The sequence below is a fragment of the Cupressus sempervirens genome, chromosome 4 (assembly GCF_028749045.1).
Source record: "Cupressus sempervirens isolate cs-2001-9-10 chromosome 4, ASM2874904v1, whole genome shotgun sequence".
Taxonomy (NCBI): Eukaryota; Viridiplantae; Streptophyta; class Pinopsida; order Cupressales; family Cupressaceae; genus Cupressus; species Cupressus sempervirens.
In genome coordinates, this window is record NC_143121.1 from 392,633,289 (window position 1) to 392,921,646 (window position 288,358).

Here is a 288,358-nt window from a genome sequence, read left to right on the forward strand (position 1 = left end):
TAATAGTTTAATAAGATTCTAATTTATCTTCTTAAATTTTTTTATTTTAGAAAGGATTGCCACTAGTTCAAGTTCTAAATCTATTTCATCTTTCATACCATAATGTTCTTGATTAGATAGATTTTCATCTTCTTGATCATCAACTTGAGTATTTTCCTTGGCCGTACAAGAAATATGACCTTCAATTCAATTATCATATGTATTATGTCATTGTTCCCAAATTTCCTTATCCATACCAAAATGCAAATATTTCCCAAGATGTGAATCAACTAAACAACTTAATTGTGATCATTATTCCTACAACTAATAAATTAATTATGATGATGAACAAGGTTTAAAACTCAAGCACTAAAAGAAATATAGCACAATTGGAATAGTTTATATTTTATCATTGATTCCAAAAACATTGACTTGATGATTTGTGTAGTTACCAAATCATCTAAAGGATGTGATGTTAAGAAAAGAAAAGATTGATTGATTGATTAAGTATATGAGCTTCAATGGACAGTTCATGAATTCATATTTGATGAGGTAATATTGGTTTTATTAGTTTACATGATTTGATGAAGATTTAGAAAGATGTACAAATCAATTATATTGAAAAGACAAGGAATAAGTTTGTTCTATCGAGCTGAAAATGGGGTTGGTAACGATTGATATTAATTAGTGAAAGTGTATTGAGCATAAGTTTAAGAACTAAGTTTTTAAGTGTTAACCAAGAAAGAGTGTGCTAACTAGGTGAACAATATTTACTAAGAAGGTATTCAATTAAGGAAGAACACAACTCGATAACGAAGAAGAATTTTATTTAAATCAATTGTGGGATGACATAAAGTATGAATCTAGTTTACTCTAGAAGATTCTAAAGAAGATAAGAAGTTTGTCAGAAAAATCTATGGATGAAATTGGTTAGGTAAGATTTGATGAAAGAGATTCAAAGCAAGGTTGATGATCCAAGAAAAGTTCAAGTTCCAAGGTGAATTATAGCTGATATGATGCTTAAAATATTTTAGCTAGTGTTAGATACATTGTATGAAGGATGAGATGTGATGAAATGAATGAAAGGAATTAAAATAAAACCTAATGATGGAGATTAAGAGGAAAAATAACACCTATATAAAGGATGAGGAAGATGGTTAAATTTGTTAACCATTGTTGTTTAGATCAAGGGAAGACATAGGAGTCACTAATAAGAAGGGAGGCCAATAAAGTGTGAAGGAAATAGTTGAATGAAGTGTATATGTTGATAAGCCAAGGAAAGAAGAGTATGAAGAAGAGGATTGAGTGGAAAGGAGATCTGAACAAGAAAAGGTAGTTTTGATTTCAACACATTATTTCATGTTACTTTTTAAACATTGTAGGAGAAAATATCTTAACTGAGTGGATTTAATAGTCCTATTTGTAAATCCTTGTAAGGTGTCATTCTAACAAATGTACTAAGTCATTTAATAAGACCACTCATGAATAGGGTGAACATATCTAGATGAATTTAGTAAAAAATCCTTAACATAGTCACATTTATCAAATGTGTTTGTAACCTTTAACATGGTGGGCTCTTAATGGAACTCACTTAAGAAGAGTGAATCTCTTTGTGGGTGAAAATTTCCACAATGGTTTTTACCCAAATTGGATCTCTATTTTAAATAGTTGTTAATATGTTATTGCATGTTTTCATATGTATTAAGTTGTAATATGTTGTTGGTTAGTTGTATGTTTAACTGATATTTTTGTTGATAACTATTAAAGGGTATACTTTTTTTTAAAGGACCTATGATAATTGATTCATCCCCCTCCCAATTATCTATCAATTGGTATTAAAGATTTTGGTTCTTAGTAGGAAAATTTTCAAAGACTTGAGCTAAAGATCCAAAATTGTATAAGAGAGAGGTACCCAAGTTGAACAAGAAACATTTCTTCTCATGGAAAAGTATGACAAGGTTGTATCTATCTAGAATTGGAGACTATGCATTATACTACCTAGATAATAACTACACTCTACCACCACTTGGACCTATGATAGTTAAGTAGATGAAAGAAAAGTTGGAACATAATACCTTAATGATTGCAATAAATTTTGCCCTAGCTAATGTTAAATATGATGATATCAAGAACTATGGTACTACAAAGGAGACATGGGACAAACTTACACCTTTTTATGGAGGTGATTAGAATATACCGAGAGTGAATTATGAGAGTCTTAGAGGAAATTCTGATGATATCATTAGTAAATTTGAACTCAATTTATGACAAATTTTGGTCAAAATTTTGACTTAGGTTGGTCAAAATTTTGACCAAGTAGTTCATCAAAATTTTGACAAATAAATTTGTCAAAAATTGTTTGTCTCTGCTAACTCTGATTTGTCATTTTTTGTCAAAATTTTGACCAAATAGTGGTCGAAAAATGTCAAGAAATGGTCAAAAATTTGACCAATTCTTGGTGGAAAAATTTCAAGAATTGGTCAAAATTTCAACCAATTCTTGGTAGAAAACTATCATGAATTGGTTAAAATTTCCAACAATTCTTGGTCAAAAACTTTCAAGAATTGGTAGAAATTTCCAGCAATTTTTGGTTGAAAACTTTCAAGAGATGGTTAAACTTTTTGACCAAACTAAGTTGTTTAAAAAAAAAATAGAGCAAGTGAATCCCCCAACGAATGCCTACTCATGGACTCTTTCTTAGATCATCTTCTTCGATCACTTGGCCAGCACAATTTCAGAAGAGGCTTGGTAGCAATTGTCATTCTATAGCATGTCTGTTCAGCAATTTTTAAGTTGATCTAATTGTGAGCCCTTATCTAGCATTAGGTGGCTGCTTGGTGCTCTAGCAATTTGTTATGAACCTATCATGACTAATTGGAGATTTGATAATGAAAGCTCCCAATGACCCTCCAATAGAATCAGTGTTGGTGTTCAAGAAAGACATGTTTTTTGGATTTTGATCATTGGTCTTCATTTTTGGATTTTTCTAGTGTTCAAGAAAGGCCTTTGGGTGTGTCTCTTCAATATCAGGTGGCACTTCCATTATGGAAGGAAAGACAAAAGTGTGGGATTTGTATCGTCAAGTGTGTAAAGCACTTGCATGTGTGACTATTTTGCAATATCATAAGTGTTTAAGTTTTGTGAAGTGTATATGCTCTATAGTGTGGAAGTAACAAATTATTTTCTCCTATGTATTGAGAGATTTATATTTTCACAATCAATAGAAAATCATCTAGTGCTTATGTGAGGAGGTTCAGATTATTTACAATCTATTGTTTTATCAGTGATTTTGAGACTATGTAATTGCAAGCTTATTGATTGACTCTGTAAAGACATCAATCATAAGCACAAACCTTGTATTTAATGAAGGATCTATCTTTTGGTGTGGCTATGTTTTTCCCTCAAGTAAAAAGCTTTTCCCAGGATAATATTGTGTCATCTGTTATTTTAGCTCTAATTATTGCAACTTATATTCTGGTTCTAAAATTAAACATGGGAGAGGCATATGACAACATCAGCTCAACAATCGAAATGATTAATGTTGTTGTAAATGAGAAAAAAAGGAATCTACTTTCTTCAAAAAAATGCAAATAATTATTGTTGAACAATATAACAAAATGATCACTTTGCAAGATCTTGGTTTTGCATTGATTCCAAAATAGTACAATGCGAAGATTTTCTTTACTAACAAGAATTACACCACAAAGAAGTCAGAAATGAGTTTGTGGATTATGTGCACTCCAATGGTCAAAGGTATTTCCACTCTTTACAAGAATTATAATAATGGTGTTAACTCCATGGCCAAACCTTCCAACACCTACAGCCTCTTGCAATCAAAATTTTACAACTAGTAATTTTAAATTTTTCCTCAACAAATATTTATTTCTATTTTTCAAACATTTTTTCTTCAAATTTGGAGTTTTATTTATAATTTTATAACTCTAACATGGTAAATTTGCCTCAATAGGGTTCCAATCATATTCATTTGAGAGGAATCAAAGAACATACTCCATCCACTCAATAAGCATACTTGATTGGTATTAAAGAAAAACATAGAGGAGTTATTATACATGCATAGCAACTCATGCCCTCTTCTACACAACCAAAACAACTACAAGGAAGGCACAACAAAGCTATGGATGTAAAGCCAGAGCATAATAATTTAAATGTTTCCACTTCCCAACAATCTTCAACTTTAGAGAAGTCAAATAGCCAGTAGCATACTTGCAGTGCAACTGTTAGGGCACTCCTTGTGGTTCCTCTAAGCTACTTGTATCATCTAATGCCAATGATAATGATGATCTCTATGCAAATTCATATGACACTGATTGCTAATTTTATCATTTAATATCAAAAAATTATTATCTATCATGACATTTGAGTTTGACAAAATTGACATTGAAGTATTTTTTATTTCTATGGTGGTTTTTTATTTCATATGATTCTATGTGCAATTTTGTTCGTAAATTATGTTTTTAGGATGCAAATGTATAAATATTGATTTTGTATATTTTTTTATATAACCAAACCCAACCACAAAAAAAATTGTTGTAATGGCAAACCCAAACCCCTGAATCCATATTGTAACTTAGATGACACCACACACATGAACAAATTTTAACTGAAGAAAACATCACTATCCTAATGCATAATGCATTCAATCTAACAATGATAATGCTACCAAGATTATTAGCAAAGTATCTAGAGCATACTGCATCACTTGCCTATTTTCCATGAAGATGTGGATCAAAAGTTCACTTTTTATACATTGGTCTTCAATCATTCCATAACTCTGATCTACCTGCATTATAAACATGTTCTTAGCAAAAAACTATACATTAAGCATTCTCAACAAGCTGTACAATACTACCAATGATGAAAAAGCTTTAAAAAAAGTACATTAAATATTTGATAAAAGAAAATCTATCTACAAAATCCAAATCAAAAGCAACTCAAGTATGAATTAGGTCAAATAAATACATTTTATATTTAATAAAAGATAGTCTGCAAACAAAGATGGCCTAAAATGAATTGAGCCTAATGAGATGGCCTACACACCAGAATGATCTGCATTCCCTCTATTTTTAAATTTTTTATTTTGCATGTAATTATAATGTGACCAATAACGTGTGGAAGAAATTCTACTTATAATTAGAATCTCGGTAACTAGACATATCTTGAGGCATTGCCATGCTAGGGCACAAGCTAAATAGACTTAACCTATGAATGAAAAAATGTTGTTTTGAGAGGGCTTCCAACCAATGTCCTGATTGTGTAGAGGTGTGAAGCCTGGCATTAGCTTCTTTCTTTCCTTGTACAAGGAATGAAATGGTATTTCTTGCCTTGAATGAGTTTTAAGTTGCCTCTTTGAAAGGACCTTAATTTTTGAATATTAACAGTGATTCCACTTTCAAGTATTGAAAAGGCTAATGACACTCCACTTGGTGATTACAACATTCTTAACAAGATTTTTCATTTTAACCTTGCACTCAAAAGTAAGTACCAAGTCTCCTTCCAATATTGTTGCCAACAATTCTGCACATTTCCTTTGAAATGTTAGCATTTTAGCAGCCCCTAGAGATGGTTCCTTTTACACACTACATAAGAAACAAAAACAATGAATAGAAACCTACTTGAAATATAGAGAACACAATAAACAAGTAGCAACTCTCCTCAAATTTGAGTTGCTCAAGTAATGAATCAAACATACTTCAAGAAAAAAAGTGCAGAATGGCTCTTTACAACCTTACAAACAAAGACCAAAGGAGAGACTCCAAAAATAACATTTTCTTGTTACAAGGTAGTTATCACAAGTTAGTTGTTAATGGGTGATGCATGAAATTGGGGCACATTGTAAAACCAAAAAAGGTACATATCATCACCAATAAATATGAAGTGGTGCACCTTATTCATTTGGATAAATGTTGAAATAGTAAGGAAAATGAAACTAACTTTCCCTTACAACATAATTTTTTGTGCAAGTGATTAAAAAAAAAACAAAGATAAGAGACAATCAATTTGTCCAACATGCAGGTTTACTAGTCTACGAACCAATTTGTACAAACATGTAAATTTGCTAGATCCAGATGGTTGACTTCAAACAAGAGGAAGATTGTTAAACTTAATAGTCCTAAGAATGGCAGTGTTGATTACTCTCCTCTCTGCCCCACTCTCCATCCTAACAAAACTATAGTATTCAACCAAGTTTATAAAACAAAAGGATGTAGGGATACAACCTCAAGGATGGTCAAATTATTCCATAAATTTTAGAACAAGTAGAGGAACAAGTATTCTAATAACTTATAAGCTAAATTTCTTAAACTACAAAAAAATCACTCAATTGGCAAGGGTGTTCCTCTCCCTTTTGTCTATTTAGGGGTTTTTTAATTGGGGCACATTGTAAGGCCAAACAAGATACATATCATGACTAATAAATATCGAATGGTGCATTTGATTCATTTGGGTAAATGTTGAGATAGTAAGTAAAATGGAATAGACTTTGCCTTACAATATAACTTTTTTTGTGCAAATGATCAAAATTCAACAAAGAAAAGAGGTCAATTTTTGCAACATGCGGGTCTACTAGATTATGAACCAATTCGTGCAAACATGTAAATCTGCCAGAGCCAAATGATTGACTTCAAGAACTCACAAGGGGAAGATTTTTGGAGTTAATAGTCCAACAAATGGGAAAATAAATTATTCTCCTCTCTACTCTACTTTGTCCTTTTGTTGACTCAGTGGTCAACACCTCCTTGGAGATTCCTGACATGGCTTAACAACCTCTTATGGATTGGGTTAAATCTTGCATTTGTATCAGGCATTGATAGTTCAAGTTTTTGGCGCAATGGAAAATAATTCCAATGATTAGTATCAAAGTCTTGGGTCATGAGTCCGAGTCTCCCTTTAGTGGATCCCAAAGGCAAAGTTAGTGATGAGAGGGAGATTTTTGTTGACTCTTTGATTAGTACCTTCTTAAATATTTGTGACATGGCTTAACCACCTCCCATGGATCAAGTTAAATCTAGCATTTGTATTGGGCATTGATAGTTTGAGCTCTTGGTGCAATAGCAAATCATTCCAACATGTCCTACAAAAATTGATGCATTTAACCATGTTTGTAGAACATAAAGTTGTAGGGACACGGTTTGGGGGATGATTAAATTGTTTCCTAAATTTCAAAATGGGTAGGTGAATGGCTACACTACTAGCTTATAGGCGGGATTTTTTAAATTCAAACAATCTACTCAGTTTGCAAGGGTAATCCCTTTTAATCTATTTAGAAGTTTCTAGATTGGATCACACTGTAAGGCCAAACAAGATACAAATCATCACTAATAAATATGGAATGGCATGTCTTATTCATTTGGGTAAATCTTGAGATGGTAAGAAAAATGGAACATGTAGGTTTACTAGTTTGTGAGCCAATTTAAGAAAACATATAAGTCTGCTAGCTCCAGATGATTTTCAAGAACTCACAAGGGGAAGACTATTGGAGTTGGAAAAACAAAGAATGGAAAAGTTAATATTCTCCTCTCAACTTTACTCTGTCCTACAAAAATTGCATTATTTAGCCAATTTTACTACACAAAAGGATGTGTGGATATGATTTTAGAGATGGTCAAATTATTTCCTGAATCTTAGAACAAGTAGGGGAATGGCTATTCTAGTAACTTAAAAACTGAGTTTTTAAAACTACAAACAATCTACTCAAATTGCAAGGGTAATCCTCCCCTTTAATCTTTTTACAAGTTACTAATTTTCAAGGGCAATCCTCCCCATTTATCCTTTTAGGGGTTTCTAAGTTTTTCAAATTCCTATGCATTAAATGGCACCAATTGTCCATAAGAGAGGCATCCCCTCCAACTCTCGAGGAAAACATCTCCATGGAAGACTGAGTTAGTTCTAGATCTCAACATGCATTAGTAATTAGAACTCTTTTGAGTATTTCAAATTTATTGCACAAACTCAAAACCAAGAGGTGAGGTAATCAATTGATGGAGTTACGAGAACAAGTGTTTCTATAGACATCGATGTATTGAATTGATGCATGGATGACAAATGTTGCTACAGGAGTCATAAACACTCAGTACCAAAATCTGTATCAAGTCAAGGTGTAGCCTATCCCTTCATATCAGGTACCAAAATAAAAAATTGATGTTCCATGCAAGGTTAGAATATCTCCTTAAGTTGTTTATTAAACTCTCTCCACTTTTAAATACTAAGTAAAATAATTTGAAGGAGATTATCATAGAAAATGAAATCTCAACCTCTACCATGTTTGTTAGGGAATCTTCATTGTAACTTCAAACATTTAACCAAAAAAATTAATACCATGAAGTAAGGAATATATGCAATTTACAAGTAGGTTTGGTCAATTGCATGACAATAATTCATTTTGCGTTGTAAAGGCCTCAACATTGTTTTGTTGCATGACTTGTCCTGGAGAGCCAGGAACACATAGAAAAAGTGTATTTTCTGGATTGACATAATAAAAATGCTTCCACACTACCTAGCAAGTTGAGCATCTAGATTTCCCTAGATTGGACACACTTTTTTTCATAAAATTTCTTTAAAAAAAAGTGTATTCTTGATCTATTTTGTATTGTTACCCAACTGCTTGTCTACTGAGTCGTAGCAGAGCATTCACATTCACATTTTGGGACAACATTTCCAAAAGGTACTCATACAAATTCTCAAATGTACTCATCTAATAAGTGTTCTAGGTGACCCTAACTCATTACAAATCTCATTAAGAACCAACAATTCACATCAAGCTTAGGTGAAGAGTTGATCCCTCCTTAAGCTTTCATTAGTGCAGAAAAAGTAGCTATCGTAAGCAAGACAAGATCCTTCTTTGAAATCTTTTAAGTATAAAAAGGGTCAAAGATGTGATCTAAGTCCTTAAACATGCTACTACAAAGTGAAAACCAAACTTTTAGATAATCATACATAGTAATATGACAACCTGGAAAAATAATGATAGTAGACCAAATCAGGATGCCATACAGTGTAGCCATCACCTAAAATTTGCTAATAGTAGACCATATAAGGATGCAATAGATCACAAAAGTGTATATAATATTCAAAAATGTGTCTAAAATTAGCTAGGTATTTTGATACAAAAAAATAAATAGCTAATTCCAAAAGCAATCTCCTAAATACTATATAGGCTAGAGAATTCATGCCAATGTGCACAACAATCAGAAAAATAAGGCAATACACTTTAATGCTAAATAATACATTTTCTAAGAAGATGAGCCCTTCATCAAAAATATACACAAGTTGATTCCAAAATAAATCATCTAAATACTACATGGACTATGGCAAATTCATGCTAATGTGTAGAACTAGTCAGAAAAATAATCAACACCCAATTTTTTACAGATCTTGCTAATCCCAACATGTAGCATTCAAAGTGATTGCTTACAAACATAATTTGTAGTCAATTTAAGTGAAATTTTTTATGCTTTAAGAGCTATAATACCTCAATTGCATACAAAAAAAATTATAGTTAATTGAAGCACAATTCTTGAGGCTTTAAGAGTCATAATACCTCAATTGCATAAACATAAAAAGCAAACAAATGACAAAAATAGGTATCTTTCTAATCTACAAGGTTGAATAGTTCTTGTGTGCATGGAATTTTATTTTACTTTCACATTAAAATCATTCATCCACTTGAGTTGATTATTAGGGAAGCAATCAAGATCCAACATCATACTTTCAAATTTAATTAAAGCATGTAGACAGATATCTTGGTGCAAAAAATAAAACAATCTTGACAAAAAAGCTATGAACATTTCAAGCATGGCTATTTAAAGTTTAAATAACCTAGGATCCTTTCCTAAAAGTACACAAAAAAGGATGATAAACATACATTCTAGAGATTCCATAAAAGTTTTGAAAAATTTAATAACTTGTTCTTCTCCCATTAATGATCTATAAGAGTGCGAATAACCTTTATTGCAACTTCAAGAGTGAAGTTTAGGAAGGTTTATTTTGAAGGCTAGCCTAAGGTTATGTACCTACTATTATGTACCTATTGTTTGGATCAATACCTACTTTTTGGATCACCAACCCTTGAGAGAGATTGATAGGTGAGTGGATATGCACAAAATATTAGAGACCATTTTGTTAAATTTTGATAAGATGTGTTGAAGATGAAATTTTAAAGATACTTTTGGGTATCATTTAAGAGTTACATACCTACTATTTGGATCATATTACTTGCTATTTGGATCAACAACCATTGAGAGAGATTGACATGTGAGTGGATATGCGTAATATATTAGAGACCATTTTGTTAAATTTTGATAGAATGTGTTGAAGATGAAATTTTAAACACAATTTTGGGTATCATTTTCTAGCTTCTGAAGGCTAGAGACTTAAGGAAATCCTATATATTCCTTACCATTCAAGAACTAAGTTTTGTATTTCTAAAATTGTATATTTTTTCTCACTAGAATGTGCAATGCCATCAATACCATATATTGCATGTGATGCAGAGTGTCTACCAAAATCGTTCAATCTTTTAAGATCTATCTGATCCAAGTTGCATTTCATCACATTGAGAATACATTAGAGGCATCTTCCATGTACAATAAATCCACTTCCTAATCATCTTTTCCTGGGATTCAATAATCAAACAACAATTAATCAACATCTATCAAGGCAATGTCATCCCTCTAACAATCTTCCTCCAACCTTACCATTTAGTGTCCATTCATAAGATCTTCAACCAACATCCATTCAATAAATATGATCTACATGTATACACACATATTATTAGCAATAATCAACCTTTTATCATTATCCTTTGTATTTTCACATTGTCCTACACACAACACAAATATATTTGCATTATCCATACCCTATCCTTATCTTGTAATACAAATACACTTAGTAATCCTTTGTCTATCAACATCCACCTTACATTTAACTTCCACCAAGCCTTGTATGTTTCTCACATCAACAAGGACTCATTGACTACCCATATCAATATCTGTAAACAATCATTAGTCCCATCTACAAATATTGACCAAAATTAGAGAGTAGAGTTCTTATATATTCTTCAATCATAAGACATGTGCATAATAGAATCCTACAATAGTGATAGCCAAGAAGAAACCAATTATGTTTCTGATATTATAATTGATGAAGTCCTCAATCATTTTTGTTATGTAAAGATCTTATGTAATTTCTTATATGAGGAGTATTCATCTCCTTTGTTTAATATTGAATGTCTCAATCAACTAGCATTTGAATACAAATAGTACAGTCATACTTTGGTTTTTCATATGTTTAGGTAAGGAGGGAGTTTCAGCTTGTGTATTCAGGATTACAAAGACCAAAATCTTTGCTTCTTCTAGGTAATATAATTGATTCACTATTGTCTGATGTCTAGTGCATGAAGTTGGATGAGATCTCTTTAGTTGTATAAATGGGATGCTTACTATCATACAGAATTGACTATAGGAGCAAGATCCTTGTGGAAGGATGGACTATCCCTGAGCAATATATAGTCTCACAAAGTTCATTAAGGAAGTTCAACAAAGGAGAAATGTGATCTATATGCGTAAATGAAATATGAGCACATTCTTCTTCCACTTCTAATGTGTGCAATGACTGCTTGTGAGGAACAAGGGATAACTGGTTGGCAAAAATCTAATCCTCGTATCGCATGAGACACCTAATAAGATTACCCCAATCTTGTGATGGTAGACAAGGAGCTTTCTCCAAACATCTTAGGACTAACACAATTGTATTAATAGGTTTAATGGAACCATCTTGTCAACAAACCAAAAGTAGAACAACAATCAAAAGAAAATAAAATTATGATTTGAATTGATATTAATCCTATCTTGTTTGAATTGATATTGTAAATCCCCCAATGTTGGTTCTACTTCTACTGATTGCTCATTTCAAGAAGTTAATGCTGGGATTTCAGGCCTTAAACTTAATATGGTTTATTTCTCTTTAGGATCCCATTTTTTAATTGCTCATATTGTCCATTTTTTCCTCTATTGCTTTTGCTAGAGGCGTTTACCATGGTGTGAGTTAACATATCTAACAATTGTGCCAACTTGTGTTAAGTGACTTCTTGCTCTGCAAATAATTGATCCACCTTTGTCTTAAGATCTCCTACTTCACACATGTTTTTCTCGTCCTCAAATCTTTTTCCTAATATTTTGCACAAGTTTTAAGTTCTTTCAACTTTAGAGGATGGCAAGAATCTAAGATCTAATACCACTTGTAATGTCCCTTTTTCTTACAACTAAGGAAAAAGGGACAATTAAATTATTAACTTCAATTGCAAGAGACTTCTTTCAATGAAGTCTCTAGATGTAGTATATACTTAAAATAATGATAATTTATACTTCTCAATATAAGAATGAAAGATTTAATACACAGTTGATATTTTTTATATTATATGATTAATATCAATATCATTGTTATGTCATACTAATACTTAGATATATGTAGATGATTTCAATCTATATATCTACACATATTGTAATGCAATCAATGTGAAGATTATTATTGTTGTCTCTAATATGTCCAATGGTAATTATGCAAGGATGAGATCTTAATGTTTAAAGAACCTGACACACAATGATGGATTTCATTTCCTAGGCCTAAAACCACTTAGACTTAAGGGATTCTAAGACTCTATTTTGATTCTCATGCTTCCAATACACAAAGTTCTTTCAAACTGTTCCAAAGGCCTAATAGGTTGTCCAATAACCCTGTAGCAAACTTAGGATGGGAATACCTTCATCTTCCCAAAAAATACTTGACAATATGATAGCATTTCTAGACACCCTTTTTAGAGTTCTATGACATATCAAAAAATTTCATATGCTTGTTTTGGATCAATACACTTAACCATAACTAACCCTCTATTTTCAATGCATAAAAATGACCAAATTTTCAAAGGAAGTATCAACCAATGACCTCCTATCAACACCAAATCTAAGACAGTGTCTTCTTATGTCTTCAATTGCTTAATTCCAAAAGGAATTAACCTCCAAAGCTCTATAACCTAGAAAGCCCCAAACTGTGCTCTCAAACCCTTGTAATCTAGGGCTTCCTCAATCTTCTGGTTCTCCACACTTATGATCCAAATTGATGATGGATTATCCATAAAATGAAAATTTTACAATGTTTCCAATCACAAAATAGGTCCCTTGTTTGGGTAGAATGCTCATTTCTATACTTGAGCATCCAATTTCAATGCTTTCCTCACTATTCTTGAATTGCGATCACCTAAATCCCACCTGGATCTACATATGCATGGTTAGAAATCTATAATACATGTTAAATTAATTAATTCCATGAATAATAGGCCTTCATATTCATGGAATGTTCCCCATTATCCTAAAAACCCTAATGTGGCAACAAAATAGTTAATAGAAAGCCATTGGTCTGCACTTAGCACAATAGTAAGTTCAATCCCAATAGAAACTCATCAAATATAAAAATGATTGGTTAAAAAAGCTCTATCACTGCATATATAAATTAAACAATTAAAATTTAGATTCTCATAATGAATACAATTGCAGAAAATATGGAAAACTTCATTATTCAAGTGTTTGCCAACTTATACACCAATTCTCTATTGTAGCCCGTAACAAAGACTTCATCAAATATATAAATTATTCAAAATAACCATTCCAAGCAACTATCATCATTGAGTTGGAAGGTTAAAACTTAAACAATAACAAACTAAAAGTTTCCTTCAATTTCCTAAACTAGTCATTTGTTGTTTAAATATTTGAATGTTTAAATAATAGCAAGGTTTTATTAGAATGTATAACTCTTTCCTAATTTTTTCCTAGAATCATCCCCAACATATCTTAGACTCCTAGAAACCTTATTGAAAACATTATTGAAATTTGGACATCATTAGTCCATTACAACCAACTATTTGTCAAATGCAGAAAAAGAGTTGGGCAATGTATAGAAAGCATTATTGAAAAGAAATGGAGTTGGAAAAAGATGAAGAAATGAAGTGAGAAACATGACAAGAAGAGATAATGCTAAGGTACAAAGATAATCTTTTCAAGAATTAATGAAGGAAGGTGAAGCAAACTTGAGAAGACATTTCCTTTTAATTGAAGATTGGGTAGTTTCCTCAAGATTGAATCAAATGAATAAGAGGAATAAGGCACACTCAAGTAGAGAAAGAGAAATAAAAAGAATGGTTTTGGAATGCTATGAGGAAGTAATCAAGATTAAAAAAATATGGAATGGCATTGCTATGAATATATCAGAAATGTGATTTTACTGTAAAGAGGGATAACGATGTTTGACCAATTCTAGAAGATATTCGGAAGGAATGTTGAATCCTTTGCATTTCTAAATGATAAAAAAATATGGAATGGCATTGCTATGAATATATTAGCAACATGATTTTACTTTTGGAGTAGTAACAAAGAGGGATAATGATGTTTGACCAATTCTAGAAGATATTTGGAAGGAATGTTGAATCCTTTGCATTTCTAAACCATAGATTATGTAAAGCACTTCAACTCAGCTCAACTTCTAAAACTTTAATTGAGTAATATTTTTGAAGTCAAAATATATGTACATGTAAATAACATGATTAAAAAAAATTCTAGTCACTGAGCTCTATGTAACATTTTTGAGCTTGTGTTATAGTGAGTCTAAACCATGGAGTTTCTCTTTTCATTAATAAATATTAATAGGAAGGTGTTCTGAAAATGCTAGCTAAGAATTGTACTATGTAGCATCTTTTTTCATTTGAAGTAGATTGTATAATGTGGTAGGGTTTGATGGGCTAGGATCTATACATTTTGTCTTGTGGAATCATTTATGGTAAATTTTGTTGTCTAGTGGTCTTAATAACGTGTTACCATGTAGTTCATAACTCTTATTTCAAATGAATTAGCAATGAAACTATCTGTCCTCTTTCAAGGCACTCCATAATAGAGACATTTATGTGTCTAAAATGTTGCACTTCATGCATCAAATAATTTATCTTCTTTTCAACTGTATTATTTTGAAATTTTGTTGTTGTAAGTGATGCATGAACATCCTGCGATGTAAGGGCAATTTTGCATCACCCCAAAAAAGTGTATTTTGTTTTGTTTTGTAGGTTTATTTAGGTGTTTTGGAGCTCATGATGACACTTACAAGGTGTAGGATAGTCAAAAGTTTGAAACAATGTAAAAATCACCACCATTTTTAGTAAGTCAAACTATATGGGTATGTACAAATAGGAAAATTGACCCCAAGAAGAAAAATTCAAAAATGAAGTGAATGGTGAACACCTTAGAAACCTCAAAAGTTTGGTGTCTATCTGCATGCAATTTTGATAGTACATCTGACCTAGCTACAAATTCATTTCACAAAATAGTCAAAAGAGGGCTTCCTAACTCAATTTCAATGAGATCAAATGATGGTGATAGATGGCATGCAATGCTAAGAAGGCTGGTTCAAGCTTGTCCAGTCACCATTCCTCAAAGCTTGGGATTTTTTTCCAAGGGATCTTCAACAAACACATGAAGCTTTCATAAGTGATTGACATCTACCACTTAAAAAGTAGGTTAAACTAGAAATGGTCTATTAAGCTTATAATATGTTTGGCATAGAAGCCACTTTAAATCTTACGTTTGTATGGGAAGTACTATTTATGGGGCTTGAATATTGGTTATAATCCTAACATTTGTTCCACCTTGCCACTAGATCAATGTCTCCAGGCATTTTGACAAAGGCATATTGCCAAGTTATTGTTTGAAATGCCCTCTTCCCTCACTCAAGGCAAGAATTATCCCTCAACAAAACTTATACTATTGAGATAACTTGATCAAGATTTTGTTTTCTTGGCTCCTCGAGAGTAAATGCATATCTTGCCATCCATACTTGTGGGGAACCATTGGCCTAAGTACTATTGGATATATCTTTATTTTGTTTTAGTTTTAGTAATCAGTTAAGGTTTCAAAACCAAGTAGTAAGTATTTATTAGAACTTAAAATTTCAAAATGAAGGATATTATCTACTCATTTAGAAAGTACTGCAATATTTGACAAGTTGTGAAGCTAGAGCTTTGGAAGCATGGTTTTCTGTAGCTTATGTGAAGCTTTATTATTGTGCGAAGAAGAATCCATTCTAGGAAATCTCAACTCATATATTTTTTGTGTTGCATTTTGGTTAACAATAGCATATTATAAGCATGTTAAATTGATTAACACACACTAGTATAAGTAAAAGTCATGCAAAAATAATTTTTCACTCAAGAATAATGAGACAATTCTTTATATTTCATAATAAAAAATACAATACATTCAATATACTCAAGAATAATGAGACAATTCTTTACATTTCATAATCATAATCAAAGATACTATACACTGAAACACAAATCAATTAAAAAACTCCAAAGTTGAAGATCTAAAAGCACAAATGTGTGCATCGAGCCTTGGAAGAGAAGAAGAACCCAAAACAATGGAATTCCTCAGCTCCACACCAAAGACTCAGTGTATGTCAGCTAATCTATGCAAAGCCAAAATGGGAAAAGCCCCAATACACAAACAAATTTGTTAATAGATATGAAATCTTCGTGTGATTATAATGATAAGAGTGAGGGGCAGAAGGATCTGGTTCAAGAAGATAAGAAATGTAAGGGTAGAAAAAGGCAATGCTTGTTTTCAATGTTTAATGTTGATAGGTCTTTCACCATTGAAGGAAATACTGAGACCATGTAGACTTCGCACATTATATATAAAATATCTATTGCTTATAGGGACTAGTTTGATCTAGACTAGCATCTTCATCACTTTAATAGCCCTAGCCTAGTCTCGACCTGGAAATAAAACTATTGGGAGTGCCCCTATGTGGTTAAACTGGTACAATAATTTAATGATGGGCAACTTGTGCGACTGGTGCTTAAACTAAATAAGCTACTTAATCTCAATATGGAAGGACCATCAGACCATACCCAATGCGCGAAAGAAGCCCCCGCACTCATACAAAGCTTTAGTAATATAATGCAACATAGCATTATAAAAGTTTTTCTTTTTTTGTTGTAACATAATATGATTATGAAGTTGGTCAAAATGAAAACATAAGTTGGTCAAAATTTTGACCAAAGCGGGCATAGATTTTTTTTTGTTTGACAACCATGGGAATGAAAAAAAAAAAAAAAAAAGGAATCCTAGCTTTAATAAAAAAAATTGGTAGAAAAACAAGTGCAAATGTACTAGTGTGAAAATGCAAAAAAGTCAGAACATTGTATAGTATTGATTTAGAATCAAGAAAGTGGTTAGTGATATCAGAGGAGTTGGTGAAATCATAAGTGAAGAAGATGTAGTAAGAAAAGTTTTGAGATCTCTCCTACCTATATGTGCTATTATATTTTTTGCTATTCAAGAATTGAGATCCATACTTGGTAATATTCTTACTCTTGATGCTTCGATCGGTAGACTGACTACATATGGGCTTAACAATTATGACATTAGTGTACCTAAGATTGAAACTCATTTCAAGACCTCTCTGACCATCAATAATTTGAGGAAATAAAGAGAAATAGATTTATAGCTTTTAGGAGGAAGTAGCTATGACAACATACTATCCGAGGAGAAGAAAGTAGAAGCATTTGAAGTACTCTTGGAAAAGAGGTTGACGAGAGGAAAAAGATAAGTATAAAGGTAAATTACCTCTAAAATGTTTTGATTGTAACAAAATTATTCATATTGAATCTAGTTCTTCTAAAAGGATGGATAAGGAAGACAAAAAGGAGAGTAGATACTAAAATTTTAGAGATAACAAGGACAAAGGAAATAAAGCATGCTACCTAGTTGAGGAAGGGAAAATTGATGATGAATCTAAAGAAGGTGAGGAAGTTATTAATGTTTCTATGAATGAAGATTTAGAAGAGGAAAGGTATGGAGATGAAAAATCCCTTATTTCTAAAGTTGATAAATTTGATTCATGAATTTTTGATAGTGTTTGTTCACATCATATGACTAGTGTTGCTAAAAAATTGAAAATATAGAAGAATATGATGGAGGGTGTGTTAGAATTGTAATGGTGCTCCATGTTTTGTTCAAAAAAAGATCCATTATTCTGAATGAAAATATCAAATGTGATGATGTTTTTTGGGTTCTAGGAGTGAAATACAGTCTGTTGAGTATGGCACAACTAAATAACACAGATCACCAATTGGAATTTCAAGACTGAAAAGTGAAAATCTATGATGTTGTTGAAAATTTGATAAGTATTGGTAATTAATCTAAAGGTAACTTATTCTATCTAAATTCTACTAAAAAAACATGTCTTATTGCAAGAGTTAAAGTAATAAATGAAGATGTTGTGTTCTGGCATAAAAGGTTTTGTCATGTTAAATTTGATAACTTGATCAAGATTAGTAAGAAGCAAAGAATAAGAGGTTTACTAAGGTTAAGCGAGCCTAACAATGTGATGTGTAAGGAATTTTAGATTGGTAAAATAAAAAAGTCAATTTTTACAAGCAATACTTATTCATCGAATGATATACTAGAGTTGGTTCATATGATCTCTGTGGTCCTATGAAAGTGGAAAGCTATTAAGGTGATCAATATTTCATTTTGGTTTTTGTTGACTACTCTAGAATAAATTTTTTAATATTTTGAAGGATAAGTCCCATGTATTCCAAATGTTCAAATGGTGTAACGAAAGAGTTGAGAAGGAAACTAGTAATTAACTAAAGTTCTTAAGATTTGATAGAGGAGGTGAATTTGTTTATGATTAATTCAATCCCTTCTGCAATCATAAGATAATTATCTACACCGAAGACTCTACAAAAAAATAAAATTGTTGAAAGAAGGAATAGATCCATAGTTGACTATTCTAGAACATTGCTAATTGAGAAAGAAGTTGCACAAACATTTTGGAGAGAAGTCATTAATACTATTGTTTACACCCTCAACTGAGCTCCACTAAAGAAAGGTACAAACAAAAAACCTTATGAATGGCGGTATGGGCATAGACCTAATGCTAGTTACCTTAAAATCATTGGAAGTAGGTGTTACATACTAAAAGATTTTAGGAATGGAAAGTTTTATTCTAAAGAAGATGAAGTAATATTTCTAGGATACTCCACTAGAAGAAAACTTATAAATGTTTGAATATGGCTAATGTCAAAATTGTGGAAATTATAAATGTAAGGATTGATGAGTTTGTAGATAAGAAGGAAGAGGAAAGAAAAAAGGAACTTGAAGACTATCAAAGATTTGTATATTTTCAGGAAGGAGTTGTTAGAGTAATTATTTGTTTGCACTTATTAATTAAATCACTTTGATTTAATTAATTAAGTTGCTTATTACTCTAGTTTGCTCAAGCCTCTAATTGTGTGTAGAGGTTGTATGGTTGTATTTTTTCGATCCAAAAAATGCGTCGAAAAGCTGGTTCTGAGACATAGATTTTTGTGCAAGTTTTTTTGATTTTTGATGTAGTTTGGTTGCCTATTTTGGCAGTCAAAGCCAGATGTCCTATTTTGCACTTTGGGAGCATATCTTGAGCATCCGATCTCCGATTTTGGACTTCTTTATATTGCTGGAAAGCTCTTTCTATGCTCTTTTCAATAATGTTGTTTGTTTTCTAGATTCTACTCCAGGGACATTTTATTCAGCCTTCTACATTTTTGCATGCTAGTGGATATCCTGGCTATTTCAGGTTTGAGGATTGATTCTATTGCTTTAGATGCTTCATTTTGGGTTGTACCTTCTGTTGTATCAGCCTTATGCTTTTTTTGATCATTGTTGATATTCATTGTAAGCATCTTTATGCAAACACACTAAGATAAAGTGCCACTCTTGCGTTTCGGGATCCTTTTCATCATTGTGATTTGTTGTACTCGCACTATTTTATAAAGTTCCATGGGGGGGATAGTTGTTTGCTGCTTATAGGCCCTCTTTCTCTTTTGTCTCATGTAGTGTTCATGCCATGTGCCTTTATTGGTGTTTGTACCTCACTCTCGATGTATCTGGTTCCTGTGTTGTAGGAAATTCTTTGGCCCACCTTTTCAGCTACCTATCACCTCACCTGCATCAAGGGGGTGTTATATTGTTGTTTTATGCTTCTTTAGTTGATGGTTCGTTGGTGTGAGCTATGTATTTAGTACTTGATCCTACATACTAGGCGATTGCAGTGGTTGGCTACCTATGCATTTCGATGAGATGAATCATCTACCATATAGACACACTCATTTCGTGCCTTCTATTTCCATGGAGGTTCTACAGATCAGCATTTTGACAGAGTTTTTCAGTTCTTCATGCTTTAATGATTCTCTTCTAATCTCTTTGTTCCTTCTTCAGGAACATTCTTTGCTATCTTTTTTTATGTGGTTTTCTCTATTTCTCCTCTTTATAGAGATTTTTTTGTGATTGGGTACCTAGTATGGCCTTGTTGCCAGGACCCATCTCTTTGCTTTCATCGCTATGCTAGGTTAGCTTACCTCCTAAGCTTCACTTAAGGGGGGGTGTTAGAGTAATTATTTGTTTTCACTTATTAATTAAATCACTTTGATTTAATTAATTAAGTTGCCTATTACTCTAGTTTTCTTAAGTTATCTTGTAGGTGCATATAATTAATATTTTATTAATTATATTATGCAACCTAGCTTTTTTAGGCTTTAGGTTACCCCTTTCGGATTTCGATCTCTTTTTATAAGGATTGATCTCTTTGTATTTTTCATTATGAAGATTCGTTGAATAATATTTTCTTTGTCTGAGTTTTTTAGATCAAACCCTTACCTCTTCTTGTCTTTTTCTTCTCCGTGACAAGTTTTTTGCATGCAGGTTTTCTTGGGCTTTGTGGATTTGTTGTGCGCTTTTGCTCAAATCCTACAAGAGTTCCTAATGGTTTACCTAAGCTACAACAACCTAAAACTAAGTAATCTATTGAACCCCCACTAAATGAAGAAAATGTTGAACAATAGAGAACCAAGTATGTCTTAGCTTAGTATATCATAAGGAACCATTCACTAAACTAGATAATTGGAAATAAAGATGCATGAGTGATAACAAGATGATGTAGGAGAATCATAGGTTTCCTTGTTATCCTACTCTTTTATTCATTCTGGAAGTTTTAACTGAGTTCTATTAGTGTTAACCAAGTTAGTGTTAATCAATAGTGTTAATCAAGTTGTAGTGTTAATTGAGTTGTAGTGTCAACCTAGTTTCAGTGTTAACTAAGTGACATTGTTAACCAAGTTGTCCAGTGTTGACCAAGTGTTCCTTCATGCATTGAGTGAACCTATTATTTTGTTTATGCTTAGGTCCTTCTTTGATTGAGTTTTTCTATGATTGGTTTTTAGTTTGAGCCGAGCTATGTATTTAATTTGGATGATGGATTTAATGATAGGATCTAACCTTAGGATGAGTGTGAACCATTTTGAGGTTGACCTTTCTATTATGTAATAATTTAGAATCTTTTGTAAGCTATTTTAGCAAGTATAAGTAGAGGTATTTGCTTTAGTTTAGGGGGTACTTAGAGAGTTCAAAGAAGATGTTTATGGAATTGCAAATTTAAAGATGGATTATAGATCTTGAAGTTGTATTTTGTATCTAGCCCTGCCCTAGAAGGCCTTACAGTTGGGCATGTATGATGATAATTTGATGAATCAATAAAAGTGTTTTGTTCTCTCTCCTTTGTGTTCTTCAATGTGTTGTTTTCTTCCATTTTATTTACTCAGCAAGATGTTTGGATAGTTACGTGTGCCTTTGGCCCTAGTTGTTCATACTCCTCCTTTGACCAGGTGGTATCAGAGCTTGAGGTTCATCCTTGTGGAGATTGGATAATGTAGAACCCTAAGTTGAATTTAGTGTTAGGGTTGCAAATATGAGAATTTTATCTATGAATTATAGATGGTTATGATCTTGTAGGAACCTATTTGCAAAGATGGTTTGAGGTAGAGGAAATGTTGACACTGTTATTATGGACATGTTGAGATAAATTGCAGTTAGATTAGATTCTATGAAAATGACCCATAGGAGAGGAGCACATCTTGATTATGTGAGTGATGATGAAGCAATGACACCAAACCCTAATCTAGAACCTAAGGAAGGTCAAGATGAGGCAATATTGTTGAGAGTATTGTCTAGGGCACATTCAAAGCATGTTGTAGAAGTTGTTCCTTATGATGGAAAATTGGATACCAATACTACGTTGGATTGGATCTATGATATGGAGAATTTCTTTGAGTTTGAAAACAATACTAATAATAGGAAGGTGAAAATTTTAGTCTCTAGGTTGATAGGTCATGCCTTACTATGGAGGGAGCATTTGCAAACTAATAGAAAAATCAGAAGATAAGGACTTGGTTGTAAATGGTGTACAAGGTGAAGAAGAAGTTCTTTCTTATTTATTACCAAGTTAGCTTATTGAGGAAGATGCAAAATTTTAGACAAAAGGATATCATTGTGAAGGAGTATACTGAGGAATTCTATAGATTGTACATGAGATCTAGACATGTGGATGATGAGGTTGAGAAAGTTGCAAGGTGGATTGAGCTCTAGAATTCAAGATAAAATAAACTTTGTGAAATTGGAAACTGTGGAAGAAGCATACCAATATGCCTTGAAAGCTAAGGATATCTTCACAAAGAAGCATGAACGAAGACAAAGAGGTAGAGGTGGTATATTATAGAGAGGTAAAAGTAGATCTTATGGAGAAGATGGTAGATCTGACAATTCTATGCAAGATACAGGAAATATGAATGAAAAAGTGATAGAAAAGGCAAAGACCAAATGGAAAGTTGGTAATTCTTACTAATGAGATACTACTAGTTCTTATTGAGGAAGAGGTAATTCTTATTCTAGAGTTAGTTTTTGCGGTAATTATTTCAAATGTGGCAAAGAAGGGCATATATCCTTTGAGTTTAGATATTATGGTGAGAATGGATAAGGTAACATAAATGTTGTGATTCAAGGTGATCTAGAGGATTCACCAAGTGGACCTGAGGCTAGAGAAAATATGATGGTGAGAAGAAATTTGTGTAATAAGAGAATAGATGAGGAACCTATCCTAAGGAGAAGTATTTTCAAGACTAGATGTAAGATAGTTGGAAAATACTACAAAGTGACCATTGACAGTGGAAGTTCAAAAAAATTGGCATTAGCGGAGTTGGTTACAAATTTTCAATTGAAGAGGCTGAAGCATCCTAAACCGTATCATATTCCATGGATCAGGCATGAGCATAACATATTGGTAAGTGAAAAATGTGTTGTAAAGTTCAAGATTATTAATTACTTTGATGAAATTTTGCATGATGTTATGCCTATGGATTGCTGTCATATTTTGTTGGTAGACCTTGGAAATATGATAGATATGTTATACATGATGTGTAGTGCATGCCCCTACGTTACATTTTTCTATCATTGTCAAACTCTTTTAGGGCTAGTTTTATGTTGATGATTATTAGTAACATTATTTTGAGATTATCAAATATTGTTTCAGATTCAATTTATTATATGATGAGATTACTTGGTACTTTATAGTTCATGTATGTATAATGATTATTACAGTGCTTGCAGTTATTGATGATGATTAGTTAGATGATTTATTATCATATGTGTTTTCTTATGGATACTTACCCCATACTTGCATGTGTATGGTGTGTGTGTTTGTTTTCTTTCTGTATGGTGTTTCTGATGTGGTTAAGGAAGGGAGTCGTAGTCACCTACTAGTCAGGATCTACACGATGCATCGCTTTCTGCCATTGCCTATTTAGCTTAGTATATATTATGCTTGTACATGCATGGATTTTATGCAGGTTGCAGGTACCGAGTATTGACTTCCTTGAATTGCCAGGATGAGCATACCCTATCGCATTATCTCAATGGTAAGAGAGGGGAGATAAATTCTCAAGTCCAAATCCCAACCCTTTAAGCCATTTGTCCTAATTGAAAATCAGGACAAGTATCTGAGCCAAGTACCCTCCGAATACGTTGGATTACGTAAATCATGATATTAACCCTTTTGGTTTGATTTTTGTATGTGTTTTGCTATGATGAGTTTTTGTATTTTACTTTATGAGTCTTTGGTGTATTTTCTATTAATTAAGTCTAATTAAAATATTTACTTAATGATTTAATTTAATGAAAAATTAATATGATATTTTAATATTTATTTTATTTAATTAATTGGGAAATCAATTAAATAAAAAAAGAATTAAATTTGAAGATTAAAGTTATAAGTTTAAATTTGGGACGTGATAATATTTATATAATTTAATAATAATATATTTAGAGTACATTTTTAAATATATGTTAAATAATATTATTATTTAAGTTAATAAATATTTTATCAATTAAGTTTTGAAAATAAATTTAAAAGTGGAAAAGAAATTAATTTATTAATAATTTCATGATAAGTGCGTGAGATTTAAAATTAATAAATTAATTTAAAAAGAGCCAAGTGAATATTAAATAAATTAATATGCATTATTTTAATACTTATTCACATAGGAGTATGCGAACTCTTGTGAGTTGTCATGTTGACAACACAGGAGTTTGCACTCTAATTATGCACGTGTTGTCTACACTTAGGAGTTAGCACATTATTTGAGCACATGGTGTCTACAACATTCTAGACATCTCATTAGGTTTATCTTCTTATTGTGGAAGATATGTGCTTAGTTGTCATGCTTATCTTCTAGTTCTTCCTAGACACATTCTAGATGCATCTTAAAGGCCTTTATATATAGGCTCTCTTAGTGTGTATAGACAAGCTCGTATGCTTCTACAAGCTCATATGCTTCTACAAGCTAATAGGCTTTTACAAGCTCATTTGCTTCGGCATCCTCATATGCTTCTACAAGCACTCCTAGTCACTCGAGGGGGTTTGGTTCTTGGAGGAATTGTGAATGTTGGAGAAGGAAGGAATTTTTGGAAACAAGAAGGTTCTAAGAGGAGGAGCTTCTCTACAATTTTTTGAGGCGTAGCGAATTAGCATCAATGTCCAAGTAGGCACTCGTGATTATTTCACATATTTTATTACACTCTTTCTCTTCTTATCTTCATCGTGTCTATTATGTGTGTTTGAATAATTCTCTATGAATGAATCTTCAATTTTGTAATTTGGAATTCGGGCATGCATATTGTTTCATCCAGTTATGGGAATTGAAAATATTATTACAATCTTCCCTTAGTAGAATCAAGATTTGGAAATTGATTTGGGTTTGGGTTCGAATTAAAATAGAATCTTATTGTTATGCATTAGTTTTATATGATTTATTAACTAATCTAATTAAATTAAATTAAATTAAGATTAGTTAATAGTAGAAGAAGTTTAATTAACTATTAGTCAATTTAAGTAAATGGATTTTTAAATAAGGGAGAATTAAAAGAAAAGAGATATTAATAAGTGTTTAGTGGAATTAAATAATTGAATTATTAATGTGATTGACTTTACTTAAAATCAATAAAAATTATTTTAAATAAATGATTGTCCTTGAAGTGTTTTAAGGAAAGTGTAAACTAATTATTTGAAAGTTGATAAGTATTATTCTTATGATTTGAATAATGTGAGATGCTCTTGGAACTAAGGGAGTTTCATTTAATTATTAGTAACATTGATTTTAGTAAAATAATGCAATGATTTTATTAAAAGTCAATGGGAATTAGTTTAGTGATTTAAATAAGTAAATAATTATCTTTTGACTATTTTAGAAAATTATTTTAAAATAATGGAGGCATAATTCTATGTTTTATTCGAAAAGATAAATGGGTTGATTTGGAGATTAAACAAAGAATCTTATACACTTAAAGTATACTTGAAATGAAAACTAAAACCTCATATTTGGCTTAAATATGTGATTGCAAAAGAAAACTAAAATATGTGTTTATATCTTGTTCTTTATGCTATCCATGTTTGGGGTTTGGGTGGTCCTAGAGTGTTGACCAGTTAGGACATCTACCAAAGGCTTGGGAGTTATGCGAATGTGATGGCATGTTGATGTTATTTGATCTCGATCTTTCTAAACCCAACCATGGTAATGTGATGGTGTGCTCTATGAGATGTTTGTATTTACTGATTGTTATTGCTTTCCAATCTTCTTGTGTGAAGCTAAGGGGTATGTTTTTGAGATACTTGACTTAACCATTTTTGAGTCATCGATCAGTTATACTTGGACTACTTTCCAGTCGCCTTGATGGGACTGAAGTGTTTGTTTTGATCTTGATGATTTCATGTTGTGACATGTTTTGACTTGACCATTTTGGATTCTTCAATCAATATTACTTTGAGATACTTTCCAGTTGCTCGTTGAGAATTGATGGATATTATGATTATCATTGGATGCTTTTCAGTTGCTCATGGAGAACTGATGTGATTATTTTGATTATCTTTATGATTCTTTCCAGTCGCTTGTATAGGACTGCCTAGGCTAGGTTATCTACTTATAGTGTCGAGAAGTGGCTTGCAATGGGGGCCAAGGCCCTAAGTGGCTACCAGGGTAACTCATTATAAGTTATTTAATAAGTGAAAACATCTACACTAAATGAGGATTAAAATAAACCTAATAAGATAATTGTATGTTCTTGCCCATGCCTTGAGTGCTAGTACAGACTAGGATGGGAGTAGAGAGAATGCTTGGTTGCAACCTTGCATTCCGTAGTATGCCTCGTCAGTATGAGAGGGTACTAGTGGCCGCATAGAGATCACTAGGGGGCTAGGGTCTAGTGAGAGACTACTAGGGTAACTCTAGCGTGATTCGTGTGATGACACTTTCCCACTTACATAGTAGATTCATACATGTCTTTGTTGTGCCTCTAGGATTAGATGTCAGTCTATGTTGGAACCTTTGAGTTAGTATACTTTTAGGATTTCCTAGACTTAGAGAGTACTTGTGCTATGTGATTTGATATCATGTTTGGGACTTGAGACCATCTCCTCAGCATGGTGGGAGTGGGCCATTTAGGTCCCATGTGGTTGGGTGGTAGTGTTTCTTTACTCTTACCATTTGAGATCTGTCTGAGACACCATGGTTAGAGCATTCTTTGTTGGTATTTATCTTCATTCAGTTCTTGGATCTTATGATAGATGTTATATACTGGTATGTTTCTTTATATTGATGATTAGCATGTGATAGATGATGTTATCTACTTTGTAGGATCATCTTATGCTTTACTGTAGTATGTTAGATTTATTTATGCATATGTTGTAGCATGTTTTAGGAGTGACATCCCTATTACTATAGTACCGATGATCTCTTCATTGGCTTGGGATGTTATGCACAAAGGGATGGCTAGGGCCCACAATGGTCTAATGATGCTATTGACGGTTGGGAGGAACCATGCACTTAGTTAGTTATGTTTTATGATGGATGGTTATCTTTTATGATGGTTGTTATATCTTTATTAATGGATGGATGTATCATGTATGTCATGGGTTTCATTTACTTTATTGCACTGGTATCATGGATTCGATGAGGATGATGTATCTTTATTATATGTATATTCTTCTAAGCCTTTCATACCATGTGTCATGTACAATGGATGATTGAGCATCCTACATTTAATTTCCAAGAGGCATTCGAAACAAATGAGTAATATAGACATTGGACTTTCTAATTATTCTTTCATGTGGATGTGGTAGTTGTTAGAATTAGTTTTAACTAAGTTAAATGTGACTCAACATCTTGGGATCCTTAAGGAATGTAACCTGTTATGTATGAGTTGATTGTATATTATTGCTTCTGCTACTACGTGTTTGATATGAATGGTTTATCTTTCATGATAAAAAAAAAAAAAAATTGTTTGGAAAACTTAGTAAAACTTTAGGTTAATTCTTTTGGATCCCTTGGCGAGGCATTACATGATGGAAGATTGAATCAATATACTCTTTGGGTGAACAGGAGAACACAAGTATTGTTGTCTTTGAATAGAAAGTCTGGATGAGGTTAATTGTAATGTTGTTCGAGTTTGTATGGTAAATGGGAAGAAATTTGAGAAGGAAATGAAGAAGAATCAAACCTATTTTTCCATAATTCCTAGAAGACCAAATTGTGCTAGTGGTAACTGAGTGACAAAAAATAGTGATGATTGAGCAACAAACAATAATAACCCAGTGAGAGTAGAGGCTAGTAGTATTGAATGAGTGCCAGTAGAAATTACAAGTTTGTTGAATGCGTATAAAATTTTTTTTGTAGAGGATCCTTGATGGTTTACTAATGCAAGGAATGAAGAACTAGGGCTAAGGGCACACCCAACTATCCAAACCACCTTGCAAACTTAACACAAGTAAAGAAAACACACAAAGAGAACAACACCAAGGAGAGAGAAAACAAACACTTCTATTGATTCATTAAATTATTAGCATACATGCCTAGCTGTAAGGCCTTCTAGGTTATGGTTAGATACAAAAAACATTCAAGATCTATGATCCAGCTTCAAATTCGCATTTGCAGACACATATGCCTCTCACTTTTGAAACCCTCTTAGTTATTCTCTAACCTAAGCCTAAGAATCCTATTTATACTTTCCAAAATAACTTACAAAAAATTATAGAACATTACATCAAAGAAAGGTCAACCCTAAAATAGTCAACACTCATCCTAAACAAGATCCTATCATTAAATTCATGAAAATTAAATACAAAAGTTGGCTCCAAATAAGAACTAAAACCCAATCAACTTAGCCAAATAAGGAATTGAACATCAACAAATAATAGTTCACTTGGAACTTGAAGGAATTCTTAGCCAACACTAGATAGGTTGACACATACTACAAACTTAACACTAGCACTAACAAAATGAAAATAGATGAGCACAATAACACATCAACCTAGGATGGTCTTGCATCAAACAACCAAAGTAGAAAGAAATGATTCTCTTGAATCATGCATGTGTGATAACCTGAGCTGAATCCAAATTAGATTGAGAAATCCAAGTAGCATCTTCAACTGGCATGTTCTTCCACTTCACCAAATATTTATAGTAATCCTTTTCTCTTGTGCTTTTACCAACTCTTTGATCCAAAATATGTTCAACCTCTTCAATATGCTGCTTAGGATAATCATCTGATACAACAACTTCATCATTTGACTCATGATACTTAAACAAATCAGCAACATTGAATATAGGAGATATATCCATGTCATTAGGTAACACAACTTCATAAGCATTACTAGTATCAAACTTTCTCAAGATCTTACAAGGTCTAAATTTCTTCATCTTCAACTTACTGTATGTTCCAATAGGAAAGCGGTCTTTCTTCAAATGAACCATCACCAACTTCAAAAGCATGATGTCTTCTAGACTTATCAAAATTCTCCTTGTATTTCTGATTACTTTGTTCCAACTTCAATTTCACTTCCTTATGCAAAGACTCCATAAAATTAGCAAATTCTTCCCATGCAACGCTTCTCTTTTCTTCACCAACAACATCTCTTAAATTTGATACTCTTCTAGGCTACATTCTAGTAACAATCTAAAAAGGTATTTTCCTTTTACTCCTATTCACAAAATTATTATATGCAAACTCAACTTGTCCCAATATCATTTCCTTGTTATGTGGTTCATCTCCAACTAAGCATCTCAGCAAATTACCCAAGCTTCTATTCACAACCTTTGTCTTCCCATCTATTTTTGGATGGAATGTAGAACTAAACTTTAACTCGGTACTCATTTTCTTCAACAAAGTTCTCCAAAAATAACCAAACAATGTATCATCTCTGTCAAAAATAATACTTCTTGGTAATCCATGCAATCTAAAAATCTTTTTGAAGAAAAATTTAGTAACTTGCTCAACATCTGATGTCTTCTTACATGCTATGAAAAGAACCATCTTAGAAAATCTATCCACAACAACAAATATAGAATCATATCCTTTCACTGACTTAGGCAATCCAAGAACAAGATTCATACTAATGTCACTCCAAGGTTTCTCAGGAACAAAAATAGATGAATACAATCCAGTATTCTGACTTACTCCTTTTGTAACTTGACAAAATCCACAACTCCTTACAAACTTCTAAACATCCTCATACATCTATGGCCAATAATACTTATCCTTCAACAAACTTAATATTTTATCAATTCTAAAATGTCTAACCAATCCACCACTATGTTTCTCCTTAATCAAATTCAACCTCATAGAACTTCTAAGAATACAAAATTGAATTCCCTTAAACAACATACCTTCTTGAATAAAATATTCATCAAACTTACTTGGTTGTTTTGTCAAACTAGGTGCTCTGCACTCTCTCCACATCTCAAAAAAATTAGGATCAATATCATACAACTTCTCCATTCCATCAAAACCAAGAACTTCAACTTTCATCTTAGTCAACAAAGAATTTCTTCTACTAAAAGTATCAACAACTCGGTCAGTGACTCCACTCTTATGCTTGATCACAAATGTAAAACTCTACAATTACTCAACCCACTTCATATGTCTTTGATTCAACTTATGTTGACTTCCCAAGTACTATAAAGCTTTATGGTTAGTATACAACACAAACTCCCTAGGAATCAAATAATGTCTCCACTTCTTAAAGGCTTGAACAATAACATAAAACTCTTCATCATACACATGATACTTCCTTTTAGCATCATTCAACTTCTCACTAAAGAAAGCAACAAGTTTACCTTCTTGACTCAACACTACTCCTATTCCACTACCACTTGCATCACATTCAACATGAAACACCTTATTAAAATCAAGCAAAGACAATACAGGTAACTCAATAATCTTTTATTTCAATATTTTAAAACTCTTATTGGCTTCATGTGTCCACTTGAATTCCTTTTTATCTCCTCTCATTATCTCAGTCATAGAATTACAAATAGAACTAAAATTCTTTATAAACTTTTTGTAGAAACTAGCCAAACTATGAAATGATCTAACCTCACCCACATTATCAGGTGTAGGCCATTCCAAAATACTTTAACTTTCTCAGGATCCATTCTCAAACCATCACCTAAAATCATAAATCCCAAATGCATAATCTCCTTTTGTATAAAAGAACACTTCTTCAAGTTAATCATCAACTTTTCCTCCTTTAGTCTCTACAATACTTGTCTAATGTGCTCAATATGTTCTTCCTTAGTCTTACTAAATATTAGAATATCATCCAAATAAAAAATCATAAACTTACCCAAAAATCTCTTGAGAACTTCATTTATCAACCTCATGAAAGTACTAGGTGCATTAGTCAAACCAAAAGGCATAACCAACCATTTATATAAACCATCCTTTTGTGTTAAATGTAATTTTCCACTCATCACCTTCTCTGTTTCTGATATGATGATAACCACTCTTCTAATCAATCTTGACAAAATACTTTGTTCTGCTCAAACAATCCATTATGTCATCCATCCTCAGCATAAGAAATCTATATTTCACAATGATTTTATTAATAGCTCTGGAATCAATACACATTCTTCATTCTCCATTCTTCTTAGGTTCTAATATAGTAGGTACAACATAAGGACTCAAAATTTCTCTAATCAAACCTTTCTACAATAATTCATGCACTTGCTTGTTAAGTTCTTCATTCTCTATAGGTGTCAATCTACATGGTTCTTTATTTTGAAAACTAGCTCCAGGAATCAAATCCATACAATGACTTATACTTCTCATTGGAGGTAAACCATTAGGTATATCCTCTACAACAGTATTTTTATGCTCATTTAGCAATTTTGTAATTTTCACTAGCACTCAATCAGTACTATTAGTTTCTACTGTCACTTGGCTATTACTATTTGTTACTCAGTCATCACTATTTTTTGTCACTCATTCGTTAATAACACAACTCAATCTTCTAGGAATTATAGAAAAATAGTTTTGATTCTTCTTCATTTCCTTTTCAATTTTCTTTCCATTAACCATGTAAATTCTCACAATAGTACAATTAACCTCATCTAGACTTTCAATCAAAGGCAACAACATTTTCTTTTTCTCATTCACCCAAATAGTATATTAATTTAATCTTCCATCATGTATGGCATATATATCATATTGCCAAGGTTTTCCCAATAGAATATGACAACAATCCATAGGTATAATATCACATAAAACTTCATTAAAGTAATTTCCAATCTTGAATTTCACAATACATTGCTCACTTACCAATATCTTATGCTCATCCTTGATCCATGAAAAATGATAGGGTTTAGGATGTTTCAACCTCTGCAACTATAACTTTGTAACCAACTCTTTTGATGCCAAAATTTTTGAACTTCCACTATCAATGATCACCTTGTAATACTTTCTAGCCATCTTACATCTAGTTTTGAAAAGACTTCTCCTTAGATAGGTTCCTCATCACTTCCCTTATTACATAAGGTTCTTCTCACCATCATATTTTCTCCAGCCTTAGGTCCACTTGATGAACCCTAACGTCTCTTGAACCACATCATTTCTATTTCTTTTCCCATTTTTAGAGGATCTACAAAGAGAAAGTACAATACATGTGCAAACATTTTAGAGATGTGCATAAGAGAAGAGCTAAATAAAACAATGCAGAGAGACATACCTCAAAATATCCTTTTCCCAATCTTGGAGAATAGGTTTCTACTAAAATTTAGGGGTTCAAAAACAAAACAAAATGGAGTTTAATGGCATGCCAATAGTTAAAAAAGAGAGCATGGATACAATCTAAAGTAGTTTAGATAATAAGGGAAATGGGGACAAAACAAATGAAATTGAGTCACATACCAATGTATGTTAGCAATGTTTAGTAATGAAGAAAACCTAATGTTGCACCTATACTACAGGATGAGCGATGGAATTTCACAACATTTCTTATTCTTTCCCGGATGCCCAATGTCTCTCACATACAATTCTGAAAAACCTTAACAAATTCTTACCCTTTTGTTTTTGTTTTCTTGAAAATAGTGATAAATTTTAAAAAAATTCCCATGTGAGGAAAATTTGTGAAGGTGAGATTAGGTTTTTTGCATGTACTAATGTATACCAAAAACTAATGTTAAATTTAAAGTGGCTTGTGAATCACTTTTAAGAATATTGAAGTTTCTTATGAAATGTGCTAACATATATCTTTATTATTTTAAGTAGGTAATTCATTTCTTGGAAATGAATGGTTCATACTATAATATAGTTCAAATTTGTGATTCTTTGAACTAGGTTTTGATTTGTCTAAGTGTTAATGAAATATCACTATTCAAGATTATCATGCAAAACATACTTGATATGTGAAACAAGATTGAAATAATAAAAATCAACTAAAATTACACTAAATATCGATCACAACTTAAGGTGGCTAATATATTTCATTTTCTACATCTTAGTACACCCAAGTTGAATTCAATATTGATTTCTATAACAAGGTGCAGGTATCAAAATATATAAGTGGTCAAGGATTGTGCTTCTTGTTCTTGACATACTTTAATTTCCCTCCATGATTTCATCTAACAAAACTATTATTTTGATTGTTTGAATCCACATACACAAGAGACATAATCTAGGAAAAATCCAAAGAAAAAAAGCAAGTGAAAACAATAAAAAAAAATTCTCAAAGTTAAACTTGCACTTTAATTATAAAGGTCAAATGATACATCTTTCAATTGCAAAATAGGTATCATCTTTGGAAATAGGAACTAGATTAAAAAATAAATTAAGGAGGATATGCAGCTAAACTTATATTGGTAATATTGCTCATTTGGTGATTAAAAGGTGTTGCTAACAAATATGAGTATGTTGTTGGTAAGGCCAAAGGGGTAGCAATTGACAGTGTTGATGTTGTTCTTACATTTCTGAAATAGCATGATGCAAAGCTTCTTAATGATTCCTTAGGGAACCTAAATCTTCTAGCATGGAGTCATCTTGGTACAGGCTCATCACCCATCCTACCTTGTTGGTAGAAAATATGTTACAATAATGATCCACATTTTTTTCCATTAATTGCATTCAGAGGATCCATCACCCCCCCTTTTTTTTCTCTGACCTGATTCACCCTTCTTCTCTTCTCAAAAAAGGAATATCCTAAATAAGAATAAACTCACCTCTTCAAAATAGACTGTCATGGAGAAAATCCCCACTTAACTAGAGGGAAAATTATGATTAAAATTATTTATCAACCCTTTTTCATGTCAAAAATAAATTATCTAAATTCCCTCCAAATGAAAAAGCATATATACCTACCTTCTCATATTTTATAAAAAATAGCATTTGCATGTTAATAAATATTTTTTAATTAGTAATCAATTATCAATACTTTAAGTATGTTTTTAACTATCCAATATAAATTAATAATTCTTTTATTATGAATATTGGAATATTAAACAATTGAGAATCCAAATGAGCAATATAAATGAAGAGAACTAAATTAAGAAAATAATTATTAGTCCACCCATTTATTTACCTCTTAGAGAAAAATTGAATCAGTTTGCAATATTAATCGAAGAGCCCAAAATAGTGAATAAAATCTCCCAAGCCATTTAACAAGGCATCATGTGCCTAGGAAGATCCAAAGTGAAACCACAATTAGCATGACAAAGATAAGGTCCAAGGGCCATGAAAGAGTTGTGGAAGATAAAATTAACCTCATCCATAGTAAATCAACCTTAGAAAAAGTGAAAAGAGAAAGCACAACTGCAAATTATCCATTCACTTATTTAGTGATTTATTTGATAGTTTATTTCGTCACTTTTGTTTATGTGACTAATTATTTAATCACATATTTAGTCATTTATTTGGTATTTTATTTAATCATTTCCATCTAGTTGATCTTGTGATTTTACCCAGTGACCAAAGTGGTCACCTATTTAGTCATGTATACATATAAATTATAAAGAAATAGTGAGATGTGATCAATTTTTGTCATGGGACTAAAAAATTAAGTAGCGTGACTAGAATTTTTAGTCACATATTTTCCAAAATGTACAAGTGATTTAATATGTAATTAATCCAATGTTATCCCCTAGTTAATTAATTCATTAATTGGCTATAGACCAATTGATAAATTAAATGACAACCAAAAGTCTAATTATCAATTAAATCCCTATTCTTTAATTAAATTAAATTAAATGCATAGTATTTATTTAATTTAATCCTAAATTCCCCTTTGATTAAACAATTATTTTTAATCAAATCCTCAACCCCTAACTAACCCTTTACCAAATCCTAAATCCTTAGTTCTAACTCAATCCAACCCATTCACCCATGCTATCCCATTTAATTACCCAACGCACTTGCATTCCTCTAGACATGTCACTTGCCTCCTAACCCCTCCCCCCCCCCAACCCCCCCGCACCCCCACTCTAATCCAAGTCTAATCCTGATCCTAATCATGTGCACAACTTTAATCATGGATTAAGAATTCTTAACCCACACCAAAGTCAAACTTCTCATCCCATCTGTTACACCTCTCTTACATCCCCACCCACATGCATTAAATGATCTTAAAAGAGACTTAATGGCTTCTTACACATTTCTTACATTCCTCTTACACACTTTGAGCCCCTAATAACTCCTTTGGCCCCCCACTTTCCCTCCATTTTTTTCATCCCCTCACATCCTCTCTCCTTCTGACACTTGTCACAAGGCTATGGATTTGAGAAAGCACAATCCATGTGCTTCCCTCTGCTTGCATCCTAGCCCTCCCTTATCCTACCTCCACTTTGCATCTTGATCCTCCATCTTCATCTCCCTTGGCCTATAAATGAACCCTCTCCCTTCACAATCCATATCCACTCTTTATGGAAATGTTACAATGCTTTTGTGAAGAACAAAGTCATCCAATACACTCTTACCATGATCAAATCCACACCTATCTCACATGCATTGAAGGCTTGAGGCACACTTGAGCACACATCTCCATCACTTGGACAAATTATCCTCAACTTGGAGCTATTTGGAGGAGTGAGAATTGAATTCATTTAATTATTTTGATTTCATGTTGAAGGTCTTCTCATCGGTGTTAACCTTGTTGTTTTGTTGAATGCTTTATCTAACCTTGGTATTCCGTTTTGCAATAACAATAATAGGTGATACAATCTCTATTGTCTCTCCTTCTTTTGTATTTGAAATATTTCCTTTCATCCTTCTCATCTATATTAGGACACCTTGCAACAATATGACCAACTTTTTAACATGTAAAATAGATTATAGGAAGTTTACCTTTGTATTTGTCTTTTCCTCTAGGTAGTATAATGGCCAATAATGCTTCAAGAACATTGATACCATCATCAAATCCACTATCACTTTCCACATACTTTCTTTTCTTCTTTCTCTTCGATCCATCAAGGCTCACTTTAGACTTAAAAGTGGATTCAACACTAGCAAGGGAATGATTATCAAAATTTGGCAGTTCAAATGCAGTGAGTCTACCAACAAGACTATCCAAGGTCAAATCATTACTAGATGTATGTCTTATTTCTTGAATTGTAAACACTCTAATTGCATAGATAGGAATGAAATTCCATAATACCTTACTTATCATAGTCTCATCAAATATGATGCCTCCAACTCCTCTAATAGCATTTATCACCTCTTTGATTTGGCCATAGTATTGTGCAATAGTCTCACCTTCTTTCGTTCTCGTATCATTAAACTTGTCCCTCAAGAGTCTTGCCTTAGCTCTCAATACATTTTTGTCTCCTCTATGGATTTGTGCTAACTTGTCCCATATTTTCTTTGCAATAATGCATTCCTTCGCATCATCAAATTCAACATAACTTAGCTCTACTACAAGTTCAATCAGCATTTGATTGCGCTCCTACTTCTCTTTCATTTGTTTAACCGTCATAGGTTTAGGTACCTCGATGGTATTCATTGTCTAGGTAATATGACATAGAATATCAAATTCCAGATTAGTGCAATCATATCAAGTGTTTCCATGTTGGGAAGTTCTCCTTGTTTAGCTCAGGTATCTCTCTCTTATACATCTTGATCTTTAACTTTAGTCCCTTCAAACTTTCCTTACAAGCACCAATGCTCTGATACCAATTGTTGGAATTATTTAGAATAATTGAGAGGAGGGTGAATTAGTTATCCTCAAGTTTGGATGTACCAATTCAACTTTCAATAGCTTCAAACAATCTCATTAAATAACTCAACAATTTAACATTCTTTAACTTTTTGTTATTTTATGTGTGCCAACTAGTAGTAAAATAAATAGTTGTAAAAGTAGCATGCATAAAGTAATATCCACACATGTAAAAAATACTTTGACATTAGGATTTAATATGGAAACCCAATTTGGAAAAAACCACCAAGTAACATGCTACTGATTTTGACTCTTCTAAAGTGAGCTTGATTAAGAGTCAATCCTGTTAAAGGTTATACAACACACTATTAAATGTGACTCTGTTAAAGGATTTAATCACCCTATCAGGAGTGGCCTTTTTAGAGGACTTTGGATTATTCTCTTAGAATTTCGCCTTGATTAAAGGATTTACAAAAATGACTATTAGGTAAACCTTGATTAAAGGATTTTGGTTGTCACAATAGTTATAATGTAACAAGTTTGATCTATAACATACAACTCACTTTGCAAATTTAGATCTCCATTCACTCATCTATTGGTTCATTGACTAGCCTCCATTATCATCTCGAACACTAATCTACTTGGCATCCCTTCAAGCAATCATAACTCACTAATCTCTTCACACTTCTCTTTTGGTGCTCTACTCCTCACAACGTCTCCTTCAGATTGTCAATCAACAACAAACCAACCTTAGAAAATATCTCTTATGCCTCCTTAAATAAGAAATTTTGATCTTTTGTCGATTAAACATCACTGTGGATCTTAGGACAAGGTTAGATTCATTGAATCCTTCCATCATTTTGTTCTCCTTCTCTTTTCTTGATACTTCTAGAAACTTCTAATCAAATCATTGCCTTTGATTGTATAAAAAAACTCTCTTTGTGCATTAATACACTAGCTCATCAATCATTATCATCCATGCACTTTGACTTGTCCAAAAAATTAACTATGTCGATCTCAAACTTGATTCTTTTATAAACTGTAATTTTTTTTGTCACTTGACAATCACTAAGTTCTTTATCTCGGTCACTGCTATGTAGCTTGAATACATTGTTCTGCTTCACTTGGAATCTACTGGCTCACTCAACCATTACTATGCTTGGTCACTACTAACCTTACTTCCTCAAATTTCTCTGAAATAACTATTACTTAGCTTAACTTGTTTGTTTGGATTCTACTTAAGTTCCTTAATCTTTTGTTCCAACACCTTCATTGACCAACCAACACTAATACTCAGTCATGCTTAGAGTTTAACTCTACTCTTGTTATTTCACTCATACATCAATTTCATTTGTCTTATTCACTTCAAGTAATAATTAAACAACACATTATCTCATGAATGACTAACTTATCAAGTGGCCACTGTAATTCCATATCACTTAACTTCTCTCTTCTCAACAACATCGCTAGCTCACCTTATAATCTCTTCTTTTCAAATGCTCTTCTTCAATCAACAAATATGACACTCTATTGTTAGTAAATATCTCTCCAGTAGGTTTGACAATCTCTTAACAATAGGTTTGACATCAATAAAAACATAATAATTCATCCAATTGTAGTTTCCAACAAGGCCATGTCTCAAATCCTAAAGGGAAATGTTGGTAGTTAGTCCAATCATCCCCTCCTCAACATTAGCCAAGGAGATTAAAACCTATGACCAAGCTTTGATATCACTTATTACAAGTTAGGGTTGTTGTTTCACCAAAATATTTACCTACCAATACTTGATGTAACCACTAGACTTATAGAACACAAGAAGCGGTTAAGTTGTGTTACAAATCTTGAATAGGCAACGCTGGCTATAAGTCAAACATTTTTATATTCGTAGAAGACACAATTCTTTTGAAAATTTTATTATATAAAGACTAGTTAAAAGGGGGTTGATAGGGATCTATTAATAAATAGATAAATAAAAATTTAAGTTAGATATGCTAACGACTAACTGACCTAGGTCAAATTCATTGGAGCATAAATGGACTAGGGAGAAGAAATGTAATTTGAAAGTTGATATATGTGTAAAAGTGGATTTGATTTTGATATTGATGATTATTGTTGGAAATATAAGAGGATTAACTAAGAGGGGAGGGGTGAATCAGTTACAACTAAAATAATTCCAAATCCCTTAGATGTCAATACAAACTTCTTATTTACTCAAATCCTTACACAACTGAATTAGAACTAGATATTCAATGTAACTCAGTTAACAAAGCAATCTTGAGATATTAATGTGTGTTAACCTTTAGTAACTTCGTTGCAAAAAGATAAAGCAGTAAGAAAATAACATGAACACATGAGACACCAAAATTTAACATAGAAATCCAATTTGGAAAAATCGCCAATGCAACTAGTTACACTTTTCACTCTTTTGAAGTGAGCCCTGTTAGGTATGGCCTTGTTAGAAGTGGCCATGTTAGAGGTCTTAAGACACTTCAACCTAGAAATGCCACCTTGTTAGAGGATTTAAAAAATTATTATTAAGTCAACTTTATTAAGAGATTTCTTCACCGCTACAATTGTTAGATAGTAACAATGATTCACCTAATTGATGAAGCAACTGATTTATAGATTCAGATCATTGTTCTAGCTTATCCTCTAGATCCTCCCTGATCAAAATATTCTTTGCAACTCCTTAGATGTTCTACCCTTAATTAGATATCCTTCTTAATTCACATCTTTTTCTCTTCCACATCTTCATATTTCAATCCACAACTTGACCTTTCATAAATATGAAACCCAATGTCAAACCAACTTGAATACCTTTACAAAAAAAAATAACATCCACTAAGCTAGCTTGCATAAACAAAATAATAAACAAAACTATTATGTTGTAGGTCAGCTATCACTGAAACTGAGTCACTCAGTTAACATTGAGTTCCTTGGTAACCAAGTTGACTCAAATAACACTAAACTCCTTTGGTAACTAACTTGACTTGGTTTATACAAGAATCCTTCATTGATCAACCTAACTTGATTTACACTGGATCACTAAACTTGGTTTCTTCTGAACTTTTGCTTAGCTGATACTAGAGTCTTCTAAGCTTGATTACTACTAGTAGTGCTCTATTAGAATGTATCATTTATATAACATCAATGATAATATATAATTGAATGATTATTTCCAATAATCTCCCTTTTTGGCATTGATGGAAACACAACATGTCATAAGAAAAGAAAAACTTAGAGAAATTAGAATGATTTATAAGATTTTATAATATCCTTAGTTTCATTATGATTTTTCATCCATGAGAACTCCCTCTGAGATTCTCCCTCTGACATCTTGTCTTCAGACTCCATCTAATCAAGTTCTCCCTCTTGCTAATATACAAATTTCTTCGTTTGATTCATGAAAATCTCCCTCATTTCTTTTGATATGACATATTCAATCTCTCCCTTTTTGGCATGAAATGCCAAAGACTTGATAATGAGTTTATAATGTACCTAATGTAATGATTCATATGCAATGAGCTCTGACTTCTTGTCATCAACTTGATAGATCTCCAATGTAGTTTGGTTAATGCATCACTAATATGTACTCTAGTGAATGTCAGATAGGGGAAGGACCCCTATATTTCCTTTGAGATACAAAAATGCATCCTTAGGTAATGGTTTGGTAAATATGTTAGCAACCTACTCCTTTGTGTTCACATATTCCAGTCTTACCTCTTTATCTTGAACTAAATCTCTCAGAAAATGATACTTGATTGCAATGCATTTTGTCCTGGTGTGTATAATTGAATTCTTAGATATGTTGATTACATTTGTGTTATCATAGTAGATGACCACTGGGTCCTTGATTTATTCCTTCATTCCTAACAACAATTGCTTGATTAGGATTATGTTGGAACAATTAACTATTGCAACAACATATTTTTCTTATGCTATAGTCTGAGAAATGTAATTCTACTTTTTGCTTGTTCATAATACTAACCTCTTTCCAAGAAATAATGCTCCTTCACTAGTGCTCTTCTTGTCATCAATGCTTCTAGCCCAATCTACATCAATAAAGGATTTCAACTCAAAGTTTCCTCCTTTCTTGTACCATAGACCATAGTATTGAGTGCCTTTTAGATACCTCATAATTCTTTTGACTACCATCATATAATTTTCTCTAGGATTTTTAGAAAACCTTGCAACTATACCAACTTCTAATGTAATATCAAGCCTTTTCTTAACAACATACTAAAGTTTCCCAATCATAGATCTATAGGTAGTTTGATTTACCTCCTTTGAATCATCATACTTGGATAGTTTATGTCCAGTAGACATATGTGTTCTAACTAGTTTGGAATCTTCCATTTCAAAGGTCTTCAATATCTCCTTAATATATTTTGACTGAGTAAGGTAGATACCATTCTTCATTTAATGAACTTGTAAACTAACAAATATTTTTATCCCTCCAAACATTGAAATTTCAAATTCTTTCCTCATTTCTTCAAAAAATGATTTGCATAAGTCATCATGACCTATGAATAATATATCATCCACAAATATTCCTGCTAATAATATCTTATTTTGTGGGCCTTCTTTAATATATAGACTACTATTATCATTGGTTCTCTGAAAACCATTATTTATTAGGTATCCATGTAGCCTCTCATACCATGCTCTAGGAGCTTGTTTCAGACCATACAAAGCTTTGTGTAACTTACAATCCATGTTTCTATTATTTGGATCATTGAAACCTTCAAGCTAATTAATGTAAACTTCTTCCTATAGAATTCCATTCAAGAAAGTTGATTTTACATCCATTTGATACATTTTGAATAGTTTAAATGTAGCATATGCAAGTAGTGTTTTGAGTCCTTCAAGTCTAGCAATAGGAGCAATTTTTTCTCCATAGTCTATTCCTTCTTCTTGAGCATATCCTTTTCACAATAGCCTTGTCTTATTCCTTGATACTTCACCATTTTCATTCAATTTATTTCTAAATACCCACTTTGTACCAATTATATTTTTGTCCTTGGGTCTAGAAACAAGAGTCCAGGTATTATTCCTTTCAATTTTCTCAATCTTTGCATTCATTGCCTCTATCCAACTTTCATTATTCAAAGCATCTTTTATAGTTTTAGGTTCATTTTCAATAAGAAAACATGTACCTTTTAGTTTGTTCCTTGTCATTATGCCTTTTTTCTAATCTCTAATTATTTGTTCAGGTGCATGATGCCTTTAGACATATCTAGCAAGTACATGTACCTTCCTTCTAATTCTAGACATGATTCACTTAGGTCACCATGCTCAAAGGTTCTATGGATTTCTAAACTTTGTTATGTTCCCACTGTCTGAGACTCAGTTCCCACAATTTGTGACTCAAGTTCCTCTATTTGAGACTTAGTCAGAATGATCTCCAACTCAAGTTTCTCTAGATGCAACTCAAGTTGTACTAGTTGCAACTTGGGTTGTATAATTTGCTAGGGTGGTGTATTCTGTTGTTGCCCAATCACATTTTCTTGTACCTTTGGTAAAGTATCAGGCTCAAAGTAAACAAAATTTATGTAATCTTTAGGTTCCTTATTGCTTTGTTGTTCACTCTTTTCTGCAAACTCGTCAATTTTTACATGTATACTTTCTATACCCTTGTGAGTAGCAAGATTCAAACATTTATATGCTTTGCTCTTGTTGGAGTAACCTAGGAATGTGCCTTCATCACTTTTTGCATCAAATTTTCCCTTCCTCGCGTCTTTTAAGATATAACATTTTCTTCCAAATACTTTGAAATAACAAACATTAGGTTTGTAGCCATACCATAATCCATAAGGTGTTTGACTTGTGCTTTTCTTTAGTTGAACTTGGTTCAAGGTATGAACTGCTATGCTGATTGCTTCTTTCTAGTATTTGGATGCAACAATTTTGTCTATCATCAGTGTTCTTGCACAATCCATGATGGATCTATTCCTTCTTTCTACTATGTCATTCTACTAATGTGTACCAGGTGTAGATACTTGTCTTTTTATTCTTTCATTATATATTACAATGTTTTTATCTTCTTTCATCTTCATTTGATCAAACTAGCCTCTTAGACTTTCTTCTTTAGCTCTTTTCACATTATCATCTCCTCCATAGATTTTTCCTAGCTTGTTCCACATGTCATGGGAAGTAGGACAATCTCTGACTTCATCAAATTTAGAATAGTTAAGAGAGGAAGCAATATCAATCATCATTGTATTGTGATTCTTCATGTCCACCATCTGATTGATACTTAAAGGCTTTGGAAGTGCCACATATTGATTCTCTATTAAGTATAGGCCTATATCTCCAATTGTTCCCAAATGCAGCTTCATGAGTTCCTACCATGCTTTGAATTTTTCTTTGTTCAACTTAGGAATCTCTCTTCTGTAAGACATCTTGATCTTTAGCTTAGGTCCTTGAAACCTTTTTCTGCAAACACCAATAGCTTTGATACCAATTGTTGAAAATATAAGAGGAGTAACTAAGAGGAAAGGGGTGAATCTATTAACACTAGAATAATTCCAAATCCCTTAGATGTCAATACAATTTCTTAATAACTCAAATCCTTGCATAGCTCGATTAAAACTAGATATTCATTGTAACTTAGTTAACAAAGAATTCTTGATATATTAATGTGTGTTAACCTTTAGTAACTTAGTTGTAGAAAGATAAAGTAGTAAGAAAATAATATGAACACATGAGACACCAAGATTTAACATGGAAACCCAATTTGGGAAAACCACCAATGTAACTAGTTACAACTTTTCACTCTTCTAAAATGAGCCCTATTAAGAGCCAACCTTGTTAAAGGTTACAAAACACACTATTAGGTGTGACCCTATTAAAGGATGTGAATCACCCTGTTAGGAGTGGCCTTGTTAGAGGTCTTAAGACACTTCAATCTAGAAATGCGACCATGCTAGGGAATTTTAAAAATGATTGTTAAGTCAACTATGTTTAGAGATTTCTTCATTGTTACAATTATCAGAGAGTAGCAATGATTGACCTAATTGATGAAGCAATTGATATGCAAATTCAGATAACTATTTTCGCTTATCCTCTAGATCCTCCTTGATCATAATATTCTTTATAGCTCCTTGGATGTTCTTCCCTTAATTAGATATTCTTCCTAATTCACACATTTTTCTCTTCCACATCTTCAAATTCCAGTCCACAACTTGACCTTTCATATATATGAAACCCAATGTCAAGTCAGCTTGAATACCCTTACAAACAAACAATTAACACACTAATTTGGCTTGCCTAAACAAAATGATAATAAAAAATATTTTTTTGTAGGCCAACTGACACTGGAACTGAGTCACTTGGTTAACACTAAGTTCCTTGGCAACAGACCTAACTTGGTTAACACAAAACTCCTTTGGTAACTGACCTGACTCAATTTACACAAGAATCCTTCATTGAACGACCTAAATTGGTTTACGCTAGATCACTGAAATTGATTTCTTCTGAACTTCTACTCGACTGATACTGGAGTCTTCTAAGCTTGGTTACTACTAGTAGTGCTCCATTAGAATGTAAAATTTGAGTAACATCAAAGATAATATACAATTGAATAATTGTTTTTAATAGACACAATTTTTTGAATAATTTATTACATAAAGACTCTTTAGAAGGGGGTTGAAAGGGGTCGATTAAAAAATAAATAATTATGTAAGATAGATGTGTTAATGACTAAGTGACCAAGGTCAAATTCATTGGAGCATAAATGAACTAGGGAGAAGAAATGTAATTTGAAATTTGATAAATGCATAAGAGTAGATTTGATTTTAATTTTGATGATTATTTGAGGATTGGGAAAAAAAATTGTACCAAAAAAATCAAACTCTAAATCATATATCTAAAACATTAACACAAAGTGACATAAAACTAAAGATAAAAGTGTAATGTACATTTTTTTTTTGGTCCTAACCATAGGTAAGTATACTAGGGGGGGGAAATGGGGTGGGTGAATTAGTATACTCACTAATCTCAACTTTTTCTGTAGATCACACTTCTCACTTATCTATGGGTACATGCAAGCTATAACTTAACTAGTCAAGACTAAGAAAAAATACATGACATGAAAATAGCAACACATAACACAATATTTATCTTGTGGAAACCCAACTAGGGTAAAAACCATAGTGTGTGAGTTAATCCTCACAAGTTTTCACTCTTCTAAAGTGAACATAGTCAAGAGCTTATCCATGTTAAAAGATTATCACTATAAGGTGCCACCCTATTAGGGGATTTTGATGATACCTATTATAGTCTTGCCCTAGTAAGAGTAGCCTTCTTTAAGGACTTTTGAACATAAGTTAATGTGTCACTTTGTTAAGGGATTTGTACAAAGAACTTATACAAAGGGGGGGGGGGAGGGGTGGGGCTCTCAACTTTTTCTTTAGATCACACTTCTCACTTATCTATGGGTACGTGTAAGCTATAACTTAACTGGTCAAGACTAAGAAAAAATACATTACATGAAAATAGCAACACATAACACAATATTTATCTTGTGGAAACCCAACTAGGGTAAAAACCATAGTGTGTGAGTTAATCCTCACAAGTTTGCACTCTTCTAAAGTGAACCCAGTCAAGAGCTTATCCATGTTAAAAGATTATATTGACACTATAAGATGCCACCCTGTTAGGGGATTTTGATGATACCTATTACAGTCTTGCCCTATTAGGAGTAGCCTTCTTTAAGGACTTTTGAACACAAGTTAATGTGTCACTTTGTTAAGGGATTTGTACAAAGAACTTGTTACAGTCCACCCTCAACAGGTTTTGTTGTTGTAAAGATTAGTAAAAACACAAAAATAATCTAACAATTTAGCCACTCAACTTGGCTTGATATAGATCCTTCTTCAACTCTCTTGACCAGTCTGGAACTCTGCTCTTCCTTCTCACAACTATGCAATCTTAATTTTCTAATCACTTTTGTGCTTGCCTCTCCTTGCTTATGCACATGATACACCTTATGTTTTTAGCCCTTACTCTCTTCTTCTTAGTATGATTACTCCTTACAAATGACCTTTCTCTTATCACTCTCCTTTAAACTATGGGATTCCACATTATCTAGGCTATTTTGTCCCACTGACTCTTTCCTTGGTAATCTAACCTTTACTCCTCCATCTCTATTTGCAAGTATAATTTCATCTTTCTTTGCTTGGAAGACTTGATTTGAAAATTAAAAATTTGAATTTCCACCCTAATACTAGCTTCACCTTTTGTTGCAATAGTGCATCACCCTTGTTAGGTTATGACATGTTCGTACAGAGTTACGAGTGCCATGTGTTTTTGGCAACTTGCTATTGTTGGCAAGAAATCAAATTTGAATTCTTTTGATTGTTCCTTGATCCATTCTCCCATCACCATTAAATGTGACATGGAGTGCACTCTTACCCTCTACATGACTTGAAAATCATGGGTTTCTCGTTTCATGCTCATCATGCTAACCTGGTGGATTCAACTTATTATTTTGCATGCTTTTCCTTCCACTTTTCTTCCTTTTTCTTACATGGAGTTTACTTAGTATGTTTTTTCTAAGTGGATCACCTTTTTCACCATTTATACTGAGCTACCACATTTTCTTGACTTAGATTACCTTTGTGAGTTAGAATCACATTAGCATGCTTTGCTAGTTGTGCTTCTCTATAGGTCATAATTCTTTCCCATGTGTTACCAACAATGATAACACCTTTGATTACTAAGTCTATTGGTCTATCGACCGATCAGTCTTCAAGATATTTAGGCCAATAATCTCCACCTTTGACATTGATGGAAACACTTAGTCATTTTAACACTTCCTATTTCATGTGGGTTCTTTACTTTCTCATATTTCATTGTCTACTTCTGAGATAGTGCATTTTCATGCTTTGATCATCTATAGCTCCTTTGTTCCTTCTCTCAACTTCTCCCCTTTTGGTAGAAATACCAAAGGTGACCACCTTTTCTTATCTATTTCTCTCTTAACTACTCCTCTGGAGTAGTCCCTTATTCTTATTAATCCACCTTTAGTTTTCTTCATCTCATGATCATGGATTGATTCATGCCTATCTAAACTTAGTTAAGGATGGATAAGGGTAAGACTCCTAACCTTTCTCATAGATACTCAAAATTATCCTTTTGAAGAGGTTTTGTAAAGATATCTACCAATTGTACCTTAGTTGGTATATATCCCAACCTCAACTCTTTTGCTTGGACTTGTCCCCTCAAAAAATGATACTTGATGGATATGTCTTTGTATTCAAGTGCATAGTCAGATTTTTAGATATATTGATTGCATTAGTGTTATCACAGTTGATAACTATTGGCTCCTCCATTTTCTCTTGAATGCCTTCAAGAAGTTGTTTGATCTAAATAACTTGAGTGGAATTCATTACTACTACAACATATTATGCTTCAACAAATGAGTGTGATATGCAATTTTTCTTCTTGTTGGTCTAGGCAACTAATCTTCCTCCAAGAAAGATTGCACCTCCATTTGTGCTCTTCCTATCATCTGTGTTTTTTTCCCACTAAGCATCTATGAAGACACTAAGTTCAAAGTTGCCTTGTGAGGATACCATAGACCATATTCTTCAATACCCTTTAGATACTTAAAGACTCTTTTTACAACTACCATGTGTGATTCCTTTAGGTTATATTAATTGGTGTTTTGAACCCTAATTTTGAACTTGGAAATCTAATCTTCCTAATGGCATCTCCTTGGTTTTTTTTGATTCTCCTTTGATTTATATTAAAAATGTTATGTAAAGCTATGTTGTGTAAGGTAGGGTTTGAATGAAAGGTCAGGTCAGCTTACCAGTTTTATAATAGTCTTGAACTAGTATGAAGTGGTTCTGAACCACTTTGTACCATTTGAACAAGGTTCAGAGGTTAAGAGGTTCAACAAGTCTAAAGGTTCAATCCGCATTTCAAACTAGTTTATTGGTTTGATATGGCACAATAGGTGTGTTCAGATGATTGTTTCCAAAATGTGTAAGACTATTGTCAGATCCTTATGTGCAGTGATCCAGAAGTTCATAAGTGTAGAATTGTAGTTCAAATTCACGATGTAGATTTGTCAGTTCAAAATTGAGTTTAGTACCCAAGTTCAAGTTCAAGGTTTCAAAGTGGTGTTCATCAGTTCAAAAGTGCCAACTTTAGCTGTGGTGGTTCCATTTTAGGTTCACATGTGCAGTTTCCTTGATTCAAAAGTCTCAAATTGATGCCATGTCTTGAAGATATAATCAACCTCTTAGCAGTCTAATAGAGAAAGAAATCTAATGCATATGGTTATGCAAAAGAAATCACCCAGGGATCACTAAATGACCTAAATATTCCATAGAAAGATAAAGGCGACAAGCATGGTAAAATTATGATAAAGCATCATCAAGTTCCATACTCACCCACCAAAATAGGGAATCTCATCTAAATCATATGATCAAGCAAACACCAAGGTCACTGATCAGTAACCAAGATGACCCTATTCATCGATTCAATGGTTGCATCTCACATGTCTTGTGATATCAAGACCCAAGATTTCAAAGTCAATCTTATGACTAATAAAGTATGCTTTGGTTTTTATGGTTTGACATGGACAATTTTGGGAATTATCCCATGTCAAATAGATGTGCCATGTTTTAATGTCTAAATTGATACGATGCACATGCATTGTGTTATTTCAAAATGAGTGAATCATCACTCTCAGGCCTACATATTAGAGATAGCATCATGGGTGTGTAAATATTAAAAAGAGTGTGGGTTCTAATACACTCGGCTAGTTCAATACTTGCCTAAGGATAGGAGACACAAGCATTTCTTTGGTTCATCATCAAAGTTGGGCTCAAAAGATGGGTTTGATGATGGGAACAAGATCTTTAATCACCCATCACCATGTTTTGTAATTGAGAAAATGACGTAGAAGATACTGATATCTCTTCACATATGTCAAAAGTGTATCAACCATACATGTATGAGTTGAAATACCAAGAAATCGCTATCGGGGGCTTAAATCTTGTTTGTAGCTTAAATCAATGTTGATAATATAATCATTTTCTTATGATGGATGCAATGGAGTAATTCTATAACATCCATCAAATAATGACATGATGCCAATAGATCAATTAAAAAAATCTTGTATGATATTACTGGATGTCATTATTAGGGTTTCAATACAACTGTTCTTGGCAAGATCACAACCACAAGGTTTATCAGGTTAGAATTGATGCTAATGTTGATCAAGGATCATATATGGAGTCATGTATCAGGACCACCTTAAGATAAAAGAGGCACATCACATCTTTCACAGTATAGGTATGCAAGAAGATCTCACACGTAAAGAAAGGCCTAATGTTTAATTTTTTTCATGGTGTCGAGATCCTAGAAAGAAAGGGTTGGAATCTACCCAGTTAAGAAAGAGAGGAAGAAAAATGCAGAAACTCATGGCACGATCATTTTGTCAATGTAAAGTATAGTAAAGAATCCAAGCCACTAGTAAAATTTTGATACCAAAGCAGGGGAGCCCCATAAATAGTGACATATGTATTGGGAAAATCATAAAGTTTCCAACAAATTGATTATGAATACAATGTTAACTGAGAATGGAGGCTTGAGTAGATGTGGTGGAAGCTTTCAAAAACCCAAACCTTTCCAACTACATCCACTATAGTATAGAAGTAAGGGATTCTTAATAGATCATGAAAATAATCACTAAAACATATAGATACAGTCAGGCTAGGTGTCACAGATATAGTGTGTCAACACAAGTGACCTCACATATAAGGTGAATCTCAATACCCACCCATGGAAATTGTCTTATAATGTTGTATTCATAGACAATGTTACAAGAAAGCAAAAGATAAATGTCATCAAGGAAATATGTGAAAATTAAGAAGAAATATCAAATACTGACAATTCCAAGATTCAATTTCATAACTGAATACGAAGTTCGTAGTTTATTTATTGCAAAAGATTGAAGAAAAAAGGGTTTTTGTTTTAGAGGTGGAGAGGTTTTGCATTCCACTGTTTTGATAGATTGTATGTTGCATAAGAGGGGAAACATAGTTTAGATAGAAGGGATAGTTTTAAATTGTAATTAAAGCTATTAGTTTTAATTTAGAGTTAGTTTTTCAATTTTTCTGCAAATTTTTTGAATCGTCAGTGATATACTAGAATGGAATGATTTCTAAATGAATGAAAGATTCCATAAACTATTCAAACATTTTATGCTTTGGATTACTCTTTGTTGGTTTATCCTTGAATCAAGATTGAAATCTAGATTTGATTTTTGTTACTGGGTTCATATATTGTGCAGATTTTATTCTTAATTTGTCAATATCTCTCTTGAATGCATGTGCGAGTGGAGGGACTGTGTGTCTTCATTTCCATATGTACAGGTTGTTCCATTTCATTAATGTTATAGTTATTTTCCTCCTATCTAAGAATAGTGAGGGTAGCCTTCGCTTTTCGGTTAAAAGCACTTCTTAATCTCATTCTTTGCATATCTAATCGGGGAGCTATACCCTATAAAATTCAGGGGGAACCTACACAATCCAATGGAAAAGCAACCCAATCGTTGGTAGCTATTTGTGTCTTCATTGTTGAGAAAATAAGGGTTATTTTGGAAGTTTTGTGTGAAGAAAAATCTATTTACCAACAGGTTGGAAGGAAATCTAGCCACTAACCTAACTACTTGTGCTATGTATGGTCTGTTGCACACTACATACTACAATTTACCACTCATAGATCAATAATGTGTCTCATTCACTTTAGGGCTTACATCTTCCTTTGATGTCTTACAACTAGTTGCCATTGCAGTACCTACCATTCTTGCTTCCTCCATACCAAATTTCTTCAATATTTCTTTCACATACTTAGTCTACCCTATGAAGATTCCTTCTTTTAAATAGGACACTTGAAGTCTAATGAAGAACTTGATTTCTCCAATCATGGAAATCTAGAAATCCTTCTTCATGGTTTTTGAAAAATTAACACTTATCTTATCATCTCCTCGCAAGATGATGTCATCCATGAAGATTTCTACAATCAACAAACTTATTTCTATTTCTTGCTTTATGTATAGATTGTAGTTATCAATGGTTCTTATGAATCCAATATTTATCAAGTGTGAGTGTAACTAGTCATACCATGCTCTTGGTGTTTATTTCAGTCCATACATGGCTTTTCTTAGTCTACATACTTGCAGGTTCCTTTCTTATTCATTTTCAAATCCCTTGGGTTGCTCAATGTAGACTTCCTCCTCTAGAACTCCATTCAAGAATGTAGACTTTACATCGATATAAAATACCTTGAAGTTCTTATGTGTTGAAAATTTTAGGAGTATCTTGACTCCTTCTAGTTTGGCTACTACTACTACAAAGGTTTCTCCATAGTTTAGATGCCTTCCTCTTATGCATAGCCCTTGCAAACAAGTCTAGCCATATTTATGACCACTTCTCCATCTTTTTTCATTTCGTTTCAGAATACTCATTTTGTACCATTGGCATTCTTGTCATCTAGTCAGATGATCAAGGCCCATGTATCATTTTTCACTATTTGGTCAATTTCTTCTTCGATGGCCTTTCTCTAGTCTTGATCTTTTAGAGCCTCTTTTGTAACCTTAGGCTCTATGTGTGAGAGTAGGCATACCATCTCTCTCAAATTTCTCCTAGCTATCAATCCAACATCCTTATCCCCAATGATATGATATGTTGAGTGGTATCTTCTCACATACTTGGCTAGCACTAGTTCTCCTTCATTTGCCTATGCTCTTTACTCTTTAGGTCAAGCTTCTTCTATTTGAGCCAATACAATTTCTTTTACATGTTCTACCTCAAAAATTACTCTCTATTGTATCACTTATTAGAATGTACTCAAATTGTTTGTAATCTTCTGGTTCCTTCTACTTGTCTTCCACATTCTTCTCTGAGAATTCAACGACCTTTACATTGGCTGATTCTACAATTTTTAGAGTATCCCAAAAAGATACCCTCATCACTATTAGGCTTAAATTTTTCTTGGGATTCATCCCTCTTGATATAACATTTGCCTCTAAAAACCTTGAAGTAACTAACAAATGGTGTGTGCCCAAATAATAGTTCATAGGGAGTCTTCTTTGTCCCCTTCTTCACTTGTACATTGTTCAAGGTGTAGATAATTGTTCTTACAATCTCTCTCCAATAGATTTGTGCAACATTATTTTGGATCATCAATGTTCTATTGTTGACACAAAGGCCTGCACCTTTGCTTGAGTTATGACCCTCAAGTGACCTCGTGTAACATGGAAACAACCTCCAAGTGGGGGACTTGCACTTTGAGGTTGAATTTGTGGAGAAGGTTGACTTTCTTACAATCACGATGCACCTAAACTACCACTTGAGAGGAAAAGGGAGGAGTAATTTCATAAGTTAAAATGTTGAAGGGAGAGGGGGTGATGTACTAGATTGAAACTTGATCACTACTCTGCTTATAGATACACAAAACATGAATAAAAAACTTAAATACACAAATCTTGGCTCAAATCTACTCTTTCAGAATTCACATAAAGGTAAAACTAATGAAATATTGCAAGGAAACATGTTCACAAGACAATATTTAGTAGTACACTACACATGATATGCAAATATAAAAGAACAAAAAAGGAATAACCCATACAAGGCAAGGGATTGCACAATATATTACACTAGCAAGATAAGTTCAAGCTAAAATTTGAATTCATGGAAGGAAAGGAATACATTCACAAAGCATAAATTGCCAATGGAGAAGAACCTCAAAAACTAATTACAAACTTGCCTTTATAGATTAGGCGTAACTTAGATTGTTACATGATGTTCAAACCCCAACAAGACTAGAGTTAGAGTTGCATAGAAGGAATAAATCAATATCAGAAAGAAATCTAATCTTGTGTGTAATTTTCTCTTGGAAGTGACAAGAAGGGAAAAAAGAATGCATCCAATGGTTGAAAGGATAACCATTCCTTTGCAAAATATTAAATGGGCATGGAGAAGCATTAATGTCATTGTTACAAGGCTAAAGAAGCTACCCAAGATTAAAGAAATAGTCCTTCTAATGTGTTGTGGCCGCAATAAATTAGATAATGTAGTTGTCAAATTATTAGGATGGGATAATGCAAAGTTTAACCCACATGTGTACACCTGTAGAGTTCACCCATTGACCTCCACCAATCTGCAAGCAAAAATATACTAGTGAAATGGGAAAGAAAAATGGCCATTGATCATTAAAAAAATGCACATCATTAACCTTGAGAAACATGACTTTGACATAGGCCCACAACTCCTGTCAACATAAAGAAGCCCCAAAATTTTGGTATGGCATAACTCCACGTGAAGAAGTAGCAAAATAGAGTGCAGGAAGGGATAACATAAAAAGTGTACCCACTACCACATGGCACAATTTTGAGCCTTTAAGCCAAGGAAAATGCTACAACACCACTGAATGAACAAAATGGAGACACATGGTAGAGAAAATGTGGGAACATGCAAAGTTAAATGTGTCATGTGGGTCCAACTCTATTAACCACCTTAAAGATGCATGTCATGAAAACTGGGACACGTGGAAACAATGCAAGTATTTGAGCATAAAGGAGAGTGGAAATACCATCACTTCATTGGAAAAGTGACGTGTCGCAACAATGCATGAGGGTTAACATGAAACGTTAACCATAAAATTAGTGTGTTAACCCACCTGTGACATAAACCAATCCATCGTAAATTTCTCAAATCAGTTATTTATGATGGGCCGAATGGGGTTGAAAATAGCCAACATTTTTGGCGACTCAATGGGATGTTTGCTTGCTAAGCATGAGATCAATGGCCTTAAGAAATCCATTGGTTATAGAGTCACCAATGGAGAATGATACATTATCCCACTTGCGAATTTGCAAAAAATTATAACTAACAAAAAACAAATGCTATGGACTGCTCTAGAAAGCTTCGGGAGAAGGTAACAATTGTGCATTTATACTTCTTGGAAAGCTAAAAACACCTACTCTATTATGTACAAGTATTTACGAACAAAATAATCAAAAAAATCTATTGACTAGCTTGTTGAAGTAGCTACCCTTTCTTACAAGCTAATTTTTCCTTCCATGCATTGGGCAACTAAAAATAGTAGCAAGCATGACAAGAATACTGCTATGTGGAACTCCTTCTTTCCAATGATGAAAACAAAGAAGCTTTCCAACAATGATGAGGATGACCATGCTAATGTGCTCTGTAATGGTAGTATCCAATTGGTTTGGAAGTGGCTCCATTTCCTCTTGTCAAGAAATAGTCTCCACCTTGTATTCATGTTGTTCATGAACCACTTCCTTGGGAGCTACCGATATGGTGTGAATCCCCACTTTCTACTATAAAACATGTTCTTCATATATAGGAGATAATGACTCAACATTTATTAAAGAGCATATAGCAATAAAATCGTCCAAAAGGTCATCCTCATCATCGATCTCCTCCATCATAGCTACAATAATATGCATAGGTTGACGGGAAACCTCATGCATATCAGTATGTTCTTTCTCAAGGATAGAGCTAACCTTTGGATTCTCTTTTTCATCCTCCATATCATTGAGGACAATCTACTGCAACAATTTATTTTCTTCTTTCTCTAGTAGTAGATCCACATCTTCTTGTAAAGGCTCAAAATCCATCATTTGTTCCTTAAGAAAAGGAACAACCTTATCTTTTTTTCTTCCTCAATAAAAGAGGGAAGCTCTTTACATAAGAGGATTGGATCCTTTTCCTTTTTCTCAATAGCTACCTCTTTTTTCTCCTCAATAGGCTGAAACTCCTCCCATGGTAGTTTTGTTGGATTTTCTTTGCTCTCCTAAAATGTCATGTTTGGACTATCAAAAGTCCATAAAACCAATCCACCCTCAAATAGTGAAGTGGTAAAAGGTATGGAAGGATCATGGGGCTATCTTTTTGGTGTAGGGAGTGGACAAGTTACAACAACATGCTCTTGTAATGGAGGCGATTTCTTGAAGCTTGGAATGACATATTTTGGAGAAGGGGTTGCCTCTACTTATTTGGTCTAAAAATGAGCCAATTGTAGCCTCATTTCCTCTTCTTTTACTGCAACAACTTGCCTAGGAAGTCTCTCCTCAATGTGTCTCTATCTCTCCCTCTCTTCCTCTTGTTATCGTTGGAGATAGGAATGATATGCCATCTCCTCATGTTGTTGGTCTATTTCTTGTTGCCTTGAAAACTCATCAAGCTACATATCCCAGGATGACAACTATTCATTTTGTTCTTGAAACCTTAAATCCATCTACCTACTTTGTTCAATTGTTTGCATTTGGAGTCCCAAAAAAATCTCACCCATCTTAGCCATCATAGATTTAATGGTTTTGATTTCATCTTTTCGAGGTAGGGGTAGGAGGGTTGTAATAGTTTTGAGCAGATTGGCTATAACCAACTTGGGGCTAAGATTGAAATTGATAGTACGTAGAGAAAGGAATACAATTCTCATGATATGGGGGGGAATAGTAGTTGTTTCTATGAAATGGGTCCATGGTTAGTACTTCATAAAAGTTGTAATTTCATAGAAAGCTGTTGAAAATCACAAAAGATCAAGAAGTGATCTTTACATACCAGCACTGGGTCTTTTGAAACTAGTAGATGTGCACTAGAGTTGTCATGATATTTGATGAATTGCCTCCAAAGGATGATGTCACTAAGAAAACACCAAAATTCTCAATGAATAAGATTGAAATGGCTACCATCAGACCTATGTAGCTAAATATATTTGTCCCACCAAGCGTGCCAAAAATTTTTGACACAAAAGTCTCCACCCTTGCTTGAGGTATGACCCTCAAACAACCTTGTGTAATATGGAAACAACTTCCAAGTGTCGGACTTGTTGATGCAGTGCAAGGTAGGAGAATCCCCAAAGAAGATGTCCAAATCTACAACAAATAACCACACAAAGGAAACACAACAACAAGTAACAATAATGAAAGATCTGATACCAAATCATAACTTTTTATTCATAAAATAATTGATTACATGTAGTATGCCTGACTGCAAGGCCTTCTAGGTTAGGACCAAATACAAACAATAATTACAATATCAGTTCTGTAAGATCCCACAAAGATCCAAACCAAACCTAGCTAGTCTAGATCCACAATTGGGTAGGAATACCATAATCAACACTTGTACCCTTAGGTCTACCAAGCAATCCTTTGGTTCTCAAGCCATAGCTACTAGCTCTTCAAAGTTTTCATCTACCCTTCATCCTCTTCTTCTAAGTTGGATGATAATAATGCCTAAAGACTCCAAAAATCTCCTACTTATACCCAACTAAGCCACAAGTCAGCCCAGTTCATTACAAATTAAATTAAATCCCTTATATTAAATATATGTCGAGCCACAAGTCAGCTACAACACAAATTAAATACCCATACATAAATTAAATGCCAAAAGTCAGCTCACGGACAAATCGACACAAATAGGAATCAAGACCAAGACGAGTGCTAGAGAAAACCAAGTCAAGCATTAGCCAAACCATAAGCAATGTCAAGCTCCCAAAGCATGCTAAGCTCCAAGTGTATGGCAAGCACCAGTATCCACTAAGCTCTTTGACAAAAAATATGCCTAATAATGATCGAGCACCATTCCTTTGGTGACCGAGTCCACAACTTCAAGCCAAAATCTCTCCAACATGCAGGATTTCCAACAAGCCTAGGATGCTCCTACATCAAACACCCTAGGTTTGAAAAGATGTCCTTAGTAGCTAGAAGAACATCTCTTGGGATTTAGCACATAAATTCCAAATTGGTTCTTCACATACATATCCTCCAAGTCTTCAACTTGTACACCCTTTCCCTCATTCTTCTTTTACTGCTTCACATGCATCCTCGATGTGCTATAGGTCTTTTTTCCATATTGATCTCCAACCTTCTCAGAATCCCTCAACTCAACTCAACTACCAATACTCATGTTCCTCCTATTGAGCTATTCATTCTGCAAAGGAATCAGGGAATACTGTCTGCCACCTTTCTCAACAGTAAACACATTCTTGACACAATCATGCACCACCCTGCAATCATACTACGAATCAACACATGATAACTGTTCATGTCCACAATATCACACAACACTTGATCCTTCTACTATCCAATTTGGAAATCAATAAGGCATTGCTCCCTCACTTCCAAAGCATGCTCACCTTGCAACCAACCAATCCTATAAGGATAAGGTTGTCTCACTCTCTTCAAAGGTTGATTTTCTTGGACTTCAACCTCACTCACAATAATAGCTCTCTTACCATCAGGACATTCAAAAGATCTATGCCTTCTTCACCACATCTAAAGAAATTACCTCTAAACTCACCTCCACCTGTCCTCATTTTCTGATCAACAGGTTTTGGTTCATCTTCTACACTCGGTTTAACTTTTTCCAAGCTATTCTGCTTCTCCTTTCCTCTAACATTGCCTTGAATTTTCCTCTTCAACTTATCTTTTTCCTTTAGGGAATACTAATAAGAATCCTCAACTGAACTAATCTTCAACATACCAATTTCATCTTAGATATTGTATCTCAAACCATTAATGTATTGAGCTACCTTCTCTTTTGACAATTCTTTATGTCCATACCAAATAGTCAACTTGTAGAACTCCTCAGTATAATCTTTCATAGATATATCTTTCTATTTCAGATTCTGCAACCTCTTAAACAACTCAAGTTCATAATTAGTAGGAATGAAATTAGCCTTCAACTTAGTTACCATTAACCTCCATCTAGTGATCTTCATTTCACCTTCCTCTTCTTTGTCTCTTTGAAGTTCTTTCTACCAAATAGCAACATGTCCTTTCAACTTAGTTTGTGCCAACCTTACTTTGAGTGGATTCTTGATATCCTTAATCTCAGAGTAATCTTCCAATTCACCACTCTAATCAATCAGGTCTTTAGGATTCAAAGTACCTAGGAAATTAGAAACCTCCATCTTATGCTTCAATTTCACCCGAGATCCAAGTTTAGCAAATTGACCAGCCCTAGTTCCAATAGGTCTCTCAACATGATCAATTATGTCCTCACCACTCGATCTAGCAACTTCCTCATAACTACCTTCAGTAGCCACATGCCGAGGTACACCACCTATAGCACTCACAATTTCAACAATCATGTCACTCTTCATTAATACCATCTGAGATCTGAAACTAGCTTTAACCTCCTCCATTTCATATCTAAAATCTACTTTAATGTTCTTTGAGATCCTTTCTTCCACAACATCACTAAGATCATCAATCACCCTAGAGTCCAATCTTCTAAGATTTATGCAAACCCTCTGTAATAAATCCACAAATCGAGAAGGTCAATGAGCTCCATAAGATCAACCTTCTCCAACCCAAGATCTTAGTGCAAACTACCTTAACTTCAACAATCTATCTACGCTCTCAGGAACAACCTTCACTCTAATACCACTTGATGTAGCGAGAATTTGAGGGTACCCCTTTTGGAGGTAATTTGGATCCCCGCAAATAATCACACAATAGAAACAAAACAACAAAACAAGATCTGATACCAAATCACAATACTTTAATCATAAAATAACTAATACAAAGCAAGTAATAGTTCTGCAAGATCCCTCAAGATCCAAACCAAACCCTAACTAGTCCAGATCCACACTCTGGTAGAAACCTTTGAGGAAGATCTAAACTTGTAGTTGCAAGCCCACCAAGAAATCTCCTTGTTTCCCAAGCCTCAGCTACTAGCTCTTCTCAAAGTTCTCTCCTACACTTCCTCTTCTCCTAGTTGGGTGATCAATCATATAAGACTCCACAAAACTCCCCTATTTATACAAAACTGAGCCATAGGTTGGCCTAGTTCATTAAAAATTAAATTAAAATCCTTACATTAAATATATATTGAGCCACAAGTAGGCTACAAAAAAAATTAAATACCCATACAAAAATTAAATGCCAAAACTTGGCTCACTAACAACTCGACACCAACAAGAATCAAGACCAAGCCAAGTGCCAGGGAAAACCAAGTTGAGCATTAGCCAAACCATATAAGCTTGTCAGTCTCCTAGAGCATGCTGAACTCCTAGAGCATGTCAAGCTCCAAGTGTATGCCAAACACCAATATCTTCCAAGCTCCTTGCCCAAAACTATGCCCAATAGCAATCAAGCACCACTCCTTTGGTGACTTAGTCCACAATGTCAAGCCAAAATCCCTTCAACATGTAGGATTGCCAGTAAGCCTAGGATGCTCCTGCATCACTTGCACTTTGAGTTTGAATATTCAGAGAAGGTCAGCTTCCTTACAATCAAGATGCACCTAAAATACTACTTGAGAGGAAAAGGGAGGAGGAAATGCATAAATTTAAATGGTGAAGGGAAAGGGGGTGATGCACCAAATTGAAACTCAGTTACTACTCTACCTATAGATGAACAAAACATAAATAAAAAACTTAAATACACAACTCTTGGATCAAATCTACTCTTTCAGAATTCACATGAAGGTAAAACTAATGAAATGTTGCAAGAAAACAAGTTCACAAGACAACATGCAACAACATGCTACACATGATATGCAAATATGAAAGAACAAAAAAGAATAACCCATACAAGGAAAGAGATTGCACAATGAATTAGACTAGAAAGATAAGGTAAAGGTAAGATTTTCATTCATGGAAGGAAAGGAATACATTCACAGAGCATAAGGATGCTGCAAAATTGCTAGTAGAGAAGAACCTCAAAAAATAATTACAAACTTGCCTTTATAGATCAGGCATAACTTAGATTGTTACATGAAGTTCAAACCCCAACAAGACTTGAGTTAGAGTTGCAACAACCATTCCTTTGAAAAATATTAAATGGGCATGGAGAAGCATTAACATCATTGTTACAAGGCTCAAGAAGTTGCCCAACATTAAATAAATATTCCTTGTAACATGTCGTGGTTGCAAGAAATTAGATCATGCTGTTGTCAAAATAACAGGATGGGGTAATACGAAGTTTAACTCACCCGCATACACCTGTAGAGTTGACTTGTTGACCTCCACCAAATTGCAAGAAAAAAATTGTTTGTGAAATGGGAAAGAAAAGTAGCCATTGATCATTTAAAAATATGCACACCATTAACCTTGAGAAACATTACATTGGCTTAGGCCCACAACACCCGTCAGTATAAAGAAGCCTCAAAATTTTGATATGGCACAACTCCTTGTGAAGAAGTAGCAAAATAGAATGTGAGAAGGGATAACACAAAAATTTTACCCACTGCCACATGGCACAATTCTAGGTCTTTACACCAGGGAAAACATTGCAACACCACTGAATGAACAAAATGGAGACATGCGGTAGAGAAAACTTGGGAACACACAAAGTCAAATTTACCATTTGGATCCAACCATGTTAACCACCTTAAAGATGCATGTCATGAGAATTGGGACATGTGACAACAATGCGAGCATTTGAGCATGAAGTAGAGTGGAAATACCACCACTTCACCATAAAAGTGACATGTGGCAATAATGCAGGAGGGTTAACATGAAATGCTAACTGTAAAATTGGTGTATTAACCCACCTGTGACATATACCAACCCATTGTAAATTTGTCATATTGGTTATCTGTGATGGGCTGAATGGGGGAAAAAATAGCCAACAATTATGTTTCTTCTTTCAATGACACCATTCTACTAAGGTGTCTGAGAGATGGCATTTGCCTTATGATTCCATGCTCCTCACAATAGCTTTCAAATTATTGTGAGGTGAACTCACCTCCCTGGTCTGATCTTAAGTAGCTTAATGCTCTTCTGGTCTCTCTTTCCATTGTTGCTTTGTATACTCTGAATATGTGGAAGGCTTTTGAATTTTCTTTCAAATAAATAGTTCACATCATTCTAGAAAAATCAACAATAACTATCATAAAGTATCTGTCACCAAATACACTCTTTATCCCCATGGGACCACACAAGTTAGTATGAACTAGATCTAATACATATTCTAAACTAAGTGACTTGCTAGAGAAACTTGAACTTTCCAACTTTCCTAGTTGACAATATTTACATATTACATTGCCAAGTTTAGTGGTAGGGGGTAGACCCCTTGCACACTTCTTCCTTCCTACTTGAAAATACTTTCAAATTTTACATGACACAACCTCCTATGCCATAACAACCTATTATCATTTCTAGCTACACTACAAGTATTACCAGAAATATTTAGGTAAAAAAGGTTACCTTTACTTTGCTCTCCTATAGGTAGTAGTTTGCCTGTTTTGTCAAATATTTTGCAAGACCCTTTGTTAAAAAAAATCTTATAAGATTTTTCCATTAGTTGAGCCATGCTCAATAGGTTATATTTTAATCCTTCCACTAGATACACATCTTCACAAGTAGTGGATTCATTTAGGGCTATAGTACCCTTACCTATCATCATACATGGAGAGTTATTGTTGAACTTACCATTCCTCCATCATAGGCCTCAACCTTGTAGAACTTTCTCCTATCACCTAAAATGTGGTGTGAGAAACTGCTATCTATTATATGTTTTGGTGGATACTAGTGTTGATTATCAGGGCTCCCTATACCCTTTCTTCAGTGATGGAAACAAAAGATACTTCATCCTTGTCCTCTTCCTCATTGTTGGTTGAATCTTCATTAGTCACACCTTCTCCAGTGATGTAGCACCACTTCTTCTTGTTTGCTTTGGATTTTGACCACGTCTTACTAGTATCCCTTTAATTATTGTTCTCTCTCTAGTCTTTTGCCTCTTTTCTCGTAGGTTATGAACATCTGGTAGCATAATGTCCCACCTTTTCGTAGTTCAAGAATATGAAAGGAAGCTTACCCTTATACTTCCCTTTACCTCTGACCATCCATTATGCAAATAGATCCTCCGAATCTTCTTGTTTAGCTTCTTCAACATACAGGCTATCCAAATCTTTCTTGTATCTAGATGTGGTTGGCTCTCCTCTTTCCCCAAGTATTATAGCTGCTGCAACTGGGGCTTTGAATGTAGTTTCAACCTTGGTTGATTAGTTGTTGTCAAAGTTACAAAGTTCACATGTGGTGAACTTGCTTATTAAGGCATTGAACGATACCTCCATCTTTCCTATAGTTCTTAGTTCTTGAATGACTAGCACTCTTATGGCATATTTGGGCATCAGGGTTCCCAACACCTTGCTCACATACTCATCTTTTGTGATTATTTCTCTGCATGCTTTTATGGATAGCATGGTGTCTTTTACCCACTTTCCATACACTCTAATCTCTTTACCTTCTTGCATCCTCATGTCATCAAACTTTCCTCTCAAGCTTCCAACTTTAGCCCTCATGATATACTTGTCATCACCATGGACAACTTTTAGCTTCTTCCATATTTTATATATTGTCCCTAGTTCTTCCAAGTCTTTATACATTGAGTATGAAAAGGTGCTCGCTAGAGAATCCATTGTGGCTATGTGTATCTCCTTCTCCTTCAACTAATCTACATCAAGTTGATTGACTAGCTCAACATCTTTGACCTCTACATGGGTCCAATAAGCATCTCTAAGAGTCTTTAGATTTAGGTGCATCTTCCTACACCATCAGTTGTAGTTTTCCTTAGGAAACTTCAATGCATCCCTTGTAAACATATTGATCTTTTCCTTGAGTTGTTAAAATCTTGTCTCCTAAGGACCTAGGCTATGGTACCAATTTTTGGTCCAAACCACAGGTCAGTGTATCGAGAGAGGGGATGGGGGTGAATTAGTGTATTCACTAATCTCAACTTTTTCTTTAGATCACACTTCTCACTTATCTATAGGTTAGTACAAGCTATAACTTAATCAGTCAAGGTTTTAAGAAAAAAACACATAATATAAAAATAACAACACATAACACAATATTGATCTTGTGAAAACCTACTAGGGTAAAAATCATGGTGTGCGAGTCAATCCTCACAAGTTTACACTCTTCTGAAGTGCGCCTGAGGAATAGCTTATCCCTATAAAAAGATTACAATGACAAAGTAAGGTGCCAAACTATTAGTGAGTTTTGATGAAACTTGTTAGAGTCTTGCCTTATTAGGAGCAACCTGGTTAAAGGACTTCAAGACATAATTTAATGTGTCACCCTGTTAAGAGATTTATACAAAGAACTTGTTAGGATCCTCCCTCAACGAGATTTTCTATTGTAAAGATTAGTAAACAATAGGAAAATGATCTAACAATTTAGCTACTCAACTTAGCTTGATATAGATCCTTCTTCATCTCTTTTGACCAGTCTAGAACTTAGCTCTTCCTTCTCATGACTATGTAGAACTTAGCTCTTCATATTATGATCACTTATGTGCTTGCCTCTCCTTGCTTATGCACATGATACACCTTATGCTTTTAGGGCTCACTCTCCTCTTCTCGACACAACCACTCCTTAAATATTACCTTTCTCTAACCACTCTCGTTAAAACTATGAGATTCCACTTTAGCTCAAGCCTTTTGGTTCTTTAGCTATTTTCTTGGTAATCTGACCTTTACTCTTCCAACTCTATTTGCATTTATACTTTCCTCTTGTTTCACTTGGAAGACTTGATCCAAGAATTCAAAATTTGAATTCTTGCCCTACTACTAGCTTGACCTTTTATTGCAGTAGTGCATCATCCTTGTCAGGTTATGTCATGTTTGTACAGGAGTTACGGGTGCCATGTGTTTTTGACAACTTTATATTATTGAAAAGAATTCAAATTTGAATTCTTTCGACTGTTCCTCGATCCCTTCTCCCATCACCATTAAAAGCGATGTTGAGAGCACTCTTGCCCTCTACATGGCTCGACTGTCACACATTTGTTGCTTCATGCTTCATGCTTATCATGTTGATCTAGTTGATTCAACTTGATGTTCTGTCTACTTTTCCTTTCACTTTGCTTTCTTTTGCTTACACAAACTTCACTTAGCATGCTTTATCTAAGTGGATCATCTTTGTCACTGCCTCTACTAGGCTACCACATCTTCTCGATTCAGATTACCTTTGTGAGTTAGAGTTACACATTAGCGTGCTTTACTAGTTGTGTCTCTCTACCAGTCATAATTCTTTCGTATGTGTTGCCAACAATAACAACACCTTTGATGACTAAGTCTACTGGTCTATCTACTAGTAAGTCTTCAAGATACTTAAGCCAACATTTTTAACCATTCAACAAAAATTACATTATAATCAATCAAATATAAAGTACACACTATGTCATAGATTTAAATGTAATTTTAATTTATGTATAATAAATAATAACAAGCATTTAATAACTTCATAGATTGATAAAATTTTCCCTATAAAGTGTAAGAAAAAAAATCTTCACATGTTTAAAAAAATCTCATATCTAAAAACAAAAGTTAAAGTACTCCAAACATTACATATATAAGTTCAAACCAAACATTTATATTGTAAGTCTAAAAATATATATTGTAAGTTATAGACTATAGAAAAATTCATAATAATTGAATATTACACCTCCTCATAAAAAAAAACCTTCTAATTAAGCCGATAGACTTAAATTTTATAATTTATTGTTAGAAAATTGTTAGCCTCACTTGTCAGAAATTATTTCAGACTAGCTATTTTAGATTTTTTAGTTTTCTTTGATTTCTTTTTCTTCCCTTTAATTTTCTTTCTACATTTTAGTCTAGGATATTTTTGTTTCTAAAGAATTTCCCTCATCCATATAGAAACATTTCCCTTCTTGTTTTTTCCTTCTTTGTGCGCAATCTTCTTTTGTCTACTATCCATTTATTTACAGTTCCTTGTGGGAGTTATTAGGTGTGTATTCAGATTTGCAAAGGTTTGGGGCATTTACATTTTTGGTAAGTGATTTTAGATCAAGTTACTATTATTTTCAAGAAAATTTCAGTATGCTCTCAATATTTTTTGGTTTGATCTATATTTTCTTGTGGGTATTTGTGTAGGTCAACATTTGATTGAAAAATATTTACAATTTAACATGGATCGATTAGAATGTGTTGATGCACTTTGTCAGCCTGCTAATATTCAACCCATAATAGCTATTACATATATTTAGATATTAATTGATAGTTCACCCTTTTCCATAAACACAATTTTTTCCTTTCTAAAATTCTTACTGAATTTGTAAACTTGAAAAATCTCATTTAAATTAGTAGAATCTAAGAACATTTTCTAATATCTTGTTGGAGATTTTTTAGCCTCATAGATCTCATCCATCTTCCATTTACTCATTATTTTTTGAATGAAATAGAGAAGGAATATCTTATTAGAGAAATAAAACATGTAAATGTAGGGTGCAAAGATATCTTCTCCCATTATGCATGGAAGGAAGTTTTAGAGCTCTAAATGGAGAAGGCTAAAATGTTTTAAATAAGTCATACATATAAATGCAAGTTAGGAATACTCTTTTAGGATTTGAATTGGGTTTTTTAAAATTTAAGAGCATATTTAATGATCTATTATTACAAAAAAATGAAGAGAAAAGGAATAATAAGAGTTTGCAGATTTTTATAATATATGAGTTTATTTTAGTGTAACTTTTGGATTTAATTTTGTCTTATATTTTGTTACATTAAGATTAAAATAATGTTAGTTTATATTACTTATCTTATTTATTTTAGAATATTTAATTGTAGAATGATGGTTACAATAAATTAGTAAAATTTATATAACAAGAGCACTTTTTTTTTCTTTGATCGGTAAATGGCTATAATGAGAGCACTTATTAGTTTAAGAAAAAATAACTAATATTTAATGAACTTTAAATTTGAATAATAAAAATCTTTAATCAATATTTAATGAATTTTAAATTTATATAGTATAAATCTATCTTTAATCTAAATTTAAAATTAGTTTTATTATTATTTTACTATTAAAATACATATAAATGATAATTTTAAAGAGTGTAGATAAAGTTTATGTAAATTAAATTTATTGGTATAGAAAATCTTAACCTTGTAAATGGGAGGAATCAACTAGCTTTATCCTTTCTTAAAATAAACAAATAAAAAAATATTATACACATTTTAGCTCTATTTCTTATTTTTATTCTCATTTCAACAAGTTTCTAATTTTTTTGCTTTCAAAAATTTTAAAAATATTAATAGTCACTAAGTAAATTGTTTTTTTATAATTTAACCGATAGGCTATTTGTGGGAACCTTTATTCTCGAAAATTAAAATTTTGACAGAAAATTAAAATTTTGACAGAAAATTAAAATTTTGACAATAAAAATTGTCAATTTGATAGGAAAATTGAAAATCCTTCCCATTAATTATTTACCAGCCAATTTTTATCTCACTCCACATTTAACTCTTGTTATGATATTTATTAGTTGTTATCTCCACTTTTAACTTATTTTTTTTCTTTTTCTATTTATTAGTTGTGATCTCCACATTAGCTCATGTTGTGATCTATTCATTTAATTTTTAATTTTTTAAAATTGATTTAGATTTTAATTTTTTTATATTATTTAAATTTATTAGTTTATATTAGTTTTATTTTTTCTTGAAATATTATTTTTTAGTTTGTATAATTTATTTAGTCAATACAATATTTGTTAGACATATTTTTTTTTTTGTATTTCTCTTATTCATTTTTCACAATAGATTTTTTGTAGAGTTTTTTAAAATGATTATTTTTTCATATTTGATAAATTTAATTAAATAAATAATATTTATCAATCTATTTAAAAGATTTTAGTAAATATTATGTTATTTAAATTAAAAATGATTAATAATCTAATTTGTTAACATAAGTTTATATTTTAAATATCCACTTTTAACTATTATTTTTCTTTTCTTATTTATTTAAAAAATAGTTACTTGTGATTTCCACATTAGCTTATGTTGTGATCTCTATTTATTTTACTTTAGATTTTTTAAATTGATTTAGGTTTTAGTTTTTAAATTATTTTAAATTATTTTTTATATTAGTTTAGTTTTTCTTTAAATATTATTTTTTCAATTTCTATAATTTATTTAGTCAATAGAATATTTGTTAGAGATGTTGCTATTTTTTCATGTTATTTTAAAAAATTTCTCTAATTAATTTTTCGTAATATATTTTTTAATAGTTCTTTTAAAAATGATTTTTTTTTTCATATTTGATAAATTGAATTTAATTGTAAAATCTTGAAATTATTGAACACTTTTAAATCTTATCTCCTATCGGCGCACTTGTTGCATGCACAAAAGCATGCAACTACTAGTTTTAATAATTTTAGATGTGTTTAAATAAAAATTATTATTTTGATAATAGATCACAAAATGTAATTCAAAGTTTTTACTTTTATACATTACTATCTATCTATTAGTTCTTTTTAATGATTTAATTGTAAAATAGTAGGATTATTGATCTATTAGGTTTTTATGTATTAATTGTGATTATCAAGTCTAATTTTATTGTACATTAGAGTTAAAACTAAATAAAAATAGTCAATTAATTACATTTAATCTACCAATAAAATTAATTGTATCATTACATGAAAAGAACCTTCACTTAATTTGATACAATTCTAATATTATTTTCTAGATTTCTTTAAATGAGTTCTATTTTGACTTCATGTTCTATTTAATAGTCATGCACTACAAATAAAATTTTGCAATATGCATAACTACAATATTAAGGAAATTTGACACATTTATTTTTTGCTACATTGAAAGCGTTTTTGTGATCAACTCTCATTACATTTGTCTACTTTTAATCTTTTTAAATATGTCATATCAATATTTATAACAGATTTGCATGAGTGCATTCAATATTTGAGATTATATTTCTGCCTTTTTTCTATCAAGCAGACTTGAAGCCTCTTCTTCTACTAACATGTGTAACCTCTAACAACTAGCAATTCCAAACTTTTGTGCTTGCAACGATGAGACGATAGGCATTTATTAATATGTTTTAAAACTATAATTTAATGTGCATAAATCAATTTTTTAAAAAAATTAAGTAAAATAAAATTTAAATTATTTTAATAAACTAAATAAATATTATTTATTTAATTTAATTTACCATATATTAATAAATTATCATCTAAAAAATAGCACATATAAAATAAACAGTAAAAATAAACCAAAATAATTATAAAAACTAAAATCTAAACTAATTTAAAGTAAGTCGGCTTAAATATATAAATTAATAATCATTTAAAAAAAATCCACATCAAAAAATTTATTTGAAAAATTAATATGAGAAATATAAAAAGATATTAAAAAATAGCAACTCCTCCCACAAATATCTTATTAGCTAAACTAATTTCAAAAATAAAATAAAATAATTTAAAAACTAAAATTTCAATCAATTTTAAAAATAAAGTTAAATAAAAAGAAGAAAAACGTGAGTTAAAATTGGAGATAACAAGTAAATAAGTTTCTAAATAAATAGGAAAACAAGAGAGTTAAAATTAGAAATAAATTAAAAATTAAAAATTAAAAATTAAAAATTAAAAAAATCTCATCTCAATAAATTAAATTATAAATAATTTATAAATAGAATAAGATAATATTTATTTTTTTAAAAATAAACGACTAATAATAACTAATTAAGTTAAATAATAAATTAAAAATTAAGAGTTAATAGCCGAAATGATAGCTAATTAAGCTAAATAAATATAAATATTTAAATAATGTATGACATATATTATTATTTCTTAGTTATAACTTTTAAGTTAAATAAGTAATTAAAAAAAAAAGTTAATAGTGTAGATGATAACTAATTAAATTAAATAATTGGAAAAAGAGAGAGTTAAAAGTGGAGTGAAATGAAAATCGGTTAGAAAATTATTAACGACAAGGGGTGACAATTTACCGGTCAAAGGTTGACAATTTTTCGGTGAAAAAAGTAATTATACGGGAATGAAGTTTCCACATATAGCCTATTTGCTAAAATATAATTCAAAATTTCTATGAACAACTTTGTTCATACTGCAATGCAAATCACTCCTATTGGCTACTTGTTGCACGTACATAAACGTGCTAGTATAAAATATAAACTAAGTTATAATTGCATCAATTCTCATCATCTTAGCTATGGAATATGTCGATGGACAGTTCTCAAGAAAAATTGAGAAGAAAGAACTTGCAATTTTGAAATAAACGAGTGATTACAACCCAATAACACTTAATATTTTTGCTACCTATTTACAAAGAAAAAATACTTAACATAAAGACATATTTCTAAATTGAAAGTTCCAATAAATTATTTTGAAGAAAAAATACTTAACATAAAGATGTATTTCTAACTCAAAATTCATAGTAAAAAGACTATTTTTTAAAATTTAAAAAATTATATTAATTTTATATATTTTTGATTTTCTTAGAACACTTTCTCCTAAATCACCTTATATAGCCGATAGACTATTTGTGGAAACTTTATTCCTAAAAATTAAATTATAACGAAAAAGTTGTAGTTGGCAAAATAAAAATAATAATATAATAATAATTAAAAAAAAAAAAAAAAATCACTTTCACTCAAAATTATAAATTCTTCTAAAAGTACAAAACCATTCGTCAAAATTGAAATTTTATTATATACATGTCTTGTCAATATGAACCATATTTTCTTGTGGTAGATTGAAAATGAAAGTGGTACACGCTGAGCATATGCGTAGAGAAAGAGCCCTAAGAGACATCATGCTCTAATAATAATGCCAAACCAGTTGAGGCCTTACTTTGTGGGAGAGAGAAAATTGTCATTCGCAAACTCAATCACAAAATATTTCTCCGGATATTATTACATGTATTGGGAAATCTGTTCCATCCTACAGCACCCAAAAAAAAAACCAGTAAAGCGTAGAGGGCACTAGCACTCCTCGTACTCTTAATGAAATGTGTAAGAAATCTGGAGTAAAAGAGAAATTGGGGTTGTAAAACATGGCAGTGACAGGGTTGGGTGCTGCTGGCATGGCATCCATGCTGGCGGATTACCCAAGCAACGGGCTGACCGGCTTTAGGATTCGTCTCTCTTCTCCATCTTATGCCGTAGGTCGTTTGTATTCATTCTCTCCTTATTGCAGAATGCGCGCCAAGAAATCAAGGTTTGGTCTTGCGTAGACCCAATTCATTCGCATTGAATTCATGATAATTTCAGGTTGTTTTAAGACACTTTGGGAATATTATTAAGGTCTGCATATTTTTAAATCGAATTCACCCTCGTTGCAGTTATGATAATTTCAGATTTTTAAGACATTCATGAAAGATTATGAAGGTCTGCATATTCGTAAATGCAGTTCATTCTCATTAATTTTATGACAGTTTTATTTATCTATTAACTAAACCATGATTCAATGAATTTTTGAATGATTATTTCAGGTTTTTTAACGAAACGGGCAAAGTTTAGGAACTATATAAGCAAAACTTATATGTTTTTTTTCTTTTCCGTAAACCCTGAAATAAAATATTGCATTTTGATTATGATTAGGAGTTTATTTTAGCAGAAGAGATCAGCAGAGCTATCCAAATATTGGCGGCGTGTTTTTGTACACACGATCAGTTTCAAACATCTTTAAGTACTTCATATATATGGTTGAAGTTCGTCCCGGTCGTCTTTCCTTTGTATACGTGGATCAAGCTCAAAATGTACTTTTATAATCATTTCCCTTCAACCTTATCGAATGTTTATTGGAGTAATGGGCTGACTCATTGCGATAGCAAGATTTGAGTCATGGGCTGCCTTACTATGATGGGAGCATGTGAACCGGGAGAGTTATTGATTAATTTATTGCAATGGAAGATTCCAAACTCTAACCGCTCTCGTGAGTGCCCCTATTACCATTGCGCCACGACTTGGGAGAGTTGAAGAATTTATTGCAATGGAAGAATCTGAACTCTAATTACACTTGTACCATTGCACCCAGCATCATTACTTCACAACTTGGATTGGTTTGTCCCTAAATTTATGTTGATTTTTTTTCCATATGGAAGAGTCTTCTAGGTCATGTGGAGTGTTGATGCCTAAGAGGTTTATGCCTAAATAAGGGTAGTGGGGGAAGCTTTGTAGGAGTGGGATACAATGCGCCCTACAAAGAAACCTCTGGAATTTCTAAGAAGCCAATTCTTCTTGTCAGGAATTTGAATGAAAAGGAGAAGGTACCTCTCTTACGAACAGACAAAGCTAAGGGGAGGCAAAATGCCTAATTGAGCTTTGAGATGGGTGAAGAATATGAAAGATGACATTCACAAGGTTTTAATCATTCCTGGTCAGAGATCTATGTCTCCATCTACAAGGACACGATGTACCACATACCCTTCATTGTTGGATGGGATAACAGGATGCCAAAGTCAAAGTGACATAGGGAAAAATATTCAGATCCTAGTCATGGGAAGCACCTACAAGGGTCTAAATAAAAGCACAAAACTCCTAAGGAGAATGTAAATCAAAGCTATCAGATTTCCACAATCCATATTAATAATTCTAGCCTTTTTCTGGGAATGATTGTGTAAGAATTTTTTTTTATCATCAACGTTTTGGATCGCACTACATGATCCATCACCAAGATGCAAGAGAGTCAAAGAGAAAATGAAAATGACAATATAAATATGATACGTGTGAACAAAAGGACAACAAGAGACACCAAGAATGGGTTCTTGCTTCCAAACATAACCAGTCCCTATAAGGGTCCGGTGAAAGAATAACAATCCCGACAACAAATCTTTTTGAAGAGCAGGCTGTAATTGGTAGAAGTCATCCTCTATTTTATATCTATGTTACATGGAAATCTGTTTCCTGTCCCTAGGGAACTGGTTTCCATACAGGAAATGTTTCGGGAATAGTGGGACAAAAAGGGGATGTCCCCTCACTGTCCCCAATTTTGAAAAACAACAGGAAACCATTGGAGATCTCCCCTAACATTTGGGGACGTCGATCCATCCCCGAAACACCTAAGGGATGGCTGAAACGTCCCCGAAACAAAAAACTGTCCCCAAAATGTTCAAATGGTTTTTGGCATTAAAAAATAAATAAAAACACTTATTTTAATTTTTTTTGCCAAATTGACAATGTGGGGGGGCCCACAAGGTTCAAATTTGTGCCTGCAATAATAAAATTCATGATTAAATATTCGACAATAAAATTTGTGATTAAATGTTTAAATTTTATTTATTAAATGATAAATATTAAAATTTAAAATATATTAATATTTTGATGTTGGACTCTTGAGACTTTTGGACAGTTTGAGACATTTTGATTTTGATATTTATATTGATAGACCTGGTTTTGATGTTTGAGACTGTAGTTATAATGCTGTTATACTGACTTATACTTCTGCTATCATCATTTATGTTGTTATACTAATGTTGTAACTTGTAACTCCTGAACCAGTGATTTATTTGCACAATAATCAGTTATTGACATCTCTCTCTCTCTCTCTGTGCATAATATTTTAATATATTTTAAGTTTTTTAAAAATTCACACACACACACACGCGCGCGCGCGCGCCCGCTTATATATGGGCAAGAGTCTACAACACAGTGGAAAATTGTGAGCCTCTTATTTGGGAGGTCTTGTGTTTGAGTCTACTCGAGCTTTATAAATAATAATAATCAATCATGACACATAATAATAATTAATAATTTTTATACTGTTGCCAATAGTGGCATGTTGTGATGGTTAAGTTGTTGCATTGTTATCCTTGCCATCAAGGTTCAAATCTAATGGGGATGAGGTCCCCCATTTGTGGCTTCACTGGTTCATAGCTCCAGGTCAAAGCGTTTACCCCTTTTAAAAAAAAATAAAACTAAAAAATAAAAATAAATTTTTATACTCTCATACCCCTGTCCCTGTCTTCGAAATGCCATGGAACATAGTTTTAGATACGTTGTGACGAGAGAAAAGGCTTCATGATCACAATTAAACCCAAAAAAACAGAAAATAATAATACTAACATAAGCTAATTCAAAAAAACAGAAAATAATAATACTAACATAAGCTAACTGGGTCATATCTGTAAAGAATTAACATAGGACACATTGATTAACAAAAAGAGAAAAGCAACAAAGACACATTCCTTGTAATTCATTAAGAGAAAACATGCCAAGGTTTGAGAGTATGCCTTAGGATACAAATGTTACAATGTACACCCACGGTCGATAAGCCGTAAAGCTAAAACTCTTCAAATCTAGCTATATTTCTTAATTGAGTGAAACAGAGCTCAATCATCCATTTAGTTCTAATTGACAGGCATCTATTACAATGTAGATATTGGTTTTATAGAACAACCTTTTGACCATGTTGATCATGCAATGATCACTTTTTTGTTACAATCGAATGACATGCTGAAGAATCAGACATGCATCCTTTGATCTCCAAGGATGTAGACAAGTGTATTTGTGGTGTTGGTTAATCACAACATGCTTGCCAACTACAGCTGAAAATGTAGTCATAGCGGCTTTGTGGAGATGATCATGATTATAAGGGCTAACTAAAAGATGCACCCTCTAACAAATGTTAAACTTGTTGTTAGCCTTGTGCATTATGCTCTAGGGCATATTCTTAGAATATGCTGTAGTGGTGTTAAATTTCAAACCAGAATAGCATAAATAAATAACAGATACATAAACACAATCAATACCATAGTACACTAGGAAAACCCTCCTACTCGAGGGAAAAACCCAACCACACTAAAAATACTATTGTTAGGAATAATTGTAAACCTTCGAGAATAGTTATTACCTTTAGGAATAGTTATTAGTCAAGTGCGTAAGTTGTCCGGTACAGAAGGTAGTTGGAACGTGATGGTTGAGTCACACCCCTTCAGGTACTATATGTATATCAGCTTGAGCAGTATTAGATATGAATTGGAAGTACATTATCTTATATTGTATTGTCATGAACATTGATGGAATTAGTAGTTCAGTTCTATGAAACTTAGTACTACATTCTTTACTTTTCTATTATGCATTAAACATGTTTACCCGTGACGGTAAACATTTGACACCATTGTTGATTTCGAATCTGGGGAGCACGACATGAACAATGGCATACAAAGAGTAAAATAAATGGGATCACCTCTCTAGGAGAATGTGAGAATCAATGAAAATGAAATAACCTAGCTATACGAAGGTGAGCATGAACTAACCACAAACTTTCATATTTTGTTCTGTGCGAGTATTTAAACCTTCTTACGGAGAGAAGCCACACGTGAAGGGGTTTCAGAGGACATTGTTTGGGACTCACTGAATGCGACCCTCACTGCAAACTGCTTGTTGCATCAATTTCCTCGATTGTTTGCACATGTGTTTCTGGTGCAGACAAGGCAACAAGAGGAAATTGAGCAGGAACAATGCAGGTAACAAACCCTCTGAAACTTCCTAGAATGCAATCGTCGGGAAGATGAGGAACGTGATTAAAACCGTCGAAGGTCTAACCCATGAGCCCTAGGCCATGGGAATGTGAGTGAAATGTCATAAGAGTGTGAGTGAAAATAGCACTAAACTTTGTAACAGTTGCATTAATGACCCATGATGATGTACAGAGAATATACATAAATAGAAGTGTTCTTTCTATATGTGTTGTTTCAAATACACAAATGAGAAGTATATATGCCAAATACACTAAATAAGGATAGAAATAGAAGGGAACAAATCGATGTAGTACATGCCAAACACCAAGCCTTAATTCTTGCACAACAAACCGAACGAAGACGAAGGTTAAAGCAACTTGCCAAAGGGAACCACGAAGGTGTCACATAGGGTGACCACAAGGGTGTCATGGGAGGTGCAGTAACTGAAGGGGAATGGTTCTGTTCGCAAGAACACTGACAAGCGAGTAGTAGTGAGGAACTTTTGGAGGAGACATGACAGGGATTGGGTTTGATTGAATAGACACATGAACAATTTTTAAACATATCTATCACACCTCAGGCGGAGGGAAACTAAGGCAGAAGCAACCGAAGCGAAAGGGAAGAGGAAGCGAAGTAAGCTAAAGACACTGAGGCAGCGAGAAGTGTCTGGAGGACACTGTACGGTGACCAGGGAAACCCTTCCACGATCCAATCCTAGCAGTTCGGGAACACAAGTTGGTCGAGGACAAACGAGAAGAGTCATGTCGCAGAAACAAAAACTACCCAATTTTACTGGTGATGCAAAGGAAGATCTTGTCAGACATTGCCATACGTGTGAAACTATCTAGGTGGCAAATGGGGTTATTGATAAAGATGAATGGGTCCAGTAGTTTCTTGCAACCCTAATGGGTGGTGCCATCGATTGGTATTCAGATATGGACAAGACAAAAATAGGTTTCTAGGATGATCTCAGAAAAGAATTCGACGTAGAATTTAAATTGCTTCAAGATGATAATAAGATCATCACAAAAATCTATAGTGCTAAACAAGGGAAGAAGGAAATTGTCCGAGCGTACAATAGAAGGTTGAAAGAATTGCTCGGAAAGATGGAAACCTAACTGACGGACGAATTGAAGAAGAGATGGTTCATCGATGGATTGAATGCATCTCTGAGAAGAAAAATGAGGATAGTATCGCCAACGTCATACAATGATGCTAATGACAGAGCTATGAATTTGGAAACCGAAAGTAAAACATTAAAGAAGAAGAAGAAAAGTAAATCATCATCCGAGAGTGATGAATCATTAGATGAGGGTAGTAATAGCGACGATGAATCCAATAAAAAGGTACAAGCATCACAAAAAGACATGGAATGCATGATGCGGGAGTTCAAAACAATAAAAGGAGGCACAGGGCAAAATCATGAAGGAGAGTTGTGGTGCACAGAGTGCAAAGAAAGCGGGCACACAAAAGGAGCGTGTCCGAAAAAGTCATTATGGGACATTTGCCAAGTGATGGGCCATTCCACCAAGGACTTCCCATATAGCTTAAAGACGAGAGGGCCACAAGTACTTTTCACCCAGGAACAACCATCTACCTCCGAGGAAACCACCGCCAACCAGAAAACAAACAATGTGTCACCTAGCGAGTTCTAAAATAACCGGCGATGAGGAAGAGGAGGTAATGAGAACAGAAGCCAGATATAACATGACTCAAAGGGCCGATTGATGATTCATTGTTGATGTGCAGCCAATGGGGCCACTTCGCTCGAGACTGCAAGAAGAACGACACATTGCAAAATTTGTGTCGATGGTGTGGTCCTTGAGACCATGAAGAAGCTAATTGCCCAAAACCTCGAGTGAACTTACTCAACATTGAAAATGAAGAAGTATTGGCAGTCACTTGTAATCAGGTGAAACAAGCCGTGTACCTTGATCCCTGTACAGAGAAGCAGAAAGTACAGGAGGCAAAAGATGAAATAGCGAAGGCAATGAAAGCGAAGGGGGATTCGCGTGTGGCTACAAGCCTACAAGTACCTCCGGATGAATAGAGGCCGAGAATAACATACTAGGGTGGATATTGCAAATGGAGGTTCTAGTTAAAATACAAGACCTCCACACCTTACCCTAGTTTAAGACGACATTACTGAATACCTGCACTCTACAACCAAGTACCGATACCACACAACAACCAAATGTTTTGGGAGGATCGACAGTAGATTCTATGGTACTCATGTTGAACAATGGATGGTATCTTGCAGTCATTGAGATGGGTATCCTCAAGACAATCCTCATTGATAACATAATTGATGGTGGGTTAGGGGTAAATGTGCTTTCAGAGATGTGGAAAAAACTTGGGAAGCCTACCCTATGGCCCCCCACCTTCAACTTACTTGGTGCAAACCAACGTGGAATTAAACCTGCGGGAACATTGATGGCTCAGCTAGTCACCATTGGAACCCAACCATTTGTGCTAGATTTTGTCATGATTCTATTGAAAAAGAAGGGATATGATGCCATTCTCGAAAGGGGATGGCTAGTAGCAGCTCAGGCAAACCTATTTGGAAGAAAAACACGCTTTCACTAGAGAGCGGCAGAAGGAAGTTCATTATCGACCTTTGTACACAAATGGTGAGTGAGGAGATGGCTTCGGAATTTGAATTCGACAAAGAGCTTGGTGGAATGGACAAGGGAAGAGACCGAATGGAGCCTAAAGATGAAGGCGTGCTGGAAGTCGAAGGATGTTTGGAAGATGACTTGGATTTTCCCTGAATGGACTCTTCCATTGGCAAATGGAAGATTATGAGTTATTTTCGAGTTGCAATATGTTAGGAGTGGAAGAAATGGATGGAGAAGAGAAGGATGTGTTTCTGCCAAAGTTTGGGGAATACAAAGGAGAAGTCTAGGATAAAAGTCCTGCTCTCAACTTTGATGCAAGGATACCAATCAAGTACGAAGAGCCATCTGTACGAGTCACGAATCTTGGGGATGAAGAGAATCTGCACAACATATTGGTTGGCGATGATTGGGATCCTGCGTTAAAGGCGACAACATTCAAAATCCTCACAAAGTACAAAGATGTGTTTGCCTGGAGTTACAAAGAGTGTACCACCAGAGTTGTGCCTTAGTGCCTGGAGTCGTACATGTGCGGAAGAGACCGTACAGGATGAACAAGAATAATGCAGCTAGGGTTGATGAAGAGATCTGACGCATGCTTGAGGCAGGAATTATATTTAGAGTAGAGACAAGTGAATGGGTCTCACCTATTGTGATATCGTTAAAGGAGGCAAACTAGATTAGGATCCGTGTCGATTTCCGTTGCTTGAATGCTATCACTATAAAGGACCCCTTCCCTTTTCTGTTCATGAATACACTACTCGAAGAAGTTGCTAGACACAAAATGTACTCATTTATGGATGGGTTCTTTGGTTATAACCAGATATCAATCGTGGATGAGGGTAAATTGAAGACCATTTTCATGGTAGAGGATGACGTCTATGCATATAACCAGATGCCCTTTGGTTTGTGCAATGCACCAACAACGTTCCAAAGAATAATTCTTCATATCTTTGATAAAATGTCCGTATGAAACTTTCGCACATTCTTGAATGATTAGTCTATCTTTAGTAGACAAGACATTTATTTGGCAATACTTGGGGAGTACATGGAAAGGTGTCATCGGGCCAGGCTAGCACTGAACTTGAAGAAGTATGGGGCATATTGTATGTAAGATGAGACTCAAAATTGATCTAGACAAGATACGCGTGATAGTGGAGATGGAAGTGCTAACCGATGTTAGTGGAGTCAAATCCTTTTTAGGACACATTAGATATTATAGAAGGTTCATAAAGAACTTTGCTCAAGTTTCATGCCCCCTCGACGTGTTGACAAGAAAAGGAGAACCCTATGTTTAGGGTATGGAGCAAGAAACCTCCTTTAAGGAATTGAAGACAAGATTGCTAGGGGCACCAATCCTAGTATACCCGAACTGGGATAAAGAGTCTCACATGCATGTGGACACATCTAACTTTGCAATTGGCGCAATATTTGCACAAATGGGTGATCAAGGCTTGGACCATCCTATCTATTTTGCTAGCAGATTGTTGTCGAGGGCGGAGAAGAACTACAAATACAACGGAGTGGGACACTCTAGGAATGGTGTATGTCGTACAAAAGTTTAAACATTATATGTTGGCGACACCCTTCACATTCTATGTAGACCATCAAGCATTGATGTACTCAATGAACAAATCCATCATCTAGGGGAGGGTGAGCAGATGGTTGTTGCTACTCCAGGAGTTTACATTCACCATTGTGGTGTGATCGAGGGAGAGCCATGTTATAGCTGATTAACTATCTCAAATTAGGTTGGGTGAGCCATCGGAAGGAGTCAATGATGACTTCCTAGATGCGCATTTGTTCCGTATAGCCATCCTTTTGGAGTGGTACATAAGCATCGGCAAATATCTATCCACTTCACAATTCCCCAGGGAGATATCACCAGGCCAACGACGGAAGTTGGCACTAAGGAGCAAAATGTTTTTGCTGATTAGTGGTCTGTTGTATAAAATGGGGCCAAACCGAGTATTAAGAAGATGTGTCATGGAGGAGGTAGTACAAAGTGTCCTTCGAGAAGCTCACGAAGGCCCATCAGGAGGGCTTATAAGACTAGACACGACGACAAGAAAAGTACTCCTAGTAGGGCTATGGTGGCCTATGCTATACAATGATGCTAGGGAGTGGGTGGTCAGCTATGACACTTGTCAACGTGCAGGTAAACCCTTGAAACGGGATTTTATGCCGCTTAATCCATCACATGCCCAAGAGTTGTTCGAATGGTGGGGTTTAGATTTCGTGGGGCCCCTCAAGCCAAGTAGGGCTCAGAGATGCCGCTGTGTTGTGGTAGCAATTGAGTATCTGACAAAGTGGGTAGAGGCACGAGCGTTGCCCGACAACTCAACCATAAGCACGACGAAGTTTATTTATGAGCCTATGTTCCCTCGAGTTTCCGGGACAGGGGGATGGGGGGATGAGGAAACGGGTTTCCGAGACTTTTTTTTTTTGGCTGAAATAGGGGACTACAGGGGACGATTATATATATATTCATGAATTTCAGAATTACATAACATTGTCACATTCATCATAGCAACATAGTTTAAAATTATCAATTTCATTCATCGAATTAGCATAGAACATAGCATCAAATCAAATCATTGTCTAAGAATTGAAACATAGGATGACATCAAATAAGAGAATCAATCTGCCATAGATTAGACTTTATAGCCCTTTCTTGTGGGTTTTGAAGGAAAACTGAATTTGTTCTGCCAAATCTTCCTAGACGGGTAGTAGCCATCTTGTTTGGGTAGTAATCAGCTACAACAATTTATTTTTGGGCAATTATTGCTGCTATTAGAGCATTATCAAAGGTGAAAACAATTTGAGTATTCCTCAACCCAATAGCAATCATTTCCAGGTTTGCAATATGAATATCAAATAGAAGTCTAATTTACAATCATTTTCAGGTCTAGTTTGTTGAACAAAAGTTGAAGTTTTAATTTTCAGTCATAGTTGGATGCTAAGTTTATAATGGCTTCCAAAAAAAATCTTTTGACATGGGTTATATTAACAAATTTTATTATTTTAATGTGGGGCCAGCGAATGGGTAGAAAATCACCATTTATTAATGTTCTTTTTATAGTTGAATTTTATTTTAAAATCGGAAACTTCAAGCAATCCCTAGGACAAATGGGAAACGACTACAAAGTCCCTGGGATGGTCAACACCCTTTGGAAATGCGTTGACCGTTTCTGAAGTTTCAGGGATGGGTTTCCGATTTTCTTGCTTGGGTGGGGACGGCTTGGAAACATTTCCGGCTGTCTCCAAGTCCCCAAAATGAAGATGGTTTCCGAAACTCAAGGCTTAGGGTTGGAAACGCGTCCCCGAGTAACATAGTTATGAGCAGATCATCACATGTTATGGCATCCCTATTTAGTTGACCAGTAACAGGGGAGGTCACTTCGTTAATCATGTGCTTCGACTGCTCATGACCAAGTTCAAAATTTTTAACTCCTTGTCAAGCTCGTATTATCTGAGGGCCAATGGCTAGGCGAAGGCAACGACCAAAATCCTAGTATCGGACATCTACAAGTCATGTGGGGTGGAGCAAACAAATTACGAAGAGAAGCCGCCATCAACACTTCGGGCATACCACACAATGTACAAAATTACAATGAGACAAACATCATTCCAACTAATGTTATGGTTCCAAGCCTTTGAATAGCGATTAAAAATAGATTTGGCAATATGGAAAGTCTTCGAGAGAGATTGTATAAGCTGAACCAACTAGACGAATGGAGGCTAATGGTGTAATGGGCAACAAAGGTGGCACAAACTCGTCATAAAGCATGACATGATAAACACCTGAAGCGAACAAGGTTTCAGCCTGGACAGTTGGTGCTAAGGTACAATGGGCGTAATGAGATCAAACGTGGGAAGTTCAAGGTGAAATGGTTAGACCCTACAAAATACGGGAAGCTGGTGGAGACATTAAGCTGTGGACTCTCGATGGATGGGAGATAGCAGATCCAGTTAATGGTTCGCATTTGAAAATCTATCATCAGAGGAAGGAGGGTTGTAGAGTTCATACCGATTGTCCAAAAGAGGGGAATACTTGGAAAAAGAAAGAAAGAAAAGATGAAAAAAAGAACAAAAAAAAGAAGAAGTCACCAAACGGTGATTGTCATCTGATGGTAAGGTCACTGTCGGCAAAAGACCACTGCAATCGTCCAAGAAATAAAAACTGCCGCACACTAATAAATACACGAACACATTCGCACAGAGCCATCAAAACATTCACCCACAATGACATTAAGACTGTTAGCAAGACACTTGAGAACAAATGTGCGTCATCTCACATAAATGTGAGCTATTTACATTGAATTTTTTTTGGCAAGCATTAAGCGTCCACATGGGAAAAGGTAGAGGAAGCCCATAGAGAGTCATTTTGCAGACGGAGTGAGGCCGTCAGTGGAAAAGGATTGCCACGGAGAGGGAAGAGGTCAACGGTGGAAGAAGAGTGCCATCAAAGAAGGAACAAGTGGCATACAAACAAAGTCGGAAAGGAAAGCTGTACAACTGTTCGAAGAATCAGTTATTGCAAGAAATGACAAAAGCGAGACAGTTATGGACTTAGTCGGAAAGCAAATTGCTTCCTGGAGAACAAAGTTACATATAGACTTGCTGAGTTTGAGCTCCAAGATGACCAAGAATGCTAAGATTTTTCCTTCAAGCGTAAAAGTTGTAGGTAGTATGGACAAAGGCAAGAAGACGAGGAGACCGAGAGCGTCTAGAACCTCTACTAAGGAGCACGTGACTCCAAAGACAATAATGTTTGAAGGCTTGAATGGTTTGGATTGCCGAAGGTGGTGGTTCGAGAGTGCGACAACACTAGACAACCAGGTTTTTAAGGATAACTTGAGGCACGCGCAGGTGCAATGGATGATACATATGTCGGTATTCTGCACCTAGGATTTTGAAGGCCCTCTCCGAGCAATGATTGAGACCTTTGATAGCGTCTCCATGAAGAGCATAGTATCATACATGGACCACTTGGTATCAGTTTCTTTCACATCATTAGAATTCAGGCGAGTTTTTGGCTTACTAGTGAAAGAGCATAAAGTGGAGTTGAAGTCGTAGAAATTGACTCTGGAGGTGAAGGATTTCTACATCCGGCTACTCTACTGAGATGACCTCACAGAAGCCAAGAGGGAGTCACTTAACAAGGCTTAACAAAATAGGGGGATAAAGAGGTTGTTTATCAGAGAGGGGCATTGGCAAGGCTTGATGGACTTGGTCAAAAGTCGGCTAATAGGCTCCGGCCGTGTGTGCGACATTTCATTTGAGCAGGTCTCTATCATGAATAACTTGCTGGGAGGAAGTGTTTATAATTGGGACACATTATTAGTGGCGTGCATGTACAAATTTATGACCCTTCAGCATAGGATGTTCTACATACTGCACCACTCGATCAGATTGCTTATGGATGTCGTGGTTAACCAGGTACCGCATGACATTTTGACGATAGAGGTCGAAGTAGTACCCATGGTACTAGATACGCCCTCTATTATTAGACAGTGACATTTGGACTCGCTAGGAGGTCAAAAAGTAGCATGACAGAAGAGGTCCAAGCAGGCGACAAATGTCAGCTTAGGCCTTGGGGATATGGATAGCGGGTGCTAGGAGACGTTCGAGGATGAGAATGCCACAGAAGAGGATGAAGATGAGTAAGTGGAGGTGATTTCAACAACCTCACTGTTATTTCCACGACCTATTTTGTCTAGCACGACTCATTTGACACCCATTGCCACCAATGCCTTTATTCCGACATTTGGTTAAGTTAGAGAAGCAATAGATATGATTCCATCGACAGTGACGATGACGAGGGTTCCGAGGGTGGCTAAGACTATAATGATGGAGGCCACTCCTGTGACAGTATCGACCATGACCACAGAGAGCACTCCAACAGTTGCTGATATGCCTCATACAATCAAAGATTTGATTGGAAATGTGACATAAGGAGTCGAGGAGATTGCAGGCGATGGATCATAGGAGCAGGTTCGACTAGAGGTGGTTGGGTTGGATGCTGTAGTGATTGTGGATGCCGCATTATTGGCTGATCCAGTAGGAGGTAGTCCTTGAGTGAGCATGAACGTGAGTATTCTTGAACAAGAACATCATGCACCAGTGAGAGGGCAGTTCATCGGGCCGTGCATATGCATACTTGGCCCGACAGCTACTTCCACCTGTAGTATGGGGACCTTTCATTCAGTTCCCTATGAGAGAGGACCTCCATCAAGAGGCAATGTTGTTGGACAATGATGTCCTCAGAGATGTCGAGGCACCTTTGCTAGGAGAGATGGAAGAATAGATTTGAGTAAACACTGAATGGGGAAGTAGAGACTATGGTGTAGGTAGAGGACGAAATATCATCAGATGATAGGGGAGATGAGGATGTACATACATACCTTCATGGGATTACTGAAGTAATGGATAGAGGCAGGTGGCTTGCAGTGCAATGAGAGAAGGCTAGGGAAGAGGCTCGGGTAGCAACAGAGAAATCTCGGGAGGAGATAGCTGCCCGACTAGCTACTCAGTAGACCGCTTGGGAAGCGCATCATGCAGTACTGGTAGTGCAACTAGAGGCAGCCACACAGGGTAAGAGTATGGTGGAACAACAACTGGTAGAGGCAATGAAGGAAAAGGAGGTAGCAAAGGTAGCCTATGCTAAGAAGGCTGAATTACAAAAACTCACATTGATTTTGAAGGAAGTAGTCGAGGAGAATATCAAAGATACGAGTAGATTGGGATATTCTCACTCAACAGGTGTACTAGTTGCAGAGGAACCTAAACGTTTCTACACCCCAACCAGCAGCTCCAGGGACTCTTCCTCCCAACTCTTTTTAGCTTGTTTTTTCATATATGTAATCAGCATTGTCCCTATTTTGGTCTGTTGTTAGGAGACGACTTTCTTTTTGGGGGGGATGATGTTGTCGGGAATAATTGTAAACCTTTGGGAATAGTTATTAGTTAAGTGTGTAAGTTGTCTAGTATCGAAGGTAGTTGAACATGACAATTTAGTTGCACCCCTTTAGGTACTATTTGTATATCCACCTGAGCGGCATTAGATATGAATCAGAAGTACATTATCTTATATTGTATTGTCATGAACATTAATGGAATTAGGAGTTCAGTTCTATGAAACTCAGTGTCACATTCTTTACTTTTCTAATATGCATTAAACCTGTTTACCCATGATGGTAAACAAATACTTCTTTATTGAAACAAATACTTCTTTATTGACAATGAGGACTAAGTCTCCAAACAATGATCACAACTTCTGAGCCTTTACCCGACTACAGACATTTGATTGTGTCCTTTGACTACAACATAGAACTATTTACAAAATCAAGAACAACAGTCCTCAAATAACACTGATACAATATATTTAGAACAAATACTGAGACAATTTAAACCATATAATAGCCTCTGAAATAAGACTGCAAAAGAGACAATAAACTTCTAAGAATATAATCCAACTACAGAAAGATTAGAGAGAACGACACTGTTGTGTCTCAGAGCATTCTTACAGTCACCTGCATCGACTATTAAAATAACCTTCATGTTTCTTTTTAATGCTCACTATTATATCTTATTATATCTCTGTAAATATTAGAATGTTTCTAATATTTAGGTGTAGTCTAGAATAGAATGTTTCTATTCTATTCGACTCCCCTCTTTGTATATATAGATCAGTTTGATCTCTGATTAATTCATTCAAGTATTCTGCCATTTACATTTGTAACATGGTATCAGAGCTAGGGTTTATACCTTCTGTGCAAATCGATTGAAAAATTGTGTCTTCAGCTATTGGCGTTCTTGGAAACCCGTGGCTTAGTCTGTAAGTCACAAATTTGAAGGTCGTTTTTTCAAATCTGGAGGTCGCTTTTTCAAATCTGTTCACATCCAGATCTCAAAAAGTGGGATTTTTTGGTTGTTTTTTTCAAAAACAAGTCTGTCTATCCCTGTTGGATATTCTGCTCGCGTTTCAGCTGCTGGGTTTTGTTGTTTTTTTTTTCACCTGCAAACATCTTTTTTCTGCCTTTTTGACCTTTTTGGCCGCCGACTGTTATTCTGCTCGAAACCCTAGTTTTTGACTTCGGAAAAATTTTTTGAGCACATATTCTTGGTGGGTTTTTTGAAATCTCAAATGGGTCTTCATCAGATTTTTGTGGGTGCCTCATTTTTTGTGCCTCGATTTTCGAGCCAGCGGATCTGGATTTCGACAACATTTTATTTCTGGGTTTTTTGAGCTCTTTTCTGGGTACTTCTCCAATTTTTCTGGGTCTTTCATTTTCTCACCTCAAAGTTTGTGCCATTTGAAATATTCACATATTATAAGCATCTGTATCAGCAGCATCAAAAGTTGGACTCAATTAAACAGCACGCCAATGCTGCCCAACACTCAGAGCAGAAAGAATCTATCTACCATGCCTTTATGGCCAGCATATCTGCAAATCATGTGAAATCTTCTGCTTGGTACATCGATTCTGGTGCCTCCCGACATTTCACTCATAGGCGTGATTGGTTTGTTGAATTCACTCCCTATTCTGACTCAGTAATCTTTGGAGGCGGTGAAGAATACAATATTGTCGGCAAGGGCAATGTTCAGATTCAGTCTGGAGGAAGAAAACTCATGTTTCTCAATGTATGTTATGTTCCTGGCATGAAACATAATCTTCTGTCTGTTAGTCAGATTATGAAGCACTCTCCTCAGTTGGATGTCGTTTTCAGTGGAAATAAGTGTTCGATTATTGATCGTGCTTCCCGCACTACCCTTGCTTTCGGTCTTGAGGATCATGGTATTTATAGGCTTGTAGATTCAGGCGATTCCCTTGAGCATGCCTTCATTGCCGAATCATCCGCTCTCAGCAGTCTCTGGCATCAGCGATACGGTCATCTGAACATTCAATATCTAGCACAACTTGCTCGAGATAATTTAGTCCATGGCCTACCTAATATTCAGACCCAGAACCATCGCGTTTGCGGAGCTTGCCAAGCAGGGAAGCAACATAGGACACCATTTAAGAATGGTGAATCATGGCGGGCATACAGAGTACTCCAGCTAGTCCATGCTGATGTGTGTGGTCCTATGAATACTCCTTCTATTACTGGGAACAGGTATTTTTTACTCTTTGTGGATGATTTCAGTCGCAAAATGTGGGTATATTTTCTTAAGCAAAAATCAGATGCCTTTCTTGTATTTCAGCAGTTTAAAGCTCTAGTAGAAAAAGAGTCTGGTTCCTCCATCCGTACTCTTAGGACCGATAATGGGGGGGAATTCTGTTCTTCTGCTTTCTTTGCCTTCTGTACTACTCATGGCATTAGACGTCAGTTCACCACACCTCACACCCCTCAGCAAAATGGTGTTGTAGAGCGTCGAAACCGTACCATCACAGAAATGGCTAGGACTATGCTAGAACATAGAAATGTTCCCAGAAAATATTGGGCAGAAGCAGTATCCACAGCTGTCTACCTTCTTAACCGGTCACCCACCCTTGCAGTTAATCATAAGATTCCTGAGGAAGCCTGGTCTGGTCGCAAACCTAGGATCAACCATTTGAAAGTTTTTGGCTCTCTGGCATATGTATGGATTCCTGATGCCAAACGCACTAAGTTGGATTCCAAAAGCCAGAAACTTATGTTTACAGGATACAGTCACACACATAAGGCCTACAGACTGATTGATGTAAATACTGATCGTTTAATCTTCAGTCGTGATGTTGTGTTTGATGAGGAATTTGGACCATTTCCGCTCTTTGACTCTCCACCACATTTCGAGATTCAGTCTTCAGCAATCTCTGACTTGGGTTCTTCTATTTTATATGAGTCATCTGATGCTACTGATACACCACCTCAGTCACTTCCAGATAATACAACTCCTGCTCCTGCTTCTCATCTAGCTATTCCGTCAGCATCTGATATTGGCTCCTCGACTCTTCGGCCAAAATGGTGGGCTCAAACGATTAGTGATCTTCGTCCTGATGAACTCATTGAAGGTAGAACCTCCAGAAATAAGAGCCTTTAGCACAACATAGTTAATATAGCTCTTATGGCCAACATCCACAGTATCCCTGAGCCCCAGATATATGCAGAGGCCAAAGGAATTCCAGAATGGGAACAAGCAATGGATTCTGAGCTTCAGAGTCTTCAAAAGAACCACACGGGTTATTTCAGATCTCTCTCCTGGGAAGAAACCCATTAGTTGTAAATGGGTCTATAAGGTCAAGTACCATGCAGATGGTACCTTGGACAAATACAAAGCTAGACTTGTTGCTCGAGGATTCACCTAGCGCGAAGGCATTGATTATGAGGAGACATTTGCACCGACAGCCAAGATGAGCACTATTCGCATTCTTCTTGCTATTGCAGCTCAGTATGGTTGGAAAGTTCATCAGATGGATGTGAAGAGCGCCTTTCTCAATGGTGAATTACAGGAAGAAGTCTACATGACGCAGCCCCCAGGTTTTAAGGTTGCCGGTTTAGAACACAAAGTATGTAGACTCCAGAAGGCCCTCTATGGTCTTAAACAGGCCCCTAGGGCTTGGTACATAAAGATTGATCATTACTTGGTTGCTCAAGGATTTCAGCGTAGTCCGTCAGACAGTAATCTATATATTAAACACTCTGGTAATGATATTCTTTTTCTTGTTGTCTATGTGGATGATTTGATCATTACTGGAAATTCAGAACATTTGATTTCAGAAATCAAACAGGATCTATGCAGAACTTTTGATATGACAGATCTCGGATTGCTTCATTATTGTTTAGGTATTGAGGTTTGGCAGACTGACAATAGTATTTTTTTGTCTCAGTCCAAGTATGCCAGAAGTTTGCTTGATAGGTTTCGAATGCAGGATTGCAAATCTGCCTCCACTCCAATGGAGACTGGTCTGAAATTGTCCGCACAATCTGTTTCTCCTCCTGTAGATGAAACACTCTTCAGGCAGCTAGTAGGTAGTCTCATCTACCTTACTACTACTAGACCTGATCTCAGTTTTGCAGTCAGCTACATCTCACGGTTCATGACAAACCCCAAGACTGATCATTGGATTGCAGCGAAACTTGTGTTACGCTATGTACATGGTACTTTAGATTATGGTCTTCTTTACACAAGGAGTACTACTCCTCAGCTCAGTGGATTCACTGATTCCGATTGGGCTGGCTCAGTTGATGATAGGAAATCTACTTCTGGCTATGTGTTTAGTATTGGATCTGTAGCAGTTACTTGGACTAGTAAGAAGCAACAAGCACATGCACTCTCCTCTACAGAAGCAGAATATAGAGGAGCTGTCAAGGTAGCTTGTGAAGCAGTTTGGCTCCGGCAGATGCTTGCAGATATGCATATTCCTCAAGCAGGTTCGACTTCTTTGTTTTCAGACAATCAGGGCGTACTTAAACTTGCCAAGAACCCAGTGTTTCATGAACGAACCAAGCACATAGAGCTTCATTGCCATTACATCCGACAATTAGTAGAAGATGGATCTATTCAGTTACGCTATGTTCCTACCTCAGAGCAATCAGCAGATATTTTCACTAAACCCCTTGGTCCTGACAAGTTTGTTAAATTCAGGGGATCTATTGGTGTAGTAAATAGATTGAGCATTAAGGGGGGGTATTGAAATAACCTTCATGTTTCTTTTTAATGCTCACTATTATATCTTATTATATCTCTGTAAATATTAGAATGTTTCTAATATTTAGGTGGAGTCTAGAATAGAATGTCTCTATTCTATTTGACTCCCCTCTTTGTATATATAGATCATTTTGATCTCTGATTAATTCATTCAAGTATTCCGCCATTAATTTTTAACATCGACAACTATATTTGCTGAACTAAAAATTATAGACCTGCACTCATAAACCTTATCCTCGGTAATTGAAAGGGCATTACATGATGAATAATAAAAACTGATGTTGTAAGGTGATCTTGTTGTTACAAAAACGGTAACACTGCTGTTGTGAAGCCATGATACCTCAATTACATATTTTGAGAGCCACGTAAAAATAAAACCTTTCATAATCTCATAACTGACATACATGAAGGAAGCCACAATAAACTTGGCTATCGCATGTTAAGGAATATGAGATCAGAGGCAGAACTTTATCCTTCAATTTATATCTAGATGATGATAGATCTGACTGCTCTAATTCTGATATCAATCACAGCAGGGATATAGATAGATTGCTTAACATGAATTCTGATATTTTACTTGTATTTAAATCTTTCAATGAACAATGCTGATGCCTTCTTCTTAATTGCAGGTGAACTTATATATGCAGATTGCAGGTAATACCATGAGTTGTTTGATGTGTTTCCAAACAAACATGCCACACAATATATATAAGGATTGAATGGTTGTGTCTTATGTAGAGACATGACACTATGTGCCCTTTGGGCCTGTAGGGTCATGTCTCTACATGAGACGACTCTTAACCATTAGTTATAATTCATTATCCTTAACCACATTCGGTGGTTATGTGCTTCAAAGAAACCCGATCATGATTGGTATCTGATATTTCACGATACCTGATCCCAGTCAGGTGATGTAGCATAATGAAGTTGCTCACGATAACAGTGAATAACAGAATCATATTCATGATTTACAGACTGTGATATTATCATAGTATGATCGTTGCATAATTACAGAGATTGAAACAGATCGAATCAGTTTGTATAGTCAATTAAGATGCTCTATATATATACATATATGTGTATAAATAATTATGTATATGCATTATATATATATAAAAATAGACACACATGTATATTTATATGAGTATCTAATATTCCTTCTGAGCAATAATCAGATATAAGATATCCGGCAGATGCTACAGATTCAACATTGTGGCACATTGGAATGCAATGATTACCGATAATGAACGCTTGAAGATCCATTATGATCTTTAATAAGCAATGACAAATGTTGTACAAAAAATCAATAGAGCCTTCACTAGCCAAAGGTCACTCCTTTCGAATCCAACTCACCAGAATTCGTGCGGCATTGCTGGCTGGTCTCAGTTGCTCTGCGTGTCATTGATGTGTTTTGTCCCTCCTTTTGTTATTGTTTGTCGTGTCATTTGGTGGGCTTGCATTTTAACTTGTTTTTTGTGCTGTTTGCCGTTGCATTTTGGTCCTCCTTGTCTACCAGTATAGGCCACATACACAACGATTATGGAAGACTTTGAATCTCAACTGCCACACAAGAATAATACTCCAATTTTATTGTTGCCTTAAAGAGTAGAGGATAATAAGCATGATTGCCACAACACACAACGCTAGAAGAGAATAGACATTGCTTGTACAAACTCAGAGACGAATTATCACAGGTAATAATGATTTCTCTTGCAACTATGAAACATTAACACTCCCTCTTAGCAAAGGAGAAATCATTTGCAGATATCATGACAAACACAATGGCTACACCCGTATGTGCCAACAACAAAACTTTATCACAGATTCTCTCAATGTCATATCATCATCTCAGCATAACGTTTACCATGGCTACTCCGAGAGGGTGAATACAAAAGAAAAGCTCACACATGACTTCCACCATGGCTATTCCACCTACACCCTTATGTGCCAACAACCAAACTTTATCGCAGATTCTCACAATGTCATATCATCATCTCAACACGATGTTCACCATGGCTACTCCTACAGGGTAAATAAAACAGAAAAGCCAAGCTGTGGAGTCTCACACAGGACTTCGACCATGGCTGCTCTTGAAGGGTGGATCCACCATGGCAATTCCCAAAAGGTGGAACAAGGGCTTTTATCTCAAATTTCTCTTGTAGAGAAGAATACATTAACAAGGGATGAACTTCTCCCTCATGGAGAAGAACTCATTAACAAGGAATTGCACCTCAAACTTCTCCCTTATAGAGAAGATCTCATTAACAAGAGATTGCACCTCAAACTTCTCCCTCACAGAGAAAAACTCATTAACAAGGGATTGCACCTCGAACTATCTCTTAGAGAGAACCCATTAACAAGGGTATGCACCTCAAACTTCTCCCTCTGAATATCATTTCTTCCTCTTTGGAGAAAGTAATCACAATGACAAACTGTATATGTTCTTCCTCCTTAATGAAGTTTTATGTCACCAAATTTAGTCCTGTAGCTGCAAGCAGCATCCCCATATTCAGTTCTATAGCCTGCATGAAATCTCTTATCATCTTGTTGCTTCTCAAACTGTCCTACAACCAAAAGAGATTAATAATAATTCATAGAATCAACCTATCAATCTGTCCTGCATTGAAATGGATGCATATGTTTCCATGGTAAGTTGAATAAAATTGGGGGAAGTGAGCGGCATTGATTTCCTGCAAGAAGCTATGAAGTGGGGAAATGGTAATCTAGCAAAAAAATAATTGCAACATTCAATATTATATTCAACCAAGGTATGGAGACCAAAATAAACTTGAAAGTTGTGCATGTTGATCAATTAGTGTTGCTAATGTGGTACATACTACAAAGTTTTGTTTGAGACAGTGAACTAGAAAGAAAGGTGCATGATGTTGTAATTGATGAATATGCTTCCATGTTAAGTTAAATATAACTGGGTAAAGGGAAGGACATAGATTTTCTGCAATAATAATATTTTGATCAAGGAGAAGATCTATTAAAATAAAAGAACTTCAGTATTCAGTCTCAGCATCAACCTGGGTTTAGTCAAATGTTTGGCTACTGGCTTATTAAATCCATTTGTCAAGTGGATATGCAAATGTCTCAGAATTAAATCAATAATTAGGCAGTTTTAAAGAAGAGGCTTTTAAGTTTTCTACATTTGGCAAACTTAATGGCATCTCTTAAAAAATGGCCTCCAGAATCATTGATTTTGTTTTTCAAAATGTCTCTTTCCATATTTAGATTTGATTTAGCAATTGAGCTACAGGAAATTAACATAAAAAACTCTTATGCATGCAATAGGGAAAAATGGGAGGAGGAAAATAGACAGTTTGCCCGATGAAAATCCATGAGAGCAAAATTTCATTTAGACTACGGACCAAAGAATCCCATGATTTATTTTTTATATTTGAAAAGAATTTATGATTTTAATGGATTATTCATCATTATAAACATCATGTGATATACAAGATGCTGAACTCTGGTACTATTATGTAGAATCTATGCAATTTTCTGGGACACAATACTTTTTAAAGGATGGAAGACTTTCAGTATGAATATATAGGTTTATCCAGTATCATTGCTTCTATTCTTTATTTATTACTGTTAACACATGCACACACTCACATTTTACAAATAGATAACTATACATAGACTTCGAGCATGTATTTTCTTTCAAGTTTATTTGTCACTTGAAAATAGCAATTTGGTTTTTAATAACACCAGTTTTTTATTTTGAATGCACAGTAGGAAGGTTTCTCAGAAGCGCCCAACAGTTGGCTTAGATAGGCGATCAGGGAACAATGCAAAGCACCTGGACAAGAAAAACATTGAGCTTCCAAGTGCTTCACCAAATGAGACAACTGATGATCCAGAGTCCGTTGCATTAAATGGTAGCCTAGAACTTTCCACAGGTCCCAATGTTACAGAGCAGTCAAATATGGAGGAAAGGGAAGAGATGCAATCTCTGGCCAAGGATCAGATTGAACTCCCAAGTGCTTTACCAAATGAACTCACTAATGATGCAGAATTGGTTGCATCCAATCGTAGTGCAGAATCATTTACTGGTGCCATTGTACCAGAACAGTCAAATATAGTGGTAAGGGAAGACACGCAACCTTTGGTATATTCTTGAGGTTCCTTCGTTATCCGTATCGACTGATGCTTGCTTGGCTGCTTTCATTTTTTCAAATTAGTATGAATTCTCTTCATAGAATTTCAGAAGGCTACTTTGGAGAAATCAAATTAAAGTTCCACAATGCGTTCTTAAAATCACAACTTCAAAGCTGCCAAATCACATGTTAGATTTGTTTTTAGCATGCCATTCTAGCTTAATTTGTCCAAACCATATGCTGCAGAAAGTTTCAAAATCTATCAAGAATGAAATGCTTTTGTTGAATAATGTATAAATATGCTTCCTGATTTGTTAAAATGTCAGTCTTCCATATATAATGTCTCAGCTCCACCTTTGATAAAACGTGAGAACAAATTTTCCAGGAGAGATAAGGTCTTGAGACCCGTACATGCAAGATTACACTAATTATTTTTCATAGGTTGAGATTCTTTCCTCAACTGTAGATTCCTTCAAGTGAACAGAAAAGTGAGCACATTTTTTAATTGCAATCTTTCTTGATGTATATTTTGTTGTTTGTGAAGGAATTATAATCTGTTTTGAATTGTAATAATGATAATATCTAACTGTTGCCTGTGAGCAGAAACCAGACAGTGACATGATAATATGCCTCTTTGTCTGCAGCAACTGGTAATGTGGCTGGTAATCTATTTGGGAAATATGAATGCTATTCTTGCTAATTTGAATTTAATTGTTACCTTTAGTGCTGTCCTTTAAATGACTAAATATGGCTTCATGTATTTGGTCATTAAGTTTAGCTACTCAAGTGTTCTGAGCTTATACTTGTTTTGTTTTACTTTGGTTATAAACCCAAACCAGAACAATGATAGTTCAAAACAACATATTATTATCATTTCACTAATCTCATAAAAGTGAGATTTTGTAACTTCAAAATTAAAATTGTTCCCAAACTCTTATAATTGGGGTCATACTGTAAAAGGTCTATCCTGCTAGCTAAATTGTGTTCTCCACTTCCCTATGTTGCTAGTTGAACACTTTGAACATTGCAGAAAAAGCATTCTGATTAATTGTTTGTTTTTTCTAAAGGATAATTTGAGTAATTAATAGGGATGTTAATCTATGTTTTCTTTAATGCGAACCTTATGCAGAAAATACAAGACAATGATAACCAAGGCAGGCATTCAGGTGTTCGTGTTGAGGATTTGATGACCATGATTAAAGATGCGGAAAAGAGTATGCAATCTGCTGAGATATTTTCCTTATCTAGTCTTTTTTAAATAATTGTTCATTTCTAATGAATTTACTACGAGATAGAATGATTAGGGTTTCATATTTGATGTTATCTGCTTCTGAGATTATCATGAAAAATAGACATAATGCAAATCCCTTTTTCTGGCAGATATTTTGCTTCTTAACAAAGCACGCATCGCTGCTTTAGAAGATCTTGATCAGGCTTGTGCTGAGAAAGATTCTTTACTAGGTGAAATCAATCTCTTGAAAGTGCGACTGGCAGAAACTGAGGCAAGACTTAAACAAGCCACACAGGAAAAAATAAAAAGTGAGCTTCTTGAGAGTGAAGCTGAAAGTTTGCGAAGGGAAATTGATGAAAGGGAAAGTGTTTGGAAAGGCACACAAGACATAAAGGTACATAACATGGACTTTCAAGAACACAATGCAGTCTTGAAGTCACATGTTAGTAATTCTTCTGCTACTGTTCATGAGTTTGATGTTATAAAGGCTGAAAATAACTCGCTAAAGGAAGAGTTAAAGATTCTGAAATCAAAACTCTCAGACATGGAAACAAATAATCAACATGTTACAGAACTTGAGAAAGAGAGTTTGTCTGTTAAACATACCAATAAACAATTAGAGTCCAGAATTGCTATTGCTGAGGCAAAAACCAGTGAGCTGGCCAATGTGAAGGCTGAGTGTCAGGTTTTAAGGAGAAAGGTTGAAGACTTGCAAGCAGAATTGAAGAATTCTGCCAAGAGCAGGCTTTTGCCAGATGATGTTGTAACCACAAGGAAAGCTCTTGAAGAGAAGATTTGCAGACTAGAGGAAGCTTTGCATCAATCTGAAGTGGATAAAGATCTATTGGAACAGACACTGGAAGAAAACTCACTTTTACGTGAGCAAGTAAAAGTTTTAGAGCAACGACTTGTTGAATCAGACAGTGATATTCGTTCTCAGCTTAAAATATATCAACAAGAAGTAGAAGCATTTCAAAGGAGTCTTGAAAAGTTGAAGAAAGAAAACAAGAGACAATCTTTAGATGGACCTGTTCAAGATTTACCCTGGGAATTTTGGAGTAATCTACTCCTTTCTCTAGATGGCTGGATGCTTGAGAAGAAGATAACTATGGAGGACGCTAAAATATTAAGGGATATGGCCTGGCGTAGGAGTTCACAACTTCGAGATGTTTATGTACAATGCCAGAACAAGAAAGAGAATGATGTGATTGCTAGCCTTATGAAACTTATAAAAACAAATACAAGGTGAAACTAATTCATTTATTCTTAGTGCTTTCTTTTGGTATGATTTTTAATAATGTTAGAAACTCAGGCTAGGAAATTTCTGTTTTTTGATTTCATTTAAATTCCTGTGGTTATATTTTGGTATTTACAGGCCAGGATTGCATGTGGTTCATATTGCCGCGGAAATGGCACCTGTTGCCAAGGTAAATTTAGGGATAAGTGTAATAATAAGGAAATAAAAAAAGGCTAGTGAACAGTAAGGAACTTGCCCTTCTTAAAACATAATTTATATCCTAGCTTGCCTTTACCCTCGGCCATTGTTTTCATTTAGATGTACATGCATTATTGATTAAGCCAGATAGCCATATCATCACTCTGCATCTTTGTTGATTTAGTTTTAACACTACTCATTCTTCTATGCCTCTTTTTTTATGATTGATTTTCTTCAACGAGTCTTTGTTGCTTGGATTACAAGATTCTTAATGTAAATCTGCTTTCCTTTTTGTAGAAGAAAGTGGTCTGGTATTTTATCAACTTATCAAGACTTGACTATATATATATACGTACTCTTTTCATTCCCCCACAAGTTATAAGAGGCCACAGCTTCACTAAAATTAAAGAGCACAACCCTTGAACTTATACCTTGGAAATTGAAATGAAGGTGGAAAATTGATTAAAATTAAATGACAGAATATCAGCGGCAATGATTCCTAAAGGCATTGGATTAAATTAAATTGTGAGTTTCAACAAAGCGATTAACGATGAAGGATTGTATTCTTTCAAAGGGCAATAATTGTGAAGGATTGTGACTTCCTCATTTATAAGATATAAAGGGACATCATTTCTTGGGAATAGATCATCATTCAAGCATTCCTACATCAATTCATCAAGAATTATCAATTAGCAAAGATCATGAAGTACTCATGCAAATAAAGTATTTAAGAGTAAATAAATAATATTCTATTAATAATGTAAATCGCAAGATATAAGACTTCACTTTTTCTTGGCGTTTGGGTGGATCTTCCTCGAATAGTTAGTGCTGAAGAAAAGTACCTCCTCTTAGCTTGTAAATAATCTACAAATTTGAAATGATTAGGCTTCTCACTTCACCCTTAGGTCTCATCCTTCCAATGCATGTGCAAAGGCCCTATATAACCTCTCTATTGGCATTTATGAAGTCATTAGGGAATAAAAACTTGGATTGAGGTAGTATTTAGTAATCCATTGTGCGAATGGATTGGTGGAGTTGATTGTTTCATTTTTTTAATCAATAATCTCTCAATTTAGGGAAAATCTACACGCATCTCCTTTGTAATAATGTTTTGATGTTCCTTTTGGCCCTATTTGTTGTGCCTCACACAACACAAGCCCCATTGATAATATGGAGCCCAATTTTCTTCTAAGTCCTTAGATTAGCTTATGTTTGTTGTGTTCGTCATTCCACTTTTGGAATGCTTCTGGGTTGAAGTCTACATTAGGGTAGGATTTGTCTTAGGATCCCTTCTAGGATAGAATGTAATGAAGCAATAAGACCTTGAAAAGGTAGAAACCCTTTGTAGTCTATAAGATCATGAGAAACTAGGATTGAGTGGAATCCCACATCACTCTGAATTATAAATGGCGCATTAGAAATCGATTGGGTAACTAGGGATGTGTAATACAATGTACTTGATGAATTTGAGAATTAGTTTTCCAATTGATATCATACCATCATTGCATGCAAATTAAGTTTGAGTTGAGAAAGTTTGCACAAAAAGCTAAAATTGATGCCTTGATCGTGAATGAATATGAGAAAGTCATGAAAACATTGTAAAAAAATCATGAAAAATGGTGCCTCAACCTCCAAGGCAGGAATAAGAGGTAAAAGTGAAAATTGGAATTCCGTGAGATCCTCCTTCACTAACAATCCGTAGGAAGAAAACATGAAATTAAAGTGCAAAGGTGTCCATAGTATACAAAATGAAAATGACCTCTCCACGCATTTAAGGCATAAAATTATAGAAGCGACTAAAAAGGCACAAAGGCAATATTGATGTGAGTTTTGTTCCACTATGACATACAAAACTGAAGACTTGATATTCGAAGATAAAATACCAAATTTCCAACTCTCTATTGAATAAGGATGTTCAAATGCTAAACAATGTGTCTAGATTGTGTGATCAAATGAGACAACCTCAAGGTTCCTTCTTATGGTGGACTTTCACTTAGTTTTACAATGTGATATGTTGGTTATCACAAAGGGACTTACGCTATTGATTCAATGGATATCAATTGCTTCAACTACTTCAAACAAACAAACTGCAAAGGAATAAGGGTTTAGAGAATTTAATCCAATCTCTAGGTATGTAAGACAATGTTGATGATGGGTTGAGCCTTTAACTAGTCCTTGCTTCGCCGTGTCAACTAGGCATAGGAGGGTGATATCTTTTGAGCATGCGAGAATGTTTTTCACATTGCCAATACTCATTTAGATACCCTATGAAGGCACAATCTAAATGAACATTCCCAATGGAAGTTAAACACTTGCAATTTAGGCCTAGACTAACCTTGCACTGTTACTTACAATCAGCAAGTACCAAAAGGTATGAACACTACCTCTATCATTAGTCACCATTCAATGATATCTTCTATTCATCTACTTGTACTTAACATGGAGTAAAATCCTAATCAAAGTGAGGAATGTAGAATCCATACAATACTCCAAAGTAACACAAATAGTCCACCTCAAAGACCAACAATGAATTAGCAATTCCTTAGCTAATCTAATCTAACGAGTAAATGGGAAGGCCGTGGCCTTTTATAGTTGTTCATTTACAATTGAAGGGTCAAGATTGATTCAAGATTAGGGGCCAAGATTATGCCAACATTGTCCTCATTAGTGTTTCCATACCCTTTAATGTCCCCTATTGGGACTTAAACTTATTTATTTTTTATTTTTTGATTGCAGACCAGTTACATATATTTTCTTGTATTTCCTCCATATTTCTCCATGATATTTTCTCAAGGTTAAAACTCTCTCTCTCTCTCTCTCTCTCTCTCTCTCTCTCTATATATATATATATATATATATATATATATATATATGTATATATATATATATATATGTATATATATATATATAGTATTTTTATTAAGAGTCATGTCTATTCATAAATTAAATTAAATTATAATAATTATGTTATATTGATAATATAATTATATTATAAGATGTATTATATTAATAATATATCAATTATATTTATTATATAATATTAATATTATAACATATAATGCATAATATATATATTTAGATATTTAATCTAAATATTATATTTTATTGCTTAATATGATATTTAATTCTCATATTAATAAACTATTATAATATGATAATGAATTATACTATATCATTATTAATATTATATTATATTAATTTATTTAATTATATGGATCTTATTGATGGGGATATCACTGTTCTCCCCTCTTAGATTTATTCATGACTTTTTGTAGAACCATCATGCGAAGCATATATTGGATGCAAGAGTATCATAATGCATGAAAACACAAAGCATACACGAAGAAGACATGAATGCATGAAAACACAAAGCAGACACATGAATGCTTGAAAACATGAAGCAAACACGATGTAGACACATAATACATGGTTCCTGATTAATGCCTTATAGTCGCTAGAGTCAAGAAGATTACAAATTTTACTTCTTTAATAGAATCCTGCAACCACAAGTGATCATTAGTATATATGTGTATGTATAAGTTTCAAGAAAATGTGAGTCAAGATAATTTAGTCCAAGCCAATCCCAGAATTCCACACGAGGTGGCTTACTTAGGGGGATGCTTGTTTTGTTTTGCACTTACTATCATTCTTTAGTGGAGAAGAACACTTAGGATGTAAATAGATTGCTTAGGCACCAAACTCAACGGTCTTCCTCAAGGTTTCTATGGATCCAAGCCCACAATCCCATCTTGGAATGACCTCAAGGAAACTTGATCCCATCTTGGTCAAACCTCAAGGCAACTATAGGGATGCTTATCTACCCATTTCAGAATAACCAATTGGTTGGACTAGCTTGAATACACCTTTGTTCTCTCTCCTGAAGCTATCTTTATAGGTAAGTAATAAACTATATGTGAATTAAGAAGATTATGATACTAAGTAGGAAGCATGTCGGGATACAATAGGGTGTTTATAACCAAGTATCAATAGGATTCCTCCAGGTTTCTATGGATCCAAGCCCTTAATCCCATCTTGGAATAACCTAAGGCAACTTGATTCCATCTTGGTTAATCCTCAAGGCATATTACAAGGATGTTGATCCTTACCCATCTCGGAATGACCTATTTGTTGAATGAAACAAACCTACACTATATCTTGTTCTTCTAATTCAGCATTATAATGAGTATGATGTTATGCACCAAATTAATATTAGTGACAGAGGGTGTGTGGGACACTTACCTCAATATTTCCAAGTCAAATTAATGGTTTAGAACATCTACTATGTATGCTCATGTTCTGATTTTTGTCTGGTGAAGATAATTATTGGTATAGGAATTCCCATAAAACCTGTTGATGCCAAAGTTGCAAACTCACCAAACTACGCCAGAACAATTTTACTTGAATAGTATCAGTTGCTCCTTGAAGTGTGCTTATCTTTGTTTCCACTATTCGATATAGCTACGGTTTATTTATAAAATTACTCTTTGAAACCAATTTCTTCCAAACAAAATTTTCAACAAATCTGAGCCACACTCTCGTCTGAAGTTAATGTTTGACAGTAGCAAGGATACAAACAGTTTGTCCAACTATTATTCATAAAACTTTCAGATGCTTCTCAATTACTCTCAGTGTTCAAATGTCCAAATGCCAAGGGCTATAAGGGATCACATTTGTTTGTCACCACTAGACTTAAGGTAATCGTAATGCACAAGTCACCACTGGAATACACAGTTTTCCATAACTCTTCTAGCAACCGTGCAGTAAATATTAATTTTACACTCCTTTTCAATTGTTAAAATGTATTAAATATGAAGTGTTTCCAAGATTTCTGAACATGAGTCTGCAGAAACAAACAACCAAGTCTTCAATAGTAACCTTCTACAAATCTCAATACAAGACGAGCACGATAAATCTTCAGCAGTTCCAACTTGGAAATGTTTTAAAGATCTTTTGTTGCTTAAAGGTGCCAACACTTTCTAGATGCTAACTGGTAAATCCCACACCTTCAAGGCTCACACACTAGAACCATGTAGCTCTGTAGAGGCCAACTCATGCTTGCAAGATATTGCAGCAACTGTGTTTTTTAAAGTCCATGTACCAAATTTTTTTCCAGCACTTGTCATAGACACACAACACTTCCAGCATACCTCACAATTTCCTTATTTTCAGACTTTTGACATGGAATAACTTCCTTTCAGTTCTTTGTATATTCATCATAATAATGCTTCGCTGGGTAAGTGCAAATGTCTCCAAAAATCTTTCCAACGTTCTGCACTAAAGCAATAGGAACAAAAGGAAGTATGAAGATATGTCTACCACGACTATCAAAAATAATATATTTTTTAGGTCCAATACAATAGCCGTTGTCCAACATCCTCAAACATTTATTAAAACCAATAGTTTTGGCAAAGTTTATTTGGTCTTAATACCCTTTGCTATTGGAGGATAATGGAGTCCCATTCAAACTTTATCACCCAATACATTTCCTTTCATGGCAAAGTATCAATCTTCAAAACAACTTTTGTGTCCCCAAAAGCTTTTGAAGAGACCAAATTTTGCTTGAAATAACATATCCAGACGCATAATGCAACCTTGCAGATATTCAACATTATAAAATATGATCTTGGCGTCTAATGTATTCTTTTGTTATTATAACACTGGCCCAAGCATTAAAATGTCCTTACAATAATATGAGCGATTTTGGCGCCACACAATAACTAAATCACTCAAATATTTGACTTAATATACTCGCCTGATGCTTCAAATGTTTTTATAATATTGGCACAACCATACGGTTTGATATTTTGGAGCCTGCAATAGCCCAGATTGACGCCAATATATTGCCTCTCACATTTGCAACAATTTTTTTTATTAATATCTGCAAATCTTTGAGTGCATATGGCCAACTATATTGTAAAACATAAATAAATTATCAACCCTTTCTACCAATTCCTCTGAGAAAATCAAATGACTGAGGCTTCTAAATATTGTATATTTGCCATTATTTGATTATTTATTATGAAATAACCAGACTGCTGTAACTATTGTTTCTACAGAACGATATATATAATTCTCATATTTGTGTAACAACTTATCTGTAAAAATGTTTCTGATTATACCCAGCAGGATGGCAAGTTCGATGCTCTGATACCATTTGTAATGTCCCCTATTTGGGCTTCAATTTATTTATTTCATTTTTTTCTGATTGCAGACCAGTTACATATATTTTCTTGTATTTCTCCATATTTTTCCATGATATTTTCTCAAGGTTAAAACTTTCTCTCTATATATAATATTTTTAATTAAGAGTCATGTCTTTTCATAAATTAATTTATATAATAATAATGAAATTATATTGATAATATAATTATATTATAAGATGTATTATATTAATAATATATCAATTATATTTATTATTATAGTATTAATATTATTACATATAATGCATAATATATATATTTAGATTATTAATCTAAATATTATATTTTATCGCTTAATATGATATTTAGTTCTCATATTAATACACTATTATAATATGATAATGAATTATACTATATCATTATTAATATTATATTTTTATTATTTATTTAATTATATGGATCTTATTGATGGGGATATCACATAACCACTGCTGACAATTATAAAATGCCTGCCAAATTATAATTAAGCACCACCTTATGGGCCAGTCAGAAAATCACATTACTTCCATGGGCCAATAAGAAAATAGATTTTTTATAGAAGCTTGCAAGAGAAGACACCCACAAATGAGCCATTGATAAAGTGCCACACGGGCTTACAATAAATCTTATTCTAGAAGATATTTTTCTTTGACTTTTCCTCTTTTGACACATGCAATGAATCTGGACATAAAATGATGAAGCTCCTCCACTGGGATGTTTGGCGTGTTCTTATTGGTTAAAGAAATGGGTGCCCCCAGAGCAAGCTACCCTTATAGTCTTGATAGATAGCCCCTTTGATGATGGGATGTCTCATTTTGGTAATCTCTTCCTTTGGCTGGTAGACTTTATCATGATGTTGTACTTCCTTCTTGGATTCCATCTTGAATGCCTCAAACATAGATTAATTTGTAGCTTGCCGTTGGATGAAGCCTTCATGTCATATGATTTCTAACTTTGCCATTGTACTTGCACTTCCATTTTCACTTTGATTCCCAACCTTGAACTTCTTTTTTCCCTGATGAATGACTTGTATCTACATGGATGATGCCTTTATGTTGATGTTGTTGAGTTATGAAATGCTTGGCCTTAAATATCATCTAACTTGTCAATCACTATGCTGATGCTGGATCTCCTCATGCAAGCACCCTTTTGTGTTGCCATAGTTTTCCCTTGTAAAAAAAAAAAAACTCTATGTTTAGTTTATAAATTGGAGAGTCTAAAATTAATTAAGTTTTTCTTACAATAAAGCTGTCATGACCCCAACCTGAATTCTTCAAGCTAAAGAAAGAGATTTATCAAAAGTATATCACCAAGAAATCTCCATAACACGTCAGTATACTTGGAAGGGTTAATTAGGCTAAACCATAAGTGATGTGAATGAAATTAACAAGCAATGGATAGCCATGACTGAAAATATTGTCAAATCTGACATCAGATATATTCCATCCTATGTCTAAAAGTTGATTTGAAATAATTGATGATAATAAAGCAAACATGATGGGGTGTGTCGGTTGGGAGGAGATTCGTTAGTTCAATTGATATGATATAAGAGGACATTGTTTCCCATTCAGTGAGGTATATAGGAAATGATATTGGGAACGGAAAAATGAAAAAGTCTTTGAGAGTGGCAATAGAGCAGTAAAGGAAAGAACTATAGGAATGTACTTGCTTGGCATCTAAGGAAATCAATGACTCCAAATAGTGCCAAATTGCACATGTAAGGGAGAGGGTCGAAGATTAGCTCACAAAGACTGTTAATTCTATGTAACTACGATAACATACTGATCTGAACAGCAGATTGTACAAGATCATGTAAAGCATGAATATCCTTATGTAGGATTTGCCTCTTTTATAACCCTATATAATTAACCTTATTGGCAGCTTATTTAGGAGCATTTAATAATGTTCAATTTGCATAGTTGTTAGCATATTTACTATCTAATTATACTTCCTAAGAGATGCCGATCTTGGAAAGATTATTAGTTTGTTTATTCTAAGGGCCGACCTAGAAGAGTCATGTCCTTTGTAAGGATATGCCTCCTGGGTGCACTATAAACATAAGTTAAGTATGACGATAGAGAACACACAATACACAATGAAGTCTGCTTCTCTACATTACTGCCTTATGCGATTTATTGCAGGGATAAGAACATTTCCAGAATAGTAATTATACTATTGGTAACACTTCATACAAGTCTGATATACAAAGGATCATTTTCAACAAGTAGATTAAAGGCATTATCAGGTTGGTTGTACAAAATTTGCAGAAACTTTACATGGTGTCAGAGCTCTAGTAGTCGAATCTTGGGTCTACAAATTGACAATCAGATTTAAAATATCTAGCAACTCCTTTTATCTTCAATGGGTAACACAATCAAACCCGAAGATAGGTTTGATGGAAAAGAACACTTCGTTGCTTGGAAATTCAGAATTATGATGATTCTTGAAGACAATGATGTAATACAATTTGTTGATAAAGAATCCTAGCGACCTGATGCTGATCCTCATAAAACTATCTGGATTAAAGGAAACAAGAAAGCCATGCAAATCATATTAGATGGGTTTAAAAATGAAATAGTACCTATGCTAATGAAACATCAAATAACATTTAATATGATGAATGCATTATTAAATGCATATGAGGTTAACAATGCGACTAGAACCCTTGCACTAGAAAGGCAACTAAATCATACAAATAAAGAAGGGAGAATCTATGAATTCATACTTCCTAAGGGTGGCTAGTCTAAGAAATGAACTTGTAAGTATAGAGACCATAATTGAAGACAAAGAGCTAACACTTATGGCTATAGATTGGTTACTAGATTCATGGGAAACATTCTCACAAGGAGTCAGTGCTAGAGACAATCTTCCAGACTTAAATAGACTCAAAGGAGATTGCCTTCAAGAAGAATCTAGGAAATTTAAGAAAGGAGGAAAATTGAAAATTGAAGATGAAGAACTTCATGTTCTCAACACAAATTCCTATAAAGGTAAGAAGAAGCACTTCAAGAAGAAGGGTAATCAAAGAAATGAAAAACCTAAGAAAGATTTGTCCAAAATAAAATGCTTCAAATGTGAAAAATTTGGACACTATAGATTTAATTGCCCTAAGAATACAAATAAACTATACAAATGTTACTAGGAAAGAAGAAAACTATGATCTTGAGAATCGTGTATTGTATTCTGCACTATCAAATGAAGTATCAAGCAAAACATGGGTAATTGATAGTGGATCATCTTGACACATTACATGATACAAAGAAGTACTAGATTCAATATCAAAAGTAGTTGATGGCGAAGTTATGATCGGTGATAATTCCTCTCATTCAATCAAAGGAATTGGGAATTGCACCTTAAAACTAAAATCAGGTATTTCTCTATATCTCAAAAGAGTACTCTATGTACCAGGAATAAAGAGGAATCTAATCTCTATTACAACACTTGAAGATGATGGACATAATGTTGCATTCATGGACGGTAAAGTAATGACTGGTTTAAGATTTGTTCATTTAAGAAATCAAAGTTAATTGGTTAAAGAAAGAGATTCTTGTATGAATTAAATATAGAACCTAGTCAACTTATTCAAGCCTTAATTCATGAAGCTGCTGATATAAATGAAATATGGCACAAAAGGTTAGGGCATCTAAATTTCAAAGCCTTATCGACTATGGAGAAGATGGTTACTAGTTTACCTAAGTTGAATAAAGATCATTTAAGCATATGCAAAGGATGCGCTCGGGGTAAGAGCACCAAAAGTCCATTTCGTGATAGCACTTGAAAAACTAACAATGTTTTGGAATTAGTCCACTCAGATTTATGTGGACCTATGTCTGTTCCTTCTCTTGGAGAATTCTGGTACTATATACTTTTTTATAGATTACTTCTCTAGGAAAACTTGGATTTATTTCTTAAAATGTAAAGAATCAGAAGAAATCTTTAAGAGATTTAAAGATTTCAAAACCTTAATTGAAAACTTATCAAGACACAGAATTAAAACTCTTAAGACTGATAATGGAGGGGAATCTACTTCAGACTTGTTTAAAGATTTTTGTAAAGAAGCAGGAATTAAGAGGGAATATACTGTTCCTTATAACCCACAGCAAAACGAGGTAGCAGAAAGGAAGAATAGACCAATTATAGAAGCAACAAGAGCTATGATATTTGATCAAAATTTAGAATATTATCTTTGGGTAGAAGCCTCTTGTACTGCTGTCTATATTCAAAACAGAAGTCCTCACTCCCACCTTAGAGATAAAATTCCTAAAGAAGTCTTTTCTAAGGTTAAACCTAATATAAGCCATCTTAGGATATTTGGGTGCCTAGTATACATATATGTTCTAAAAGAAAGGAGAACTAAGTTAGAACCCTTCGGGAGGAAAGATATTTTTGTCGAGTATAGTGGAACATCTAAAGCACATAGAATTTTCATACCTGGTCAGAAAAACATTGAGCTTAGTAGGGATGTAATAATTGAAGAAGATTTAGCATTCAAAAGAGTCCTTAGTTTTGAAGATCCCACAGATTTAACTAGTTCTGAAAAAAATCATGAATCTGAGTTCCGAGGGAGGACATTGAAGAAATTGAAGATGAAATTCAAAATCTTAATCTTGAGTAAACTCAAAATTCTAAGAAAAGACCACTTTGGGCTATTAAAACTATAAAGGAAGCACAAGACTTCGTTGCACCATCTGGAACCTTCAGAGAAAGCAAAAGACCCAAAAGATTTTCTAGTTATGCAACAAACATGAGTGATTTATCTAAATCAGAACCAACCAATGTTTCAGATGCTATTAAACATATAGCTTGGAAGGATGTTATGACAGAAGAATACCAATCCATTATTAAGAATTATGTTTGGGAAATTGTTTCAAGGCCAAATTTGTTGTTTCTTCTAAGTGGATATATAAAATCAAGCATGTTGCTAATGATAGCATTAAAAAATATAAAGCCAAATTATTTGTAGCCAGGCGATTCTCTTATAAGGAGGGAATTGATTATGAAGAAACCTTTGCTCCAGTTGCTAGATACACCTTTGTAAGGGTAGTCTTAGCTATTGCGGCTTCGAAAGGATGGAAAGTACTTCAAATGGATGTGAAAACAACATTTCCGAATGGAAAGATTATAGAAGAGGTATATTTGGAACAACCTGAAGGATTTGAAACTCATAACCCTAAAGTCTTTGTTTGCAGGCTCAAGAAAGCTCTCTGTGGGTTGAAACAGGCTCCAAGGGCATGGTATGAAAGAATTGATAAGTATCTCTCCAGTTTAGGATTCTCTAAGAATGAAGCTTATCCAAATCTCTATTATAAAAAGGATAAAGATGATATGATAATATTGATGCTATATGTTGATGATTTACTAATAACAAGTGATGATCATCTTATAGATCAATGCAAGAAAGCTCTAATCAGAGAATTTGAAATGAAAGATTTAGGACTCCTTCATTACTTCCTAGGACTGGAAGTATGGTAGAATTCTGATAGCATCATACTTTATCAAGGAAAGTATACATTAGACATCTTGAAGAGATTTGGAATGTGGAATTGAGGACCTATGTCTTCTCGAATGGAGACTAATCTACATAAACTTAAGGAAGCAACAATAGAATCACCTTCCATAGATTCTACTCTTTACAGACAGATGATTGGGTCTCTTATGTACTTGGTAAATACAAGACCTAATATTTGCTATGCTGTTAATGCTTTAAGTCAGTTTACGTGTGAGCCAAAGGAGATTCATCTAGTTGCAATCAAACACATCATGAGATACTTACAAGGCACTCTTAACCTTGGGCTCAAGCATGAGAAAGTTGACTTGGACCTACATGGGTATATAGACTTAGATTGGGCTGGAAGTGCTACTAATAGGAAAAGCACTTTAGGATGCTGTTTCAGTTTAGGCTTAGCAATGATATCTTGGATATGCAGAAAGCAGGCATCAGTAGCACAGAGTTCTATAGAAGCTGAATACATTGTTGCAGCAATGGCCTCTCGGCAAGCAATTTGGCTTAAAAAGTTACTTGTGGGTTTATTTGGTCAACCCACGAATCCTACTATTATTCATTGTGATAATCAGAGTTCCATCAAGCTTTTTGTGAATCCATTTTTTTATGACAGGTCTAAGCATATTGAAATTCCTTATCATTATGTAAGAGATATGGTAGACAGGAATATTGTAAAATTAGAATACATTTGCACTGCAGAACAAACAACAAATATTCTTACCAAACCTCTCTTTCGAGTGGAGATAGATCACTTCAGGAAAAGACTTGGTATGGTTTAATTATAATACATTTGTATTCTTTAACTATTAATAATTTTGAATTAAAATTATTATTGTCAGGCTATTGACTGTTATAGGCTTCACCATTTGTATTCATTATCTAAGAGGTGACAATCTCTGAGATAATGAACACTTGTATAAAAGACATTATGAGAGATGATGATCTCTTAGATAATGTGATGAACGGTAGAGAACTACTATCAAATCTAAATGAGTTAAAGATCATATTGTGATGTAGGCATTTCTATGTCTATCAATCACAACTTGGATAAAGGAAGAATTTAATCTTCTCCGGATTTTTTTCCTGTGCACTGGTAGATCTTAAAGTCAAGATCATATTGTGATCTAGGTCTACTAGTACCCATGAGTCACAGCTTGGATGAAGGAAGAATTTAATCATTCTTCAAATTTTATCCTGTATGTTGCATTCCATGCAATACTGTTATCACCTATGTCACAAGGTTCTCCGAATTTTCGGCTCCAGGTTCAAAATTCGGTGAACCTAATTTTTTAAAAAAAAATCATATAAATCCCACTCAAATTTGTCTTAGATTGCAGGTCATTATTTCTACTGTAGCTTGCAAGTCATCGTTTCTACTATAGATCGCAAGTCATGGGATACAAATCGTTTGTGCAGGTTGCAAGTTGTGGGATACAAATCATTTGTGCAGTTTGTGGGATACAAACCTCAGCTTTCCATTTGCCTTACAACGAACAATGATGGAGAATAAAGGCTTTTCAACACCCTGCAAAATCGTTCCTTCGTGAAACTTGTCATATTTCGTTCCTCCATTGACAATGGCGTCTGCGCATTCACATTCGCATCCATTCCTCTTCATTTGCAGTTTGGGCACGAATATTATTTTTTAATGTTAGGAGATTATTTAATTTTACGTTTGGGGTAATACTTTTAAATTTTTATTATAGTATGTTTAATGTTTGGAGATTATTTAACTTTAGATTTAGTTAATAGTTATAATTTTTTATTATTGAATGTTTTTTAATCTTATTAATTTATTATTGTTATTAATTTTATATTATTTATTAAATATTAAAACATGTTAATATTTTCTATATTGTATAATCATAAATATCATATATTTATAACTAAACATGTCAATACTTATATTTTTTATATTATTTTATCAATTATTAAAATATATAATAATAAAAATAGCATATACTTATATATATTTTTTAGATTACATTAGGCGAATTTAATTTGTAATTTTTTGGATTTTTTTGACTTGTCGAACTTCATCCGAATTTCATAGTTGTCGAACTCGAACCTTGTGACTTAGGTTATCACTAGTATAAGTGATAAGTCATATCACAGGGATAGTAATATGACATAGTATCGTGTTCTATGATACCACATGCTTAGAAGATTCAGATAGATTTAGAGTATCAATCTATGCTTATTCATCTTTATTGATGGTGCTAGATATGTTATCTCTCAGAATGATTATCAAGTTAAGAGGGAATGTTAATTCTATGCAACTACGATAACGTACTAATCTAAACAGCAGATCATACAAGATCATGTAAAGCATGGATATCCTTATGTAGGATTTGCCTCTTTTATAACCCTATATAATAAACCTTATCGGCAACGTATTTAGGAGCATTTAATAATGTTCAGTTTGCATAGTTAGTATAATTACTATCTAATTATACTTTCTAAGAGATGCCGATCTTGGAAGATTATTAGTTTGTTTATTCTAAGAGCTGGCCTAAAGACTCATGTCCTTTGTAAGGACATGCCTCTTGGGTGCAATATAAACATAAGGTAAGTATGAGGATAGAGAATAGACAATACACAATAAAGTCTGCTCCTCTACATTACTGCCTTATGTGATTTATTGCAGGGATAAGAACATTTCCAGAATAGTAATTATACTATTGGTAACACTCTAAGTTACCGATTCGGATGCGGATTCAGAAGTGGATACGGGATGCGGGGGATTTTTTTTAAGGATGCGGATATATATATATATATATATATATATATATATATATATATATATATATATAATATTAACATATGCAAAGAAATGCAAGAAATACACAAAAACAAATCATTTGATAAATCATAATATGACTATGAATCTATGATACTTAACAGTTAACTGGAACCCTTAAACAAAATTCAAGATATTTCAAAATTCATATGATATTCATATATCAATAACAATATGTGCTTGTCCAACATTAGCATTTAGTCTTGACTCTTAAACAATAAGTTCAAATAGGTCATGTTCAAGATTCCAACAAAATAAAATTTAAAAACATGGTAAATGATTGAAGTCTAAAGATTCAATCAATTAGAGTTTGACTTTGAATCATAGGGATTCGCAAGAAAATCCACATTCTCATTGTCATCTCCAACTGCTGAAAGATCATTTGAACCAAGCATGGTTCCACTTATGCTAGATGCACCACGTGCCACACTAACATAGCCCGGGCTTGTGTAGTCAACTGGTGATTCTTTGATTGCTGCCATCATTTCCTTCCAATATGGTGATCTCACCAAGTTGAAAGAAAGCCCATTCGCATAGAGGCAACGTGCAATAGCTTTTTCAGCGCGGTCTCTTGCCCCCATTTTAAATGCGATATCCAATGGGCCTCTTTTATAAGAAAATAAATAAATTTTAATTAGTTCCTAACAACTATGAACATCAATGATCATGCATACAAGTGGAAAGAAGTGAGAAAAACTACTAAAATAGATACCCAAAGTTGCTTCTACAAATCTTTCAAAAAAAAAAATCTTCAAGAACTTGAAAAAAATCATCAAAAACTCAAAAAAATTCATCTAAATACTCAAGAAAAGAATTGATCACTTACCTTGAATGGTTTAAACTTCTTTGAGGAAGCTGTCTCTCCCTCTTCGATCGATCCTCTTCGAAAATGCTGAACTTAGCTTCACAATGAAGGAGTGGCTGTAGGTGCAAACAAAATTCTAAAATGACTCTTGTGAATGCTTCTATGTTGTCTTCTAGGGTCGTTTTAGGGTTTTATTGTGAAAAACACTTTAAAAAATGCTTTTAGTCACATGTTGTTATGAAAGTTTAAGTTAAAATATACAATATTTTATTGTTTTCCTGCCTAACTTCCGTGGATGCGTCCGGATGCTCCCGGATTCCCTGCGGATGCTGCCCAGAAGCCACCCGCAGGCATCTGGATGCGGGTGGCTTCCGGGCAGCACCCGCAGCGCATCCGAAGGCTTCCTGCATCCGTCCGCATCGGATGTGGAAGCTAGGCCCTACTGGCACGAATCGGTATCTAAGGTAACACTTCATAAGTTCATACAAGTCTGATATACAAAGGATAATATTCAGCAAGTAGATTAAAGGCAGGCATTATAAGGTTGGTTGTTCAGAATTTGCAGAAACTTTACAAAGACAAAGATGGAGATCTATTATCTGTTTAAGAGCTGTAGTACATAAAAGTACATATATAACTGAAGATCAACCTTTTAAGCCAAGGATTATACATTCAGGAGCTGAAACACACGTACATAATAGATTTAAATAAGACAAACAATTTGTATCATTGGATTGGAGCACAAACATAACCATTTTATAGAAGGCATTACAAATCTAAATCCAAGTTGGGAATACTAGAGTAAATTGAGTAGGATCCTAATTAGGGAACATTACAAAAGCATTCTTCCTAATCACACTATCTCATCTGAACATTGAAGCTGCATTTAAATGAAGAAAAATCTATTTCAGTTTTTTCACATTCTGATTTTGTTAATGATTTTCCATTTTTCAGGTGTGATTGTGATCGAAATTATCGCGACTGATACTTAATCTAACTGATGAGAAGAACCACTCTTGCTGATCAGACTGAGTTCTGTCTCATCTCTGTTCTTGAAAACAGATTGAAAACTATCTCGCTGAAGCCACACCTCAACAGCTAGATTAACATTACTTGGCTTCTTTTCCGATTTCTTCTTCCAAAGCTTTTCAATTTTAAATTCCTCCTACGTTCACACTTTCAGGTCTGATGTGGAGTATGCATTTTTTCTGAAGGAATTTGTTTTCATCATTTCATATCTTATTTTCATAGCAAAAAGTTGTAGTGGTGACTAGAAGCGATCAGATTCATGGAAGCAGTCACTGTCAAAAGTTATGATGCTATGTAATGGAAGGACTTGGACTTGTTATAAGTCTGAAATGTGCCCTGGATGACTGAAGTCTGTATGGGTATATCTGACAATCTCAGCAATCAGCTATCCCTGCTTGCATTTGTCATAAAAATTGATGAAAATTGTCTTCTTTCAGCCTCCTTGTGGGTTGAACTGCTCCATAAAGACTTGCAAACAAATTTTTTGAAGGGATTTTCTCTCTTGCCTCACATGCCTCCACTCTCTACAACATTCCCGGCCAGCCCTGCATTCACCCCACCCCTTCCCCACTGCTACTTATTTACTCTCTCCAACATTTATGAGGCTGTCACATCCTTGAGATGTAGTAGAGCGGCTGATGAGTAAGGTTTTCAGGTGGAGCTTCTCAAGCTTGGTATTCCAGTTTTGTGCTCCTACCTTCCCGTGTTCTTTAATAAAGTGGTTTGTGCTAGTTTTCTAGACTCTTGGTTGAGACACGTGATTTATCCGATTCATAAATCTAGGTTGATTTTGGACCCCGGTAATTATAGGACCATCATGATCGGGTATACCTTTGCCAAACTTTGCGCCACTACACTAAACGCTATTCTTACCAAGGTACTTGATAGGGGACATTGTAGGGCAAGAGGTCAGGCAAGTTTTCGGACGAACTTTCAAACCATGACCATATCTTGACATTGCGGACTATCATTGAGGAGGCTCTTCACCGCTTGGCTAAAGTCTACTGCTGTTTTGTGGACTTTCGCAAAGCATTTTATTCTGTCCCGGGTTGGCACTTTTCTAGAGACTTAGAGACATTGGAGTTTCAGAGACTTTGCCGACAACGATCATGAGGCTCTACAAGACTATTGTGGGAAGATTCGGGACTCACAAGGGTTTTTTAAATCCAATACAGAGCACCATTGGGGTGAAGTAGGGCTGCCCTTTCTCCCCCACTTTGTTTGGCATCTATATTGATGAGCTTGAGGCTTTCCTCCAGGATTCCTTGCTCCATGGTGATGGCTACTACTTACACCAGGTCATGGTCTCTATTCTCCTCTTTGCCGACGATGTGATTTTTCTAGCCTCTTCTCTTGAGGGGCTTTAGAGGCTTCTTGATAAACTGGCCTCTTTTTGTGACCAACGCCAGCTCACTGTGAACTTGAGTAAGACTCAAGTTATGGTCTTCAATTACCTGAAGATTTGACACCTCCGTTTTTGTTTATAGGGCTAGCAAATAGAGATCATTTCTTCGTACACTTATCTCAGAGTGAAGATTTCTGGCCCTTGCTTTAGCTTGAGACCCACTATTCTGCCTAGGATTAATAAAGGGCTGGGTTCCCTTGCCATGTTAGAGACACAATACTTCAGACATCACTTTTAGAACACTTCCTCCAAATTGTCCCTCATGGACTCTTTGGTCAGACCCATAGTCTTATATGGTTCAGTGGTTTGAAGTCCGTCTCTCCTAGATTTCGACTAGTACTTGGTTGAGTTGGTTTAGATGCTTTTCCTTAGGTGTATCATCAGATGTCACCATACCACTCACCACAGTGTTTTTGGTCGAGTTTGGGGCTCACCCCTTCAACTTACAGTCATCTTCGATTTGTTTTGGTTTCTTCATATCTTCAAGGCTTTGCAAATTCGACTGGAGACCGCTACAGATATTTCTATTTGGCGTTGTCGTTTTTGATCTAGCCACTAGGGCTCGCTGTTGGTATGCTCAGGCCACTAGTCTACTATGTTCGATTAGGATTGAGATTGATTGTCTCCTTCCCCATCAGTTTCTCTAGATGCTCCTGCTCAGCTCCTCCCCTCCTTCAGGAGCTGAACGGGCACATAAGACTCAATATTTACAGATAGTACATTATGATGACATCGATCAACACTCCGGGAGGGTTATTCTTGTAGATGGCCTTTATTGCTGAGCACTTAGATATCCATGATGGGATTATCATGTGTCTTGCTTATTTGACTTGACGTTGGTGCCATGCCCTGTTTATCTCTATTGGTTCCTTCAGAGTTGGATCCCATCGGTTTACATACCAGTATGACCATCACATCGACAGAGAGGACCATATTTTCCATTTATGTACCCTTGTGGGGATGGAAACAAAGACTTACTTAATTTTTTTGTTGTCTCATCTACTATGAGATCATAGGTAGGTTTTACATTCTTTTGAGAGATTGCAGGTCCTTATTGGCTTTTCTCAGTTACATGACCAGCATTGCTTGACACTCCATCTCGAGGAGGCCACTCAGCTTTGGGACCATACTTTGTAGCTTCTTTTTCTTTAGCACTAGGCTTTGGAATAGTGTAGCACTGATTTTTATGCGCCCATGTCCCTCGCTAGGGGCATGAAATGACAGTTCTGCACTCCTACTCCCAATCACATTAGATCAATGAAACCTTGTTGTGGACTCATCAGATAGCGACACCCCTCATCTGACGGTATTCGGAGATTGTTTGGGACCCTTGGTTGCTGTGTTCCTTATGCTTTTGTAGTGGACTTCTTCTAGCTAAGGAAGGACTCCTAGCCCTATCTTTGGTGTCTTCTTTTGCTTCTTTGTTGCTTTTTTCTTTCGCAAGCACTGTTTGGTGTCCCTGTTGTGGGTAGTTCACTTGTTTGTAAACTTTCAGTCGCATAGATCCTTGTTGGTCTCTTGTTGGGCATTAATAAATTTATCGTATCATATCTTATCTTATCTCTAAGTTAAGACACTTGAAAAAAAATCTGCAAGTCTATATAGCTTGTTAGTGTATGCTTTTAGGCAAGATTGTGTGTAATTGTTTTAGCATCGACGTTTCAGATCAAACTTTGTGATCCATCATCATGATGAGATAGTTTAGGAATAAATCATTGAGTTTGATTCGAAATGTCGGTGCTAAAAAAAATTACACACAATCTTGCCCAAACATATATCACTAACATTTCATGGATTGTCGAAATCTGCTATTGTTAACTTATATAGCTTCCTTGCCTAGATCGATTTTCCTCCTTAGGCTACAAAAATTTGATTAGAGCCATCAATCATTAAATGCCTTGCTGATAATTAATGTCAGCTGCATCTAATTCGTTTCTCTCTTATTGAATTTGATGTCCATATATTTGAATTTAAACATCTCTTTCTAAATTTTATTCTTGGAACCTTTTGAATTTCAACACATGGCCACTCAGGCTTGGATTGAATTCTTCTTGGGCTGATATTAGTCGAATTTGAGGCCAGTATGTTGGGAAATGGGGCCAGACTTAGGGATTTAGGCCTATACGCTAGGATATTTGGGGCCAAGTGCTTGGTGGTAAGGGGCAAAATTTAAGTCTCGCATTTTAATTTAAGGTCACAATTTTTGAGATTTAGGTCCCTTTGTTTGAACTAAGAGCAATACGCCCAAATTTAGGGCCACAAGTTTGTCTTAAAGGCTGCCACTCTATCTGCAGGGGCCTGATTCAGGTCATCCTTTGTTGAAATCGAGGTCTAATTTATAGATCTAGGCCGTTTATGTTAAGGACCTTGTGATTGAATTTTAGGCTGTATGTATTGAATTTTAAGCCCATACACCTGATATAGGCCTACAAGCCAGAGGGCAGGATTGCCCTATTTGAGATTAAGGGCCACATGTCATGATAGGGGCCCATACATTTCATATTAAGGCCTTATGTGCATTGAATTCAGGTCTCATTTGACTGAATTTAGGCCTGATCACGGTCTACACATTTCAGTTTGAGGCCAGATTTGGGGCCAGGTCTATGTCTTGTATCTAGATTTAGTGCCCATGCTTAGAGTTTTGCGCCGTTCTTTGCACCATTGTTTAATTCCAGGCCATACGCTTTCTGTTGAGCCTTGAGCCTAGATTTAGGGCCATGGGTTTGAACTTTGAAATGAGGCCACTCGCTTTGATTTAAGGCCACATGTTGACATTAGGACTGCCTATCCGAGATTAAGGCCCACATGCTACTTTGTTTGTGGCTCATCCTAGAGCTTTTGTCCACATGTTACATGTATAAGGTAGCAATTCAAACTTAAGTGGAGATTTTGAAGTCTTGGAGCCCATATTCTTGCTTGTTTTGGTCCTGATTTTGCTAAATTTGAGGTCACTCAAACAGATGTAAGCCCCCATGTTTGGAATAGGGCTGTATGCTTAGAGTTTTGAGCCCATACATTTAGATCTTGGGGCCCAAATATATGACACTTAAGGCCTTATTGTGGTCTGATTGCATCAAGTTTGAGGGGGCAGATTTAGGGCCTACCTTACATGAAATCACATGCTTGAACTAAAGGGCTGGTGATTGGAACCAAGGCTGCATGTTTGAATCAAAAGGCCGCAAGTGTGAACTTAAGCCCATACTTATGCAAAATGGGGCCATACATTTGAAATAAGGCTCTCCCTTCTTTTCATTGTTTTTCCCTTCCTTAATTGGATTTACCAAGTTGAATTGTTTACCTTGCCCAATGAATCATAATTTGATCCCTTGGTACATGGGAGGTGGAATACACTCCTTGATGTGGCAACCTTGCCATAGATGAAGGTAGAATCCACTTCTTGACATGTCAATTGCCAAATGAGAAGGTTGGATCCACTCCTTGTAGTGACAACCTTGCGTCAATGACACTTGAAAAGGTGGAATCCACTCCTTCAAATGTCAATATGAAAGGGGGAAATAACATTTTTAATTTTTAGTTTTCCCTTCGTGACAATTCATACTTAGGCAATCTTATAAGGTTTATTTACTTATTAGCCTAGCTTGACCCTTAGCTCCTAGTTCCAGCCCATTTTTTTTCATTTTTCAATTTTTGGACATCTTGATCTCAGGCAAGGCCTGAAAAATTCCATATTGTTGCCAAATTTTATCTACCACCTAGACCTATCAAAGCAAAAGAGAGGGGTCCTCATTTGTAATGGGACAATGTGAAAACCTCACAATAGGTGGGAGTAGAAAGGGGTTTGAAATTTATTGAAATTTTGTTACAATGTGTTTGCATTGTAAAGAAAACCAAAAAGTGCCAAGGTGGGCCTCTAGTACAAAGTGAAAATTTTTAGTTTCCTTATTTCATGCACTTAGGAAATGTGCACTTTTAAAGTAAAAGAAAGAAAAATTAACTAGGACAGGTACAAAAATGGGCCTTACAAATTGGAAATTCTGCATTTTACACTTGGTGCACAATTTCCTAATCTCCATCCTCATGTGCCTTGACTTCAAGTTGGGCGTACAAAATGAGACATGACTTAGGTTGTTTAAAAGTTTACGAAGTCTATATTATATGTAGAAGGATTAGGAAATGATGAGAATTAATTTAATTTGAAAGAGTTCAATAACTGTGCCTTAACAAGTCCATTCACAAGTCTATAAATTAGAGGATCAAACCACTGTGATGTGTGAATACCAAAGTTCCAAGAGTCGGACTCGGCTTGTGACTTGGGAAAATGAAAAAACCCTTGAAATTTGGAGGTTTTTAATGATTTTAAACTTGTTTGATGCACCCATTATTTAATAAAGATTAAAGACACTATAACATCATCAAATAGTGTTAAGTTTTAAACCAGGATACATAGATTGCAATAACTGAAATGCAAAACACAAAGAAGTAAAGACACAAAAAATTATTTTGGGAAAACCCTCCTCTGGAGGGAGAAAATTCCAACCAACATATATGATGATGTCTTTGTTGAATATGCAAAAATAAAGCTTCTCAAGCTAAGACAAATGAATGTATACATTATAGAGAAAGAATTGCTCTACAGTATAAGTGAGTCACTCAAGTCGCTTACAAGAATCTTCCACACAATGATCGAAATTTGGAGATACGAATCTCTGAATCAATTTAGAAAGACTAATTGTAACATCCGGTTTTCTTGGGTCTAAATTAACATCTAACATACTCAAAGAATACAATTATTACTTTGTTTTATAGGAAGACAATTATATCATTCATGTTCATGTGAATAAGATTTACTGTTAAAATCAGTTAGACAAGATTTCTTAACTAAAAACTTGAAATACCATCAAACGAAATTACTATAGAAATTGAAAACCACATACCTCGGAAAATTGAGATCGAAATCAAACTAGGGATGCTTCTGCAAACACTCGGGTTAGTTCACAACTACACTATAACAATTTCACATGACTATCATCTAAAAATTGCTATCTCAAAATCAAATGATGATTATAATTAAATAACACTATATTTAAAATTAGGACATCACATATCACTGTATCAATTAGGGCATCGTTTACCATCGGTTCATTTTGGGCTTCTGATACCGCTATATCACTTAGGGCTTCCGCTACCATAGATTCAATTAGGGCTTCTGCTATGACCGATTCAAATAGGGCTTCCAATACCACTGATTCAAATAGGGCTTCCGATACCATTGATTCGAATAGGGCTTCTGATTCCATGGATTCAGTTAGGGCTTCTGATACCGCTGTATCATTTAGGGTTCCAGCTATCACTCGATCAATTAGGGCTTCCGATTCCTTTCCATCTAATTACTTAACTGCTGCAGGAATTCAAGATTTGAAATATGCTTATATTCGATATTCATATAAATGAAAAACAACCTATAAATCTATCTATTGCATCGAGGTGTAACGATGAAATAAACTCAATTAATCTTACCTTCTTGCATATTAATCATAAAAGTGATAATACCTGTTTCTGACAACCAATTGAATGTATGACTTATATTTGTTTGATGCGCGTTCGGTAACTTATGGAGAGATGAAACATTGTCAGTGGCTTAACCACCCAACTTCGGACCAAATCTTATCCCCACACGATCTCTAGCGAGAAAGGCCCTCCCTACCCAGAATAGACAGGGGTCATCTTGCCATCCACTGGGCATCCTGGTATTTTAACATACAACTTGGCAACAAGAGATCACAATTCTTGCATGAGTTATTAATTAATTCATATTAAAAGTAATAAATGTCGTTCTGTCATAACTGATACTGATTCATGTTATTGATGATTCCTTTCTGTCACCTCATCACCCATCTCCTTGGCCACATAGCCGGGTGAGTCCCAAGTATTCGGAATTCTCAGAGCAGACGACTCTATCAATTATTCAAGAAGATTACACACATCCGGCATTTCATGTTCTGTGATTACATAATTATGTTCTTTGAAGATTTCAAAATTGAATGTTTAATTACTTAATTAAATCATAACTGATTCTTCTTCCGCGTTCTTGTAGATTAACTCCACCATTGATGGCATTCTTGCTGGTAAATTCCTTGGTGCTTGATCATAATGCCATCATTCATACTTCTACTAATTATATAAAAAGAAAAGAAAGTAAATTTAACTGACATGATCCTTATCTCCTAGGTTTCATTATGGTTTTCCATCCTCCATATAACTAAGACAGTCTCATGATTTTGATACTAAACAAATGTCATGATATCAGCTTCTTGTAAAGCTCCGACTAAGGAATTTATGTACTTCTAAATATCAACAATATATCTACAAAATTGTCGAAATAGCTTAATATTGCTAAATGATTTAACTAAATAACTCAATATCATTTTCAAATTTAATAATATTATTAAATATCCTCGGATGATGTTTGGAAAGGGTAAAATTTGCTGAAATCCAAATCTCATAGAGGAAATTCGACATATCCTATGATTTAGCCCATACCCATACCTAAACCGATAACTTATGTTATGGGTTTATGTATCATAAATATTTCCGTACAATTCACGTGGAGACTGCACAGTTATTCTCAGGTAATTCTATTCAAAGGATTTAATACATGTGAAAGTTCACTACATAGAATTCATCTCAAATAAAGATCAAGCCCAAATTTAATAACAAATAAGCTCAAGCTATAGACTAACAAAAGCGGCAATTTCATATTGTTAAGAACTTAAAACTACCTTTGGCAAGCCCCTCACAAATCTCTAAGAACAAATCACAAGTAAGTTGTCTTGAATGTTGGCCCCACAATCTTGATCACAGGCCATATTCCATAGGACGCAAGGCCTTGTTTACAGCTTGCAGCCCTTCCTTTGTGTGAAGAAGCTGCCTTTAAGGATTCCAGCAGACAAATATAGACCCAAATGCCGCCACAGAAATGACTAACGGCAACCCCAACTCACATACAAGCTGTCCAAACCCAGATGTAGGTATGAGAATGTAATGCAGTACCAAGAAGAGTTACGGGATTGCAGATAAAAGAAAAAGAAAATTATATAAAAAATGATCAATGAGTTTCTTATTAAATGGCCGGCCTAGGCTCTACGGCTTCCTTTGGTTATCAAGATGGCCATACGAATGCATCACAAATACAAAATATATGAGAAAGAAATAAAGAGGGAAAAGAATAAGGAGTTGAAGAGAAGTTGGAAAGACAATTTGAATTGCCAAGTATTAATTGATTAATCATGCCAAATGTTAATCAATTTAAAAGCAAGAATGTTAAAAAGAAAGAATAAAGTTGGAAGATTATAATTCAAAGATTATAATAATTCAAATGTTATTATAATTCGAAAATTATTATAATCTTATATGTACATATAAACATCACTCTATTAAATTATAAATTTATAATGGTGCCAAATCATTTTTATATGATATTAATATGCACATATATAAATACTTATTAAAATAATATGATGAAAGAAAAATTAAAATCCTTTGAGATATGTTTTATATTTTAACTCAATTATTTTAATTAAATTAACCATTTAAATAACTCATGTAGTTCTATAGATGTATCCTGTTTCAAGTCGCTAGCTCCTCTACCCATCTGCCCAGTGATGGTGATGCTCCTGCCTAATTCTTTTTTGACAATGCTTCCACCCCCATCGACATGTTTCCTGCAAGAAAATTCCCCGCAGTTAAATAATATTATCATAATGAATTATTTAATCTTAATTAATCATAATGGTTAACCATTTTCTCAATTCCATGAGTTCGTGATTAACGATCAACTAACATGTTATCTTCACTTGAAATCACAACGACTAACTATCTTACCATTTCGCCAGATTATAACAAATTAAACTACCAACTGACTTCATGTGAACCTCAACGGCTATATTTCAAATTAGGTCAGATCAAGATTCAAAGATATTGGATGCATGGAGTGAGGATTGAGATTAGAAGATGCTTGATGTGGGAATGAGTGGGGATTGGGCTTCAAGGATACTTGATGTTGGAAGAGAGTGGGGATCAAGCATACGACATACATGATGCTAGAATCGTGAGGGGAAGGGAAAACTAAAAAGCCATAGAAAGAAATTGATCAAGAAAGTAGGGGTGTGTGAAATGAAGGAAAGACATGAATATGTGAGAAAGTTTGAAATACCATCTAGGTTTGGAAATTGGCTTAGGCACTCTTACACTTTGAATACAAGACATTACACTCTAGCATTACTATGAAGTGATGACCACTGCAGGCCCACTATTCATGTTTTTTGTGTTTGTGGCATCGAGCCATACATAACATTGTTCTAGTCGTTGTGCTTCTTCAAGTACACCTTTGATTTTGCACATTACTCATTTTTTGTAAAATTTGACTAGTGCCGATTTTGTACTATAGTCCATTAATTAATTGAAATCTTTTGGTTTGAGTGTTAATCTTTCTCCTTGTTGCATTTCTTTAGAAAGGAAGAATGCACAAAAACTTTTCTCCATTGTTTCTATATTATGTTGCTATTAATCTTTCTCCTTGTTGCATTTCTTTAGAAAGGAAGAATGCACAAAAACTTTTCTCCATTGTTTCTATATTATGTTGCTACAACATTTATCTAATATAGGTGAGCATCTAGAGAGTCTTTATTTATCCCTTATGTTGGTTCTCTTGTTTCTTGAGAGTTGATTTGCAATGATGTCTTTTGTAGCTATATAATGATCTTGAGTGTGAATATTTGAAATTGCATTAAACATCTACTCACTTGACCTTGAATGATTGATTTCTTCTTCATATAGACCAATGTTTGATGGTCTACATAGAAAGTGAATAATATGGAAAATAATGCCAAAATTTTTGTATTGAAGTAATAGCCTAATCTATTGGCAAAGTACACTACATGATCTAGCACTTGATGTCCTACCTATGCTAATGTAGCTCAAAAGTCAAAGTTGGAAGCATCTACATGGGTGTAGAGCTCTTTTCCCATTTTGGATATGATTATATTTTGAGCTTATAAGGTGTACTTATAGTTCATAACTTTGTTGAGTACACACTCTTGCCTGTTAACTATACCAATAATTTGTATGCCTGAATATAATTTTTATATCAGATCTCTGTTTGACCAATTGACATCCTTGATCTCCTTCCGGTGCCCTTGGAATGGTCAATCGACTTGCATAAATACTCCTCAATGTAGGCAGAGTGTTGAGTCCCTCCAAACAGATGCCATATTTGTAAGGGTTGCAACTCTTCATGGTTATGTTCTGTTCTTAACTAATAACTGCATATCTTTATTGCTTTTTGTTTAGTGATTATTGAGGAGCACACAATTAGGACAATTTGCATCTACTTATATGGATTGCTGTTATCATTTACATATATGAATTGTTGTTATGATTCATCGATGATGATCTTCCCTTTGTAATTATGTTCTTTGTATTGGTTTTTGCAGATTATTCAATCTATCTTTTTCAGTTGAGTTCTTTCTCTCCTCTTCTATACTCTGACTTGATTATACCCTTCTCAAATCTCGCTTCGGATTCCTCCATATATTTCTACTCTGGGTCTGATCTGCTCTGATTCCCATTCATTTATTTTCTTTTTTTCTATTTTCTTGTTCCGTCGATGATCCTTAACACCTCTTTCTTAAACACCCAAATTGCCTTTTTCCCTGATGGTTGCCTTGCTTTAAGTATTGGTTGGCCAGCTATACAAAGCATTAATATATTATTAATTATTTAGATCAAAATGGACGCCATAAAAGGGGGGTTGGCTATTATTTGTTTATCATACTAAAACCATTGTAAGTTGATAATTGCCCAAGTGATGCCATGTAATTATACAAAAATTGGCTTATTCAAAATTGTTTTTGGTTGATTTTACAAAGTCTTCAACATGAGCTGGCCTTGCTATGTTATTGGACTATTGCTCTATATATAATAACAATAATACTTGTTGTGTTGCCTCCCTATGATTGCTACCCTAAATGAAAATATTAATTGTTGTACCTTTTTATTTTTTCTACCTGCTAGGATTAGGTTTTCAAACATATGACACAACAGGAATGTAGTTAGAATATTACACAATCTGAATGGTGTTTCGGTGAAACATACACTCCATCTTCCACCATTAGAATATTCGTCAACTTGTCATACTTAGCTATGTATATTTGGTGTTTTCTACAAAAGTTGTCGATGGACGAGTCTCATGTCTTGGTACTTCTTTGAGGATGGACTTTGTTAATGGAACGGGGAATATGTCTTTAATTGTGACCACTTTTAGGCTTTGATAGTCCATGAATATTCTTATTTTCTTTGACTTCATCAATGAAATGACTTTGGGTGATATAACACATTGCAACTTTGAAGGTAATCACGACTTTGATCATTTTATTGATTTCTTCTTGAACTTTCACTATATAGTTTTGGTTCAAAACTAATGGTGATATTGTGATATTGCTATTAGGATTTAATTGTGTAGTTTTGAGTTGAACACATTGACCCATGTTTCATGAGTACTGATACATACGAATCCATCTCTCATGAGAATAAATGGATCATTTAGCACTCATTGGATCTAGGTGATGCTCGTAGAGGTGAAGCACCAAGACTTCTCGAGAGGTCACCCATCCCAGTACTACTCCAGCTTGAGCACGCTTAACTATAAAGTTTCCTCCATGGTTATACCCACTTTTTTTGCAACCCCATGCTTTGCCTCTATGAACATCACCTAGATCCAATGAGTGCTAAATGTTCCATTTATTCTCAGGAGAGATGGATTCATGTGAATCACTACTCATGAAACATGGGTCATTGAGTTTGACTCAAAACTACACTGTTAAATCCTGATAGCAATATCATAGTTTGACTTGTGGAAAATATCTCCTATTTATCAATTCATGGTGATATTATTCATACTAGCTAGGCTCCTGGTACCAAGGGACTACTATAGGACAAAGTTTTAATGGTAGTTCTTTCAACTCCATCTTTTAATTTTCCCTACATGTACATAACACCTAGAATTAGTCGTTGGCCCAAGTCGATTGTGATCCCAATTGGGCTAACCTTGGACTTAATTGGATCATGAGAATAACTTGATACATTATTGATGCCTAAGGAACCAAGTTTGAAAATTAATTAAAAAAAAAAAACTAACAAAGAAAGTGTTGCACTATGTTCATTTCCACCACTATGACATGAACATAATTTTAAATTTGTCCTCATGTCCAATCCGACATGGGAAGCCACAAAGTCTACAAGTGTGATTCTCCTTGTGCGTGGAATGAGTAATGCAAAATAAGAAGGGACATGTGTTATGAAGTAGAGGAGGGTTGTGAATGGTATTGGGAGGAGTCCGGTAAGTTTTGCATGACGGAGAATGCAAAAAGATTGGATATTATGGGCTGGGGAATGAGGGATGTACAAGGGTGAAGAAAGGAGAAAGACGTATGCTGATTACTGAGCATTTATGACTCGTGGAGCCTAAGAGACAAAATCACCTTGAGTTGACCATCTTGAAGCCTTTGTTAGACATGGTAATGAGATGTTGTGTGGGGTTGAGAAAAAACTGAGACATTGGTCATTGCTTATGACGGTGTGTAAGGAGTATTGAAGTTGAGTTGACCTACCTCTGTAGAGTATTGTGGATATTGTTTCTAGTCATGCTTGGGATTGAGTATTACTGTGACGCAGGTTGTGATTGCTTAATTTGGAGTGGGCATCACCAAACAAAATCACTTCGTTGTTGTTGCTAGAAAGATTACTTTTCAGGTCGTGTAAGTAGAATTGAGGCACATACTTGGGGTGTGGTTCAAGCTTTGTGTCTGCATGAGCACATATTTCTAGTAATTGAGCATATTGGATCCAGTTGGCATTTCTATGAGTGGTATAGCTGATGGCACCTGGAAGTTATAGTTCGTGTTGAATCTGTTGTAGAAGCTATTATGGTAAAATAATGAATGTGTTATTAAACAAAGATCATGAATGCTCTATACATACAAGTATACAAAAGAATGTTTCTATAATGAACAAAGAGAGAGAAACAGAAACATTTTGAAGAGAGAAAGAGACAGTTTCCATAACGAACAAAAGGAGTTTATGGAAACATTACAAAAAGAGTGACCATTAGAAAAAGACAGAAGATAGAGTAAATAGAAACTATCTAATATTGTAATACCCTCCCTTGGCCAATCTATCTTCAAAAAAAAGAAATTTGCATGTCCTCAAGAAGTGTAAAAGGCAGCCTCGGGTTGATAAGAGAGGTCTGCATGTTTTGCAATGTTGCCCTGTGGCTGAAACGCTCCTTGCTTTTGCTAGTCAGAAGCAATGCAAGCCCTGCATTCTTAGATCACATGACCAAATTTGTGGCAATAGGTGCACTGGATTTGCTTCTTCTTGGAGTTATTCTAAGACTGAGCAAATGATAGAGACGAGCCTTTATCGTTGTTAAAGAATTGGGCTGAAAAAGCTTGTTCAGAGGAGGATGAAGCACTGTTGCCAAATTGTTGTTGCCAACGGTCCCGCTGCAAAAGTTTGGTGCACAAATCTAGAAATTTGAGGTCAGAGACAATAAAAACATGACCAGGATTCAGAGAATCATTTGCAATAGGAGGAAGATGCCCACAATCTTGAGGAAACAATGTGATTTTAATGACCTGCAATTTTGCACGAAGAAAATTGCAAAAGAAATTGGACGCCTAATCCCTAATCAGGTTTGGAGGAAAAAAAAAAAGATGCAAATATTGAACACTTTCGGGAAAATTTTTCAAAAATTTTGAACTAATAATTTCAAAAAAGAAACTAATTCTTTTCAAAGAGGCCAAAAATTTGCTTTGATACCATATTATGGTAAGATATTGAATCTGTTATTAACAAAGATCATGAATGATCTATATATACAAGTATACAAAAGAATGTTTCTATAACGAACAAAGAAAGAGAAATAGAAACATTCTGAAGAGAGAGAGAGTTTCCATAACGGATAGGAGGAGTTTATGGAAACAGTACAAAAAGAGTGACCATTAGAAAAAGATGGAGGAGAGAGTAAATTGAAACTATTTAATATCGTAATAGAAGCACACAATCCAAAGTAGTTGCTGTTGTGTATCAACTGTATTTCAGAACTAGTATACTCTAGGTTGGTATTTCCATAAAACAAGTCAATATAATTTCTTTGGACATTAATGAGACCATATGATTAATGAATGAAATTACTAGGTGTTGTTTTTCTGTGATTACATTTATTATCTCTGTATTATGTTAGCTGTTTCTGTATTCAATTTCCTGTTGCAAAAACTTCTGCTATATTATTGAACAGACAACTTTGCACATTGATAAAGAGAAGGAAAACAAAATACAAAACGACAATTAAACTCAGTGGATCCTTTCCTCCAAAGTAAATTGCTGCCAGAGACACCAACCAATAGTAGCTTGACTGATTCAATAGGGGTGGAATATCATAGTGGTATCGGAATGGTGAATCTTGCCATCCTTGTGGGTAAAAACATTACAAACAATTGGGAAATGACATGATTAATTAGAGTGTTCAACTCTGGACACTTCATTCTTAACTTGAGGAGAACTAGAGCATGTTTAAATGCAGATCAGGAAGAAGAAAATAAGGAAGAACAGTTTATAGCAGCTGAATAGGGTGTGGAAAATATGGGTGATGAGGATGCTAGGGATCCGGGAGAAGAAATATTTCTGCAACTTTTGGATACCATAGCACAGGGACAGCGATTAGCTGAGCAAAGAGCTCACAAGAACAAAATCAATGATTGGATGCTTTAATTCAGATGATGGCCAGACAGATGGGCATTAATGTGAATGCAAGTTGAATAAAATAGCAAACAATGGTGGGAACAATGGAGGAAATAGTGCAGGGCAAAATGTGGGTATTCACAGGTTACATTGTGATGAACCAAATGGAAGAGGAGTCCAGGTTGCTGATAATTTTGAACAGGTACCTAGACCAGCAAGGACCGTTTATTCAAGACCCATTAAACCTACTTTGCCACAATGGTTTCTGGTTCAGCTAGGTCAGGAACCACAAATTAGTGTGTTGCAGCCTTAATTTGGGAGAGATTGGGAAAGTGGCAGAGAAGAGTTTATGACAGCCATTACCTTCAGTGGGTGCATGGATGTAAGTCTGAAACACATGCCTCAGACAGGTGGTAAGGGGCAGCACTTTGATTTATGAACTAACTTTCTTTTACCTTTTGATGAATCTGATAAGATGACTGCTAGAGATTGGGAGCAAAAACTGGATATGTATTTTCAGCTAAATCCAATGCCAGAAGAAGAGGCCATAAAATTTGCTGCACTGCATTTGGATGGGCTAGCGCATGAGTGGTGGCTTCATGGCATGGTTACCTTGGGCCATGACCAGATTACCTCCTATATTGACTTTACCAAGACGCAGATTGAGGCTTTTGACAAAAAGGACCCTGAATTACATTTTAAAGAATTAACCCAACTTAAACAATGGGGCTTAGTAGACTCTTACATTTCAGAATTTCAGAGGCTGTCAGTTTTGTTTACAAATATTTCCCAAAGGAGGCTGTTGGTATTATTCATGTATGGTCTTGCGGAACCTCTTGAGGAATAGATTAAGGACCATATCCAGCTACCATGAAGAAGCCTATAATAATGCTAGGGACATGGAGCCTTCATCTTCTAAGGATAAATTTCAGTATAAGGGATCTACTTAAAAAACAGACAAAGACAAGAAAAAATTTCAGAAAGATCCTCCACCTAAAAATGAAATAAAAGGTTTGGATACTGATCAAATTAATGATTAAAGGAGGAAATTATGCTTCCAATGTAGGGAACTGTGGGACTTATCTCATACATGTCTTTTGAAGGCTAAGGCAGGTCAAATAGAGTATTTCTAAGCAGAGGAATAAGTCTCAGAAGACAAAGATTCACAATCAGATTTAGAGGAAAACAAGGAAGCAAACGCTAAATAGGTGATGGGAAAACAATTGCATGTCTCTCAGGTAATGGCCAAGCAATAACATTTAGAGTGAGAAGTGTAATATAGGGGCAACAAGTGATTACCTTGGTTGATACTGGTGCTACAATAATCTTGTATAAAAAAAGTTGGTTAAGAGGACAAGACCTAAGACAAAAGGAGATGGGGGCTTTAAGGTGATTGTAGCTAGTGGTCATATGTTGCATAGCACTCGTTTCATTAAAGACATGCACTTACGGATGGGGGAGTATGATATGATTGGGAGATTCTTTGTCGTTGACATGCATGATTATGATTGTATTCTTGGAATGACTTGGATGAAATCACTACACGAGTTCACTTTCAATCTTGATAGAATGGCTTTGAAGTTTGAACATTAGGGTAGGAAGGTGGTGATTAGAGCACTTTTGGATGGGGGCCTTAAGGTAGTGGCACTTAGGTGGGTGGAGAGATTGATGCAACATGACCAAGTACAGTGGGCAACAAGGGTTGTGATGATACCAGAGGAGAGCATACAATAGAAAAATTACTATCCTTCATAGATTCTGGAGCTTCTGACCAAACACTTTCAAGTGTTTGAGGATATGCCAGTGGGTTGGCCACCAAATAGGGGTATGGAACATGTGACAGAGCTTGAGGAAAGGGCTAAACCAATGATAAGTACTCCCTGTAGGCACTTGAAGAGGTAATAGGATGAAATAAAAAATGCAAGTAAAGAGCTTTTCAAGATGGGACACAGTAGGCCTAGTAAGAGCCCATTCACTTCAACAGATGGCTTACTTAAGAAGAAGAATGGTACTTTCAAGATGCACATAAATTATAGGGAATTGAATAAGAGGACGATTAAAAACATGTATTTGATTCCCTATGTAGATGAGTTACATGGGGCTTGCTACTTTTCACAGATAGATTTGAGGTCGGGCTATCATCAATTGAATTCGTGTTAGGGAGGATGATATAGAGAAGATGACTTTCAAGTGTCATTTTGGGCATTTTGAGTTCTTAGTCTTGCCTTTTGGATTGACTAATGCACTGACCACCCTTTAATCTCATGCATGAATAGGATATTCAGGGATCAATTGAGGAGATTTGTGTTGATATGTTTTGATGATATATTGATCTGTAGAAGGGACTTGGGAGGAACACCTGAAACACATTGATATTGTGTTGAGCATCCTAGAATGGGAATCCTTATATGCTGAAATGTCTTAAGTGTGAATTTGGGATGACTAAGTTATTATATTTGGGACACGTGATTAGTGTAGAGGGTGTCCTTGTGGACCCAAAGAAAACCCGAGCTATAATGGACTAGCCATTGCCCAAGAATCCAAGGGGTTCATGGGTTTATGTGGGTTCTACCAATGCTTTGCGAAGGGGTATTCACATTCAGCTGCTTCTTTTATAGATTTGACTTGGAAGGATGCTTTTGAATGAACAAATAGTTCACAACAGTGCTTTGAGAGGTTCAAAGTATTAGTGGGTACTTGCTCAACACTAGATTTTAACAAGCCATTCGAGCTACATTGTGATGCTTTAGGAGGAATTGGGGCAATTTTGATGCAACACAAGCATCCTATAGCTTTTGAGAGTAGGAAGCTAAGAGGTGCTAAGAGGAGTTACAACATTTATGTCAAGGAAATGTTTGGCATCATGCATGCATTGGCTAAATACAAAAAATGTTTAATCGGCAGCAAATTCACAGTAAAAATGGATCATAATAAGTTTAAACATTCTTGGTCAAAAAAATTGAATGATAGACAATAGAAATGGATCAGCAATCTACATGCATATGACTTTAACATAATTTTTGTCAAAGGGAAGAAAAACATAGATGCTAACACATTGTCTACGAGACCTCACTTATGTGCTTTGGGAGTCATATCTAACGATTGGAGAGAGATGCTTTTAGCGGAATATGCAAAGGAATTTGGGCTACAAGCATCATTGATGGTATTACACTGGATGAGGGATATTTAGTGATTAATGATTTGATATGCATAAGGACAGGATTTGGTTAGTACCCAGATCTGCTATTAAGTATAAGAGCTTAAGAGCTTTTCACAATTCATCAATGTCAGGACACCAGGGACACTTTAAAACTTATAGGTAGGTGAGAGAGCGCTTTGCTTGGAAGGGACTTAAAACAGATGTATTGTTGCATCTAAGGGAGTGCATTGTTTGCCAATAGAAAAACCTACAACTTGTACCCATTCTTAAGAGGAAGTGGGAGAATGTGTCGATGGATTTCATCATGGGCCTACCTAGGGTCCAAGGCAAGGATTGCATTTATATTGTGGTGGATCGTTTGATGAAGTTTGCACATTTCTTTGCCATCGTATCTACATCTACAACAATATAGGTAGATGAGTTAGTTTTCAAGGAGATATTTAGATTGCATGGGCTTCCACAGACCAATGCTAGTGATCAGGACAATAGGTTCATGAGTCCCTTTTGGCAGGAGCTTTTTAAGTTATGCGGGACCGAGCTCACCCTAAGTACTATTTACATTCCTCAAACTGACAAATTCACAAAGATAGTGAACAAATGGGTTGATGGGTATTTACGTAAATATGTAGCAGAGCAACAAAATTTATCGGTGAGATGGTTGTATTTAGGCGAGTATTGCTATAACACCATAGACCACATGTCTATCCAAATGACACCATTTATGGCTTAATATGAGTATGAAGCTCTGAATTATCTAAATTTTCTTTTTAGTGATAGCAAGGTACCAAGGGTTAGAGAGTTGCTACATGAGAACTATGATATTATGAGATTGTTGAGGCAAAACATGCAGAAGGCTCAAAACCAGCAGAATAACATGCAGATCAGCAGTGAGTTGAGTGATCCTTTGAAAGAGAGATGGTTTATCTCATGTTACAACCCTATAAGCAATCTTCTCCTAAGAGGAATTGAGTAAAAAAGCTGAAGCCACATTATTATGGGCCTTTTAGAGTGAGTTAGAGGATTGGCGAGGTAGCATATGAGCCCGAGTTACCAATGGATAGCAAGACACAAAATGTTTTAGATGTGCCATGCCTCAAGAAGGCATTCAGACTCCATGTGACACTGTTAGCAGAGTTGTCTCCACTTGATGGTGAGGGTAAATTGGTACCAGTTCCTAAGACCATTTTGGATACCAGAGAATGTATGCTCCAATAGAGGACCATCAAAGAATACTTAGTGTAGTGGAAGGATCTACCGTGCATTAATGCTACATGGGTGAGTGAGGCTATCTTGTAGCATATCGGTTTGAGGTTGCTCGAGGACAAGGCATTTCAAGAGGGATGTGTTGTAATGTCCCCTACATGCACATAACACCTAGAATCAGTTCTTGGCCCAAGTTGATTGTGATCCCAAATGGGTTAACCTAGGACTTAATGGGTTCACGAGGATAACTTGATACATTACGATGCCTATGGAACCAAGTTAAAAAATTATTAATAATAAAAGAGCAAGGTGTTGCACTATGCTTATTTTTGTCCACTATAATATGAAAATAATTTTAAATTTTCTAATGCCTAATACGACATGGGAAGCCTCGTATGTTTACAGGTGTGATTCTCCTTATGCATGGAATGAGTAACACAAAATAGGAGGGACGTGTGTTATGAAGTTGAGGAGGGTTGTGAATGGTATTTGGGGGGAGTCAGGGAAGTTTAGTGTGAAGGAGAATGCAAAAAGATTGGATATGAAGAATGGGGGAATGAAGGAATGTATGAGTGTCACGAAAGGAGAAAGACATTTGTTGAATATTGAGCATTTTCTATTCGAGAAGCGAAGGGACAAAATCCCGTTGAGCTGACCATCTTAACGCCTCTATAAGTCATGGCCTTGAGATGTTGTGTGGGGCTGAGAAAAAACTGAGATATTTTTCACTGCTTACAACGAAGTGTAAGGAGTATTGAAGCTGAGTTGATCTACCTCTATTAAGTACTGTGGGTATTGTTTCTAGTCAGGCTTGGGATTGAGTATTAGCTGTTGATGCTGGTTGTGATTGCTTAATTTGGAGTGGGCATCACCAGTGGAAAGTTCATTTGCAGTTGCCGCTGGAAAGATTCCCTTTCTGTTCGTGCAAGGAGAACTGAGTCACATACGCAGGTGTGGTTCAAGCTTTGTGTCTGGTCGAGCACATATCTCAGTAATTGAGCATACTGGGAATGGTATTTGGGGGGAGTTGGGGAAGTTTTGCATCAAGGAGAATGCAAAATGATTGGATATTAAGAATGAGGGAATGAGGGAATGTATGGGTGTCAAGAAAGGAGAAAGATGTTTTCTGAATATTGAGCATTTTTTATTCAAGGAGCCTAAAGGACAGAAACCCCTTGAGTTGACCGTCTTGACGCTTGTGTAAGACATGGTCTTGAGATGTTGTATGGGGCTGAGAAAAAAATTAAGATATTAGTCATTGCTTACAACGGTGTGTAAGGATTTTTTAAGTTGAGTTGATCTACCTTTGTTGAGTACTGTGGATATTGTTTCTAGTCACGCCTGGGATTGAGTATTAGCTGCTGACACTGGTTGTGGTTGCTTAATTTGGAGTGGGCATCACTAGTCTAAAGTTCATTTGCTGTTGCCGCTAGAAAGATTACCTTTTTGGTCGTGCAAGGAGAACTCAGTCAGATGTGGGTGTGGTTCAAGCTGTGTTTGGTCGAGCACACATCTATAGTAATTGAGCATACTGGAACTTGTTGGCATTTCCGTGAGAGGTATAGCTGATGGTTCTTGGGAATTTACAACATGTAGAACTTGTTGTAGAAGCACGTGATCCAGAGTAGTTGATGTTGCTTATCAACTGTATTGTAGAATGTGTATACTATAGCTTGGTCTTTCTGTTAAAAAAGTCAATATAATTTCCGTGGACATTAATGAGACCATTTGATTAATGAATGAAATTACTAGTTTTTTTCGTTTTTGTGATTACATTGGTTAGCTCTGTATTACATTAGTTGTTTCTATATTTAATTTCCTGTTGAAACTTCTGCAATGTTATTGAACTAAGTTACTAACAACTTTGCACATTGACAAAGAGAAGGAAAACAAAATACAAAAACACAATTAAACTTCAGATTCTTTCCACCAAAATAAACTGCTGCTAGAGACACCAAGCAATAGTAGCTTGACTGATTCAATAGGGGTGGAATATCACTTCCAACCAAAAGTTACCTTATAATTATGAATATCTTGAACCCAACTACTTTTACTGCGAAGTTCCAATTATCCGCAACCATTATCACCTTTTAATTTCCTTGCTTTATGAGATTCACCTTAACTATGGTGTATGATCCAATTTTCCCGGGTCTTAATTAACAACTAACATACTCATAGAAATACAGTTATTACTTCAATTTCTTAGAAGACAGTTATATCAATCATGTTCATATGAATGAGATTTATCGTTAAAATCAGTTGGACAAATTTTCTTAATTAAGAACTTAACAGACCATCAATGAATTGTCCATAAAAATTAAAATCCACATACCGTGAAATTTGAACCGATAAATCATTGTAAGAAGGCTCCTGCAATCACCCAGATTAGTCTACAAATACCACTATAACAAAATCATATAACGACTACCATTCAATACTGCTATATCAAAATCAAATGACAATTACAGTTAAATACCACTATATAAAATTAGGGCATCACAAATCACTGTATCAATTAGAGCATCAATTACCATTAGATCATTTAGGGCTTCAAATACCATTGTATCACGTAGGGCTTTAATTACCATTGGATCATTTAGGGCATCAGATACCACTGTATCAATTAGGGCTTCATATATCACTGTATCATTTAGGACCCCAAATACCACTGTATCATTCCTTTCCTTCCAATAGCTTAACTGTGGCAATAACTCAAGATTAGAAGATATGCTCATATTTATTATTCATATAAATGAAAGTTTGATATATCAATTCATCAGATAAATCTATCTCTGGTATCTAAATGTAAAATAACTATAACAATGATATAACTCAATTATTCTTACTTTCATCTTGCATATACATCATAAAAGTAACAATACCTGTTTCCGACAACAATTGAATGTATAGCTTATCTTTGTCAGTTGTACGTCCGACAACTTGGGGAGAGGTGAAACATTGTCAAGGGCTTAACCACCCAACCTTAGACCAAATTTTATCCCCACACAATCTCTAACAAGAAAGGCCCTCCCTACCCGAAATAGACAAGGATCATCTTGTCATCCACTGAGCATGCTGGTGTTTAACCACACCTTTTGACTTGACAATAACAGGATTCATGCATGAGCTATTAAATAATTCATTTCTTAAAAATGATAAACATTGTTATGCCATAATTGATATTGTTCATTTTATTGCGGATTCCTTTCTCTCATCTCATCACCCATTTCCTTGGCTACACAGTTGGGTAAGTCCCAGGTGTTCGGATTTCTCAGAGCAGACGACTTTGTCAATTATTCAAGAAGATTACATACATCCAACATTTTACAATCTGTGATTACATGATTGTGTTCTTTAAAGATTTCAGAATTGAATGTTAACTCTAATATCAAGTGACATAAGGATCCATACTATGGTTACTTGGTTATCACCTGCCATGAACAAGGCTAATTAAAGAAGTTCAATCTATAAATTCAAACAAGATATCATCATGATAATATTGAAACTTGCTGAAATTTGCTTTATGCAAAGATTCACTGCTTAGTATGCTTATCACAACTTGACCAGAAAATTATGTTCTTGAAACCAGTTGAAAATATTAACGAATTGTGATTTCCAAATAGAATATTTCATTTGGGTTTATTACACTTAGGAATACCTTCTTTAAGAGATACAATTCAACACTCTTTATTATGATTCTAGAAACCATGAGAGTTAAGAAGAAAGTTCATCATAATTTACAAGGATTACTCAACCAGTAAAGGAAATAACATGTTCACAAACAAGAGATTTCCATTCCTAGCCGACTGCTATTGAAATCAAACATAATAGAATGGTAACTCATTACCTGACAAGGATTTCAGAATGCTTGGATACTCTTGAAATCTACTCGACTCTTTCCAGTTGCTAGAGACGTCACCTTCAATGCATACTACCTTCGATTCTTAGCCGCATTACTTGCACGACAAGGGAAAATATAGTTCTATTTGCTCAAAGTATAAATCATTAGTGGCAGGGTAACGACAGGGAGTGTGGAACGATGATACTTATGAATGTAAATTACAGAATTGAAAATAACAGAGAATTGACACAAGAAAACAATATGTAGTCAGGTGTTAAGGGAAAGCGGAAGAAATAAAAACGTAGCAAGCAGGGTAGTCGGCGTTTGATATATATATATATTTTGCCTTCTTCTTACGGCTTTCAATAAAAGGAAAACAATTCGTGACTTCTTGGCTCCCATCGGTTTAAAAAGATTATTTGCCCATTTGAATTCCAAGTATTAAATCAATTGAAAAAAGAGAGGGAAAAGAAAATAAAAAGGGTGGAAGAGAAGTTGGAAAGATGATAATTTGATTATTGCCAATTTATCGTGCTGTGTTAGTCGGTTAAAAACAAAGAATATTAAAAAGAAAAGAATAGAGTTGGAAGATTATAATTCGAATATTATTATTATAATATATACTTGCATAAGTTCATGTAAGTATATCAATGGGGTGACATCATTATATTAAATTATTATAATATAATGGTACCATTTCATTTTTATATTTATATGCACATTTAAATATTTATTATAATAATAATAATATGATGAAAGATCAATTAAAATCCCTTGAGGTATATTTTATATTTCAACTCAATTATTTATGTTTCTCAAATTATTTATTTAAATAGCTCATGCGGGTCCCACAAATGTATCCTGTTTCAAGTTGTTAGGTCCTCAACCCATCTGCCCAGTGATGGTGATGCTCTTGTGCCCAATTCTTTTCTGACAATGCTTCCACCCCTTCGACGTGTTTCCTGCAAGGAAATTCTCTGTAATTAAATTATATTATCATAATAAATTATTTAATCATAAATAATCATAACGGTTAACCATCTTCTCAATTCCATGAATTCGTGATAAATGATAAACTAGCTTGTTATCTTAAATTATAATGACTAACCATCTTATCATTTCATGGGTTATAACCAATTTAACTGTCAACTAACTTCATGTGAACCTCAATGATTAGGTCAAAAATTGGGATGTAACATATGGTGGGTTATTGATTTTTCATGTTTTCTCTTTCTTCAATTTGATGAGCTAGTCTATTTTCTAACTTCACATTCCCTAACTTATATTCCATAAATCTAGCAGGAAATGTCAAAGTTGATTGTACAAGAGATTCAATATTATGGTTCTTCCTTTCTTGTCATCTCTATTTTTCGTGATCTTCCTCATTAATATCCAATATTTAGATCAAATTACCTTGGTTGGAATACTTAATAGACTTACATTTGCCAACGCAACAAACCATCAAAGGAACTTAATTTAGTACTCATAAGGATACCTTTGTTGTGGCTTTAAGATTCCTTAAGCATTTGGCTCCATGTGATCCTTAATTGAAATCAAATTTGATGAATATGAAGAAGTTGCTTCCTTGGTACTTGTTTTCTTAGATTAATTATATTTTTTTTGCCTTTATTTTTTATGAAGAGTGTATTCTATTTCCAATTGTGGATATCTTTATTTTCTTTTAGCTATTCCGAACCCAACAATGCATTGCATGCTTTCTTCTGTAATGAGATGGCTATGAAATTTAATAAAAATGGTGAGTTTTAATAAATACCTTCCAAACCATTCAAGTATCTTGATCCCTTGTTGATCTATAGTAGCTAGTTAAAAAGTTTAAGGCCAAATGATCAGCTTGGCTAAACTTCTTCAAGTACATTCATGCCAAATCTGCCATCAATGATTGCATTACTTAGATTCTTTCCAAGTATCTTCATGTACACAACAACTATTTTATTTTCCATGTTAATCTTCAATTGCATGGGATCAATTGCTTGGGCATCGCATGTTGGAGGTTCCACTATTAAATCTTTATGATCTACTCTAGGTTATAGGTGGGCATTTATAGTTCTATTATGCCACTTCCTGTTGTTGTGGTGGCAATTCCACCCTAAATTCTGGAATGCTTTTTAATAAGTTTTCCATCTTTATTGGTACAATAGATTATGACTTTGTAATACATGGTATGCAATAAGTTTGTTTAATTACGTCCTATTGGTTAAATAATTGCATTTTTGTTGGAGCAATGACATTGCTTGTCTATGGCATGTTCCACTGTTGCGCATGCTTTAACAAGTTCCTCTCTTTTGATAAGTGGCTCCAAGCACACAACCTTGTTGACTTGGGCTTTAATGGCAAGGAGTACTTATGTCATATCCCCATTTTAAGATAGAATTTTAATAATAATTAGATAATAAAATGTTATTAAATAAATAATGATAATAAAGTTATATTTATAAAACTATGAAATAATATTTAATCTATATTATTAATGAAATAATATTTAGGATAATATTTTAAATAAATAATAAATAATAAATTTTCAAAAATTATAAATAAAGAAATAAAATTAAATACAAGAGAATATTGTAGAAAGTATGTTAACTTTCTAAATAGAATTTTATAATCAATAATAATAAAAACAAATAAGTAAGTAAATAAATAATATAACATAGAATAATATAAATTAACTAAATCTAATGAAAAGTCAAGAGAGATTTAACAAATAGACATGACTCCTTAAAATAAGATATAAAAGGGAGGAGAGTTTAGTTTAGAGAGAGGAAAAAAAGAAGAGGAGAAGAGAGGAGTTCAAAAAGGAAAAGTGGAAGAGGAAAGAAATATCATGAAGAAAATAAGGAAGTGACTTTTTGAAAAGGTATGAATGATATAGAAAGGATGTGAACCTTCGAAAGGGTCATAATTATGAATAGTTGCAACTCTTAAAAAATATTGTGATTATAAAGTATTGGGATTTATCCAAAGGATTTTAGTTATGAAGTGTTGTGACTTATCGAAAGGATTATAACTATGAAGAGTTGTGACTTTTCAAAGGATTTGTATTATGAAAAGTTGTAACTCCTGGACAAGAAGGTAAGAAAGGTATGGTTATGGATTATATTTGTTTAATTATGTTTATGTATTTATTTATATTTATGAATCATACTTGTGGATAATATTGTGTTAGCGCATGGGGTTAACACCATGGATATTAATGAGACTCGAAGCATGGAGCATGGAGATATTAAGATCTCCATTGTCTGATCTTCATTGTCCTCCATGGCCGAGAATCAATATCGAAGCATGGAGTATGGAGATATTAAGATCTCTATTGTCTGCCATGGCCGATAATTGATGTGCCAGAATATTTTGATGTTCTCAAACATATGCATATGTTGTTAGCCTTGGATAGAGGATGCCCGTCCAAGAAGAATCTTAAGGGGTGCGCTCTCGAGATGATGACGAGGTAGCTATGAGCTAAGAAGTCTGATCTGGAGACATTCTTAAGATTAGGGTTAACTTGGGTAGAATAATATAGTTAGTTTTTATTATTATTGTGATTCTAACATTTATTTTGTAGGTATTACTTGTCCCTAACTAACCTTGTTAGTGGAGACATTACAGTGGTATTAGAGTATGATCTTGGCATCTTGTAGGGTTATAGAGGATTTAGAAAAATAATTTATATGAAAGACTAATGTAGAAATTTAATGACTATTAGAAATGATTCAAACATATCCATGATAGCAACCTAAGAATTTGGACTAAAAGAAATATAAATTTCAACTCAACAGAAGAAGTTATATAATTGCTTGAGGTCAAGCAATTCGAGGAAGGGCGGATTGTCATATCCCCATTTTAAGATAGAATTTTATTAATACTTAGATAATAAAATGTAATTAAATAAATAATGATCATAAAGTTATATTTATAAAACTAGGCAATAATTATTATTTAATCTATATTACTAATGAAATAATATTTAGTATGATATTTTAAATAATAAATTTTCAAAAAGTTAATAAAGAAATAAAATTAAATACAAGAGACAATATTGTATAAAGTATGTTAGCTTTCTAAATGGAATTTCATAATAAATAATAGTAAACACAAATAAGTAAGTAAATAAATAATATAACATAGAATAATATAAATTAACTAAATCTAATAAAAAGTTAAGAGAGATTTAACAAATAGACATGACTATCTAATAAAAAGTCAAGAGAGATTTAACAAATAGACATGACTCCTTAAAATTAAGATATAAAAGGGAGGATAGTTTATTTTAGAGAGAGAAAAAAAAAGGAAAAGGAGAAGAGAGGAGTTCAAAAAGGAATAATGGAAGAGGAAAGTAATATTATGAAGAAAATAAGGAAGTGACTTTTTGAAAAGGTATGAATGATAATGAAAGGATGTGAACTTTCGAAAGGGTCATAATTATGAAAAGTTGTGACTGTTCAAAAATATTGTGATTATAAAGTATTGAGATTTTTTCCAAAGGATTTTAGTTATGAAGTTTTGTGACTTTTCGAAAGGATTATAACTATGAAGTGTTGTGACTTTTCAAAGGATTTGTATTATGAAAGATTGTGACTCTTGGAAAAGAAGAAGGTAAGAAAGGTATGGTTATGGATTATATTTGTTTAAATATGTTTGTGTTTATTTATATTTATGAATCATACTTGTGGATAATATTGTGTTAGCTCATGGGGTTAACACCATGGATATTAATGAGACTCAAAGCATGGAGCATAGAGATATTAAGATCTCCATTGTTTGCCATGGCTAAGAATTAATGTGAACTCGAAGCATGGAGCATGTGAGATATTAAGATCTACATTGTTCGCCATGGCTGAGAATCAATATTGAAGCATGGAGTATGGAGATATTAAGATCTCCATTATTCGCCATGGCTGATAATCTATGTGCCAGAATATTCTGATGTTGAAATGATATGCATATGTCATTGGCCTTGGATAGAGGATGCCGGTCCAAGAAGAATCTTAAGGGGTGCACTGTTGGAATGATGGCAAGGTAGCTATGCGCTAAGAAGTCCGATTTGGAGACGTCCTTAAGATTGGGGTTAACTTAGAGGGGAGAATAATATAGTTAGTTTTATTATTTTGCAGGTATTACTTGTCCCTAACTAACCCTATTAGTGGGGACATTACAACTTCATTGTTTATCTTTACATCAATCATCTTATGCTTGCCTTTTGCTTTAGACATTTGAAGTCATCTCTCTAGCTTCATGCTCTATGCAATAACCTTTTTAAACTAAAGATTTTGTGGTAGTCCTTTATAAAGTGTTACCAGTGATTATATTGTCCTATGATGCTTGTTTTATCCAACTCCAATGCCCTCTTTATTGTTATCGAATCTATCATTAGTATTACCCTTATGATTCTAGTAGCTACCAAGGAATGGATTCTTGTTATTTTATGGTTTTAAAGGAGTGATAGGTGGATAAGACTATGTTTTTGTGTAAAGAGGAGTTATGTACTCGTAATTTTCAAATTACAAAAGCATTCTTTGCTAGGTTGCCATATTTGCTCTTGCTAATACAAAGTTGGAAGTTGATTCGATCAAAAATTGAATTCGGTTCGTTTTCGATTCAAATTTGCATTTTGATTGGTAAAATCATTCAACATTTGCGTAGATGGACCTTGGTTGATTACGCTGTGAATTTGAACCGAGTTTCTACAAAACGTGATGACTATAATTTTGACCCAGAACGAATGTCTAGCGACTTAGGTCGTTGTTGACTATTCAATTAATTTTTTAAAACATTTTTTAAATTGAAAACCTAAAACCACACTATATTAAGGTGATTTTGCAATTTATAAAACATTTAACTTTCCCATACGTTGTTTTTTCAGTGCGTCGCAAAGGCAAGACATTCCCATCGATTCAAGTTGTGGTATCCACTAGTTATCGTTACAGGTTGCTCATCGATTGCTTTTAGCCTTTTACCATCAGATGTTACACCCAGGTTACTTGAACGGACCAGTTGATTGTTCCTAGGCAGTCGTTCACCCTGGTAAAGTCGTTTGCCATTCACGACAGAGGCACACAAGTAACAAGTTAATATTATAATTTATATTTATTATTCAATTTATTTGTTGATGGGATGCACTAGTCTAAGACATTGCAAACACACCAGACCTCTGTGATTGCAATCAATCTCAAATTCTCAAATTCTAAATTGGATATGTGATAGACTAATACTGAATAGTGAAATGTATTTAGTATTTACTATTTTAGTTTGTGAATTTGAACGTATTAACAAAGAGTCTGCATATTTAATAATTAATTGAATCATGTTCTTGAAGGTTGTAAGAATGTTAGAAACCATATTCAAGTATCTATTATTTGAAGCTAAGTTGCATATTAGACTTAGACTAAGACTATTTTAGTCGTTTATCTATATATGCAAATTTATTGTGTTGGTTATGTTAAAGGTTCTTGTGACGGTTATCTTAAATTTTCAGTGCATCCAAATCATAGAAATTTTTTTTTTTGTTGTCTACTATTTGTAGATTCTATCATTCTAAAAATGTTTACAAGTTTTTCTTGCACCACAAACCCCCACTTCAAAATCGACAGATGCTCCCCAATATGGAAATATGTGGAAATTGTTCAACCAATCCTGGGTGGAGGAGGTAATGTGTGGACTTGCAGCCATTGCAAAGAGGAATCGAGTAGCTTGTAAGTAGAGTGAAAGCACATTTGCACTTTATTCCTCAAAAAGGCATTAGATTTTGTATAGGGAAGCCGAGAGTAAACAGAGTGCAACATAAAACCCTCCTTCCAAACCACATTGTGAACAAATACATTCAAGAACAAAAGCAAGCAAATGAAGCTATAGGGAGGGAAAATGCTTCTCATCCGTTGCAAAGTGGTAGGCCTTCAAAGAAAGGGAAAATGTCATCTGTCTTCAACTTTCATTACCAATGAACCACCGGTAGAGGGTCATCCATTCTTATGTTCACCTCAACAATAAATTGTAAGTAAGAAAGCAACGAGACCATTGGAAGCATCATTTTAAAATGAAGCTAGAGACGATGGCGATCAAGCCATAGCGAGATATGTATATGCAAATGGATTATCATTTAATGTTGTTCGCTCACCATATTGGCAGTACATGATGAGAGCAATTAATGAGGCTCTAAAGGGGTTCAAGTGCCTTGGTTATGAGAAGATACACACTACTTTACTTGATGATGAGGTGACTCATGTAGAGGCTGCCATGCTGCCTATCGAGGATTCATGGACCGAAACAGGTGTCACAATAGTATCGGATGGATGGAAAGATGTGAGGAATCGTCCTTTGGTGAATGTTATTGCAGTGTCTACAAGAGGTGCAATGTTCTTGAGAGCTGTGGATTGTGAAGGTTAGGTAAAGGCTTTCCTTTCATTGCAAACATTCTCATCTAAGCTATTGAGCAAGTTGGCTCACAGAATGTTGTTCAAGCAGCAATCGACAATGCCAATAATTGTAGGGCTGCTGGCTTATTGGTTGAGGAGCGGTACGATCACATTTTTTGGACACCTTGTGCTATGCACTCACTCAATAATACTGCAAAAAATTGGCACTAAGGTTGAGTGGATAAAAAATGTATGAAGAGGCACAAGATATCCAAATGTTTGTCACCAACCACTATATGTTTGTCTAAATTGGAGCTCTTGAAGGTAAGTTCAATTGTTTAAATTTTTAACATGTTTAGAAATCTAGTCACATTTGCTTAGTAAACTTTTTATGTTTTTAAATTTAAATAAATTACTTGATTTAAATTTTTTAATCTACTATTGTTTTGATCTTAAATAGGTTGTTGAGACCCGCTTTGCCTCTAACACTAATGTTTTTAGACACCTTGTCAAAGTTAAAGAGGCATTGTCTAGAATGGTAACCAATGCTAATTGGAGTGTATGGAGGCAATCTAATAGTGAAAGAGCAGCTGTCTTTAAGGCAAGGATATTACAAGACTCTTCGTGGGATCGTGCTGAGTACCTTTTGAAGTTCACTGAGCCTATATTGAGCATGATCCAATTCATTGACATGGATAGGCCTTGCTTGGGTAAGGTATATGATGGAATTGACTCCATGATTGAGGATATTAGAACCATCATAAATGAGAAAGAGTGAGATTCTGATGAAAAGTTCTTCAAGGAGCTACAAGTAATCATGGTAGAGAGATGGAACAAAATGACTATTCCTTTGCATCTACTTGCCTTTGCATTGAGCCCCAAGCTATATAGTCAAGCTGTTCTCAAGGAGAGTACCACTAGAGTTGCCCCATATAGAGATCCTAAAGTTGCTCAAGGGTACAAGGTAGCCCTTCGAAGACTATTTCCTAAGCACCTACAACTTGCAGTGAGGTTTGAATTTATGAGTTTTGCGAACACCGATGATTGTGGTTTTGATGCTCTTGAAGACAAGAACAATGTTGATGCTCATAAATGGTGGTACTTCCATGGACAAATGTACCAACACTTGCAACCATTACCATCCAAATTTTATCACAGGTAAGTTCTTTAATCTTAAGATTCTAATTTGTAATTTCTTGTTCATAAATATTCAAAACTCTTCACTCTATAATTTCAAATCTGTAAATCTTGATAGGTTGCTAGTTCATCATCATTTGAGAGGAATCGGAGCACATACTCCTTCATCCACTCAATAAAATGCAACCGACTAAACTCCAAGAAGGTAGATAACTTGGTCTTTGTGCATTCAAATTTGAGGCAAAACCTCATAAATATAATACCTACCAAAAAGGGGAGGTAAAACCATGGCATTTTGAACTAGAGTCTATAGAGTTGGAAGCCCACTTTGATGCGCTTGAAATTGATCATGGTGAGCACGATGATGAGATAAAAGGTGATGTTGAAGCTGATCCTAAGGCTACAACTGAGACTACTGATGCTAGTGGCATCAATTGTGCTTCTAATCTGCAACTTCCTAACGATGATGAATTCTTTGATGATTTTTGATCACATGACTGAAAGTGATTACTGATCAGTAATGTTGACATTATTGTTTTTGAACTGAAACATTGATATAGTGGTGTATTTTGACATTTTGTTATGTTATTCGAACCAAATCATGAATATATATGGTGGTGTATGTTGCTAAATTGCTTTAATATTATCATAGTGTTGATAAAATTATTTGCTTCACTATATGTTCACATTTATATAATTAAAAAAAATAAAAAAATTCTTGTACAAACAAATCCAAAACAAGCCGAACCCAGCCCAAAAAAAATTCGAGCGAATGTCGAACCAGAATTTGAACCGACAACTTAGATTCTTTGCATGAATGCCTTGTTATTTGGAAAATAACACCTAACATTTTCTTAGGGTAGTTGTTTTTGTTGTGGCCCTTAGCTCTTGTGCATTGTAATCATTAGGTTCTATGTTGGTTTCTTTTTTTACTTTCAATTCCTTCATCACATGGAGCATATCTCTCCTCAATGCTTATATTGACCTTGAACCATTATCACTTCTCGCATTTTAGTGAATGCCTTCATTAGTTCTCTTTTGAATTGGGAAAACATCTTTTCCTCATTTTCTATGCCCATCACTCTATCGTAGCTTTTTGCATACAATAAAGTTGGTACTACTTTCATTTTCTTCCTTAATGAATGAATGAAACCTTTGATGAGTCACATTATTTTCAACTCATTGCATGGCTCATTTTCCATTTTGCAAGTATTCCTTGAGCTTATAATTGTAAGCTCATGTTTTTTGATTTTCCTTTGTCGAGTGTTGTAGATTTTTGCTACATTTTTATTGTTGTCTTGGAGCAATATAATTTGTTCTTTGGAAACTTTACACATTTAGTCCTAAAATTTCACCTAGTCATTGAAATTTACTTCTTCAAACAATGACACATATCTAGTGATCTTGACCTACATTTCCTCTATATGGTTGTTTGTAGCTGATTGAATGTTTTGATGTCTTTGACCTCGGCTATGGCTTTGACTCTAACTTTGACTTTTGACTTTTTCTTCGAGCTGGACTCTTACTTTGGCTTTGGATTTGTGCCGATAGATTCTCTTTGGCTACCTCCTACAATCATCTTCTTTGTTGAAATAACCTTAGAGATTGTCTAATTGCTTGCTCCAATCCTTGATTGCTTTGTGCTCTCTTCCTACCTTTATTGGGATCTAAGGGGATTTATTTTATTATGTTTGGTGCTAACCCACACTCTAGTCCTCTTCTTCACTGAAATGATGATTGAAAGTTATATTAGACAAATGAGAAGAATACTCCTTATATAAGCAATAGCAAAAGATCTTTCAGAATTAATGAAGAACTAAAGATAGAATAGCAAGATACTGAAAACTAGTTAGATGACTTACATAATAGAAAGTGACGAAAAACTAGCTAAACAATTTAAATAACCACTATAAATGACTTAAATGACTGTTAGAAGCTAAATATTACAATATTACTTTAATACCCTCCCTTGATGGTCATTGAGCTAACTACAACATTTGTCCCAAAATTTTACACCCATCCAATACAACCCATGATCTTTGATGCAATAGTTTGCTTCTTGCTGTTGAATCTGTGGCTGCCTTCCAACATGATGTAGGGTAATGAACACAACCCTCTGTCTATCTAAAGGCAGAAATCGAGATCAGCTTCCAAAAACCCCCACTTTACTTAGATAAAACTGGCAAAAAACTTGAAACACACAATTTCTAAAAAAATTGGGTAATTAACACTTGCTGATGCAAACTAAGTCTGATAGAAGATCAGAAAGTTTGTAAACAATCTTGTGTGATCTAGAAACCCTAGGCACACAAAACATGATTTTTTTGAGAAATTGTCAAAAAATGGGTTTTTGAAAAAAAAAATTGTGGAAAAACTTAGTACTTTTGCAGAAACATCGTTTGCCCTTGCAACCTGAGGTGTAGCGAGCATAAAGCACCATTGATTTTTTCAATAAAATCAGCGACAACAACCATTGCCAAAGGATCCTTCTTTGGCTAGCACATAACATTGCGGGCACGAAGACATGTTACGGTGCTAGAAACCACAAGTTTTCTAGAAAAGATGTCAAAAATATAAACCCTTACTATTTGCAGATAATTGTGGCCTGAAATCAGAAGGAACCATGATTTTTATTTTTAAAAAAAGTCTCCCCAAAAAATTTCGTACTAATCCATAAAAAAATCTTTAAAAATTACAGCAAACAACTTTTAAAAATTACCTTGAAATATCTAGGTAAAGGCCACAATTTGTTTATTAAATAAGATTTTCCAAAAAAGAACCTACACTTTAATACCATAAAATGATAATTGAATGCTGTATTAAACAAAGGAGAGGAATATTCCTCATAGCAATTATATTTTATCTTTTTGTAACAGAAACCATTGAGAACTAAAGACACAATAGGAATATACTAAAAGTAAAAACTAACTAAATGGCATACATAATAGAAAGTTAATAAAAACTAAACGACCTAAATGACCATTATAAGCTAAATATTATAAGCATCACTGCTTCAGCAATTACTAAACCAAGAAGACATTAAATGTCTGAAGATCTTCACGAAATATTTATTGCAAAATCAGCCATAGCAGAGCTTACTCATAATGTTCTAGTATTTTTAAGAACTATCCTTGATTTTTTGTGCATTTACCTTTGGTTTGGATTCTAGGTTACGAATCAGTCATTTGGGATGTGTTATTAGAACCTATGTTGTATAGAACTTTGTAAAATGATTTTGATTCTTGGATTGACAGTACTAAAATTTTTGGACACTTTGGCTATCTATTTCTATATTGGTCATAGATAAGTATTTGATGCTCCTACTAGCTGAGATGGATTGGAAAAATGAGGCTATTATTGTGGTATATCTAGAAAATCCTGCAGGTCTTGATGCCTGGAAGTCATTGCCTCACAGAGAAAAATCGTCAGATATCACAGGTAGAGGTAGTGGAAGAAGGTAGGTAGGTTCTCCACAATCTTTGAATACTCAAAAAAGGAGGTCAAGTGTGGTTATAACTGTGATTGCATGCATCTAAGATTTGGGAATTCCCATAAACAGGTTGATTATTAAATAGTGAATTCATTGATCAGCAGGCCAAAACTAAAAGGTGTCATCTTTACATGATGAAACACAAGTCAAGTCTTATGTTGGAGATGGAAGTAACCTTACAACTACATAATTCAAACTCTTTTGTGTTTATATGAATGGACAATAGCCTTAGACCAGACATTGATATTTCACATCAATGAAGCTAATTGGGATAGTTTCCTTGCTTTGTTGGTCATATGTACCTCATCCACTGGCTGTGGAATTCCAAGGAGTCTGTGTTTCTTCTGAATTGTGAAAGCTTTTCAGATCACTAATGCAAAATTACCACCACAATCTATTTTTTCTCTAACAATCATTCAGCTCTTGTTCGATTATCAATGTTTTATCTAGTATTTTGATGATTTGAATAAACTGAATTAATTAAGATAAATATAAATGTTTAATATCAAGTGGCATTTGTGAATAAGCTCAATCGCCTTTCAGGAGTGTTGTATAAATTGTCAAAATGAAGCTTATTATGCTTTTAATAATCTTCTCATCATAGATTCAGACAACTGGACACAAGTCTTTTACCAATTGTTCTAAATAGATTATTCTATATATAGAATTTGAATTTCTCATTGTTTTGTTGGAAAGGTTGGGGGCCTCGGAGATGTTGTGGGTGGCCTGGGAAAAGCATTACAGAGAAAGGGACACCTTGTGGAAATCATACTGCCCAAGTATGATTGCATGGATTACAGTCGGATAAATAAATTAAAGGTATAAGAGGAAATTCTTGTACTGTATGTCCTATTTCTTTTTTTGAAGTATATGAAGATGATATGAGATGTATAGTAGTCTAGAAAAATGGTTACTTTTGCTTCTTATGCGATCAAATTTATATGTTATAAATATCTTGATGAACAAAAAATGCACTAAAAAAATTGTTACTATGGAGCTGCTCAACACTGAATCATTTTTTTGGGCAGGTCCTTGACATGCAGATTGATTCATATTTTGATGGCCACTTGTTCAAAAACAAAATTTGGCTAGGGACTGTTGAAGGTAACGACATAAATGCATATACTTTTTCATGAGTGTTGAAAAACTCCATAATTGGAACTTGGAAGCATATGCATGGTAGAAAAGTATGATTCTTCTTAAGCCTGATTGTTAATTTAAAAGCTTATATGCTTTCATAGGCCTTCCTGTGTATTTTATTGAGCCCCACCACCCAGCAAAGTTCTTCTGGCGAGGACAAATCTATGGAGAGGGTGATGACTTCAGACGTTTTACTTTCTTTTGTCGAGCGGCATTGGAATTCATTCTTCAATCTGGAAAGAAACCAGAAATAATTCACTGTCATGATTGGCAGACTGCATTTGTTGTATGACTGAACATAATCCACTACAGTTTGCTTGAAATAATTTCTTGTTCCATGTATTCCATTTTTTCTTTTTAACTCAATTACATTCTATGGATTTGTTTGCAAGTAACTATGTTCTGTTTTAAATTTTTGTACTATGCGCACTAAAAACATTATCCCACCTTACAGGCACCTCTCTATTGGGACATATATGCGCCCCTAGGTCTTGATTCAGCAAGAATTGCATTTACATGTCATAATTTTGAGTATCAGGGAACAGAGTCTGCTGCAGCTTTAGCAGCTTGTGGGCTTGATGTTCAACAATTGAATAGACCAGATAGAATGCAGGACAATTTCAAGCATGACAGAATAAATGCTGTTAAGGTCTTTCTTGCAAGCTTTTACCTCTAATAAAATTTGATTTGAAGTGGAACACTTTTTCAACATTTAATGTGATTTGTGAATTGTCTGTTGCTCAGGGTGGTATTGTTTTCTCAAATATTGTAACAACTGTATCACCAACATATGCAGAAGAGGTTCGAGGCTCAGAGGTAGTGAAGTTTAACATCATTTTATGCATGCTGAAATATTTATCATTGTACAGGCACGGGGATGCTATTTTGTGCAAATTAGCAAAACTGTGAAATCTTCTAATTTAATTCATGTTGGTACAGAATTGTTTACTTTGGAGAGGTTCTCTGATTGTTCATATTTCTTTTGTTGGTAGTGGGTTGGAACAATATTTTTGATTTAATTTGTCAAATCATGCATTTAAAATGGATAATCATGGTTGGCTGCATAGCAACAAATTTTGAAAATATGTACCAAATTTAGTTATTTTATCTCAATGGATCTGTGACATAGAGGGACAGATGTTTAAAGATTCATTGGTAATAGAAGTCTCTAGACTAAGTTTAAGCCAACACTTTTAAATTTTTAATAGAAGTCTCTATGAGTTGACAAAGTCTAAAGCATGACCTCCCTTTTGAGTAACCTTCCATTATACTGGTCTGTCAGCTTAAATGTAATGTCAGTTTGATGCATTCAAGTAAAAAGCAATACGTAGAGATGGGCTCATGAAAATTCTGTAAAGAAGGAGGAATCTTAGGCTCATGACTTACTCATGCTGATTATTAGGCTATATTATTGGTTATCATAAGTCAAGGACTAGTAGAGGAGCTTCAAAAAGTCCACTCTTGGAGTGCTGCAAGAAAGATGATAAATGGAGTGTTGCCATAAGCATGCCCAAAATTCTTATTAAATCATGGTTCATGGAGTTAAAATTTTAGATTGTTAAACTTTGTAACGGACCCTCAAAATTTTAGATTGTTAAACTTTGTAACGGACCCTCCTAGAATGCAACTCTTAGGGTCCGTTTGGTTCATGGAAGATGATGGGAATTGGCTTTATCATAATCTGGATTAAAATTTTTTTGCATTTGTTTCAAAATTGGCAAAATGGAATTAGAATACCAGACTTCTAATTTTTGGGAGTCCGCCTGCAACTCCAAGCTTTGAATGCATTGTACTACAACATTGTTTACCTGATCTGTGTTGGAGCAGAAATCACAGGTATGCCCTACAGGATTTTAATTCAGTAAGGTTTAGAAAGGATGAGTAGTATTACATGATTTACTTCTCTCTGTAAATTTCATGAGAGTGTCGATTTTGATTGGCAATGTTTTTAAAATTTTAATAAGTTTTTTCTCGCCTGCTCTATCAAATCACAGATCTTTTATAATTTTTTGTGATCTTGGCTGTACACCAGATTGTAACCAAACCCTGATTAAAACTCCTGAGGGTTTTGAGAGTCATAGTAGCAGGGCGGGGGAGAATGTCTCATATCTTTTCATAAGTTTATCAAATTTAATCATTTATTTTCCATGTGATTTCATAATCTGCTAATGTGTGACCTTGTGCTGTACTATGGTGCTAAAGATTGCTTTCACCGTGACCTGCAACAAACCCCAAGTGAATGCTACACGAGTTTCTATTTTACTATTACCAGATGTATTTCTATTTTATTACTTAGTTGAAATTGTTATTTTCATTCTACTTATCTCTTTGATTTTAAATTTAAGCCCACTGGATTAAAAATTGCTCAAAGCACATTTTTAGGAACAAAGTAGAGGAATCATGCTGAAAAGAGTTAAAAATGAGAAAGATGCAAATCTGTGAGATATATTGTCCGATTCTGAATTTAAACTATTTCATGTGAATGATGTTAGAGATTAGATTCTGCATTTAAGCCATTGCATCTGAATGATGTTACAGATCTGATTTTCGTTTCTGTTTTCAAACCATTGCATGATTCTGTGATCCAATTACAATTCCAATTTGAGGAATCAAACGCATAAATATGTATCTTCCTACTCATCTTCTGAGTGAAACAAACGAAAATCCCAAAAATAGTAATGAAGATTTGCAAAACCTTGATTTGGCTAAATCGAGATTTCTAGAAATCTCGATTTCTACAAATCGAGATTAGATTATGCATTTAAGCCATTGCATCTGAATGATGTTACAGATCTGATTTTTGATTCTGTGTTCAAACCATTGCATGATTCTGTGTTCAAACCATCGCATGATTATGTGTTTTAATTACAACTCCAATTTGAGGAATCAAACGCATAAAAATGTATCTTCCCACTCATCTTCTGAGTGAAACAAACGGTTCAAGTAAATCTCAAAAATAGGAATGAAGATTTGCAAAATCTTGATTTGACCAAATTGAGATTCTCGATTTCTACAGATCGATGAACCAAATGGACCCGTAGTTCTGATCTTTGGATGAAATCTGATGTGTTTTTTTGTTTTTTCTGCTTTTTTGTAGTTTTTATTTTGTATTTTTTTGATGAATTAATTGCAAAGCTTGGAATTAACGAAATGCTGAAAGAAAAAACAACTAACTTCTAAACTAGACGCCAAAGACTGATTGAAATCTGATTTGTTTATATTTTCCCAAAACAATACATTCATGGCCATACGAGGCTGCCTGCTGTACAGATCTGACTTCTTGGACTGCAAAATGGATGGTTTGGCTCTGGTTGATCTATGTCTTCCGGTACTCCTATCCTAGTGCCCAAGTGCTGCTATAGATCTCACCAAACTTTGATTAATATGTAAATTCTGCCATCCAAAATGGGGAGTAATGTGGAATGTAATATATAACTGTATGTCTGGGGCTGGTTGTTTTTCTTTCTGGTAATTCACTGTTGACCTCTGCAAACTGAAAACTATTGATTTCTGACCCAGATGACTGAATAGTAGGAACTGATCTGCTTCTTCTTCCCTCAACATTCAAGCTGGGAGAAATTATGATAACCCTAGACTGTATGGCCAAGGCTGGGAGTTTAGGAAATTAATAACCTTGCCTTCCAAAGCACCGATTTGCAATTTGGTCAATATTATTTGTCTTCTCAAATCTGATCTACTGAAACTCGCCCATTTCTTATGCCAAGATGAAATCAATGCTGATCTGTACTGTAACCTGTCACCTGGAGAGCTTGGGCTATGCCCAACTCTGAATTCTTCCATGAGATTTCGTTCTTGCAAGCCTGATCCCTCTTCAAACCCTAACAAAGCTCAAAACACCAACTGCTGACAGGAAAAGCAATAAACTGGATAACTCAAAATGGCTCCCATCTTGTTCTTTTATTTCTTCTCATTTTCCTTTAAAGGTGTTAAAACTTAAAACTTTCCTAGGGTTTCTCTTTTAATTTTGTTTTTCCTGCACAAAATTGATCTTGAGTGTCTTATTCTTCACGAGAATTAAAAAACACTTTTTCAAGTTATAACTTGCAACTTATTTGTGTAGGAATATGTGCCATGATGACATTTTATTATTACTATATAATTCTTCCTAAGTCACCATAATGGCTTATTAATAATAAAATATTAAAGTAAAAAACATGCTTGCTTCAAATTTATTCGTAATTTCACTATCTGGACTTCAAACTAGATCATTCCTATTACCACTGGTCCATGAATGATGTCTGACTGCTACAAGTTAACCGACAGTCTCCAAAAATTTAGAGATCCTCTCTAAAAAATAGGAACTACAATCAAAGTCTTCAGACTGATCCCAGAGGTCTCCTGATGCATTTTGGTCAAGTCCTGGTTAGTCCCTAAAAAGTAGGTATTCCTCCTAAAATCTAGGAGACTGTCCACAACGGCTCACAGAGCCACAGAGCCTTTTGCCAGTCTTCTCCACAAAATTAGACTCCCTCCTATAAAATAGTAGCCCCTCCTAAAATTTAGGGAACTGTCTCTGACCCTTAGTGATGTCAGATAACTTCGAGATGCAGTCAGAAGATGTCCTGTGTGAATCTGCAACTCCTGGGTGTGCTCCCTATAAAATACACATGCCTTTGGGAACCTGGATAATAGGCCAATCCTGCTAGTAACACTGCCACCAAGGAAGGCGCAAAAATGGGGACATTACAAACTTCAATAATTCCTGAAAAGTTTCAGGTCTGTATTCAATTTTCTTGCATGTCCTCGATTTCATTATATTCCCAAATAATATTGTTTTGCTTAACTGTAATTTGGCGGCCTTCATTCTTACTTGATTTACTTTTGCCTTTCTCATTTATGGATTCCTTGCAATGCATGTCTTTATTCAAATATTTAAAACCTTCTCTGAATATGAACTTTAGATAATTTAATTGGGGATTTTACAGGTTGCTGTTGTTCTTTTTGGCTCTAGGAGATCATGGCATGTGTGGTTACCACATTTCATGCTGTTCTGAGTTGTTTTTAGTTGAGCTTTTGAGCTTTCTTTTATAAGCTTATGTCCAATCTAACGAGGATGCTGAATGCCACTTCCTTACCTTTCCTTTGAGCAACAGTTGCCTTATGTGAACTTCATTCTTATAGGCAGTGAGATTGTGACATTTGTCACAATTGCATCCTGTTTTCTTGGGTGATGTTTGTTAAAGTTGCAAAGTTGATGCTCTAGAGTGAGCAAGAGCGAGACAAGTATCTTCATCTCCTTTTCTAGTTTCCCGAGTCTTATCATTGGTAGAGTTTAAAGGCTTTTTTGCATTTATGCTTTCAAATGATGTGGGGTGATATCGATTGTCACTATCAACTTTTCCTTTTTCTCTTGGGTTAGTTTTTATGAGAAATATTTACCATTATATTTGCTATGTTGTTGTGTCAAAATAAGATTACTTGCAAAGTGTTTGATGAAATGTATGCATGGTAAAAGTGAAGGCTTTGTGTAAATACTAAAAACCCGTACTGATTTTTGCCCAAAATTATAACCCGTTCTCCTCAATGTAATTTGACCAAACAGTTTGCATGCTCTGACTTGAAATGAAAAGGTATTGATAAGTTTATAGCAGATTTCTTGCTCAGAACGAATTTCAAAGTTTCAAACACTCAACTTTTTGAACAACAAAGATTTACAATTGAAATCACAAGTAAAGAGACACAAATTCCGACCTTTCATTTCAAATTCCTGTCTGAAGATGTTATTTCCCAACTTTTTAACCCTTTCTCCTCAAGTTAATTTTACCAAACAGGTTTCATGCTGTGATTTGTAAAGGGTTTCAATATAGAAATGGTATTGGTAAAGTTTACAGTGTTTACCGTATGGGTAAATAGATCAATGCATACAGACAATAAACAGAAATATGTAATAGTAGTACTCCTTTTATTATTCGTCTATGCCAAAGAGATTACATAATGCTTACAATGATCATTTACAATGATCTCAGATGGGGTACATATACTACCCGCCGAACCTTCCCGAAGGGGTCCGTTGGCTACATGACAATGCTAATCTACCTGTCGGCTACATAGTATTTACTGACAACATCAACCTGTCGGCTACACAATATCTACCGATGACATCATCCCCCCCAAGAGAAAAGTCATCTCTTGGCGACTTCAGAACTAACAAAATAGGAGACAACAACATACAATATGGAAAGAATATATACTAGAGAGGAGGTTATGATCTTGAAGAATGCTGTTGCCAGTGCAATTCATACACTTGATCCGTCTGGATGCGCAAATCCTTCTGAGTCTGCGTATTAACCTCTACAACTTCCTTCAAAAGAAGCGCTGTGTCCATAGCTTGGGCCTTAGCTAATTGCAATTCTTGCTTAGCCGCTTCCTTATACTACAAAAGTGCTGCATGCTCAGTTGCTTATGCTGCTTGTTGGGTGGCCAAGTCTGTATTTAACTTTTCTCTAGCCTCCCTCTTTGCTATCAGAGACCTCTTAGCTGTGACCTTGTTTGCTGCCTTGTCTGCCTTTGCACACCTGCGAGCATAATAGACTTCTTTATACAACCCAACTATCTCGTGTGCCAGCTTCTCCATCAGAGTGGTGCACGACCCCAACTCAGGCTCGATGGCCCAATCCGCCAACATCTCAGGTGTCTCAACTGTTGGCCATCCCCTGTCCTCAAAACACGAGCGAAACCGCTTTGGACAAACCCCCTGGATATAAGCCCGAACCAAATGCAACTCTTTCCGACGAGTCAAAGCTTGTAATGCAATGGTGTGTCCTTTCTTCAGTGTAACCCGCATGGCTTTGAGGTAGTCCCTGCATCTGTCCTCATCTGACCCATAATCCTCCTTCGCCACATCGTCCATGGTCCATTCCCCATCACTACTCGTCTCTGCCACTCTTGTGGTAAACATGTCCACATCTGGTGCCGCCTCTTCCTTCCTGGGCACATCCTCGGATTGTGGAACTGCCACCTCCTGTGGCTTTGATACGACGGTTGGTCCTGGGGGGACCCCTCCATGCCTTGGGGATTGAATGGACGGACCGACCTCTGCAGGAATGAGTTGGAATTGCTGTCATAGAAATGCGCTCGTGTCCATCATCTCCATCTTGTTGGGCTGCTCTGCCTGTGCTGGCTCGATGCTCTCCTCTTGCTGTGTTGGCTGTGTTGACTGTGCCTTCGTCAACAAGGAGGACGAAATAGAGACCACAACATTAGAGCCAATCACATCTAATCGAACTTGAGGTTCGGGCTCTGGTGCTGGCGACTCTACCAACTCTGGGGTTGGCTTTGCTGGTGCAACGGGGTTTGGTGAACAACCTTGGGAAGGTGTGCCCTCGGTCGTGGCCATAGGAGAAACATCTATCGTGGCTGTCGGGAAAACAACATTTGTAGTGGCTGCCTGTGCAACATTTGCCGTGATCCATGGGACAACATCTGCCACCGCTCGTGGGACAAAATCTGCCACTGTCGGTGGAGTCATAACAACCGGTGCATGATGCTGACCAAATGGAGGAATGAGTGAAGTGGTGGTGGACAAGTGCGCCAAAGTTGGCAACTGCAGCGGGGTGAAGAATGTGGACCCACTACCAGCTGCGTTGTTGCCAACTTCCGCATAAGTACTCTCTTCCATGGACTCGGCCCCACTGCTCTTTGAAGTGTCCTCCCGTCCGCTATTCGTGTCTCCATATGCCTCCAATCCTCGGAATACCTTTTTCTGCCCAACTGCTGTTCCACCTATGTCCAAATGTCTCCAATAGAATATTGAAGGCTCTCCTGGCAGCAACTTTCTCCTTGGTGGAACCTCAAAATCATCAAGCGGTATCTGATTAATGGCTACCTCCAGAAACAAGCCAATGGTATGGTGCGACATAAAGAAAGTCCGGTGCTGGAGTGTCATGAACTCCTCCATCCTATTGGAAAGGACCGTAGCCCAATCATACACTGTGCCATTCATGATGTCGTTCATGAATACAATCTATGGCAAAGCTATCTCTGAAGCTCGACTTGCCCCTGTCAACTTGCTTTTGATGACATCCATGATGCATCTCCACTGGCCCCCCCGAATAAAATCTCACTGAAGCCCTCTGCATTTGGCACCCTTGACCACTGATTCCATTTCTTTTGGCATAAGATCGTGGCCTACTAATTTCACCCAATATTCTTTTCATTCCTGTGACAGCTTGTGGTTCTTGATTTCGACTTTCCGTCCTCCTTGGCTAGGGATGCTAAAAACCCTAGCGAAATCTTTTGGTTTGAAAGAAATTGTCATGCGGTGCTTCTTGTACAAAAATGTACTGGTTCTGTTGTGCCTATTGTATGATTCTATCATGGTTCGCAAAATTGATTCAAACAATTGAATGGAGAATACTGGAAGTTGTATGGCCCAATGCACTTGTGCTCGTACTAGAATTTGTTTGGAGTTTCTTGCCACCATTTCCGACATTCGCTACCATTGAGTCCTTCAAACTGAACCGTACGGTGTGAGAGTTCAGCCCTCACTTTTTGCTTCTTACTGGTGGATGTTGATGGCCCGGCAACTCGGATTCCAGAAGCTAAGACTCTGGCATTCTTCTCCATATTTGTCTTCAACTGGTTCTTCCACTGCTTCCATTTCTCTGTGGATTCCATAATAATGGCTTCTTGCTTGACCTTTATAATGTAGGGTTTCTCCTCCTGACGCTTATGTCTTCCGCGGCAAAATTTTGACAATGCACACTTAGCTGTTTGAAACTTCTCGAAAATATCCCTTCCTTAATAGTTCTGTTTCTCCCACGGAGTGGAAAAGGAGTCCGCACGATGCCTACTCTTCTACGCCCACAAAGATTTTTAACAAGTGAAGCCGTGAACATGCAAAACACCTCCCGCTTTAATTGAAACGCAGTTTGCGAAAGGTTAGAATGAAAGCCGTGGGATATCTCACATGAAACAGGAACTTCCAAACTTTCGCCGAAAACCACAACCACCGATCCAATGTAGCTGCACAACAGGGTATAAATGGATGCAAGATTTAAAGGAGTAGAAAAATTATCTTACAGTGACATTTTCAGAAGGTTATAACAACAACAAACTGGCATCCGTGGGGTATAATGGCGTCCATGGGAGAAATAAAGATAGGCCATGAGGGATATAAAAGCAACCTGCGGGTCACCTTCCGTGGCAAAGGTGTCTGCGGACCCGTGTCCGTAGCCATGTAACCACGGGATACTTAGTATCTACGGGACACCCCCGTCCGCGGGATAGATGTTTGTGGGGTCCACTTCTTGCTCTTTCTTTCTGATTTTTTTTCGATTTTTTTTTTTAAAACAAAATAAATCAACCCTTCGAGATTCGTCCTTCTTTGATGACGAGGTGGTCGTTCTAGCATCGTACATCTTGAGCTTTGAGCCGTTGACTGCCACTGGTATTTCTTGTCCATCTAATGTCCACAACTTTATTGCTCCGTTGTCGCCTACTTCCCGTATTTGGTACGGCCCGACCAATACGACTTCAAACTTTCCTAGTTTGATTTCGTTCTGTCTATCATACTTCAACACGAGCTGTCCTGGTTGGAACTTGTTTAGTTTCAGGTGTTTATCATGCCATGCTTTGCGCCTGTTCTATGTCACTTCCGTGGCCCATTGTGCTAGTAGCTGCTTCTCCTCGAGCTTGTTTAGATTATGCAACCTTTTCCTCATGCTTTCCATGTTGCCTAACTTATTTTCCAGCGCGATCCTCGGGCTCGATATCATGAACTCTATTGGTACCATTGCCTCCTGCCCGAACATCAACTGGAATAGTGTGTCCTGTTGTCACCTTGTATGCCGTGCAGTATGCTCAAAGAGCAGAGGGCAGTTTTTCCTCCCAGTCTTCACCTTTGACCGCACATGACTTGTAGATGATTGCTACCAGGATCTTGTTTGTAGCCTCAGCTTGTCCGTTTGCTCTTGGGTAGTACGGGCTCGATAATGAATGATAGATCTTAAATTCAGTAGTGAGCAGTCCGATAACATGGTTAACGAAGTGCCCTCCCCTATCACTTGTCAACTGTAATGGAATCTCGTACTTGCTAATGATTTGCTCATAAATAAATCTTGCTGTGCCTACGATCGAGTTATCCGGTAGTGCGCATGCCTCCACCCACTTGGTTAGACACTCGGTCGCTACGACAATGTACTTCTAGTTTTACTCACCTTCAGAGGTCTGATGAAGTCCAATCCCCATTTTTCAAAGAGTTCTTGCGCGTGTGAGGGTTTAAGTGACATGAAGTCTCTCTTTAGCGGCTTCTTGGTCCTTTGGCAAGTGTCACAATCGAAGACCCATTCCCGTTTGTCATTGTACACTATTGGCCACGACAGTCCTGCCAGTAGTATCTTCCTTGCCGTGGTGTTAGGTCCCATATGTCCTCCTGCTGGTCCCTCATGCGCTTCCTTCAATACTTTTGGTATTTCCTCCTCCAACACACGTCGTCACAGGATGTAATCTGACCCCATTTTGTATAGTAATCCATTAATCATTTGAAATGTACGGCTCCTAATACCAATTTCCATCTTTCATTCTCTGGCATCTCCCTCAGTGGCTGTCCCATGGATAGGTACTCCCCAATACTTGTGTACCATTTTGGCAGTACCATAATTTGAAATAACTGTGTATCAGGAAAATCATCATTCATGCCGTTGTCTGTTGGTTCACCTGTTTTAATTCGCGATAGATGGTTTGCATTGACATGTTTCTTTCCAGACAGTACAATGATTTTGAAGGTGAATTCCTATAGCAAAAGTAGTCACCGACTGATTCTTCCTTGGATGACAGGTTTATTCACCAAGTACAATAGAGCCTGATGGTCTACATAGAACACGAACAGTGTCGTCAGCAAGTAATGTTGGAACTTTTGCACTGCATAGACCATTCCTAATGCCTCCCACTTTGTTGTATTGTAGTTTTTCTTTGCCTTAGACAGTAGTTGACTGGCAAAATATATCGGGTAATCTAACCTGTGGCTACTTGTCTGCACCAAAGTTGCTTCGATTGCATAGTTGGATGTGTCCACGTGAACATGAAATTCCTTGTTCCAATCTGGGTATGCCAATATAGGTGTTGTGGCCAACCGTACCTTCAACCCTTCAAATGACTCATCTTGTTCTTTCTCCCATTTGAACGGTTCCCCTTTGCATGTTAACCTGTCTAGTTGGTATGACACTTTGGCAAAGTTTTTGATAAACCTTCTATAATAGCCTGTGTCCAAGGAATGACTTTACCTTCGTTACATTTGTGGATGGCTGCATTTCCATTATGACTTTGACTTTGTTCGGATCTGTTTTCAATCCTTCCTTACAGACTATATGTTCGAGCAATTTTCCTTGCGGAACCATGAATTTTCATTTCTTTGGGTTCAAGGCTAAACTTGCCCTTCGACATCTTTCCATTCATTCGCCCAACACCGCCAGACTTTTGTCCTTGGTGCTGAATATAGACCAGTCATCCAAGAATGCCTTGAAGTTTTCGACAGACATTTTGTCGAATATGTGCAGTATGATCGGCTGGAACATAGCTGGCGCATTGCATAGGCCAAATGGCATTCGATTGTACGCGTACACCCCGTCTTCTACCACAAATGTAATTTTTAGCTTGTCCTCTTCTGCTATGCAAATTTGATTATACCCCGAGAACTCATCCATAAATGAATAAATCTCGTGTCTGGCTACCTCCTCCAATATATTGTTTGTGAATGGTATCGAAAAGGTGTCCTTGATCGTTATTGCATTGAGACATCTGAAATCGACACATATCTTGATTTGGGTGGTATCCTTCTTTAGGGATATGACTATGGGCGACACCCATTCATTGGTTTGAAACTTAAAAATAATACCAGCCTCCAACATCCTATTAATTTCTTCTGTAATCTGCGTCGTGTAGTTCTTTTTCATCTTGTAAGGTTGCTTCTATACAGGTACTACACCTTCAACTAGCCGAATGCGGTGAACACAGCTCCGACGGAACTCCCTTCAAATCCTTATATGTCCATGCGAATACATCTTTGTATTCCAAAAATATTTTAAACTCCACTGCTTTTAGTACTAGATCCCAGTTATCTCCCACCAGTATGTTTTTTGGTTCGGCCTCATCTCGTAGATTCATGGTTTGTACTGTGGCTTCATCATATTTTATTTGCTTCCCTTCACCGAATACATGTGCAGGTGTTTTGTCTAGTGGTGCGTCTCCCTCTTTTATTTTCTTGAATTCTTTTGGAAATCCGTCTCTGTTGTGTCCTTACTCTATTGTTAGTATGTTGCAGCTCTGGAATAGCTCATAGTCCTTCATCTGCCAGTGGAAAATGCCGTTCACCGAGTCCAGATCATCGTTCGTTGATCCTCCTTCCATCCGTAGGACTCCTTCCTGATTTGTTTCCATTTGTTGCTTCCCTTCATCTTCCTCGGAATCTAATGACTTGACCTTTGCTTGCACGAGCCATCCACTGCTTAGAATGGCATCGTATCCTCTCCTTTTCAGCGGGATGATGACGAAGTCGAGTAGGAATGACTATGTTCCAATTGTTACTAGTTGTGCCATTAGGATGTCGAGGGGTTTAATGTCTTGTTGGTCTGCTATTAGCAACTGGAATGCAGGTGGCCACAACGTTGGCTATCCCAACCTCTTCCAGGTATCCTTAGGTAACACATTCACATTGGACCCTCCGTCCACAATTGTTTGTCAGAACCGTTCCTAGAATTCCCATCTCAACGACCGTCGGATGCCGTCCGGATGTAAGAGCTAGCAGCATTGGGTCCTCTGCACTTGCTCTACTTTCTTTCTCCTTTCCTTGTCCTCCTGGTAATTTAGTAGTTGGAGTGATGTTTGTGAGTGCTGATCAGAGTTGAGGCATTGTGAGCAGCAGATCGTTTATTTTGACGGGTACCTCAGTTTGTAATATCTGCCATACGATGTTCTATTCCACGCAGTTCCTTGTTGAGGTACCTGTGGTGTCCCTCAAGTGTGCTTTCTCTGCCTATGTTGCTTTCTCAATTTCCGTCCGCGCTTCCTCTAGTCTCTTCTTTTCTTCCGTTGGGTCGGGGTATAGTTTTGCTTGCTTCCGTGTGATTGCCAAAACCTCCTCTTCGTCCGTCTCGATGGTGATCAAATTCACTCCTGACTTCAGGCACTTGGCATCTTCATGATCTCTAGGACCGCACCATCTACATAACAACTTAGGTGCGTTTGTCGTTGTACAGTCTCAGGCAAAGTGGCCCCACAAATTGCATGCGTGACATTGTACCATTGGGCGGCCATTCACATCGTACAAAATTCGCCTGTGGCTCCCATTATTATTGTTGGCATTGTTGTTGTTTTGCCCTCGCCTATGATTTCTGTACCCTCCTGATGTGGCACCCTCATTACTGATGTTTCTGCTCCCTCTTGACGCTAAAGCCTCCTGTGTTAGGAGCACTTGTTGAGGTCCTCTTGTTTTCATATTGAAGGGGTATTCTTCTAAGGAATGTCCCATGATTTGGCAGATCTCACAGAACTGGCTCTTCGGACAGGATCCCTTTGTGTGATCTTCTGTCTTACATTCTGTGCACTACAACTTGTTTCTCTTTGTTTCTTTCTGCATATTTTTGAATTCCTTCATTATTCTGATCATATCCTTCTGAAGAGCTCGGACCTTCTTGCTGCCCATTTCTTCATCACTGCTATCTGCTTCGGAAGATGTGTCATCTGAGTCGGATGAGCTACTTTGCTTCTTCATTTTTGTTTTCTATTCACACTCTAAGTCCATCGCTTGATTGTATGATTCGGTGTATGATGATGGCGACACAACTTTCATTTTCTTCCTCAACTCCGACCGTAGTCCTTCAATGAACCATCTCTTCTGCCAGCTTACTTTCCATTTTATTTATTAATTCTTTTAGCGTTCTGGCATATACACGAACGGTTTCATTTTTCCCTTGTTTTGTGGTGTAAATTTTTGCTACAATTTCATTGTCGTCGCGCAACAATTGAGACTCAGTGATAAGTTCCTTTTTAACATTCGCCCATTAATTTAATTTTTGGGGATCCACGTCGGCAAACCAATCAACTGCTACACCCCTTAGGGTCGCTGGAAATTGTCGCACTCATTCATTTGTGTCAATTACGCCATTCGCTGTCCAAATTGGTTCACATGTCTTGCAGTTTCTGATTGGATCGGCCGTTTCATCACCATCAAACTTTGGCAACTTCTCCTTTGGTCTTGCCATTATTACTTGATTTTGTGTACGGGTGTTGTTTAGTACTGTGACACTGGTGCTGTTTGGCATTGTAACACTGGCATTGTTCTGCACTCTGATACTGGCTCTGTTCTGCACTCTTATACCGGTGCTTTACACTCCCACACTGGTGCTCTGCACTCCCACACTGGCGCTGTTCTACACTCCTACACCGACGCTGTTCTGCACTCCCACATCGACGCTCTACACTCCAACACCGACGCTGTTTCAGACAGTTGTCTTATTTCAAACAGCTGCATTCTTTGGTGAAGAGGGGTCTTTGTTAAGTGAAGTTGTCCGTTCCGGAAGCGTATCACAGATGAGGAGTTCACTCCACGCTCATGCTCCCTCGGCACTCCCAGCTGTGCGAATTAATTCCCTTCCATTTGGATTCTCTTCCCTTGGTGTGTACAGGTTCAGAAATTCCTTGCTTCTTCCACCAAATCCAACCGCTGTCAAGTCTCTTCCAATAATTCCTAGGTGCTTCAGTGTCCATCGACAATTTGCTGAAACTTCCGTTTGCGCTCGGACTGTTGTGCCAAAATTAAATTTTCTTGTGTGGTGTGTATTCCATCTTTTCCCTTAATCTTATTTCTATCCTTGTTAAGCTGATTCAACATTAATCTTCATTCCTCTGCCTTCGTGTAACAACCAGTTTTTCCCAGGTCTAATTTAACATTTAACATAAGCGTAGAATTCAGTTATAACTTTGATTTCATAGGAAGGCAATTACATCATTCATGTTCATGTGAAGAAGATTTACCGTTAAAATCAGTTAAACAAAATTTCTTATCTAATTACTTGAAATACCATTAAATGAAATAACTTCAGAAATTGAAATCACATACCTCGGAAAACTGAGACTGAAAAATCAACTAAGTATGCTTCTGCAACCACCCGAGTTAGTCCACCAATACACTATAACAATTTCTCAAATCGACCGTTATCTCAAAAATCATTTGATGAATACCACTAAATACCAATATAACTTAAATTAGGGCATCACATATCATCTTACCAATTAGGGCATCAATTACCATCGGTTTATTTAGGGCTTTTGATACTGCTTTACCACTTAGGGCTTTCGCGACCACAGATTCAATTTAGGGCTTCCGCGACAATGGATTTTATCTAGGATTTTCGCGACGACGGATTCAATTTAGGGTTTCCGCAACCACGGATTCAACTAAGGTTTTTAATACCACGGATTCAATTAGGGCTTTGGATTTCTTTTCCTTCCGATTGCTTATCTGTGACAATTTCTCAAGATTAGATAATTACTTATATTCAATATTCATTTATATGAAGCAAAATGATGATAACAATGAAATAACTCAATTTAATCTTACTTTCTCATAAACAAAAATGATAATACCTGTTTCCGATAAACAATTGATTTCATGGCTTATCTCTGTTTGATGCATATCTGAAATCTTGAGAGAAGTGAAACATTGCTAGGGGCTTTACCACCCAACCTCGGACCTCAATATATATCCCCACACGATCTCTAACGAGAAAGGCCTTCCCTACTCGGAATTGATAGGGAACATCATTCCATCCACTGGGCATCATGATATATATATAGCACGTCATACGACATGGTAGCAGGAGATCACCTTAATCGGAATATGCATGAGCTATTTCATTTATTATGGATATATGTATATTTTTGTTTGTTGCTGAACATCGTTATTGCATTGTTTCTTTATGGTTTACTCACATCTCCTCACCATTATCAGGCCATCTAGCCAGTGAATCCTTGGTGTCATCAAATATCTTTATTGTATACCTTGTACCTATTTCATCTTATTCTGGCTCTTAACCGATGATCATAGAACTTGCTAAACTAAATGCAGGCATAAATTCAATCTTTGACATAGTCATTGTAGCCATCTGGTAACACTTCTAGATACACACCTCAAATAACACATAGAATGAACCAAGAAGAGCAAATAAGAGCGTTATTCAACCATGAGGCAACCAAAAGAAAAAGAGAACTGACAACTACTACGAGCATCTTTCAAAACTCCAGAATAAGCTGCCAGTTCAACCATCGGCTCTTGCACAATGCCAAGTCAGCATATGCACGGAACAATACATTTATTATACGATACTGAGAATCAGTATCATAGACTCTTAGACTCACATGCAATATAACTCAAAACAAATTACAATCTCATTCGCAAATGGTTATTCTTCCTTTTATCAAAATACAACCATACAAATCATTATGCACGCTTATATCAAAAATACAATCATACACGCTGATCGATTTCAACAAAAAACAAAATCTCAATATAATCTTCATTCACATATGTACTCTAGAAAACAATACTTGATACCTAACACAACCTCATTGAATTATTGACAGAACCGAAAGTGCGAAAGTCACAAACTGATAGTAATAGTTCTCCTTTGTATTTTGTAGAACATGATACAAAAACAAGGAGTCTTACCGAAGAAAGAAAACTTTCTTTTCAAATATTTGTTGTCTGTTCATCAAACCAATCATAATTTAGAAGCCGTTACAAGTCAAAACCATTGCCTATGAACTGTTCAGATTGTTGAAGGTAACCACAAAATGAATTGGCAACATGAACCGGTGTGATTAATATAGGAACCGATGGCTAAAAGAAAAACAAGCAGTTGAAGATGACTCAGCAGTTGAGTCACAAGAAAATACTTCCAAGACACAAAAGATAACAGAAATAAACATCCGTACATTTAGGAGAGATGAGCCAAATTGTCTTCAAGTATTGCTACAGCTCGAACACACAAGCAGCCGGAACTCAAACAACATCACATCATATGAAAACCATAAACGGAAAGAATAATGAAGAGAGGAAAACGTATGCCATATCACTATTCCTTGATGTTATTTCATCTCGCCCACGCCCTCTTTTCAACTCGTGACATTGATTGAAAGCAATAACAGGAGATTAGAAGGGTCACGAAAATACAGAGAGGAAAAGGTTATCCCCAAAACAATCATCGAAACTCTTATCTAAAGGTTGGCTTGGCTCTTCGGCTACCTCCAGTTACAAGATCTATTCGAATTCCCAAGAAGTTTTTATGAGTTTAAAAATAAATAAATAAATTCTAATAAACATGCCAACATTAATCAGTTAAAAGCAAGAACATAAGTTGGAAGATTAAAAATTCGAAGATTATAATAATGCAATTATTATAATTCGATCATTATAATGTACAACTATTAAATTATTAAATAATAATGGAGCCAAATCATTTGATTATATTTAAATGAACATTTATAAACAATTATTAAAAATACTATGACAAAAGATAAATTAAAACCCTTTAAGATACGTTTTATATTTTAATTCAATTATTTTATTTTAATTATTTATTTAAATAACTCATGCAATTCCATGAGTGTATTATGTTTCAAATCGCTAGGTCCTTTATCCGTTTGTCAGTGATGGTGATGCCTTGCCTAATTCTTTTCTGACAATGTTTCCACTCCTTCGACATGCTCCCTGTAAGGAATTTCTCTGTAATTAAATTATAAATTATAAATAATCAAATCTACTTTTCATCTTAATTCCATGAATTTGCGATTAATGATCAACTAACATGTCATCTTCACTTGAAATCATAACGACTAAATATCAAATTAACTGCCAACTGACCTCATGTGAACCTCAATGGCTATATTTCAAGCTAGGTCAAAATTTGGGATGTAACACTTCGTTCCAGGTCCATTGGGCAACGACGCCAAATGTTTACTGTATGGGTAAATAGATCAATGCATACAGACAATAAGCAGAAACATGTAACAGTAGTACTCTTTTTATTATTCACCTATGCTAAAGAGATTACATAATGCTTACTGTAATGTCCCCATTTTAGCAGTTGACCAAGTGTGTGTGCGTTAGCCTTGTTCTACATGGTCTCGAAGGCTAACGAAGGGTTTAATGGGATCTTGGAGTGTTTTGGCCTAGTCATTTCCAATTTGGGCCAAAACGAGGTTGATTTACTCAGTTTCAGGCATACTTACTATTTTTAGTAAGTCGGCAGGACACAGTGCAGGTCAATTTTGGTGATTGGATTTGATACTCCTCGGTGAGAGCTTTCCGATGAGCTATCACTCGCATTATTCAGAGTCCGATTGCTAATACTTTTTAATGCCTGAAGTTTTATTAAAGTAACGTCTAATTTGATTGTAAAATATTAAAGTGTTACTTTAATATTTATTTTATGGGGATGTGTACCCAAGGGAGACATAAGGGGTATTTTAATATATGTTTTATATATTACACATTTTTTATCCCACATTGCCCATATGAGTTGAGCGGACCCTTGGAAATAGAATAAAAGGAAGCATTTGTGGCTTCATTAGCGAGGTTTAATATGAGAAGAAATTAGTGTGTGAGTTGCAGCTCCGTTCTTGGCATTTGAGGACGTCTATCCTCTCTTGTAACATTCTAGACGTCATTCCCTTGGGGTTTGGCTTTTGGAATTCTTTGTTATTGGCTTCATTATCAGGCAATTTAGTTGTATTTCCAGCTACAGGCAAATTTGGTATTTTGCTCATATCTTCTTCACTACTTTTTCGACACTTATGCCGCTTTGAGGGAATGATATTACAAAGGTAGTGGACTGATTGAAGGACAAAGCACTGTAGCAGCAAGTTCGAAAGCATGGGCTGGAGTATTATGTCAATACTGCTGAAGTAATTAGTGAGTTGATAAATCTGCCATGTATTTGGTTTTATGAATTTTGAAAATAACATTTTATTAGCAGCAGTTTATTTCCACTTTGCATATTATTGTAGTTTCTTTCTTGTTTATGTTGTATGATACCAAGGTTGCATGGGTACGTGGGTACGGGAACGGGAACGGGTACGGGAGCGGGTACGGGTACGCATATTTTTCAAAATAGGGGACGGGGGTACGTGTGTAAGCCTAATTTTTTCTATATAATTAATATTTTATAGAAAATATAAAAATCAAAATATTTGTCATGAGTCATGACATTGAGCATTCAAAACAAGAAATTTGAAAATATAAGCCATAAGTCAAATATATATATATATATATATATATATATATATGCTATTGCTGAATGTTTAAAGTATTTTTCATTATTGGGGACGGAGGTACTTGGGTATGTCAAACTTACTTAAAAATTACACTTTTATATTTATAAAAAATCTGATTTTATGAGTCATGACAATGGTTTTTCAAAACAAGAACAGTGATAAAGTTTGCAAATGTAATGTACTGTTTTCAGTTTCAGATTTGCTATATGTTTGAAATAATAATACATGATAAATGCTTAGATGCATAACAAAGAAGGCAGACTTCAAACATGAACAAGAAGATCCTAAACCATATGACAATGACATATTGCAAATGATAAACTTTTAACTTGAACAGTGATAAAGTTTATTGTTAATGAGTATCAAAGTTTCAAACTGATTTGGTATTGAATTAAGTTTGATAAACAACAAGCTAATACAAAAACAAAAAACCAAAAAAAAAAATCAGAATCTTAATCAAGGTCCTTAGCTATGATGCTCTCCACCGAGTACCCGGTACGTGGGATACGTGTACCCGGTACTTGGGTACGTGGGTACGAGTACCAGGGGTGTGGGTACGAGTACCCATGCAACCTTGTATGATACCAATTCCATGCACAAAACACAACAAACAAATAAACGTTTGATTTCCGGAGTTATAAGGGGTTTAAAACATTAAATGGAGAAATAAGAGGTTGAATGCAAACTGTTTGACAAAATTCCTTTCAGCAAATTGGTTTAGTTTTTTGGGACATCCAGGGGTGCCCATTACACTTACAATGATCATTTACAATGATCTTAGATGGGGTACATATACTACCCGCCGAATCTTCCTGAAGGGGTCTGTCGGCTACATGACAATGCTAATCTACCCATCGGCTATACAGTATTTACCGACGACATCAACCCGTTAGCTACATAATATCTACTGACGACATCGGCGCCAAATGTTTACTGTATGGGATCAATGCATACAGACAATAAACAGAAACATGTAACAGTAGTACTCCTTTTATTATTTGCCTATGCCATAGAGATTACATAATTCTTACAATGATCTTAGATGGGGTACATATACTACCCGCTGAACCTTCCCGAAGGGGTCCGTCGGCTACATGACAATGCTAATCTACCCGTCAGCTACACAGTATTTACCAACGACATCAACCTGTCGGCTACACAATATCTACTGACAACATATAGTAGTTTTCTTGTTCAGAAAAGAATTTCCAGCACAACTTGATTGAATGTTAAAATTTGCAATTGAATTCACAATAAAGAGACAAATGTTTGAGCTTTTATTTCATATTCCCATTTGAAAATGTTATTGCATCAAATATATACATCAATAATATAGAGCTATCAGCTTACAGTATACATGTCATAGCAAGTCCATGGATGATGCCCATACAACCCACATATTTCATTCAAACCTCACATCCTTGGTGGTATTGACACATCTGGCAAACAACAGTACTGAAACTGAGATAGAGCCCCAAGAATCCTTAGGCACAGCAAGTAGTAGCTCAACAATAATCGAAAAATGCTCCTGACGAGTATTTAGTAGACGATAATGCAGCCACGACCAGGAATATTGCATAGGAAACCATACACCCAAATAGCTGAAGCCCATGATGTAGAAGTTCACACTAAAGGAAAAAGAGGCTTGCACAAGAAATTGAATCTCCCACCAAATTTTGAGTCTTGGAGTGCCGATTCTAAGTTTCTGGATATCACCCTTCTACTCATATCTTGTAATGATCTTGACTTAGTACGATTAAAAGAGCTAATCCTTGACTAGAGGTATTTTGTCAAACAGTTGGCATGTAACCCATAACTTAAGCTTTGGTATTGCTGTAAGAAACCGAACTCTAGTATATGCTGTTTACCGTACAGGTAAATGGTTTATTAATGCATTGAGACAATAGACAAGAACATGTAACACAGAAGTATTCTTTTTATTATTCGCATGTATGATTGATTACAATAATGATTACAAAATCCATTCCGGATGGTGTACATATACCTTTCCGAAGGGGTGACTCAACCGTCACGCGCCCATTCAGATACTATTCTACCCGTCGGCTACAATATAGATTTTACCGACAACATATGCAGCAATATGACTCAAGGGATTTGCAAACTATGTGAAAGCTTAGGTAATAATAGTACTGAATTTATACTATTCTCCAATTACAACAGACCTCATACAATATTTTGTCTATCTTGAATCATGGAGGAATAATTACTGAATGTATTCCGACATGCTTATTTATGTTTAAATTACTAACACAAAGTTTACAAACACAAACAAGTGATAAATAGGACCTGTATAGTCGCAGATGGCTAACAGACTGTACTGCTCGTCTATGGCACACTCTTCCAATGACCTCACTTTTGAAATTGCCAACACCTAGTCACTCCTATGTTCGTACTAGCTACTAGAACCTGCCTTGGTGTGATGACATTGACTCGTGGCCTCTCTGCACTCTCTTCGCCGCCTTATATCTGATAATGCCCACCCTGTGGATAGTCTACTAAGCCTCGCACTGACCCTCTGACAGTCCCATTCGTGTAGTGTTCGGACCTCTGATCATTGATATAACAGTTTGCATGAGATGGCCTGACTTCCCAATCAGTCTACTGGATAGATCCGTACTCCCTGAAAGGTGACTGCCATAGTATAATAGGTGTTGTTCTCCTGTAACCAAGCCTCCCCTTCCTACTATACTACAGAATTTACGTGCAACAAGAGTTGTAGGGTCACGTCAAAATACCTTATATCCCTCCTTTCCGCTCCTTACGTGATTCTTGGTCTTGCGACTCCTCCTTGTCAATGAGCAGCCATTCTATCCAATATGCCTCAAGGCTAACATAAAAGATCTTATTTGGAAGCAAATACACTATACTGTCCACCAAATTCTAAACCTGATATAATTCTCATAAGGAAAAATGGGGCTATGTCCAACTTCCCAAACTTACTAAGAGGTTTCGTCCTCAAAAAGGCATAGTTACATTTAAGTAACCTTTTACAATTTGAATAATAACATATATTTGTGGTGCCAATCCCAAAGCAACTACTTTCTTTTATAACCTCGAAGTGAGGTTAGATGTGAGCAACTAAGCAATGTGGGATAAAAGCCTATTTTTTTGTTTAGTCACTTAAGTCATTTTGTCATAAAGTGACTTTAAATAATAAAGTACTTTATAAATCAACTTAATAAACATTGTGACTTCAACCTTAGAGTTTCCCACTTAAATATCTCCTCTATTGAAACCAAAAGACTCCTATGACTGGCTGGCATCCTAAAAACAAATGGCGTTAGTCTATCTGGATGAAAAGATAGACCAACTAGGCACCATTAGGTCTAGTGCGGAGAAGGGGACATTATAGTCCTCCCTTCCCGGAATTTCTTGACCTCAAGCAATCTCAATGTCGGGTGCTATAGGATTGACTCACTTTCCCAAGTGGCATCTTCATATGGAAAATCCTTCCAACAAATTAGATATTCCTTGATGGACCTGTTACACAACTTCTTTTCTCTGACTTCTATCACCTCTGTTGGAAATAATACTAGCTTCCCTTCCTCATCAAGTGGAGGCAATCCAATGGAGGGTACTACAAGCTGACCAATCGCTTTCTTGAGGCAAGAAATGTGAAAAATGTTATGAATTATGCTATCATCTGGCAGGTCCAACTCATAAGCGACCTCCCCAACTCTCTGAGTAATGCAGTAGGGACCAAAAATTTAGGCTGAAGTTTTTGAGATCCACTCCTCTTCAAGGAACTCTGTTTGTAAGGTTGGAGAGGAAGATAAACCATGTCACCTAGCTCAAAACTCCGCTTTGTCCAATGGTGATCAGCGTACATCTTGTGCTGATTTTGAGCCTGTAGAATGTTCTCTTGAAGGGATCTAAGAATGTCCTGCTGATCTTGTATCCAATCCCCAGCTAGTGGTGCCCTGCTGTCCTACAAAGCCAGATCTACAAATGATAGAGGTTCGCTGCCATAGAGAGCTCAAAATGGAGTCATCTGGATGGACATGTGGTAGGAGGAGTTGTACCAATACTCCCCTAGATATAACCACTTAACCCAAGCTCTCTGCTGCCCTGCTACATAGCTTCGGAGATAACCCTCTACCCATTTCCTTGTCATATGTGGAGTATAGTCTTTCACCATCCTTGAGCTTCCTACTCTCATAAGCGATTGGGTACCTATCCTGCTTTAGAACTGCGCCAATTGTGATCCCTGAAGCGTCACACTCTAGTACAAACGACCAAGAGAAATCAGGCAGTGCCAACACTAGACATGTGCTCATCACCTGCTTGAGCTTATCAAAAGTCACCTTTGCATCAACTGTCCACCTGAATGCCCCTTTTCGTGTGGGATTGGTGAGGGGAGCTACTGTCTGTGAGAAACCTCTAGTGAACCTCTTGTAATAAGAGCAAAGACCTCGGAAGCCCCTCAAATTTGATATGTTCGTCGATGGTGGCCAATCTAGGATTGCCTAAATCTTTTTCCTAGTGTACCTTTACCTCATTTGCACCAATCACATGACCAAGTTAAAGAATCTCGGTCAATCCGAACTCACATTTTGACTCCTTTGCAAACAATGAGTGCTCCTCCATAATACTAAGTACCTCATCTAAATGCTATAGGTGCTCCTTCCAAGTTCTGTTGAAAACCAAGATGTCATCAAAAAATACCAACACGCTCTTTCATAGTGGTTTTCCAAAAATATGGTTCATGTATGACTGAAAAATAGCCGGCGCGTTAGTGAGTCCAAATGGCATAACCAAGAACTTGTAGTGTCCATAGTGACATCAAAACGCTGTCTTATGCACATCCTCCTTGCGGACCCGTATTTGATGGTATCCAAATCTGAGGTCAATCTTTGAGAAATAAACTGCCTCATGTAGTTCATCCTATAACTCATCAATGCGAGGAATAGGGTACCTGTTCTTGATGGTCCTCTTGTTGAGAGCACGATAATCAATACACATGCGAAGAGTGCGAGCCTTCTTCATATGACTAAAGAAGCGAAGGGATTGGAGCTAGGTCTAATGTGTCCCATGTCTAAGAGTTCCTTAATCTTTTTTTCTATCTCCTCTTTATAGTGCCTGGGATGACGATAAGGTGTAGTGATGACGGGTTTGGCGCCTTCCTCTAACTCAATGATATGCTCAAACACTCTATTTGGGGGAATGCCTAGAGGTATGTCCTAAAAAACCCTCTTGTTCTTATCAAGCACTAGCTGAATGTCAATATGAATCTGCTGTTCTGAGTTTAAGGTAGCCTTAGAAGAAATAAAATAGTGTGCTGTCCACTCCATGTCATCATGCCTCATAATCGCCTCCATCCTATGGGCTGAAGTCAACTTGGGTTCACCTTCTAGCATAGCCTTGAGGATCACCTGTCGACTCTCCTGTAAGAAGTCCAACTGCATCTTAGCATGTTCACTTGTGTACCTGCCAATAGTCTGGAACCACTGTCTTCTCAACATGGCATCTAATCCATCCAAATCGACCACATAGAAATCTGCCTCAAGAAGGAAGTCATCGAAATGAATTTGAAGTCCTGACACTTTCCCTGTGCATCTCAACTTCTCACCTCCTGACACTCTAACCTCGAACTTGGGTATGTCATCAATCTATAACTTCTCTTTGTAACCCAGCACGTGCTTATGAAGTTATGTGATGCACTTGTATCTAAAAGACACACAATACGGTGTCCCCTAACTATTCCCTTCAAACAAAAGGAATGTCCTGTGGGATCATTGGAAAGGGAAGCTATGATAGGAGGCTGTCCTTGAATGGACTCCCTCTTTCTCTCTCTAGGTGGCTGTTCCTCACTTTCTTCCTCGTCGCTGCCATCAACATCGCTGCCTCCTGCTGTTCATCGTCCTCCTTTGAAAAGTACCTCGACATAATGTATTTTGCCTTTGCTAAAGCATCTATGATCCGGTGTCCAGAGCTCTTTGCAAGTGAAACATAACTTCTTCCTCCTGAGTTCATTTAGTGTCTCAGAGTCCATCCTGGGAGGTGTAGCCTTATGCTGGTTCTTACTCTTTTGGATCGAAGTGGATCCCTAATAAGGTTTTTTAGGAGGCTGTAATATGGAAGAGGGTGAGACTAGATTGCGTGTGATCTTAATAGCATCATCCAAAGTGTCTGGCTTAAGTACCTTAACCAAACCTCTATATCTATCCTATAAACCTTTAGTAAACAACATTACCTTATGTTGTTTTGACATATTCAGAATGATCACGAAATCCGCTCGAACTCATCGATGAAGTCCTCTAGAGATCCACCCTGTTGCAACTATGCCAAATCCTTGTAATAGACCAATATATCCTTCCTGTCAAAGCAAGTGATCAGCTTAGAGCTGAAAGTATCATAAGATGTAATGAGACCATGATCTTGGGTGACCAACCCATGATGCCACCAATCATATGCCACTCCCTCTAAATGCATCGTAGCGAATCTAATGGCTTCTGTCTCTAACATGGGCTTAAGCGTTAGGTAGGTGTCTAGCTTGTGAATGTCTTATTGCTGCCATCAAAAGTAGGGAGAGAGAGTTTGTTCATGGCATGCTTCAAGTCCCTATTCTGTGCTCTAGGTCTCTTGTCCAGCTATGGTTTTTTTGTCTTCCTTTTTTGATTCAAGTATTGAACAAAGGACAAATTCTGCTTAACTGGATCAGGGAATAAATCCCATTCATCGTACATTTCCATAACGTTATCCGATATTAAGTTTGGTGCCATGGGTGGTTCTACCTCTTCCTCTGCATTGAAAACGGGCATCAAAGGTTTGTTATTGTTTCGTGTGGGGGCCCTAGCAGCTCGGGGTGATCCTGCCACACTACCACCTCCACTATGATGACTCGGAGCTGCCTTGTGAGGTGGAGCTAATTGATGCATAGCACCTGGAAGTTGCTAAAGTGCAGTAGCTATATTTTTCTGTCCATCTGTAGTAGCCTTCAAGGTTTCCCTCACTTATGAGCCATTTGAATGTCTTGTACATGTTCACCCAGTTCAACCTGTTCAACTAGTTCAATCCGCTCAATCTGTTCAACCTGTTCGCCTGTCCCAAAAGTTAACTCCTCATCAACTGAATAACTATCATCAATGTCAATCTGATCTGAAGATTCTGCCAGTTTAGGTTGGAGACTAAATTTATAAGGTTTCGTCCTCATGCCTATCTGTCATTTTTCCTGTTTAACCCAACTTGTTGCATGACAATTCTTCCACAAGTTGGTAGGACTTATGGCTCTGATACCACTATAATGATCCTGACTTAGAATGATTAAAAGAGTTAATCCTTGCCTAGAGGTATTTTGTCAAACAGTTGGCATGTAACCCAAGTCTTAAGCTTTGATATTGCTGTAAGAAACTTGACCCCAGTATATGCAGCAATATGACTTAAGGAATTTGCAAACAATTTGAAAGCTCAGGAAATAACAATACTGAATTTATACTATTCTCCAATTACAACAGACCTCATACAATGTTTTGTCTATCTTGAATCATGGAGGAATAATTATTGAATGTATTCCGACATGCTTATTTATGTTTAAATTACTAACACAAAGTTTACAAACACAAACAAGTAATAAATGGAACTTGTATAATAACAGATGGCTAATAGACTGTATTGCTCGTCTATGACACGCTCTTCAATGAACTCAGTTTTGAAACTGCCAACACCCACTCACTCCTATGTTTGTACTAGCTATTGGAACTTGCCTTGGCGTGATGAGATTGACCCATGGCCTCTCTGCACTCTCTTCGCCACCTTATATCTGATAATGCCCACCCTATGGATAGTCTACTAAGCCTTGCATTTACCCTTTGATAGTCCCATTTGTGCAGTGTTTGAACCTCTGATCACTGATATAACAGTCTATGTGAGATGGCCTGACTTCCCAATCGGTCTGCTGGATAGACCCGTACTCTACACTACAACCCGTACTCCTTGGAAGGTGACTGCCGTAGTATAATAGGTGTCATCCTCCTGTAACCGAGCCTCCCCTTCCTACTATACTGCAGCATGTATGTGCAACATGAGTTGTAGGGTCATGTCAAAATACCTTATATCCCTCCTTTCTGCTCCTTATGTGATTCTTGGTCTTGTGCCTCCTTGTCAATGAGTAACCACTCTATCCAATATGCCTCATGGCTAACATAAACGATCTTTTTTGGAAGCAAATACACTATACTATTCACCGACTTTTGAACTTGATATAATTCTCATAAGGCATACTGGGGCTACGTCCAATTTCCCAAACTTCCTAAGGGGTTTCGTCCTCAAGAAGGCACAGTCACAAATAAGCAACCTTTTAGAATTTGAATAATAACATATATTCATGGTACCAATCCCAAAGAAACTACTTTTTTTTATAACCTCAAAGTGAGGGGAGATGCGAGCAACTAAGCAATGTGGGATAAAAGCCTATTTTGTCTTTTAGTCACTTAAGTCAATTTGTCATAAAGTGACTTTAAATAATGAAGTACTTTATAAATCAACTTAATAAACAATGTGATTTTAACCTTAAAGTTTCCCACTTAAATATCTCCTCTACTGAAACCAAAAAACTCCTTTGATTGGCTGGCATCCTAAAAACAAATGCTGTTAGCCCATCCAGATGGAAAGATAGACCAACTAGGCACCATTAGGTCTAGTGTGGAGAAGGGGACATTACACATCTCCCATGAGCTTTATAGCAGTAATTCTAGGTATTATTTCTCTGCGTTCCTCATAGCTGGCCACCCAAATAGATCATTCACTTGGCATTTTTAGTGAAGTATCGATTTTTAGAGGCTGGTTGCCCCTTCCAGGATGTCCATACTATTCTTCCTTGGCACATGGGACTTGTATTAGGTCTGATATCATCATTTTGGTGGCTCCATGTATTCATTCTTAGGTGCTTGTATTTTCTGGTGAAGTTTTGGAGCAGATTCAATGGTGTTTTGAGGCTTGGTAATCAATCTCACTATAGGTTCTTGACACTTGTTCATTGGTGCTTATGTTTGGATGTTTGAATCAGTTTTGAGTATTCCTTTGATGATTTAAAGGCTATATCAGGTCTGGTTATGTTTTAAAACTGATTTATAATGCCTTGTAAGAGTTTGATGAAGTTTGAATGAAGACTTGCTATATTAACATATATTTTATGTTATGTCGCTAGGCATCATGTTTTATATTTGTTTCTTATCTTGAAAGCAATCTGCAAGTAAATATCAACAAAATTGCTTCACTGGATACAAGCTTGCAAACAAATGCCTTTTAAAAATAAAATAAAATCAGGGGTGGTTACTACATATTTATTTGTAGAATCCTATATGAGACTTCTAGGTGAAACCTCTAACAAACTCAACAGTGAAGTGCAATTGTGAATCCTGAAATAAAACCATCTAAAAGATAGAATTGGCTTTTAACTTTTTTGTCCAATCGGCCAAAACCTAAGGGTTTCGTCCTAAAGCTTGCAGAAATAAAAGCTAAAAGCTCCAGGAACTCTTTAGGAGAAAATAATAAACCAATTATATCTCGAATGAGCCACAAAATGATCTTTTATAACAAACCCAGAGGCTTGTAGAAAAATCTTTCAAAATCCCACTTTGTTAATATTTACATTTAGCTTAAGGGAAACAATAAAATGACCCTCTTATGCTTTCCATTGACATAAAATATGTCACATTGTAAATAGCCACAGTTCAACACTAAATAAAAATAATTCCAAAAAGCTTAGGACTGTTCATAATTGTTAATGTTTGGTAGCTTCTGTCGAATAACTCTATGGTTATTCATATAATTTTACGTGAGATATAAGCTTATATATATATATATATATATAACATAATTAAGTTTGTATTATTAATTATCTATTTATTGAATAGACATCTCTGTTCATTCACCCATGCTCAATATAAATGAGAGGATGTTGCGTATGGAAAACATATACCATATACAGGCAATGCTTAGTACATTTGCAACAAGATCCTGGAAATTTAACATGGTATCAGAGCAGGTTAAAGAAGAGATATGTTACAAATACTGTAGCAGATGAATATGGATGCATATACGATACAAAGGGAATGACTAAATATCTAGAGAGAGCGATAAGAAGATATTGGGATAAGACAATTGTGTACTGCGGAAGATCTCTTGAAGCGGAGCAGTCTATACAATGGTAGATTCGTCTAAATGTCATTGCATCCAATCCCAATTGAAAACTGTAAAGACTAAATGATAAAATGATAGAAGAGGAGAGTATCATGTACAATATATTGCTAATACATTCAATTTCTATAATCTTGAGAAAGTAAACAGTTTGAATATATCTGTGATATAACCTCATTGGTTATAGAGACTGTTGTACATTATCCGATGTTTGTGAATATACAATCTGCATTACCATTATACATGGTTGGCCAAGTTTGTATCTCCTCTGTCAACTCTTATTTCAGTTTAGTAGATCAGAGGTGGGTCCGCAAATTTGACAAAGAGTTCTAGGCGCAAGTAAAGTGTCAAAAGTCCATGACTTCCAGCAATATATGAATGTGATACCTACTCAGATATGATCTGGCGCCCTATGGTAACGAGTGCAGGTGTGCTGCAAATGAGCGCAACCCCTCTATGCCACATGCAATATGAAGAATATTGTTGGATTAATATTGGGTCCCGACTAAGGATAAGGGAGTACTTGCTGTGTTGACAAATTCAGATAACATGTGTGATGCTGAAGCCACCAAATGATGTCTCGCCTACAAATTTGTTCACGTGGCATCGCATATATTATTTCATTTAGATTGTGTTTTGAAATCTGACTCGAAATACCAATCATGTCTGTGTTTACTTTTCTTTGAGCGGAACACACGTGGATGACATCAAATAGATAGAGGACTAGTCATCGAATATTGATGAGAACCAAGGCATCGACGCTATAACCAAACAATTTAGTAAGTACGAAACCAAAAAGGAAATAATATATATTTTAAATCAACTCCCTATGTAATATGTTGAATGGAAAGAGGACAGGTACCAAATGAATTCTTGGTGAAGGTATGACATATTTGATGTTTTATTCCAATTTTATAATTCAATTAATTCATACTATATATACCTGATATGCTATATGTTATATGCTATGAATTAATTCATAAAATATAGAGCTGATATGTGATATGAAATGAATTGATTATTAGTAAGTATTATATTATGAATAAAATTAAGTATTATGTTATCTTAATTTTATTATTAAAATATAAAATAAAGAGTTATGTTTAATCAGTTATGTTGTTGTTAGTAATATGCATGAGTTAATTTACTAAACATCAAACTAATGTTATCATTCTTATTTTATATCTCTATATGAGCTATTTGCCTTGCTCTTTTCCTCTGAGGATGTTCTTGTAGAAAAAAAAGGGGGAGATTAAGATTCAGAGAGAGAAGACTGAGGATGCTATTTGGTTAACCTTCAGTGAACCCAATCTTATTGATTGAGAGGGAGTAAACCATGTTGAGCTGATTTTTTTAATGTTCAATAAGTTGTCACAGTTATGAGGACTATGACTATGTATGAGCCTATCCCTTGTGTGCATCATGAGGAAGTGACGACTTCCAAATGATAATCACTTGTATTTGGAGAAGTTGTTGTAAGGTGACGATCTTACAATAACTTGTATTATGAGATAAAATAAATTGAGTAAATGGTGAATGTCTTGTATCTCAACGTTCTGGGAGGCCATTACTCTTAGAGTACTTGGTGAATATCATTGATATTCTGGGAGGCCAATACTCTTGATATTAAATGTGGTATCTAAAACATTTTGAGTAAGTGGTGAATATCATTGATATTCTGGGAGGCCAATACTCTTGATATCAAATGTGATATCTAAACTTTGTTTTTGAGTACGTGATGAATATCAGATGTTGATATTCTGGGAGATCAAGACTCTTGATATCAAATGTGATATCTAAACCTTGTTTTGAGTACTTGATGAATATCGGATGTCGATATTCTAGGAGATAAAGACTCTTGATATCAAATGTGATATCTTACCCTAGTTTGAGTAATTGATGAATATCATATGTTGATATTTTGGAGATCAATACTCTTGATATTGTATGCGATATTAAATTGTGGAAAACTTTTGAGATATCCTTAAATTCCTAATATTACCAATGGTGTAATATTTGTCTTGTGTTTATCCTCCCTTGCTAAGAGCGAGTGTTAATGTTTGGTAGCTTCTGTCGGATAACTCTATGGTTATTCATATAATTTTATGTGAGATATAAGCTTATTATTGGAGATATATTTAAGTTTGTATTATTAATTATCTATTTATTGAATAGACATGTCTATTCATTCACCCATGCTCAATATAAATGAGAGGATGTTGCATATGGAAAACATATACCATATACAGGCAATGCTTAGTACATTTGCAACAAGATCCTGGAAATTTAACAATAATAATTAATTTATTCTAAGTTACCGATTTGGATGCGGATTCCGAAGCGGATTCCGGAAGCGGATACGGGATGCGGGGATTTTTTTTTTTTTTGGATGCGGATGCGGGAGGAAACGTATATATATATAATATTAACATATGCAACGAAATGCAAGAAAGATACAAAAAAAAATCATTTGATAAAGCATAATATGACTATGAATCTATGATACTTAACAGTTAATTGAACCCTTAAACAAAATTGAAGATATTTCAAAATTCATATGATATTCATATATCAATATCAATATGTGCTTGTCCAACATTAGCGTTTAGTCTTGACTCTTAAGCAATAAGTTCAAATAGGTCATGTTCAAGATTCCAACAAAATAAAATTTAAAAACATGGTAAATGATTGAAGTCTGAAGATTCAATCAATCAGAGTCTGGCTCTGAATCATAGGGATTTGCAAGAAAATCCACATTCTCATTGTCATCTCCAACTGCTGAAAGATCATTTGAACCAAGCATGGTTCCACTTATGCTAGATGCACCATGTGCCACACTAACATCATCACCGTCTCCAATTGTAACAAGATCATGAAGTGTTGCATCCAAATCTGCACACTCAGGGGCTACATCCCAAAGCTTTGTTGCCCCTTCCTTGTAATGATCATTCTTACGTGACAAAAGACGCAAGTTGGTGTGGACAAAGACCAACTCCTCAGCTTTCTTGGAGCCTAACCGGTTGCGCTTCACCGAATGGATAAAGGAGTATGTACTCCAATTCCTTTCAGCAGCAGAAGAACTAGCAACCTATATAGTTGTCACAAAACATACAAATGAAAAGCAAATTAATTTTATAGAATGTGTGAAACACTAAATTCTACAATGCAAGTGTAAACATAAAATTTTAAAACAAATTTACAAAACAAAATAAAAAACTTACTTGTGATAGGACTTTGATTGCAAGAGGTTGTAGATGCTTGAAAGGTTGACCATACATGTACCACCATGTGATAGCTCCCATTCTATTTTGGTCCTTTAGTGCAAATGGAGAATGCTTTAACCCTGAAGCAAACAACCCAAATTCTTCTCTCACTTTTTCATGCATTTCTTCCAGTGGGAAGAGTCTTGAAAGGGCTTTGTGGCACCCCTCAGCAACCTCCTCATCCGCAAATGGTGCAACTCTATCCGGCATACCAGCTATCTCCTCGCTATAGTACCTAGGAGATAAGGCATATGCAAGGAGGTGCAATGGGGTAGTCATCTTATTCCAGCGATGGTTGATAATTGCTTGCACTTGTTTGCATAAGGCTTCACATTGTGTGGGGTCACTCTCATGTGCTTGTATAGAATGTTTTACCTTCTCAACCATGGTGTCCATGCCATCATACACATCCCCTAAGCAAGGTGTATCTGTATCAGCAAAATGGAGCATAGTCATGATGGGCTCGGTGAAATCCAATACATATGCCACACGAGCCCACCAACTCTCATTCAAGATCAAATTCCTGATCCTTTGTGCTCTTTCTGAATTTGAGATCTTCCATACACCCCATTGATGACCGATGACCATTTGACTTAATGCATTTTTTACCTTGAGGAGTCGTCTCATAACGATTGTATGAGATGCAAAACGGGTCTCAGCAACCTAAGCAAGTTAACAATATGTCAATTGACAATATAATTATAAATTTTAATTTTTAACTAAATTACAAAACCATGAAACTTAGTAATTTAAAAAAATTAATTTACCTTCAGCAACTCCAATTTGGAGTATGTTCTAAAAATGGATTGTGACATGTGGTGGTTGGTCACAAACATCTGTATGTCCTCCCCCTCTTCATATATTTTCTTCACCCAATCTACTTCAGTGCCAATCCTCTGCATGATCAAGTTAAGGGAGTGAACAGTGCATGGAGTCCAAAAAATATGGTCATACCGACTCTCAACTAAAGCACCTGCACCCCTGCAATTTTTGGCATTGTCAGTGACCACCTGTACCACATTCTCACTGCCCACCATCTCAATGGCCTCAATGAGAATTCTAGAAATGAATTCCGAATCCTTCACTTGCCCTTCACAATCAATGGCCTTCAAAAACATTGCCCCTTTGGGAAAAATTGCAATCACATTAATTAGTGGCCGGTTTCTTGTATCCTTCCAACCATTTGACACAATAGTTAGACCCGAAGTTTTCCAAGATTTTTTGATTGGTTGAAGGTCTCTCTCTATATGTGCCCTCTCTTGTTGCAATAAAGTTGTACGCACCTTTTCATAGCCCGGGCTTGTGTAGTCAGCTGGTGATTCTTTGATTGCTGCCACCATTTCCTTCCAATATGGTGATCTCACCAAGTTGAAAGAAAGCCCATTCGCATAGAGGCAACGTGCAATAGCTTCATCGGCGCGGTCTCTTGCCCCCATTTTAAATGCGGTGTCCAATGGGCCTCTCTTACGGGTTGAAATTTCCACTTCTTCCTCATCCTCTTCTGGCACAGGTACCTGCAAGAATGGGTGTTGGGAGGATGCCATTGGTTCAGTGGGTGTCTTTGGCTTGCTCTTTGAGGAAGGACCTTGATAGTAGCTTTTTTTTGATCTATTGATCAATGCATCAGCAGCTTCTTGTTCTCTTACAAATGAAAGTATTTCCGCGCTAGTCATCCCAATACCATTTTTGCCTTTGCACATTCCAAATCCTTTGCCAGCAGGGCCCATAAAATGAAGCTTCACTCGAGAATATGAGCTATTGAAAGGTTTTCCTTTGTTACTTTGACAATAATTGCACTTCCAATAGTATGAGCCACCTCCTGAAACCTGTGATATCCGTGTTGTATGTCTCCACAAAGGAGAACCTACGTTAATTTTGAAATTATCAGTCCCTTCCCCTCCTTGGCCCCCCACTGAACTTTGACTAGCACTACCACCGGTATCCATTCTTGTCTAGTTTTTTGCAACCTATTTTATAAGAAAATAAATAAATTTTAATTAGTTCCTAACAACGATGAACATCAATGATCATGCATACAAGTGGAAAGAAGTGAGAAAAACTACTAAAATAGATACCCGAAGTTGCTTCTACATATCTTTCAAAAAAAAAAAATTAAAAAAAAACTTTAAAAAAATCTTCAAGAACTTAAAAAAATCATCAAAAACTCAAAAAAATTCATCTAAGTACTCAAAAAAAGGATTGATCACTTACCTTGAATGGTTTAAACTTCTTTGAGAAAGCTATCTCTCCCTCTTCAATCGATCCTCTTCGAAAATGCTAAACTTAGCTTCACAATGAAGGAGTGGCTGTAGGTGCAAACAAAACTCTAAAATGACTCTTGTGAATACTTCTATGTTGTCTTCTAGGGTCGTTTTAGGGTTTTATTGTGAAAAAATGCTTTAAAAAATGCTTTTAGTCACATGTTGTTTCATTGTTTTAAGTTAAAATATACTTTATTTAATTAGTTTTCCGCCTAACTCCCGCGGATGCGTCCGGATGCTCCCGGATTCCCTGCGGATGCTGCCCGGAAGCCACCCGCAGGCATCTGGATGCGGGTAGCTTCCGGGCAGCACCCGCAGCGCATCCGGAGGCTTCCCGCATCCGTCCGTATCGGATGCGGAAGCCAAGGAGCAGGGCCACGAATCGGTATCAGAGAATTTATTTATGATCTATTTAAATAATTTAAATTAGTTGTCATTAAATTTTCATACTATTTGAAAACTTTAGTTTAATAATTTAATTATATTCTAAGGTCAAATAAAAAGGGATGTTATGATCAGAGAAAACTTTGTGGCATAATCTTGGTGGGGTTCTTATAGTGGTTTCAGAGCTTGCTTCCTGCCAGCCTGTGGTGTTTGTCCTCCTATTACAGAAATTTCGGTATTACAAGTTAGTAATCAACACTGTTAAAATGTTTGTATCCAGTGGTTAAAGAAAGGTGCAGACAATTCAAGAACCTGTGACAAATTGTTTGCAAGTCTTTCAAGAATGGAAAAAGAATTATAACACTGTTAGAGCATCCACATATGCTGGAACCTCATTTGCCAGTTTGAAATAATGAAGAGTTTGATGATTCTCTGATTAGGCATATAGATAGTGCTTTCATTCTATCTCTTCCGAAAGTACTCAAGGATAAAGAAGTGAAGTTGTTAGAGGAAGAACCAAAAGTCACAGAAGGACAGACCAAAGAGAAGTCAGAACAGATCATTGAGAAGAATCCAATATTAGTCGACTCTTACATTGTATTTGTGGTAGTTAATGACCCATTTATAGATACACTAGCATGAACAGGAACCTTGAGGTAGGGAAGAGATTAATCACATTGCAGGTAAGCATAGAAGATGTGGGGAGGAACTACAAAATTGTGTGATGAATGGATAAGGAACTTCAAAATTGACAAGTGCTAAAGATTTGAGATTCAGGAATGAAGACATTTGAATGCCAGTCATCATTGTCCTTAAAGGTTATTATCACAGGTTTGGGTATGGGCTTCTATACCTCTTTAGGAGGGTTGCAGATGATGTCGAGGCATAAGGAGTAATAATAATTAAATCTATCAGCAGGATTGGAAAGTTTAGAGGTGAATGTTTGACCAACCAACAATAGGCTTGCAAGTAGCTCAAATGCCTCAAGCATGTCTAACACTCACAAATAGAGCAAGTCAAGTTGCTCAAGCAGGTCAGCTATTTCAAACATTAAATGTTGATGATTTATTAATGTTTCTTTAAGGCATGGTCAGTAATCAACAATGCAACAATGTTCTCGAGTATATAGATTATATGCCCCTCCATTATTTTGTGGGAACTATGGAAGGAGAGGAATGGAAGAGTTTTTCAAGAGGAGATGTCCCTGCTTTTTTTTGTGAACAAACTTGAAGCAACTATTATTGAAGTAGTGAAGAGTAGGGTAGTAGGGCAAGGCCCCAAATATTCATATTTCATTGAGTGGGATGCCAAAATGCAAATGGCTTGGTTTGGACTCTGTATATCATCCATTGCTGGGGATGGTGGATGAATAAATCTAACTTTTAGAGGAAGGGCAAAATGGATCTCTCCTATCCATGGCTGGCAAAATCTAAACTTCAATGGGGCAACTCTAGCCTATCAAGTGCTGGTTGCACATTGGAATGATCAAACAGCTGGGAAAATATCAATGGCTCTTTCGTAGGTTATAATAGCAAAGAAAAATTGTATGCACCCATATGTGGTCTTAGGTCGCATCAAGAACTTGATGTGGGAATGTGGAAATTGTAGAGGATTCCACCCTTGTATCGAATGTAATAAAAAATGAGGTATATTTTGAATTGGATATTATAAGTGTTGTTGGATATGGCTTTAGGTCTTCTTTCTTTATTCAATAAGTTTTCTTTCAATCATGTTTACAAAGAAGCGAATTTGGAGGTAGACGACTTGGCTAACGCTGGTGTGAATGTTGTTTTCACAAATCATTGGAGATGACTTCTCAGTTTGTCTTTTTTCTTAATTTAACTTTTTTGCCAATCATGTTTACAAAGAAGAAAAATTGGAGGTAGATGGCTTGGCTAATGCTGGTGTGAATGTTGTTTTCACAAATTATTGTGGACAGTTCCTTCGTTTGTCTTTGGCTCTTGATTTCATTTGGGGCCTTTTGTTGTGGATTTAGAATCTCCTCTCGATCCCCCAATTTGGCTATTATGAGATGTTTCCTTTCTATTTACTTCATGACATGGGCTCTCGCATCATGCTTGGTTCTTTTGATGGGAATGGGGCATTTAATGTTTCCATGAGTTATTCACATCATTAGGTAGCTCGCTCAACTTGATCTATGACAATTGGTCAATAATGACATGACTCTTTCCTAGTCATATAATGACTATGAACATGAACTCTTCCAATAAGAGGGGCCACAAACTTATCCCTTGAATGATCATTTTATTTACTAGAGACGTGAGGGCTTGATGATCTACATAGAAGGTGAATGCCATTGCTAGTAGGCCATGTTAACTTTTTTTTGCACTGAGTACACAATTCTTGGCCTCCCTTTTAGCTGTACTATAGTTCTCCACCTTCGAGAGTAGCTAACTCGTATAGAATGTTGAGTCATCCAACCCTTATGGTTCCACTTATGCCAGTGTATCTCAATGGCATAATTTTTAGGTATCTACATTACATTGAACACTTTGTTCTTGTCTAGGTGTAGTGGGTTGGATGCCCTGATTAATCTTGACTCGAGTTCAGTAAAGCTTTTTCTTTCTTGACCCCCCATGAGAATGGTTGTCGTTTTCTATTTAGCATATTGAGGGGGTAAAATATCTAGGTAAAGTTCATTATGAGCCTTTTGTAGTAGCAACTTACCCTAGTGACATTCTTGGGTGCCTTCATTTGAATGATGAATCCTACCTTATTTGGGTCAGCCTTCAATCCTGCCTTGTAGACTTTATGGCCAAGTATCTTGCCTTGGGGTACCATTAATCTGCATTTTTCTGATTTAACACTAACCTTGCCCATCGACATCTTGCTATGCATTTTGTGAGTGTTGTCCGGTGAATGTCTTGTCCACTATAGATTGACTAGTCATCCAAGAAGGCTTTGAAATTCCCTACTACCATCTTGTCAAAAATATGTTGGATAATTCGTTGTAAGGTTTTGTGGGCATTGTATAAGTCTAATGGCATCTTGTTGTATGCGTACACTCCATATACTATGAAGGTAGTCCTTATTTTACCCTTTTCAAAGATACCTATTGGGTTGCTTTATGAGAATCTTCCCATTAATGAGTATCTTTCATGGCCAATATCTTGCTCTAGTTTGGTGATGAGAAATAAGAGCCTGAGTGGATCTTTGATGGTAACTACATTTAGGCACTTGATGTCTACACATGTCGATGTGGTTTGTCCCCTTGAGGGAAATTACAATTGGTGGGACCAACTTGCTTGTTTCTACTTTGAAAATTATGTCTATGTCTAACATTTTCTCAATTTCCTCATGTGCCCTGACAACATAATTTTGATCCATTTTGTTACGTCTCTTTTGTTCTAGTTGTACAATATGTAGAAGGCTAATTTTGTGTACAAAAAGCTCTTGGTATTATAAATTTTAGATCTTTGCATGTCTAGAAAAAGGTGTTTGTTGATGTGAGTTGTATGCCTCTGTGTTCAAGTAAATCTAACATCGACTCATAATTCTCATTTTCCTTTCATCCTCATGAGATCATTGATTCACCTTATAAGACTTCTATCTATCTTCATGATTAGCTTTTTGGGCTTCGATTCATGTTTCTCCCTTTGTATTAGATTTGGCTGAGGTTCAATCTTTTCAAAAACTTGACCAATTTTGTGGGGTAATTAGTAATTGTTAGTTGTTGTTAAGGGGTTTACAGTTAGTCGACGGTTGTTCATAGTTGGTACCTCAACACCTTTATATATAGCATTGTACTTACCTTCAAGATATTATGATGTGATGGTGTATTGTACCGTTGTTGGGAATTCTTTGACATACATTAGAATTCTATTGATCAATGGATGTACATCTGTGAGTTCTCTATACATCATGCATATGGGTATTGTTATATTTTACTTTCATTCTCTTATGTTTTGAACACTTCCCATGGGGCAAACATTTGGTGCCATTGCCTAGATGAATTTGGGAATGAACTACCTGAGGGGACAATAGGTGTATGACATGGCGAGAACCCTATAATGGGCCAACCAAAAAACGAAGAAGTCTCTAGTAACAAAGAATTTTTCAAAGGGGAAAGAGCACTGATAGAGGAATGTGCAAATATATTGCAGGCATCTATTGAGACTTACATTCGGAGGGTGGTAAAACGAGAAGAAATTCGTGAGCGTGTGGTCTAGGATTCACTTAGGGAAAGTCTAGCAGTGGATCATCTTATGTGCCACTTACCAAGGCTTCTAACACAAAAGTTTATTGCTCTCCACAACCTATGAGAAGAAGAAAACAAAGATCAATGTCAACAAATATTTCATCAATACCAGGAGAAGACTCGAAGGACAAAGGAGCATGACGAGAGTTGTTGGTGACAATGCATCTTCTATCCTGACAAAGGAGGCAATTTATGCCACTAACTTTGAACCAGGATAGAAAGTGTATTCTAAAGGGGCAAGAAGATAAGTATGAAGCTCTCCAAAAAGCACTAAGGTTGGAAGAGTAAGCTGAACAAAGATGATAGCTATGAAGAATTGTCGAAGGATTGCTTAAAGGGGAAGATGGCTACCTAAAGGGAACCAAGAGAGTGTTGAAGGTTACAAAGTGGACCAAGGTGCCGAAGGGTATACCAACGGGGGATTTGCTGAAGGTGACGAAGTAATTGAATTGATAGAAAATGCCCTACACTGTTTGGGATACTTGACCTCACACTGCAAGGAAGTAGGGACTGCTAAGGGGTAAAACTAGAGACCCCATATTGAAGGGAGTTAAGGGGATCAAAGATTGAAAGGACATAGAGTGCGAAGTACATAGAAGATAGACGTGTAGAGGATACAAACACATAGAGGATACAAGCCCGACAAATTATGATGACATAATCCCAAATTGCTCTATCTTCTGAAATTTTCTCCATCTTCGTTCTTTTAAATTTTCTCATTGCCATTATTTGAATCTCTCTTTCAATACATTGACCTTGATCTTCTTGAAGTAGTGAAGTTTCTCATGTAGTTGAATCTTTCAAAATGAACTTGGATTTCCAAAGTTGATGAAAATTTTCTTTCACCTGTATCTTTTCTTTCTTGAACTCCATCTTGATCTTGGTCCTTGAATTTACCTTTTGATAATCTGGTTTTGCACCTCCTCATTCAAAGTTTTGAGCCTGACTTTGCCTCTATCCTTCGTTCTCTCCCCATTTGAAGTCTTGAAGTTGGCCTTGCCATCATATCCTCTCTCTCCAAGCTTCTTCCTTTTCATAGATTTCCTTGCAAAACAAAAGGGAAATTTCATTAAGGATAAGTGAAATGAAGGAAATCTTAAAGCTTGCATGAAATGAAAATGCATCTAGGTCAACTTTAAATCAACCTTTTCTTCTACTTGATCAATAATCCTCAATTTTCTAAGGTCTGATTCTTTTATTTCTGCCCAGATTTCTCCTTTTTGCATACTCCAAATTCTGGTTTTCTTTGTCTTTTAGCCCAGATTTCTGCTTCTTACAAGATTTAATTTTGATTTTATGAGAAAATCAGAGATTTATCCTCCAAAATCCTCCTAAAATTGCTCTGTAATCAATGAAATCGCTATGTTATTGTGAAACCACTGCCTCATTTGGTACTAAGATCTGCTCTTGAAATGATAGCGAAGTGAAATGCGTTTTTCCTTTCTTACATAGGCAATTTGAAGGCCAAGGGGGTATGTCTTTTGGTTGGGCTGACGTACACTGTTTTTGGTCAATCAAATTAATTTGTTTAAACAATTGCAACTCCCTTTATAATGCTGGCTTGCTTCTTGGTTAAGTTTTAATTTGAATTTATTTAATTCCAGCAATCTAAATCACTCATACTGATTTGATTTAATTCATCCGCATACTTCTTTTTACAAATTCAAATTCCATTTGAGTTAATTCAGCCCCATACCACTTTGTATGAAATCAAATTCCTCATTATTCTTAATTGATTTCAACTTGTACTCCAACTGATTTTTTTTTGTAAGCACCCAATTTTAAAGGGGCAGAGATTTAGAGATGTGAGGATTAGATATCCTGAGTTTTGCAAAATCCCTTCCCTTTATGTGTGCTTTTGTGCATTGCCAAACTCATGAAACTTGGCCAAGTTTACCATTTCAGGCCTATAAAAAAGCCTTGCAATTTTTGCACCTAATATACCTCATTGGCAACATGGTGGAAATCTTAAGTTGCCAGGAATTCAGACCTCCATGTTGACTGGTCTAGAAGTAATGGCGGGTTCTTGGAGTTTTTGAGGATTGTAAATCCTGGTATTGTCAAGATCAATTTGATCATCATAGGCATTTCAGCTCTCCCTTCATTATTGAAACATCAACCTACATCCACCAATGGTGAATGTCAATCCTTGTGATCTGCATTGTGCCTTGATAAAGGGCCATCCAGTCTGATCTTCATCAGTGTTTGTCCAAGAATTTGACATCACTTTCAAATCCAATTCAAGCTTCCCTTCACACATCATCACTGACCCTCTTTTATCTATATGGAGTTGACAATTTTTTTTTAAAACAGGGCTTGTTATAATGGAGCAGAGATTTCAGATTCCTAGGATTTTGCGAGGGTGGAAATCCTGGGATCCTAGGATTTCCGACCTCAACTTTAGGTGCCCACTTTGTCACCTTTAAACTCACACTTAAGTAGGACTTACTCATCTTTAGTGTTGATCCAAATCCAATTTGAATTGACCGAAAATGATCATCATTTTTATTTTCTCTTCAACTTGGCATTTAACTTCCCTCTAAGCCCCCTTTTTTCTAGGTGAAGATTTTGGTTCTCAAGGATTAGACTCGCATGAAAATCCTTGGATTTGGAGAATTCCACCTTCAAAATTGACTCCAACTTTCATGTGACTTCGCCCTCAAACATCATCTTTCATCCTTGTGAGTTGTGACCAACTTGGAGTTGATAGCTTCGATCGAAATACCACTCAAAGCTAGGTGAAAGTTTTAAAAAGATAGGGTTTTTCAAGGGCATAAATCTTGGAATCCTAGGATTCTCAACCCTGTTTTGCATGTTAAAATTCCCAACTTGTCATTTAATTTTTTAAGCTTGGAGGGCTAAGCGATTTATATAAAATATAACCTTTTAAGTATAAGCTCCTTATACTTTGAGTTTTTTATTAGATAAATTTACCGTAGAGATGTTTGAGATAGGTTTCAACATCATAGGAGTTATAGTAAAGATTTTAGATTTTGGGGGGTGTCCAAACAATTCTATGTAAAGTTTCTGCAATTCCTATGACTGAATATAGACTACATTCGATCTTATTCTTCTCCTTTGATTTTGCTGAGAATAACTTCAAAGTATTGCTTTCAATTGAATTAGAAATGTCATTCAGAATTCTGTCTTTTACTTCTGCAATTCGAATGTGGGCAGTAATGACTAAGGAGCAGACTTGTCTTTGTTCTTGTGTGCTCTTAGACTTCATCCTTACCCTCTATAAGTATAGGAATCGAGTGACATATCTCTTCCGAAGTCATTTGCGTAACCTCTAGAAGTCAGCGCCTTTCTAAGAATAATTAAATATTAATCACAAACATAAACAATGTTGTTAGATTAGTATTAAACCAAAATCCTAAGGATAGACGCCGATCTTATAAAGGGAACAATGCAAAGATTTAGTCCTTTACTTATCATGCTATATTATTTGATCAATCTATTATTAGATTAGTATGCTAACAAGTTACATATTTAACATTCTCTCTTAACTTGATAATCATACTAAGAGATATCATATCTAGCAACATCAATAAAGATGAACAAGCAAGAATTGATACTCTATATCTATCTGAATCTCCTTAGCATGTGGTATCATAGAACACATGATACAATGTCACATTACTAAACCTGTAGTATGACAAATCACTGCTAGTAGTGATAATAATATTACAAAGAATACAATATACACGGTAAATTTGAAGAGTAATTTAATTTCTTCATTTCTCCAAGTTGTGACTCATAGATACTAGTATTTCTCTATCACAACATGATCCTGAGTTTAAGACCTACCAGAATACAGGATAAACCCGAAGAATAATAAAATTCTTCCTTTATCCAAATTGTGATTTATCACAATATGATCTTGAACTCATCTAGATCTTACAGTAGAACTCTATTGTTTAGCACATTATCTAAGTGATCGTTATCTCTCATAATGTCTTTTATACAAGTTTTCATTATTTCAGAGCTCATCACCTCTTAATTAATGAATGCAAATGGTGGAGTCCATAACAGTCAATAGCCTGACAAATAAAATATTTTATTGATAATTTAAAGAATACAAATAGATTACAATTCAAGCATACCAAGTCTTCTCCTGAAGTGGTCTATCTTCACTCTAGATAGAGTTTGGTGAGTATGTCTGCTGTCTGATCTGTAGTGCAAATGTATTCTAAATTTTACAGAATTCCTGTCTACCATATCTCTTACATAATGGTAAGGAATTTCAATATGTTTGGACCTATCATGAAAAGTTGGATTCACCGAAAGCTTGATGTAACTCTGATTATCATAATGAATAATTGTAGGATTCATTGGTTGCCCAAATAATGCCACAAGTAACTTCCTTAGCAAAATTGCTTCTCGAGAGGCCATTTTTGCTGCAATGTATTCGGCTTCTGTGGAGCTTTGAGCTACTAAAGATTGCTTCTTGCATATCAAAGATATCATTGTTGAAACTGAAACAATATCCTGAAGTACTTTTACTGTCTATAACATTTCCACCCCAATTTGAGTCAGTGAATCCATGTAAATCTAAGCCAACCTTCTCGTATTTGAGTCCAAAATTAAGAGTGCCTTGTAAGTATCTCATAATGTGTTTAACTGCAACTAGGTGAATCTCCTTTGGCTCATACATAAACTGGCTTAAGGCATCAACAGCATAGCAAATATTAGGTCTTGTATTTACTAAGTTCATAAGGGACCGAATCATCTGTTTGTAGAGAGTAGAATCTATGGAAGTTGATTCTGCTACTGCTTCTTTAAGTTTATGTAGATTAGTCTCCATTGAAGAAGACATAGACATGCAATTCCACATTCCAAATCTCTTCAAAATGTCTAATCTATACTTCTCTTGATTAAGTATAATACTGTCAGAATTCTGTTGTACTTCCAGTCCTAGGAAGTAATGAAGGAGTCCCAAGTCTTTCATGTTGAATTCTCTAGTTAGATCTTTCTTGCATTGATCTATAAGATGATTATCGCCTGTTATTAGTAAATCATTAACATACAATATTAGAATCACCATATCATATTTATCTCTTTTATAATATAAATTTGGATCGACTTGATTCTTGGAGAATCCTAAGCCGGTGAGATACTTATCAATTCTTTCATACCAGGCCCTTGGAGCCTGCTTAAGCCCATAGAGAGCTTTCTTGAGCTTGCAAACAAAAAAGTTAGGATTATGAGTTCCAAATCCTTCAGGTTGCTCCAGATATACTTCTTCTGTAAATTTTCCATTTAGAAATGCTATTTTTACATCCATTTGATTTACTTTCCATCCCTTCGATGCTGCAATTGCTACGACTGCTCTTACGAAGGTATATTTAGCAATAGGAGCAAAGGTTTCTTCATAATCAATCCTTTCTTTCTAAGAAAATCCTTTGGCTACAAATTTAGCTTTATACTTCTCAATGCTACTATCAACAGCATGCTTTATTTTAAATATCCACTTGGAAGAAACAACAAATTTTCCTTTAGGTTTTGGAACAATTTCCCAAACATCATTCTTCATAATAGATTGGTATTCTTCTGTCATAGCTTCTTTCCAAGCTATATGTTTAATAGCATCAGAAGGATTGGTTGGTTCTATTTTGTATAAATCACTCATGTTTGCAGTATAACTAGAGAATCTTTTAGGTCTTTTGCTTTCTTTGACTGTTTCGGAAGGTGCAAAAAAGTCTTGAGCTGCCTCAACTGTTCTAATGGCCCAAAGTGGTCTCTTCTTTGAATTTTGAGTTTCTTCAAGATTTAGATTTTGAATTGCATCTTGAATTTCTTGTAAGTTCTCCCTCTGGGATCTAGATTCACTATTTCTTTTAGATTTAGGTAAAGGAGAAGGTTCTTCAGAACTTAGGGCTCTTTTGAATGCTAGATCTTCTTTAAAAATTACATCCTTATTAAGTTCAATACTTTTTTGTCTAGGTATGAAAATCCTATATGCCTTAGATGTTTTTCTATACCTTACAAAAATACCTTTCCTCCCAGAGGGTTCTAACTTGGTTCTCTTTTCTTTTAGAACATGGATATATACGGGGCACCCAAAAATCTTAAGATGACTTATATTGGGTTTAACTTTAATACTTACTTTAGGATTTTTTTCTCTAACTTAAGAGTGACGACTTTTGTTTTGAATATAGACAACAGTACAAAAAGCTTCTACCTAAAGGTAATATTCTAGATTTTGATCAAATATCATAGCTTTAGCAGCTTCTATAATTGTTCTATTCTTTCTTTCGGCTACCCCGTTTTGTTTTGAATTATAAGGAATGGTGTACTCCCTCTTAATTCTTGTTTCTTTACAAAACCTTTTAAACAAATCTGAGGTGTATTCCCCTCCATTATTAGTTCTAAGAGTTTTAATTTTATGTCCTGATAAGTTTTCAGTTAATGTTTTGAATTCTTTAAATCTCTTTAGGATTTCTTCTGATTCTTTGCATTTTAGTAAATAAATCCATGTTTTCCTAGAGAAGCCATCTATGAACAAAATATAGTACCAGAATCCTCCAAGAGAAGGAACAAACATAGGTCCACATAAATTTGAATGAATTAATTTTAAAACATTATTCGTTTTTCTAGTGCTATCATGAAATGGACTTCCGGTGTTCTTACCCAGTGCACACCCTTTGCATATGCTTGAGTGGTCTTTATTTAGGTAAACCAATAACCATCTTCTCCATAGTTGATAAAGTTTTGAAGTTTAGATACCCTAATCTTTTGTGCCAAATTTCATTTATGTCTTCAACTTCATGAATTAAGGCTTGAATAGGTCAATTAGATTCTGAATTCAATTCATACAAATATCCTTTTCTCTGACCAATCAACTTTGCTTTCTTGATTGAGGAGTTCTTTGCCCAAGTTATTAACTTGCCGTCCACAAATGCAACATTATGCCCATCATCTTCAAGTGTTGTAATTGAGATTAGATTTCTTTTAATTCCTAGTATGTAGAGTACACCTTTGAGAAGAAGAGAATTTTCAGATTTTAGTTTCAAGGTACAATTTCCAATTCCTTCGACGAGATGTGCTGAATTATCACCAATGGTAACTTCGCTATTGACCCTTTCTAAAATAGAGTTTATGCTTCTTTGTATCCTGTTATATGTCTAGAAGATTCACTATCAATTGCACATGCTTTACTTGAAATTTTCAAATTTCATTTGATAGTGATGAGTACAATACATGATTCTTAGGATCGTAGGCATCTTCTTCCCTAGTAACATTTGTAAAGTTTGCTTGTTGTTTAGAATTCTCAAGACAATTAGATGTGTAGTGTCCAAACTTTTCACATTTGAAACACTTTAATTTAGATAGATCTTTCTTGGGTTTGACATTCTTTTGATTTCCCTTTTTCTTCTTGAAATGCTTCTTCTTGCCCTTATAGGAGTTTGTATTAAGAACATGACGTTCTTCATCGTCTGTTTTTAGTTTCCCTCCTTTTTTTAGTTTTTTGGATTCTTCTTGATCACAATGTTTTTTAAGTTTGTTGAAGTTAGGAAGATTATCTCTGGCACTTATTCCTTGTGCAAAAGTCTCCCATGAATTTGGTAATCCATCTATGGCCATTAGTGTTAATTCTGTGTCAATAATAATGGTTCCTATACTTGACAGTTCATTTTTAATGCCGGCAACCCTTAGGAAGTAAGAATTCATTGATTCTCCTTTCTTTATCTGAATGTGATTTTGTTGTCTTTTCAATGCAAGAACCTTAGTTGCATTGTTGACCTCATATGCATTTTGTAATGCTTTCATCATATCAAATGCAGTTTGATATTTTGTAAGCATGGGTACGATATCATTTTTTACTCCATCAAATATGATTTGAATGGTTTTTCTATTTCCTTTGCTCCAAATAGAATTTCCAGGCATCAAAGTGTTCTTTCCCATCAAACCTGTCCTCGGGTCTGATTGTGTATGCCATTGAAGATAGAAGATAGTTTGCTAGATATATACAAAGTTTGATTGCTGAATTTTGTAGAGCTTAGGTTCGACTACCAGAGCTTTGATACCATGTAAAGTTTTTGCAATTCATATGACTGAATATAGACTAGATTCGATCTTGTTCTTCTCCTTTGATTTGCTGAGAATAACTTCAAAGTATTGCTTTCAATTGAATTAGATATGTAATTCAGAATTCTGTCTTTTACTTCTGCAATTCGAATGTGGGCAGTAATGACTAAGGAGCAGACTTGTCTTTGTTCTTGTGTGCTCTTAGACTTCATCCTTACCCTCTATAAGTATAGGAATCATGGGACATGTCTCTTCCAAAGTCATTTGCATAACCTCTAGAAGTCAGCGCCTTTCTAAGAATAATTAAATATTAATCACAAACATAAACAATGTTGTTAGATTAGTATTAAACCAAAATCCTAAGGATAGATGCCGATCTTATAAAGGGAATAATGCAAAGACTTAGTCCTTTACTTAGCATGCTATATCAGATCAGTCCTTTATTTATCATGCTATATCAGATCTGATCAATCTGTCATCAGATCAGTATGCTAACAAGTTACAGATTCAACATTCTACACCTAGAAAAATTTCACAATTCAGTATGCCTGTAGTAGTGTTACCTCCCACAATCTTTCTTGACTTTCTAGGCTGAAATTGCAACTGAAAAAGGAGGGAAGTCGTACAAATCTTTTGATTTTGACTGCACATCCTTGGTTAGCTTTAGACCAGCTCTTACCCATATCCCTGACAAACTTGACTACCTATGATTATCTTGTGAACATTCCTTCTATGACTTCCTCATTGCATGAGGTCTGATTTGCTTGATCATTAATTTCTCAAGATATGTCTTCTAGTTGTGTCACATTCTTCTACCTCCCATTTTCATTTTTTCGTATCACTGTAATTTTTGTCTTTTTGGCTCTCTGCTCCCTTCCTTGTGAAGCTCATAAATAGTAATTAAGTTATTTGTAAGGAATCTTGGAAGTCGAAGGAAATGATCCACATTGTTAAACTATCTTGGATGATGCTCTCATGGACCTCTAACTGGAGAGTCTTCCATTAAATGTACAAGTTTTCAGACAGTTTTCGGAAGTACCCCAAGTCTTGAGTTAGTTTTCCTTCTACTGTGTATTCCCTTTTCTTTGGTTTTAATTATTTCCAACTCTTCAATGGGTTGGCCCATTACACTACCATCCCATCTGTTTGAGACATATTTCCAGGCTTCATATCAACAACAATGCCAAATGTCTATTCCAATAAGGTTATTTTGTTTAACACACCGAGTAAACAAGAATATAACTGGCAAGACAGAGTATCAAACACAAATGTAGTTTCCAGATGGATAGAGCATGTATTCCATTCCAGATAGAGTATCAAACACAAATGTAGTTTTGAGATGGATGGAGCATGTATTCCATTCCAATGATATGCAAAATCAACTGAAAGAGACATGCCCCGACTACAACCAATAACAAATAAATAATGTACTGCATTGGTTAAGAGTTCCAACTACTGGTAATTGCTAATTACTAACCACACATAGGTGGAAACTACTCTCTTCCATTGCAATCTATGACAATGTTTATATGCGGACTATAATTACACTTTTTTCAACTATAGTCTGGTTCCCAAGTGAGATGAATAGGATAATGCAAAATTGCGATTTGAGCTCATAAGAAAAAACTGGACTATCTTTTAAATCAAACCCAAAACAAGCAGTATATCACAAAAAAAATGTCTAGATTTTACTTCAAATGCGAAAATTAGTAATGGGTTGTAGTGTGATTAGTTTACTCTTTTGGTAGGAAGGCTATAAATTTTAATTTCTTATCTTACTTTTGATTGCGGAGATCTATTTAATTGTACGCTGTACTAGATTTGCTCTTTAGGGCTCTTATAGAACACCATTAATTTATCTAAAACATGAAATAAAATAATAATAAATAAAGAACATTTGTAAGTGTTAAATATAGTATATAAATTGTAGATAAAAATATTCACTTTGTACTTGTGTTAGTTTCAAATTTCAAAATATACGATTCTTGCTAATTCTTTGATCCCATAGTTGAATAGCTTGCCAGGCACAAAAATTGTCAAAAGTTAGGACATGGCGAAAACTTGGCAATAATGGAACTGAAAGTACATTATTTTTCAAAGTTTTCTTCAAAACTAACATATATATTGGAATTGTAGGCCATATTACCAAGTTGTGAAATTGGTTACAAGCTTACGAGAACGTGGGATGGTATGTTGGTGTGACAATATTTTTTGGAGAAGATTAGTTATCATAGTGGAAAACACAGTGTGTGCGCACGTGCATGCACACATATAAAGCTAGTAACATCTAATTTAAAAAAAAAAATTATATCAGAATAAATTATATTAATTGAATACTAGACAAATCACAATAATATTAAGTTTTTAACTAAAATCACTATGTATACTAAAATAAATACTATAGGCGAATAGTATTTAAAACGTCGGGGGAAGGTGAAGGTTGCTAAAAAGTCAACTCAATCATGTCCTGAAAATACCCTAAATTATCATTTCCTAAATTGACATAGTCATCCTCAATCATGAACCTAAATGATTGAAATTACCGATATTTTTAATGTTTGGTAGAAAATTTATTTTGGCAAGTATTGCTGGATTATGTGGCAAAAAACTGTGATATTTGGATTATTTTTATTGGAAAATTTATCGTAAGTTTAAATAAAACACAACAAAGATTTCCGGTACTTGTGAAGATTTCCATCATTGGTTGATCTCACATATGAAATGAATAATAGAGAATTGATCATATTAAAGTCAATGACCAAGCTTAAGATTGTTGTACTAGGGCCATGAGAATATCCTAGCTAGAGATGCAAATAATAACAATGAACTTAATATTAAAAATAGGAACTTAGTTCAAACCCTAACTACCATTGGCCTGATTTTGTCTTAAAACAACATAGAAATTTAGGGAGTGGACATTTTAAATCAAAATACTATAGTTGAATTTTAAAAGAATGTGTTTGTAAGAAAGAAAATCTTTTTTATGCACTTTGTCAAGCATAGGGGCTTGTGAGTTCACTCAAGTTGGGTACGTCTTGAGGCGAGACATCTGTAATGAGGCTTGGAGACTCAACTTTGAGTTCCCACTAGATTTGTCAAGTCTAACAAACTTGCTAGATTTGTTCCAAAATTGGTGTATAAAAAATCTTAAAAATAAACCAAAATATAAAAGAAATGCATTTTGAAATAAGAAAAAGTCAATAAACATATTAGGTCATAATTGCTAATCTATGTGCTAGCAGAGGCTAAATTGAGGACAATAGTCATGGGTAAAAACTACTCTAGTTTAATATTTTGAAAATGAAAATGAAGTCTACTTGATTTATTTTTGGAAGTAGCATAGTCATGGATGTGTGGATAGACATAAAGGCATTGTACACTCATTAGCATTATGCTCACATATATCAAGGGTCCTTTTATAGGATTGTTCATTGTTCAAGGCTTCACAACAATGTTGATTATCAATTCAAAATGCTTGGAGATGCAATTGAGGAGGTTAGGCTAGAGGATATCATGCAAGTAGTTACAAATGTGGCTTATGCATACAAAATTGTAGGGAAATTGATTGAGGAAGCTTAAAAACATATTTGGTTGACTCCTTGTTGTGGACATGCCATGAGTAATGCAATCAAGCATATGGGTAAAATTGGTCAAATCAAATTGATTGTTAATGATAGTAGCGAATATGTAGATGCTTGTTTGCAACCATCACACTTCACATGCACTACTTAGAATCTTCTCCAAGAAGAAAATTTTGAAACTTGTAGACACCAGACATGCATTGTATTGCATTCCTTCTATGACCAAGAACAAAAACAAGCTAAGTACGTTCCAACTTGATGCTGGGTAACTAAGTCTTCCCTCTTATTTAGAGATACAAAAACCAAGGCCAACTTCAGAAAACTTTGATTTTTTTGTTTATAAAAAACTGAGAAAAAAATAAACCTTGATTTTGCCAGCAATCATCTAAAGAAAGTTTTGCAAACCAGCACTATGATTTTTGTTGAAAAATCATCAAACCCTTGTTGCAATGCTGAGATCATGCACAATGTTGTGTGAAAATTGTCAAGAACTTAATCTCCAATACATTTGTAGGAACACCGTTTGCTCTTTAAACCTTAGGTGCAACCCAAAACACTCTACAAGAAATCATGATATAAAAAATTGTCAATTCTTTTTGTCTAAGATGGAAAGTTACAATTTGGTAAAAAAATGATTTGAAACCTTGGTTTTAAGGAAAAAAACAATTAAAAATAGTGAAAAACCTATATTTTTTTCCAAATTGTAAGTAAACAACAAATCCACAAAAAAAGAAAGCCATGGTTTTTTCCCCAAAAATCAAGAAAAACCATTTTACATTATAGAAATTGTGATTTTTAGGGAAAATATTCAAAATCGCAATGCCAAATCCTCGTAGATAAGAAAAACTAGCAACCCTTGATGCAGGTAATAAGAACCCATGTGCTCGCCCAACCATTCCGTGGTAAAACAAAAACGCAACAGGTCATGGATGAACACAAACCCTAGATGTTGCATCTGTGGGACCAAACTTCCATTCAGAAAAGAAGTGTTACACTAGGCTTGGGGGACAAGGGAATGTGGGGATGTTTGAATGGGTTTTTCAGACGAGGGGACAAATGGCCTAAATTTTGGGATGGTGAGGGGATGGTGGCAGGGGGTAGTGGTGCTGTATATACTGTATACTATATACTAGACACATAGTACTTGAAATGCTAGTTGTGAAAAGTTGTATAATAATATAGGAAAATTGCAAATGCCAAATACTAAATACTTGAATGCTAAACAATGAACATTGGATATCAAATTACTAATTTGAAATTAAATTATGAAATAAAATTTCAATTTGCCAAATGAAATTGTCAAATCAATGCATGGAAGATTTTTATTACATCAAAATTATCATAAATATGTTTGAAATGAGTAGCATGATATCAAAACAAGCACAAAATGTCAAAATGTATTCAAGAGAGGTTTCTAATCATCCCTAAAGGAAAATTCTTCCTCATTACTAGAACTCAATAAAGAGGGTATAAAAACATCAACTTGATTCAATGCCCTTTCCCCATCAATATTTTCTTATGTTATTTATGTTAGAAATAGTAGTTCACCAATATAACTGAGAGGGGGGTGGTGGTGGGGGTGAATTAGTTATATAAAGATTTAACCTTTTAAGTCAATCTCAACCATTGAACCAAATAAAACAGTAACTATAAAGAAATGCGCATACACAATTACACTAGATATGTTGACTAGGGAAACCCTTGATCAGAGGGAAAACCCCGGTGGGAATGATGCCTACAAAATGATGTACCAATATGAATATTTCTTGTTAGAGGATAGACCCTGTTAGGAGTCTATTACAACACTTAGTACAAAGAGTCCCTGCTAGGAGACTTTGAATCCCTGTTAAGAAATTCCAACCCTGTTAGGAGTTGTAGAAGGCAGCTGAACCCACTGTCCAAACAGCTTCAAGATTAGATCAACGAACCCAGTGTCCAATTGATCTCGGTACTATTCCTTTTAAAATAATAGATGTGTAACAATCTTTCGCTTCTTCCTTTGTCCAGTATGTTGGACTTCTTCCCCTTCAGATCATGCAATCAGATCTGGAACTCTGTATCCATCAACAGTAACCCTTAAGGTCACTTACACGCATTAGCAAATCATTCTGGTCTACTGCTTCTCAATTCGCAACTCTTTTTTGCTCATCGATCTCAATCATCATATTTAAAATTTGGAAAATGTCTCTCCTTTATACCATACTCAATATTAAATCCTTGAGTTGGCTTCACACTTTACCATATGTTAATTAAATGAAAAACATATTTAATTAATCTTGTCGGCTCACAGTTATACCCAAACTTTCACACGTGTGACTTTCGTACCTGCGCACTTGCTGACATCATCAATAGTCAGTATACTATCTTCAGTTAACTGCGCAACCCTTTATTCCAAATATAATGCTCTATATTGATCATATAACATAAACTATTTTTCCAATGCTTTGTTTCCATGCGATTCTCTGTAAATCATTAATATCTTCCGTACATTGTCGATTCAGGTTCTGCACACTTGCCCATGTGACAAATACATGCTGTAGTATGTGCTGGTAACTGCGCATAAGCAGATACGCAATGCATTGTCCTCAATAAAAAATTAGAATTTGTTGCTTTGTTAGTCTTTCACAAACTTATTACTATGTTGTTATCAATGATAAACATAGTTATAAATACATCATAACAATGTTCTGCAATACTCCCCCATAGCATCAGCATACATGCTAACAATCTCCCCCTTTGGCATTAATTGCAACATAGATGAAAAACATCTAGTTCCAGAATACCAACAAGTCTCTTTATCAATCAGATCTTGCGAGATCCACAATTGCAATACTTTTTCTCCATAGTACAAGATCTCTCTAATGTAAGCTCTTTCTAATGTTTTTCATGTCACTCTCTCCCCCATTGACATCAATGTCAAAGATAGTACATAAATGGTTCAATTGCTTGAACATACAACAACCTATTTAGCACAACCACAACCCGGTTTGTTGCTTTACAACTTCTATAAACAACACAAGTGTCTAAAGACATTGTTATACCAATTATCAATTACCAAGAGTCCTTGCTGAATTTGTTCATCATAGATACTCCTCCACAAAGGAAGCATCAGCATTCAGTCCAGTCTAACAATGGTGCTATGTACCTTGGACTAAGGCATTTTTGCATCTTCTATTCTGAGCTAGGTAGGGGCATAACCCCAAGCATGGCTCTCAGGTACTCAAATGTATCCTTTGGTAAGGCTTTTGTGGAAATGTCTGCAATTTGTTCCCTAGTGTTGATGTACTCCAATCTGATTTCTTTCTTTGCAACTTTCTCTCTCAATACATGATACTTTATAGCTATGTGCTTAGTTTTAGAATGCAAAACAGGATTCTTGGACATGTTAACAATACTTGTGTTATCATAATAAATGATAATAGGTTCTGTAAATGTAATTCTAATATCCTTCATCATCTGCTTCATTGATATGACTTGATTACAATTGTTTGTTGCTGCAACATACTCTGCCTCAGCAGTGATTTGTGAAGTACAGTCTTGCTTCTTGCTGAGCCAAGAAACTAGTCTTCCTCGAAGGAAGAATGCTCCCCACTAGTGCTCTTTCTATCATCCCTATCTCTAGCCCAATCAGCATTCGTATAACAGCAAAGAGTGAAATCATTGCTTTTGTCATACCAAATGCCATAATCAAATGTTCCTTTCAGATATCTGAATATCCTCTTTACTGCTGCATAGTGATATACTTTGGGATCAGTTTGAAATCTTGCCACAATTCCAACTGCATTAGCTATATCTGGTCTGCTATGAGTTAGATACTGTAATCCTCCAATCATAGATCTGTATTTCTTCTGTTCAATAGTAGGTGTCTCATCCTTGCTTGATAACTTGTGACCAGTTACCATAGGAGTTCCAATAGGTTTTCAATTTTCTAGACCGAATCTTTTCAGCAAATCTTTCAAATACTTGGTCTGAGAAATAAAGATAGCTTCTTTGTTCTAAATAATTTGCAATCCTAAGAAGAATTTCATTTCTCCTATCATGCTCATCTCAAACTCATTCTTCATATCTTTTGAGGATTTGTTACTGGCCTCATCATTTCCTCCAAAAATGATGTCATCAACAAATACACTAATTATCAACAAACCATCTTCTATTTCTTTCAAGTACAAGTTACTGTCTGCTGTTCTTTTAGCAAATCCAAGCTTTGCTAAGTATTGATCCAACCTTGCATGCTAGGTTCTAGGTGCTTGCTTTAATCCCTACACGGCTTTCTTTAATTTGCAAACCATATCCTTCTCTTCTGTCAAAGGAAAACCCTCAAGTTGTTTAATGTAAACTTCTTCTTCAAGTTCTCCATTCAAGAATGTTGACGTAACATCCATCAGATATACCTTAAAATTCTTGTTTGTTGCATATGCCAGGAACATTCTGACTACTTCCATTCTTGCAACAGGTGCATATGTCTCTTCATAGTCAATTCCTTTTTGCTGAGAGTAACCTTTGCATACAAGTCTTGCTTTGTTTCTTATTACTTCTCCTTGTTCATTCATTTTATTTCTGAATACTCATTTCGTGCCAATCACATTTTTGTCCTTTGGTCTAGGAACTAATTCCCATGTGTCATTTTTAATTATCTGCTGAAGTTCTTCCTCCATTGCCTTTACCCAATGATCATCTTTGATTGCTTCATCTGCGTTCTTTGGTTCTACTTGAGATATTAGACATAGTTCTTCATTAATTCTGCTCCTTGTCATTACTCCCTTTTCTTTACTTCCTATTATCTGATTTGCAGGATGATTTCTTATCAAATTTCTATTTGGGGTAGGAGTTGCTGCTTCAATTCTTATTTCAAGTATTGTGCTCTGTTTTTCTCTTGCTACTTCAGTTTGCACATTATTCTACAAGTCATTGTTAGTTTTGAGAAACAATTCATTGCATCTGTTGGTCATCCCAGAATAATCATCTCCATCAGAGTTATAATCTATAATCTTTTCCTTGATGCCAAACTTTTCATCAATTTTAACATTTGCGCACTCTACTATAGATTTTGTTCTATAGTTGAAACATCTGTAAGCTTTACTTTTCAATGAATAGCCAAGAAACATACCTTCATCTCTCCTTGGATCAAACTTACCGATATCATCATCTCTTTTGATGTAACATTTGCTTCCAAATATCTTCAAGTACTGGACTGATGGTCTGTGACCCAACCATAGCTCATAGGGTGTTTTGTCCATACCTTTTCTGCACTCTGTTCAATGTGTATATTGTTGTATTGATTGCTTCTCTCCAAAAGATTTTTGGTACATCATTCTCAAATAACATAGCTCTTGCCACTTCAGCAATTGACTTGTTTCTTCTTTCGGCAATCCCATTCTGCTCAGGTGTATGGGGTGAGGATAGTTGTCTCGTAATACCATGCTCTTCACAATAGATATTAAATTCTGTAGAAGTGAATTCTCCACCTCTATCGGATCTTAAGCTATTGATTTTAATTCCAGATTCATTTTCAACTTTGTTTTTGAATATCTTGAATTTCTCAAATGCCTCTGATTTTTCCTTAAGAAAAGCTACCCACATCATTCTAGTAAAATCATCAACAAAAATCATAAAATACCTTTCTCCATAGAATCCTCTGGTTCTTGCAGGACCACTCAGATCTGTATGAACCAATTCCAACTTTTGTGTAATACAAAACTACTTGCTAGAAAATGAGACTCTCTTCTGTTTAGCCAAGATACATTCCTTACAAATAGTGTCAGTGGGCTTAGTGATCTTAGGTAAATCTCTCACAGCAAGTGTATTGCTGGCTTTCACAATGTTATCAAAGTTAATGTGACAAAATCTTTTGTGCCATAACCAACTGTTGTCAACCTTAGCTACCAAGCATGTTATTTCAGTAGAATTTAACTGAAACACATTACCTCTGGTTCTTGTGCTAGTACCAAGTAGTTTTCCTTCCTTATTTTTGATAATGCATGTGTCATTACCAAACTGCAACTGGTAACCTTTTTCCATAAGCTATCCAACACTTAACAAGTTATGTTTCAGTCCGTCAACAAAATAAACATCATCAGTATATGTTTTTCCATCAAGTGTGATAGATCCAATTCCTGTAATGTGACAAGTTGCGTTGTTCCCTACTTTGACAATTCCTCCATCATGCCTACTAAATTTGACAAATTTGCTCATATCACCAGTCATGTGATGCAAACAGCCACTATCAATGAGCCAATCTTTTTTTTCAACTTGTGAGATCAACGCACTTTCTTCTCTGATTTCTTTGTCAAGATCATCTTTCTTGATAGCTACAAACCCTAATTCATCTTCACTTATGTTTTGATTAGATTCTTCTTCCTCGTCTTCTTCATTAGCATATAAACAATTTCTAGATCTTCTACACTTGAACCTTCCCTTATACTTTTTTTCTCTTTTAGGACACTTAGATGCATAATGACCATATTCATTACATGTCCAACATTTGAAGATATTCTTACTATCTTTTTCTTTTTCCACAAGAAGAGCTACTCCCTCTTGGATCTTTTCTGTAATGTCCCCATTTTAGCAGTTGACCAAGTGTGTGTGCGTTAGCCTTGTTCTACATGGTCCCGAGGGCTAACGAAGGGTTTAATGGGATCCTGGAGTGTTTTGGCTTAGTCATTTTCAGTTTGGGCCAAAACGAAGTTGATTTACTCAGTTTCAGGCATACTTACTATTTTTAGTAAGTCGGCAGGACACAATGCAGGTCAATTTTGGTGATTGGATTCGATACTCCTCGGTGAGAGCTTTCCGATGAGCTATCACTCGCATTATTCGGAGTCCGATTGCTAATACATTTTAATGCCTGAAGTTTTATTAAAGTAACGTCTAATTTAATTGTAAAATATTAAAGTGTTACTTTAATATTTATTTTATGGTGATGTGTACCCAAGGGAGACATAAGGGGTATTTTAATATATGTTTTATATTACACATCTTTTATCCCACATTGCCCATATGAGTTGAGCGGACCCGTGGGAATAGAATAAAAAGAAGCATTTGTGGCTTCATTAGACAGGTTGAATATGAGAAGAAATTGGTGTGTGAGTTGCAGCTTTGTTCTTGGCATCTGAGGACGTCTATCCTCTCTTGTAACATTCTAGACGTCATTCCCTTGGGGTTTGGCCTTTGGAATTCTTTCTTATTGGCTTCATTATCAAGCAGTTTAGTTGCATTTCCGGCTACAGGCAGATTTGATATTTTGCTCATATCTTTTTCACTACTTGTCCGACGCTTATGCCGTTTGAAGGGAATGGTATTATGAAGGTAGTGGACTGATTGGAGGACAAAGTATTGTAGCAGCAAGTTCGTAAGCATGGGCTGGAGTATTATGACAATAATGCTGAAGTAATTAGTGAGTTGATAAATTTGCCATGTATTTGGTTTTATGAATTCTGAAAATAACATTTATTTGGCTGTAGTTCATTTCCACTTTTGCATATTATTGTAGTTTCTTTCTTGTTTATGTTGTATGATACCAATTCCATGCACAAACACAACAAACAAATAAATGTTTGATTTCTGGAGTTATAAGGGGTTTAAAACATTAAACAGAGAAATAAGAGGGTGAATGCAAACTGTTTGACATAATTCCTTTCAGCAATTTGGTTTAGTTTTTGGGACATTCAGGGGTGCCCATTACATTTTCCTCACTAGACTTGCTGCTGCTAGCAATGTTTCCTTGCGCTTTTGTGTTCCTTGTTAAACTAGGTTTTATATTCAATGCACTAAATGCTGTCTCAACTTTTGGTAATTCTCCAGATTGTTTTGTATCAAATTCTACAGCTTCCAATCTACCAAGTAATGTTTCTTTGGTGAAATTGTTAGTAAAGGGTATCATCAGCTGAATCATTTGTGCTATTGTCTTGAAAGGTGGTGTCAGACTTTTCAAAATCTTCCATATCACTTTATCATTAGATATCTTTCCATCAAGAGATTTGATTCCTGCAACAATCTCAAATATTCTGCCAACATAGCTTCTTACAAATTCATCAATTCATCTTCCATCATTCTCGCATTTTGAAATGCGCAATACAAGTTTTGCAATCTAACCCTCTTTGCATGTGTATCACCCTCATAATTAGCCTCTAAAGTTTTCCAAATTTCATGAGATGTTTTGTGTTGTTTTACCTGACTGTACTCACTTTCAGGTAGCGCTAACAATATTGCTTCTCTTGCCCTTATGTTGCACATAAATACTTCTCTCTGTTCTTTGGTACAAGTTTCAAAATGGTCTTCTTCAACAATGTTCTTAGATGTCTTGGTTACAAGCCAATATCCTAGAGCCATGCACAAAAGATGAGTCTTCATTTTATCTTTCCAGCTGTTGTAGTTTGTGCCATCACATCTAGGACTTTCCTTCCTGAACAACTTTGCCATGGATTTCCCAAAGTTGTTAAACTTTCTTTCAAGGACTTGAGGGCTTTGATACCAATTGTTAGAAATAGTAGTTCACCAATATAACTGAGAGGGGCGGGGGGTGTGAATCAGTTATATAAAGATTCAACCTTTTAAATCAATCTCAACCATTCAACCAAATAAAACAGTAACCATAAAGAAATGCGCATACACAATTACACCAGATATGTTGACTAGTGAAACCTTTGATCAAAGGGAAAACCCCGGTGGGAATGATGCCCACAAAATGATGTACTAATATAAGTATTCCTTGTTAGAGGATAGACCCTGTTAGGAGTTTGTTACAACACTTAGTACAAAGAGTCCCTATTAGGAGACTTTGAATCCCTGTTAGGAGTTTTTTAGAAGGCAACTGAACCCACTATCCAAACAGCTTCAGGATCAGAGCAACGAACCCACTATCCAATTGATCTCGGTACCATTTCTTTTTCTTTTGGAATAATAGATGTGTAACAATCTTTCGCTTCCTCATCTGTCCAGTACATCAGACTTCTTCCCCTTCAGATCATGCAATCAGATCTAGAACTTTGTGTCCATCAACAGTAACCCTTAAGGTCACTTGCACGCATTAGCAAATCATTCTAGTCTGCTGCTTCTCAATTTGCAACTCTTTTCTGCTCATTGATCTCAATCATCATATTTAAAATTCGGAAAACATCTTTCCTTTATACCATGCTCAAATATTAAATCCTTGAGTCGGCTTCACACTTTACCATATGTTAATTAAATGAAAAACATATTTAATTAATCTTGTCAGCTCACAGTTATACCCAAACTTTCACATGTGCAACTTCCGTACCTACACACTTGCTGATGTCATCAATAGTTAGTGTACTACCTCCAGTTAACTGCACAACCTTTTATTCCAAATACAATGTTCTATATTGATCATATAACAGAAATTGTTTTTCCAATGCTCTGTTTCCATGCGATTCTTTGTAAATCATTAATATCTTCTATATACTGTCAATTCAAGTTCTGCGCACTTGCCCATGTGACAAATACATGCTATAGTATGTGTTGGTAACTGCGCATAAGCAGATATGCAATTTATTTTCCTCAATAAAAAATCACAGTCTACTGCTTTGTTAGTCTTTCACAAACTTATTACTATGTTGTCATCAATGACAAATACAGTTATAAATACATCATGACAATGTTCTGCAATACTCCCCCATAGCATCAGCATACATGTTAGCAATTTAATTCGAAAGTGGGGGTCTGGGCATGGATTGCCCTAGTGGTTTCAAGGGGCAACACCCCTTACAGGATAGAGGGGCAACACTTCCACCACCAAGCACATTTTTCTCTTGTGCGACCTTTGGATTTTGCATTTTTGGAGCTTTTTTCTTATCCCAAAATTGACATTTTTGAACTCCATTAGAAATGCACCATTTTTAGTGTTTTTGTGTTCAAGACGTGCTTGGGACAATCAAGGGATGCCTGAGCATGCCCACACATATTCTAAAGATATCGTGTCATCCTTGCGGCCTAGTTGTGTCATGGTGGCAGTGACAAGACGCCCTGTCTCTGTTCTTTCAAAAAACCACAATTTTCTAGAAAAATTGAGAAAAATCCTTAAAAATATTTGATAAAAAAAAGTGAACTCACAAAACCCTTGATTTGAGTTTTATCAATTTTATTTTATTTTATTGGAAAGGGGTAAAAGATCTAAAAATTTCGAAGCAATTTCTAGGATATTTCACAATTTTCCATAAGTTCTAGGCAAAACCACAAATTCTATTGTAACGAAAAATTTGCCAAAAAATCCTACCGCTTTTTTGTTTAAATTTGGCAAAAAGGTTCTACAAATTTCCTTAAATTTTTGTAGGTAATTAAAATGAGATTTTTATTGCCAAAACTCACCAAAAACCAACCTCTGCTTTGATACCATGAAATGATAATCAATTGATTTTCAATGTTAAATTAAGGAGACAAATACTTCTTAAATAAAAAACTACAAGAAGATTTTTTTGATAAGTCCACAACTGGGGGAGGGAGGTGGTTGGTGAATCATTTGTGCACAAATAGAATAAATTTTGAACATATAAAATTGATCATCAACAATTAAAACAACAATGCACAATAATAAGAAACTATACACCGTAACACACTGATTTTTGTTCCCAGGGAAAACCCTTGATTAGAGGGGAAAAAACCTAGTGGGGATGGTACCCATGAAATAATATACTAATAAATAAGTTCCTTGTGAAAGGATGTGACTTGTTAGGAGTCAAACACAGTGCCTTTAGTACAACAATCCCTATTAAATGACAGATCCCTATTAGGAGACCTTGAACCCTTGTTAGAAGCTCCCAACCCTATTAGGAGTGATGAGAACAAAAGGCATGTTGTGTGAGCCCACTACTAGGATGAAAGGTTAAACTACCTTTACAATAGGATAACAAATCCAAGAATATGAATTGGCATATCTGCAATTTACTTGCCAAAACAATTTCTTTGAAGTCCACTAGGAATTATAGATTCCACTTATACCTTTTCTCAAAGCATTTGACATTTTCTTAGCTTTGCTCTGACAATCCAACATCAAGGTTCGCATCGATACTCATCATTCAATACATTCCATATCTTACAATTGAGAAAAATAACTTTCCTTTATATTTATTACAAATACTTAATCAGGTTGGCCTATTAGGGCTTCTTCAATGCACAATTAATTACATAAGACCATGCTAAGGCATACACGCATTCTCAAGCAATTATACAATCATTACTATGAAGTCTTCCATACGCTACAATATGAATATAATACTTGCCTCTAATATTCAACATGCTACAGTGATCTAGTCAGCTACTAGTAAAATACATCACAAGTTACACATCAATGACCTTCCGAAATAATCCAAATGACACACAAATCGGAACATACACACACAAACAAGTCTTCTAAGAACTTCCATGCTTGCCAACATTAATTCCAATTCATCATCAAGCTACAACAAAATTATGGCAACTACCTCTGGCATAATTTCCTGCTCATTGGTCTACTACTAGTCTTCACCAAACAATTTGTAACTAATCTAGAATATCAAATAAAGTATGGCGAAAATAGACATGATGTCTTCACTCGTACACAAATGTAAGCTCACATATCCAAATTTGTCAATCACTGCCAGCATTGAACTGATCAATGACTTGGGATATGTAGAATCTGAGTTTGTCTTCAACCAAAGAACATATGGTGATATCAATGAGAAAACCTATCATTATTACAACACCTCTGCTACCACTCCAAGTGCCAACAATCTCTTCTATTCCCAACACTTTCCATAATCGAAATGATCGAGAGCTAAAGGCATAGTAGAAAGTTACTAAACTAACTAAACAACTTAAAGAGCAAAAATTTACAAAAAACAGACTTATTGACTCAAAAGAAAATTACTTAGATAACCATTATACTAATTATAAAAATATTACTTTAATAAAGAGTAGAGGAGAGAAGGTCATTGATTTCAATTTGGCCATTTAGGAGCAAGATGGAGGTTTAGTCAGAGCTAGAAACACAATAGTCAGTGCCAAGCAAGGATATGCAATGAAGTGCAAGGATTATAACCTCTCCCCAATTTTTCATTAGATTGGGGAATAGAAAGATTCAAAGATGTAATATGTTGTAATATGCAAGTTATGAATTATGATGATGACTTTGAGAGGCATCATCATAAAATCATAATAGTTGCTAGCTATATCATATCAAGATTTGCATGATGATGCTATTTTATTCTTAATATGTATTGAAATTGATAATATTTAATATAAAACACTTGTGTACTCATTTATGGGCTCATTTTATACATTTTGTCATTGAATTTTGTAAAAAAATGGCGTTTTAAAATAAATTTAAGCATTTTTTTAAGTTGCTGAGTTTTTGCCAAGTCAATCTGCGAACTATGGTCATGGCAATAAAGCAGAATCAATGTCCCAATTCTAAGTTTAATTAGGGGAAAACAATGAAAAAGGTGATAAAAAATAACATTTTTTGGGTGGGTGTTAAACACATTATTTCTCTAGTCTTCATAGTTATTACTTTTGGGGGTTTTAATGCACATTGTCTTGAATAGCTATATGAATACATTGACAATATAATTGGAAAGAGAGAGACACCCCATATTGTAGTTCCGTCATGAACATGTTTGACCAATTACTGAGCAAGGGTGGGAAAAGCTCAAAGCTTGCACATGGTTACCTAGCATTGAACTCGAAGTGGTATATGTGAAGGCTTAGTAGAGTTGATCCTATGGGGGATGTTGAGGTGAAGGTTAGGTTCATGAAGACTATTAAGAGGATTTCTATTGTTGAGGATGCTATTGTCGGTTGTATTGAATAGACAAAACTTGCCACACTTTAGGATACTTAAAAGAGGCGAGGATAGATGGGGAGACTATGGCATAGGAGGACCCAATTTTGTGTTGGAACATGAATGGGCCATAGTCTTTGACAACCACACTAACCATTCATTTTTTGTCCCCACTTTCTAGCTTTTTTGCACTTGAGAGGACTTGGTCTATTTATAGCTTCACCTACTCTATTAAGAGGAAAATGGTTACCTCGATGAGTGCATAGAAGCTTTTGACTGTGCATAGTGCATTGCATCTCATTGATTGCAACATGCTTGCCTAGCCAACATCTGTCCAACCATGAAAACACTAGATATTGCAAAGGAGAGTTTAAAAAAAGAAAAAAACTATGCCCCTCCTTGGTAAGATTTTGTATTCTGATGGCTGGATAGATGCCTTTGCCTACCCACAGGGAGAGTCTAGCATCCTAATGGGAGGTAGACCCACATGTGCCAACACAAATTGATGACGTGACATAAATAGGGCTAAGTTGTTCGTTCAAGTTCGAGTTCAAGATTTGGGTTCAAAATTCGTTCAATTTTTTTGGGGGTGGGTTCAAATATGTATTACCTTAGTTGCAGGGTATCCAAGAAGTACCTTACTTGGTTTCGATTTGCATTGGTATGAGTACACTCCTTGGCATGCTTTGGCCAGGCGCACTTTGGGTATGCACCTGCATACTTAGAGCACACTTGGTGTGCTTTGGGCGCCCCAGTGTGCACCCATAATGTTTTTGGGGCATACCGAACAAGGTACAAGTGGATACTTTTTTTTTCTTTTGCTTTTTTAATCGATGATTATCGTTTTCTTTCAGACATCAGAAAGTTCCATTTTTTTTGTAACTGTTGGAAATGTAAGAGAGTAACTGAGAGGGGAGGGGTGAATCAGTTATCACAAAATCAAATCCTTGTCCCTTAGATGTCAATACAATCTTCCACTGATCATGCAATACTGAATAGCTCGGTTAACAAAGCTATCTTAAGATTTATTAAACTGTTATAACCTTTAGTAACTTAGTTGCAGAAACATAAAGCATAAGAAAATAGCATGAACACAGATGACACCAAGATTAATGTGGAAACCCAATTTGGGAAAAACCACCTTGCAATTAGTCACAATTATTTTCACTCTTTTGTAGTGAGCCCTGTTAAGAGCCAACCCTATTAAAGGTTACACAAATACTGTTAAGTATGACCCTGTTAGAGGATTTAGATCAGCTTGTTAGAAGTGGCCTGATTAGAGGTCTTCAAACACTTCAATTTTGAAATGTTATCTTGTTAGAGGATTTATAAAATGACTGTTATGTCAACTTTGTTAAGAGATTTCTTTACTGCTACAATGGTTAGAATGCAATGACAATTTTGACCTGATTTATGAAGCAACTTTCTTTGCAAATTCAGATCTCTGTTTTGGCTTGACCTTTGGATCCTTCCTGATCAAATGTTCTTTGCAGCTTATCCCACACTTTCCTGCTCTAACTTTCCTTCACTCACATATCCATCTTATTTCATTTCTTACTCGTTAACTCTTGTCCTCACAACTTGGCCTTTCTTATATATCATAAGGTAGGAAAAGTCAACTTGAATACCCTTCTAAAACATCAATAAACATCCAAATAGTCGGCCTTGTTAATAAAATATTTGACAATTACATTCTGCTGTCACTTGGTCATCACTCGGTCAACACTAGGACTTAACACTCGGTTGACACTATGACTTCTTCAATGCCCAACCACTTGGTCAATATTGCAAACCTTTGATGCCCGACCACTCGGTCAACATTGCAACTAGGAAATCCATTTATTAACCAACTACTCGGATAATACCGGAAAGTCTTCATTACCCTATTGCTTGGTTAATACTGAGATATACAAGGTTAATACTGCAAACTCGACATTGCTTGGCTAATTCTGACATTTGTGTAAACATCAATGACAATATACAATTGAAGAATTGTTTCCAATAGTAACTTGTTCATTTGACCAAATAGATACTTAATTATCTTTATCAGCTCTAAGAAATTTATAAACTGATAGCTTTTCACTCTGTTACATATTCATTGTGCACACCTTTATAATCACTCATAGATACAACAATTCGTGCAAAAATCGCAATTGGCACTGTTTTCGGGTTCAAATGATTTTCTTTTGTATCATGAACCTAGACATCTATGACATGACATATAACTTTATATTGAAATTCTAACTATCAATTGGCATTAATATGTCTTTGGCATTTGGCATTGATCAATTATGGAGTATTATAACATCAAATGATTTAGTTCTACAATTTTGTATATTTATTTAATTTTTTGGGTATATAATTTATGTTTTTTATAATTATGTATATAAATATAGACACCCAAACCCAAAAATTCTTTCGCCCATACCTGCGTATCAGGTTCTCGTACCCGTACCCATGGGCAACTAAGTGTACTGTGGAATGGGGTACATCTGTTCCAAGCTCTCTGAAGTGAATTTGCATCCGATGTGTTTGGAAATTTGAAGTACTTTTGTGACTGTCTAAATTAATTTATTACCAATGACTTTTTAAATATTTTTCTCTATTACCTCCCAAGTGCAATGCCAGCAAATGTAATGAAGTTCTTGCTGCCACACACAGCAAATCAGTATGAAACAAAGACATAATTCCATTCAACAGATTGCTCAATACAGAATGAAAAATTGAAAAAGATCCTTGAGTTTTCTGTAATAATAGGGAAAATGTATCACAGTTCATGTTGGGGTTTACACTGTCCTCTATATGGCTACCTGACCACACAGAACTGGATACCAAACAATTCAGACGAGACTTGATTCCAGGTCCTCTGGCTGGCTGACTGATAACCTAGTTTTTTTCTGTAAAATTGTATTCTAATTTCTGTTCTTTTGAAATGCGTTTACTCGGTAAGTAGTTTTTAATCAAGTGCATTAACTTTGTATATCATATCAATTTTTTAATATTCAAAAGTTCAATTACTTTGTGATTTGCTTTATAGCACTTATATAGCTCGTTTCCAGAATAAGATTATTTAAAGGGAGAAGTTTCTATGGATTTCTTCCCATATAGATTTTGTTTTTGAATTTTGTTTGAATACATATCAGTTTCTTTCCCTAGAATGTTCCATTGCAAGAGTCAGACCATCTTATCTAGCATTATATAAATCCCCCAATACTTTTGTATCTCTATTGGCTCTCGTGTTCTCAATGGACCATAGAAAGAACCCGTTATTAAGTTTTAGTATTAACATCAGTTTTACATAATTGATTTTACAACTAAAGCATATTCACACTTGCTGTTCATTATCATTGCTTCTCTTGTATGAATTAAAAAGCATGGTATCTTAATTTTTCCCGATGGCAACATATGATTGACCGCAAAAATTAGCTTCATGTATTTTCTTGTATGTAAAGCTTTAACTATATGTATTTAATGTTTCTGTAGGGTGGTAAAGGCCTTCAGTCAACTTTAGCTGCTCATTCAAAGAAATTCGTAGGAATACTAAACGGGATTGACACAGAAGCATGGGATCCCTCAACTGATTCTCTTTTGGATTTTCAGTACAGTGCTGATGACCTTAGTGGAAAGGCACAGAATAAAGCTGCATTACAAAAATTCCTTGGATTAGCTGCACCTAACACGAGGCTACCACTAGTGAGTTACTCCACAGTTATTTGTTTGGCGTATGATCTGGTGTGATTATTTCAACTTTCGTGTCGAGCATATTTGTTTCACAATAATTTATATGAAGGACAAAGTTATTGGATTTTGAAATGAATTATTTACAATCTTATCTTTTTTAATGTCTAGTGAAAAGTAAAACCATTGGGCATAAAACCTAATCTTCTGAAAGGTGTAATGTTTCACTATCAGCCATAGTACACTTCGATAAAATAATTACACGTCATAGATAATGTCAGTTTGATATCAGGGACCTGGGAATTGGAGACTTTATTAATCAGTTATGGGTAAGGGAAAAGTGATTAAAACAATAATAATAGTTCAAAATTTATTGCTAAAGAATGCAAGAAAAGCAAGATCTACATATTTTATTGATGTCATTCTAAGGAAGAGTAGTAGTTGAGCTGCGAGCACTCTAACTTCGTGCTTCTCAAAAATCTTACATAGAAATTTCAAATTACTTCCAATTATTTACAATTTACTTAGCAAGTCCTTGCTTATAACTAAGGCTTCAAGGCCACATTGCCACATCATTAAATATGATGCCACATAAGCATGGTTTTTGTCAAGATGTCCAAAAAGGCCTCACAAAAAAGGGAGAACTGTTCTTGTGCATTAAGTCATGTTTTGTCGGTACACTGATATGGAATCGTATAATTGTCTGCTTTTTAAATCTAAGTTACAGATTTCATTTAATCATAAATTGTTATCATTTAATCATAACCTTTAAGAGATTTATGACTGCAATTACTTGTTAGTGTTAACACAAGTGCTTGTCCACTTCTGCTCACATGCTAACACTAAATGATACATGACATTTGTTACCTGTATTAAAATGTCACATCCCTTATCGTTCCACCTACAAAATATCTTATTATGTCAGACATCCTCTACATCATTGTACATGGATTTGTGACTGCAATTACCTATTAGTGTTCGCTCAAGTGCTTCACTTCTGCTCACATGCTAGCACTAAATAATACATGGCATTAAGTAGGAGATATTTTCCACAGCAAGTCAAATTTTGATATTGCTATCATGATTTAACTGTGTTGTTTTTGAGTCAAACTCATTGACCCATGTCTCATGAATAGTGATTCACACGAATCCATCTCTCATGAGAATAAATGGAACACTTAGCACTCATTGGATCTAGGTGATTCACACAAAGGTGAAGCAGGGAGATTTCTCGGGGGCTCACCCATTCCAGTACTACTCCAACTTGAGAGCACTTAACTACGGAGTTTCCTCCATGGTTAAACCCACTTTGCTTGCAACCCCATTTGCAAAACCTTCACCCAGTGTTGTGCGTTATGAACTATTCGATAGAAAGCCCCTTAAGCTCATCAATTGATAAGTAGGAGATATTTTCCATAGCAAATCAAATTGTGACATGGCTATCGGGATTAAACTGTCTAGTTTTTGAGTCAAACTCATTGACCCATGTTTCATGTCCATCTCTCATGAGAATAAATGGAGCACTTAGCACTCATTGTTTATAGGTGATGCTCACAGAGGTGAGCAACAAAACTTCCCGGGAGGTCACCCATCCCAGTACAACTCCAGCTTGAGCGTGCTTAATTGCGGAGTTTCCTCCATGGTTAAACCCACTCTGCTTGCAACCCCATTTGCATAACCTTCACCAAGTGTTGTGCCTCATGAACCGTTCATTAGAAAGCCCCTTAAGCTCATCAATTGATGGGGTTGCAAGCAGAGTGAGTTTAACCATGGAGGCAACTCCGTAGTTAAGTGCGCTCAAGCTGGAGTAGTATTGGGATGGGTGATCTCCCGGGAAGTCTTGGCGCTTCACCTCTGTGAGCATCACCTAGATCCAATGAGTGCTAAGTGTTTGATTTATTCTCACGAGAGATGGATTAGTGTGAATCACTACTCACGAAACATGGGTCAATGAGTTTGACTCAAAAACTACACAGTTAAATCTTGATAGCAATATCACAGTACATGGCATTTGTTACCTGTATAAGAATGTTACACCCCTCATCGTTCCACCTACAAAACACGTCATCATTCTATTGCCCCTGTAAAAGCAGAAACTCATGCCTCCTAAAAGAAGAAACTTTTAAAACTTTATGAAGGAGAAGAATTATAAATGTATAGCCTAGGTTTAACTACCCTACTGATGTTCTCTGATTTTCTTTGTTTTAATGTTTTGCGTTCATAGTGAGTTTTTGAGCTTTTCTAGTAGATCTGCGCATGAGATCCATAGTTTGCAGCTTTCAAGGTAAATATTATAAGTAGGAAGAAGAGGTAGAAATTCTTGCTTCTCCCCTTGAGTAGCTAGTTTTTATATGAAAGATTAAAGAGTAAAGCTTTGAGATTGACAGGACTAACTCTAAATTGATGGAAGAGATATGTCAACAATACTAATGTTTGTTGGAAACATAGGAAAGATGAGCTAAGGAAATTTTTGAAACACTTAGAAGGGTTAACACGCCAGTATTCAGTTCATTGTGAAAATATAATTTGATGGGAACTTTCCTTTCTTGGATCTACTTCTGATAAGGAGGGTGTTTCCCTTGCTAGAAAAGGGTACAGGAAAGAAACAAACATTTGGAGATGTTCATGTTGAGTGTCTTTACACTAGTCACAGTTAGAGGGAGTGTTCCTAACTGCAGCCACAAGAATACTGGGAGTAGCTGATTTCAGTTGTGGAAGAAGAAATGGGACATGTATGGAGTTTCTTTTATATTCACTAGGTACAGAAGGAGAAACAAATCCTTCAAGAAAGTGAAAAAAATTTGGAAATGCACAACTCCATGGAGAAAAGAAATACCAGAAGAGAGATTCTTTTCCTTACCTTACTTTTAAGAAACCTCTCAGAAATTAGCAAAGGCCACAGACCATTAAGAAGCTCATAAATAAGTATAAAACTGAATCAAACTCAGAAGCAGGGTCTTCCTTATTTAATGTAGGTTTTGTGACAGCCTCCATTGCTGAGAAAAGAAAAACAGTGAGAACTGGAGTAGAAAAACATGGTGCAAACATTTTAACATCTTTAATCACCATTCAGGCACTGGCAGAGCATTTAGAGCCAACAAAGCATCACTTTTTTTAGTGTGTATGAAAGTCATCACATGCAAAACTAAGTACAGAAAATAAAAATAGACGAACCACTTGTGATCACCTTTCACTGGAACAATCTGAACAAAGATGAAGTTCTAGCCATAAGTCAGATTTGGGATTTTTTTATCAAAAGGCTTTCAGTTTTCCATTTAACCTTTAAAGTTTGTTAAGTCAATTCCTCATCAGTGGATATTGAGATTGATTAAATCTATCAATTTATTGACTAGTTAGGTACCATTGCAATCAATTAATTGAATAATCTCCATATTTCTATGGAACCTGTATAATTTTATATAAGGGCATATGTGGTTATTATATGATGGGCCCTTCACATGTTTCATACAGTAGTTTGTATTTCAATGGTGGACAGCAAATTTCTTGGAGGTACTTGTTTCAACAGTTAATCTTTACGGTTATGTCAGGAGCCCTGCTTTCTACTTTGTTCTACATCACTTCCTTTTTCTTTATGATTTATTGCATTTTCAAAAACATCAATTTTATTTTTCATTTTATGCAGGACTCCAGATATTCTTTTACAATATATGTGTTTGATGTATCATCATTCCCCTCTTCAACTTTTTAAAAAACTCCGGTGCCTTCATAAATGTTATAAACTTCTGTAATAATGGTCATTTGCATTGACTTATTCTAAATGCTTGTCATACATATGATAGTTGGGAATTTCAATTTATATGCATGCTCCTTGACAGGTTGGATGCATTACTCGGCTTGTTCCACAGAAAGGTGTTCACCTTATTCGTCATGCGATATACCATACTTTGGAGTGTGGAGGGCAATTTGTGCTTCTAGGCTCCAGCCCAGTTCCACATATTCAGGTAGTAAACTTACAAGATCAACAAAACATTGTATTGCTAGGTAATAGCCTACAACACAATGGTAAGCTGTGAGCCTCTCATTTGGGAGGTCTTGGGTTCAAGGCTACTCAAGCTTACCAAATACTAATAATTAATTTCAACAAATGTTGAATAATAATTAATCTCGGCTTTGGCTTATTAGCCATAATTTTTTTTAAAAAAATTGTATTTTCTTTCCACTGCAATATCTTATCAAATAAGTTTCAAGAATATTCTAAATCCTTTACTGGTTGTAGAAAAATGTTTAATTTTTATGTTTAGAGGGGATTTCAACCACCACTCGGCTGCTGGCTTTAGTAGTTTTTGGGAAGAGCTGTGCTGTAAGTTAGATAGAAATGATGTATATAATTAATGTTAAACAAGAAGGAACATAGAATGAATCACATGAATATTCACTGAAAGGGTGAGGTGGGTCAAATGTTCCTTTAGTCTAATGATAATCAGATTAATTTTCTCAACAAATCAAAGGCTAATATCTAGACGGCTTATGTAGAGATCAAGAATAAAAATGACCATTTATAGAGGCATCTTAGTGTCTTTTAATATATGAGAGGCAACAACAATAATGGCTAAAATATACTTAAAAGGGGTATGTACAACTAAGATTCTGAGGATTTTTGCCTGTTTTATAGATATCAATTCTCGGTAACATAAGTTCTATTCTTGAATTCATAGTTTTGAAGTTTTATTTTGACATAATGGGTAGCTTAACGAAAATATTAGTGACTGGGAGGGTGCCCTTGCAAGGGAGCATAGACTTGAAACACACATCAATATTGAGAAAATTTTGAAGTTACATGAAGTAACACCTACAAAACTGTCATTTGGAGATACATTGAGAATAAAGCTTACTTCAAGCCTAATTTCAGATATCAGTGTTTCGACTTCCGGCCCTCCAACCTTCTTATTATGGGGTTAGGTTTTAATAAATGGAGTAGTCTGATGTCTCTTTTCTGTGTAAGTTTGAAGGCTAGGCTTATAAGGACTCTACAAATTAGTTGATCCTCGGATATTGTCCGTATTGTAGATACCTTGTTTTTATAGTTCTGTTAATATGAATTTTGTTTCAAAAGGTATCTGGAGCTGTTTAGCTCTTGGACAGAGACTGACTATTAACTGTCCAATTTCAAAAGTTGAATGACAACTATTTGAAATGGTTTTATGTTTTTTAGGATTATCGGAAACTTTGCATACCACTGATACTTCTGCATAAATATTTGGTTTCCCATCTCTTTGTATGTTATGTCAATATCCAGTTTTTTGGTTTTATTGTACAACCGTGTTGCAAATGCACAATCCTGGGCCACTTTATGTATTTCCATCTGTTAACATTCAGTTAGGTTGTGTGAGCGACCCTGCTTCAACCAGCCATGAATTTGCTTGAATGAAAGTTGCAAAAATTATTAGTTTTTTATATGCTGTTTAGTTTTCTTAACTCTGTGTTAGCAGTTTCTATTTAGCTGATTGAAGTAGAATAACTTAGTCAGTCAAATAGCTATGCTTTGAAAACTTATATGGAAATCCAATTACATGCAAATCTGATGTAAAAAGAAAATCTGTGCAGCGCGAATTTGAGGGTATGGCAAACCAATTTTGTGAACATCCCTCTATACGTCTTATTTTGAAGTATGATGAAGGCCTTTCACATCACATCTTTGCTGCATCAGATCTGTTTATTATCCCCTCTATATTTGAGCCATGTGGACTAACACAGGTAAATAAAAACAGAAGCTTGTTTATAACTGTAAGAATCAGAAATGTTGACGATTTTTTGGGATATTTTTCAGGTCCGTTTAGCAGGTGAAGGTGTTAATTTCATTTATTGAGAGAGAGAATAGCCAATCTTCTGGAAACCCATTTGTAAGATTATCAAACTCACTTTTTTCTGATTATCCACAGATGATAGCTATGAGGTATGGCTCCATACCAATAGTAAGGAGGACAGGAGGTCTAAATGACAGGTTGGTAGGCTTGTACGTATTTAGTTGAATTTGTTTACATTCAACTATGTTATTTGTTTCCAATTTCTATATTTACTTGTTGTATACAGTGTTTTTGATGTCGACGATGATACAATTCCTCAACAAATCCGGAATGGATTTACATTCATGAAAGCTGATGAACAGGTGCTGTCTTAATAGTTCTTGCTACCTCTGGATTCTGCTATTTTTAATTTCTGGACATTCAGGCTTGCAGTTTCTGTTTTCCCTGTGTTATCTTTCTCGAGTCCTAGTTTCCTCTTGTAAACGAGTTGATCAGTATATGCAGATTAGTTCTTTTCTAATTTAGTTTTCTGGCTATTTGACCAGGGAATAAATCATGCATTAGAACGTTCATTTACATACTATAAACAAAAGCCAAATTGGTGGATCGACCTTGTAAAGAAGACTATGAATATGGATTTCAGTTGGGATTCATCTGCTAACCAGTATGAAGAACTGTATGAAAAGGCTGTGGAAAGGGCAAGATCTCAACAAAATCGTGTTCTCACTTCCACAAGATGATCTGCGTGGAATTCAATGCCCTTGAGGATAAAATAAATGAAGAGTTCAATCATCTTATCTTTTCATCCTATTGATTCCTAGTTATTGTCTGTACTTCACAAAAATTATAATTCTTTTAAAGTAATGCAAAAAGGAGTAGTTTTAGCTTTGAGCCTGCCACCCAAAAATGTGGAGTTGTCATCTTAGATTCATCCGCAGTAAAGATTCGCGAAATGTAATATATTACAAATTTTTCTTGTAGGACTGGTATTGACCCATAATATACTAAGTTTTTCATGTGTATCTTTAGCACATTTTTTAGTTATTGAGAATATGGCACAGATATGAACTCTGTATAGTATTTGATATATCAATACATCAATATGGCTACGGGCTGAATGGCTTATTTCAGAAAAATAAGGCCATCATGTAATATAAACGCCTAAAACAGTGGGTTTCATTCTTTGGAAGTTTGACTTACTGAAATATAATCTTTTCTGATTCAAGATCAAATACAAGATAAAACAAATGCAAGTCCTTACTGACTGCCAAAGTTTGATGGGCCATATCCCAATTTGACACTTGAGCATTTAAATTGGACCGATAGTATCCAGTATTTATATATTTTAGTGTATTCTGCAAATGGATAGTTTGAGCACTATCAGTGCAGGAGATTGTTACATCAACAGCTGGAATGTTTCCTTGAATGCAAAAACAGTGAGCTGTAAAATATTACTCTAATTTTGAGTCAAATTATTCCATTCAAAAGGATTACTGAGAATTGATATTGGGTAGATCTAATACCAAATGAAGAAATGGATACTTTTTATGGTAGAATTTATTTTTCTTGTTGATGCATGGGGAATTTAATATTCCCGGTCTTAACTAAAGAACATTAAACATTTTGTCATTTCTATTCATAAATCTTTATCACAAATTGGTTAGTGTTCAAGGCTGTTCCGATATAGGGAAGGTTATTATAACTATAGAGAACTAATCTGATGTTACAGAAAAAAATGATATATCAGAGCACCATCACATGCAAAGTCTTGTAATAAGAAAAAGCCGGTAGGCTAACATTTGTGCTTGTGCCTTGAAAGATTAGAAGTCTTCTGTGGAAGCAGTAGAGTTTGGGTTACCATAAATACTTATTCTTCCCTATAAAGCATCAGCTCTCCACTCTAAGAAGATATCTTCATGAAATGTGGCCTGCGGCCTGAATTTTCATTGGAATAGAAAAACAAGCAATGGAATTGTATGAATTCTAATATGCATTTATACCCAACTATTTGAAAACGTGAGCAATGAATAAATAACCAAATCTGTCTACACGCCAAAATAGGTGTAGTCATGATGAACTATTTATGTCGTAAAAAACGAAGAAGAAATTGTGATATTTTGGCAGACTCTATTGCTATTCTATGGAGAAGTGTTAATAACGCAAAAAAATTGAGTCTGAAAGTGGATCACTTTCCAAACAAATTAACGCCATTTTTGTGAACGCTTCAGAATGTCAATGTTACATTTTGTCATTTTGTTCTACTGAAGAGCTAAGTTGGCTTTGCATCTTGATAATTAATATCCTTATCACTGAATTGTGGGTAGTCTTGATCAAATTTTTATTGCGATCTCAAAAATAGGATTTATAACTGAGTTGCATTTAAAAAAGTCTAGGATCCACTTCCAAGGGTTCTTGATTCTTTGGTTTGCTCTCTATTCAACTCTTGGGTTGAGAATAATGATGCTAATTGTGCTGTTGCTGGTTTTCATTATCACACACGTGCCATCCCAATGAAAAAACACTGTTGACGAATCTATTACAACAAATGATAAATAATAATTTCTTTGAGATCCCAAGCACCGGGTGGCTTCTTGTCATTTGAGGAACATATCAATTTTCAAGCACCCTGTCCACTTTAATGTGTTGGTGTAATTAAATATTCTCTAATTACACTTACTTACGCTTTCTTAGGATAATGCATTACATGGTAGTTTGTGATTGAGACACTTAGGAGTTTGCACTTCAATTAAACACATGGTGTAGGAGAATTCCACTCTAGGTGGTCATAGTTGTTATCTCATTCCACCTTTAGTATACTTATCACATTATCATCCTCATCATTGCACATATTTCATTGCATAATGGAAGATGATCCACCTTTGATGGACATGTGATTTCACCTTGTGTGGGTGATAGCTTATCTTCTCTTTATCATTGTCTCTTATCACCTCTCCTATATAAGGAGGCTTATTATGTACATTTCAAATCAATCCATTGGATGTCAATCAAGTCTATTATCAATAATAGCATTCTTGCATCTTCATATAATTGTCTTGTCAATCTTTTGTGGAAGTTTTCTTGGTCTTTCATTTGATCTTTGGGGTGTTGTAGAGTCACCTAAAACTCTAACATGGCATCAGAGCTCTCATGGTGTGAAGACTTCTTCTCAAGAAGTGCAATCTTGGCTTGACTTATTGTTGGTGCAACATTGACAATTGGGACATCACAATTTGGAGGAGATTTCAGGGGTCCTATTTTGTGACCTATTGCAGATGAAACTTGGAGTTTGCTGGTGCAAATCAGAGGTTGGCATCATATAGAGGAGGTCCAAAAACCCCTAAATTGAATTTTGTTTCATTCAAATTGGACATCTGAGGCCAAATCTAGAGCTATTTGATTTTTGAAGGTGCGGTAGCAACAATTTAGAAAAAATAAATTTAGAGGTGATTTTCAAATAGCAATCTCTCCCTCATACTGACTTCTTTTTTTGAGATTTTTTTTTGTTTTGGGGTAGAATTTCACAATTTACACAGTGGTGTAGGTGATTTTGGATCTCTCTATGAATTTTTTTGAAAATCGCAAATCTCATTTTCCACAACTTTCAAGGCTCTATTTGGGCGCATTTTGTAATATTTTGAGGTGCAATTTTTTTTTGAAAGTGTATGGATTTTCCTCTACTTTTCAGATCTATAATTAGATTTCAATGATTTGGAGTGGACATATCACTTTTAGAAATAGGTATTTTTTGACTATATTTGCACTTGGTGGATACTTTGATTTCAATTTTCTTAATTGAGTTATTAATTTGAAAGAGTTATCAATCGATTTTAGTAATTCTTTGATTCATTATGGATTTTTTTAAAGGTCCATTGCTAACTGCATATAACTATCATGAATGGAAACAAACAATTTTCAATTAGTTGATGACTATTGGATTGCTTAGAATGATTCTTGGACAAGATTTAGAACTAGCTATAGGTGTTGCAAAAAGAAGGAAATGGTTTGATAGAAGGGATAAAACACTTGGTTCTCTTAGATCTACCATCTCCAATGATTTGCTATATCATATTGCATCTTGCACACATCCTCATGATGCTTGGACTTAATTTGAAGGAATTTTTGGTAAATTTGATAAAATAAGAAAATTCAAATTGGAGAATGAGCTTATAGGTCTAAGTTTGTGTGATTTTGACAATATTCAAGACTTTTTCTCTAAGTTCAATTCCATTAGATTGAAGCTTTTTAATTGTGGTATTACTAAAGATGATGAGCAATTGATATTATCTATTCTTTTCAAGCTAGGTCTCGAATATTCAATCTTTATTTTCACATTCTATGCTACTATGAATGCTCTTGGTAATGGATACAAAATGCCTTCTATTGATGAATTTGTAGCTCATCTCACAAGAGAACAAGTAAAGTTAGCACACATGGGTCAATTGAAGCCTTCAAAGCATCAAGTATTGGTTGCAAATGATTCATCTCCAAAGGCTCCCAAGGGAAAGGGAAACAAACAACATAAGGAACCTAAGCAACATGACAAAGGTGATGACTCTCCTTCACAACATAATATTGAATCCAAGTCCTCTTCAAGAGAGGAATCATTTAGAAGAAAGAGATAAATGTGCTTATTGCAAAAAGTTAGGACATGATGAGAATAAATGTTTCCATAAGAAGATTGATGAGCTCACTCACATTCTCTCAAAGAAAAATATCTAGTTGCCCTCATTAGTGTCTTCTCTTTCTTCTCAATATCAAGCAGCTGCTACATCTACATCGTTATCTAGAGGCAAAGGACAAGCACTCATTGCTTCCACACATCCTGAGCAAGGTAAATGACTTCTTGATTCAGGTGCATCACATCATATGGCATCTTCTATGGATATGTTTTTTTCTATTGAGCCTTGTACTTCTCCATCTATATTGATGGATGATAATACATACATGAAGGTTTGTGGGAAAGGTTCTATTCCTATGGGAGATGGCACATTTAATGATGTTATTTGTGTACCATCCTTGACCACTAATCTCCTTTCCATTTACCAAATTACTCATGGGGCACAAGGTAAATTTGTTGAGTTCACTCCTGATTATGTCTATATTAGGGACATGGAGACTAGAGATGTCATAGCTATGAGAGTTGTTGATCATACATCACGGTTGTATTCTTTTGCACATTTTGTTGATAATGATGATGATGTTCATGATTTACGTAACCCTTTATCAAGGGTGAATAATTCATGTGAAGAGAACATTGGACACTTTAATCATTTTGTTGTTGAGACAAGTGTTAAACTTCCAACTCCACCCCTTGCTTCTTCAAACATGAGTTCTACTATTCAATAAGATGATCTTTATGCTTCAGATCTTGTAGTGTGGGATGAATTCGTAGATGCTCTTTCAGATGAGTCTCATAATGCAGATTTGGTTAATACATCTGAGTGGGTTTTTCTTTGAGATACTTCTTCACTTTCTTTGGAGATTGGATTTCCCAACTCTTCATGTTCTCTTGTTTTTTCACATCTCATAGGTTAGTTTGATGGTGTGACAAAATATTGGAGCTTGGAGACACCTATTTAGTCTTCAAAGATGCATACATGGAGACCTTCCTCCTTCCTCACTTTTTACATGGAGTGGCTTCTTCATCTTTTGGTGTATTTATCTCTTCCTAAGGAGAGACATGTTTCTTGTGGGCATTGGATTATATTTTGCTTGTAGGTACTCTTTATCTACATTAGAGCTTCTTCATTATGGAGGGGATATCACGTCTCCTTATTTCCTTCCTATGGGGGGATCATTTTTTGTATATACATGATGTATGCAATTTTTGAGGGGTCTTGAGTACTCCATCCATCCATGCATCTTGTTTTCATCTCTTTTTGGAGGAGGGTTTTTCCCATGAGGTTTTCTCTTTGTCTCCACTTTATGAGAGATTACATTTCATGTATTGCATTGCATATTGTACATGGGTACCTAAAATGGCTTAATAGCCAAGACCCATCTTGCCTTGTGAGTTTAAGTGCATTACTTAAGGGGGGGTGTTGGTGTAATTAAATATTCTCTAATTATACTTACTTAAGATTACTTAGGATAATGCATTGCATAGTAGTTTGTCATTGAGACACTTAAGAGTTTGCACCTCAATTAAACACACAGTGTAGGAGAATTCCACTTTAGGTGGTAATAGTTGTTATCTCATTCCACCTTTAGTGTACTTATCACATTATCATCCTCATAATCACACATACTTCATTGCATAATAGAGGATGATCCACCTTTGGTAGACATGTGATTCCACCTTGTGTGGGTGATAGCTTATCTTCTCCTTATCATTGTCTCTTATCGCCTCTCCTATATAAGGAGGCCTATTATGTACATTTCAAATCAATCCATTGAATGTCAACCAAGTCCATTATCAATAATATCATTCTTGCATCTTCATGTAATTGCCTTGTCAATCTCTTGTGGAAGTTTTCTTGGTCTTTCATTTGATCTTGGGGTTGTTGTAGAGTCAACTAAAACTCTAACATAAAAGGGTCGTGATATGTGAAAGGGCCATTGGTCTACAGGTGAAGTTGAAATGCTCACAAAGAGCCCACTAGGGACAAAGTCTTGCTGAGTGCAAGGCCCCAAACATCTACAAGGGATGAGGTTAGGGTCATATGCCCCTGGCGAATTTGGTAGAATTGATAACCCTTAGTCCTAGGTTCTTAACCGAAGAGGCTAGGTGAATGCTAAACCTTCAACACAAAAAAATGGGGGGCCGTGATACTCTGTATCATTCATTTGTCATTTTTTATTTAGTCTTGTTTGTTCTTGTGGTCACGTTGACGTGATTGTCACTTTTATAGTTGATGTTATATTGTGTCAATTATTGCAACAGTTGGTTGGTAATTTTAACTTAGTCTTTAGTAGTTGTGGTTGTTTATTGTTATATTAGATAAATTAAATACTTAGGATCAATGATAAATATGACAAATACTTTCTTGATATAGCAGCAAAATGTTATTCATTCGTAAATTTATTACAAAGGTCAGAGATGGTTGACCAAGGATAGCATTTTATCTACTTGCATTATACTAACTTGTTTGGCAATATAGACTATATTTAAAGAATTTGATAGTTGCCAAGAACAACATAAATGTCAACTATTGCTTATAACTACTTGATAGTGAAAAATAACTTAAATTATTAATACATGGTTGGATAACAATCACTATCAAACATAACAATAAACATTGCACACTAACTACATTGCCCTTAGAGAAAATGTCATCTTCCATATGCAAAAAATAGGATAGTACTTGGGTGTTGGTTATGAATTGTGGCCATACCATATGTTGTGGTCTTACCAAAATCTATTTTGGTGTGAGTGCCTGTTGTGCAGAGTACAAAGATATATATATATATATATATATATATATATATATATATATATATATATATATATATTAGCTTCCACTGTAGTATCAAAAATAAGGTTGTACACTTTGTGTGTAATGTCCCCTTTATGGGACATTAGAAAATTAAAAAAACAACTTTATAAAATATTAAAAGTGACTTTATTTTTAGCTTAATGCAAGTTGCTTAAAGGTATTTTTAATATTAAAAGATATGGAAAAGTGACAAAAGAAGAGGATGAAAATATAGAAATGAAAAACTAGCGGGTCACATGACTGCTCCATTAAAGAACAAAGAGGAGCTTATTTCACCATGCTTGGATATATGATTTGATTTCAGATTTCTTTTAGAGAGATTTGGGAAGCTTTTAGCTTTCATCTCCGAAAGCTAAGGATTGAAACCTTCAGGCTTTCTTGGTGGATTGAATGCAAATCCTTATCATCTTTTGAGGTGGTTTAGCGACATAGTTGACATAGAGTTTCAGGTTTTTTCCTAGTTATCCAATCCGACTGTTACTTCTGTATTTGAGGTTAGATTATCTTATTGTATTGCCAACTATTAAAACACAATATTATTTATGGTATATCATAGCTAGGTATTTCAGGTCTTTATTGGTCAATTTGATATATATTGCATGAAATTATCTCTTTATATTTTTGATAAATATTTGAGAGAAATTGGAAGAAATAACATATTAGAGATATTACATTGGTATCAGAGTTGGTTTTCTTGCTAGCCTTTGAGGTTTCATGAATAACATAAATATTTGTAGTTCTGAAGTTTTTGGAAAACTAGATTTGTGGTTCTGAAATTAAATTATAAAAGAAAATGCTCTTGGCACCTTGGTCATTTATATTTGTCATGATTTTTGAAGTCCATTTAGGATTTTCATTTTTCTTAGAGTTGTCCCTTTGGGTTTGAAATAAATATTTCATAATACATCATTAGCCTTCTATAATACCGATGGCAATAATATTAACCATACCGATTTAACTATCCTTGTCATAGTATGAAAATGTTTTCATGAGTTTTAATTTTTTCTATTTGGGTTCCTTGAATGATCACAAACACCCAAACTATACTATTGTGAACCAATGATTAATCTTATGATGGGAGACTTTAATACATGTAGATATATCAATATTTGTTTTTGAAAACAATAAAAGACAAATAAGGGAGTTGGCCCTGTTTACAATTACAAGGCCCAACAAACACCAACACAAAGATCACACAAATTCAGCACAATGAGTGTCAACAAAAAACACAACTAAAAGAATAAGGCATAAAGGCCATTTCCCAAATAGACCAGGCCAAAACTCACACCGCAAGAGAAGGAAGATGAGAAATCTTAAGCCTTCAGACAACTGATAGAACACAAAGAGAAAACACACAAGAGAGCTGAACTCACACCACAAAAGGAGGGCATGAGTTCCTTCTCCGCCTTTGGGCAATTTTCTAAGTGATACAATCCTTAGGGTATCCATATTTGTTTTGTTTGGGAATATTCTTTAAGTGGTTATGGACCTTTTATATGACAATTCTCAACATCACGGAGCATATTATTCTGAAGAGTAAATTTATTTCGTGTGATATATTTTTGAAGGGGTACGAGTTCAATATGAATAAATTTTTTTTAATTACATGGCAACAAAAGCTAATGTTTCAAACCATATATTCTAGAAGATAGTTGTACACATTATATTGATTTTGTAGCATTTTGTAGCTATGTCTGCATAGATCTAGCTAAGAAAAAGAAGCGAAACTTGCAGAATAATAGATCAAGGAAAAATAGAGTTGCTCATAATGAAAAATAAAATTCCATATTCAATTCATTACCATAGACAATGAGGCATCGTCTTATGTATACAATGAAAAGTTGCTACATTAAACAAGGTTTGTAATTGAAGCTATAATAAATATCAATTTGTGTTAAATTTGATGATAAGATTTATTTAATTTACTCTACTGAAATTTTATACGAGGATTCTTAAACCTTTTTATAGAATTACAGATTAATATATAATGGTCTTATGACTACACACACACACACACACACACACACACACACACACACACACACATGAGACTTTTAAAATACTTGCAACCAATATATATGTTGATGCTTTTTATTCTTTTTTTATGGGAACTCTTGTCTTATCACTAGTATAAAAGGCTGTGCTTGATGTTTAAGAGAATAATATAAATGGGTTTCATTGATGGAGACAGTAATGTTGACCTACATTATGTGAGCTGAAGAATTTTATGTTTATGTATTCATTGCCTTTTTCTACATGTTGACACAAGCAAGTACAAATATTATGATGGGTAGTCACACCTTTGATGGGAGTGACTCCATTGTGGAGTCAAAATAGAGTTAAGACAATCAATTATTTATTATTATTGTACAATGATTAAAATTTGAAATTATCAAACTAATAGTTACTATGTATGTATGATTGTGTGTGTGTGTGTGTGTGTGTGTGTGTGTGTGTGTGTGTGTGTGTGTGTGTGTGTGTGTGTGTGTGTCATTGTCAATAATAAAAATATATGTGAAAATTCATAATTTATATATTAAACGCGCGCGCGCGTGTGTGTATACCATTGTCAATAATAAAAATATATGTGAAAATTCATAATTTATATATTAAACGTGTGTGTGTGTGTGTGTGTGTGTGTGTGTGTGTGTGTGTGTGTATTCAGAAAAAATTTATTTGACATAACTATAACATTAACACTCCCTCTTAGTTTAAAAGAATAAACACAAAGATATTGCACCATTGATGATATTCAAAATGACAAAATTTAAGAATATCGTTGATCAAAAGATCTCAACCATTTTGATATCACATTTGATAGGATGAGTATTGGCCTCAAAAATATCAACACATAATATTTCCCAAATACTTTGAGTAATGCCCTACAAACATCAATACATAAAATTCACCAAGTACTCAAATATATCTATACAAGCAACTCATAGACTGTCAAGTGAATGCCATCTAACACTTAGTTGTTGAATTACAAGATATAATCCATCATGATATGTTTCAACAAAAATGTATATCATAATTTAGTTCTTGTATTGACCTACATAATATCAACACATGATATTTACCAAGTACTCACTATATCTATGCAGACAACTCATAGACTGTCAATTGAATGACATCTAACACTTAGTTGTTGATTTATAAGATATAATCCACCATGATTTGTTTCAGCATTATATAAAATGCATATCATGATTTGAGTTATTGTATGATTGTCACCTTCAAATAACTTCTACAAATACAAGTGATAATTATTTGAAAGTCGTCACTTCTTCATGATGTACAGACGATATATGTAAGTATTAAATGATATTTATAAAAAAATATAGTACAACAATATGATATTTTGAGACTCTATCTCAAAGATTACAACCATGCTAAATTGGGTTTGGTGAGTATGATAAAGAATAGAAAAGCTCCCTCATATCCAATATTTCACACATTTTGTGGATATTTTGAAGTTCTTTAGAATGCAAATTTCTTAGAATCCAAGTCTGGATTATTGACTTCGGCAAAAGAAGCTTGAAGTTTAAGTCCATTGGGACATTTTGTTGTAGTGTGTCCATAGTTGTCGCATCTAAAACAATGTACTTTAGAGCAGTCCATAAGATTTATTTTTCCTTTGAATCTCAATTTCTTCTTTCTTTTATCAATTTGAGTTGTGAGCATCGACCTAGTTTTTCACATTTTTAAATTTTTGCAAAATTACAATGAAAAATCCAATTATCCATTTGAGATTAGAGATTGTATGGATTTAATTTGGTTTTTCCCTAGAAAAAATCCCTATTTTATGTTACCCTAGGTCGTTTGTGCCCTAAGTCTCAAAAATGGGGTTGTATTTATTCATTTTTTAAAAAATGCGCAAGAAGTCCTTTTATAAACCCTTAATGCCTTTGAAAAAAACCCTTTATTCTATGGTTTTTGTGCAATCTTTTATTATTTTCTTTATTCTATGGTTTTTGCGCAATCTTTTAATATTTTCTTGAAAACCTTTTAACCTAGTGTGTATTTCCTTCTTAAACCTAGGTTTACCTTGAATTAGTTTGCGCAGTGTTACTCTAAAACCCTTAGCCCCTTGGAGAGTTTTTTTCATTAACCGTTGATCATGCCAAGTTCAATGATTGGTGTATCCCCACATTCTCAAGATGTGCAAAGTTTAAACAAAGCAGGGAAGCGAGGTGGTGAAACTTGTCCCAATAGGCCCCCCCTTTCCTTTGGTTTTTAAGCGGTAAATCATGCAAGTTCTTGATTGTCGATCAAAGGATGATCAACAATCATCGCTTCCCTAGATTCTGAAGATGTCTAAAGTTTAACGAAAGTAGGGAAGCGACATGTTTCCATGTGGATAAATTGGGACCAAATTCAGTTGGTGGGTTGCAAATGGAATTGTTAGAGCAAGTGACAGATCTGTGATCTCTAGTTGGTTAAAAAGTGATGACTAGGACAAAGGAAGGTCAGTTTTTTAGGACCATTGATCAGATAAAGATCGATGTCTATCACATCCCTGCATTCTAAAAATGTCTAAAGTTTAACGAAAGTGGGGAAGGGTGGTTGACACATGAACATGGTGGGGTCAGCTACATCATGAGTTACCAGATGATGCTAAGTTGGCTAATGTGCCAAATGTTTTGTCTTGACTCACCAAGGATGCAATGTATAAATCGAGGTGGATACTAAGTTGGATCAATGGGCCCGAAGTTTTAAAGTGAACATAGTAATAACTAAGATCACTCAGGATCGTCAATCAAATGATGATTGATGATCATCACTTCCCCAGATTTTCAAGATGATTGAGATTTAACCAAAGTAAGGAAGTGACACATTGACACGTGTCTGAATTCTAAAAAAGGTAATGCAACTTTTAAGGTTTTAAAGCCTGATCGTCTGATTTGGCATAAATCAACAACTGGGTTTCAAAATTTATGGCACAGTTTGAAATATGGCTATTAAAACATTATTTCTGATCAATGCAAGTTCATGTGAAGCCACTTGCCATAAAATTTATGATTCCTCTCATTATTGAATACCAAGCAACAAAATTTTCAGAGTGCAAAAGTATTTAGAGTTTCAAAATTGTGTTTCCTCAAGTCACAAATTATTGTAGATGAAATTCTTAGGAGAGCAATCAAGTTTGTTTAGGTGAGTATTGAAAATCTCTACTTAGTAGAGAATTTTCAGTTGTAATTGAGATAACATAGATAAAATGGCTCCATGAAGGGATTTTTTAGGAAAGGTAGATTACTAGTTGAGAGCTGTGCATGATGATTTTCTAGAACAATTACCACAATCTACTAATGAGTCTACTAAAGGAAAAGAACTAGTGCCTAAGAACCCTAGATTACTGGTCGGTGAGGGTTTCTATGACAAGGCCAATTGGTTAAGAGATGCCCAAAAATTTTCTAGGGGTCTAGAGCTTTTTTGCAAATGGTTTTCAGAGAGAAAACTCGATACTCCTCTAAACAATGTATGGGTGTTCGACATTGGCAAGCTAGTTATCCCAGGTGTTTTCTTTGATGATGATTTATTGGCCATGATAGCAAAGAGATATGACCTAGTGTCAAGGATTGTCAAGAATCATACTGGAGATAATCCCTTTAGGGTTTCACCAGAGCTAATTAGGGAAGTTTTTAGGTTAAACCCCAATCATGCAGTACATGAGAAAATTGATATGAAGGATTTGCAAGCAATATATGATGCATAGAGGGTGTACCTAACGAGAGGGCCATTGTAGGAATACTTTGTTAAAATAGGTCAATTGCCATTGGTGACTGCCAATACCCTAGAGCCATTATTAAGGAAATATTTCAATCCTAGGGCTCAAGCACTCCATTTTTTTGTCTACAAAATATTTGGAATGGATGAATAGGATTACATCCAAGGATCCATTGCTTTTATCATTGCTCAAACACTACAATATGGCATGAGCTCAATTTCTGATTTCACTACATATTTAGCAGAAGAAATCCATGATGGATTAATAAGCATAAAAAAGGCTAAAGTTGTAAAACCATTTTGCTGGTACTCAATGTTGATGTACATGTGTTTGTACAAGGGTGTTACCTTTTTCTCCAAAGAGATGAAGTTGGAGCTAAAGAAGGATGGAGAGAAATTACCAGTTTAGCTTTGGAGCACTGATATGACTTGGTAGTCATTGATGCTAGTTTCATTAGATTTGACAGGTATTTTGCTTCCAAGTTAAGAATTCTATTGATTGGAGATAACCCTAAAATACCTTAGTCCTTGCTAGAATTGATTAGACCAAAGGATCACACCAAAAGATTGAAGGTGAGCCATAATTGGGGAGACATTATCCCGTATTTAGTTTCTACTATGTTCAGACTGTATGGCTTCCTAGGGAAACCACATATGTTGCTATATCAAGTGCCTTTGAAGGTGGGGATTGCAGAATTCTTATGACAAGTAGGAGGGTTAGAGGAAAAGAAATTGTTAGGCAACTCTAAAGGTACTTTCTCCCCTCAAATCACTGTTGTCCACACCTTTTTTTTTTTTTGTCAAGAAGGTGATTAGATTTTTTTTAGACAAATACTAGATGGCCCAATCCCATTCTTGTTTTATAGATCCTAAAGGCTTCTATGACTTTTTTAAGGAGAGAACAAGAGCTAAATCATATGAACATATTGTTTATTTTCTTGAAGATATAATTAGAAATCAATTTTCATTATAAGAGCAAGAGGTTAGAAAAGAAAAACAGAAAGTGTATAGTACGGTGCTTGAATTTGTTAATGCCTTTGAGCCAAAGTATAATCCCCTTGTTGATAATAAATATTGGGGTGCCAATATAGATATGCTTATGAACAATAAACCTTAAATGAAAAGAAAGCAATTTTGACCCAAACTTATCCAAGCAAGGTCATTGAGGTAGAAAATAGGTTGGCTAGTAGAGTAGTCATAAACCTATGCTAGTACACATTTCAGAAGAGAGTTATGTTGTGGCAAGAAATATTCAGCTTGTGCATCTTTATAAGAGAATTATCAAAGAGTCCACTTGCTACACCTGTTGCAAATAAGCAGAAGTTAGAACAAGGTTTATCTTCCAAGATTGAAGAGTATTCTCCTTCACAAACTCCTATCTGAATAGATAATGAAGAATCCTTAAGGTAGCAATTGAAATAGATGGGAGGTGAAAGAAATATTGTTATAATTATTATAAAAATAGAGGAAGGAGTGCCTGAAGAGCCTCCCATGCCATCATTAGCTCTTACTATAGGAGATTTTCAAGTTAGAGAAATTGACCTTGTAGTGGAGCAGGCGTCCAAGAAATTCATAAATGATGAAAGCTTTGTCAAGTCTAGGGCTTTTATTCAATTTTTGTGGAGAACATAAGAAATTTTGAGTCAAGATGTAAGAAGATTAAAATAGAGCAACCTGATAGGTAGGACTTTTAAATTGAAGAGGATCTCAAGGCTAGCCTCATAGAAAAATTTGGATAGACAACCCCTGAGGAGGGAAGGAAACTATTAAAGGATTCAGGGGTCATGATATTACCAGAATGGAACATTGCTAATGCAATGGTTTTTGATGCAATTAGAAAGGCAAAAGATACCCAGTTCAAAACTGAGGAGGAAGTTTTGTAAGCCCATAAAGGGTTGAAATACAATGATGATCATCAAACTTTGGTTATATGGTTTGTTCAGAAGAGAGACAAGGATAGGATTCAAGAATTCTCAGACTTTGAGCATATAAGCAGTCTCATGGTTTATAGGGAAGAAGAGGTAGATAGTGACAAAGTGGCTCGAATGACCAAAGAAATGGATGATTTTTGGTTGTGGTTATTTCCAAAAACAAAAAGAAGTTCTTGGAATTGAATGATATATTTCAAAAGGTTTTGGATGCATACAAAGAAAGACGGAGGAAGACATACCAACTGGAAGCTACAATTGCTCAAATGGAAAAAAAAAATTGGGAAAAGAAAGGTAGGCACACAACTTGGTCAGCTCAGGATTGCTTATCCTCCTCCTCCGGTACCACCTTTCAATACCATCCCAAATTGTAGAAATTCCTGATACCCCTACAAATGTACATAGTTGAGGAGTTGGAAGATGAAAAGGCAAAACTATGGTCATTGCATGTAGAATTTGGCTTTAAGCATGAAGATAGAATTAGAGATACAATTATGTATCTAGTGGACATAGTAGGTTGGCCCTCATTTTATTTAGAATTGTCAAAATCAGTAGAAATATGGAATGAGTTAATGAGGCAACCTTAAGGCCAATTTTGGATAAATGGATTAGCAAGGATGATCTCATCACAACCCTTTGTTGTCATGTGATTGAATCTCTTGGAATTTGATCACAAGAGAAATTTGTTATAGAGAAAAATAAATAATTGTTTCTTGAAATACTTTGGTAAAAATTTTGATCTTTTCCCACATGTACTTAAGGGTATGGGTTAGATAAAAGAAAATGAGGAATGGGATAAAGAATTGAACACACACACACACACACACGTGCACACACACACACACACACACACACACACACACACACACACACACACACACACACACACACACACACACACACACACACACACACACACACACACACACACACACACACACACACACACACACACACACATATGAGACTTTAAAAATAGTTGCAATCAATATATATGTTGATGTAGTTTATCCTTTTCTATGTACCAACTCTTGTCTTATCACTAATACAAAAATTTGTTTAACCAATGGAGAAAGTACTATTGACTTGCACTAAATAACTTGAAGACTTTTATTCTTATGTGTTCATTGCATTGTTCTAGAGGATGACACGAAAAATATTATGATGGGGAGTCACATCCACAATGGGAGTGACTCCACCCTAGAGTCACATCCCATCGGGTAAGTGGATCCCAATCATAGTCTTTCAACAAGAATAACATCAAACATAATTTGTTAAAACCTTTGACCAATATTCTGTCAAAATAGAGTTAATATAGTCAGTAGTTTATTATTATTGTCTTATGTATCCTTGATTGACATATGTTTTTCCTTTGTTTACCATTTTTTTGTTTGAGTAGTGTAATTGGGAACTCATGCAAATTGATCCTAATCTTCATCTTGGTTTTTGAGGAGTCTCTTCATTTAACACCATGGTGGTTATGATTCAACATGTCCAAAATTATTTTCTTATCACAAAATATTTTATTTCTATAGATTTCGAGGGGGGTTTTGTTTCTAATGGGTTTTCCCTCTTTTCTCTTTGTTTTCATTAGTTTTTTATTGTCCTTAGTTAGCCTTAACAAGGGAGTGGGTGTTAGTATTGGACTTTAGTTCAATTCATGATTTCTAGATTTATAATATGTTATTATTGGTGATCTTTGTTCCATGAGTTCACTTGTTTCCTTCGCATGGATATGACTAACTAAGGGTGGGTGGTAGCAACTCATGCATTTACCTAAGTGTTAGTTGATCATGCACTTCAACATAACTTATTTGGTTATTGTAGTTTTTTTTAGTTCTTTTCTCACACAAACTATTAATATTATAGTTCAATGGGATAAAGTTTTATTGAAAATATATGTATGTTTAATATATAAACTATAAATTTTTACATATATTATTATTACTATTGACAATTAAATAGTTTTAATTTACACACACATATATATACATATACATATAGATGTATATACATATATGTATCTATATATATGTACACACACACACACACGCGTGCGCGCGCACACACACACACACATGCGTGCGCGCGTGCACACGCACACACACACACACACACACACACACACACACACACACACACACACACACACACACACACACACACACACACATTTTCAATACAGCTTTATCCAACTGAATTATAACATTAATTGTTTGCATGAGAAAAGAACTGATAAAAACTACCATAACCACATAAGTTATGTTGAAGTGCATGATCAACTAAAAATTAGGTAAATGCATGAGTTATTACCACCTATCCTTAGTCAGGCATATACATGCAAGAGGAAGCAAGAGAAATCATTGAACAAAGATAACTGATATTAACAAATTACAAATCTAGAAATCATGCATCGAACTAAAATCCAATACTAACACCCATTCCCCTATTAAGGCTAACTAAGGACAATTAAAAACTATTGAAAGAAAAGAGGAAAGAGGAAAAACCCATTGGAAACAAAAACCCCCTCAAAATCTAGAGGAAATAAAATCTTTTGTTGACATATGTTGAATCATAACCACCATGGTGTTGAATGAAGGGAATCCTCATAAACTAAGATGAAGATTAGGATCAATCTGCAAAAGTTCCCCCAATGACACTACTTGAACAATGCAAATGATAAACATAGGAAAAACATGTCAATCAAAGATACATAAGACAATAATCTACATATGTGCTCCCAAACAATGACTAGATGGAATATAGAGAGAAAACCTCTATCATTCAAGGATGAAAATGACACATGAGTTTGTATGAGTGACCCTAATGACACTACTCAACCATGTAAAAATAAATTGTTAATAAAAAATTACAAGTGCCAAATGTCAAAAACTAATCAATTGAGGAAAACAAGAAGCATTTGCAAAAAGAGGCATGTCAAATCCACAAAAATAGTTTGTCACTAGAGAGAAAATAAAGGCAAGGCCCATGCAAAGAGAGCACGACCTCAATCTTTCTTTGATGTAGAATCAGGTTTAACCTCTAATACCATGAATTTTTTAAGCAAGCCTGTAGTCATGGGCCTAAGAAAAATTTGTGGCTTCTATAATTGTATGACATAAGAAGATAAAATGTTGAATAATCCATTCTTTCAAGCTATGCTATGTTGTACTAGAAAACAATAGTTTCTTTTTACTAGAAACTTAGATTTGAAACCATGTGGAATTTTACAGCTATGATTGCATATATCTAGCTAAGAAAAAAGGTAAAACTTGTATAATAATAGATCAAGAAAAAATAGAGCTGCTCAGAATGAAAAATAAAAATCCATATTAAACTCATTACTATATGCATTGAGACATTGTTTTATTTATACAATGAAAAGTTACCTCATTAAACAAGATTTGTAGATGAAGCTACAATAAATATAAGTTTTCATGAGAAAAGAAATGATATAAAATACCATAACCACATAAGTTAAAGTGAAGTGCATGATCAACTAAGATTTAGGTAAATACATGATCTATTACTACCTGTCCTTAGTTAGGCACATCCATTCAGAGGAAGAAAGTTAAATCATGAAAAAAAGATCACTAGTATTAACATAACATAGATCTATAAATCATGCATTGAATTGAAGTCTAGCACTAACAAAGTTATTTATGGTAAAAAAAAATCAATGATGAAGGTTATTGTTTGAATCCTCATATTGGGGTTTACACAATATTGGCATTTTTGAAGAAGTAGATGGATGAAATAATTGTGGGTTTTCCTTTATTCCCCATGCACCTTTCAAATGAAGCTTGGAGCATGCGCATTTGTAATTGTTAGTGCCATGAATATTGAATGTAATATAATTGTTTTATTTAAGTTTGAAAAAATATTTGTATTGTCATAATAATATTGCATAATTTCCAACATTGAGAGTGGATTGACAAAAGAAGATTTAAGACAATTTTTTATTTTTAGGAAGTCATTTCTTGAGAAGGATTCTTAGAATATGGGAATGATGAAGTTTAAAAAAGAATTGGGTACTTCTCTTGGATATTTCTAATGGTAGATGTAGAGTCCTGTATTATCTCCATTCTACCTTTTCTCATATTTTAGTTGATATTGACACTTCTAAAGGGATGTTAGCTAAAATCCAACTCAAGTCTTCTAAAGGTTCTTGTTGACACAAAAGTATGCACCCTTGCTTGAGGTATGACCCTCAAGGGACCTTGTATAACATGGAAATGACCTCCAAGTGTGGGACTTGCACTCTGAGGTTGAATCTCCAGAGAAGGCCGACTTCCTTACAATTAGGGTGCACCTATACTACCACTTTGAGGGAAAAGGGAGAAGTATTGCATGAAAATAAATTGCTGAAAGGGAAAGGGGGTGATGCACTAGATTGAAACATGCTTACTACCTCTGGATGTAGATGCACATGATATTAATAAAATACCCCAAAAGTCATAGATCTCAACTCTAACTTACCTTCTAAGGGCTCATATGTAGGTCTAAACAAATGAAATGCTACAAGGAAAGAGTTATTCACATTACAACATTCATGAGAAGATTAAACAAAACATCCAGATTTAAAAGATAAAGTAGAAATATTCAACACAAGGCAAAAAATGCACAGGATAGTCAAATGTTAAAAAGAGGAAAACAAGGATTTATATTAATGCAAGGAAAAAAAAGAAATTTATAGTTGCAGAGCATAAGTAGTTGCAGAGAACTAGAGAAGAACCTTTTGAAATATTTACAAACTTTTTGTTTATAGGGTTTAGGCATAACCTAGATTTTACATTACCATTCAAACCCCAACCACCATGGAGTTTATAGATTATAGAGGAGCAATAAATGGATATCAGAAAGAAATCTGATCTTGAAGTGCAACTTGCCATAGAAGTGACATGAAGAGACCAAAAGAATACACCTAGCCATAAGAGGGATCAAATCCAAAAGATCTAATAGTTACAAACATTAAATTGGCATGAGATTTATTGGCATAATGAAACAAGACCTACGAAGTCACCTAGCATTAAAGAATTGGTCCTAGTAACATGTTGTGGCTATAACAATCAATTCATGACACTATAAAAAAATGTGGGATGAAATAACACACAACATAACCCACCTGTGTACACCTATAGAGTTGACCTACGTGGAAAAGATCATATTTTCTCCAAAAATGGTGGACCATCAATGTAGATCTTCCATTCAAAATGGAAGATCTAGATGCTACAAAAAATCTCCCCAAGAATGATCAAAACACAACCGTTGATGAAGAAACCTTTTGATTTTAGGGTTGACACATTTCCCAATGCATGGTAGAAGAAACAACATATACTTTTGCTATTTCATTGGCCACCAAAAATGACCCTTGCAAAATAGTGTATGGAATAACGCAAAAAGTTTGCCCATCGGTATGTGGCACAATTTTGACACTTTAACACTGGGAGAAATTGAGACGTGGTAGGAAAAACATGTGATAAAATAAAAAGTTTACCCACTACTACGTGACACAAATATGGTAGTCTAATAGAAAGAGAACACATGAAACACTCCAAATGAATTGATGTGGCTATTTCACAAAGACAAGGAATGAAACTTTGCAAAATAGTGAACTTCGCTATTTCATAAAGGGCATGAAAGTGGCACTACGAAATAGAGAACACAGACAACACAAAATGTTAATCACCAAAAATTGCATGTTATCCCACCTATGATAAATTACAACCCATTGAAGATTTCTTAGGTTGGTTATTTGTGATGGGCTGAATGGGGGCAAAAATAGCCAACATTTCTTGGATCCAATCTTTGGACTATGAGGGAATCCCTTTAAGATGTAGAAAATGTTTCATGACAAGGCATGTTGTTGCTAAATATGGGATTGATAAAGTTAAATGGAAATTTTTTTCATTGTGGTGGAAGGGAGACTCTACTCAACATTATACAATTTATAAGGGTTCTCCTCTTTTAGATGGACAAGTTCTGGGCAATGGTTTGGCATAGGCTTGAGATGGTGTTCCCCCTATGGGCTCTTCTAATGTGAAGGTCAGTAATCACTCTACTATTACATGTATTGTAGATGGGAGGGTTTCCCTTGTCCTAATTGATTCGACTTAAATTGTTATTCCATTAGTGTTAGTTATTTCATTTAGTGAGGTTATTACTCTTGATAGTATATGTGTTGTCAATGATTCACATGTTGTTGTTGCGCTAAAGGTGGCTACTATCTCTACTATTGGGGGAGGTGTTATTGTTCTTGTTGCTTTCCTTCCTGTTTTCCTTTCTCCTCTAGTGTACATTGTCACTATCATGCCAATGTCTAGTTATTCTATGGACCTGTTCTTAGAAAGTTATAACATCCAAGATTGAAGAAGTACGGATTATGGTCAAATGAAAACACTCAAAGAAATCATTTCCTTCATTTGACACAACCCTTAGATCCCATAATAAGAGATCAAAGGGTAAATCTTAGGTCTTGTTGGTGTGTGTGTAAAATGTGGTATTGTAGTTGTAAACACTACACTTCAATAAATCTTTATATGCTAGATCAACCAGATAAAGTAATCAGAAGAATAAGGCATGATTAATCCAACAAGGCAACTTATTTCCTTTTGTTTAGTGTATGTGTGAATGCTCATAGAATGAAAATCCTTTAGGGCCTATTTGTTTGCTAGCATAGGAATTGAAGATTAGAATAGAAAAATAACATGAGAATGGAAATGGGGAATGAGAATAGAAAAGGGCAATTCCAATCCTATTTGGTTCAATTGGAATTTGATTGGGAATATGTTAATCCATTGTTTGGTTGTACAAAAATGGAATAGGAGTAAGGTTAAGTTTTGTATTTTTATAAATATTTCCCTTCAATTTTTTTTTAAATTTATTATTTTTTGGTTAATTTTTTCAATAATGGTAAAACAGTTAATTGATTTTCATTTTTATTTTATTCAGTGAAGTTAATGAGAAATATAATTTATTTCATTTTTTAAACAAATAAATATAATAATTTTTTTATATTAAAAATGTTATCTAATATTTTTTTTTGATCAATAAGAGGCTGAAGACAAGATTCATTATTATTATGTGATGTGATTTATTATTATTATTTATTAAGCTTGTGTTGAGTCAAACCCAGGACCCCTCCAAGAAGAGGATCACAATTTACCATTGTGTTGTAGGCTCTTGCCTAGTTAGATTTTAAAATAATAATAATAATAATAATAATTTTTTTTAACAAAAAAAAAATTTAAAAAAATCAGATTGGGAATAGGAATGGTCTATTCCAATAACAACTATTTTTTGGTATGGACATATGCTCATTTTAGGGGCAAAATTGGAATACATTTTCCTATTTCCTATTCTAATTTGGGGGTACCAAATATAGAATACTTTTCCTATTCCTATTTTAGTAAACAAATGGGCCCTTAGTGACTACAAATGCCATTAGAATGGAGAATTTTGAATGCAAGCCAAGCTATTCTTTTTAACTTTTGAAATACAAGTAAGTTGAATGAATCTAGGTGAACAATAGTAATCTAGTATGTAGAATTGATTTGAATGATGATAAATAAAGCAATAAACAATGATCTTTGATATTGATATACAATATCTTCAAAGTAATTTCAATAGAGTACGCTTACTTCTTGAATTATGCATATATGAAATGAAAGCTGATAAACCTTGTTTTACAGAATTCCTTATGTTGAATTAGAGTTGAGTTAGAATTGAGTTAAAAGATCAATCAAGATTGAGTTAATATATGAGTCTGAACTTAGTTGATAGAGTAATCGAGAAAGTTAATAGATAAATCAAGAGAGTTAACAAAGCAATCAAATGTGAGAAGCTTAGTTAACGACCTTATCATCTTTTCATAATTGGCAGTGATCTAAGGAGTTTATTAATCCATCTAATTAGAAAGCTCAGTTTACAAGTCAATGTCCTTTTCTAATTTGGAGTTGACTAACCTGCCACCTTTTTTTGATTGATTGATTTACTTAAACTCATATTTTTCCTCAAATTTAATATTTTATAGAACTTTTGAGAGGATAATCAAATATTTATCTCAAATAAATAGATTTTCTGAACTTGTGAAAATTAAATTTAATATTTAATATTTTTGAGATATTTAATTCAATTTAATCTAGCTAATTCCTTTTCTATGTGTTATTTGAAAATGAATTCAAATTTAATTAATGAGAAATGATAATAAATTAAATTAATCATTTTAGGAGTTTTTATTTGCTAATTAATATTGATATTTAGGAATTAATAAATTTTTGATGATTATTGCAAGTTAAGGATTTTATGCACTAGGGACATTTGTTTTGAAGGACTAATTGTCCTTGTCGTGACACTATCTAACTATTCTATGGACTTATTCTTAGAAAGATGAGACAACCGAGGTTGAAGAAGGATGAATTGTAGTCAAAGGAAGATAGTCAAAGAAATCCTTTCCTTCTTTTGACGTGACCCTTAGATTCCATAAGAAGGGAGAAAAGGGAAAATATTAGGTCTTGTTGGTTTCTTGCTTTTAGCAGTTAGTGGATTATTTGTTTCATCTTTTCTTGACTACTTTTTTTGTTTTGGCAGAGAAAGTGTGTTTCTTGGTTCCCTCTTTCTATATCTACTACTAGATTAAACATGCATTCAAAATTCTAGATTGAACATATTAATATAACTACTAGTTTGGTGCTATTTTTTCTCTCCATTTTTTGTCGAAGATTTCATTTTTGAATATTTGAGAGGTAATAAAATATACTAGCAAATGACCTCATCAGGTGCAATGGTTACAACATTATAATCTATACCTCATGTACCATCTTAAAATGGATGCACTTCATTTTGAGACCTTTTAGCCCTCCTTGGTGTGGTTTTAGTCTCTTTTTCTCCTCTCCTCTTCTATTTCATGCTTCTTCATCATCTCTTTCTTTTCCACATGGTCGTCTAGGTGTCATTTTGAAACCGTTTTGTCCATATCTCACGTTCATATCACCATCTTCTAGTTTCACCAGCATCATCTCCTAGCACTTTCTGTAGCACCTAGGAGTGGACCTTTAGGACTAGGTGAACTCAAGTGGACCTAGTCTAGACTAGGTCAACCCAAGTCAAGCTAGTCCTAGACCAAGTCAACCTAGTCCTCGATAGTTTTGGAGCTCGAAGCTTGAAAGTCCTCGAGGGTTTAATTAGTTTGTGACTATTATCTAGTTAGCTTGAGTTTTTTTCCCACCCAAAAAGTAGTATAAAAGGAGGCTTTGGGGATTCATTTTCCTATCATTCTCAAGTAATCTCATCTCCACAAGAAAGTATTCAAGGCATTATTTTTCAAGCAAACATCTTCAAGCATCTAAACCTAAGCATCTCCTTCTTGCATCAAGCTTCTTCCTCCAAGGTGGTAGTGGAGTTTGGCTCTAAGTATAAGATCCATCATTCCAGCCCATTCAATTTCTTCTATTATTCATTCATGGCATGTCACATATATTTCTATACATGAGGTTTTGGCTTCTTCAATTTCCTTATGGTTTCTTTAAGTCTTGGTTATTACACTTACATACTTGATCACATATAAAAGGCAATTGCATCTTCAAAGGTCATTGTATCTTTCACTTGATATTATTTAGATCTACCACATGCAAGCATTTTCCTTACATTTATATTTCTCAATCATAGTTAATTCCTCAACCTAGAACTTGACCAAGGAAATCCCTCATCAAATCCCAACCCCAAATCTTTGTTTTTGATGTTGATTTGTAGGTTGTACTACAACATTTGTGGTCAAATGGTGATGATAATTTGCGATGGAAGTGTAATTTGTGTGTAAATTGTATGTTTTTTTACAAATATCCTTGACACCATCGTAATATAGATGATGTCGTCATTATTGTGACACCGATGTGATGATAAATAAAAATAAAGAATTTTTTTTGTTATTTTACCCAAATGTGGTTGTTTGCATGAAGAGGAGCTAAGCTGAAGTTGAGCTAGGGTGAACTTGAGCCAGGAGATTGCATTTGTGCTACAACTTAGTATTGTCAAGAATTCATCTAGAAAGGATCAATGCAATAAACTGTGCTGCTCAAATCTAACAAGTGTTTTAGTTTTCTTAGGGTATAATTTATTATGTATTGCACCAAGTTTTTGTGGTTTCAAATGGTACACATAATGTTTGTTACACATGAATGGTCCACAATTATTTTTGGTTCATGGTCATGAACAATTCATAAATGCTAAGCAAGAGTCATGCTTCATAAATATTTCATTGTCAGTATTGACCCTCTCAATTTTCTTGTCTAAAGGGTCCTTTAGTTGAAGAGGCTAGTGAACTTGAACATTGAAAAACTTGTTTAGTGTTCAAGGCTCAATGTTCATTGGATACCTTAGTCATTTAAAGAAGTCAGTCATGTTTGGACCCTAGTTATCATTGTCAGAATGAACATGAACATTGAAAACTAAAAACTTTGTTCATTTGTTCAAAGTTTGAGTTCACAAGTTTGTCTTCTTTACACATGAAGTAATGAGATTAGTTTTCAATATTTCATGATCTTTGAGCTTGAACATAGAACTACCTCATAGTTCAAGTGTTCATGTTCACCCAGTCTTAAAGATGCATGCTCCTAATGCTACATGTCTCTTAGACAACTCAACAGTGGCGCAAGTTGCTAAATCTATGAAAAAGATATGCATTCATGAGGAGTTAAGGGAAATAATGGAAAGGTATGTGATGGCACATGTGGAGCTTGGGTGAACTAGTAATGATTGTAACTCTTGTCTTATCACCAGTCGTATCATTCATATGTATCATTTAATTGTAGGCTTCATGTTTTAAAAGCAACTTGCCTTATTTTCATTCCTTGCCATTTCTACTTTTGGGTAAAAGGTTTGTCTCATCTAAGTGTATGTGGTGATATTTTGAGATTTATCTTCCTACAAATTTGTGTGCACTAAGCTTGGTGAGTCCCTAGCCCACTTTCAAGGTGCCTTTTCCTTTTACATTTCTTTAAGTTTGTACTTTCTTTCTATTTCCTATTATGGCTACCCCTTTCATCCAAAGCTCCCTGACAAGGTTAGAGATTCAATGCTAAGTAGCATCCTCCCTAACATGGAAGACACCTTCCTCACCAATAAAGATATGAACAGAGTACTGACTAGGTTCACAAACCCACCACCCAACTCCATACCCGAAATAGTCATAGATAGTGGTCAATTGTAAGCCATTCCTAGAGGCTTTTCCTCATCGTGAATTGGTCCTAGCTTGTAGGGACAAATATGATGCTACTGAGAAATGCATTCACACTTTCAATGGTAAAATCTTGGTAAATGTGAGTAGAATTGTTGATATGGGTGCCATAAAAATTCCTCTGTGGGAAGTGTATGAAGATTGGACCATCAATTGCTCCTATGCTCAATTTCCATGAATGTCACAGAGTTGAGCAACAATATCACTAAGAGTTGGCTCTTCAAGTTTGAAAGGGGGAGGGTTCACATCTTGCAAAACCTTTGACTAGAGGGTATATGATTCTCAAGATTAAGGACATTATTACATTTCTAAATAGGGTCACTAGTACATTAGGCCCCCATTTTTGACCAAAATTTATGACCAAAGGCCTATTTGGGTTGTTAAATTTATTTTTTTTGAAAAAATGGGCCCAATATGGTCAAAATTTTGACCAAATTTTGACTATGGTAAAATTTTTTAAATTTTGACCTTCAGAACATAAGAAAAAAGGTCACGACAGTGTTAATTTTGTTTTGGGGCTCACCATGATTGCAATGGGTGGGAGTTTGGTGCAAGGTCGACAGGAGAGGAGAAATGAGGTAAGAATCTAGTCATTAGATATCATTCCAAGTTTGTTATCTATCAAAAAGTTGCAGAGGCGGATTCTAAAGCTATTCAATGCTTTTACTTTTTATCTTTCTCTTCTACTCATCACAATTTAAAAAATAGAGCCAATGTTAATTCTTTCAGGTCACAAAGTTGTTTTATAGATGATGTTTAGGTTCAGGGTTAGCATATATTTAAGTGCAAGGATAAAGTTGTGGAAAATTTATATTTCTAATACAATGCACTATTCATTTTTTGTATTTCTTTTGCATGCAGGGAATCTCGAGATGTTTTGGTGTTGGAAAACTCTGGATCGGAAACAAAGAATGTAATATGCCATAGCTGCTCCCATTTTCTTTTTCACTCAAATTAGCAGCATTACCTCAGACAGAATTTGATCCAGACCCATTCACACAGGTTTGTGGCCATTTTACTGTAGATTGCTTTGCAAGACATTAAACAAGAACTCAATCTTTGGGAGGATTGATTTATTGTAGAAAATCTGTAACTGCATTCCTTTCCTCTTCATTCCAGTAGTTTATTTTCATCTTTCTGTATGGCTTGCATCCACAACATGAACTTTTTGAGTCAAGAGTCTTTTTCACTACTTTATTTAAAGAAGAAAGGAAGCTTAGCTTGCAAGTTTTCAAAAGAACTTCATTGTAGAGTTTGGAGCCCCAGCAATGTAAATACGATGAGGAAACTATACGAGATGCATTGTTATAAGTTATACAAGCTTTCATGGTGGAATCTAGAAGTACCATTTTAAGGAACTGTTTCTCCAAAATAGAAAATGTAATATAGTGATTCTAGTAGATGACGTGCACATGGGTATGCTTGTGTGGGAGAAAAAAGAAGAAGAAAAGAAGCAATTTTCTTTATCATCTCTGTCTAAAGACATAGCTCATACTCTTGAAGCTATGTTATATTCTCTCATAGATAGTCCTGATATAAATACTTATTCATTTTTTCTCTCATGCTTGTGCTTTGAATGATTAGGAGTAGCGTGTATCTTGTTGGTGTTTCAAACTGCTAAAACTATCAAGCAACAAAATGCTTAATATCACAGTGAAATGACTCACACAATCTAGGGATTAGCCAACTTCCAATATCAACTATATGAATGAATCACTATAACTCAACTTCAACAAAACCAAACGATGGTTTCCTACTCTTCTGGTTCTACTAAACCAAGGCAGGTATACCTAGGGATAATTCTAATGCAACTGTGTATGAAATTATCTTAGTTTCATTCTAATTCTCATCTATTACCTTCACATACATACATAGCTCACTTCAATTCTTGAATGCTCTCAAACTTATACACATCCCTTATCAGTAGATCTGGTCATAATTATCCTAAAATTTACAAATATTCCTGGAAATAATAGCTACCTAAGACTCAGGAATTAGATATAAATGAGTTGAGACCAGCATTTATAATTCTTGAATAGGATTGAAATAATTTTGATTTTATAAGATGACTTGATATGCAGCAACATAATTCATCCTTGTTTACTTCTAATTTATAGGACCAGTGCCTTATCCATTGGGCAAGAAATTGACTATTGGCAGGAGATCTAATTCAAATAACTTGTATAAGAATTAATCAACTGCAATCACCCATCTCCATTCTTATGCAATATCCCTTTTATGAACTCATAAACTCTACTGATTTACTGAAGCATTTATATAATTGCTTGAATTAAAAGCAACAATAAAACCAACATAAAACCCATCAAGACTGCATTCAGCCAAATAAACCTTATTTAAATGACTTCAAAGTAAACAAACCCATAAACTAGAGACATAAATTGATGAATTAGGTAGGCTTCAAGATTTAAGTTTCTAGGTATTTATTTGACACCTTTCCCTATAGCCTACTTCCACTCTCCCAACTGCACCTAAAAAATACCAACTGCACCCTTTAGGACCCCAACTACACCATGGATGTAATATTCATTGTCTATGCACAATTGTGGGCATCTTGAGTCATTTTGGTCTTTTGGGGTATAGTCTGCTCTATCAGAGCTCATTTGGTTCATAGAAAGCACCTATTTTGATCAAAATTCACATCTAGGGTTTCAACTTCATGTTAGGACTTGGAGTAGATGACTTTTTGTTACTGATGGTCTATTTACAATATGTGGCAATCATTGGGAGAACACATTCATTGAAAAACTACCAATGCTTGTTTGCAAGATGTTGTTGAAGACTTGTGTGCTTGTTCAAATTCTATGCATGGTTTTTGTAGATTAGATAACACTTTATTTAGTTCACCAAAATTAACTTTCTATACTACTTAGTGTTTATGCATTGTTTAGAACCCTAGGAGTTGCATGGACATATCATCTCCCCTCATTATTCATAGATCTTGGGTGCAAGAGAAATTTGTGCAATTTCTATAGAGAGGCCTATCTTGGACACAAGAATCATCACTTGGTGAGCCCCAGGGAGTGACCTTGAAGTGGCGATGGGCCAAAACTAAGTTTCAACATTCCAACCACTATAATAGACTTGATACAATTAATGTCATGTCAATGGTATTGTTGTGTGATAGCTCCTCTAGTATCTATGTGGTGTATCAAACCCTAGTTCTTAGGGCTCGAAGACCTTCTGAGGAAGTTTATCATTCACTTTCCAAATGAAATGACCACACTAAATACATTGTTTTAGAGACCAAAATCCTTTCTACCCACTAGCTCAAGGGGTCACTAATGCCCATGAAGACATCCCATATTCTCACATCTTTAGTAGAGACAATAGTCCCTAGGGAATTAATGCCCCTTGGGAACCAAATATTGGTAGCCCCAAGAAGTGAGTTCACTATAAGGGAGAGCCTACGGTGCCAAGATTCTAAGTTGTCCACTCTAGATAAGCATGGATGAACTTTGGTTCAAGTGGGAATTCAATGGAATATACAGTCTTAAATCCTAGGTTGTGATGTAAAACTATTCTTGTCTTATTGTGCCTTGTGTGTGTGTAAAACATTAATCAAGATAAATAAAAACTTGCAAATTTACACCTTGGATACTATTCAAACACTTGTCAAAAAATTTCAACATTGTCAAGACATTGTAAACTTTGGTCCAAAACACTTGAAACCTTGAAAATATGGAGACTTGTAACCTTAGGAGTGCTTGGCATGACTTAGATTACACCTTTACATAGCATCCACTTACATTTATCATTCTTTGAGCTTCATGCTTGCATCTTGTTACTAAATAGATTTGTCCTTTGGATAGAAAAATAAAAGAGAACTCAACATGCCCAACTACAAAAGACAAAATACACTAATAGTTGGATCAGTTATCATTGATTGATAACTATCCTCTAAATTAAGAGGTATAGCTCCATCATTTATATATTTTCAATGAATTTAATGATAGGATATACCTTTAATCCAAAGGTACTAAGGATGTCTAACATTTATCCATAGACATAGGATGAATACGATTGCTAGATTTATAAATTGAATAGGAAGAGAAAGACAAATAAGTAGCCATAAGACTATCTAACCAATGTTTTGTATTATAGGAGAGAGAGAGAGAGAGAGAGAGAGAGAGAGAGAGAGAGAGAGAGAGAGAGAGAGAGAGAGAGAGAGAGAAAATTGTTATATTCTGAAGGCAATTTTTGTATAGTTACTTTTATTTGTTTTTGTTATGTATGATATCATTTTGGGACTTAGAAAAAATTTCCCAAATGTTTCCATCAATGTCAAAGGAGGAGATTATTGGAAATATGGTCAGCTATATGTCTTGATGGTTTTCATTTATGGAAACATACATTCAACATTTCATTTATGCATTTACAGATAGAAATTGTTTAAGTATTAAATAGTTTGCAGCAATTTAGAGAATAGATCTTAAGAGTATGGATGATGTGTTGAGAGTTATCTTATGTGTAGTTGAGGAAAGCTTCGTGAAACTATCATGATGATGTGTTCCATTGCATAGATGTGTATGAACAGTACGTCACAAGTTATAGTAAGATTAAAAGTGTGAGTATTTAATAGTGCAAAACATAGCATAGCAGTAAACAAAGTTGTATGACTTAAGGAATTATTTTGGTTACAAAATAATTACTAAGTTATGTTGAGCTGACTATGCGAATATTATTCCATAAGTTATTTTATATTACGTCAAGCATGTGAAGACATGAAGGTTGCCAATGCAGAGTTTTGTTAATGTGAAAGGTATAAGTAAAGATCTCATCTTGCACAGAGAAGGAGGAACTTGTGTGATTAGATGTGACATGCAAACTATTATGAGAAATATCTGCAAGTTTTATGTGATGTCAAATATGATGTAAGATCGGAGAAATTTTGAGTTATAGTAGCCAAGAAAGTATTGTATGTATACCTATTTTGTGAAGGAATTGAATTGTATAATTGCATGTTAGGGTAGTGAGATATTCTTGCGTGTAATAGTTATACCAACTCCTAACAAGGTTATAACAACTCCTAATAGGGTTGAAGCTTCTAACAAGGCCTAGTCCTCTATCAAGGACTTGAAATAATATATGTACTTCATAGACTCCTAATAGGGTCAATACCCTTAATAAGATCCTATTGTTTAGTGAATCATCTAGTGGGTACCGTCCCCACCTGGGTTTTCCCTTGGCCAGGGTTTCTCTAGTTAACAAATAATGGTGTTATGAGTTCTCTATGTGCATGTTTATATTTACTATTCAACAATTATGGTTTACTTCCATATGCAAGTTAGAAAGTAATTAACAATATCCCGTTGTGCGCAAAAGTTTGTAGAATATTGATTCACCACCCCCACTCTCAGTATTATCTATTTCTAGCATAATAAAGATCTTTCCAAAAACATAAATAAGAATATATATGCATATATTCCATTTTCATTAATATATAGAATATATTAAACACAAGATATATATGTTAATATATTTACTCCCACACATGACATTAGCAAAAGTTTAAATAGAAATAAGGAATGGGAATGATCATTAGCAATAAATTATGCATTTATACCTACCTACCTTTAATGTGTCTAACTTATTTCCTTCTCATGTATGGCTACACCACCTATTTAAACACCTAGTGTACTTTTCTACTAACATATATACACTTAGGTCACTTTTAGAATGGTCTACCTTTTTTTAATTTATATGCCCGAATGCTAATATTCTAGGTGATAAGGACCAGTCAAACATGCAAATTTGAATGATGTACATGATGTGAATATAATACAAAACCCTTAAATGGGTCCAATCCAAGTGCCTTAATGTGCCTTGATTTTCACCATCCATATCAATTATTATAGTTAGAAGGCCTCCCCTTGTCTTTACTAAAAAGATTAATGATGACACATCACTTATTTTATAACTAGCTAGAGAGTAAAGTGATTCATCCTTATGTGTCTCTCATAATATAGGAGGAACTAATACATCATCTAAATGAGTGATAGGAGTGCATGAAATAAAGATTTTCTGCATCATATTCAATCAGAGAGCATGCTAATCTTTATGTAGAGGCATCATCTTGGTTTATATAGAATAGAGAAAATTTGTAGAGTTTTTAAAGTGATTCTTATTGCTTTCCACTCTACATATTGTTAATCTACATCTGCTACCAGTGTGTGTGATTAGCAGAGAACCATTATATATATATATATATATACATATATGTTAATCCCTTATTCATTTCACACCCCATCATGATCATTAGGTTAGAGTCTTTCACTGCAATCCATTTGGTGTCAATCTTCCACTGGGATTCATTTGGTATGAGTATTCATTTGTTTCTAGCCCACATTATGATGCATAATGTCAAGTTTCAACACACCAACGCTGCCACAATACTCTTTGTAAATGTTGGAGATAGACCTTTGTGGACCTCAATTGTAGAGATCCAATATCATTCATTAAAAAATATATTAAAGGAACACTCTTCTTAGAGGAACAAGAAAGTGGTTCATTGTCCATCCATTTACTAGAGCTCTATATTGAAAAAAATGGGTTTGTTCTTCATAGAGAATATTGCACTCAACATCCTTTAAGGTAGTTTGTAGTGAAGCATTCCTAAGCATCCTTGAGTTCACACACTTGTGAGTTGGATGGGAAGTCTAGAAAGGATGCTTAGAATATTCAAGGTATTCTTTTATTTTCTTTCATTTATAGTTAGGCTTTGATACCATGTTGAGTAACATGGATCATTTTCTATAAATGTAATAACATTGCCAATGTTAATAATGATTTCAAAATGCAGATTTGGATCTCATATAAATATGAGAGGAGGAGACATGTCTCTATAGTTAATCATCATTATATTAATAATATAAATAACTATATGTATAACTCATCTTTAAGCATATATGTAATATGTTATTATATTATTATATAATAATATATAATGTATATTATATAAAAAATATATTACATTACATATAAAATATATAGGATATTTATCTTAAAGATGTTTTACCATCAAATCAATTTGATAGAAGCTACAACCTTAACAAAATGAATGATCACCTCATCACCAACTTCAAAAACATGATGTCTCTTAGACTTATAAACATTCACTGTATACTTTTGATTACTTTTTTCCAAGTTCAACTTCACTTCTTCATGAAAAGACTTCATAAAATTAGAAAATTCTTCCCCTTTTCTCTTCTATTCACTAACAACATCCCTCAAATCTAATAATCCTCTAGGTTACATTCTAATAACAATCTCAAAGAATGTTTTTTCTGTACTCCTATTCACAAAATTATTATATGCAAACTCATCTTGTGCCAATACAATATCCCAATCCCTTGGCTTATCTCCAAATAAACATTTCAAAAAATTGCCCAAGCTTCTATTTACAACCTTTGTCTTTCCATCTATCTATAGATGGAATGTAGAACTAAATATCAACTCAGTACCCATCTTCTTCCACAAAGTCCTCCAAAAGTAAACTACAAACTTACAGTCTTTGTTAGAAATAACACTTTTTGGGAATCCATGCAATCTAACAATATCTTTGAAGAAAATCTTAGCAATATGCATAACATTTCATGTCTTCTTACATGGTATGAAATTTTCCATCTTAGAAAATCTATCCAAAATAACAAATATGGAATCATACCCTCTTGCTATCTTAGGTAATATAAGAACAAAGTTCATACTAATGTCACTCCAAGCTTTCTCAAGAAGAAAAATAGGTATATAAAAACTATTATTCTAACTTACTCCTTTTGCAATTTGACAAATTCCACAAATCCTTACAAAATTCTAAACATCATTATACATATTTTTTTGATATAACTTATCCTTAAGCAAAAGAAAACTCAATGTCTTATCAATTCCAAAATGTCCATCCAAACCACCACAATGTTTTTTGTTAATCAAATTAACTCTCATAGGACTTCTTGGTATACAAAACTAATTATCTTTGAACAATATACTTTCTTGAATGAAATACTCATCACACTTATTTGATCTGATAGATTTGGTGCTCTGCACTCTCTCCACACCTTAGAAAAATAGGGTTAGTATCAAAAAATTCCTTCATTTCATCAAAACCAATAGCTTCAACCTTCATCTTGATCATGAAAGAACATCTTATTCTCAATGCATTAGCAACTCGATTAGTAACTCCACTCCTATGCTTGATCACAAATGTAAAAAATTGCAAGTATTCAACCCACTTCAGATGTCTTTAATTCAACTTATATTGACTTCCCAAATACTATAAAGCTTTATGATCAATATACCACATAAACTCCTTAGGAATCAAATAATGTCTTCACTTCTTCAAGGCTTTAAAAATAGCATACAACTCTTGATCATACACATAATACTTCCTTTTAGCACATAGATATAGTGTAAATACCTTGTTGTATTATCCTTTTCATATGACTAATACAATAACCAATAGAAAACCAATTGAATGCCCAGAATAGATTGCCATTTCTTTCATTTCAATTTGCTTATCAGAAAGTACAATGGAAGAAAACTCAAAACCCCTACATACTATTGGACCGACTGTATATGTAGTCTTCTTGAAAGAAAACAAAAAACTACACAAGTCTCAGACCATCACAATGCCTTGAAAACTCATTTATATAGATATAAGTTGCAAAAAGAAAAGGGAAAATGTGATTGAGAGGTGTCCAAGGAACAAAACATTACACAAAAGACAAAAAGGTCACAACAGAATGCCAAGTGTATCAAATATTCTTTTAGGTAGGCTCGTTCCTGTTATTGCTGTACTTATCAACTTTTGATTTGTCTCTCATTGTTCCAGATCCTCAGAATATGTGGCTTCCAAGCTAGCCAATGAGGGGTGATCTTGTGATGCCTTCAGATTAGTTTGTTCCTGTGGGTTTTCATTGCTTTCACCTTGAGCAGGCTCTATTTCCTTTTCACTTTCTTCTTCCTTCAATTTTGGTGCTAATCTGTTAATGACCTGCACCTCATCTTCCTGTTCCCTATCATTATCTAAACTACCTTCCTCCAACTGCTGGTCTAAAGGAATATCTGCCATCCATGTATTAAACTGTATGTCATCCGGCCAGCTGAACCGCAGGATATCATCTTGTTTCTTTAATATATAATCAATCTCCTTTTCAAAACCAACAAATTCTTGCCTCAAAGAATCAAAAAATAACTGGACTTTAAACAATTCCTCTGTCATGGTGGCCCACCAGGCATGCCCCTTTTCATTAACAACTTTATTTATCCTTATGCAGAAAAGGTCATCCAATTCTTTACTCCATTCATCCTTATTTTTCAATTGGTTATTTCTATCCAAAGCATAAGGAAATAGATCAAATTTTTGATTCTTGTATTTATTCAAATAAGAAACAATTTTCAGTTGCAAAGCAACTCTCCTATTATCAAAATCTGTCAAGTCATTAGCAATATCATATAATTTTTCAATATGGTCATTTGAAGACCTTATAACTGAATAACATAAAAGGGTGATTTCTTTTTCCCTTTTTCCCCACTTGTTAACAATAGGCTTGAGGATTTCATCATGGGTTTTTAGTTTCTCTCATATACTTTTACTCTTGCCAACTGATCAAAAAACAAGGGCCATTCAATCTTATCTACCAAATACATTAGGGCCTTTCTAAGCTTATCCTCATATTGCGTATTTAACTCTACATCTAAAGCCCATAGCTTTTTTTTTGCTTCTTCAAAATCCTCAGCTGTATAATATTGTGGCCTTTGAGGTGTGTCTAGTAGTTCTACAAGGGGGGTGGATTTAAAAGGTTCCACTGGAGGATGGGGGTATGTTATTCTTGGCCTTGTGGACTTCCCCATTACCTTATTTTCAAGTTAAATTCTTCTTTTTACCTCCCTATTATAGACCTCAAGAAGTGTTTCATATTTACCCTGTAACTCAGACATGGCTTGTTCCTCCTTCTTTGTAGTATCCAAAAGAAACTTGGAAGATTCCACATTCCAAGATGCTACCTGCACATGTGAGGTATCAACAACTCTTCTCACAATTAAACTTCCCATCAAGCAAGAGTCATCTGACTGTGATGATGTGGCTCTAGATCCTCTTCTCAGTGACCAACTAACTAATGTAGCTTGATCTTCAATGAATGCAGTGCCTTGAAAGTTCTGTTTATTCTGGTCTTGCAAAGTCAATTTATTTGAAACAAAACTAAAAAATAAAGCATCAAAAATATCCCAATTTGGCAACAATAAAATGTTAGATGCCTTGACCATTTTCCTCCCTTCCTCAGGGCTTATATTCTGCAATTATTTTATCATTTTTTCTTTAGTTTGGTTCTGAATGGAAGTTTCTTCCATTTTTGGATGCTCTGTTTTCATCTTTTTACCTTTCTCCTAAAAAATGTTCATGTTTTCCCTCCATGCAAACTGCTGAAAAGCCCTAGATTTAACAAAACTGTCATCAGTCAAAAATTTATGACTTGTCTACTCTAACACACGGTCCAATTCCCTACCACTATAATCTGCTACAGTTAGATCCAAACTTGGGAGGGAAAGTTCTGGAGGGTTACCCTCATCTAATTCTGCTTAAGTAATAAAAATACCTCCTTGTGATCCCATCTATTTGATCTATTCACCAATGAGATGTTCTTCTCCAATCCTCAGAGGGGCTGAGTGGGCGAATATTTCTCAACTTGAGGCCTTTCTTCTGTTATTACCTTCTGCCTCTTACGACTAGGCTCATTAGGTCTCTCCTCTTGGGCTATACTAGTGGATCCTTTTATTTGTTTGCCCTTATCTATAGGAACCCTTTATTTTGAATTATAGTATACCCAGGCCTCTTTTGTACAATTATTTTACCAGCTCCCACATTTGGGGTGAAAACCAATCTCCTTATGACCTCTCTGGCCTTATCAGGATAGGAATCAATAAAAAATTGTTTCTTTTCATTCATGACTTCCATTATTTTAGGGAAGGTATTCATGAGTTTACTTAATTTGTCAGCCTCTATAACAACATTATCTAAAGGATCATATTTATTATCAAAATAATGAATGAATTCTAAGACCCGAGAATAAACTCTCCACTTTCCCTTTTTAGTTTCTTGCTCTTGAAATGAGAATTCATTCCTTGTAATGTCCTCTGGATAATAAGAATCGTGCTTGACTGGTCCCAATTTGATTCTATGCCTCAACATCTAATTGAAAAATCGCTCAGAATCACAAAAATGGGGATGAGAGACAGCCATCATATACTTCTCCAAAATTTTATACAAAAAGAGCCATCCCCCTTTTGTAATCACAAACTGATGGGCCACTATGCAGGTAGGGAAAATTGACCCTAATTGCCTTTTTAACAAAAACATTTCTTCAACTCCCCCTAACTGCCACAAAACTTCAGCCACTCCTAGCTTCAAAGGTACTTGGTAAGGAAAAACATTAGGACTCCCTTTAAAACCATATATTTTGAAAATAGTAGAAACAGAGTAAGGGATGATATCTCCCCAATTATGTGAAACTTTCAAGTCATGGGGGTTATCCATAGGCCTAATGAGACTCATTAGTGCTTTAGAGATTTTGGGATTGTCACTCAATATAAGGCACCTCAACTTAGAAGCAAAATATCTATCAAACCTGAAAAAACTAGCATTACTTGCATCCTAGGTCATATCTGCACTCCACAACTGGACTAACAGTATTTCCCCATTCTCCTCTCTGTTTAGTTCCATCTCATTACCAAAATATGTCACTCCTTTGAACAAAAACATATGCATTAATAGAGAGTAGTGACCAAAAGTTTTTTCCACCTTGCCCTTCGCAATCCCAACTAAACCAATGTGAATTTCTTCAGCCAAAATGGAAGCAAAATAAAAAATAACATCTACACCAAAGGAAGCAATCTGAACCATCATGTACATGAAACAAATGGGCATAAGTTCTTGCTCATCTTCACCAAAAACTTGGCATAAGGTCCTGTATATCTCTACAGCCCGGGAAGTAAAAAGACTCTTCTTAAAAGGCTCTCTAGAGGCTGCAGTAATTAATGGAAAAGTTCCTATTGTACCAATATGTGCCCTCAGTGCACCTCCCCTGATTACAGCCTTCTTTTCTTTATATTCATTCTCTAATTCTAGCAGATTGATTTGCACATGGTAATCTGATAATGGTTCCAGGTGAAAAACCTCTCTAATTTCTTCAGGAGTAATTGAGACCAAAGGCACACCATCCTTTCTTCTTACAACCCTAATGGCTTGGTCATAATTCTTAGCAATGGCTTCAAGCAAATCATAATCCATGAAAACAATTGGGACTACTAACTTTCCCAAATCAAAATTCTAGACATTAGCATGTGGGGCAAAGAACTTCCTTTCTGAAAACCACTTTTTAAACAGGATAAGACCAGTTTGAGTAGTTGTTGCATCCCTTACCCAATTCCCCTTGTCATATAGGCCATTTGCAATTTTAAGCCTAGGGTTTAAGGAAATCAAAATTTTAACTTGTGCAAGATCTACAGTAGACTCTGGAAGTAATTCTAATAAATCATCATGGACATTCCTATCCATATAGTTAATTTGCCCAGAAAATGGCTTCTTAGGAGGCATTTTGATAGTATTGAGAGAATTGGAATGCCACAGAGGTTATAGTATGAGTACTTACTTGACTTGCTGAACTTGTTATTCTCTGAACCTCTATAATTGATCTCAAACAACTGAGGAATAGTTTTCATGTTCTTACCAAGCTTAACACGACGAAATCAATAGGCTCTTGTGCTCAAAAAATATGCAATCTTTGTTTGTGTGGGACTGGAATTAATGAAAATCTTCTGTATTATACTCTATTTTTTCCACACGTGAAGCTTTCATTTATCATAAAGCGCAGGATAGAAAAATAGAGTGGCGTCACATTTCCTTTTTTAGACTTGTGCCGTTGATCCATGAAAAATCCTACGACCTGGGAATGACAACTAGGCTATCTCAGCTTTCTTCTTAACACATTGGTAGTCAAACCAATGAAATACCTCCATCTATACCTTTCCTTCAAGGCTGGAGCTTCAAACTGGGCGTACAGATGACCACGAACACGTGTCATCAACTCGCTAACTCGTTATACATAACTCTCGAGCACCTTTCCATAGCAAGCTAGTGATAACCATTGATCTTACTTTAATCATGTGGTAGATAATTGAAACAACCTTTAAGAACATAATGGTGGGTCCCTTGCTCGTTAAATTGCTATACTTATTTATTGCACATCTCCTCATAGCGAGTTAACAAGCGTCATCGATCTAGATTTGATCTTGCGGTCAGCAATTTACTGCAATAGTGGTGGGCCACCACTTGCCAACTCGCTATACATAACTTCCAAGAACTTCTTCATAGTGTGCTAATGATGGCCTTTGATCTTGGCCCGATCTCATGATCAAAAATCTTTGTACTTTATACACGGGAAGTGGGTCCATGATACCGCTATCGCTGAGCTGGCTCAACATGTTGGCACATATATATTTTTAAATCTCTTGATGACATCACATGTCTTGGGCCTCACCATGTTTATGACTTTCAGGTGGGTCATTATGTTGCTATCAAAAAAAAAAACAACAATCCGGCTAGCAACATGGCAAGCTCTGACGAATCAAAATTTTTCGGCTCAAAGATATTCCAACAAGATGCCACCATGTAATTTGATCTGCACAGCTCAGCCTTATCACGTCACTCATTCAGGGCCCACCTTTGAGGATTTTTCAGTTACATTACCATTTTTTGAGCAATTGCTACATTGTTATCAGCATAAAAACCACAAATCTGACTAGCGATATGGAAATTTTTGGTAAGCACTTTAAAAACAATGCTCGAAAAAAGAAACTACAAAAGACAATAACCTACAGAGGGACAAAAGTGAAATGTGCAGCATATCTTTTGATCCTCAAAATTAATTCTGATCTCAGAAAAACACCGTCTTTGGAAAATCTGGGCATTCGCTATATCGCCATCGGCTAGTCGCAAGTGTTTTCAGTTAGCGACTTGACAAATTGTCGGATAAAATTAAACTCCGGTGACACCACTTGCAAATATTTCCACGTGCCTTTCTTCTTGAAATTGACTGGTCTGGGACATAGTACATGGTTAATAGATCTTCCCACCAACACATTTTGCGGCACCGGACTCCACTTTTTAGTATCACACATAATTCTCCGATGGTCGCTATGCGTAACATACTAGCATCTTGCCATAGCGAACATGCGATAATCATAGATTCAAATTAGATCTTACGAAAAGATTAAAACCCATTTTTCAAAAGACTTAACAATGGCGATCAAGTAGGTGAGAAAAGAATATTCACTCCTTGTTGTTTGTTTTTTCTTTTTCTTTTAAAATTTTCGCGCCAGCAAAAAATTAAAAGGACAAACTTAAGGCTTTTCACAGATTTTTCAAAAGTATCAAAATATGCTATGCCAAAACCTAAAGCCCTATGACTTATCAAAAACTTCTCATCTGATTTTTTTAATGATCCTAAGAAAATTTGATCTACAAAAAATCAGACCAACATATCTGATGTACTCATTAAAAGATACTTTGTCCTCAATTGAGGGATCATTTTTATACAATTTAATATGAATAGCACACAAATTGTATTGCACATTTATTTGCTAGATGTTGGGTACATTGATTTGACATAATAAATTTCTTAGAGGATATAGAAACTTACTGACTGTAAACAATAGGTATGTTCTTAGAAAAAAAACCCATACTCATTGTAAACAACAAGTATGGACTTAATGCATATTTCATGGGTTGTGGTTCATAAAAACCCATACTCATCAACTTGAATTGTTTGTTTAATACCCAATGCATTGAGGTGACTATACAATTTGAATTCATAACAACTATTTCTCATCAACTTAAATTGTTTATTTAGTACCCATTGCATTGACGTGACACTTACAAGGTTGAAGTATTGCAACTTCCTAGAAGGTCTGCCTACTCAATTCCATGATGATCCAACTTTCCTTGATCCTTGGGAGAATAATGTAGGAGCATCAAGGTCAAGGTTGAAGGCATGAGAAGACATTAAGGTCTCAAGATAACCAACATGACCATGTTAGAATAGTTGATGTAATAAGACCCTGTGAAAGTCCTTTTTGATATGTTTGTAATCATTTTGGTTACATTTGAAAACATTAATTAACAAAAACCATATGTACAGATATAAACATTAATCACAACATGTCCAATTTATTTGTAGGTATATTTTCCTATGAAGAAAGACCATGCCTGACAATATGAACCAAGAACAAAATAATGAGACAATGGCTGCATTGTGGGCTCAGTTCCAAAGAAAACTTGATAAATGTTATTGTCCTTGCAAAAAGTGTAAGGGCTTAAAGAATCAAAGAATTCTAATCACAACAACCCAGAGTCATTATAGGAAATATGGTCATGTTGAAGGGGGCCATTATTTTCATCCATTGCTAAATGTGGATTTCCTATTGGAGGAACATGGAGGTGTGAATATCCAAGCTGAGGATAACACTCCCATGGAAGAAGATGATAATGTGCAATTGAAGAAGATGGTATTGAGACAAGTGATGAAGAGGCTCACAATGATGGTACTAGAAAATCTGATAATAATGATGAAGATGGTCTTGATATACCTTTACTTGAGAAGGCACATGAGCCCTTATACAAAGGCTCTTAAACAACTCTATTGTCGGCTATAATGTTGTTAGTGAACTTAAAAGTTATGAATAGTATATCCAATGTAGAAATGTCACGTATGCTAAGGTATGTCATTTTTGTCATCTTCAATGTTAGCATACAATTACTATTCATTATATTAACAATGCATATTTTTCATTGTAGGTTGATTAGTGAGTTTTTGTTACCACCATCAAACATTTTACCTTGTTCGTACCGAGAATTATCTAACATTATGGATTAGATTTGAATGAAGTATTAGACAATACATGCATGTCCCAATGATCACATTCTATATCATAAACAACATGAATTTGCAATAGAATGCCTTGATTGTCATGTTAGTAGATATCGATCAGATCAAATAACAAAAAAAGTACCTCACAAGGTTCTTCAGTACATTCCCATTATTCCACATCTTGAATGGTTATTCAAGTGCACTAGCTTGGCACAATTTATGGATTACAATGCATGCAATAGAAGTCAGATGACATTATGCAAATGCCTGCCGATGGTTTTGCATTTAAAGAGATAGAAGAAACATGGTCACACTTTAAAGAAGAACCTTGTAATCTAAAACTTTCATTAGCAACGGACGGTGTCAATCCATACAGAGATATGAGATCTATTTACTCAGTATGGCCTTTTTTTGTTATTAACAATAATATTCCTCCTTGGATGTCCATAAAGAGGGAGCACATAATGTTGTCAATGATTGTGCTAGGTATTTTTTTATTTTATAGTTATCTAAATTAATTTATAATTAGTGCATGAAAATGGTTATAATAATTACGTAATGTTTATGTTCATTCAATTGTTAGGTAAATACCAAGTTAAAGATATGAACGTGTATATTGAGCCCCTAATTGATGAGTTGCTGAAGTTATAGAATGACATCACTATGTATGACATCTCTAGACTGATAGGACATGGACAATTTCAATTCATTACAATGCTTGTATGGACAATACATGATGCCCCTAGGCTAACTCATTTTTGCAGTATGTTATATTGTTAAGATTACATCTTTTTGGTATGTTATAGTGGTTACACATTACCATCGAATGCTTAAGTTGCGCATGATCATTGTACATGATCCAATTATACATGATCTTTTAGGTCTTTAGACAAAAGGAAAATTTTCATGTCTAGTTTGTGGTCCAAAGATGAAATGTCGTCATTCGAGAAGTTTAGGAAAAAAAGTGTTTGATGAGTTTGGACACTTTCTTCACCAAAATCATAAGTATCGAATTGTCAAAAAACATCTTTTCAATGGGAAAGAAGAGCCATCATCAAGGCCATGAAGAATGACACCTCATTTATGGAAGTTGGAATACGATCGACTAAATCGTTGAGGTAATGTCCAATTGGTCGTCCAAAGTTTACAATTTGTATTTCGATATTGTCTTATATTTACTAATGCCATAATTGATGCTTGTGAAGGTCATCAAGGCATCAATGACCAACTTCCTAGAGGAATGAAAAGTTATCTTACTCAATTTAATAGGTTACCATACTACAAGGATCTCCCAATCACGCATTTGTGTGATGCTATGCATATTGGAAAGAATGTAACAGAGACACTATGGAAAATGTTGGATGGAAGGTGTGATAGAGAAAAAATTGCTAAAATTTGTACTGACATTCATGAATCTAATCATGTACTAAAAGTTTTCATTGAATCAAATAGGAATGGAGATCGCATAAATACAAGTGCCCTTCCTTGGTTATTAACGAAGCAACAAAGTGATGCATTAAAAGAAGTCATAAAAATAAATAAATTTCCAACAGGATTTGTTGCAAATATAAGCACTCTTCTATCAAAGAAAGGTGATTTTGGGCCAGGGTTGAAGACACATGATTGGCATACCTTCCTCAAGGTAAGTCATGTTTTCTATTTACAGTATATTTGTAAGATCAAATGTAGTACCAGTTGCATTATTTTATAATATATTGAAATGATCATTTTTTAATGATTGCAGTTTGTCCTACCTCTATCCCTTCCACAATAATTTGACAACAGTATTAAACAAGTTATTTATGATCTTGAAAAATACATGAGGTTAGAAGAGTGGTTTTTCTTATATTTGTAGCTTTTTATTTTAAATCTATTGTATAATTTATTTAAAATCTCCTCTATGTGTTTTTGCGTGTTGGATCTCTTTTAGGTGGTTATCATCTAAAGAAATTGATAAAAAAGATATAAAATATTGGAAGAGAAATATTCCATAGCTTATGTGTGAAATGTGAAATGCAAATTTTTTTATCTCAACCATTTTTCAATGCTCAAGGACACTCCCTCATACATCAAGTTGAAGAGATTGAATTGTGTGGACCTGTACAAGCTAGATCAATGTGGATGGTTGAGAGGCACTTGAAATTTATGAAGGGCTTGGTTCGAAAAAGAGCACATCCTGAGGGTTCTATGATAGAGGGATATATGATATACCAGACCATGGTGTATATCAGTGAATATGTTCCAAAGTTTGTAGCAAGTATCCATGTAGATCGCATTTGGGATCCCAACTATAATAAAAAATTCAAAGGGGAGTACCAGACGGGGAAAGGTAGATTGAGGAGGGTGATAGGTAATTATAAGTTTTTTTTTGTAATTTAACAATTCTTATCCATCATCAATATATATAAGTTTTTTCTAACTGGTGTAATTGTCTTCTCTATAGTTGGTCGTGAGTGGGATGCACTACACTTGTACATTGCAAACAATCTTGATTGGATGACAGTGTAGATTGAATAGTCTCAAGAAAATGGTCACTCATTAAGATGGGATGGTGTTGCATCATTGGTTAAAGAAGCTCATCGTAATGGAGATCCCAATGTTATGCCAATGGTACTTGATCTAATATATGGCTTAAGAGATACAAAGGTATGCATAAGATTACTAATCATGAGACATAAGTTTAATATCAACTCACAGATCAATGAGAAGATTCTTGACATGTTTGAATAATTTTAGGTCAAATACCACAAAGCTATGTACTACCATGGTTATAAATTCCACACAAAAAATTTAGATGAAACGAAAAAAAGGTGTGATTTCGGGATAAGTGTTGTCTTTGCGGTCACCAATATTTCATCTAGAATTGACATACATCCTCAACAATTTGAAAATTGATACTATGGCATTTTGGATGATATACTTGAGTGTGACTTTGATTAATTCAAAATAGTTATATTCTTTGTCAAATAGTTTAGATTACGATTGAATCAAAATGATCCCGATAGGACTGTTATTGAACACAACAGTGGATTTACTATGATTAATACAAGGTCATTTGAGCCAGTCAGAGATGAGCCTTATGTTCTTCCAAGTCAATGCGAGCAAGTGTTTTACTTTGGTGTTCCAAACAAACCACATTGGTCATTTGTTGTTAGACACGACCCAAGAGGAAGGCCAATAAAGTATAATGTGATCGAAGAAGAAGATATTGAAGAAGCACAAGAGGAAGTAAATGATTATCAGGAATGTCAGTTACCCAGTGATGAAGAAGAAGAAGATGGTGATGATTTTGGTCATGCTAATGATAATGGCGATAATGATGATGATGATGCTAATGACGATCATGATCATGGTGATGAAGATGGTGATAATCATGGTGATGATGGTCATGATGATGATAGTGATCAAGAGGATGATGATGGTGATGAAGATGGTGATGGTGACAACAACGATCAAAGTGAAAAGTTTTATGATGATGATGATGATGATGATGACATGGATGAAGATCATGATGATCAATGAAATCTTTAGATACGATCAATTTCAACTATGATAGGGTCTTGTATGACCAAATATTTCTTTCCAAACCATATGTGCACATATAAACATTAAGTAGAACATGTCAAATATTTTTTTAGATATAAAAATTAGTTATGCTAAATTTTTAACTTAAGACAAATGATTTACATATACAATCTACTTTATTATTAATATTTTTTTTGGTAAGTCTATTACTTTAATTTCGCTGCTGATTTCTAAGACTTAATAATTTTTTTCATAGGGCGATATGGATGCACCATCTCAGACACCTTCAATAGAGGTAAAAATTAATTATTGTAAATATTAATGTTAATATAGAAACAAATGTCCTATTATTATGTTCTTTTCTTTATGGCTTTGGAGTTATTTTGATGAAAGTATACAAATATTTGATGTCACAAATGATAGGAAAAAGCTACAATGATTGCTGATCAAATGCAATTTGAAATATAGACATCATATCTACATGACATTTGCCTTAGTACTGACCATGTATTCATCACCCAACAAATTATGCAAAGATGCACTAATGAGCTTGTTAGAATTATCATCAAGGGTGATAGAAGTGAGGAGAAAGAGGCACTAAGAATATAACTGGACCGCAGAATCTAATCTTTGAAAGTAAGCAGTAATAGAAGTTCAATAGATATTAATCTTTTATAGCATCTTATGGATCATCATCTCTAATTTTATGTGTTCTTGTATAGACATATGTGCCAGTTGCGAGGTCACATGGTGAACATGGTCAGGATTGTTGCGTAGCACCTTCATGTAAGTAACACTTTGTTTGTTTTGATGAACATTATAACACTTACCTTTTTTTTTGTGGATGTTTCTCGCCAGTATCCCATTTGATATTTATCCATTGCAAATTTCTTTGCTAACAATATTCTATTTTTTAGCTCATGATGAAGTGCAGACTCCTCCTTCAGTTGGCGGTCCACTATTGTCTACTGCATTGTTGGCAACAAGGACCATGCAAACATCATCATCTATGCCCAGTAGAACTAGTAAAACCTTATTTTGATATATTTTGTAATGTGTTATATTTTGTAATGTCTTTCTAAAAGTTGATGAACAACAAAGTAGCATATTAGTGCTTAAATGATGTAGAAGCTTGCATACACACAAACACATACATACATACATACATACATACATACATACATACATACATACATACATACATATATATATATATATATATATATATATATATATATATATAGCCACACATAGAGAGACATGGACATAGGTAGGGAGGTAGACCAATAGAGAGCAATACTAAAATTGTCATTTAATTGTATGATGTTTTAGTTGATAGAGCAACAGAGAGTAGTACTACTGAAGCTGATCCATTTCTTGGAGCAGTTTGTGTGATTAGTACTGGTTCGTATGGAGGGACATTGTTGCTGAATAAGAAAACTATGTTTCCATTAAGAGAACGAAAGCTTCCAAGTGCTTTAAAATTGATATTATTTAAAGTGTAAATTTAGTTTACTTTTACATTACTCATTTTGGACTGATAAATCCTTTATGTTTTTGTAGGTAATAATTCTTTCTTTGAACATCTTTTTCATATAACATTGAGACTATTTGGACCCACCATACGTAAAAGGTACGTAGTTTCATATCATTGCTGCATAATTTTTGTTTTCTTCTATTTATTGTAAGATATTAAAGTTATTAATCTAATAATCTACTTGTTTTTAAAAAGGTGGAATTTACAAGCTGTGGAATTAAAAAATTAGCTGATTGCATCCATTGAGGAGAAATTTGGGAAAAACATTATTGACATTGGCCTACTTTTGAAAATAGTAGCAAAGCATATAAAGACTGTGAGGGATCAATATAGAAGGGCTCTTAAAGATAACCCAAAGTACGACCGTCCTCCTATGATTCCACTGATGGAGTGGAATGAAATAATAGAAGATGCAAAGGAGAAAAGGCTATGTGAAGATAGAGATAATGAAGCAGCACAAGGCAAAAAGAGGTATGTCATTATAGTATTAAGTACATTGTAATCATGCACTAGTTATTGATATTTGTAAATATATAATCTAAGATGTTTGAAATTGTTCATAGATTGTAGGACACATCTGTGGCTACAAAAGCGAGAATAAAAAAGGTTGGCCAACACAAACTTTGCTTTGGTGGCTATATGAATCTGCAGTCTCGAGTTGTAAGTAGAGCAATGAATTTTGTATTTTTTTTTTAATATAATGTTTCAAACAGTTTTGTTTAATGAAACCATACATGGAAAACTAACGTTATCAAGCAAAAAAAATAGGGCACAAATTTCAATGTGGAGGTCACAAATGAAGATAGAAAAATTGCCTTGAAGGAAGGCTATAAAGTTGTGGTTGCACGCCTACGTGAAGAATTTGTAAGCCTTTCCCAACAATCCAGTGCACCAAATGATATCTCACAGGTAAATTGGTCAGATGAAAAGTAAATGAAATTAAATAGTTGAGAAGATTCTTTTTTGGTATTAGTTTTAAACGTAAATTGACTACATAACAATGTGCATAAAATTTTTATTGCAGCCTTCATATCCTACCACAAAACCTACTCCTAACGAAGGCCATGATGTGCATTATAGTGGTGGAGGTATTAATTTGCTATTGGAAATTAATTATGAAATTATGAATACAATTTAACATCTTGAATTGGAATTTGATGTGTATCCCTTTTTTGAATATTTCAGAGCATGTTGAACATCATGCTGTAGCAGTGGACCATGTTCCAAGTGTTCAACATGTTGACACGGTGGTAGATCAAAATGTTAATGTAGATGATGTGGCATTGTCAAGTAAGAAAAGTGCATTTTATGTTGTACTTGTACTTAATTACAAACTTGTAATAGTTAGAAAAAGAAAAAGAGTATGCCAATTTATCACATTCACTTGTTCTTGCAACATAGCCCCCTTTAGTGAAACAACCTCCTGCACCTCCAAAAAGAAGGAGCCATCATAATTTGACATTACACATGCCAAAAGAGGAGGAGAATGAAGTAGATATGGATGCTCCTATGAGAACTTTTCTTAAGAGAGCTCAGAAAAACAAAAAAAAGAAATGATGTTTTAAAAGTCTTCTTTGATAAACCTTGTTGGATAATGAAAGAACTTTGTTTTATGTAATTTTGTATGAATGATGCGTATTAATAGCAATTTTTAGTTTATGTTAATGAATATTTTTATGTGTTAATGAAGTTTTGATTAGTATTATGTATTAATGAATTTTATATCATATTAATGAATGTTATGTGATTGTATTGATTGAATGTTATAGTTCATTAATGGATGAATGAATGAATGAAGTATGTAATTAAATGATAATGGGTACTTTAGATTGGTGTTAGGGGGAGGGGGGTGAGGCAAGATGAGATTCCACCTTCACGTGGTTGGCCTTGTTAAGTAGAGAATATTATAGTATTTTTGAAACCAAGTGAAGCTCAAATTTTTTAAGTCTTCAAACACACATCCCAATTCTCTTTAACGAGACTAAAGTTTTTTTGCTTGTAATAGTCTCATTGCAGTCATCTTTTGATTCCTTGAACATATAGTTCTTTCCTAGTTTAAATCCCAATTATTAGATATTTGTCCACATTGGACTTAGTTTGGTATAGAAACCTACATATTTTATTATATATATTTAGTCAACTGAAAGCAATGTAGAAAACATTCACATAGTTGATGTCTAATAAAAGAAGACAAGATGCATATACTGTTTAGCATGGAAATCCTTGTAGGTGAATTGTGTGTGTATGTACACACACACACACACACACACACACACACATATGTATGTATGTATATAACTTCAAACAAATGTGTAGACTCAATTAGCAAGAGACACCAACCTCAAATCCTGCAATGTAGAAGGAACTGACCTTTGAAATGCAAAGTGTTTATAATGTAGGTAGATTTGCCTTATATCTCCTTTGAGGTCTTCAACAAATCTACCTTATACTTATGAATAATCCACCAAGATTTGAAATAGTGTTTTTCAATAAATGCTCTAAACTTGGAATATACCTCCATAAAAATTTTGCCTTAGATCTGCTCATCATATTGAAAATAAGCCTTCACATGTCTATTCACTTAGGTCTGATTTAGGTCTTCCACAAATTTGTCTTATAATTATTCTCTTGAATCTCTTAAAATCTTCTTTGTATTCAAATGATATTTAATGAATTGATTGATACAAATTTCCTCATACTTGAATCCAAATATCATTATCATTGTCAAACATAACACATACATAAAATCATTTTGGTTATTCGCTTGTTATACAAGTTAGTCTTATCTTTTTGGTTTTCACAAGTCATGCACTTATGTATCTTTGGGATATCCACAAGCTATTAGAGATGTTTGGATGGTTCATGTCCTTATTTTTTTTGTATTGTTTTTTAGGGTTTTTTCCATGAAGTCTAAGGATAGACATGTTGGATGTTTGAGGTAGACATGTCCACCTATAAGAAAAGTATCAAATGTAGAAAAAATGCAAAGAAAAGCTTGTAAGGGTTTTAGGTTTCTTTAGGCCTAGTACAACTTGTAAGGGTTTTAGGTGTCTTTGGAAGGGTTAGTGAAGTTATAAAACATTTGAAAAGGTTAGTGAAATATATTAAAGGCATATATGATTGTAAGTTTTCAAAGTTGACACTTTGTATCAACTTAGATAACAAATTTTAGTTTATAACTAACTAGTAACAGTCAGATAGTTAGACAATAGTGGTTGTTTATTGTTATTTGGTTATTTAGAAGGGATTTGTTGAGTGTTTGGGGGAGAAGTAGAGTTGGTGTGGTGAGACAAGGCATTGTGAAAAAAATTTAATCAATAAAATAATCCCGTTCTCTGCAATTCAGTATTTGTCCCATGGAACAGTGAGTTCCTATGGTGTATCAAATGCATTTTGACTAATATTTAATGTGAGAACATTTTATTATTATTTTTACCTTGTCCATGCATTCTTTTAATTTTCATTGTGGGTTGAGTAAGGAATAATAGACTAGTGCATTCAAACCAGTGACTGGTTAGGCATAGTCAACTGTACTTATTTTAAAGTTTCCAATGTAGATTCTCTCCTACCACTTGTAGTCACTATTATTGGTGGGAGACAATGAGGTTGTGATAATTTATTTGTACTATATTAACCAAATGTAAGAGAGTGGGAAAACTTGGTGTAAGTGCAGTGTTGGATGGTAATTGTTGATGGAGGTTTAGCCTGGATTAGACACCGGTCTAATAGATAGTGGATCATTTCATGTTTGAAGATGTTTTGGGGGTGAATCCTTCATGTTTGGGGGGTGTCTTTGTTACCAAAAATGAGATAGTAGAGCACTGCTAGTGTTATGATGGGAAAAATATGTCTTTCATTGTGATAGACTATTTCTAAGTCATCTGTGTTGTTTCTTGCTATTGTCAAGCAGTTTTTGTTTTCCTTGAGACCATGAACAAAATTATCTACCATTTTTGCTAATGATAAACTTGACTTGAACAATGATAAAGTTTATTATTAATCATTATAGTGGAACAATTTTTGACTTGTTCAAAAATTTTAGTCGAAGGTATTGGAATTGATAGTGAACCCCAAGCTCCTAGAAATCACCTACAACCAAAATGCATGTTACATCTGTGTCTGAGAGAGAATATGATCCAAAAAGCATGCCTACTTTTGTGATTTGGCTATTATTGCAGCACTAAAAAGTGTCTTATAGCGTTTCTCATTTTCTTAAATAATAAGCAATTAGTTCATGATTTCATCATATCTTATAGTGGAACAACTCCAAGAATCTTGGGTAAATTACTTGCTATAAGACTTTCTTGTATAGGACACTCAATAATGTGGGCTAAGTGGTGGGCACAAAGAGGAAAAAGAAAGGATCTCTACAAGTGCACAGTGTAGTAGAATTCAAAAATGAAATTGAAGTGCTCTCATCTATTCATTATAAGAATCTAGTCAGGCAAATTGGCTTTCATCTCCATTCATGATGGAACTTACAATGATGCATATCCACAACAATCTTTAACTTCCAGCAAGCAAGTTAAACCTGAAGATAAGCTGTTTGAAGACATGGTTGACTTTGCCAAGGCAAAATGTAAAACTTCACCCAGTAAAAGAGAAAGTTTTTAAAAATTAGAGGTTGTTCTCTAGGATGGTTTGTACTACATATCTTCAAGTAGCTTGCTACAAGTGATGGTTTAGGTGTAGCATCAGTTTTATTGAAGCCACTATATAGTCTTTTGTTCAATTGAGGTTTAGTATTCATTGTGTTATATTATTCCTAGTGCACTGCAATTTAATTTATTTCTTGTTACTTTTTTTTTCTGATATGAAATTCTTTTTGAAGATTTGTATATTGAAACAAACTTATGTTCTTACCTAGAAGGTAAATGATTTTAGTAATAGTGCCAAAAGATCCATATATATATATATATATATATATATATTGCAATGTATTGTTGAAGCTTGTTCTATTTCGGATCTCAAGTAGTGTGTGAGCTATTGGTGTTTCAAACTGCTGAAACTATCAAGCAACAAAATGCTTAATATCACAGTGAAATGACTCACACAATCTAAGGATTAGCCAATTCCCAATATCAACTATATGAATGAATCACTATAACCCAACTTCAACAAAACCAAAGGATGGTTTCCTACTCTTCTAGCTCTGCTAAACCAAGGTGGGTATACCTAGGGATAATTCTAATGCAACTGTGTATGAAATTATTTTAGTTTCACTCTGATTCTCATCTGTTACCCTCACATACATAAACAACTCACTTCAATTCTTCAATGCTCTCAAACTTATACACATCCGTTATCAGCAGATCTGGTCATAATTCTCCTAAAATTTACAAATATTCTTTGAAATAGCAGCTACCTAAGACTCAGGAATTAGATATAAATGAGTTGAAACCAGCATTTATAAGTCTTGAATAGGATTGAAAATAATTTTGATTTTTTAAGATGATTTGATATGTAGTAGCAGAATTCATCCTTGTTTACTTCTGATTTATAAGACTAGTGCCTTATCCATTGGGCAAGAAATTGACTATTGGTAGGAGATCTAATTCAAATAACTTGTATAAGAATTAATCAACTACAATCACCCATCTCCATTCTTATGCAATATCCCTTTTATGAACTCATAAACCCTATTGATTTACTAAAGCATTTATATAATTTCTTGAATTAAAAGCAACAATAAAACCAACATACAACCCATCTAGACTGCATTCAGCCAAAAAAACCTTATTTAAATGACTTCAAAGTAAACAAACCCATAAAATAGAGACAAAAATTGATGACACAGATATAGTGTAAATACCCCTTTGTATTATCCTTTTCAAATGACTAATACAATAACCAATAGAAAACTAGTTGAATGCCCATAATAGATTGCCATTTCTATCATTTCAATTTGCTTATCAGAGAGTACAATGGAAGCAAACTCAAAACCTCTGCATACTATTGGACCGACTGAATATGTACTCTTCTTGAAAGAAAAAAAAAATTGCACAAGTCTCAAACCATCACAATGCCTTGAAAACTCATTTACATAGCATGAGTTGCAACAAGAAAAGGGAAATTGTGATTTGACAAGTGTCTAAGGAACAAAGCATCATACAAAAGACAAAAGCAATCACAATAGAATGGCAAGCATATCAAATATTCCTTCAGGTAGGCCTATTCTAGTTACTATTGTGAATCATCAACTTCTGATTTGTCTCTCATTATTTTAGCTCCTCAAAATATGTGGCTACCAAGCTGGCCAAAGAAGGATGATCTTGTGATACCTCCAAATCAGTTTTCTCTTGTGGGTTCTCACTGCTTTCAACCTGAGCAGGTATTATTACCTTTTCCCCTTCTTATTTTTTTATTTTTGGTGTAGATGTGTTAATAACTTGCACCTCACCTTCTTGTTTCTCATCATCATCTGAACTGTCCTCCTCTAACTGCTTGTCCAACAGAAGATCTACCATCCAAGTGTCAAATTGTATATCATTCGACCAGCTGAACTGTAGGATATCATTTTTCTTTTTTAAAATATAACCAGCCTCCTTTTCAAAATCAACAAATTCTTGCTTCAAAGAATCAAAAAATAATTGGACTTTAACCAATTCCTCTATCCTGGTGGCCCACTAGGCATGCCCCTTTTCATTAATAGCTTTATTTATCATTGTGCAGATAAGGTCATCCAATTATTTACTCCACTCTTCCTTATTTTTTAATTTCTTCTTTCTATCCAAGGCATAAGGAAATAGATCAATTTTTTTAATTCTTGTACTTTTTCAAATAAGAAATAATTTTTAGTTGTAGAGCAACTCTCCTGTTATCAAAATCTGACAGGTCATTAGCAATATCATACAATTTTTCAACATAGTCATTGGAAGACTTTATAATTGAATAACATAGAAGGGTGATTTCCTTTTTCCTTCTTCCCCATTTATTAACAATAGGCTTTAGGGTATCATCATGAGTTTTCAATTCCTCCCATATATCTATTACTTTTACCAACTGATCAAAGAATAAGGGCCACTCAATTTTGTCCACTAAATACATTAGAGCCTTTCTAAGCTTATCCTCATATGCATATTTAACTCTACATGTAAGGCCCATAGTTTGCTCTTCTCTTCTTCAAATTCCTCAGCTGTATAATATTTAGGCCTTTGAGGTGTGTCTAGTATCTCTACAAGGGGGGTGGATTTAAAAAGTTCCCCTGGAGAATGGGGGTATATTATTCATGGCCTTGTGGATTTCCCCATTGCCTTGTTTTCAAGTTCAATTCTCCTTTTGACCTCTCTATTATAGGCCTCAAGAAGTGTTTCATATTTATTTTGTAAGTCAGACATAACCTGTTCCTCCTTCTTAGCAGTGGCCAACACAAACTTAGAAGAATCCACATTCCAATATGCTGCCTGTACATGTGAAGTGTCAACAACCCTTCTTACAAGTATATTTCCCATCAACCTAGACTCATTTGATTGTGATGGTGTGGCTCTAGATCCCTTTATCAATCACCAACTGACCAATGCAGCTTGATCTTCAATGAATGAAGTGCCTTGGAAGTCTCTTCTATTTGGGTCTTGCAACTCCAATCTACTTGGAACAGAATTGAAAATTAATGCATTTGCAATATCCCAATTGGGCAATAATAAAATGTTAGATGCCTTTATCATTTTCCTCCCCTCCCTAGGGCTTATATTCTACAATTCCTTCATTATTTCTTCTTTAATTTGGTTTTGCATGGAAGTTTTGTCCATTTTTGGATGCTCTATTTTCATCTTTTTACATTTCTCCTCGAAAACATTCATGTTTGTCCTCCATGCCATGATAAAGGAAAATATCCTTCCTTTATACCAAGTCCATTAAACAATTCCTTGAGTTGGTTGTTAATCCTTCTCAATTAATTATTATAGGACCACATTAAGAGCATGTTACACTTAGTGATAACACAAATCTTCCACCTTGCAACTTGAATAACTTTTTGTACACATAATATTATTACAAGTGACCTTAGCCATGCCATCCTTAACATGTCTTCTCTAGGTCCTCAACCTTGATCCTCAATATATCAAATTTTCTCAGAGATATAATAAGTTTACCCAAACATGCCTCTATAAACTCTATCTTAGAACAAACATTACCAAAACTTACATAACTTCTTCTAGACTTAGCCTTATTATCTACTTCTTCTTCTGCAAGAAAGGATGCAATTACTATAGATGCCTCATCCACATTGACTTCATATCCTAGTGATCTCAACCATTAATCCTTGGAGCTACAACTTGTACATTTGTGAAATCAGTATCAACTAGAAAGCAAACCTCATTGAAATGTTTCTCAACTAGTGACACTAGTATCTTGTGTCTTTGTTTCATTGACTACTTAAAGTCCTCAAAATAGATAGTCATAATAGACTCAAAGCTCTCTCCCATTTTCTCAATGAATTCTCCTATTTGTACTACAATGGATTTGTTTGTCTTCCATGAAACTTTTCCAAAGGAAGGAAATGTGTTCTACACATAGAAAAATATACATACAAGTATTGACCCAAACTTGCATTATGCACTCTTGGTTTTCATCATAGCTCAGTATCAACTAGATTTCACTCGACAACTTAAGTGAAAATTTTCATGCTTGACAGTAACATGAAAATTGAAAAACTAAAAGATTTCTTCAAGATTCTAAAAAAACTTTGCATCTTTCTTCATGAAAATATAATCTTTTCAAAACTAAGTCCTTGGAAATAATTATGATATATTATTTAAATATCAGTCCCACACATACCTCTTGATTTCTTAGTTGGAGGTGGTGTTATCAATTGACCCATTGGGTGAAGAGATCCCATCAGAACTTGATGTGCTGCAATCTTCCTTTCGCTTCCATGTATTTTTCATTTCATCTTTGACATTCTCAACATTTTCCTTTTCTTTGCCTTTGTTGAATCACTGCTTGGCACTTTTGACCTTGTTGGGCAATTCTTACTTATGTGACCAATCTTCAACCAACTAAAACATGTAGTTGACTCAACCATTTTTTGTAGTCACTTCTAAAGTGTTTTATTATGCAATTCTTAGGAACATGTCCATACTCTTGATAGTAGTGACAACGATTTAGCATAGTAGTTCTTCAAGAGTTTATATCAATTAAATTTTAGAAAATTTATTTCAAAAATTTCCTATTTAAAATTTAATTTATTACAAGTTTACAACTTCACTATATTAATTATTAGTTTTTTTTGATAAAATTTAATTGAAAATAAGGATTAATAATATTTATATAATTGTCAAAATATATTATAAAGGTAAATAGATAAGTAAATTTATTATTGTGTAAGAAGAGATAATTATATGTTGAATTTGGTCTATAAGATACAATACTAAAAAATAAATTAACAATGATACTATTTAACTATGCTTTTAAAGCAATTATATTTGATTCCACTAAAAAAAAAAAATACTAATTAACATCATTTAAACTAACACTTTATTTAATACAAAACAAACAACTCTATTGCCAAATATCCTAATTTAAAAACATACTAAAAACTAAATTTTTTAAAAACTATCTAAAATTTGATACTACTGATTAACGACTCATAATACTAAAATTAATAAAAAGTAAAAATAAAAATTAAGACATTAACACTACTAACTTAACTTTCAAACAATAAATTTTCAATGTTTTAAAACATTTAAATTAAACTACCTAACAATTAAAATCTAAATTTTAAACTTATTTTAAATAACTAATCTATCTTTAAACTAAAACTAAATTAATTATCACAAACAATAAATTTATTTAAGAACTAAAAACTAAATTAAACTTATACTAAATATATATATAAACTAACTTATACTAAAACTAGAACTTACACCTCCTCTCAAACTCCACTCCGAACTGCCTTTTACAATGCCAGAAATCTCCTTAAATAGACCCCAGAGGGTTAAGGACTAGGAGTAAATTCTAGAAAGTGCTAGTAGGCATCCACCGACCAAATAGAAGGTTCCGAAAGCTGCGTTAGAAGTTGGTGCAATTCTAGAAGAATCTAGAAACGGTAACCGAACTTCTGGGAGGCATAACTTTTGAACCGTAGCTCCGATTGACGAACCGTTTACATTTTCAGAAAGCTCTTGAAGCGCTCTATAGCCCTATGGAAAAGATTCACTTTTCCCCCATTTTTCAGCCCTTTTTGAGGTCTTTTAATGCCCCTAACCTGACTTCAAAGCATTCTTAGGGGGTCTCCAAAACTTGAAAAACTGCAATAACTTTCAAACCGTGGGGCCTTTTGACCTGATTCTTTTTCTGGAATGCTCTAAATCACAATTACATTCATCTAGTCAATTCACACCTTCTAGGTCACCAAAATGATGGCCAAATTGCATGCTCCTATTTTTTCAAGATTTTCAAACGCTACACTATAACCCCAAACCCCTAACACTAACCGCCCACGACCACAAACTTCCAACTTCCAACCATGTGGGCTCAGGGCCCCATAAATATTTTCCCCCACCTTCATGTTGCCCCAGGCCTATTTAAAAGGACACAACCCAAAATTGTGCAGGGAAGTACATTTTGTAGGAGCTGACAGAAGTAAGGGAGGTAACAACACAGGCTATTTAGTCGATGCATTTTCGCGGCTATTTAGCCAGTATTCAAGCATTCGCTATATCGCCACTGGAAAACTACAAGTATTTCCCATTAGCAACTTGGTGAATCGCTGGATAATTTTGAACTCCGATGACACCACTTGCAAGTTTTTTCCCACATGCATTCCGTCTTGAAACTGACAGGTCTAGGACGTATCATGTGGTCATAAGATCATCCCATGAACACATTCCAATTTTTAGTATCACAGGTAATTTTTTGTTGATCGCTATCTCACTATGCATAACATATGAGCATCTTGCCATAGCGAGTATGCAACAACCGTGGATTCAAATCAGATTTGACGGTCGAACTAAAACCCTATTTCATAAGACTCAACCATGACATCCAAATAGGTGGGAGAAGAATATCCATTCTTTGCCCCTTTATTCAAAAAGAATTCGTGCCAGGGTAAATTTTAAAAGCCAAACCTAGGGTTTTTCACAAACTTTCAAAGGTATCAAAATACACTAGACAAAAACCAAAAACCCTATGACTTACCAAAGGATTCTCATTTAATTTTTTTTATGAATCAAAGAAAATTTGATACACAAAAAATCAGACCAACATGAGCATTATCTTTTCTTATCATAGTATTTGTGGGAAGTAATTGCCTGTGTGGCCTTCCATTACTCTCTAGTTCACAATTTGATTGTGGTATTTTTTTCGAAGCAAAGCTTTATAATTGCAAATCTAGGATATTTTAATAGATCATTTACTTGTGTGATGGGATAAAACCCATTTTGGTGCCCTAAAATAAGATAACTATATATAGAAACTCAATCATTGAGACATTTCATATGGACTTGAGCTATCTTGATCTAGGCTCAGAACTGTTTCTATGCATTTGCTATAACTATTTCTAGGCTTTAATCTGCAATGTGAGATGCTTATTTTGTTGGCAGGTAATTTAAATAGGAAGCATTTTCTACCGCTAATGTCTGAGAGTTTGTTTTATAAATGATATCTAAATTTATTATTATCAATATGCATGAAATCTTATAATAGGAGAATATTATCAAAATGCATGAAATATTTAAGTTCATACAAGATTTTCTTTCATCTAGAGTTGCATAGGTGTTGAAACTCATTTATTATACACAGGTTGTTGCTGGAACTAACTGTTTGAAAACATCATAATGTGGGTTAATTTCATATTGCAACACTGTTAGCCAATCAAAAAAGATGTAGATTTGAAATTTGTTTCACTTTTTTTTCATCCTAAATTAAAATACATCTACATTATTAATAGTCATTTTTTGTGTTTTAGGTGCAATTTATCAGATAACCCCCTTTTTGATATGTCTTTTGAGTTAGTCCTTTGCTCAAACAATAAATTAAAAGATTATTTTATTGTAGGGCCCTGAAGTCAGAAGTGGAGATCTACCATAGCCTATCATGCTCACAAAGGGCCAAGAGTTTACTTTCACAATGAAAGAGGAGTGGGCTTTGAAGACTGTGTAAGTGTGAATTATGATGATTTTTTGAATGCTATGGAAAAGGGGAGACACTACTTGTTGATGGTACGTTCTCTTGTGCTAGCTTGAAAATTCATTTATTAGCTAAAAAGAATAGAGTTACTAATGTTATTCACAACATTTTCATAGCTTTCTATTTCTTATCGTTATTTGAATTTCTCTAGGGGGGATGATGTCACTACAAGTGAAGTCAAAAACATCAGATTCTATAATTTGTGAAGTAATCGATGGAGGAGAGCTTAAATCATGATGACACTTAAATATGCATGGAAAAAGTGCTACCCTGCCTTCCATTACAGGTTAAGACCATTTTATCAACTCTCAGGCATGCATGGCAAATTAGATTTTTTTTGATTATTGACATGTACATCTCAATCTGCTTCTTTCTTAGGGACTTTGATTTCATTGTGATTTCCCTTTTTTGTACCTAATATCGATTGATTGAAGTTACCTAGAATATAATTGAATGATATGTTTATCAATCTTGAAATATGTGTAATATTTGTATTTTTTTGTTACTTGTATATGTGATGAGTTGTTTTGACCAACACAACATCTGAGATAGCTTAATTTGGTATTTGATAAAATCTATTTCTTGTCTTTTTTTTTCATAGATAAAGATTGGGATGATATTAAATTTGGAGTTGAGAATGGCATAGACTATTATGTTGTTTCCTTTGTTAAAGATGATAAGGTGGTGCATGAGTTGAAAGATTACCTTAAAAGTAAACCTTTGAAGAATTTTTTTAACTTTCCAGTGTAATATAATCCTTTGCATACAGTATTGGGCTTGATATAGCATGTTCCCTTAATTTATATTTTAAATCAGAATTTAAAATGTCATAAAATATCAATGCATTTGTATTTGTAAATATGTGAAGGTTGTGGTGCAGATATCCATGTGACTGTGAAGATTGAAAGTGCTGATTCAATACCAAATCTTCATTCAATTTTTTCTGCATTAGATCGGGTAAGTACAGTCTCCCTAGATTAGAGGTTTTAGTTGGATAAGTTGTTACTTTATGATTGGTGATATTTCTTTGAATGGGGTTAATAAATTATGTGAAGTCATGCTTGTCAAGCATTATATAGAAAGTTAAATGCACATGCTTTGTTTACTATTTAGTCATGCATGTATTTGTTTGGATGTTGGTGCTTTTCCATTGTTGGTTTTTTATGGTTTTTGTATGGCTTTGATGTAAAATACAAACTATAAAAGCTTTACTTGTGAATATGTTATAATCTTATTTAAATTGTTGGCAAGGACTATGAGCTTTAGTAAAGATGTTTTTAAATCAATTTTTTTGATTGTCTATCATTCAATGAAGTTAACTAGAATGAGACTATCATTTAGCTGCCTAACTAATTCCTAGCTATTGAGTTTTCAGATTGTAGTTTTCTCATAGAGCTCAAGATGGTTCTATCAAGAAATGAGAGAGCAAAACTTAAATGTGTACAGTAATATCCAAATTGACACTTTGAAAGGGGGGATAGATATATTCTTTATGCTATAATTTTCACATGAAATAAATTAATGTGATTTTTTTCCTATGTGAGTAAAATCTGTGAGGCCATATAGCCTTTGGAGATTTTTCTAAATGCAACATAAGTTGGTTAAAATGGCATAACTCTCAACTATGAAAATCTTGACATCTTCCTGATTCTGAGACTGTTTACTTCTAATGGGCATTTTTATGTCATCACAACTTCTCATAATTGATTGTACTAGGCACATTCCCTTGCAAGACTTGTTGGTATCTTATGCTTATGAAATTTTAGTGTATGTATTTAAACATGGCATTCTCTTCAAATTCTACTGTCATAATTCATAAATTTGACATTAGTTCAATCTCATAAATTATGCCTTTGTTATCTTTGTCCTCTCCATCTTTTAGGTTCACAACAAATGTCTTAGAAGTTGTGAACTGTCAAGAAACATTTTTCTGCAAGAGGAAATATGATTTTCTAATTCCTAATAGAGATGTTGTGGCATGCAAGGGGTATGGGTATTTTTATGTAGCTGTCATACCATGCATGGGAAAATCTCTTCTATTTGCCATAATTTTTGTCAGTGCTGCCTTGAGAAGAATTTAGGGTTAGCTTTAGGTTCATTCTAGCTCTGATTCCATCTTATCACCTTTTGTTTGGGTATGAGATGCCAGATTTTGAATACATAGGATACATGCTGGGTTTTAAAAGCTAAGAAACATTGTCTTACAAGTTAGATTTCAACAACTAAGAAACAATGATCTTATTGTTTTGTTAATTTTTACCTTCTTTTGAACTTGGTATCCAAGATTTGTTGTTTTGTCTCTTGTAAACACCACTTAACCGTATTTGGCTAGTCTCTAGCATATCTCACACACCCAAATATTCAATCAGCTCAGTTGAGGTTGAAAGATACCACCTAGAGGACTGACCAAGATAGTCTCCCAAACAACAACACCCTTGTCTTTTGTCCCTATTTAGGTAAATATTTAGCTTTCCAGATGTCCAAAGTCCATATAGCAATTTATATGTCAATCTGATTAAACTGTGAATGATCATGCATCTCTTCAGGGCTTCACTATTTGTCCAGACACCAGTGTTAGAGTGTAGAATTGTTGTGGAGTAGTGTTTTTGCAAAATAGTTTGTGTTCTCGGTCTGTAGGATCTCCATTCTTTAGTACATGTGTCCAATTTTGTGATTTTTAGAGGGAAGGGCACCATTCTTTAATGGAAGTGTCCATTTCTGATGGCCATACAAGGTTGGAGCAACTAGATATTGTGCAAGTGACCTGTAGTGGTGAATATAAGTTGTGTGTCTTTGTCCTAGTCTCTGTCTTGCAGAAGCATCCATCTTGAATGCTAGTGCTCCATTTGATTCTCTAGAATAAAAAATTTCTTGGATCCTTATTCCTGTGTTTCTATTCCCTTTTCTTCTATCTGCTACTACCTACAATATACAGTTGTATAAGCTTACAGTTTTATGAAAGTACTTCCTTGGAGGTTTTTTGATATTTTTATGCTAGTGGTCCCTTGGACATTATTGAATGCTTTCTTTCATTTAGTTTATTTATGACAAGCATTCACACACTGCTTGCATTAGAATGGTCATAGCCACCTTCATTTTTAGCCACACTCATTCAAGTTATGCATGTATTGATTTTTTTATGATATTTGTATGTTGTTTAGGATTCTAACAGTTGTCTCTTCCTTCCTCTTCTTTAGGCTATGGTAGCTCAAGGGGATCTTGGAGCAGAGTTTCCTATCAAGGAAGTTCCTTTACTCTTGGTAATTTTATAGAGTTTTTTGTATCATTAGTTAAAATGTTACACATATCAATGAAATTCATTTCTTGAATTCTGTGTTTGTAACCATTCTTATTGAATTCCTTGTTTACTACCCAAGATTAGGCTAATATTTCAAATCACACTAGGTATGATGTAGTCTTCCATGCTGACACAAGTAGTGTTAGCTTGGAAGGGCTTTCTACAGTTCCCTTATCACAAGGTGCACCTTCTTCTACCATGGAAGTCCAACTAGATGCTCTTGGGCTTGGAATTCAATTAAGCTTCTTGACATTAGTCATCTTACTTTTTAATTATTTTCAAGCCAAAAAAGCAAAGATGGATGCCAATCTCAAAATGCCCTCTAATTTGTCATCTTGCTTGGTTTTTTAAGAACTTTTTTATCCTTCATTGTACTCATAATGCAATTTCCTAAATAGAATTTAGTTTTCACTTGCTTGATTCGATAGAAGAGTAGAATTAGGTCTAGAAGAATAGAATTTAGTGTTAAATTGTTAATTCAGCCAGCTGAAGAGAACTACAGATTACTTAGCAACCAGGTTTGGAAGCCTATCATTTGATCCATGATGTAACCTACAAGAGTGAATGGCAGATTTAGCATTTAGACTTTGATCTATATTTTAATTTATTTTTTATAATTTCTAAAATGAAAACTACTTTTATCTGTTTAGTATGTAAAGTTTTCATATTTTTTCACAGCAAGTTAAATTATGCTACTTCTAGAACTAGAATTTAATTGTGTAGTTTTTCAGTTAAATTTGTTGGTCTATTTTTCATAAGTAATCAATGATAAGAACCCACTTAACTGATCCATAATAACTTGTCCATTTATTGCCTTCCTCTTTATTTGTCTTTTTATTGCATCATCCTACTACCATCATCCTCATGAGAGAGATTTTTGTATACAACTACTCATGAGAAATGTGTTCATAAATTCAACTAAAAAGTCATAGATTTTTATATACAGCCGATCATTTATTCATGTAAATGAATCAATAGATTGGATTCAAAAATTATATAATTGAATCCTAATAATTGTCTTATAGTTGGAATATATTTATACATAAGTAGAAAACATCAGTCCATAGTAAATTGGTACATATGAAACTGAGTTTAACTATGAAAAGCTTTGTGATGCACAATTTGTTTGTTAAATTAATATGTACTGAGAATTGTTCTTTTTATTTCTTACCAGGCTAGTCTTTGCTTGAGAGTGGCAGGGGAGGTGGAGGAAAAGCTCATGGAGAACATCAATAAGCTAAAGGCAGAAATGGTGAAATAGGAGGAAGCGGGACACATGGCAAGACTAAGAGATTATAGAAACAGATGTGTGAGGATGAAGATTGTATACTATGATGCCTTCAAAGAAGTGATTTTCAAGGAAGAAAAAAAGAATCTATATTTTCATGCCAACCTTAGCAGGCTTAACCTTGTTGCCTTTTATGATAAGTTAGAAGATATGGTGGAAACCCATGATTGAATGGGGATTATGAGTCAGACCAATGGGGATAAATATGATGGGCAATGGCTTGATGGGTTGAAGCATGTCCATGAAGTCTACATATGGGTAGATGGGAGTTGTTAAATGGGGACCTGGAGTAAGGGGATCAAAGATGGGAAAGGTACATTTTATCCTACATGTGGCAATCAGACTAGGCTATGTCACCTTTTGGAATCCTCGCCTTCCAATGTGGATCAGCATGAAGATCTCTTTGTTGATGAGAAATCTTGTTGGAAGGAGAGAAGCTCTTCTATGTCTAATTTTGAGGTTTAATTAAATACTTCTTATGCCCCTAGCTCCAAAACAACATCCTCAAAAACCCTTGAATCTAGAATAGTAAGAACATTTTCCTTTGATGGGATAAGAAGCTCAAGTAGTGAGGAATTTGATGATAATGACGAGGGTGTCACAACTTGTGATCCCAAAATTTTTCCTATGCAATCTACCATCAAGAGAGAGTATGTTCAAGGAGTTTTAATTCATGAGGTATCCAGAATAAATGTGCCTCCCAAGGCTGTGAAAAGAGGGCATAAATGGTAGCTAAATGAAAGTAAGAGACCGGGTGAAATTATCTATAAAGGGCACAAAAATTATGACTTAATGCTCAATCTACAATTGGGAATCAGGTTTGTATATTTATTTGCATATTCACGCATATGACTAGTGATTTGCTCAATATTTTACATTTATATGGATATGCCTTGTAATGTTTATTGATTTTGCTAACAAGAAATTCAAAGTCAAACTAACAAGAGAATGAAAAATGTATATGTGTAATATTTGAATGATGAAAACAATATGATTTTAAAATGTGTATTTATTTTTAGTCAATTTCTTGTTATTGAAGAAGACTGTATTGAAATATACTGTTGAGTTTGTGTGTTTTTCCCTAGACATATTGGATTCACAAAATTTTGAATTTTCCACACTTGATTTTGGGTGTACAAGAGATTTACATTTTAAACACTATGCATACTAATTTAGTTTCATCTATGCAATTTTTGCAATTAGTCGAAGACAGTGGGAGTTATTGTTCTTAGTTTATTTGGCAATTTTTGTTAGCATCCTTGGAAATTGATGCATCTTTGTATCTTAAGATGCTAGCTGTAACTAAATGAGTCCTTTAAGCTATACATTTAGGTGTGGTAGCCAACTAATGCTAGTTGTAAGGTACACAAATTTTATATTGTGGGATTCCTCAATTTTCCTTAATGTTGCACAGGGTTTCAACATCCTATTGTTTTTCTTTTCTTCATTTTTTACCAGTGTGACCATTTTATAGATACTTCTTCATATGTTTCCAAATTACTATAATCATGTTCATAATTATGAAAGAACATTGGTCACTAAATTTTTTGGTCTACATAGTATCAAAGCAGTAGGAGGACAAAAGGTATTTTCTATACCTTCTTACTCTATTTTTCATTTAATCGTTGACATAATATGTCAATTTTTGGTAACTAGACGTTATTTTCAAAATTAAACATGGTGAGTGGGCTTAAAGTGGCAACTTGGTGGGGCAAGTTGGCAAGCTGACTTAGTGAGGCCACTTAGAGATGTGACATGGTGAGCTGACTTGGTGAGCAAGCTCGATGAGTAGACCTCAAGATTGACCTTGATGAGGCACTTTGGTGGGATGACTTGATGACCGAACTCAAAGAGTCAACTTGGCAAAAATACTTATATACACCCCACAGGAAGTATGTCTATGTTTTATAGCAGACTGATAGTGCAGGGAAAATGTGGGGTACTTGTCGAGGTGCAAATCTTTAGTTATTTAGCCAATTAAAGTCATTTATCTCAACATATGGCTACTAAAGTTGTTAATCTAGACAACATGATGAAGATGAGTGGTTAGTATGTTCTTCAAGTTCCTTTCTAAATTTCTTACTATGAATTTGTTCCAGTTGCAATACAGTAGTTTTACAAACATATTTCCAGGGATACTACATGGATCCTCAAACTTGAGTTTATAGAAGTCTTAGAAAGTGCATCTTTTAAGCTAAATTTCTCTCATGGATCATATGTTACAGCTATCAAACTATATATCAGATTTGTGTGATCTCCATTAGGCAATTTATGGTAGGTCTTGCCTAGATTAATCACAACTACACACATTTGTTGGAACTGTTCGAAAAAAGATAATGAGAAAGGACTAACACCATGCTGCAGAAAAACTACATATATTGGGTTGTTTATTATTTTTTTCTTTTTGTTCATAAGTAAAAATGGATTTGTCATGTAACTGTGCACTTCTAGCATAGTTATTTTATTATTTCTTTTTACTAGCATAGTATTTCGTGGAGTTTGATATATTTATAAATATTGTATGTTGTCAACATATTTATTCAATGGCTGTAAATAGTAACACTACCTATGATTATGAGATTCATTCTTGCCTTATAGGTTTTATGAGATTGTTGTTGCAACTAATCTATATGCAAATGTTGGATATTCTTACTCTAATATATTTATTGCTTTGGCTCACCCCGGATGCAGTTCAGCAGGCCTTTTTAATCATTGTATATTTTGGTGGAAATGATTCTTTGGATCCTCACCCCTCAGGATTAGGTCCTCATGTACCACTTCCTGAATAAATTGAGAACATTAAGAGAATGGAAACCTATCTCCAGGTACAATTTTCATCAGTATTTTGTGTTTAGATTTCTTCAATTTCGTTTGAAAGATACAAATATTTCAATTTTTATGATAACAATTATCTAATTTGAGTTTGGGGTAAACAAATCAAGACCCCTCAGAGTCGACATGCTTGACTTTTTTAAGTTA

At 34.8% G+C, this 288,358-nt stretch overlaps 1 protein-coding gene across 3 annotated transcripts; it reads left to right on the forward strand.

The window, feature by feature from the left end:
* Positions 1–69,383: 69,383 nt before the first annotated feature.
* On the forward strand, positions 69,384–222,843 carry SS4 (starch synthase 4). Of its 3 annotated transcripts, XM_089825249.1 has the most exons (17): positions 69,495–69,862; positions 92,097–92,448; positions 93,065–93,111; positions 93,591–93,675; positions 93,842–94,937; positions 95,068–95,119; positions 147,498–147,620; positions 147,830–147,905; positions 148,043–148,227; positions 148,396–148,590; positions 148,686–148,757; positions 215,384–215,593; positions 219,415–219,540; positions 221,144–221,293; positions 221,479–221,540; positions 221,630–221,705; positions 221,889–222,843. In XM_089825249.1, exons 3-17 carry the CDS (start codon positions 93,088–93,090, stop codon positions 222,081–222,083), a joined length of 2,727 nt encoding a protein of 908 aa, XP_089681375.1. In that variant the 5' UTR covers positions 69,495–69,862; positions 92,097–92,448; positions 93,065–93,087; the 3' UTR covers positions 222,084–222,843. The 3 variants fall into 3 exon arrangements, with proteins under 3 accessions (XP_089681373.1, XP_089681374.1, XP_089681375.1); XM_089825247.1 differs by lacking the exon at positions 93,065–93,111 and having other exon boundaries at positions 69,384–69,862; XM_089825248.1 differs by lacking the exon at positions 93,065–93,111 and having other exon boundaries at positions 69,384–69,862; positions 215,501–215,593.
* The last annotated feature ends 65,515 nt before the right edge of the window (positions 222,844–288,358 follow it).

Excerpts from the sequence above, each read along its gene's own strand:
- SS4 (XM_089825247.1), top strand. The coding sequence starts at position 69,699 with ATGGCAGTGACAGGGTTGGGTGCTGCTGGCATGGCATCCATGCTGGCG. Across the intron at positions 148,228-148,395 it reads ATTGGCAGACTGCATTTGTT|GCACCTCTCTATTGGGACAT; the intron begins GTATGACTGAAC and ends CCCACCTTACAG. Across the intron at positions 148,758-215,383 it reads AAGAGGTTCGAGGCTCAGAG|GGTGGTAAAGGCCTTCAGTC; the intron begins GTAGTGAAGTTT and ends ATGTTTCTGTAG.